Source organism: Budorcas taxicolor, chromosome 1, assembly GCF_023091745.1.
Source record: "Budorcas taxicolor isolate Tak-1 chromosome 1, Takin1.1, whole genome shotgun sequence".
Taxonomy (NCBI): domain Eukaryota; kingdom Metazoa; phylum Chordata; class Mammalia; order Artiodactyla; family Bovidae; genus Budorcas; species Budorcas taxicolor.
The window spans coordinates 147159694-147396499 of NC_068910.1; the positions used below are offsets into that span (position 1 = coordinate 147159694).

The 236806-nt window shown below is 49.5% G+C and overlaps 12 protein-coding genes, 2 non-coding genes and 1 pseudogene across 24 annotated transcripts; 5 read left to right on the forward strand and 10 right to left on the reverse strand.

Annotated features, from left to right (window-relative positions):
- Positions 1-5270: 5270 nt before the first annotated feature.
- LOC128052688 (general transcription factor IIF subunit 1-like) lies at positions 5271-6012 on the reverse strand (annotated as a pseudogene).
- Positions 6013-31949: 25937 nt separating this feature from the next.
- On the forward strand, positions 31950-32836 carry LOC128052699 (transmembrane epididymal protein 1A-like). The gene is given in 2 exon segments (XM_052645265.1): positions 31950-32097; positions 32100-32836. Coding segments are annotated over 2 exon segments (885 nt in total).
- A 23526-nt stretch (positions 32837-56362) lies between these two features.
- On the reverse strand, positions 56363-56493 carry LOC128058382 (small nucleolar RNA SNORA31). The gene has a single exon (XR_008200458.1). It is a non-coding gene; the product is annotated as a small nucleolar RNA SNORA31 (small nucleolar RNA).
- Positions 56494-85814: 29321 nt separating this feature from the next.
- On the reverse strand, positions 85815-95186 carry CHRD (chordin). Of its 2 annotated transcripts, none has more exons than XM_052638232.1 (23): positions 95039-95186; positions 94728-94831; positions 94111-94240; positions 93859-93987; positions 93667-93766; positions 93457-93544; positions 92958-93099; positions 92702-92842; positions 92537-92619; positions 92313-92460; positions 92049-92155; positions 91792-91911; positions 90984-91140; positions 90430-90650; positions 89894-90007; positions 89307-89579; positions 89138-89231; positions 88960-89016; positions 88583-88686; positions 87136-87238; positions 86585-86739; positions 86318-86420; positions 85815-85990 (listed from the first exon to the last, which is right to left on the reverse strand). In XM_052638232.1, the coding sequence occupies exons 1-23, from the start codon at positions 95184-95186 to the stop codon at positions 85938-85940; spliced, it is 2874 nt and encodes a 957-aa protein (XP_052494192.1). In that variant the 3' UTR covers positions 85815-85937. The 2 variants fall into 2 exon arrangements, with proteins under 2 accessions (XP_052494192.1, XP_052494182.1); XM_052638222.1 differs by having other exon boundaries at positions 85815-85993.
- Positions 95187-97404: 2218 nt separating this feature from the next.
- THPO (thrombopoietin) lies at positions 97405-103559 on the forward strand. Of its 2 annotated transcripts, none has more exons than XM_052643448.1 (6): positions 97405-97450; positions 98773-98950; positions 99182-99309; positions 99599-99685; positions 102432-102599; positions 102816-103559. In XM_052643448.1, exons 2-6 carry the CDS (start codon positions 98938-98940, stop codon positions 103476-103478), a joined length of 1059 nt encoding a protein of 352 aa, XP_052499408.1. In that variant the 5' UTR covers positions 97405-97450; positions 98773-98937; the 3' UTR covers positions 103479-103559. The 2 variants fall into 2 exon arrangements, with proteins under 2 accessions (XP_052499408.1, XP_052499400.1); XM_052643440.1 differs by having other exon boundaries at positions 99234-99309.
- Positions 103560-107169: 3610 nt separating this feature from the next.
- On the reverse strand, positions 107170-110521 carry POLR2H (RNA polymerase II, I and III subunit H). Its single transcript, XM_052652979.1, has 5 exons — positions 110318-110521; positions 109276-109359; positions 109102-109195; positions 108476-108559; positions 107170-107522 (listed from the first exon to the last, which is right to left on the reverse strand). The coding sequence occupies exons 1-5, from the start codon at positions 110388-110390 to the stop codon at positions 107405-107407; spliced, it is 453 nt and encodes a 150-aa protein (XP_052508939.1). The 5' UTR covers positions 110391-110521; the 3' UTR covers positions 107170-107404.
- Positions 110522-112465: 1944 nt separating this feature from the next.
- CLCN2 (chloride voltage-gated channel 2) lies at positions 112466-126181 on the forward strand. Its single transcript, XM_052652031.1, has 24 exons — positions 112466-112546; positions 114800-114956; positions 115106-115237; positions 115580-115708; positions 115800-115933; positions 116040-116117; positions 116208-116286; positions 116385-116510; positions 116613-116697; positions 116786-116887; positions 117689-117773; positions 117914-118069; positions 118454-118523; positions 118759-118869; positions 119097-119310; positions 119622-119755; positions 119997-120169; positions 120299-120413; positions 120590-120663; positions 120893-120952; positions 121098-121136; positions 121309-121413; positions 125765-125851; positions 125987-126181. Exons 1-24 carry the CDS (start codon positions 112466-112468, stop codon positions 126179-126181), a joined length of 2721 nt encoding a protein of 906 aa, XP_052507991.1.
- A 394-nt stretch (positions 126182-126575) lies between these two features.
- On the reverse strand, positions 126576-135146 carry FAM131A (family with sequence similarity 131 member A). 3 transcript variants are annotated; one of them, XM_052641325.1, is made up of 7 exons: positions 135123-135146; positions 133846-133906; positions 132713-132855; positions 130422-130515; positions 130025-130207; positions 129744-129860; positions 126576-128237 (listed from the first exon to the last, which is right to left on the reverse strand). In XM_052641325.1, the coding sequence occupies exons 4-7, from the start codon at positions 130489-130491 to the stop codon at positions 127762-127764; spliced, it is 846 nt and encodes a 281-aa protein (XP_052497285.1). In that variant the 5' UTR covers positions 130492-130515; positions 132713-132855; positions 133846-133906; positions 135123-135146; the 3' UTR covers positions 126576-127761. The 3 variants fall into 3 exon arrangements, with proteins under 3 accessions (XP_052497285.1, XP_052497277.1, XP_052497292.1); XM_052641317.1 differs by lacking the exons at positions 133846-133906; positions 135123-135146 and adding an exon at positions 133499-133586; XM_052641332.1 differs by lacking the exons at positions 132713-132855; positions 133846-133906 and having other exon boundaries at positions 135123-135130.
- Positions 135147-135926: 780 nt separating this feature from the next.
- EIF4G1 (eukaryotic translation initiation factor 4 gamma 1) lies at positions 135927-154793 on the reverse strand. Of its 5 annotated transcripts, none has more exons than XM_052641612.1 (33): positions 154656-154793; positions 153779-153835; positions 153464-153557; positions 153086-153172; positions 151806-151982; positions 151474-151573; positions 150292-150404; positions 149400-149492; positions 149136-149202; positions 148032-148853; positions 147692-147780; positions 147413-147599; positions 147189-147322; positions 146908-147066; positions 146574-146759; positions 146190-146387; positions 145818-145964; positions 145386-145622; positions 145091-145195; positions 144817-144976; positions 144513-144613; positions 143830-143932; positions 143542-143644; positions 143085-143317; positions 142824-142942; positions 142522-142694; positions 141775-141900; positions 141543-141624; positions 139961-140059; positions 139714-139848; positions 139503-139584; positions 139247-139387; positions 135927-136558 (listed from the first exon to the last, which is right to left on the reverse strand). In XM_052641612.1, the coding sequence occupies exons 3-33, from the start codon at positions 153521-153523 to the stop codon at positions 136374-136376; spliced, it is 4803 nt and encodes a 1600-aa protein (XP_052497572.1). In that variant the 5' UTR covers positions 153524-153557; positions 153779-153835; positions 154656-154793; the 3' UTR covers positions 135927-136373. The 5 variants fall into 5 exon arrangements, with proteins under 5 accessions (XP_052497572.1, XP_052497563.1, XP_052497579.1 ...); XM_052641603.1 differs by having other exon boundaries at positions 146574-146762; XM_052641619.1 differs by lacking the exon at positions 153086-153172 and having other exon boundaries at positions 146574-146762.
- Positions 144693-144768, reverse strand: LOC128058465 (small nucleolar RNA SNORD66). The gene has a single exon (XR_008200481.1). It is a non-coding gene; the product is annotated as a small nucleolar RNA SNORD66 (small nucleolar RNA).
- A 6467-nt stretch (positions 154794-161260) lies between the features above and the next one.
- PSMD2 (proteasome 26S subunit ubiquitin receptor, non-ATPase 2) lies at positions 161261-170018 on the reverse strand. The gene is made up of 21 exons (XM_052656815.1): positions 169845-170018; positions 169323-169379; positions 168776-168940; positions 167883-168004; positions 167490-167714; positions 166799-166957; positions 166509-166653; positions 166270-166330; positions 165858-166004; positions 165591-165697; positions 165266-165393; positions 164966-165053; positions 164042-164204; positions 163821-163922; positions 163511-163656; positions 163190-163273; positions 162813-162981; positions 162630-162724; positions 162290-162416; positions 161745-161863; positions 161261-161597 (listed from the first exon to the last, which is right to left on the reverse strand). The coding sequence occupies exons 1-21, from the start codon at positions 169977-169979 to the stop codon at positions 161415-161417; spliced, it is 2727 nt and encodes a 908-aa protein (XP_052512775.1). The 5' UTR covers positions 169980-170018; the 3' UTR covers positions 161261-161414.
- Positions 170019-177134: 7116 nt separating this feature from the next.
- Positions 177135-207560, reverse strand: ECE2 (endothelin converting enzyme 2). Its single transcript, XM_052635941.1, has 20 exons — positions 207344-207560; positions 202562-202845; positions 189593-189679; positions 189106-189241; positions 188684-188899; positions 188109-188233; positions 187847-187993; positions 187632-187697; positions 183539-183727; positions 182703-182845; positions 182304-182418; positions 180891-181001; positions 179880-179978; positions 179702-179779; positions 179067-179170; positions 178777-178887; positions 178584-178651; positions 178186-178376; positions 177997-178092; positions 177135-177311 (listed from the first exon to the last, which is right to left on the reverse strand). The coding sequence occupies exons 1-20, from the start codon at positions 207537-207539 to the stop codon at positions 177135-177137; spliced, it is 2739 nt and encodes a 912-aa protein (XP_052491901.1). The 5' UTR covers positions 207540-207560.
- Positions 198906-200037, forward strand: CAMK2N2 (calcium/calmodulin dependent protein kinase II inhibitor 2). Its single transcript, XM_052636249.1, has 2 exons — positions 198906-199074; positions 199967-200037. The coding sequence occupies exons 1-2, from the start codon at positions 198906-198908 to the stop codon at positions 200035-200037; spliced, it is 240 nt and encodes a 79-aa protein (XP_052492209.1).
- A 635-nt stretch (positions 207561-208195) lies between the features above and the next one.
- Positions 208196-213912, forward strand: ALG3 (ALG3 alpha-1,3- mannosyltransferase). 3 transcript variants are annotated; one of them, XR_008198974.1, is made up of 9 exons: positions 208196-208628; positions 210554-210653; positions 210747-210894; positions 211004-211164; positions 211647-211767; positions 212314-212519; positions 212661-212759; positions 213370-213465; positions 213611-213647. XR_008198974.1 is itself a non-coding variant. In XM_052636035.1 (9 exons), exons 1-9 carry the CDS (start codon positions 208470-208472, stop codon positions 213771-213773), a joined length of 1317 nt encoding a protein of 438 aa, XP_052491995.1. In that variant the 5' UTR covers positions 208196-208469; the 3' UTR covers positions 213774-213912. The 3 variants fall into 3 exon arrangements, 2 of the variants coding, with proteins under 2 accessions (XP_052491995.1, XP_052492070.1); XM_052636035.1 differs by having other exon boundaries at positions 208196-208665; positions 212661-212737; positions 213321-213465; positions 213611-213912; XM_052636110.1 differs by lacking the exon at positions 213611-213647 and having other exon boundaries at positions 213323-213418.
- A 303-nt stretch (positions 213913-214215) lies between these two features.
- VWA5B2 (von Willebrand factor A domain containing 5B2) lies at positions 214216-225629 on the reverse strand. The gene is made up of 19 exons (XM_052642049.1): positions 225491-225629; positions 225234-225404; positions 223086-223317; positions 222760-222917; positions 222099-222230; positions 221744-221868; positions 221221-221376; positions 220459-220569; positions 219936-220144; positions 219736-219847; positions 219095-219280; positions 218022-218193; positions 217574-217887; positions 216891-217086; positions 216432-216788; positions 215348-215485; positions 215169-215252; positions 214851-215071; positions 214216-214764 (listed from the first exon to the last, which is right to left on the reverse strand). The coding sequence occupies exons 1-19, from the start codon at positions 225627-225629 to the stop codon at positions 214216-214218; spliced, it is 3762 nt and encodes a 1253-aa protein (XP_052498009.1).
- Positions 225630-236806: the final 11177 nt, after the last annotated feature.

A 236806-nucleotide genomic window follows, 5' to 3' on the forward strand; every position in this document is an offset into this window, starting at 1 on the left:
TAAGAAGAGGTGGCAAGAATACACGGAAGAACTGTACAAAAAAGATCTTCATGACCAAGATAATCACGATGGTGTGATCACTCACCTAGAGCCAGACATCTTGGAATGTGAAGTCAAGTGGGCCTTAGAAAGCATCACTATGAACAAAGCTAGTGGAGGTGATGGCATTTCAGTTGAGCTGTTTCAAATCCTGAAAGATGATGCTCTGAAAGTGCTGCATTCAACATGCCAGGAAATTTGGAAAACTCAGCAGTGGCCACAGGACTGGAAAAGGTCAGTTTTCATTCCAACCCCAAAGAAAGGCAATGCCAAAGAATGCTCATACTATCGCACAATTTCACTCATCTCACATGCTAGTAAAGTAATGCTCAAAATTCTCCAAGCCAGGCTTAGCAATATGTAAACTATGAACTTCCAGATGTTCAAGCTGGTTTTAGAAAAGGCAGAGGAACCAGAGATCAAATTGCCAACATCCACTGGATCATGGAAAAAGCAAGAGAGTTCCAGAAAAGCATGTATTTCTGCTTTATTGACTATGCCAAAGTCTTTGACTGTGTGGATCACAATAAACTGTGGAAAATTCTGAGAGAGATGAGAATACCAGACCACCTGATCTGCCTTTTGAGAAACCTATATGCAGGTCAAGAAGAAAGTAAGTATAGTGAGGTTTATAATATTTTTTAAAGGTACTTACTAGTACATTTGGAGAATGTGATGAGCTGTATAAATCTCCTTTGCTGGTAAAAGAAATATTCATAACACAAAATTATACATAATTTTGCACATAATTTCAGGAAGTGCTCAGACTCCAAATACCGCAGAGAAAGTTGGGGATTGCTAGTCAATGAGCACAGTGAGGAGGTCAGGGGATAAAAAATTACTAGGAATAATTTGATTAGATATCAGAAGTAGAAGAATTCTTTTTTTTTTTTAAACAGCTGCACTGGGTCTTAGTCATGGCAAACAGGATTTTTAGTTTCGGCATGTGGGATATAGTTTTCTGGCCAGGGAACAAACCTGGGTCCCCTGCATTGGGAGTGCAGAGTCTTAACCACTGGACCAGACCACCAGAGAAGTGCTAGAAGTCAAAGGATTCTTGATAAAGGCAGGCTATAGTGATCAAATATCAAGGATAGCAATATTCTCAGTACACTGACTTAGCAGATTCTTTGCTAAAACAGGGCCTTACCTGAGGTGCTGTGCTCTACCTTATAGCCCCTCCAGAATGCCCCAAGTCTAGCCCCGCTGTGGACCACAGCCCACTTTACTCTAGCTAAGTCTATCTAGATCCGCTCCCTGAGGTACTCCTTTCCATGCTCACTTTGCCAGTTCCAGACTCTGAACTCAGCAGTGACACAGATGGTGCAAACCCTGCCCTGCCCTGCCCTGCCTTACCCACTAGATCGTATCTCTCAGTTCAGAGGCTTATCTATATACCCAGGCTTGCCAGGCCAGCAAAATGGAGCATAGCACAACCAATAAAGTAATGATTGCCTGATGATCTAGAAAGATATTTACAAGTCTGCATCATGGAGAGCAGATATGTAGATATGCTTGTAATTAGACATTTTAGTCCAATTACTGTTTCCACAGGAAACAGTCTTGTAAGCATCATGGCTGAATTCTCTGTTTCTTTTCTGGCTTAAATATTTTTCTGGTTTTACTACTCACCACAACATAGATAGGTTTCCCTTGTGGCTCAGCTGATAAAGAATCCGCCTGCAATGTGAGAGACCTGGGTTCGACCCCTGTTGGGAAGATCTACTGGAGAAGAGAAAGGCTACCCACTCCAGTATTCTGGCCTGGAGAATTCCATGTACTGTATAGTCTATGGGGTCATAAAAAGTCAGACACGACTGAGTGACTTTCACTTTCACTTCACTTTCACAACATATATGAATTTCACAGAGACAATGAGAAAGAAAGTAGACACCAAAGAGTAAGTGCTGCATAACTCCATATAAGTGAAATTAAAAAACAGGAAAACCAATGTATCATAATAGGAGTCAGGATAGCAGAGTTTCTATGTTGACTGGGACTGGAACCAGAGAGATTTCTGGGGTACTGGAAATGTTATTTCTTGATCTGGGGGTGGTCATGTGGGTTGATATATTTGCAAAATTTTCTTGAATAGTACCCAGAAACATTTATTATGGGTTCCTCCCTTTCCCAACAGCATTTCCTGATGGCGTATAGCGTTTCCCCTTGCTGATCTGTTTCCTGGAATTCCTGGGTCCCTTTTCCTCCTTCCTGACACTGGAGATTTTCCTCTCTGGAAGTTCCATCTGAAGCCAAGAGCTACCAAATGGAATTAAAATACTCTTAATCAGAGGACTCCAGGTTCTCTGTTCCATCTGCCAGTTATCAAGTTATTGCCTTTCAGCTCCAAGTGTATATATAGCTCAGTGATAACTGAGCTGGACCTTAAAATATTTCTCCTTTGCTACCTGGCCAAATGCTAAACTTTCTTGGCAGTGGACACTGGAGAGAGACCGGAGGAGACTGGAAAGAGATGGGAGGAGGAAGGGGCCAGCCTTCCAGGTTCCATTGTGTCCCCCTGGACAGTGTCCTGCAGCAGCAGACTTCTGCAGCTCCTGGTGGCTCCATGCATGGGTTTTTTTGTTTTGTCTTATAAATTTTGAGGATTCATGGGGATTCGTGATCTGCCAGTTATAATCTAAGTAAGGCATGGGACCTTTATTGGAATTCTGCCAGTTTGACAAATATTTTTGGGGTTTTTTTGGCCACATGGCATGTGGAATCGTGGTTCCCCCATCAGAGATCAAATCTGTCTCCTGCACTGGAAGTGTGGAGCTCTAACCATTGGACAACCAGGGAAGTCCCTACACACATGGTTTTTGTAGCACCCTGCAGCCAGCAGCACTGGTACCTCTCCGTGGAAGCTCCCTGCAGCCCCCAGGGAACTGTTCCTCAGTGAGCCCTTCTGGCTCAGGGCCTCAGCAGACCTCACCACCCAGTGAGCCCTGGCTGCCCCTTCTTCAGTGAGGTCTGGAGCTCAGCCTCAGAGGGAGACCCTCTTACAAAGATTAGCTCCTCCTTTGTGTCTGTCTCAGCTCTAGAGGTAGTGACTGCTCCCTAAACCACTACTCCTATACTCATCTGAGTTTTCTCCACCAAGTAAGCCCACCTTTCTTTATCCCAATCCTCTGTTACAGTTAATTATTCTTTGTATTAAACTTTCCCTGCTCAACTTTCTGTATGGTTTCCATCTCCTGATTGGACCCTGACTGATACATTCCCCTTGTGGGTTGTAGCAATTGTCTGAGTAGTGATGCACTGAGGCAGAAAGCTCTGCTACCAAATTACGGAGTGATCCTGGGTATCTTAGTCTGACTGGGCTGCTATAACAAAATACCATCGACTGGGTGCCTTAAACAGCTGACATTAATATCTCAGAGCCCTGGAGGGTTTAAGTCCAAGCTCAGTACTAACATAGTGGGGCCCCTGGTAAAGGCCCCCTTTTGCAGACGACCACCTCTGTATCCCCACATGGCAGAGAAAAGGATCACCTGTGTCTCGTCCTATAAGGGCATCAATCCCACTCATTATGGCTCCACCCTCATGACTAAGTCTCCCAAAGATCCCACCTCAACATGTAAACACACCAGGAGTTACAATTTCAATATATGAGTTTAAGGGGACGCAAACTTTCAGTCCTAACATTAGAAAAGTCACTTTTCCTCCCCGGTTTCTCCCGGGGTAAAATGAGGGGACGTCTGCTTATCCTCTTCTACCTTCGTGGAAAAATTGTGAGAACAGAGTGGACGCACTGTGAGATCCTCGGTGGAGCTATTCCGCCTACTAAAGTGAAGTGAAAGTGAAAGTTGCTCAGTCATGTCCGACTCTTTGCCACCCTATGGACTGTAGCCCGCCAGACTCCTCTGTCCATGGGATTCTCCAGGCAAGAATACTGGAGTGGGTAGCCTTTCCCTTCTCCAGAGGATCTTCCTAACCCGGGTCTCCTGCATTGCAGGCAGATTCTTTACCATCTGAGCCACCGGGGAAGCCCTCCACCTACTAAAATGGCTCATAAAATTGACTGTTATGTAATCAACTGCCACCCCTCCCGCTGCAGGGAGGGAAACAAGGGTGGAGGAATGCAAGAAGGCCTGGAGGCTTCTGGAGGTGAGCAGGGGCAGCAGGGTCTCCAGGAGACTCCAGACAAGGGCAGATGGACTTCCTGGTAGCCCAGTGGTTGGGACTCTGCTTTGCAATGCAGGGAACACAGGTTTGCTCCTTGGTCCCGGAAAATCGTACATACAGCAGGGCAATTAAGCCTGTGCACCACAACTACTGAGCTGTGCTCTAGAGCCTGGGAGCCACAACTACTGAAGCCCGTGTTATGGAGCCCATGCTCTGTAGCAAGAGAAGCCATCGCAAAGAGAAGCGCCACACTAGAGAGTAGTCCCTGCTCGCCATGCTAGAGGGAGCCCAGCAGAAACAAAGACCCAAGGCAGCCAAAAATAAATAAATAATAAAAATTTAAAAGGCAAGGGTAGATGGTAAGACCTACACCCTGTCTCGACCCTCAGATTAAGCTGATAGTAGGAGTATACCCAGATGGCGCAGCAGTAAAGAACCCACTTGCCGATGCAGGAGACTCAGGTTGGATCCCTGGGTTGGGAAGATCCTCTGTTTGTTCTGCTAACACTCGAGTATTATGTTCTTGCAGAGACTGTAGCTGACCACTTTCTTGATGGGGTCTCTGTGGAAGGAAGTGGACCTGATGGAAGGCAGGAACAGGTTGGAGTGATACAGGAGCCTTCTTGTGCACAGATCTTCTTGGCCACAACTCTGACTTCAGCCACTGCTTTGGCAAACAGTTTTGCACAACCTTCAGTTCTCAGCCTGAGCAACCTGACTGTGCATTACCTTGGGCCCTTACTCCCTTACTCTGAAGTCCTTCTTCCCTGTGTCTTCTGGACCCTTCTTCTACATTTCTTCCCATTAGATTATTATTATTAAAAATAGTGTATGTTTGTTTGTGGGGAGCATGATTCCCGAGGGAGCAAGGCATCTTATCATTGATCTACTTGCACTCAGAATTCATGAACTCGAGCATCTGACCAGCAGGCGTCTGCTTACCACACAGCCCTGTCTTCTTGGTCTGGAAATTTCCCAGCTGGCCCTTGGGGGTCACGGGCTTCCACCTCAGATAGCAGGGCCCAGCATCCTTGGTCACTTTCACATCACTACTGCTGGGGGGTTGACTTCCCCGACAGGCTCTGGGGCCCGGTGTCCAGTTGCAGTCATTCGGCCACCGGCATTTCGATGGTCTGCTTCCCCTGCTCCAGCTTGCTGGCAGCTGCCTGAAGGGTGGAGGAAGTGCTGCCAGCCTCGGTGCTGTCGTTGGAGGACATCTCCAGGTTGTCCTCCAGGTCACGGATGCGCAGCTCAGCAGCTTTTTTGCAGCCTGGCTTCTCTTTCTCCTTGTCATCCTCCTCCTGGTCCTTCCACCACCACTGCTGCCTTGATGCTTAAATGGTTTGGGACTGGGTTTCTCCTCTCCCACTCCTCCCAGGCTGTGAGCGTGCAGCCTTCAGACAGCGGCATGAAGTTGTACCAGTTGTGCACCAGGAAGGCCTCAAAGGCTCCATCAGGGCACTGGGTGAAGATGTAATACAATGTGTGCTCTATCACGCCTCCCCTCTTTATGCCCTTGAACTTCCAGCCCAATTGGCCCTCCACCTGAAGCAGCCAAGGCTGGTCCTCGGGCTGGGACTCCTTGTGGACAATGCCGTATTTCTTTCTTAGCGCTTCTTCCCTGATCTTGCACCTGAACCCCCTGCCAGCTCCCGACTTGGGCATCTCCTCCTCTTGGTAAATTTTCTTGTTGCTCAGGTCGCGTTCCAGCTGGGCCTGATTCCCGGTAGCGAGATTGACTTTATCGGCTGCATTGAAAGCCATGATATTAAAATTTTTGGTGGTATTTTTGGGAACTCGGATGACATACTCAGTGACATCCTGACTGCTGGGGCCGAGGGCCACCATGGGCGATGGTCAGGGTCCAGTCAGAACCTCGTCCTTTTCGCTTCCTGCGAGGTCTGCGTCCTCCGGTCTCTGGGAAGCCACCCTCGAGGGGTCAGGTCTCTGGTCTAGATCAAGGACCCCAAGCCCAGGCGGGGTACCATCGATGCTGAGAAAAGCTATCTGGAGGTGGCGCTGGGTCAGTGGTCAGCCTCGGAAGCCTCCCATGCCGCAGCTGCACCTGCGCAGGCTCCTAAATCGGAATAGAAACTCTCCAGCATGCCTAGTCCAAACAAGCTACTCCAAGCTTAAGGCAGCACCTTCTGTGCCCGGCGTGCTGGCTGCCAGAAATATATATATCCATCCAGTCACGAGGATAACGTCATCATGGGATGACCCGGTCATGTTGATAACCCAATCACACCGATGATGTCTCACGCGGATAATCCAAGACGTTGATAACCCAGTCATGCAGAGTCCTATGTAGCTTTTTTGGTTCGTCCTGGCCTCTGGTGGCTCAGAAGGTAAAGAATCCACCTGCAATGTGGAAGACCTGGGTTCGATCCCTGGGTTGTCAAGATCCCCTGGAGGCGGGCATGGCAACCAACTCCGGTATTCTTGCCAGGAGAATCCCCAAGGACAGAGGAGCCTGGTGGGCTACAATCCATGTGGTCGCAAACAGTCGGACAAGACTGAGTGACTAAGCACAGCACAGCCCAGTAAATGTAGGTTCTCCCCAGAGTCCACTCTTGGGCTTGATTCTTAATGTACACATTCTCTCCAGTCTTGTCACTCACATTGCTTCAGTCTTTACATTTATTAAGCTACTTCCCAGCTCTCCAACTCTACTCCCGTATTCCAGACCCACATTTTCAACAGCTGTCTAGGGGCTTGAACAAAGAAAGCCAACCAATATTTCAAACTCAGGTAGTTCTTGCCAAAGAATGACTGTTCTTTTGCTGTGTGAAAGTTGTGGGCTCTACACATTTAAAGTGTTTTCTATTTTTACTATAATGATTAAGAAAAGCACACACACACACACAACACGACACACTCCTGGGATTCTGAGCAAGAGGAGTTAGTGAGCATCCTTCCACCACGCCACCACCACCCCCAAATTCTTAGTACCTGATTTTGTCCTCCACCTTGCTTCCACCACATACTTCACAATAAATCTATAGATATGGACTTACCAGTAATTAAAGCCAACAATCTTGGTTGTGCATCCCAATTCCTGCCCTCATCTTCTATATTTCTAGCTCATTCCCTTATTAACCAGACTCCACACAAGGACCTAAAGTCCATTTTTCTCAATCTCTCTTTCCCCAGATGTCCCCTCTTCCCTCCTTGCCAAATTTAATTTCCTCAGCCAATTTTTACAGTTGCTGTCTTTATCACAATCTAATTCCCCTGCCCCTCTTTCACTTCATGATACTCAATTAGAATCATGGGAAACCAAGTTAAATCCAGCCCTACACCTCCTCCACACCTGTCTTCATGCACCTGAACCTGACTGGAGAAAAAGATATTAAACTGCTGACTGTTTTCTCTTTAAACTCATGACCACGAACCTCAAGCACATCTCGATTGTGTGTAGCCAGACAATCATCTGATATATCCTATAATCCTTTCACTCTCCTATAGGTTTGAATGACGATTTCTTCACCCGTTTTCCCCTCACACCTCCAGCACCTTCTCTGTCTTCACTCTTTACTTGCAACCTTGCTTCCTGCTTTACTGAGGAAATGAAATCTGTCCGAAAAGAACTGTGCTGAACTTCCACCTACTGCATCTGAGCTGGCATATTGTGTATTACCTCCTTGACTATGGATAAACCTTCCGTGGTCCTGAGTAAAGCCAATCCCTCACCTCAAGGACATCTCCCCAGTAAATCTACCTCTTTCTCTCTCACAACATCAGAGTTTCCCTCTCTACTCTTTTCCATAAACATACAATCGTACTATCATTTCTCCTATTGTTGAAGAAAAGCTCTTGGCCCTTCCTTCCTTTCTAGCTACCATCCCATTTCTCTGCTCCCCTTCCTAAAAAAAAAAAAAAAGTCACTTGAAGGTATCCTTGTACTCATTGTCTCCAGTTCTCTACTGAGTCCACTTCAGTCAGGCTTTGGTCTTTTCAAAGGTCTTGGAACAATATCACCAGTGACTTCCGTGTTGCAAGATCACTGTCTCTTCCTCTTGGAGTTCATTGCCTCTTCCTCCTGGAAATACTCTCTAATAACACACCACAATCTCTGAGTTTTCCTTCTTCCTCACTAGCTGCTCCTTCTCAGCCTCCTGCTTCTTCAACTTGTACATCTTTACTTTGGAGCGCTCCAGGGCACTCTTTCACTTCTCTTTCTATAGAACTCCCTTGGCAATCTCATCTAATGTCATAGTGTTAAACATCTTTTTTTAAACAGTCAACATTTTTTAAAAATTGAAATAAGTTGACTTACTAATATTGTGTTCGTTTCAGGTGCACAGCAAAGTGATTCAGATTTTTTTCCAGATGATTTCCCATTATACTTTATTATAGGCTATGGACTATAGTTCCCTGTGCTTTACAGAAAATACTTGTTGCTTGTCTATTTTATGTAAAGTAATTTACATCTGTTAATCCCATGCTCCTAATTTATCCTTCTCTCCCTCCCTTTCCCATTTGGTAACCATAAGTTTGTTTTCTATGTCTGTGAGTCTGTTTCTGTTTTGTATATCAATTCATCTATATTATTTTTAGATATCATATAATATTTGTCTTTGTCTGACTTTCTTCACTTGGTATGATGTTCTCTAGGTCCATCCATGTTGCTGCAGATGACAATTTTTCATTCTTTTTACAATTTATTTATTTTTGGCTCACTGAGTCTTTGTTGCTGCACGAAGCCTTTTTCTAGTTGCGGAGAGCAGGGGCTACTCTCTAGTCTCAGTGTCTGGGCTTCTCATTGTGGGGGCTTCTCTTGCTGTGGAGCACAGGCTTCAGTAGCTGTGGCATGAGGGCGATTAGCTGTGACTCAAGGGCGAGTGTGTAGGCCTCAGTAGTTGCAGGCTGCAGGCTCTAGAGCGTGGGTTGAGTGGCTGTGGCAGAGGGGCTTAGATGCTCCAAGGCATGTGGAATCTCCCTGGACCAGGGATGAAATCCATGTCCCTTGCACTGGCAGGTGGATTCTTATCTACTGCACCCCAGGGAAGTCCTTATTCTTTTTATGGTTGAGTAATATTCCACTGTATATATATACACCACATCTTCTTAAACTACTCATCTGTTGACATTGTTAAAATGGCCATACTATCCAAAGCAATCTACAGGTTTAATGAGATCCCTATCATAACACCCATAACATTTTCCACAGAACTAAAACAAAAAATTCTAAAATTTATGTGGAACTACAAGAGACCCAGTATCAAAAGGAATCCTGAGGAAAAAGAACAAAGCTGAAAGCCTAATTATCCCAGACTGAGGACAAAATTACAAAACTCTAGCAATCAAAAGAGCAGAATATTGACACAAAAATAGACATACGAATCAACAGCACAGAATAGCGAGCCCAGAAATAAACCTACATATGTAGGGTCAATTGATCTTCAACAAAGGAGGTAAGAATGTACAGTGGAGAAAAGACAGTCTCTTCAGTAAGGGCTGTTGGGAAAGCTAGACAGCTACATGTAAGTCAATGAAGTTACAGCACACCCTCACACCACCTACAAAAATAAATTCAAAATGTTTAAAGACCTAAATATAATACATGACACCATAAAACTCCTAGAAGAGAACATAGGCTGAACAGTCTCTGACATAAATCATACCAATATTTTCTTAGATTGGTTTCCCAAGGCAAAAGAAATAAAGGCAAAAATAAACAAGTGATACCTTATCAAACTTAAAAGCTCTTGCACAGCAAAGGAAACCATCAACAAAATGGAAAAAAAGGCCTACAGAATGAAATAGAATATTTCCAAATGATGCAACTGCCAAGGGGTTAACATTCAAAACATACAAACAGCTCATACAACTTAATATATATTTTAAAAACTCGCTCAAAAAATGGACAGAAGACCAAAATAGACATCTCTCCAAAGAAGACAAACAGATGACCAACAGGCACATGAAATTAGTGATGCTCAACATCACTAATCGGAGAAGGCAATGGCACCCCACTCCAGTACTCTTGCCTAGAAAATCCCATGGGCGGAGGAGCCTGGTAGGCCACAGTCCATGGGGTTGCGAAGAGTCGGACATGACTGAGCGACTTCACTTTCACTTTTCACTTTCATGCACTGGAGAAGGAAATGGCAACCCACTCCAGTGTTCTTGCCTGGAGAATCCCAGGGACGGGGGAGCCTGGTGGGCTGCTGTCTATGGGGTCGCACAGAGTTGGACATGACTGAAGTGACTTAGCAGTAGCAACATCACTGATTGTTAGAGAGATGCAAATGAAAACCACAGTGAGGCAATACCTCACACCAGTCACAATGGCCATCATTAAAAAGTCTATAAATAATAAACGCTTTTTATCTATCTAGTCAAGGCTATGGTTTTTCCAGTACTCATGTATGGATGTGAGAGTTGAACTGTGAAGAAGGCTGAGCACCAAAGAATTGATGCTTTAGAACTGTGGTGTTGGAGAAGGCTCTTGAGAGTCCCTTGGACTGCAAGGACATCCAACCAGTCCATTCTGAAGGAGATCAGCCCTGGCATTTCTTTGGAAGGAATGATGGTAAAGCTGAAACTCCAGTACTTTGGCCACCTCACGCGAAGAGTTGACTCATTGTCAAAGACTCTGATGCTGGGAGGGATTGTGGGCAGGAGGAGAAGGGGACGACAGAGGATGAGATGGCTGGATGGCATCACTGACTCAGTGGATGTGAATCTGAGTGAACTCCGGGGGTTGGTGATGGACAGGGAGGCCTGGCGTGCTGCGATTCATGGGGTCGCAAAGAGTCAGACACGACTGAGTGACTGAACTGAACTGAACTGAACTGAAAACATATGTGAAGAAAAGGGAACACTCTTACACTGTGGGTGGGAATGTAAATTGAGGAAGCCATTGTGGAAAACAGTATGGAGGTTCCTTCCAAAACTAAAACTAGAGCTACCATATGATCCAGCAACCCCACTCCTGGCCATATATCCAGAAAAGGTGAAAACTCTAATCTGAAAAGACACATGCTCCCAGTGTTCACAGCACCATTATTTACAGTAGCCAAGACATGGAAGCAAACTGAGGCTCCATCAACAAATGAATGGATACCACCACGTGCAGTATCACATGGCACGCAAACATGTAAAGACAGGGAAAGATGTTCCATATAGCACATAACTACACTTTCAACATTACGTTATGTAGGATGTGACACTCAGCTCCGGGGTAGAGGCAGGATCTTTGGTTGCAGCCTCACCCAGAAGTCCTGCTTCGAACCACAGGCAGATGCTCCTTCAGTCCTAAGACCCAACCACATCAGGCTGCATCTGGGCCAGGAGTAATGGTCAGGATCACATCTACCTCCTGATGGTTCTTATACCCATAGTCCAGCCATCTTCTTTCCTTTCCCAAGGAGGCTCCTTTTCTTTTAAACATTTAAAACTCTAACAGAAGAGATTTCTAATTAAAATTAGCAGATTAAACATCTCTGTTTATTTCCATTCCCTCCCACATCCTTTCTAAAATTAAAATGAAGGATTTTTTTTTTAATGGATAAACCTACAGCTACAAGAGAATGAGAAAGAAGGTCCATCAGCCAATAAGAGATTTTGACAAAATTCTGGAAGACAGGAAGCAGAAGAAGGAGTGACAACCAAAGTCCAGAATAAAGGAAGCTGCAGATTTGAATACTGGCACAGAGGAAAAATACCGAAAAGAGCTGTGTCGCCCTACAGAATGTCAGAGAGGTTCAGTTCCCTAAGGAATCAAGTAGAGTAGTACAGCAGAGGGCAAGTAGGGCCGGAAACACGGGGGCTGATTAAAAGTCCATGTAGAACTTAAGCAACCCCTCCATTCTGCCCTTCCCCCACTTCCCCTCTGGTCAAAACAGACTTCCACCCTTCAGTGAGGAGAACAGAATTTCCTTCCCTAGAGAAATGAGTGGCCCAGAAAATAGAATTGCCCCTTATGGAATTAGAGGCCCCAGCATAACAGCAGGCTCCCACACAATCACCCCAAAGCAAAGCCCATCCCCATCTCAACATCCACTCAGGGCTTCTCATATCCTTTTTGTGCCATGTTCTTAAATATGAGCAGTTAATTGAGAATCACTGGAAAACTGAGGAATGCTTCCAAAATAAATAAAATCAGGATTCAAAAAATGACTCTACAGAGTTCACATGGGATAATGATAGATTCTTACATCCAGATCTCTTCATACAACCACTAAAACCCATGCAAATTAACAAGGAGAGCAATTCAAATCACATAAAATCTGTATCTACATTGTGACTACAAGGCAGAGATTACACAAACTTTAATTTACATGTAAAAAGATAACTAGACATATGATATCAGCAAAGCTGGCTCCAGAGCTCACTTCAGAGCAGAAAATCAGGTGAAGACTGAAGGGAAGAAGGATGGGGTCGGGAGAATCCTAGCAGTGGGAGAACATGGATAAAAGTCATCACTTTGCAAAGACAGGGTCTCATCTTGAGCAGAAGAATGCTGAGAATGATTCTCCAGCTCCGGCCACAAATGCAGGAGCTATTGCAATGTTCATGCCCAAGAAAGACCTGCTTGCCATCTATGAACTCCTTTTTAGGGAGGGGTTTGTGGTGCCAAGTAGGATGTCCACAGGCCTAAACACCCCAAGCTGGCAGAAAACAATGTGCCTAGTCTTCACGTGATGAAGACCTTGCAGTCTTACATCACCAGCCCACAGAAAGGGACAATTAGCCTGGAGACAAGCCTACTGATACCTTACCAGCAAGGCATCCAGTATTCCTATGATTACCTCCATCTGCCCCCTCAGACATGCCTACCACCCTGCACTGCAGCTGTCCTGAGACTGGCCGTAGCCCAGAGGTCTGGAGGGAGAAAACCTGCAAGATTCACAGAGGGGAAGCTGATAGAGATGCCTGCAGACCAACTACTGTGCCCTCTGGTGCCTACAGGAGCCCCATGGCCAGGCTGAGTCAGCAACCAAATTCCAATTAATAGATGTGTTTGGCCATGGATGTGGTAGGCCATCTCAGTAAAGCTGGAAGAGATTATTTAGTGTTGAAGAAACCTCCAGGAAGACCTGCAGAAAGGAAGGGGTGGGAGAGAGAGAAAGAAAGGAGGGAGGAGGGAGAGAGAAAGACTGAGAGTAGGCCTGCCAGCTAGCAAGCCAGGGCATTAGCTACTGAGGACTCTAGGAGAGACTCAAAAAGGCTCAGGACCAAAAGCAACAGTCTTTGAAAGGCTCCCCTCCTGGGGAGAGAAAGCCAGCTTAAAAGTGGGAGGCATTACTTGGAGACTAGGAAATGAAAGAAAACGGTGGACAGGAGGAGCCCTACAGAAACGAAAGAAAATCACAGAATCAGAAGACACACCAACCTCTCCCTCACAACAGCACAAACTATTAAAGAAATCTCACTCCACTTATCTATAGAAGAGGGCATACCAGAACTAAGAATCTTAGTAAACCACCAAGTCCTTTTCTTCTCTCCCAAAACAAACACCTGTCATTAGCAGACCAGGAAAATTCAACACACTGTTATATAAACAAATCACAGGTAGCAGGTACACTAAGCCACAATGAGAAGAAAATAAGTGAGAGTACAGTATCTTCAGATGATGGTTTTATTCACCTCCAAACCACAAACAGATGAAAATTGTGACTCAATATCCAACACTAAATATTACCAAATAGGCACTTGAAAATATAAAACACCAAAATTTGAATTTTATGGATGGGAAATAGACAAAAATCAAGATGTGAAATGAGCTGATCAAACTCAGAAAAGAGATAGAAGGAAAAAAAATAAGTTATGTATAGACATTAACTCAATATGTTGTACATCTGAAGCTAATATAATGTTATGAGTCAATTATACCTCAATAAAATCTTTAATTGTTTCTCAATTTAAAAATTACAGAAATAAAGATTAAATCACAAGATGCCCAAAGGAGAATAGATGCAACTTCAACTGAAAATATAATAAGGGATATAGCCAAGAGAAAAAAAGTGAATAAAGGGATAAAAAGATCAGAGAAAATGTGATCACTGTAGAGAACAGGCAAAAAAGGCATATGCATATATCTGGGCTTCCCCCAGTGGCTCAGCGATTACAGAATCCACCTGCAATGCAGAAGATGCAGGTGACTCAGATTCAGATTTGATCACTGGGTCAGGAAGATCCCCTGAAGGAGGCATGGCAACCCACTCCAGTAATCTTGCCTGGAGAATCCCATGGACAGAGGAGCCTTGCAGTCCATAGGACTGCAAAGAGTTGGACATGATTGAAGCGACTGAGCATGCACACACCCATACACATAACTGGATTTGCTGAAGAAGCAAAACAAAACAATGGAATGGAAATAATATTTAAAACTGTAGTCCAGTAATGACTATAGTAATGATTACACAACTGTGTATTACTTGTCAAAACTCATGAAACCATATACTTGAAAGTGAATTTTATTTTATATAAATTATACCAATACAAAGTAGATTATAAATTAAATAAATATGATGTGTTTAACCCAAAAGTTATAATCCCAGAATACTTTCTGGAAATAAAAATGACCTAAATCTACATGTCAAATGTGTCTGTGTATGTACATAGGAAAACTGACCAGAATAGTCAACTCTGAGACATATCAGGGTAAAACTATAATAGAAGTAAAAAAAAATTCTGTTGATAAATTTTCCAAATCAAATACAAAGTAAGAAAAATCAAGTTGTCATCCTATTGGATAATCACTATTACAAAACTAAAATGGCGAAAGGATGCATAACTGACAATTTAACAGAAAGAAAAGGAAATTATAGAAAATATTTTATTAATCCAAAAGTACCCAAAAAGGAAGAAAAAAGGGAATATAAAACAGGTTTGTTCATCCAATTTACCAGAGTGAAAAGAAGAAATTAAAAATCTGTGGCTATGACGGGGTAACTGGCACTGGACTAGCCCTCCTGGCGTAAGTAATTACAAAACTAGACAACAAGTATAAAGAAATCTTTTTTAGATACTGGGACAACCAGTGATACAGAACGGTGATCCCTAAGAGAGGAAAAGCCCATGTGAGCTCCACAATTACCTGGCTTTCTTCCTGGAGACAGTTTTTAGACCACAGGACAGAGAGGCAGAGCCCAGGCAAGAACAGTGGGTCATTGAGCTGAGAAGGCAGAAATTAGAGTCTAGGGCTGATGAAACAGCTGAAATCTGCGAGACCGGGTACTGCAAAGGAGAGAGCTGTAAGAGAAGGAGCTTTGGAAATCAGTGTAGGGGTCCCCTCAAGGGTCTGACTGAGTACTCAGCTGAGCATAGGGAAATGAGAATCTGCAAAGCCTGGCAGAGAACAGCTATTGAGAAGTTGGGAGCTGCTCAGACATTCCGGAGGTCTCACAGGACTGGGAGACGTAGCAGTTCCAACCGGTCAGAAAGGCTAAACAACATGCAATTCAGTTAAGGCCTCAGAAAGGCCACGCCTTAGGAGTAGGGTTAGTCTAGCCCTAAGGAAGGACTCCTCCAGACCAGTCCTAATAAAGCTTAAAACAAGCCTTGAAGGAAAAAACCAAACTGATTCACCAGTAAATCAAGTGCCTGCTAAAACAAACCTCAACAACCTTTAAAGGAAAGCCACATGATTCCCACCACGTAGCATGTACAATGTACAGCTTGATGGTCAAATCATTAGACAGGTAAAGTAGTAGTAAGATGCGATTAAAAATCAAGGGAAAAAACAGTTTAAAAAAACTCAAACAGGGTAAGAGGTGTTGGAATTGACACAGACTTTTAAAAAGCCATTATAAAACTGTTCAAGGATTTAAAGGGGAAAACTGAACATAGTTAGTGAACAATTGGAGAAATTCGGTAGATAAAGGCAAACTATTTAAAAGCGTCAAATGGAAATTTTAGAATTGAAGAAAACAGTATCAGAAATAAAAATTTGCCAAATGTGTCAAAGAACAGATTAGATGCTGCAGGGGAAAAAATCACCTAACTTGAAGGCAAGGCAATAGATTTACCAAAGTGAATCACAGGGAGAAAGAAAGCAAAAATTGATCAGCACCTTAGTGACCTATAGAACAATATTAGGCAGTCTAACAGGTGTAACTGAAGTCTCAGGAGATGTGAGATATTATAGCATGAAGAAATATATTTGAAAAAATAAGGCTGAAACATTTCAAATATCTCAGATTTAAGGAGAAAATATCATCCCACAAATCTTAAGAAGCTAAAAAAATAAGCTAAATAGAAAAATCTTAAAAGCAGAGAAAAATAAAAAATGGAATGTACAAAAGTTTTTTTTAAATGATGAAACGTTGACTTAGAGAGAATGCAAACCAGAAGACAATGGAACAACATCTTTAAAATACAGAAGGGGAAGAAACTGCTAACCTATAACAACAATTCACTCAGTGAAAATATCCTCCAGCAGTAAAGACAACCAATAAAAGGGCCTAGAACTCCTTGGAGAAATAGCTGGTTCCAGGACTAGGACATGGAAAGCACAAGATGAACCTGGAACATCTTACAGAGCCAGGAAGTGCTGATGAAAGTGGAGGGAATGGTTAAGTTTGAAAATCACCACTTTGCACCACTTTGCACTCATCACAGTGAAAAACTGACTCAGGACAACTGGTACAAAATCTATGGGGGAAAATCTGATAAGGAGCAGGATATTTACAAGGTCTTAAAATTTCTGCCCAAATATGTCTTATTAATTTCAAGGGAAAACAAGTTGATAAAGCAGACAACACCTTGACTGGGTAATCCAAATCAGTATCACCCACGATGGGCAAGTGAGCGTGTGCCTTTAAATGTGATGCCCTGAAAAGAACACAGTGTTGTGTGCATATTATTACTGCCCAGGATGAGTAAACTGACTGTACACGTAAAGAAACAATGAGATGCAATCTTAAGTGTGCAAAATTACCTAGTGAGTGTACTTGCCAGAAATGTTTAACCTATTTAACATAATCCACAAGATGGCTAGTCCAAGCTCTTGAAAAAGTCAGTACCCTAAAAACGACACAAAAAATGTGTAAGGGAGAACTATTCTAAGTTAAAAGAGAATAAGGAAGTATGATAACTAACTGTAATATGTGACTCTTAACCCAACCCTGGATCCAGAAGGAAAAAAAATGCTATTAAAGTAAGTTTGAGCAGAAATGGCAGAATTTTTTTTTTTTTTTTTTTGCCACTCAGCAAGAAAATTAAAAACCCTAAAAAGCTAAACCTGCTGCTGCTAAGTTGCTTCAGTCGTGTCCAACTCTGTGCGACCCCATAGACGGCAGCCCATCAGGCTCCCCCGTCCCTGGGATTCTCCAGGCAAGAACACTGGAGTGGGTTGCCATTTCCTTCTCCAATGCAGGAAAGTGAAAAGGGAAAGTGAAGTCACTCAGTCATATCCAACTCTTAGCAATCCCATGGACGGCAGCCTACCAGGCTCCTCTGTCCATGGGATTTTCCAGGCAAGAGTACTGGACCTAAAAGCCTAAAAAACTAAAAAGCCTCTTGATGAAAGTGAAAGAGGAGAGTGAAAAAATTGGCTTAAAGCTCAACATTCAGAAAATTAAGATCATGGCATCTGTTCTCATCATTTTATGGGAAATAGATGGGTAAACAGTGGAAACAGTGTCAGACTTTATTTGGGGGGGGCTCCAAAATCACTGCAGATGGTGATTGCAGCCATGAAATTAAAAGACACTTACTCCATGGAAGGAAAGTTATGACCAACCTAGATAGCATATTGAAAAGCAGCGACATTACTTTGCCAACAAAGGTCCGTCTAGTCAAGGCTATGGATTTTCCTGTGGTCATGTATGGATGTGAGAGTTGGACTGTGAAGAAAGCTGAGCACCGAAGAACTGATGCTTTTGAACTGTGGTGTTGGAGAAGACTCTTGAGAGTTCCTTGGACTGCAAGAAGATCCAACCAGTCCATCTTAAAGGAGATCAGTCCTGGGTGTTCATTGGAAGGACTGATGTTGAAGCTGAAGCTCCAGTACTTTGGCCACCTCATGTGAAGAGTTGACTCATTGGAAAAGACCCTAATGCTGGGAAGGATTGGGACAGGGGGAGAAGGGGACGACAGAGGATGAGATGGTTGGATGGGATCACTGACTCAATGGACGTGAGTTTGAGTGGACTCCGGGAGTTGGTGATGGGCAGGGAGGCCTGGCGTGCTATGATTCATGAAGTCGCAAAGAGTCGGACATGACTGAGCGACTGAACTGAACAGCAAGGCTTGCAGGATCCAATCAGGGATATAACCCAGGCCCCGTGCAGTGAAATCTTGGAGTCCTAACCAGTGAACCACCAGGGAATTCCAAGTAAAATTTAAGTATGAACTGAATATCAGAAGATATTATTCAGTTAGTGATATGTGTTTGGAGTGTAGTAATGATCTTGTGGTATGTAGGAAAATGTCCTTATTCTTAAAAGAAATATATCCAGAAGTACTTAGGACTAAAATGATGATGTCTACAAATGATTCAGAAAATCAAAACAGTTTGTAAATGTGGCAAAATACTAATGACTGATGATTAGGGAAAGGATATATGAGTATTCAGTGTACTATTCTTTCAACTTTATGCAAGTTGGAACATTTTTTAAATAAAAAGCTGAAATTTAAAAAAAAAAAACAGGAAAAATGACTTTGGAGAAAATAAGGCTAACTCGGGGAACAAGAGAAAACTTAAAAATATACATGCAGTATCTTCAGGGAAACTCAAGGGGCTATTACAAGCATAAAAAAGATTGCCTTCTCCATAAAAAAGAACAGAATACTCTAAAACTAGAAAATTCAGTAAATAAGATAGCACTCTTAGAAATTAAAAATTGATCAGTGAAAAAATTTTCAGTAGAAGGACCAGTAGGTCAGAAAATAAATTTTTAAAAAATGACAAAATAGGAAATGTGAGAGAAAAGAAGAGAGCTATGGATATCAGTCCAGGATTGCAACATCTGACTAAAAATAGCCCTAGAAACTGGAAATAGAGACATATGGGGGGGTATTTTCAAAATAGAAAACAATAAATTTTCCTAGAGCTAAAAAACTTTTGACTTCCATCCAAGATCACAGAACAACGAATGAGAAATAACTCCACCAAGGCATACTTGGGCTTCCCTGGTGGCTCAGATGAAAATCTGTCTGTAATGCAGGAGACCAGGGTTCAGTCCCTGAGTCAGGAAGACCCTCTGGAGAAGGGAATGACTACCCACTCCAGTATTCTTGACTGGAGAATTCCATGGAAAGAGGATCCTGGAGGGCTACAGTCCGTGGTGTCCCAAAGAGCTGGACATGACTGAGCAACTAACACACACACACACACACACACACACACACACACACACACACACACGGCATACTTAAATCATTTTTGTGGAGGTTCAAGATACTCAGGATACAGAGACTTAAAAGATTCCAGAGATATAAACAAACACACTAACAAGTCACCTGCAAAGAGCCAAGAGTCGAGTAAGTTTCTGAACATTTTGACCAGATAGCCTGATGCTCACAGCCCTGGACGGAGCACACCTCGTGCCGAGAACTCACCCTGTGGAGGGCCCAGGTGTGCTATGCGCTAAATAGCTTCAGTCCTGTCCTACTCTGAGACCTACGGTCTGTAGCCCGCCAGGCTCCTCTGTCCATGGGATTCTCTAGGCAAGAACGCTGGAGTGGGTTGCTGTGCCTTTCTCCAGGGGATCTTCCCGACCAGGATGCGAACCACAGTCTCTTATGTCTCCTGCACTGGCAGCTGTGTTCTTTGCCTCTAGCACCACCTGGGACCCCAACACCTTTGTTAGTGGCATATCTTTCTTTTTCACAAGAAAGTGAATCACTGCAATGCAAGGAACACCAACTTATCCACATTTATAGCCCCCTCTCTTCTTCATGTCTAAAGTCTTGCAAAGAATACATAAGTTCTTTTGAATAAGTTATAGTCAGTCAGTCTCTGTCTTTCCATCCCTCTCATTACTTCCTTCTCTCCCCTTTTCTGTCCCCTTCTTTCTCTGCTCATTTGTTCATCCTGGAAACGCTGATGGAGATCCAGTGTGCTGGGTCAGGGGCTATCAGATGAACAAAGACAAGTCACAGGTTCCAGGAACTCACAGCCATGAGGAGACAGACTCTATAGGGACGTGGCACTCCTGGGAGCCTGGCAATCTTCCTCCTCAAATTACAGAACAGAATCCAGGTGTACTCCACAATAGTTTAATGCTCCCTATTCCTTTTTTTTTTTTTTTTTAAGAAATTAGCTGTTTTGTTTATTTATTTATTGTTGGCCATGCCACACTGCATGGGGGATTTTAGTTCCCTGGTCAGGGATCGAACCTGTGCCCTTTGCCTTGGAAGCTCAGAATCTTAACCACTGAACTCCAGGGGAGTTTCAACACTATTCTTAAATTTGAGTTAAACATTAGGCTAGGCTTCAGCAGTATGTGAACTGAGAACCCCCAGTGTCCAAGCTGGGTTTTGAAAAGGCAGAGGAACCAGAGATCAAATTGCCAACATTCATTGGATCGTAGAGAAAACAAGGGAATTTCAGGAAAACATCTACTTTTGCTTCATTGAGTATGCTAAAAAAACCCTGGACTGTGTGAATCACAACAAACTGTGGAATATTCTTAAAGAGATAGGAATACCAGACCGTCTTACCTGTCTCATAAGAAACCTGTATGTTGGTCAAGAAGCAATAGTTAGAACTGGACATAGAACAATGGACTGGTTCAAAATTGGGAAAGGAATACGTCAGGGCTGTATATTGTCACCCTGCTTATTTAACTTTAATGCAGAGTATGTCATGCGAAATGTTGGGCTGAATGAATCACAAGTTGGAATCAAGATTGCTGGGAGAAATATCAACAGCCTTAGATATGCAGATGACTCCACCCTAATGGCAGAAGGTGAAGAGGAACTTGATGAACATCTTAAAAAACATCTTGATGAAGGTGAAAGAGGAGAGTGAAAAAGCTGGCAGAAACTAAGATCATGGCATCTGGTCCCATCACTTCATTGCAAATTGAATGGGAAAAATTGGACACTGTGACAGACTTTCTTGAGCTCCAAAATAACTCTGGACTGTGACTGCAGCCATGAAATTAAAAGACGCTTGCTCCTTGGAAGAAAAGCTATGATGAACTTAGACAGTGTATTAGATAGCAGAGACATCACTTTGCCAACAAAGGTCCATATAGTCAAAGCTATGGCTTTTCCGGTAGTTATGTATGGATGTGAGAGTTGGATCATAAAGAAAGCTGAGTACTGAAGAATCGATGCTTTCTAATTGTGGTGCTGGAGAAGACTTCAAGGAGATCAAACCAGTCAATCTTAAAGGAAATCAACCCTGAATATTCATTGGAAGGACTGATGCTGAAGCTGAAGCTCCAATACTTTGGCCACCTGATGCGAAGAGCCGACTCATTGGACAAGACCCTGATGCTGGGAAAGATTGAAGGCAAAAGAAGGGGGTGACAGAGGATGAGATGGTTAAATAGCGTCATTGACTCAATGGACATGAGTTTGAGCTATCTCTAGGAGACAGTCTAGGACAGAGGAGCCTTAGTGGTCCAGGGTGGATCGCAAAGAGTCGGATGTGACTCAGCGACTTAACAACAACAAAACAAGCATGAACTGAATTTTCTATTTTTCTGATTTAAACTTTTAGCTAAGTTTTTACTGATGGAATTTTGTAGAGGATGAGAGTCTCCTGAGGAAACAAAAGGTTGCTTCTTCATACCTGCAGGGAGAATCCACAAGTTCCCTCCATCTGCTGTACCTCCTCCCCGTGTGAGTTGTTCCTTGAAACAGGAGGCCACAGGATGCCGAAGAGGCCTCATCAGCAGAACTGGGCCTGATGATGACAGCGGGAGCGACGCAGGGACTCTAGGTGCCCGGGGAAGGGAGACGAGAGGATGAGGCTCTTCACACAGTTCCCAGAGGAGCATCTCCCCCTAGTGGCCACAAGTGGGAGCTGCTGAGCTCTCGGCCGAGGAAATGCCTACGGGAAAGTGTAAGGCTTTCCACATGCACACTCCACCCCACCCCACGCCCACGCTGAAGACACTGGACCCCCATTCCAGAGGCTGGCCTGCGGAACAGGCACAGGCCACCTGGAGTCTGGGTTTATACAACCTGGGTCCAAGATGGAAATTACAGGGGTACTAGACTTCCTTTGGAGAAGGCAATGGCACCCCACTCCAGTACTCTTGCCTGGAGAATCCCAGGGACAGGGGAGCCTAGCGGGCTGCCATCTATGGGGTCACACAGAGCTGGACACGACTGAAGCGACTTAGCAGCAGCAGCAGACTTTCCTTGGCTGTACCAGAGACCTCTGCCCAGGCCTGCTCTGTGAAAGCAGCTTCCAAACAAGCCCCTCTGGGGCCTTGATGAAGTGAAGTGAAGTGGAAGTCGCTCAGTCATGTCAGACTCTTTGTGACCCCATGGACTATATATATATATGGAACTCTCCAGGCCAGAGTACGAGTGGGTAGCCTTTCCCTTCTCCAGGGGATCTTCCCAACTCAGAGATAAAACCCAAGTCTCCCGCATTGCAGGTGGATTCTTTACCAACTGAGCTATCAGGGGCCTTGATAATGAAGCTTATCTACAGCACCCTTCCTTTGCACAAGTTCCTTCTAAGGCCAGGGGAGTGCCTTTAGCAAGATGTTCACATGGACATGTTTATGCAAAATCTGCAAGAGTAAGATTTTGGGGGGTATTATTTTCCCAAAAGGAGGGTCTCACGAACTTCTTTAGCTTTGTATGCTAAGTCGCTTCAGTCGTGTCCGACTCTTTGCGACCCCATGGACTGTAGCCCACCAGGCTCCTCTGTCCATGGAATTCTCCAGGCAAGAATACTGGAGTGGGTTGCCATTCCCTTCTCCAGGGGAACTTCCTGACCCAAGGATCAAACCTGTGCCTCTTATGACTTCTGCATTAGCAGGGTTCTTTACCACTAGTGCCACCTGGGAATCCCTTTTAAGCTTTCAGTTCAGTTCAGTCGCTCAGTCGTGTCTGACTCTTTGAGATCCCATGAATTGCAGCACGCCAGGCCTCCCTGTCCATCACCAACGCCCGGAGTTCACTCAGACTCATGTCCTTCGAGTCAGTGATGCCATCCAGCCATCTCATCCTCTGTCGTCCCCTTCTCCTCTTGTCCCCAAACCCTCCCAGCATCAGAGTCTTTTCCAATGAGTCAACTCTTCACATGAGGTGGCCAAAGTACTGGAGTTTCAGCTTTAGCATCAGTCCTTCCAAAGAATACCCAGGACTGATCTCCTTCAGAATGGACTGGTTGGATCTCCTTGCAGTCCAAGGGACTCTCAAGAGTCTTCTCCAACACCACAGTTCAAAAGCATCAATTCTTCAGTGCTCAGCTTTCTTCACAGTCCAACTCTCACATCCATACATGACCACAGGAAAAACCATAGCCTTGACCAGACGGACCTTTTTTGGCAAAGTACTGTCTCTGCTTTTCAATATCCTATCTAGGTTGGTCATAACTTTCCTTCCAAGGAGTAAGCGTCTTTTAATTTCATGGCTGCAATCACCATCTGCAGTGATTTTGAAGCCCCCAAAATTAAGGTCTGACACTGTTTCCACTGTTTCCCCATCTATTTCCCATGAAGTGATGAATGAGGCTGAGAGGATGACCAGATGCCATGATCTTCGTTTTCTGAATGTTAAGCTTTAAGCCAACTTTTTCACTCTCCTCTTTCACTTTCATCAAGAGGCTTTTTAGTTCCTCTTCACTTTCTGCCTTAAGGGTGGTGTCGTCTGCATATCTGAGGTTATTGATATTTCTCCCGGCAATCTTGATTCTAGCTTGTGTTTCTTCCAGCCCAGCGTTTCTCATGATGTACTCTGCATATAAGTTAAATAAGCACACGAACTCTATACATATCTGACTCTGACTGTCACATAGTGGCCACTTGTTGTAGAGCTCTCTGAACAGTTCTTTAACTCAAATATGCAGTCCCCAACCCCACTTCAGCCCCTGGAGGCCACAAAGGACTTTGGGAGGGCAGTCTGTGCAGGAGTCAAGAACATGGGTTTGTAAGTCAGGCAGATGTAGTCACATGTCCCTCCTTCCTCATCTGAAAGACTGGGATAATACTCTTTGGGCTGCTGTGAGTATAGAATGCAGAGAAATGCTTCTGTCTGATGCCTGGTCAGTAGGAAGTGCTCTAGGAACAGTGGTTATGGGAAGGTCCATAAGTAGACATCTACTCTGGGAATGAATATATGTACATCTCTAACTTCTTCTCAGTGGTAGAAAATCCACCTGCCAATGCAAGAGATGTGGATTCGATCCCTGGGTCAGGAAGATCCCCTGGAGGAGGAAATGACAACTCACTTCAGTATTCTTGCCTGGGAAATCCCATGGACAGAGGAACCTGGCCAAGCTATAGTCCAAAGGATTTCGAAGAGTCGAACATGACTGAGCAACTAAGCACACAACTTCAATTCGACTCTCTGTATGAAATTAGACCAAATAAAATTGTCAGTATTTCACTATTTTTTGATCTATAGAAATGGCAGTTTCACATGATTCCCCCCAATAGAACATATGATGACAATAACTATATAGGGTGACTGGAGTGTAAGTAATTGGTAGAGACCCCAGTACCTCTCATGGTGTATCGTGCTTTGCCTGGAGAGGCTGAGGGAGGCAATTGGATTCCTATCTCTCTGCTCCTTTTGTGAGTCCTGCTCTGTAACCATAAAGGCCTCTGATAGAAAATAAATAAGTCATGGGAATGCAATGTACAGCATGGTGACTTTAGTTAATAATACTGCATTGTATATTTGGAAGTTGCTAAGAGTAGATCTTCGGAATTCTCATCGCAAGAAAACCCTGTGTGGTGACAAATATTAAGGCATTGTGATCGTATTGCAATATGTATAAAATTGAATCATTATGCTGTGCACCTGAAGCTAATATAACTTTACATGTCAATTATACCTCAGTTAAAGTTATTTAGAAAGTTCATCAGCCAGACCACAGAGGATCCCTCTGCCTCCAGCACTCAGTCCCTCTGTGGCACCAGCTGCGCTCTGGATCACAGCTCTTATCTGGAAGGCGCTGCAGCTCTCCTGGCCTCTTCCTGTCCCAGTCTTTGGCACCTAACCCAGAATCTCTCTTTTCTTGCCTGGACCTCAGAGAAATAGGGCCCAGATGGAGTCCACACTGCAGAGGGACTGAGGGACCTGGTGGCCACCCTCCTCCAGCCTCATGCTGTCCCTGAGGGTCATAATCTCACGAAGGTACCCTCGGGCTGCTTATTGAACTCTTTGCACCCCAAGTGGTTTACCCAGGCCATACTCTCTGAGAACACACGCAGAATCCCAGTGCCCCTGGCACAGTCACAAAGCACACCACTGACAGCCATGCTGGGTGCTCAGCTGGCCAGTAGGTCAGACCACAATCACAGGTGCCCTCGAAGAGCAGAGTGGAGGATGCCACACAGATTGTGCCAGTGGCTTTCTCTGAGAAGCAGAGGCTGACTGAGCTGAGAGGCACAAAATCTGCTGGTAAGTAATGCCAGGAAAGAAAGGGGAGGCAAATGGACTGGGGATGGACCAGTGTCACGACACAGACACGGCAGTTTCTGCCAGCCCCACGGGAGCTCTGGAACAGAGATGTCCAGGGGTTCCTGTTCAGGCTCAGCTCAAAACTGGAAACTGACCTTGATCGTGGACCCAGATGCCGAGGCTGTCATCTCATCTCAGATCTCAAAGTTTCTCAAAGGAGAAGCAGGGAGTGCAGCTCTGTGCCTTGTTCAGTGCGTGCCTTGTGCTGCATGGACGCGCTTTTCCACACCCAAGGGGCCAGACTCTGGGGGCCTGTCTTCTTTCACGAAAACCTACAAGAAGGAAGTTAAGGGGATGAAATAGAGACCCCATTCACTCTGTCTGGTCTTGGGGCCACAGCTGGGACCCATCGCCTCCCTCCTCTACCCTTCATTCTAAATTATCCTTGCCCTCAGCGACCACCTGCATGGTCTCAGTGGTGTGGTCTCATGCCTGTGGTCTGACCCAAGGCCTGGTTCTTGAGTCTGAGCCCATGGAAACAAAGAAGACGCACATCCAGACCCTCCTTCAAGAAAAGACATGCTGGGACTCCGCTGACGGTCCAGTGGTTAAGTCTGTGCTGCCACTGCAGGGGGCGAGAGTTCCATCCCTGGTCTGGGAACTAAGATCCCACATGCCAAACAAATGACGTGGGCCAAAAAAAAAAAAAAGATGTGCTGACCAGCCTCGAGGGGTGTGGCTGCTGACTGCTTCCAGCTGTTCATTTCATTGAGGTGGGCCCCAGCCTATCGCTGAGCAAGATGGCGGCACAGGGCCTAGCTTTGTACCAGTCTTTGCTCTGGAACTGCCCCACTGGGTGGCAGTTTATCATATTTCCCTTTCCATCTGATGGCTGCCCCTGCTCAGTCCTGCCATCCCCTTTTTTTCACACTCGTTGCCCTCCAGTGAAATCTCTGCCCCAACTCTGCATGCCTAACTCTCTCCGCAACTGGTTCTGGAAAGTCCAACCTGCAGCACTCGGTACGAGCAGTGATCCAGGGAGGCATTCACCATGGGAGAGGTGCCAAGCAAACAAAGTGACACGGGCAACCTTTATCAGTGGCCACCCCACTGTCATCATGATGGACGCATGAGCCAAGTAAACAATGATGGCAGAGAAAGAGGCTACTCAAGGCTCCAACGGCATGTATTCACTCTTGCCAAAGGCAGTCTAGCTGCTGCAGCCTCTGAATGTCCAATCTGCCAGCAACAGAGACCAATGCTCAGGGTGGTATTATTCCTTGAGGAGACCAACCAGTCACACGGTAGCAGGTTGATTGCACTAGGTCCCTTCTATCCTCAAAGTCAACAGTTTGACTCACAGAGATAGATAACTCGCATAGGTTTGTAGGTTTGCCTTTCGTGCCCATAAAGCATGAAATACAGCACTAGTAGTTATAGAATGCCTGATTCACAGACGAGGAATCCTGTACAACATAGATCTTTTCTAAGACTGTACTGAGGATTTTTAAAATTTATCAAGTTATTTATTTTTGGCTTACTGGGTGTTTGTTGCTGCACACAGGCTTTCCCTAGTTGCAGCAAGTGGGGAGCTTCTGTGGTGCACAGGCTCTAGGCTCACGGATGGGCTCGGTAGTGGTGGCATACAGGTTTAGTTGCTCCATAGCACATGGAATCTTCCTGGACCAGGGATCGAACCTGTGTTCATTGCATTGGCAGGCAGATTCTTAACCACTAGACCACCGGGGAAGCCCCAAGGACTTGTTTTAATTGAGTATGGTGAGACCTGCAGATATGAAAATGAGTGTCATGAAGGAAGAAATTTATACTCACAGATTTCAAGAAGGACCAGTGTTGGTCAGGAGGCAGAAGAGGGGCAGAGCATGACTTGAGCCTTTTGGGAGTTCTTGTGAGAAGGAATGGACAAGGCAGGGTAGATATTCTGAGTAAGTTCAGGGTTGGATAGTTTGAATGGTCTCCTTGGGCTCTGGGGTATAGAGGTGGATGCTCGTTAATTGGTACCTGGCCATAGCATGGTTTAGAACAGGGTATGTGAAAGTTTGATAAAGCAGAGAGTTGGGAATGTGGCCTCTGGACTGACTGGTTTTCACATCAAAGGTGCACTTGCAGGGAAGTTGTTTGCTATCTCTAGGAATTAGCGAGCTCTCGGGGGACAATCTCTCTAACATCAAGGCCCCAATGGCCAGGGGATCAAGATTACATGAAACACGGATTTCCCTGGAAGTCCAGTGGTTAGGACTCTGCGCTTCCACTGCAGGGGGCACAGTTCTATCCCTGGTCAGGGAACGAATCCTGCAAGCCATGCGGGATAGCCAAAGAATACAGGAAATATGTAAATACAGACCATGCGACATCTAACCGGGAATTCCTTTGCAGCAAAGGAAACAAGGCATGATCCCAAGAGTCGCCGGCCCCATTACCTGCCACATCACTCGCAGGCAGAAATTCAGGGATTGGGTACTTTCCAGCGTGTCTACCCAGAGTCCCCATCCCTCGTGTCAGGGTCCCACAGATCTGCCTTGGATGAGTATTCAGCCATCTTTGGAGCCATATTATGTTACTCAGCCACTCTATTAAATCCTGACTTTCATCTCCAGCTTTTTTTTCTTCATCAACTATGTAAGATGAAGAATTCTTTGTAAATTGCCACAGAAACCCTTAGGCTCTCACGCTTATTTTCAGTTGCTTGTTCATTGCCCTCAGCTTTTCATGATGTGCCTGTAGGTTATCAACCCGACTATTCATTCCCATTTATCCATATGTGTGTATGCACACATGTGTGTACAATTACACAGACATGTTTTTCTTTCAAATGCTTCTGCCTACCTTTTTAATGCCTAATCATCACACAGGCTAATTTGTTATTCTCTACCTACACATTCTCCCAAGTCACCACCAGTGAAATATTTAGTGATGAGGCCAACAACCTGTGCTGGGGGCTGTCCATACTCCACCTACCACATGGGATGTTGGCCTCTCTGCCAGCCTGGTGATGGAGTGATAATTTCTCAAACTCCATTTTACTGACTAATTTCTCCAACCACTCCTAAAAACAGATGCTAATATGGAATAAGGAGTCTAAAAGTTTCACGGGTGAGTAGCACTTGTGAAAAGAAAAAGGCAGATGCTGGAGTGGGCAGGGAGAATTCTCCAGCTATGACACAGGCCTGCTGGGGTCTCTGCCTGCACACGTTGCTCATCACCCACTAGAGGATCTGGTGCTGGGGGGAAGTGGCTGGGCTTTTATGACACCACCTAATTGGGCAGCTGGCTGGAGGTAACCCTGAAAGGATGCGCTGTCAGCAGGAACACTGAGGTTGACCCTGAAGGAGACTATAACTGAAGCTGTCAGCTCACCAAAGCTGGGCAGCTGGGCAGCTGGGCAGCAAGTCCTTTCTGGAAGGGGTATCTGAGAGCAGCAGCTTCAGAGTGCAGCAGAGATGATACGACACACAGAGAACTGGTTTTGTGTGAGCCTGGGCAGAGTACAGTCAAAACACAGAGTCACTTCCCTGGTTAATCAAGTGGTGTTGGGTAGAAGATTACCAAGAAGATAAAGCAGGAGGGGATTCTGCAGACAGAGAGAACCAGCTGGTCAAAGACCAAGGCAATGAAAAGCATGGGAATGTTCTAGAAAAATACAGAGAACTCAGAAGAGCTGAAGCATAATGTTGGTAGGCGGTGGGATACAGGCATGAGTGACAGAAGGGGATAGACCACACAGGATCTTGTTTGCCCAGCCATGTAACTCCAGCCTGCAGCCAACACAAGGCACTTGAAGAATGTTCATTAGGGAAATGGCACCATCAGCTATGAATACTAGCAGGCCCTGTCTAGCAGCTATATAGAAAAGAGAAACCAGGAGGTGGACAGGCCAGTGAGGGTCAGGAGGATGCTTTCATGGGCCAGCAGAGAGCTGAGATGGGGTGGTCAGAGGAAAAGGAAAGTCTGCCTCTGCTGGAGGAAGAACAGGCTGGATGTGGTAAGGGACTGGTTGTAGGGGTGGAGGAAGGGAGGAGCCTAGGACAATGGCCTGGTTTCTGGCTTGGGCATCCAGTTGGTTGTTCAGAATTCAGTTCAGTGGCTCAGTTGTGTCCAACTCTTCGTGACCCCATGCCCTGCAGCAAGCCAGACTTCCCTGTCCATCACCACCTCCCAGAGCTTGCTCAAACTCATGTCCATCGAGTCAGTGATGCCATCCAATCATCTCATCCTCTGTCGTCCCCTTCTCCTCTTGCCTTCAATCTTTCCCAGCATCAGAGTCTTTTCCAGTGGGTCAGTTATTCCCATCAGGTGGCCAAAGTTTTGGAGCTTCAGCTTCAGCATCAGTCCTTCCAATTAATATTCAGGACTAATTTCCTTTAGGATTAACTGGTTTGATCTCCTTGCAGTCCAAGGGACTCACAAGAGTCTTCTCCAACACCACAGTTCAAAAGCAGTAATTCTTCGGTGCTCAGCTTTCTTTATGGTCCGACTCTCACATCCATACATGACTACTGGAAAAACCAGAGCCTTGACTAGATGGACCTTTGTTGACAAAGTATGTCTCTGCTTTTTAATACACCGTCTAGATTGGCCATAACTTTTCTTCGAAGGCGCAAGCATCTTTTAATTTCATGGCTGCAGTCACCATCTGCAGTGATTTTGAAGCCCAAGAAAATAATGTCTCTCACTGTTTCCACTGTTTCCCCATCTATTTCCCATGAAGTGATGGGAACGGATGCCACGATCTCAGTTTTCTGAATGTTGAGTTTTAAGCCAGCTTTTTCACTCACCTCTTTCACTTTCCTCAAGAGGCTCTTTAGTTCCTCTTTGCTTTCTGCCTGAGGGTAGTGTCATCTGCATATCTGAGGTTATTGATATTTATCCCAGCAGTCCAGATTCCAGCTTGTGCTTCTTCCAGCCCAGCATTTCACATGATGCACTCTGCAGTTGGTTGTTCACCTACTCCCAAAAGAGACCAGTCCATGTACTCTCTCCTTCTGCCCCAGTCTTCTCTTCCCCTTGACCCGTGGTCTCTTCTCCTCACCCCATGTTCCTCATACCACTGGACATTGCTTATCCTCCTGTCTACCTGAGGCATATGAACAGCAGACAGTCCAGGAACAGATCCCAGAAGAGGCTGCCAGGCATTTCCCATGGACAGCTCACTTGATACAGCCCCTGCCCAGGTCATCTCTCAGCCCCAAGCTCTGGGGCTCTTGGTCCCATGGAAATGTGTAGTCCAATAATTAAGCCCCCCACTCCCACCCAGACCTGCCTCTTCTCCCCTTCTGCCTCACCCCCATCCCCCTGCTTCAGTCCTTGAGTCTAGTTTCCTCTTGTGATCTCTTACCACAGGGCCCTCCACTTCCAATACCTAAACCTTCAACTGCCACCTCTTCCCCGATTCCCCCACGTGGAAGTCTATCTGCCCCTGTCTCTACTGGGCTTGGTGTTGTCCTCTCCACTCCATTTAAAACCTCCATTGTGAGATTTTAAACTCTTCTATGTATCCTTTGCTACATGTCAAGAACCCAAAGACAATGACTGCTCTAGGCAGGGCCCTGCACAGAGTAGGGGTAAGGGGTTTGTTCAGAGAAGGAGGAAGAAGGCAGAGCCAAGACCTGGTGGCCAGGACAAGAGGCAGACGTGGCCCTGGCCTCTCAGGGCAGGAGGAACCGAGTGTCAGTGGCTCCATCACCGCCACTGTGTCTTGTCAGGGCAGCCCAGTCAGGGCCTGCAGCTGCAGCCTCAAGGCTCAGAAACAGCACCAGTGCAGGGGTGCAGCAGAAAGCAACATCCAGAACCTGAGTCACAGCCCTTCCCTTATAGCCATGGAAAGACCTAGGAAAGGGCAGGACATAGGGGTTCAGGTGAGGGTGGGGAACTTGGCCATCAACGGTGGTGAGCCTGGGTTTGTATTCACTGGCTGGTGAAACCCAGGGCATCCCAGTTGATGCAGTAATACATGATAATAAGTGCCATCTATTGTACTGCCACGGTGCCAAGTACTTCACATGCCTTCTTCTAACAGTGGGATGCAAGCTCTGGGCTGAGGAAGGGAGCAGATTCCTGTCTGTTGTAACGGTACCGCCCTGTTCTGGAACCTGGCCATCAGGAAGGAGCCCGGCCAGCGCTCAGTTACTTGACTTGGGCCCATGTGGGGCCTGTGCCCTCCCCCTGTGTGGGCAACAGAGGTGGGGCCACAGGGCCTCTCCTGAGAGTTAAGAGGTGGGGAGAGTCACTCACAAGCCCTGGCCCTCCAGCAGCCTGCTGGCTGAGGCATGGGCGCTCTCTTGGGTCACCTGACTCTGGCCCTGCTCATCTATTCCACTGGGCTCTGCTGTGCAGTGATAGCGTCCCGGGCCCTCTCACGGGGGCAGAAGCTCCTCTTCCTCCCACTCCCTTCAAAGGACAAGCAAGGCCGGAGGTGCGGCAATGAGTGCGTGCAGAGGCAGTGGTGAAGATGGGAGCCAGCATGATACTGATCTTGGGAGAGTTCTTCTTCCCACCTGGAACCAACCATTTTCTCCCAATAGACTGGGAGGACCGTCGGAGGCCTTTCCAGCATCACAATGCATGGCAGCATGCCACCATCATTGCGTTCTTCCAGCTCAGTGCCCTGGTGGATCTCAGGAGCCCGGCATGGCTGGCGCAGCAGAACATGAAGCTGGAGTGGGCGGCCACAGCCTTGGCCCTTGTTGTGATAGTGCTGGAAATGGTGGCCCTCATCGAGCACAGGAACACCCTGGAGTTCCAAGTGCACACCATGCTGATGCTGCCTGCCTTCCTGCTGGCCCTGGTGCTCACCATCAAGGTCTGGGCCCCTGACCAGCCCCCATTCTGGGTGCTCAGGGCCTGGCTGATGCTGGTGTCTGGCTCCTGGCTGCTAGTGGAGACCTTGATGCTGCATGCCCCACTCTCCTTGCAGCCCTGGCAGGCAGACAGCCCTGTGGACCTCGCCTTTGTCACCACCTTCTTCTGCTGGCTCCTGGGCTCGGGGGTTGTCATGCTGGCCACTGTCTATGGCCTCTGCAGCCTCTGGCACCATTGCTGCTCCTCCTGGAAAAGGGCCCCAGGTGCCGAGTACCAGCCGTGCCCTCTAGGCGAGGACAGTGCGGAGCTTGAGCAGTTCAGAGCAGAGGCCGTGCTGCAGGATGAAGTCATCTAATCAAGACTGTCCTTCTGTCCCCAGCTGTGCTTTACCTTGTCCCTATAAAGCCGTGTAAGGGTGAGTGACACTGCAAGGTCTTGGGATCCACAGTTTATCTTCCTATCTCAGAAGCCATGTTGCTTGTCCCCAAATAAACCTGTCAGCTTCCAGGATGGCTTTTTAATGCTGTCAGTCTATCAGCCTCTCTGTCTAGCCTACTGTGTGAATATGGTTTCCAGGCCTCTCTGTGGGGACTCCAGGACTTCTTCTCTAGTTGCTTCTAGAATCCAGGAGGGGTAAGGGATTGGAAGGTAGGAGATGAACGTGAATTGCATGGCTAACCCAGTCTTCCCAGCCCCATTACATCACTGATATCTGATAGGAAAGTCTCCCTTTCTTGCTGTTCTTCTTAAAAAGTAGATTGTCTCTCCTTGACTTTTCTCAAAATTTGGGATACAGCTAGTTTTTGATGTCTGGTAATAAAAAACACAAAACTCAAGAAGATAAACCTCTCAAGGGTGGAGAACAAAGGAGGCGACAGAATAAATATGGTGGTCTTAAAACTAGCAGCAGGTTCCTGAGTATATCAATAGGTAAATAAAGGGAAAGACTAATCATGGATCAACATGAGAGTTTGTCGTGATCCAAGGTCATAATTAATCCATTGAAGATCCATTTAAAGCTGTGGATAGAAGTAGGCATGAAGTTGTCTCTTGGGTGGGAAATCCTGTGTGCATTTGTGCCTGAGGCTGGAGAGTTGAATGTGAGAGAGAGAGATGGTAATAGCAGCTCTCCTCCACGTTTGTATATTGTGAGGATTTCAGATGCCTTCATTCTTGTGTTCTTTTTGTTTTTGTGTTCTATGTTAATTATAGGAGGCTGGAGAACTTGTTTAAAAACAAAAGTGACTCTATTCCCTTCTGCTCTGAGGGGAAAGGGGGCAGGGCTGGCGTAACTGGCAGCAGATTCTGGAGAGGAGAAGGGGGACCCAGGCACTTAGTGGAGGCTGAGCCTGGGTGGGGAGGGATCTGTGAGGAGTTCCAGCTACTGGGATGTTTTTTTTATGATGGTTGTTTATGCTGGATGGCTTTTCCATCAGTAAGGCAGCTAAAGAAATGTGAAAGATGATGGGAACACAGAGGGAGATGTAGGTTACCAAGATTTTGCAGTTCTTAAACCTGATGGTGGGCAGGGATATCTAATAACTAATGCTAAAACCGTTTGTCCTGTGATGTAAAAAATCCAGCCTTTTCAGAATTAATGGCAGAAGTTGTTAAAAATCTAGATTTATCTTCTTCAACAGATGTTAGCCAAAGAGGGATCAAAGTTGTGATTGTACAGCAATTTTTGAGGTGAATTATGAATAAAAATATTTTTAATCTACCCTTTTCAATAAAGTCAGCTTCTCAAATAAATGTTTTGGGGACTTCCCTGGTGGTCCAGTGGTTAAGACTCCACGTTCCCAATGCAGGGGACCTGGATTTGATTCCTGCTCAAGGAACTAGATCCCACTGGCTGTAACTAAAAGATCCACACGCCGCAAAGAAGACTGAAGATCCTGCGTGCTGCAAATAAGACCTGGTGCAGCCAAATAAATAAATATATATCAAATAAATGTATTGTGTAACTGATTCTAGGGGAAAACAAAGTCAAGGGACATATCTGAGTTGATGGGATGCAAACGATCTCAGTGGTACCAAAGATGCAGGGAGGGACTCAGAGCTAAAGGGAACCTCAGAGTGTGAGCACCCTAGAGTCCACAGGAATTTTCAGAGCCTGGGACTTCTCTCAAAATGAGGAGAGGAGGTGCAAATAAACCAGGATGTCAACTGACACATTATGTAGATGAAATGAAATACAGCTCAAGCAAGCTCTATAGAAATAGGTATCCCTTAGCCCAACTAGGATTCCACTGCTTCTACTGGAATGAACCTCCTTGCATGGGTTGTATAATCACAACATTTGGAAGTCTGGAGAGACAGAGAGAAAGGAGAACATGCCCATCGTAGAAAGGCATGCAAAAAGGATTGCAGAAAGGATTGCAAATTGAAATCCCACTAGTGAGAATGCTGCAATTCCATGATGGATTGTGTGGTCAGGAATGCTGTCATCAGAGGCTGGAAATCTTCAAAGAGCATAGAGCGGTTTTCCAAGAGGGCAGGCAAGTTGAGCTGTGGTTTGAGGTTCTCACTGGACATCATCTAAAGGAGCCGTGTACTTGAGAATTCCCTGGCTATCCAGTGGTTAGGACTCAGCACTTTCACTGCTGTGGGCCCAAGTTTGATCCCTGGTTGGGGAACTAAGATCCCACAATCAGCACAGTGCAGCAAAAAAAAAAAAAAAAAACAAAAAAAAAAACAGAAGAAACCGTGTCCCTGAGCATAGAAAACAGGCTATGGGAACTGCATGGCAAATAATTAAGTTAGAGGAAGAAGGACAGCAAGGTAAGGGACAGGGAACAGGAAGAGCCTGGCAGACCCATCCTGGAGGATGGGCCTCAGATGCCTGAGGACAAAAGATGCCTCATTCCTCCCCAGAAGCTTCAACAGCTGGAACCAGACCAGCCCCCGCTTATCTTCCCAGGGAAGCAGGGACCCCTCGAGGAGAGAGCAGGCATCTAATTCTGGAGATCTAATTCAGGTGGACTAGATCAAATTTCAAGAGCCCTGTTGGCAAACATGTCTCTACACCTTCTAACCAAAGATCCAAGGGTGAGCAGATGAGCAAAGATAGACGGAGCACAGGCTTCCAGCTAGCCTCCTGCAGAGCAAATTCTCACAGTTGGCCCTGTGTACCTTTGGGGGCCCTGCTGACAATGAGCAGCTTTCTCTACACATCTGTGCTCTCACCCAGCTCAGCAGGAGTCCGGGCCAGGCAGACATATGACTCACACCCACAGATTTCTCAAGTGTTTTTGAGACTTAAAAGAATGCCAGCTTTCTTATAAAAGGAGCTTACTCTCAGATATCTTAATTGAGATGTCACTCCATTGTGCTATTTCCATGGAGGAAAAAATAATATTGATTCATTTTTTTCTGCTCATAAAGTAATAAAAGTTCATTGGAAAACAGCTGGAATCTCAGAAATGTATGAAGAAGAAAATTAAAATTGCTCACTAGGCTGACCATTCATTCAGTCAACAAACTGGGCTCAGGTCTGCTTTGGGCAGCAGAGACGAACAGAACTGATAGAGTGCTTGCTCTTGTGTTGTTTCCATGCTAGTGAGGAAAGCAGAAAAGAGACAATTCAACAAGCATAAAATATATCAGGTCATAATAAATAGCATGAAGAATAAACAGGGCAAGGAGAGCAGGGAGACTGGGGGTGGGCGTAGTATGAACTTCATATTTAGAGAATCAGATGACATTCTACCCAGAAAGAAGCAAAGAGAATTTTGAGAGTGTTTGCCTTCCAATCTTTTAAATATATGTTAACATTCTTACTGGAGAAGGCAATGGCACCCCACTCCAGTACTCTTGCTTGGAAAATCCTAAGGACGGAGGAGCCTGGAAGGCTGCAGTCCATGGGGTCGCGAAGAGTCAGACACGACTGAGCAACTTCACTTTCACTTTTCATTTTCATGCATTGGAGAAGGAAATGGCAACCCACTCCAGTGTTCTTGCCTAGAGAATCCCAGGGACGGGGGAGCCTGGTGGGCTGCCGTCTGTGGGGTCGCACAGAGTTGGACATGACTGAAGCAACTTAGCAGCAGCAGCAGCAACATTCTTATTATTGGTTGGTTTTCAGATAAACATTTTTAAATCATTTTTTTCCTTAAAAAAGTAATATTTGTTCATTTTAGAAAATCTAGAGCATATGGAAAAGTAGAGACAAGACAAATCTCCCACAATCATACACCCAGAATCATCCTTCTGTGCCACATTTCTCTCCTTCTGTGTCAATTGTCAACCCACATAATAGTCACACTAGGGAATCCTGCTTTTGAGAAAGTACCAGAGGCTACCATTTCCCCTTTTGCAGGAAAAGGTCTTCAGAAGAACTCAGGTCCCGCCCTGTCTGGATGACCCTGGACTCTCCAGTCAACATGTTACTACTGAGACAGTTGGACCCAAGTAATATGTCCTAAATGCCGAGTCAAGTCTCAGAGAGATGGGCCACCTTGTGTCAGACTCAAAGGGAGCTGAGGTGCAGTATTTGTGTCAAACATAGAGGCATGAGAGGGGCTAAAACCCCCAGGGGGATCAGGCAGGAGCCAGAGAGAAGCAGCAACAGTCTGTGCCCAGAACCAGAGCTGCAAGGCCCTCCACTCCAGAGGCTGGGCAGCCCAGGCTGCTCTTTAAAGCTCCTACAAAAGAGATGCCATTGTCTTAGCAAGCCCCAAAGATTCTGACCCTCCTCTAAAGAAGAAAGGTGGAGGTTATCAGCTGCTGTGTTTCCCTCCCTCTCCGGCAGTGTCTCCACCCTGACCACGTCCCTCTGGGTTTGGGCTCTTTCCTTCTTGCGTCCTTTTCTCATTCTGAACCTATGACCCTTCACACTCACCCCTACACCCTACCCTATCAGGTCGTTAGAAGGTTTCATAAGCAATGATGCTCTTCAAAAATCTTTGAGCATGACCACTGAACCCTGGGAAGGGGTTGGTTATCTGTGATGGGTGGAAGTGGCTGATCAAATGTGTTGGGACCTTCTCGGGATCTGTGCTCATGTCCTGCCTATTTCACTACAGTCCAGTACTTTGAGCAGTCTTTGCTCATTCTCCTATAAAGTCTTGCTACTTTCCAGCTGCGTGTCAGTATGAAAATTACTTGCTCTTTCTGAGCCCCAGTTTCCTGGGACTGGTAGGAATTGGTCCTAGCATCCCCCAATTTCACAGTTGCCTAGGGTCAGAGCCCAGAGTCATCAGCACAGAGCTTGGGAGCCCCAAAGAGGCAACAGGGAGCCCCAAAGAGGGGAATCCCACTTGGTGGAGAAGAGGCTGGGTACAGGCTAGTTCCATGTGGAAGGTGTTACAGAAGCTGGGCCTTGGCGTCCCTCTAGCATAGTTTTTAAGAGCATGAAATCCAATCTTGGCTCTGCCACTTACCGTGATTATCAACAACCTAACCACTTCTTGGCTTCAATTTCTTCATCTTACAACTTCAGTAAGGATGCCTGTCTCGTAGGTGTGTTGTGAATATTTACAGGTTAAAGACAGAGAGGTCAGCGTCCTATCTGGACTCAAGGTGAGGGCTCAAAAGTGATTCTAATTATGTTTATATTATGAGCCATGATTAATATTTACCGGGTAAAGACAGGTGAGCAGGGAGGGCGCATCAGGCAGAAAGAACACCATTAGCGAAGGCTTGACCAGACGAGGTGTGTTAGAGACAGAAGACCCGTCTGTGGGGCTGGACAGTACGCTGCTGGGATCTGGGGCCCTGGGAGTAGGATGGAGGATGAGACTCCAGCGCCCTCCCCCACGCCTCTCCCCAGCTCACATTTCCAACCCCCATCACCTGACCAGGAATTCTGTACAAAAATGCCAGCCACACCCTTGCCCCTCGCCACCCTTCACCTTCTAGAGTGGGAACCGTCTCTCTAGCTCCCCCACTGCTGACAGAGCCTATTCCCTCAGCACCAGCTGTCTGGCCAGCACAAGTCTCCTAAACAGTCCTCCTGCCCCCCACCACAGTGTTCCCTTCAGAATACACCCCACACAGGTCCCAGAGCCAGCTCCAGGGAATGTAGGGGTGGTCACCCTACAACCTCAACCTGCCCGCTGCCCCTCCACCGAGCGCGGGTACAAAGCACTTCACAGGCCGCCTTTCCCTCCATGTCACCCCTTCCTTCTCCAGAGTCTAGACAACAAAACCACCGGCCTTTACCAAACACACCACCAACGTCTTTCTGGGTCATCGCATGTGCTCGTCCCCCTGTCCAGGACGCCCTCCCCAGTTCCCCTGAAAACATTCCTTTTGGATCGTCTGTATCCAGTGCATTCTCCCTCCTTAGGTGCTGTGTGGCTCTGGGACAAGCCTCGATGCTGGAACTTGCACCATGTGCTCCAGGAGACCCCAGCGCCCCACTGCCAGGCCGCAAGCTATCAGCTCATTTTTACACTTGTCAACACCCGACACAGTGCCCAGCTCTTCTCAGAGGCTCCACCGAAAAGTGTGGAGTGATTGAGAGTGGAAAAAAAGGGTCAGAGCATGGAGAGAGGGTTGGGGGGAAACACCAAAGATTTGGAGGCCAAAAAAATGGCGGTGTTTTAGGGAGGTGGTCATGGGCACGGAGAGAGCAGACTGGCTGTGCCCAGAATGCTGGGACTTCTCCACCTCCGGAGAGCAGCAGGAAGAGGAGAGCTGTGCACACCCACTAAGAAAGGCTGGTGGCTGTGAGGAGAGAGGAGGGTAGGCCCTCCACCTCCCCCACAGCAACTCCTTCATTAGACGGCTCACTCCTGAGCTGCAAAGAAGCAGTTCATTGAGGCAAAAGCAGAGGACACATTCAGAGAAGGGTGCTGGCATCCTTGAGAATGAGAGGCACACCCCAGGGATCTTTGCTCCCCATTTTAACTTACTTTTAGCCCTTTAAATAGGTGGGGGTCTTTTTTATTAGGGGTGAATATTCATCAAGGAGAGGGTTGAGTTGTGGCCTGGGTTGCACCAGCTTGCAACCAGGTCAGCTTCCGGTCCCAGGTATCTGTCTCCTGAAGCCACTGGACATGCACTCTAAGTACTGTTTTCTCTTAAATTTGCCCTCACTAGTTGAGCGCCGCATGTGGAAGGTCACACAGGGTCATCAGCTACCTATGTATTTTTATCACCCATGCTCCATGGTGGCTCAGATGGTAAAGAATCTGCCTGTGATGCCAGAAACCTGGGTTCAATGCCTGGGTCTGGAAGATCCCCTGGAGAAAGAAATGGCTACCCACTCCAGTATTCTTGCCTGGAGAATTGCATGGACAGAGGAGCCTGGCGGGCTACAGCCATGGGGTCACAAAGAATCGGACAGGACTGAACGACGAATATTTTCACGTTCATGTTTTCATGGTCAGCATCTCTTGCTCAGATGCTAAAAAGTTTCTGTTTTAGATGCCATCCCTCCATGCACCATGGCTTCATTGAGTGCAAAAGAAGGAGGTGGCTTTGCCTTCTGCCCAATGCCTCTACATGAGGAGGCTCTCCTTGGACCCAGCCCCTGTCTTTCCCACTGCACGATGAAAGTGTCAGGGCTCAACTAATCAGAGTCCATTCACAGCATTAACCTACATCATACTTCCTCTCTGGTGCCAAGCAGCTCGCAGATATTCACCCCACTGATTTGGCCCTTTGCCAAAGATCCAAATTCTTTGCCGGTCTATGCAGTTATGGATCTGAGAGCTGGGGTGGCTCTCCCGGTGTCAGAGTAAACAGAGAGGAGGCTTTTCTGAGGAGCAAGGCCATGAGCTGTTTCAAGGGCAGAAGCTGTGACTGCATCTTTTATTATTTTCCCCAATGTAAAAATATGACACCTAATGGTATATGCCTTGCATCAATGACATGAAAAAACGTCATGAAATGGAAATGAAAAATGGAAAAGAATTCATGAAAAGAAAGTTAAGAAGCCTTCTTAGCAAAGATGGATTTATAACGGGGAATTAGAAGTGTTTCTAAAATACCTCTTGCTGTATATATTATAAACAGAAACAATAACCAAAGCTGTTAATTCTATCTGCTTCCTATACCAAGGAAAAATTCCTTACATGTGAGTGTCAGGAAGCCTCAAATAAATGGAGGGGATTTAGCCAGGGTCTCCCAGAACCCCATCCTGGCTGGCGTTTTGCCTTCGAGGCCCCCTCCACTTCTACACCAAGGTCATAGCGGGACACTGCCTGCCTCAGCTTTCTTCTCATCACCCGGCCCTTAACTCTTCACTGTTTGGCTTTGAACCCAGCCCTCAGGTGAGGCAACTCCCAAGGGCTCCCAGCAACCTCAGTGCTGCCCTCGCGGCCTTTTCTAGTGTCTCTGTGTACGCCCTTCCTATCTCTCCCGCTTGCCCGCAAGTCTCCCGTTGCTTCTCCCACCACTCCTGCCCACTGGTTCCTCATTTTATCCTAACCTCTTAAGCACGAGTAATTTCCTAAATTCCACCCTTGGTTTGCTTTTCTTCTCTCCATGCACAGGCTCTCTCTGAGTTTCTTTTACCCTTCCGTGCTTCAAGATCTACGTGGCTAGCCCTAAGCTCTTTCTCCAAGCTTGAGATTCATAGATGGTAGCCTATAAATAAGAAAGATCACTAACAAATGAAAAAAATAAAAGATATTTTTTAAATCTGCAACTCAAAATTATGAAGGGGTCCCTTGATGGATTAGAAACCATAAAAAACTTCTAAAGATGAAATGCTGGTGAAATGCTGATGGGTACTGGGTTGAAGAAACACAATAACACAATCCAAAATGTGGACGGAACAGCACCAGGCCCAGAGGAAGGAGTGCTCGGGAGCTGGAGGGGACCAAGGCAACCCAAACAGAGAACCACCAAGGGGAGCAGTGTTTGGTCTCCAAAAACCAACCCCTGCCCACACTCACTCAGACACCAGCCAGTCAGAAGCAACCAGGACATCTCCCTCCCAGCAACACAGTGGTTGTGGGCTGGAGTCAGAGAGAGAAGGCAGGGTGCGGTACACACCAGAAACTGGAGCATCCATGCCACAGGACCAGCCACAGCCACCCCCCTGTTCCCACCTGCCTGCCCTCTCCTTCCCCACTCACCCCCACCCCGCTGTTTTCCTGAGCAAGTAGCAGAAGCAGATACTAGAGAGCACCACTCAGCCCCAGTGAGGAGCACAGTCAACAGTCAGCACAGGCTTGCGCAAGGCTACATCATGAAAAAGTGGAGCAGACAACAAAAAGGAGCGGTCAGAAGCAAAGTTTATTCTCAGCAAGACCCAAACATAATCCAAATGCTCAGACCAGTAAGTGAGGGTCTGGCATGCAAGAAACAAGAAGCAGGCTGTGCCGAAAAGGAACCAATGAGAACGCTTGAAAATAAAAAATACCGTAAAGGAAATTTAAAAATTCAGCTGATGAGCTGATAACAAAGTAATGACAGTTTGTAAGAATTACTGAGCTGGAAAACTGAGCTGAGGGATTCTTCTGAAATGCAGCACAAGAAGAGGAAAATAAGAATTAATTTAAGAGATGTGGAAAATAGAGTCTAAAGTTCCAATCTCCTTCTAACAGGTGTTTCAGAAAAATAAAAATAGAATAGAGAGGAATTTTTAAAGAAATGTTAAAACTAAAAATTAAAATAGAAAATAGTGTAATGTGTTCCCCCTGCTGCTGCTAAGTCGCTTCAGTCGTGTCCGACCCTGTGCGACCCCATAGACGGCAGCCCACCAGGCTCCCCTGTCCCTGGGATTCTCCAGGCAAGAACACTGGAGTGGGTTGCCATTTCCTTCTGCAGTGTTCCCCCTAATCAGTACTAATAATTTACAATGTTTTACTGGATGTGCTTCAAGTAATATTTTTAGAGAAATAAAACTACAGATAAAACTGATGTTTCTTCTGAGGCAATACCACTATAATGAATTTATGGATCTTTCCAAGTCCATTTTATATATATACACATATATATATATATATGGGGAAGCCCATTTGTTATATAACACACATGTGTACTGTACAATAAATGGGCTTCCCCAGTGGCTCAGCGGTAAAGAACCTGACTACAAGCAGGAAATGCAGGTTCGATCCCTGGTTCAGGAAGATCCCCTGGAGTAGAAAATGACAACCCATTCCAGTATTCTTGCCTGGGAAACGCCATGGACAGAGGTGCCTGGCGGGCTACAGTCCATGGGGTCACAAAGAGTCAAACACGACTTAGCAACTAAACAATTGAACGAATACAGTGCTGTTGCATGTAGCTTTAAAGTTTACTTAAGTAATAATATTCTGCACCTATGTTGTTATAACTTGGGGTTTTCACATAAGAGTGTAAGTTCTAGCTTTCTCCGCATTTACGGAGAGTAAACCAGTTAATTTCTCTGGACTGCTATAGCATGTCTCATAATATTACTGACTATACCACATTTTTATATAGTACTTTATTTATAGATGGATTTATGCAATAGTTCAAATTTTTTTACCATCATGAACAATGAAACAATATAAAAATATGTGCTTTAGGCAATTGGGTGAAGCTTTTCCAAGTATATATCTAAAAGTAGAGTTGCAGAGTGATAGGATATCCATATTTCCAATTTTACTATATTCTGGACAACTGCTTTTCAATTTATACTCCAAGCAGTATATGGCTGTCCCCACTTTTCCTCAACTTCACTGACACTTAATATTTTCATACTTTTTAATTTTGCCAGACTGATGGATAAGAGATTATACCTCATTATAATTTTTATTTGTATGACCTTGATTTCTAGTCGAGTTTGACCACCCTTTCATAGTCTACTGGCCATTTGAGATTCCTTTCCTGTGAATTGTCTCTTTGCCATTTTTAAAACTAATATATAATTGACATATAACATTATATTCATTTCAGGTGTACAGCATAATGATTCAATATATTGCAAAATGATCACCACAAAAAGTCTAATTAATATTCATCCCCACACATTAACTATATAATTTTTCTTTTGTTGGGTATTTTTAAGATCTACTATCTTCAGTTCAGTTCAGTCACTCAGTCATGTCCGACTCTTTGAGACCCCATGAATCGCAGCACGCCAGGCCTCCCTGTTCATCACCATCTCCCGGAGTTCACCCAGACTCACATCCATCGAGTCCAAGATGCCATCCAGCCATCTCATCCTCTGTCGTCCCCTTCTCCTCCTGCCCACAATCCCTCCCAGCATCAGAGTCTTTTCCAATGAGTCAACTCTTCACATGAGGTGGCCAAAGTACTGGAGTTTCAGCTTTAGCATCAGTCCTTCCAAAGAACACCCAGGACTGATCCTCTTCAGAATGGACTGGTTGGATGTCTTTGCAGTCCAAGGGACTCTCAAGAGTCTTCTCCAACACCACAGTTCAAAAGCATCAATTCTTCGGTGCTCAGCCTTCCTCACAGTCCAACTCTCACATCCATACATGACTACTGGAAAAACCATAGCCTTGACTAGATGGACCTTTTTTGGCAAAGTAATGTCTCTGCTTTTTAATATGCTATCTAGGTTGGTCATAACTTTTCTTCCAAGGAGTCTTTTAATTTCATGGCTGCAATCACCATCTGCAGTGATTTTGGAGCCCCCAAAAATAAAGTCTGACACTGTTTCCACTGTTTCCCCATCTATTTCCCATGAAGTGATGGGAGCAGATGCCATGATCTTCGTTTTCTGAATGTTGAGCTTTAAGCCAACTTTTTCGCTCTCCTCTTTCACTTTCATCAAGAGGCTTTTTAGCTCCTCTTCACTTTCTGCCATAAGGGTGGTGTCATCTGCATATCTGAGGTTATTGATATTTCTCCCGACAATCTTGATTCCAGCTTGTGCTTCTTCCAGTCCAGCGTTTCTCAGATGTACTCTGCATAGAAGTTAAATAAGCAGGGTGACAATACACAGCCTTGACGTACTCCTTTTCCTATTTGGAACCAGTCTGTTGTTCCATGTCCAGTTCTAACTGTTGTTTCCTGACCTGCATACAGATTTCTCAAGAGGCAGGTTAGGTGGTCTGGTATTCCACTTATAGACATAAGATATCTACCATCTTAGCAACTTTCAAATATACAATACAGTATTATTATATATGGTCACCAGCTATACATTATATCCCCAGAAATTATTTATCTAATGACTGGAAGTTTATATTTTTGACCCGTTTCACCCATTTCACTCAGCCCCTCCACCCATTTCACTCAGCCCCTCCACCTTCTGAATCCTTTTTTCAGTTGCATTTATAGTATTTTATCATATAAATGTTTTAAATTTTTACATAGTCAAATTTATCCTCTGGTGGGGGATATCTCTTTTTAAAGAATGAGTGTTTCTTTTTTTATAGTTCCAAAACTAAAAAGGGTTTTTGAGGCAGTATTTTATTTTATTTTTCTGTTTCATTTTATATTGGAGTATAGCTGATTAACAATGTTATGATAGTTTCAGGTGGACAGCAAAGGGGCTCAGCCATACACACACATGTATCCATTCTCTCCCAAACTCCCCTCGCATCCAGGCTGCCACATAATATTAAATGGAAGGACCTACAGTAGGACCTTGTTGGTTACCGATTTTAAATATACATGAACATGTTGATCCCAAATTCCCTAATTGTCTTTACCCCATTCTTCCCTGCTGGCAACCATAAGTTAATTCTCTGAGTCTGTAAGTCTGCTTCTATGTCATAAATAAGTTCATTTGTATCATTTATTTTCAGATTTTGTACATAACGGATGTCATATGATCTTTTCCCTTCTCTCTCTGACTTACTTCAATGAGTATTTCTTGAACCTAAAAAATTTGAGTCCTCAGAATTGAGAGGATACTGAGTGTCAAGCAGAGTGAATATAATAAATGCCCATCTAGACCCAAAGTCGGAGAAGGCAATGGCACCCACTCTAGTACTCTTGTCTGGAAAATCCCATGAGCAGAGGAGCCTGGTGAGCTACAGTCCATGGAGTCGCTAAGAGTCGGACACGACTGAGCGACTTCACTTTCACTTTTCACTTTCATGCATTGGAGAAGGAAATGGCAACCCACTCCAGTGTTCTTGCCTGGAGAATCCCAGGGACGGGGAAGCCTGCTAGGCTGCCGTCTATGGGATCGCAGAGTCGGACACGACTGAAGTGACTTAGCAGCAGCAGCAGACCCAAAGTAGTGAAACTTCAGACATTCCTGGTGGGGGAGAATTGTTACTTGTGAAAGTGTTTGCAGTGGAACCAGAAGAGAGAGGGGGAGCTCTCTGGGTCCTGGGAGAAACAAGCACAGAGCTGAGGTCTCGCTCATTCTCTGGCCTCAGGCTGTCCTGTGTAGCCACTTCACAAATCCGCAGTGCCTCGGGACATTCCTGCAAACAGAATTCTGGAGACTCATTAGGGAGCATGGATGGAAGGATTTTGTTGTTACTGTTATTTTGGTTTTTTAACACAATAACTAACAATTTAGAGTTCACAAAGCATTGTTTACACATTAGGCTGAACCATCTTAAATTGCCATTTCTGAGAGTGAAAAGACCATTGCATACTGGCAGTTTCCTAGAATTCAACCTCACACATGATTTCATTTCATAGTCTTAACTCTGTGAGATTTGCCCTGTTATTACCAACTTTTTTTTTGTTTAACAGAGGAGCAGCCAGTGGGGCAGGAAGCTTAAGACCACGGATGGGGGCTTTAAGACAGCTAAATGGTGGGGAGGGGGTAGTCTGCCTGGCTCCATCTCCCTGCCTGATTTGGGTAGTGCTTCCTCCATCTGAGAAATGGGAAACACACTGCATGATCTCCTCTCCCCGCAGGAAGATCGTGACTGTCATAGAGCTCATCTGTCTTCTAGGGAGATTAGGCTCAAGATAATCAGGGGCAAAAAAAAAAGGGCTGTTGCCCATAAACCTTGGCCTTGGCGTTCAGACAGACAACATGCTTCAAGTATAACATATGAGCTGGAGGAACATGTGTCAGAGCAAGCGCAGACTGCATATCAGAGATGATCAGGTGGGTAGGCAAGAAAGAATGATTGCTGTATGTGTTGCAGCTGCTAAACGCTCTGTTCAGAACCCTAAGCAACCGTATGCTGTTTCCCTGCACCTACAGTATTCCAGGAGGAAAGCCTCCAGGCCTGGATGACATCCTAACAGGCCCGAGATTTTCTGCTCATTTTTAAAATAGGGTCTGCAATCTCTTGGGGTTGCAAACACAGTCTGGATTCAGTACTTGGAACGCAAATACAGGCTTTCATCAGAACTCAGGACTTCTTTTTACCTTAAATCCTCTCTCTTCCCCCGGCCTGGCCTGCCCAGCTGGACCCCGCAGTGGGGACCGGGGAGAGAACTTGGCTTCTGCTATGGTTTTCCACTGGGTCTCCCCAGCCAGTTGCCATGGCTACAACTCTGCTACTCCACGGGAGCAGGCGGTGAAGGGGCAGCAACAGCTGGCAGTTGACTTCAAGCTTCCTTGCCAGGCAGATGTTGAATTCTGCCTCTTTCTCATGGAGTGCTTTAATACCCTCTCCACAGACTTCCCTCCCACTCAGCCCCTTTCTTCCCAAGTTCTCCCTAACCTGTGTTTGTATCTCAAGTCCAGTCTCATTTCAGCTGGTCATCTGGGGGTTCCTCAGCCCTAACCCTTGGCTAGAGGGGTCCCTCCATACAGGACCCAAGACATGGAGCCCTCATAGGCTCTCTGCTGTGACGTCCACATCTGACCAGCAGAAACTCCCATGCTTCTTGTATCCCAAAAAATCTCTGGGAGAAGGAGGTTGTCCCAAGGATGATGGCAGCCGCCCAACAAGAGCAGCTAGTGAGCCCTTTTCTTATCTTCCAGACTCCCTAAGTGCGTAAGGGCCAGGCCCCCAGGTCCCAGATCCAGGGTTCATATGTTAAGCACTTGGAGTAGCCGTCTCCACCCCCAGACACTCACCCTCACTAAGCCTGAGGTGAGGGAGCAGGCACTCACCCCAGCCCCAAGACAGGACTCACAGCACAGATTTCTTCAAAGAAATCCTCCTCACAATATCCTTCTGCCTCCTCTATTTCTGCTTTTTCAGTCTCAAAGGGGGCAAGGGGTTTCAAAAGTCTTGGAACAGATGTTGGCATTTCCTTAGAAAATCTCCAGAAGGTGACTTGGCATCGCACTTTGGATTTTCACATCTATAATACATGTTAATGCCTGGTGGAAAATCTAGTTTTAAGGTCCTGTTACATTTATATGCATTGACTCTTTTTACATTCATAGGAACAGATAACATTTTTTTTCATTTTTAAGGATGAGGAAAACTCATCTCTGAGGACTTGTTCCCAAGCTCACAGAAGCATGGAGGAAAGAGGCCCAAATGGACTGAGAAAACACTGAGGCAAAGCCATGGCAGGGATCCCAACACAGAGGTGAGGCCAAGGTCACCCAACCAGTCAGTGGTGGAGCTGGCATTCCAACCAGGTCTGTCTAGGGTTGCCTGGGAGGGGTGCGCTCACTGGCCACAGAAAGAAGATGAAGGCCCAGAGGGAAGTGCCTTCTTCATTTGGGACCCAGGACCCAGGTCACCACAAGAGGCTCTGGGCTACTAAAGGGCTGATGTAGGTCAGCTCCTGTGACTCGGTCCAGCCTACACCCTCGCAAGACACAGTGGGACCTAGTTTCAGAGAGAGGGATGGGAGGACTTGGGTTGTGCAAACGACCGATTATTCTACTGATCTGCCAACAACCCCTTCTCAATGTGACTTTCAACTCAGAGGAAGGTGCCAAGAAGCCTGACTCACCTAGTCCAACATCCAATCCAAACACTGTGAGGAAAGGGCTCAGCTCAGCCAAGACTATAACTGCAGGAGGATGGGGAATCTGTGCTGGGATCCGAGCCATGTCCTTGCCTCAGTATTTCCTCGATGTATTTGGGCCTTCTTTTCTCCATGACTTCCGTGAGCTTGGGAACAAGGCATGCTGGGATTTCAGCAGGTGATCCACAGCTACCGCAGAAAGGTGCTGAGAGGTGAGAGAGGGAGGAACGGACTTGCCTGGTCCTTAGAGGAGGGCAAGCATATGACACTGGCCAGACAGCAAGAGGGGCTTAGTTTCATTGCTGATGAGGTCCAGTCCGGTGGACAGTTCCAACACAGTAGTTACTAAGCCATGTTCCAGGTGGGATGGGAGGCAGGAAGGAGGTACAGAAGGGAGAATATGTATATATAATTATGACTGGGGGGCTTCCCAGGTGGCGCTAGTGGTAAAGAATCTGCCTGCCAATGCAGGAGACTCAAGAGACTTGAGTTTGATCCCTGCATTAGGAAGATCCCCTGGAATAGGAAATGACAACCCACTCTAGTAGTCTTGCCTGGAAAATTCCATGGACAGAGGAACCTGGCGGGCTACAGTCCATGGGGCTGCAGACACAACTGAGTGACTGAACACATACACACACTTATGACTAATTCGAGTTGCTGAACGGCAGAAACCAACACAATAAAGCAATTATCCTCTAATTTAAAAAAAATAAGCCATGTTCTATTCACAATGCAGTGACCACTGAACATCATAGCACAGAATGCTTAATTATATGAAGAGATATTTATAATATTGTTTAATAAAAACTATGTGGAAAGAATCTGCCTGCAATGCAGGAGACCTGGGTTCAATCCCTAGGTCAGCAGGATCCCCTGGAGAAGGGAAGGGCAACACACTCCAGTATTCTTGCCTGAGAAATCCCACGGACAGAGGAGCCTAGCAGGCTACAGTCCATGAGGTTGCAAAGAGCCAGACACGACTGAGTGACTTCTTTCACTTTCTTCATGTGAAACAGAATTCTGTATTTATAAAAGTAGTGCTGTTGCTTGAACAAATTTTCCTAGAGGACAAGCCTAAAAGGTGCTGTCTGAGTTCTTGGCTCCACTGATCACTGTAGGTCCTGAGATAACACCTCTTCAAATAAATTCCTTATCTACCCTTAGGTTGCAGCCAAAGACTTGGGGTCAGTACAGGGTCCAGTCCCTTCCACTTCCTATGGCCAGAGCCACCCTCCTGCGTCTCTCCCACAGCCCCTCTCAAGTGTCTGCTTGCTAGTCTTCTACACCCTCTGTAAACCAAGGGAGCTGTCATACCGCCATGTCACTTCCCCAGACAACTGGGCCACTCACTGGGAACCCATCTGCTGAAGGAACCCTTCAGTGATTCCAGGAAGCTTCACCCAATCCTACCCCCAATTTCTGATGGGGGCTGCATCCCTGAGGCCAGAATGTATTTTTAGCACTTTCTCAATGAAGAACACACACATACACCCCCACATTTAATCTAGGACAATCTCCCTTGCAACAAAAACACAAACACACATATAAATGTTGTTTTGTTCTCATATGTAATTGGTTCATCAGTTCAGTTCAGTCGCTCGGTCGTGTCCGACTCTTTGCAACCCCATGAATTGCAACACGCCAGGCCTCCCTGTCCATCACCAACTCCCAGAGTTCACTCAAACTCATGTCCATTGAGTCGGTGATGCCATCCAGCCATCTCATCCTCTGTCGTCCCCTTCTCTTCCTGCCCTCAACCTCTCCCAGCATCAGAGTCTTTTCCAATAAGTCAACTCTTCACATGAGGTGGCCAAAGTACTGGAGTTTCAGCTTTAGCATCAGTCCTTCCAAAGAACACCCAGGACTGATCTCCTTTACAATGGACTGGTTGGATGTCCTTGCAGTCCAAGGGACTCTCAAGAGTCTTCTCCAACACCACAGTTCAAAAGCATCAATTCTTCAGCGCTCAGCTTTCTTCACAGTCCAACTCTTACATCCATACATGACCACTGGAAAAACCATAGCCTTGACTAGATGGACCTTTGTTGGATTGAGCTAAATTCATATGTAGGTCTGAAACACTTCTCCAAGAACAGTCTGTTGGAGAGGCAACTCCACTGCCCCGCTACAAAGGTGATCTTTCAATATGTTGTGCAAGACAGTCTGGCTTCTCCAGGTCACAGCACCTCCAACCTCTGTGTGCCAGAAGAGGGTCTTTGCAGGGTTTGCACAATTATAGACCTGTAGGGAGATTGCTCAGGACAAGGGGGCGCTATCTCCTGACACCGAGAACTGTTCTGCTTGTAGCTCCAAAATTGCAAGGTGTAGATTCTATTGGATTTGTCTGTTCTTATTCTTTCAGTCAGAACAAAGGACTGACTTCTCATGTTATGTATATATACCTGTATATGTATGCTGAGCAGAGAAAGCAATAGCACTTCACTCCAGTACTCTTGCCTGGAAAATCCCATGGACAGAGGAGCCTGGTAGGCTGCAGTCCATGGGGTCGCTAAGGGTCAGACATGACTGAGCGACTTCACTTTCACTTTTCACTTTCATGCATTGGAGAAGGAAATGGCAACCCACTCCAGTGTTCTTGCCTGGAGAATCCCAGGGACATGGGAGCCTGGTGGGCTGCTGTCTATGGGGTTGCACAGAGTTGGACATGACTGAAGTGACTTAGCAGCAGCATGTATGCTGAGAGAAAACTCTGGAAGGAAACACAAGATGTAAAAAGTGATTATGGCAAAGGCTTAGAATTATTCTTATTTTCTTTTATTGTTACCTGTGTTTCCCATAATAAATGTTCCTTCTCTATTTGCCATAGAAGCCAAAGCCATTGTCTTGAGCTACCTCAAAGTCCTGTTGCCTTCTCTCCACCCCTTCCTTATTTCTGTACCCACCTCTGTGTCCACAGTCATCCTTCCCTCCAAAACTAGAGACCAAGGCAGACTTTCTTTCTGTGTCCTGACTGCCTCTGACTGTCTTACTATGCCTAATATGTAAAACTGATCTATTAACACATTATAGAGGTGTTGTCAAGAATCATACTCCTGATAAATAAAAAGAGCTCTCAAGAGTCCCTTGGACTGCAAGGAGATCCAGCCAGTCCATTCTAAAGGAGATCAGTCCTGGGTGTTCTTTGGAAGGACTGATGCTAAAGCTAAAACTCCAATACTTTGGCCACCTCATGCAGAGTTGACTTATTGAAAAAGACTCTGATGCTGGGAGGGATTGGGGGCAGGAGGAGAAGGGGACGACAGAGGATGAGATGGCTGGATGGCATCACCGACTCAATGGACATGAGTTTGAGTGAACTCCGGGAGCTGGTGATGGACAGGGAGGCCTGGCGTGTTGCAATTCATGGGGTCGCAAAGAGTCGGACACGACTGAGTGACTCAACTGAACTGAACTGAACTGAACTGAACTGGTGGTCCAGGGGTTAAGAATTCATCTGTCAATGCAGGGAACTCAGATTTAATGCCTAGTCTGGGAGGATCCCACATGCCGAGGAGCAGTTAAGCCTGTGTACTACAGCTACTGAGCCCGCATGCCCTAGAGCTGGTGCTCCACAGTGATAAGCCACCACGATGAGAAGCTTGCATGACACAACTAGAGAATAGCCCCCGCTGTCCACAACTAGAGAAAAAGCCCATGCAGCAGCCAAGACCCAGGGCAGCCAACAGATTAAATAAGTAGGTATGAGCCCAGTAAATGATAATGATGATCACTGTTTTGACTCAGTACCTCAGTTTACCTCATCTGTAAAAGGGGGTAGAGTACTGACCTCATAGGTTTGTTGTAAGGATTAAAAGAGTTAAATAGTTGTTAAGCACTTAGAAGAGCACTTGTACATAGTAAGGGCTCTATTAGTGTGTGCTAGTAATAGTGTTACTAGTGCTGATTAGCATTGTGAATATTACTGCATTCCTCCATTTCTGCCAAAACCTTGACTCATTAGTTATCTCTCCCTGTCTCCCATATTTTAAGCCTCTCTCGGTCTTCAAATTTCCTCCGTTACTTTCTTCAGAGTCAACTATGTCCCACCCCCTAAATTCACACCGCAATGTTACTGGCCTATCTGTGTCTATCCTTCAAGTCCAGAAATCTGAAAAAAGCAGGTTTGGAGATTCACTCTTCCACGTGTGCTCACATGCAGCTCCCCATTGTCCATGACACGACACAATCTTCTTCCTCCTCACCTCTCCAGAGACTCCTTCAGTGAAAACCATAAATAGCCTTCCTCTGCCAAACTCAAAGGACACTATTCAGTTTTTATCTTTCTGGACCTTTCCTCCTTATCCGATCTCACCAAAAGGGACTCTTTCCTGAAACTTTATCTTGCTGCCCCTGTTTGTCTCCTCCTCTGGACTCGGCCTCCTTGCCTGGGTTCTTTCTCTGTCCTCCTCCCTTAAACACTGATATTCCCCAGGGCCTGTCTATAGCCACCCGCCTCCCTGGGAAAGCTCATCACAGACTCAATACTCATATCCTTCTCCTGAAACAACCAAGTCTACACTCCTAGCTCTGGCATTTCCCCTGAGCTCTAGACCACATGTCCTAGTACACACTGGATACTCACACCTGGAGGGCTCCCATCACTGTCTAAAATTAAACTCAGTGGCTCAATGGTAAAGAATCTGCCTGCCAATGCAGGGGACATGGTTCAATCCCTGGTCTGGGAAGATCCCACATGGCAAGGAGCAACTAAGCCCATGAGCCGCAACTACTGGGCATGTGCTCAAGAGCCCAGGCGCCACGGTGACTGAAGCCTTTGCACCCTTGAGCCCGCACACCACAACAAGAGAAACCACCACAATGAGAAACCCACACACCACAACTCAGGAGTAGCCCCTGCTCATCACGATCAGAGAAAGCCCGCTCAGCAGCGAAGATTCAGCACAGCCAAAAATAAATAGATAAATAAATAAACAATAAATAAATAATTTCTAAAAGAACATAAAACATTAAAAAAATTAAACTCATCGACTTCTTCGACCTACATGCCCTCCAGGGCTCTTACCTAAAAAGATAAAATGTCAGGTGGCAACTCCACCATTACCATCACCCAGTGAGAGGCTCAGCGAACCTCCTAGGCTTCTCCCTCTAATCACACCTCCGCCAGCACAGTTCATCTCTCTAGCTTTGCTCAAGCCTATCTACATCTCTCCACAGTCCCTGTCAGAGGCAGACACTGAAAGCCTGTCTCAGTCTCTCCTTCCTCCTCCTAATCTTGCTCCTTTCACATTTCCCTCTTTTTCCACTTAATCAGCCAGTCAGCCAGTCAGTCAGTCAGTCAGTCAACCAACAAGGATGGGTTGAACACTCTGCCAAACTCTAGGAATGTGGCAAGCAAAAAGACCATGCCCCTGAGGAAGCTCAGGATTTACTGGGAGAGTTCAGTTCAGAGTTCAGTTCAGTCACTCAGTCGTGTCCGACTCCTTGCGACCCCATGAATCACAGCACGCCAGGCCTCCCTGCCCATCACCAACTCCCAGAGTTCACTCAGATTCATGTCCACTGAATCAGTGATGCCATCCAGCCATCTCATCCTCTGTCGTCCCCTTCTCCTCCTGCCCCCAATCCCTCCCAGCATCAGAGTCTTTTCCAATGAGTCAACTCTTCGCATGAGGTGGCCAAAGTACTGGAGTTTCAGCTTTAGCATCATTCCTTCCAAAGAAATCCCAGGGTTGATCTCCTTCAGAATGGACTGGTTGGATCGCCTTGCATTCCAAGGGACTCTCAAGAGTCTTCTCCAACACCACAGTTTAAAAGCATCAATTCTTCGGCTTTCAGCCTTCTTCACAGTCCAAATCTCACATCCATATATGACTACTGGAAAAACCATAGCCTTGACTAGACGGACCTTAGTCGGGAAAGTAATGTCTCTGCTTTTGAATATGCCATCTAGGTTGGTCATAACTTTTCCTCCAAGAAGTAAGTGTCTTTTAATTTCACGGCTGCAATCACCATCTGCAGTGATTTTGGAGCCCAAAAAAAGAAAGTTTGTTTCCACTGTTTCTCCATCTATTTCCCATGAAGTGATGGGACCAGATGCCGTGATCTTCGTTTTCTGAATGTTGAGCTTTAAGCCGACTTTTTCACTCTCCTCTTTCACTTTCATCAAGAGGCTTTTTAGTTCCTCTTCACTTTCTGCCATAAGGGTGGTGTCATCTGCATATCTGAGGTTATTGATATTTCTCCCAGCAATCTTGATTCCAGCTTGTGTTTTTACTGGGAGAGGCCACCATCAACTCCAGTGTCATGACGTATGGACACACAGGGATCTCAGGAGTCCTGTCTGAACTAACAGTTATGTAGATCTGGGTTATGATGATTTTGACCACAACATTTCAAACAAACAAGCAAAGACGCTCACTACCTTACATCTAAATATCCAACACCCTGCTCTGGGGATTCTGGTATTTATCTTTCCCTGGTGTGTTTACACTGTATCCTACATACATATATATATATAACTATATATAATATTCATGTTTCCAAACTTCATGCAAAATGTATCACACTCTACATATCATTTCACAAAGTGATTTTTTTCTCAACATTATGCTTTTGAGATTTATCCATATTTATATATGCACATTTTCACTGCTTTGTAGTATTCTATTTATTTATTCATTCTCTTGTTGGTGGATATGTAGATGATTTCCAGTTTTTCCCTATTATAAGCAATGTTATATTGGACTCTTTTTTTTTATGTTTGTCACAGGACTTTACTCATGTTTAATCTTCTGGTAGCAGGACGGCTTTCAAGTGGAATCTGATGATGTGTACCATCTCCTACTGCTCGTGCAAGGATTTCTCCAGAAGTCAATTGCAGGGTTGAAGGACATGCACATCTGAGGTTTAGCAGACCTTGCCAGGTTGCTCTTCAGTGATTGTACCAATTTCTTTTCCCACCAGCTGCCTATGAAAGTTTCTGCTTATCTACTCTGCATCCTTATAAATACTTGGTAGTAGCCCTTTTTAATTACTTCACCAATATGGATATGAAATGGTATCTTCATACAGTCTAAATTTTTTCCTTGATTATTAAAGTAGTTGCTCTTTCAGATTTCTTTTTCTTAATCACCCTTTCATATTTTTCTATTGTATTATTTATCTCTTTCCTATTTCACTTGTAGAATTTTTTTACAAACTGTAGATATTAACCTTTTGTCAGTTCTCTAAGTAGCAAATACCTTCCCCTAGTCTGAGTTTCATCTTCAAGTTGCTTGAAGATGTCTTTTTTGAACAGAAGCTGTTCATTTAAAACAAGTAAGATGTCATTCATTCCTTTTATGATCTATTTTTGTGTTCTGTTTAAGAAATCATTACTTGCCCAAAAGTCTTCTCTCTATATTTATTCTAAAAGCTTTAAAGATTAGCTTTTTAGTTCTTTATTTTGGAGTATGGAACTAGCAGCCTAATTTGATATTCTTCCATGTGGATCACCAATTTTTCAAGCATCGTTTATTTTTAAAAGTAATTTGTTTCCCTTACTGATCTGAAATATCAGCTGTTGTGTATCTTCTCCATATGTGCGTGGGTCTCTTCCTGGGCTCTCTGTTCTGTATCACTACCCTACTCTCTAATTACTATTCCTTCACAACGCCACTAAGCCTCCTTATCTTGTAGGTTAAGTCTTCCTTCCATCCTACCTCCTTGTGTTCTTTTCCAAAATTATCTAGCTCTTGCTCTTCTCTATGAGTTTTTAAATCATTTTGTCAAACTCCATCAAAAAAACTTCATTGGAATTTTCATTGAAGTTTAATTAAATTTATAGATTATTTGGGAGAAATTGGCATGAACATTGAGTCTTCTGATCCATGAACATATGTCTCTTCATTCATTTTCAAATCTTTTTTTGCATTCTTCCCACAATGCTTTGTCATCTTCTCCATAAAATTTTTCCTATCTTCTGTTAGATTAATCACTGGGCACTCCACACTTTATCTTGCCATTATGAATGAGATCTTTATTTTTCCTATTGCATTTCCTAACTAGTCATGATTGATGAGTAGAAAGACTAGTAATTTTTTCAGTGTTGACCTTGTGTCCTGAAATATAGTTGAATTGAATTAAATACTTTAATCGTTTATCTGTAGATTCTTTTTTGTTTTTGTTTGGTTTGTTTTTTAATAAATCAGGCTTTCACTGTTCACAAGGTTATTTGGGAGTTGCAAAATTTTTTCCCTGTATTCCCCCATTCAATCTGGGCTGCCACAATCAGACAGACTGAAGACACAAGGACACATTTTTCCTGCATCTGTAGTGGAAACCTTAGCAGAGAGTAAGAGCTCCAGGCTTGTCAGATAGATGCATTTTATGTATAAAATCTTTTGAATACCTATACAGGCAAATCGGCCAGAAGAACACCTGCATTTCTTCCTTTCCAGTTCTCAAACCCCTTATTTTCCCTGGTGCTTTTGCATTGGCAAGGTTTTCCAGTGGGGAAAATAAGTCATGATAGCAGGCATCCTTGTCTTACTCCTAAGTTTAAAAGAAATGCTGCTAAAATTGGGCTATGTATGCTTGCTGTGGATTATTGATGGGTAACCTTCGTCGTGTTCAAAAAGTTTCCTTCTAACCCCAAATTGGTAAGGTTTATCATGAATGAATTTAAAATTTCATCTAACGTTTTCTCTGAATCTGTTAAATGAATATACATTTTCTCCTTTGATCTTTTGATATGGTGAATCATATTTATAAATTTTTCTAAGCTAAGCATCCTTGCACTCTGGGGCAAACTCTAATTATACACCACTTATTTCATTTTGTTAGTGTTTTTGTTTATAACTTTTGCATCTAGAAGCTCAAGTGTGTGTATCAGTCCTCTACTGCAATAATAACAACTGTCCTAAACTTATTGATTAAAACAGTAGGACTTCCCTGTGGCTCGGTGGTAAAGAATTCACCTGCCAATGCAAGAGACACAGATTGGATGCCTGATCCGGGAAGATTCCACATGCCGTGGAACAGGTAAGTCTGTGTGCCACAGCTATTGAGTCTGTGCTCTAGAGCCCGGGAACTGCAACTACTGAGCCCACGTGCTGCACATACTGAAGGCCGCACCCTAGAACTTGTGCTGTGCAACAAGAGAAGCCTCCCCAGTGAGAAGCCCTTGTACCACAACTAGAGAGTAGCCCCCACTCTCCACTAACTAGAGAAAAGCCACATAGCAACAAAGACCCAGCAGAGCCAAAAATAAGCATGTAAATAAAAACAGCAATAAGCATCTGTTCTGTCTTAGTTTCTGTGGGTCAGGAGTATGTGAGGAATGTAGCTGGGTGGTTTTGTCTTAGGGTCTCATAGAACAGCCATCCAAAAGCTTAACTGTGACTGGAGGAAACACATCTAAGGTGACCCACTCATATGACTGGCAAACTAGTGCTCCCTATTGGTAGAAGGCTCAGTTCCTCATCACATCGCTCTCTCTGCAGGGATGCTTGAGTGTGTTTATGACATGACAACTGGCTTCCTCTAGAGCGAGCTGTCCGTAGGGTAAGGCAGAGAAGCTCTAGTGGCTTTTATGGATTAGCCTCCACAGACGTATGCTGTTACTTCTGCAGCACTCTAGTGAACACACAGACAAGCCACAGTTCACTGTGGGGATCTACATAAGGATGTGAATATCAGGAGATGTGGATCACTAGGGGCCATCTTAGAGGATGGCTACCAGTGAGATTGGTTTATAATTTTCTTTTCTTGAGCCAGTCTTGTTTGGTTTGTATCACAGCCTCAAAAATTAACTTACCTGGTTCAAGTCTATGAAGTAGTTCTTTGAAGGTTCAATAAAACCTTCCTGCTAAAACTCATGTATTTTGAAGAGGGAGATGTTTGATTCATTGTACAATTATTAATGGCTAATTAAAAATTTCTATATATTCTTGGGTCATCTGAATATCATATTTTTAGAAAAATATCTATTTTCTCCATTTTTAATTTCACTGACTAGAAATTGCTCTATCATTCTCTTACTATATTGTTTTAAATTTTTACTTTATTTCTAGTTATGTCTATTTTTTGTTTCTAATATTGCTTATTCATGACTTTTTTTTTTTTTCTTAATGAATCGTGCTGTTTGTGTGTTGTGGACTTCCCTGGTGGTCCAGTGGTTAAGAATCCACTTGCCAATGCAGGAGACACAGGTTCAAACCCTGACCTGGATTCCACGTGCCTTCAGGCAACTAAGCCCGTGTGCCACAACTACTGGAGGCCATGAGCTGCAGCTAATGAAGTCTGAGTACCCTTGAGCCTTTGTTCCACAAAAGATGCCGAGAAGGCCTCACACCACAACCAGAGAATAGCCCCCGCTTGCCACAACTAGATAAAGCCCATGCACAATAACAAAGAATCAGCACAACTGTAAATAAATAAATAATTTTTAAAATAAATAAAAAATAAAAGCTTGTGTATTGTGTTTTTTTTCACTAAACTGCTTTTCTATTTTGTTTCTTTGTGTCCTACTTTGCTAACCTCACTATTTTTACTAATCTCCTCCCCTACTTACTTTATATACAGAGTACATCATGCAAAATACCAGGCTGGATGAATCCCAGCTGTAGTCAAGATTGTTGGGAGAAATATCAACAACCTCAGATATGTAGATGATACCACCCTAATGGCTGAAAGCAAAGAGGAGCTAAATAACATCTAAATGAAGGTGAAAGAGGAGAATGAAAAAGCTGGCTTAAAATTCAACATTCAAAAAACTAAGATCATGACATCCAGTCCCATCACTACATGACAAACAGAAGGGGATAAAGTGGAAGCAGTGACAGATTTTCTTTTCTTAGGCTCCAAAATCACTGCAAATGGTGAGTGCAGCCATGAAATTAAAAGACAATTGCTCCTTGGAAGAAAAGCTATGACAAACCTAGACAGTATATTAAAAAGCAGAGACTTCATTTTGCCAGATTCCCTTGTGGCTCAGCTGGTAAAGAATCCACCCACAATCAGTCCCTGGGTTGGGAAGATCCTCTGGAGAAGGGAAAGGTTACCCATTCCAGTATTCCAGCCTGGAGAATTCCATGGACTCTATAGTCCATGGGGTTGCAAACAGCTGGACGTGACTGAGTGACTTTCACTTTCACTTTGCCATCAAAGGTCTGTATAGCCAAAGCTATGGTTTTTCCAGTAGTCATGGACAGATGTGAGAATTGGATCATAAAGAAGGCTGAGTGTCAAAGAATTGATGCTTTTGAACCATGGTGCTACAGAAGACTTTTGGGAGGCCCTTGGACAGCAAGGAGATGAAAACAGTCAATCCTAAAGGAAATCAACCCTGAATATTCATTGGAAGGACTGATGTTGAAACTGAAGCTCCAACAATTTTGGATACCTGATGCAAAGAGTTTACTTATTGGAAAAGACCCTGATGCTGGGAAAGATTGAAGGCAAAAGGAGAAGGGAGTGGCGGAGGATGAGATGGTTAGATAGCATACTGACACAATGGACATGAATTTGAGCAAACTCTGGGAGATAGTGAAGGACAGGGAAGGCTGGCGTAGTGCAGTCCATGGCATCACAAAGAGCAAGACACAACTTAGCAAGTGAACAGTAACAACAACACTTTACTTGGGTTTGCTCTGTTATGCTTTTTCTAGCTCTTTGTATTGATTGTTTAATTAATTTTAATCTTGTCTTGTTTGTAATAAGTGCCCGAAAAATGAGATTTGTTTTGGCTTCATCCTACAAGTTGTGATATATGGTATTTTTGTTATGATTCCATTCTAAATAGTCGGTAATTTCCACTGTGATATCTTTGTAACTTCTTTATTTAGGAGTGACTTCTTACAGTTCTAAACATGTGGAAGATTTAATGTGATTTTTATTGTCAATTTTCAATTTATGTGTTTTGTGGTCAGAGAATACAATTTGCGTGGTGTTGACTGACATCCTTTTTCATCTAATATGCAATTAGTATTTCATAACTGTTCCAAGTGTTTACATTCTTTTGTTCATTCTAAGTCTCAGAAATCCTTTTGTGAACCCATGAGAAAATGGTCAGCTAGACAGTCCAACAGTGAAACCTACCTTGGACAAACCCCACTGATACATACAGAGCTGACAGACTGCTTTTTATATTTTATCCTAAATGTCAACAAACAAACATCATCAATCATTTGAATTTCTTGTGTGGAGAAGCAAAAATAAACAAGTAAATAAGAAGGAATTCTTAGGAAATAAAGACAATTTGAGAACAGGAAAAAAAATTGTTTAAAAATCTGTAATTAGTATCTTCAGAGAGACAAGTAGAAATATGTGAATAATAAAAATATGAGTAGAGAAATGGAATTTTAGAATAAGGTTTAGAAATAAAACCAAGGAATCTGAACGTGAGAGAGATTAAAAATAGCAGAGAAAAATAAGACCTTTAAGTGATCAACCCAGAAAGACCAACAGTCAAATAATTTAAAAATCTACAAAGAGAAAACGGAGAGAGAAAAGTATCAAAAAATAATTTAAGAAAGACTTCTAATAAAGGACATGAGTTTCCTAGAGTAAGAGAATCTCCACATTCTCAGGACAATAATTTTAAAAAGATCCCACCAAAACATATTAATCATTAAATATCAGAACAATAACGATAAAAGAGGCTAAGATTTTTCCAGGAGAAGAAAGAACACTTATATAGGATCTGGAATCAAAATATCAATGAACTCCTGAAGAGTAACACTGGAAGCTAAGATACTAGAGAGTAGTGTCTTCAAATTCTGAGGGAAAATTATTTCTCACTCAGAATTACATGTATAGCCTAACTATCATTCAAATGTGATGGTAGAATATACATTTTCAAGGGTGAAAATGCTAAAAAAAAAAATTGAGCCTAGGTCTTACACACCCTTGCATAGGAAGCTGCAGGAGAATATACTCCATCAAAATGAAGGAATAAATCAAGAAAGAGGAAGATAGAAGACACAGGCTATAGGCAAAGGGAATCCCCCGGTTGACAGAGAAGGAATGTCCCAGGAAGACAGCTGGACAGCAGGCCTAGGTGCAGCCACCCTGTTCAGAGAGAAGGGGACTAAGGGTTCTAGGAGGCAATGACCCCAAGAAAAATATGAAATTAATAGATTACCTAACACATTCAGACATATTGAGAATGAGTCACTCCTAGGAATGGAAATCTAATCAAACAAAAAAAGATAGACCATTTTTATCACCAGAGAAAACAGAAAGTGATAGAAGAAAGGAAATGTCATCATCTCACAATTCAAAGTTTGCTGTGAGTAGTACTGATGTGGCAATACTAATTGAATAACTAGAAAATATGATATAATTACTTTGAAAGGGAAGTGCTGGAGAATTTGGGAAGGAGAAAAATAGCATCATCTTCCAAAACAGGAAATCAATATATAATACTTAATGAAAAATAAGGCATGTAAAAATATGGAGGCAAATAACAAGAACATACTAGCTAAAGGGAGTTGAAAGTGTTTGCCTTTAGTGGATGGGAACTGGGATGGAGTAAGAGGGAACAAGGGGCTGCAAATTTTCATTTAAATTATATAGGTGTACCTTGGAGATAGTGCAGGTTTGGTTCCAGACTACCTCAGGAATACAAATAATGCAATAAAGCAAGTCACATGAATTTCTGGTTTCCTAGTACATATAAAAGTTATGCTTATACTATACTGTAGTCTATTAAGCATGCAATAGCACTATATATAAAAAATAATGTATCCATAATTTAAAATACTTGATCACAAAAAATATTATCATCTGAAACTTCAAGGAGTTGTAATTTTTTGCAATAGTAACATCAAAGATCACTGATCACAGATCACCATGGCAGATATCTTAATAATGAAAAAAGCTTAAAATATTGCTAAAATAACCAAAACCAAAATGTGACAGAAAGACACAAAATGAGCAAATGCTGCTGGGAAAATGGCACTGATAGACTTTTCAATGCAGGATTGCCACAAGCCTTTGATTTGTAAAAAACAACAATAACAAAAAACATCGTATCCATGAAAAACAATAAAGCAGAATACAATAAAAAGAGGTACACCTGTATTAATCATCTATTGTATAAAAATCACCCCAAACTAATCAATTTAAAATAACAATAAATGTTTGTTACTTCATTTTGTATCCGTGAGTCAGGAGTTTAGCTAGGTGGAGATGAGAGAATCTCTCATGAGATCTTAGTCAAGAGCCCAGCCAGGGCCATAATCATCCGAAAGCTTGACTAAGACTGAAGGTCCCCTTTCCAAAGTGATCCACTGGCATACCTGGCAATCAGTGCTGATCATTTGCACAAAGCCTCAGTTCCTTGCCACCCAAACCTTTCCTTGGGTCCATTTGAGTGTCTTCACCACATGGCAATCTCTTTACCCCAGAAGAAGGAAGCCTAGAGGAAACCCGGTGGAAGCTGGAATGTCTTTCATCATGTAACCTCAGATGTCATACACCATTGCCTACTGCAACATCCTATCGGTTGCGCAAGTCAGCTCTATTCAGTGTAGGGGTACAACACAAGGGTATGACTAAAAGGCAAGGATCATTGGGGACCATCTTTACAACCTTTGAGAACTAAGCGACTTTAAAAAATACGTATATGCGTACTTTTAACAAAAATAAGAATTTTTAAATTTTGTTCATAGTCTAAATGTTCATAGTCATGCTCATTTAGATTTATCAACATATTTTTATCACTTTCTGTGGTTAACATTGTTCCGTTTCTTTCTGCGTTCATCTTTTCTTCTCAAAGTACATTCGATAATTCTTTCAATGAGAGTATATATGGAAATGCCTCTTTTTCTTTTCATTTTGACTGCAAGTTCAGTTCAGTTCAATTCAGCTCAGTCACTCAGTCGTGTCCAACTCTTTGCGACCCCATGAATCGCAGCACGCCAGGCCTCCCTGTCCATCACCAACTCCCGGAGTTCACTCAGATTCACATCCATTGAGTCCATGATGCCATCCAGCCATCTCATCCTCGGTCGTCCCCTTCTCCTCCTGCCCCTAATCCCTCCCAGCATCACAGTCTTTTCCAATGAGTCAGTTCTTTGCGTGAGGTGGCCAAAGTACTGGAGTTTCAGCTTTAGCATCATTCCCTCCAAAGAAATCCCAGGTTTAATCTCCTTCAGAATGGACTGGTTGGATCTCCTTGCAGTAACTTGGTATAAAAGTCCAGCTCGACTTTGAAGCTTCTACTCCACCATCTCTCGTCTTGGCTTTTGCTGAGGCCAGAAGTTCCTTTGTAAATACTCTCTTTTCGGGTCTACTATAAGGTCTTTTTCTCTTTGCATCTGATCGTCTGCAATTTCTCCCCAAATATTCTCTGCTACTACTCCCTCATTTATTACTTCACTGTGGCTCCATTCACTTTTTTCTTCCAAAACTCTTATTGGACATACATTGTCCTTCATACAATCTATCCGTCACATCTCATAACTGCTCTCACATTTTAAAATCTTTGTCACCATGTACTGAATTAGTTCTAATTCCTATGTCTTCTAATTCACTAATTCTCTCTTTGTATCTAGTCTACATTTATTCTGTCTGCTACATTTTTTAATGATCAAAGTTTTTGTTTCCAAGAGCTCTAATTAATTGTTTGTATCTCCTTGTTCTCATTTCATTTCTATCTGCCTCCAATCATTTCTTGTTAATGTTAAACTTTAATTTGCCTCTTTAGGCATTCAAAACACTATTTTTGATTCTTTACAAGATTTTCACAAAATTAAATTAATCTGGAATAAATTCAAATTCCAAATATTGATTCTGTGACTGGTTTTCTTACCGTTAAGTATTTTTCTTGTATTTTGATTTGAATCTCAGTGAGTTGGGGAATTTTTTAAATTTGTTTTAATATCTATTTTTCACTGTGTCTCTGTCCTGAGCTGGGACCTCCAGACCCAGTTTAAAACCAGGTTCTAGAATAGCACTTTAGGGCTCCCACTCTGCTGTGGTATGAGGATATCACAGATCCAGACATGTAGCCAGAGGGTGGCTTGGCTCAGCTCCTAGTCAAGAGTCTGTCTTCATCTTTCCACATTTTAAGCCCCAGGCTGGACATGGACAATTGGCTTTATTTTTTTCCTTGCCTCTTTTCACAAGCAGAGGGAGCTTCACCCCACCCCTGGCTTCAAGGAGCCTGGCTGTTGTCCCCTGTCCTACACAGAGCTTGTAACCAGGAGCTAAGCCTCTGGCAGCTACTGCTGCTTTTAGACCCCGAGGCCACCAGGCCCTCAGCTCTACTCATCACATTACATTTCTGGTACACAAAGATATCTATCTTGGTTTAGGGCCCAACTATGTCCTTTTGTTTATCATTTTCTCTATTTTATTTATTATTTCTCTGTATTTGGAACAGAGGGCGTAGGCCACAGCATGAACTCACTATGCCATCTCAGCTAGAAGTTGGGAACAGAATCATGTGGTTGCCATACTTATAGAGAGGACCCGTATTTCCTTTTATTAAATGTGAAAGGGGATCATTTTCTTAAAATTCAGCAGGATTTTATACATGGGTTTTGCTAGGAATACTGTGAGCTGTTCTTTGAAAGGGGAGGCCACAGGGTGCAGAAAAGGCCTTCAGTTCAGTTCAGTTCAGTAGCTCAGTTGTGTCCGACTCTGTGCAACCCCATGAATCACAGCACGCCAGGCCTCCCTGTCCATCACCAACTCCTGGAGTTCACTCAGATTCACATCCATCGAGTCCGTGATGCCATCCAGCCATCTCATCCTCGGTCGTCCCCTTCTTCTCCTGCTCCCAATCCCTCCCAGCATCAGAGTCTTTTCCAATGAGTCAACTCTTCGCGTGAGGTGGCCAAAGTACTGGGGTTTCAGCTTTAGCATCATTCCTTCCAAAGAAATCCCAGGGCTGATCTCCTTCAGAATGGACTGGTTGGATGTCCTTGCAGTCCAAGGGACTCTCAAGAGTCTTCTCCAAAACCACAGTTCAAAAGCATCGGCGCTCAGCCTTCTTCACAGTCCAACTCTCACATCCATACGTGACCACAGGAAAAACCATAGCCTTGACTAGACGGACCTTAGTCGGCAAAGTAATATCTCTGCTTTTCAATATGCTATCTAGGTTGGTCATAACTTTTCTTTCAAGGAGTAAGCATCTTTTAATTTCATGGCTGCAATCACCATCTGCAGTGATTTTGGAGCCCCAAAAAATAAAGTCTGACACTGTTTCCACTGTTTCTCCATCTATTTCCCGTGGAGTGATGGGACCAGATGCCATGATCTTCGTTTTCTGAATGTTGAGCTTTAAGCCGACTTTTTCACTCTCCTCTTTTACTTTCATCAAGAGGCTTTTTAGTTCCTCTTCACCCAATCCTCTCTCAGAATAGAACAAGGCCTGTGCATAACAGCAGGGAGGGGCCCTGGGACCCTAGTGGCCAAAAAGGAAGCTGCAGCACCCACAGACAAGGAAATGCCCACCAGAGTTAAGGTTTTGTTGCAGAGTCAGACACAGCTGAGCGACTTACACTTTCACTTTCAAGCACATCCAGTCCTGGCCGACCTAGAGCCTGTGGGGATGGCCCAGGCAGCCTGAAGGTCTCACCAGGCCTCAGGATGGAGTCCTCTCTGCTGTCTCTTCTGCTTTGCCAGACCTAGTCCACCTTACCTGTACTAGTTCTGTGAAGGCAGCTACTTCCTGCCTGGCACTTCTGAGCATCAGAACCTTGATTCTAGGGACTTCTTGGTCCAGACAGCTATTTGAATGGGTTTCTTAATTTCAATGTCCAGAGGACCCACACCTTCATTGAGACCACACAAAGGACTGTGGGAAGACAGTCTATGCAGGCATCCAGAACATGGGTTTGGAGATTAGACAGACATGAGTCTGAATCCCACCTCTGTCACTCACTAGTTGTGTGTCACTGGGTAGGTTACTAAACCTCTGTGCCACTGCTTCTTCATCTATAAATAATGGTAAGACTTTCTTACTTTAATGAATTGCTATGAGAATAGATTCTTTACCACTAGTCCCACCTTATTCAAAACTGGGAAAGGAGTATGAGAAGGCTGCATTCTCACCCTGCTTATTTAACTTATATGCAGAGTACATCATGTGAAATGCCAAGCTGGGTGAGTTATAAGCTGGAATCAAGATGGAGAAATATCAACAACCTCAGATATGCGGGTGATACCACTCTAAAGACAGAAAGTGAAGAGAAACTAAAAAGCCTCTTGATGAGGGTAAAACAGAGTGGAAAAAAGCTTAAAACTCAACATTCAAAAAATGAAGATCATGGCATCTGGTCCCATCACTTCATGGCAAATAGATGGGGAAAAAGTAGAAACAATGACAAATTTTCTTTTCTTGGGCTCCAAAATCACTGCAGACAGTGATTGCAGCCATGAAATTAAAAGGCACTTGCTCCTTGGAAGAAAACCTATGACAAACCCAGGCAATGTACTAAAAAGCAGAGACATCACTTTGCCAACAAAGGCCCATATAGTCAAAGTATGGATGTGAGAGCTGGACCAAAAAGAAGGCTGAAGCCAAAGAACTGATGCTTTCAAACTGTGGTGCTGGAGAAAGCTTTTGAAAGTCCCTTGAACTTGAAGGAGATCAAACCAGTCAATCCTAAAGGAAATCAACCCTGAATATTCACTGGAAGGACTGATGCTGAAGTTGAAGTTCCAATATTTTGGCCACTTGATGAGAGGAGCCAGCTCCTTAGAAAAGACTCTGATGCTGGGAAAGATGGAAGGCAAAAGGAGAAAGGGGCAGCAGAGGATGAAATAGATACTATCACCGGCTCAATGGACATGAGTTTGAGCAAACTCCAGGAGATGGTGAAGGACAGGAAATCCTGAAGTGCTGTAGTCCATGGTGTCTCAGAGTCAGACATGACTTAGAAACTGAACAAAAACAACAACAAATGAGAATAGAACCAGATAATCAGATAACTCCATCTCCTGTGTACATGATCCTTGTTTTAGACATGCCTGGAGAATCCCAGGGACAGGGGAGCCTGGTGGGCTGCCGTCTATGGGATCACACAGAGTTGGACATGACTAAAATGACTTAGCAGCAGCAGCCGGCTCTTATAGCCCCTTCCTATCCTGTTCCTGGGACCTATAGCCTTCGGTCAGCCTCTTCTGGCTCTTGGGTAGCCAAGATGGGAGGATTTTTTTGAGGAAGAACCAAACCCAGATGGAGTTACAGCAGAGGCCCCATAGGAGGACCAAAGTCCTCCAGTCTAAAGCTGTTCTTGAGAATCACAAATTCACAAACACACCCTCCCGCTGCTGGTGCCCCAGTGGCTCCTATTTAACTATTTCCCATCCAGTGGCCTGCAGACTATACTCTCAGAACACACACTGCCAGAGTGTGCAACTCACTCCTTCAATTCAAGTGCGGTCAACCTGGGCTTTCAGCTGGTCAGTCAGTGACTTATGAGGCACCTGCCCTGTGCTTGCACTGAGGTCCTAAGGGAAAGTCAACTCCTGTCCTCAAGGAGTTCACAGCAAGGTGGGAAGCCTGAGTGCAGACCCTCCTGGCTGGACTCAAATGACTGCTGTAAGGAGAGGTGCAGTGCACAGGAGAGGCTCAGATCAGGACCAGCCTAGGACCACCAGGTACACTTTCTAGAAGAGAGGTTCCTTGAATGTGGAGTAAGAATGTGCCAAGGACAAACCTCATCCATTTGTTCAACAAATTTTTTTTCACCGTCTGCCACCCTCTCCTCCACCATCTCCTGTGTGCTGGAGATTCCACGATGCTAAAGAAAACAGCAATTGCCGCCATTCAGGTCTTGGCCCAGCATTCACAGCTGGACTCTGGCACTCTCCTGCAGAATATAAACAATTCCACAGAACATCAACTTCAGACAAGGCCACTCTGTGACCAAGATGGATCTAGATAGAAATAAGCCACAACCCTGGAAGGCCTTTCTGATGCCCGCCCCCACCCAGTACTGAGAGCTGGCAGCTCCCCATGGTGTGTGTTCTCCTCTACTGCAATGAGCAATAAACCTAACTGACTCCACTGCAGGTGGGTTCTTGGTGGTCTTTGCGTGGAGGGTGTTACAATGATGACCAAGAGGTAGGATTTTAGTGGAGACAATGAAATGAGGGGAAAGCCACATGGAGACATGGGGGAGGAACAGTCCAGGCAGATAAATAGCCAGTGCCAAGGCTCTGACGTGAGATGACAGGAGTGTTAGAAAGCAACAAGTAGGCCAACCTAGCAGGAATAGAAAAAAATCAGAGTAGGTATTCCAGACAGAGGAGAAAAGACTGAACAAAACCTCATGTAAAATAAAGTAGAACCTGATGAACTAACCTGTTTGCAGGGCAGGAATAGAGATGCAAAGGACAGACTTGTAGACACAGCAAGGAAGGAGAGTGTAGGACAAATTGCGACAGTAAGATTGACAAAAATACACCAGCATGTGTGAAATAGCTGGGGGGAAGATACTGCATAGCGCAGGGAACTCAGCTCAGTGCTCTGTGATGACTTAGAGGTGAGGGATGGGGGTGGATGGAGCGAGGCTCAAGAGGGAGGGGATTTATGTATACATATAGCTGATTAATGTTGTACAGCAGAAACCAATATCATCAGGAAATTATGCTCTAATTTTTAAAAATAATAACTAAGTAATGAAAAATAAAGTAGGCCCTTGCCTGGCAAGCATGGGTAGTTCTATGTGGTTGAACAGGAAAATCAATGTGTCTTTGTTGGGCTGCACTGCCAGGCCTATGAGCTCTGTGCTTGCCCAGTTTCAAGACCAAAGAAAGAGCCTGGAGTCAGAGACAGAAACATCAGTGGTCTAGTGGATGGGGAGCTTACTTGTTTAAAGCAAGATCTGGAGCGACACTCCACCGTGTGCAGCTGATGGAAGGCTTGATATGGTAGCTTCACTCCCAAGGGCAGGTAAAGGTTACCAGTTATGGGGAAACTGATCATCAGGTTGACCCATCAGTTATCAGGGAAACCAGGAGAAGGGCACACCTCTCACCACTCCTGTGATAAGCTGGTGGAGATGTTTTGATCATTCACTGGGGCAGGGGCAAGTGTGCAGGATGCTCTGTGGTGTGAGTAGAGTGTTGGTGAAACAGGTGCCAATAGAGCAGAGGTATACAGAGAGCAAGAGAACAGCCGTCTTGGTTGGCCTGATCATGCAGCCTTGTTTTGAGGAAGAGGGAGGAGAGTCTTTATTGCCTTTTTAAAGAGATGTTTAGCAAAGTCACCATGGGGTCCTATACTCTGTTGAAGCCACATTTATTTATTTTTCTTTGATAAGGTAATAGGTAAATAAATTGATACTGTCTTTGAGCAACAGCTTCCAAAGGGAGACTGCCATCTTTTAGATGATCCTGCCAACTCACCTGTGGAGTTATAACTCTCAAGACATCTAGGGGAAAGTCTGGCCCTTTGGTGTAGGTCTAATAGGATAAGGTAGGCTCAGCATTTGTGTGGTCTGATGTGATTTAAGAGTGACGTGGATTGAACAAATTTTATCACCAGCTGCAATTTATGCCCTGGAAAGAATACAAAAAAAAAGAGTTTGCCTTCTCATTGCTGGCAACATAAACCGGAAATTCCCCACACCAACTCAGGGCTGCAGGCTGCAGGTGTGAACACACACACACACACACACACACACACACACACCACACTCTACCATCATTGACCCCCAAGCCCAGTCAGCTCAGGACTCAGTACCACTCAGCAATTAAAGTTTCCCCAAGAAAAAGTTACGCAAGTAACTGCCAAGTACTGTTTTAGCATTGGCATTGAACAGAGAACCAGAAGTGAACTTTTAACTCTTTCTTTCTCTATATATCCTAAAATGTCTGTTTCATTAAAATTAATAGAATCAAAAAAAAAAATTAATAGAATCAAGTACAGTCTGGTCCATGAAAGGAGTAAACCCTGACTTGGGGCAGAGCCTTAAAAACACCATGTACTCAATTTCCATTTCTTACCCTGCTGCCAATCAGGAGCCATGGAAGTGCTTTTGAACAGAAGGGCGATATCATCACATTTAGATGTTAGAAGAATCACTCTGGTAGCTTAATGGCATTGGAGTGGGCCCACGCATTCATCTCCACTGCTTTCTGAAATTATTTTTCTTTTTTTAATGTTTTTGATATTAAAACCCATAAGGAAAGAGAGAACAGGAGACATGTCGAAAGCAACATTTTGGAAGCTGGAAAGCAGTTAGACAAATGGTAACCAATGAAGCAGAATCAAGCAAGTTCAGGCCTGAGCTGTGGGGCAGTAAAGAAAAACTCCTTTTTATACCCCAGAGCTGCCCAATGGCTCACAAATTGGGGGCACCAGGCCCCTGTGACAGTGGAGAGAGGGGAAGATAGCCGATGGATGTGGAGTCAAGAACAGGAGAACTGAAGATCGCTTCCGGCCCCACCCATCTCCTGCTTCCCCTTATTCCCACAGACACCGGAGGCATTTTTATCTGAAAGGGTAAAATTGAGTGTCCCTGGACTGGTGTGCCAGCAGAGTGAGGGCAGGGCCCCACACTGAGAACGAGGTCAAATGTAGGGTTACACACTGAATACTGACCATAATCCATCCACAGCCTCCTCATCTATCTGCTCCCCCAAAACCAGCAGCCAGGGCTCTCACCCCCAGTCACAACACTGGAAGAGCCACCCGAAGGAGTCCAAGCAGCCCAAGAAGAAAACTCCAAAGATCCTGAGAGCCACAGTTGCTGTGAAACAGCCCCACCCCATCCAGCCCATCCTGCCACACAGCTTGCAGCAAACCGGCCGGACCTGGTGACCCCACGGAGGGTGAGAGAGGGAGCCGTTCAGAGGAGGCCTGGCTTCTGTTCACCTGGTCCCCAAAGAGACAGACCCATGTGCCTTCTGTTAGGAACTTCCTCCTCCTGGCCTGGCACCTTTTCCTCGCCTGCTCCAGGTCTCTTATGCCATCAGCACACATCTCTTTTCTCCTGGGTCCACCAGTGCAGAGGGCCAGGCAGGCTCTCAGGCCTAGGATGCAGGCCTTGGTCCCAAGGAGGGGAGTGACCATTTCCTCAAGACCAGGATGGATGGTGCTGTCCAAAGGGGTGAGGGGTTGGGGCCTGAAATCTCTCAAGCGCTGCCCACGGCAGGGTCTCCCCTCAGGAATGCAGACCTCGGGCAAATATTTTTGGTGGAGGCCCATCAACATCAACCATTCGATTTGATAATGTACTGCCAAAATTCATGGGCCCACAGGAGCCACACCGATGGATTGAAGAGACATTTCAGTATTTCTTTATTGTCCAGTCAGAGCACTGAAGACTCTAATATACAGGAACCATCTCTTCACACGGTTTATGGCCAAGGTTGTCATTCTTAGCTAACTTCATAAATCTCACAGGGCGGAAAGGGTAGCAAGGCTACCGTTTACTCAGAGTGCTGTGGCTCTTCAGAACCTGTTTATACTGAAACAACAGAGACTGCCCTGCTTCTCTGGTTCTCTAATATCATTTATTTAATGTCAGCTCCATCACTGCATCATCTGCAGCGCGTCCCTGCGTGCTGGCTTCCGGTGACTCTCTCAAAGCTTGTAGGGTGCTTCCTTGATAATGATCACAAATGCAAGTCTTACTCAAAGTATTGGGGAGGAGGCAGGAAAGCAATTATTTATTTTTCTATTATGTTAAATTTGCCACTGGGGACTTTACAGTGCGAACATAGAACCGCACATCTTCCAACCATGACCCCTCTAGAACGCTTTAGGCCATAATCGTGGTATTTTTAGAATGTGACCTCTTTCCCTGTTGGCCACAGCCCTGCCTTCCACAATCCATGGAAGGAAAGGTGAGGATGCCCACGGCCAGAGCAAAAGGAACAGTCTCGTTCATGTCCCCCATCACCTCACGGCAAGTGTGGACCCCCAGGGTAAAGGTCCCTGTGGCTAAGCAGAGAATGCCCCACAGGTGTGTAGAGGCCCCCATCAGGGTGGGGAGGGGGCACAGGGAATACTCGCTGCCACCCCCTCCCGTCTCAGGCGCTGCGGCCCCAGGGCAGCCCGTGGTTACAGCCCCTCCAGGCCAGAGCCACACTGTGGACACACACAGGCAGGCTCCAGGGCTGGCAGCAGCCCAGAGCCTTGAGTTTGTCCTGAGTCCCGGGTGACTCAAACTCATGTGATCCCACACAAACATACAGCGCCGGCCAGCAGGAGCAATCCACTCACAGGCGGCCCTCCGGGAAGTGGGGTCCCAGCACAAGCCCCAGGGCGACACCATTGGTAGGAGTTCCAGAACTCCTCAGGGCATCTGGGTCACCCGATACCCAGGGCGGAGAGTCAGCGGAGGGGAGGGCCAGGGCCCGGGGCCCGCATGGGTCCTGGGACTGGCTACAGGCTCTGCCGGGAGGGTAGCCCGGCTCTCAGTCATCCAAGTGGGACTTGGAAAATTTTGAGGAACAGGCTTCTAGAGCCCATAACCCTCACAGGACCAGTTTAGGTTCTGGGCATGCAGCCCAGCCCATCCCAGACATCAAAGTGGGTTTTCCGAATACTCCCAGGCAGGCAGTCGAAAGCACTGAGACCTCTGAGCCCTGCCTGGGGCAGAGTCTTGCTTGCCCACATCTAAGGACTATACTGGCCCAGGGACACAGTTTACCTCCGAGCCATCCTCTCAACCCTGAATTGTGGGGGCCCTTGGCTGTTCAGTACAGATACGTATGATATCCAAGACCTTCTCCAGGCTCTGTCCAACCTCATCCCCCGACACCTCATATTCCTTCTCCCATTCCACTGAACCCACACTCTCACCTTGAAATCCCCCACCCTACGACCTGGGGTCTTCCCTCCTAGGGCATCATGTACGTCTTAAGGATCCTCCACAGCCGGCCTCAAATACCACCTCCTCTCCATCACCCCAGCTGGGAGTGTGTCTGTCGCCAGGCCTCTGCTGGACTCAGACACCGTTCCCATCACTCCCAGCTCAGTGTCACTGGAGTTCATGCATGTCAGGTCTCCATACCAGACAGTGACCTGGAGGGCAAGGTCTCCACTGGGCAGGGCATTGATTAATTAGAGCAGAGGATGGGGAGGAGGAGCCAGGAAAGAAACACGAGGGTCCAGAGGAGGAGACAGATGGGAGGAGCCCACAGTAAAAGGCAATCCTTGCGTTTGCAGAGCAACAGAAACCAAGTTCTCAGTAGCGCCAGTACCACTGCTGCCCACAAAAGAATGCATCATCTCACAAGCATACTTTGGCCCCTAGGAAATGCCTCAGGGTGCCTGCCTGGCTCACAGTGGTTCTCTCTGTATGGAAATTCCTCTGCCTACCTACCTACCCACACCCCCACAGAGGTGGGACCCAGGCAGCCACAGTTCTCCTTTGTGACTCCATTCTCTGGCCAAATTCCCTCTCCAGGGATGTGGGGCTCAATCACAGCCAGGGAATCTCTGAGCACAGATGAGACTGAGGATCTATAATCCAAACCCCCAGCCCCAACAGTACAGACCACTTTGTACTTGGAAAGGCAGCAAAGCCCAGTGTCCAAACTGCAGTGGGTGAGCCACGATCAGAGATATTGGTCAGTCTCATTCAGAAACGGGTGACAGAATCCCAGATCAAAGCAGCTTGAGCAAAGAGGGACAGCTCTGATCAGCAGCTGCCAAATGCAAGAGGGCTGCGTCCGTGTGACAGAGCTTTGTCCTTCTCTGCACTTCCTGACTCAACTCGGATCCACTTCTTTCCCATCCTAGGTATAGACGACTTTAGAAATGCTGGGAAAGAAATGAACACAACATTAAAAACCAGCTATACTTCATTAAAAAAAAATTTTTTTTCAATGCCAGGGAAATAAGAATTCCTCCCCTCATGTTCACAGCTCTGCCCACAGAAGACTAACTGATCTTGAACCACACATCAGCCCTGAGGGAAGAGGTAGCCAGCGAAGGTGATGGACGCTCTCCCCGAACACCTGCATGCACCAGGGGTGAGGGCTGGGGGAGGAGGCCCCCAGAGCAAGTATGGTGAGCCATCCAGAAGTCCACTGACCACAGAGCTGTTCACAGCAGAGAGCAGTGCCCAGCTCTAGCCTCTAAAGGCCATGCACCTCCAAACACATTTCTCCCTTTTTAGTTAGTCTTGCTGAGGATGATTTCTGTTACATGTGACCAGAAAGGCAAGACGACCCCAATCATGTGTATCCATAAGCACAAGAAAAAGTCTCGGTGGTTGTACCAAAATTTTAATAGTAGGTATTCCTCGGTATTGAGGTGATGGGTTATTTTAGTTTTGCTTTTTTATATGCTTTAAAAAAATTTCCCCCACATTATATTAATTTTACTTTTATTATATAAGTACTAAATACCTGATGTAGCAGAAATTGTAAAAAAAAAAAAAAGTGTTTTTCAGTAAGAATCTTGACACTCAGGGATTGTTGTTATTGACCTTAGACACACACACACATTTTGGCCTGTGGAGTTGAATGACACCACCCTGCAGGTACCCTTATGCCACTGAAGCTGTCACAAAACATTTGGAGACATTAAAGTAGTGTTCTGTACCCATGGAAAATAACTTGAACTCTAATCACATTTGAGGTTCACACATGTACAGACAGAGGTAATACCAATTGGGTGGACGGTGAGAAGGTCCAAAGGAGACTCATAACACGAGTGGCACCTGAAACCCAGAAAACTAATCACCCTGAAAGAGGAAGTGGGCCAGACTCAACACCACCGTGTGAGGGTCAGAGGCAGTAGTGAGATCAAGATGCCTGGGAGGCAGCTCCGGAATACCCCAAAATCACCTCCTCCTAGAATGAAAAGATCTGAGGTTAAAGGGGCGGGAAAGGGGACACATTCCAGGGATGCTATGAAGGAGTGCTGCAGCTGCTGACCGTTACATCCTAACCCCACTCCTTTCCTATGACATGTAGCTCTAAGAAGTCTAGTCCTAATAAACCAGATGCCTGGCTGGTTCCTTCTCAGAGTATTTTTTATTTATTTTTAATTGGAGGATAAAGCTTTAAAATATTGTGCTGGTTTCTGCCATACAACATGAATCAGTCATAAGTATACACATGTCCCCTCCCTCTTGCACCTCTCTCCCGTCTCTGCTCCATCCCACCTGTCTAGGTTGTCACAGAGGACCGGGGGAGATCCCTGTGTTATGTGGAACTTCCCACTAGTTATCTGTTCTACCTGAGTGCTCAGTCACCCAGTGGTGTTCAACTCTATGCAATCCCGTGGACTGTAACCCACCAGGCTCCTCTGTACATGAGATTCAAAAATACTGGAGTGGGTTGCCATTTCCTCCTCCAGGGGATCTTCCCAACCCAGGGATCAAACCCAGGTCTCCTGCATTGGAAGTGCAGGTTCTCTACCACTAGCCCACTCCAGTATTCTTGCCTGGAGAATTCCATGGACAGAGGGGACATAGGGTCACAAAGAGCCGGACTTGACTGAAGCGACTTGGCACATGGCACACAATCATCTCAATCATCTCTGTTTCACTTATGGTAAAGTATATGTTTCAATGCTACTCTCTTAAATCATCCCACCCTCTCCTTCCCCCGTATGGCCAAAAATCATGTCTGCATCTCTATTCCTGCCCTGCAAATTGGTTCATCAGTACCATTTTTCTAGATTCCATATATATCCTTTAAGATGCGCTATTTGTCAGAGTATATTTATATTGAAGAAATAGAATCTGTGCCTCCTGATATGATCAAATGGGAAATATAAAGCACCTCTATGAAATGTTCCTGTGGAAAATGAACCAGAATCTAATCAAGACTCTATATTTAACTTTCAGTTTACAGGAAATACAGGGATGGAGGAGCAAAATAACAGCACTGCAAGGACAGAATACATAAATCTAAAATGTGAATCATTCTCTAAAGACAAAAAATCCAGTTGCTCCAACAACAACAAAATGTCATGAAATAGAGAAGGGGAGGGACTATAACAGAAAGAGAGGATTTGAGAAACAAAATGAGAACAAAGAGGCACTTAAAGTGGCATTCCAAAGTTAAACATTAGAATCATCATATAACCACCAAATCTGGCAATTCCATTTCTAGATAAATGCCCAAAGAATTGAAAGCAGGAACTCAGCCAGATACCTGTACACCAATGTTGATAGCAGCACAATCCACAATAGCCAAAAAGCAGAAACAACCCAAATACCCATCATCAGGTAAATGAATAAACAAAATGTCGACTGTAACAATGCATACAATGGAATATTAACCTTAAAAAGGAATGAAATTCTGATTCATGCTGCTACATGGATGAACCTTGAAAACATTATGCTAAGTGAAATAAGACTGACACAGGGGCAAATACTGTATGATTCCATTTCTATAATGTACCTAGAATAGACAAATTCATAGAGACAAAAAGCAAAATAAAGGTTACCAGGGGTTGTGGAGTTGGGGGGGGGAGTTCAGGAGTTTTTGTGTAATGGGTGCAGAGTTTCTGTTTGGGATCATGAAAAAGTTCTGTGATGATGGTTGCACTGTGCCTGTCCTTAATGCCCTTGAATTGTACACCTAAAAATGGTTAAAATGGCAAAACTTATGTTATTTGTGCATGCGTGCTAAGTCACTTCAGTCACATCCAACTCTTTGAGACCCTATGGACTGTAGCCTGCCAGGCTTCTCTGGGATTTCCCAGGCAAGAATACTGGAATGGGTTGCCATTTCCTTCTCCAGGGAATCTTCCCGATCTAGGGATGATCCTGCACCTCCTGCATTGGCAGGTAGATTCTTTACCACTAGCGCCACCTGGGAAGACCATGTTATATATATTTTACCACAATAAAAGAATTCTATCTTTATTCCTATCTTGAAAAATATTGAAGGAAACCCATAAACACAGCCCACAGCAACGTGTTAGAATCTCTTCACTCTGGTGCCCACTTCCTTCTCACCCCACATACAGGAAGGAACGTCACTCAGTCCTGTCCGACTCTTTGCGACCCCATGGACTGTAGCCTACCAGCCTCCTCTGTCCATGGGATTTTCCAGGCAATAGTACTGGAGTGGATTGCCATTTCCTTCTCCAGTGGATCTTCCCCACCCAGGGATCGAACCCGGGTCTCCCGCATTGTAGACAGACGCTTTACTGTCTGAGCCACACCCCACATAACACTTCTGCACAATCCTCCACACTCACCTTTACCCCTGCCCCGACTCTCTTACCACTTGATTAGGTAGATGGGCTTAGCCTCACTCCCACCAAGAAAGAATGCTTCCTCAGGGCTGGGAAAGAAAAGGGAGGATGAGGTTGGCTGTGAAGGACTCTGACAGTGGAAGGGCTGCAGTCATGCCCACAGTCGTCATTTTCATCCCGTCACACAGTGGAGATGTGAATGTTCAGTTTCCTCTACCAGAACATAACCTCATCCTTTCATAGGCATGCCTAGCATTTTCCACCCCCTTAATGACTGTCACACCCATCAGATCCAATTACAGCGAAGTCATTGAGTGCCAGCTCTGTGCCAAGCACCTTACAGACCTTCTCTATAGTCCTATAACAGTCATGCAGCTAACCACTATCTCACCATTTTGCAGGAAACTTAGGCTCAGACATGTCAAGTGACTTGCCCAGGGTCACATCAAAAAGCGTCAGGCCTTGGTTTCACACCACGACACTAAGCTGCTGTTAGTTCAGTGCAGCTATACTGTGAAGTTTCCCAAAGCAAGTTGGTGATGGGGGTCAAGCGACCAGAAGGGTTACTAGCAAAGCAGGCTGTTCCGGCTCCCCAGGTCCCTCCTACCGCACCCCCAGCCCCCCCTCTCAACTGCCTCTCTTTTCCTCACAAAATGTCACCTACTAAGCCCAAATCCGCTCAGCTGAGTCTTCTTGGCAACCAGAATGAATACAAACGTTGCAAACTATTAAGGTGACCACAGTTATGCAGGGAGAACTCAGTCCAGCTTCGGAGCCGCCTTTGACTGACCCCGGGGAGCGGCCCCGCCCCGCCTGCCGGTGGCGCATCCCTGCCTCCCTCTCACTCCCCTTTCCAGCGCCCTCGCGGCTCCTGCTGTCCCCGACTGGGCTCCACTGTAGGCGTCCAAATGCATTCCTTCCTCATCCGAGGCGCCAAGTACCTGCCCGGCCCGTTTTCTAGCTAACGCCAGACCAGAGGAGCGACTTTACCCCAAGGAGAAAGCATTCAGATGAAAATCTTCGGGATTTTCATCTGGTCCCTTGGCCCCAGTCTCTGGCTGTACCCAGATATGGCAAAAACAGGCACTGTCTCTCTTCAAGCTCGCGACCATCCATGGCAAAATCTCAGGAGATGTGTGACAATGGGGCCAAGTAAAGAAAAATGGGATATAATACAGTAAACACAGGGTAAACTCAACAAAACCCACAGAAGGAAGCAAATACTTCAAAAAACTTTGTTTTCTCTGCAAATAATTTATCCTGGGTTTTTTCTCTAACCAAATTTTCTACTTCAAGCAAATATTATTTTTGTAATAAAAAAAAAAGATCATTCACTAGAAATACCATCTGAAGTGTTCAAGGAAATCATGGTTTGTTCATGTGCAGAAAAAAAATTAAGGGAAAAAAATCAAAGGTAAATGAGGATTTTTTCTGAGTTGACATTTTTATTTTATTAAGTAATTAACATTTTATACTGTCCTGTTTGCCAAAATAGAACGTTACATTTTGAAGAATGTAGAATCACTCTTGAAGAACCATTACATCTATGATCAGACAAAAATAAAACCCTACTTCTTTCTGTTCCTGTCAGGAAGTCCTCTCATTCCTCTCTGAAAGAGAGGAGGGAGAATTTAAAAGCTATTTCTGAAGGTCTTCCCAGGTGCCATTTTAAGTGGTACCTCCGTTGGAACCTATGAGAAAAAGTTCCTTCATAATGACGTCAATCTTGCTTAAAAAAAAAAGAAAGAAAACCCTAAAACTTATGAAAAACACAGTTGATGTGAATCATATGTCTGAGTGGCCAAGTTCCCACTAAGCTGCGAGAACACACAGATGTGCAGGACAGAATTCCTCTCCACACAGCGACTATTCCTCCCTGGAGCTATTGAAGGTAAATAGCCCAGCCCTTGTCAACGTCTCTGCCTGCAGGCTGGGCTGCAAAAATCCCTATTTCCTTACCTCCTCCCTTTCAGGCTACCTTTTTTCTAACTTTTTCCTTGTCAAAAAGTAACAGGATATGACACTAACCATTTACTTGTTGACTGGTTGTTCTACTTTAGCAGGTGACCTAATATCTTAACCAGTCATTTGCATTTTAAAACTCCCATCTTCCAGTTGTGGAAGGGAAAACATCTGCTAAAGGAATTTCAGGCATCAGCCAGCAGGTGCAGTTATGTTTGTCTTGGGGGAGGGGGTGAGCCCTGGAAGTAAATGGGATTTAGACCTCCTGGGACCTAGTGGGGTGGTCAGAAGGAGAGGTGCCAGGCCTCCCCACCAACCACCTCCCAAAAGGCAGGCTTCCCACTCCTCTGGAAGACAAGCTGAAGCTGGTCTGATTCCAGCTGCTTGGGAAGAATGAGGCATCTTTGGTCCTCCAGTCTCTGGAACCCACCCTTCCAGGATGAGTCGACCAGGTACTACCCCCACCATCTTCCCTCTGCTCCCCTTCTTTCTCTTTAACTCCTTTCCTCAGAGTTCTCTTGCATGGTGCTTCTTTAGGTGGCATTTAGTGAGATTTCAAACTACAGCCTTCCTTGGCTGCCAACCTGAAAACTTCTTCGTTTCATGTGGCATTTTGGCCTCTAATGTTTCCAACCACAAAGTATGTACTTAAACTGCAACCTCTTCCTTGGTAGAGATTTTGCCGTAAGGTTCCTTCCCTGTTGTGAGTAGCACTTCTTTCCTTCTTCATTTTCCAGACTCAGAAATGCCTGGATGGGCTGTATCTTGTAAGCAAACCTTACAGGCAAAACTGACACAGTAAGGCATATGGCCTAATTGTACGGGGTAATAGATATTTCTTTAACTCTTTCCCTAGTCATCCTTCGTCTTTATGTAGTATATAATTCAACTGTTAGAAGAGGAGATTTCATACAATTCAATCAAGACCTCATCCTCTGTTCTTACGGAGATCCACTTCTCTTCCTAATATACCAAGGGGCTCTTTTTCTCAGAATCTGCTCTCTTGAGTTTACTTATCTACTGATATATTGATTTCACATGTATCTCAGATTATGGCAAGTCTCTTTCCTTCTCTCCTGATACGGAACTTAAGCCCACTCACAATTTTTTAAAATCATTATCTATGGTTCATTCCCACCCCTCCTTCAAGTCTGTTCAAATGTCTCCTCACCAGAGCATTCTGTGGTCGTCCTCATTAAAACTACACTCAGATCCTCCTTCCCAAGAACCCCTAGTTCCCTGTTCCTGCTCTATTTTTTCCATAGCCCCATCTTTTTCTGGCACACTATATACTCATTGTGTGTATTGTCTGTCCTCCTCCACTAGATTATAAACTCTACACAGGCAGGACTTTCAGTCAGTTTAATTCACTGCTGAGTCCCTGTAACCAACAACAGTGCCTGGCACCGAAAAAAATGCTCAGTAAATATTAGTTGAGTGAATAAACTTAGAGTGGCATGGCACATTAGCTGAAAACGTGGAATGATTGCTACTCACCCTGTGTTTCTGGGCCCACAACATCACGTCACCAGGAGCCTGTCAGCAATGCAAACTCTCAGGCCAACCCTAGACCTTCTGAATCAGAGGCTGCAGTTAAACAAGCTTCCCAGATAAGACATATGCAGATCAAAGTTTGAAAAGTTTGATCTATATAGCCGTGCAAACGACTTAAACTTGGACAATCCTGTTCTTAAAAGATTTTCTTATATGTGAGAAATAAGTAATAGGGGGTCTCTGGAGAGGAGACTTGGTTGGCCAAGGAGATAGAGATGGAAGAAAGAAACTATTCCCTAGGAATTATCTTGTGTCTTTTGCATGCAATTAATAGCTATCCCTGGTGGCTCAGAAGGTAAAAAATCTGCCTGCAATGCAGGAGACTGGGGTTCGATCCCTGGGTTGGAAAGATCCTCGGGAGAAGGGAATGCCTACCCATTCCAGGATTCTAGCCTGGAGAATTTCATGGACCAAGGAGCCTGGTGGGCTCCAGTCCATGGGGTCACAAAGAGTCGGACACAACTGAATGACTCACACTTTCACTTTCACTGCTAGTGATAAAATTGATTACTTGTGAGATAAATAGTATATAGTAGAAGGTCCTCTGCTGTGTCTCCACGGGATGCTTCTCTGGCCTTCTTCCTCTGTAGCCTCTTGTCTCGCTGCTTTTATCTGCCACCCCAACTCTCCCTGCCAGCCAGTATAAAGAATACGACTCCGCTGCTACACACTTAGAAGGCAGAAAGGACTACAGAAGCTTTGAGTTTTAAAAAACAAGTTCAGGACTTCCTTAGTATAGTGGTGCAGTGGATAAGAATCCGCCTGCCAATGTAGGGGACACGGGTTTGCTCCCTGGTCTGGGAAGATTCTACGTGCCACAGAGCAGCTAAGCCCATGAGCTTCAACGACTGAAGCCTGCACGCTCTGGGGCCCATGAGCCACACCTGCTGAGCTCGAGTGCTGCAACCACTGAAGCTCACTGGTCTACAGCCTGCGCTCCGCAACAAGAGAGGCCACCACTGAGAGAAGCCCGCAACCACAGCTGGAGAGTAGCCCTGGCTCTTCACGACTAGAGAAAGCCCGATCGCAGCAACGAAGACCCTGCTCAGCCAAAACTAAAATGAAATAAATAAGTCATTACAAAATAAAGAAAGAACAAGTTCATTGGCTTTGTGTTTTAGATTCCTGTAAGGGAGAATGAGACAGAAATAAAGGAAACGGAAAACTTCACATTGTAACAAACACGAGTGTAAATAACAGATGCAGTGTGGATACTCCACTCTCTCTCACAGACCACACTTCAGCAGTGTGTGTGTGTGTGCAATACACAAACGCCAATGCTCCCAAAAATCACCTTAAGAAGACACAAGCTTGCCTCTGCTTTCCTCTCGTCTTCCCTCATCTCCCTTCAGAGTGGGGGCTGGTCAGGACCCCAGCACTCCATGTTAAGCACCACGGCCACGAGGAAGAGTGCCAGCAACAACAGGCAGGTCCGTGAAGCCCACCAGCTCCGTGGCAGAGCTGTCGCCCCAGTACCCAGACGGCAGCCTCACTGCCCACTGCGTGGAGAAGAACTCAGTGGGATCCTTGTCACAACTCTCCTCCCACTGGCCCCTGCTACCTCCACTTGCCTGCACTCCTGTCCCCCTGCATAAATGGAGGGTAATGGAGAGTAAGGAGTCTCTGTCCCCACAGTAGGATTGGGGGCTCAACTAGGCACGAGAGACTCCAGAAGATGAGGGAAAAGGCCTGGCCTCTCACAAGGAGGCTGCATCTCAGCCCAGGATCCAGCCCAGTCAAGGCAGGTGGACAAGAAGAGAGGTGAGGGACTCCTCCCAGGGGCAGCTGGGGTACTGGAGACAGCCCCACCAGCCGTCTGCTGCCCCCAGAGGATGAGACAGCTCAAGGCCTGCCCAACACCCATCAGCTGAGGAGCTGGAACCCCACTTGTGGGCTCCGGTCATGCCCTGGAAATCAAATCACTGAATGTCAACTCACCAAGTGCCCTGACTTGGAGAGGATTTTTTCACCATTTTTTCAAAATGTCTGGGATTTTGCCTCCTCTGTCACTTTAAATGCAGAGGATCAGATTTCCCTGAAATGCAGTCTCCTGCCTTGCTTATTTGTGCAGATTTATATGTGCTCCAGCCTCTGAGCTGATCATACAAATACCCTCAGTGGGTCAAGGAAAGCATTTCAGCCACTCCACAAGTAGGAACAGAGGTACTACAGGGCCAGGACCCCAAGTGGGGCTCTGGCCAGGCAAACAGAAACCTAGAAAAATACTCAATGATTTCTTAATAGCGGTTATCTGGGGGTTGGAATTCTTTCTAACAGGTGAATTTTTCTTTCTTTCTCATACATTTGTATATTACCACATTCACAGTGATTTACGATGATGAGCAGAAATCACTCTGGCAGCTCCCTTTTTTCTTGAGATCATGTAGTAAAGCCAAACAATGTTATAAGGGGCAGCTCCATTCTCAGGGCACCATAATCACTTCAGGATCCCTATGAGTTTTTCCCCTTTTGTCCTCTACAACAATATATCTCCAGTATTCCAGACTGTGCTCTGTGTTTTTTTTTCCTCCGCTCATCCTCTTTGACTTCCTAAAATCTGGTGAGCTAAAATGTGCCCACTCCAGCACACTCTCTCCTTATCCCAATTGTGTCACTTTATGAAGCCACTTTTGTTGGGTCAGAAGTGTCACACTTTGTTTTTCTAGTTCCCATTATTTCATAAAAGACTAAGGGTGAAATGCAATGAAATAATCCAGAAACTTTTTTGAAAGCAACCAACTCTTGTTTAGAATGCAGGCTATCCTACACGTTGAGCAGCTGACATGCATTAGAGTGGTGGAACCCAGACTCCATACTCCCAGGAAGTGCCTGGGCTGCCTCTCCGGCCCTCACTTCTCCCCCGTCCTGAGGAGGCACCCTCTGTAGTCTGTAGTCATACATTATTCAAATACCTGCACAGACATTCAGTTCAGTCACTCAGTTGTGTCTAACGCTTTGTGACCCCATGGACTGCAGCACGCCAGGCCTCCCTGTCCATCACCAACTCCCAGAGTTTACTCAAACCCATGTCCATTCAGTCGGTGATGCCATCCAGCCATCTCATCCTCTGTCATCCCCTTCTCCTCCCCCCTTCAATCGTTCCCAACATCAGGGTCAAACATCTCACATCAGGTGGCCAAAGTATTAGAGCTTCTGCTTCAGCATCAGTCCTTCCAATGAATATTCAGGACTAATTTCCTTTAGGATGGACTGGTTGGATCTCCTTGCTGTCCAAGAGACTCTCAAGAGTCTTCTCCAACACCACAGTTCAAAAGCATCAATTCTTTGGCACTCAGCTTTCTTTATAGTCCAACTCTCACATCCATACATGACTCCTGGAAAAACCAGAGCCTTGACTAGATGGACCTTTGTTGGCAAAGTAATGTCTCTGCTTTTTAATACACTGTCTAGACTGGTCATAGCTTTTCTTCCAAGGAGCAAGTGTCTTTTAATTTCATGGCTTCAGTCACCATCTGCAGTGATTTTGAAGCCCAAAAGGATAGTTTCTTACTGTTTCCATTGTTTCCCCATCTATTTGCCATGAAGTGATGGGATCAGATGCCATGATTTTAGTTTTCTGAATGTTGAGTTTTAAGCCAACTTTTTCACTGTCCTCTCTCACTTTCATCAACAGGCTCTTTAGTTCTTTGGTTTCTGCCATAAGGGTCGTATCATCTGCATATCTGAGAATATTGATATTTCTCCCAGCAATCTTGATTCCAGCTTGTGCTTCATCCAGCCCGGTGTTTCTCATGATGTACTCTGCATATAAGTTAAATAAGCAGGGTAACAATATACAGCCTTGACGTACTTCTTTTCTGATTTGGAACCAGTCTGTTGTTCCATGTCCGGTTCTAACTGTTGCTTCTTGACCTGCACACAGATTTCTCAGGAGGCTGGTCAGGTGGTCTGGTATTCCCATCTCTTTCAGAATTTTCCACAGACATTGACTTGGCCCAAAATGCACTGTTGGCTGCCAGCAGCGCCATCAAGTGATGGCTCTGAGTGGCTATCCTTCCTCTGACAGATCCAAAATCTGATGCTAAAAGATAGCCCAGGGGAGTCACTAGAGAATGCAGAAAGGTGATTCTCAAAGAGGAGGATTGTATGTGAAAGAGGTTTCTCTTCAAAAACCAGGTGTATCAGAACCACCCCAGTTTCTCCTCTGGTTAGGGTCCCTGTGTATTACCTTCTGTCTTTTTCTGCTGGAGAAGCTCAGAGGCTCAGTCAAACTTGCTGCAAAGTAGAAGGCCTGACTGACCCCAGGGTAACAACTGTAAATCCTGCCAGCACCTATTTTGAGACACTATGCGTGCGTGCATGCTAAGTTGCTTCAGTCGTATCTGACTCTTTGTGAACCCAGGAACTGTAGCTGCCAGACTCCTCTGTCCATGGGATGCTCCAGGCAAAGTACTGGAATGGGTTGCCATGTCCTCCTTCAGGGCTGAGACACTAAACTACTTGCAAAAATGCTGGCCTGGGCAGGTCAGCGGAAACTAGTGTCCAAACACCGCTCCCAGTGGCCTAATTATTGAAGCTCTATTCCATCTCAAAGACAGCCTAGGCCCCTCTGCAGGATCTAATCCTACACCGGCTATTGTGTCATCTTGCCCCCTTCCCCGGGTCTTTTCCTGTTCCCCAAAGCTAGAGCGAAGCCAGTGGAGCCAGTGCCCCTCTCTCTCCCTACCGCCCCTCAGACTCTTCTCCACTGGGGCCCACTTAGGCCCCTGGTCACAAAGAAACAACCATTAGCTCAAAGACTGGAAAAAAAAAGTTTTAATAAATACAAAAATCTCCAATAATGACTCTGCTCAGCTCAGGGGCAGCAGGAGTGAAGTGTGGAGGGGGCGGGGACCCTTGGTGCTGAGTGAGGATAAATTAAAAATCCCAACAAGCCAGTGACAGTATGTACAGAAGGAAAGGGGTTGGGCTCCCAAGGCAGGGGCCGGAGGGTGACAAGGCCAGAGTTGGAACGGACATGGCCTTGGTCTGCCCTGGCTGCCCCTCCCCCGTGTGCAGTTGTGGTTCCCAGAGGTAGTGGGGGAGGGGGAAGAGAAAGAAGAGAGGGGCCAAAGGCACTGGGTTTCCCGCAGGAGAATGCGAGGTCCTCGGTGCCCCTCCTTCCCTCGGCCCAGGCCCCATCCTCTTGGTCATACGGCCTTCTGGCTGCTCCCTAGGAGCCTTCATCTTCTTTCCCAAGCTCTGGGACTGTCCTGGTCTCTGGGGCTGCTGGGAGACAGGAGGGAGTGAAGTTTGGAAGAGGAACAAGGGGGTGGGGGGACACAGAGGACACAGTGGAGCTTCCCTGTTCTGATCTCAGAAAGGTCAGAATTCTTGAAGCAAGTCAGCACACACCAGCTGTGTGACTTTAGCCTAGTTGCCTGATCCCTTTGAGGGTCAGCAAATTCCTTGGTGAAGAAAAGGCAATGGAGACCAAGCCTACAAGGTTGCTGTGGGAGGGGACAGGACCACACTTGTGCAGCCGAGGGCACTGCGCCTGGCACGTGGCCGGTGCTCCCTCCCCTCCCCAGGCATCTGGGACCCCACACTTACGCCGCCGCCGGGGTGTGCAGTGGGAGCAGCAGCGGCTCTCCTTCCCTGGGCCACAGGACAGTGGCGGTGAACAGTCATCCCGCTCACAGTGGGGCACCCCTGCCTGGTGCAGGACAGACCAGATCCTGAGGGTCCCCAGAGGTGCCGGGGCACAGTGACCTTCAGCCTCCTAGGGGAAGCCCGCCCCCCAGGAGCCTGCCCTCCCTGGGAAGTTCCGCTCCCCCAGGCCAGGTCCCCAACACCTACCTCACACAAGCCCCCACTCACCCCACATCTGCAGGTAATACAGCTCATCTCCCCAAAGGGGGGCACTGAAGGGTGCCAGCTCTGGCTCTCTGGGAACCACTGCCCTGCAAAACGGCAGCCTCGGGGCCCATCAGCCTGCATGGGGTCCCCCAGTTGGGGGTGGGCCCCTGACCCCACTGTTGGCAGGGAGAGGAGGTAAGGAGAAATAGATCAGTAGATGTGAGCTCTGTGAGGGCCATCCAGGCCATATTTGTCACCTAGCAGTTTCTGGCACTTAGTAGGTAATAAATTTGTATGGATGGATGGGTGGATGGGTGGGGGGGTGGGGGGGTGGGTAGGACAGGAACTGGATCCCATCACAGCCCACTAACACATGCACATTCTTCTGCTGCATGTAGATCCCTAACTTCAGGCTAGGCAGAGAGCAGCGCTGGGTAAATGCTGAATTAGCTAAGACATCCCTTCCCTCCACCTTCAAAAGGCATCCCCTTGCCACACATCCGCCCCACCCAGGACAAGGCATGAAGAGCCTCATCTGCCCCTAGAGGCCCCGGTGCCCCTGTCCCCCTTACCTGGACACTGCTTGCAGCAGTCAGTGGGGTTGGCACGGACGGGCTGGGCACAGGCCAGCCGGGGACACTGCACCTTCTCACAGTGCACCTCCCCGGTGCCCCCCTGCAGGGATCCATGGAGTGAAGGGTGTCAGGAGAAAAGCAGAACATGCAAGCCTTCTGCCTCCTCCTTTCCCTTTCGCATACCTCAGACGCGTGACCTTTTTCACTCAGAGGTCTTGTAGTGAAAGTCGCTCGGTCATGTCCAACTCTTTGTGACCCCATGGACTATATAGTCCATGAAATTCTCCTGACCAGAATACTGGAGTGGGTAGCCTTTCCCTTCTCCAGAGGATCTTCCCAAGCCAGGGATTGAACCCAGGTCTCCCTCATTGTAGGTGGATTCTTTACGAGCTGAGCCACAAGGAAGGCCCAGGAATACTGGAGTGCGTAGCCTGTCCCTTCTCCAGGGGATCTTCCCAACCCAGGAATCGAACCAGCATCTCCTGCACTGCAGGCAGATTCTTTACCAGCTGAGCTACCAGGGAAGCCCAGAGGGCTTGGACTGCGGTTTTACATGCATGCCAATTCGCTTCAGTCATGTCTGACTCTTTGGAACCCTATGGACTGTAGCCCTCCAGGTTCCTCTGTCCATGGGATTTTCCGGGCAAGAATACTGAAATAGGTTGCCATTTCCTGCTCCAAGCGATCTTCCCCACCCAGAGATCAAATCTGCATCTCCTGCATCTCCTGCACTGGCAGGCGGGTTCTTTACTACTAGTGCCATCTGGGAAGCCTGGGGCTTTATATACCTGAACTCAAATCTTCATTGTAGCCCTGCAAGGTAGGTGCTACCATCTCTGCTTCTGGGCAAGCAAAGTGAGACTCAGGGACATACAGAAAGTGCCCATGGTTACGTGGAGCTAGTCAGCTGGGAGAGCCAGAATTCACCCAAATCAGCCCTTGCCCTTTTCCTACAGGAAGCCAACTCTCAAAGCCCAGGGACTGAGAGTTCCCTGTGGCCTGGTGGTTAGGACTCGGCACTTTCCTGCCACGGGTCCACGTTCCGTCTGGGGTCCTGCAAGTCACATGGTGTGTGTGCTGTCTATGCTTTGTTGCTCAGTTGTGTCCAACTCTTTGCGACCCCATGGACTGCAGCCTGCCAGGATCCTCTGTCCATGGGATTTTCCAGGAAAGAATACTGGAGTGGGCTACCATTCCCTTCTCCAGGGGATCTCCCTGACCCAGGGATCAAACTCAGATCTCCTGCATTGCAGGCAGATTCTTTACCATCTGAGCCACCAGGGAAGCCCAAGTCCCACGGTGTGGCCACCCTCTGAAAAGACTGTGCCGAGGACTTCTCCTATTATTTTGACCACCAAGACTGGGCTTTCCTCTCCCAGAAGCCCCCTCTCCCACTCTGAAGATCTTAGGGGTTCCAGCATCAGAGAAAGCTGGGCTGCCATACCTTGCAGGTGCAGACAGCACACTTAATTAAGCCAAATGGGGGCACGACAGGGTGCCACCGGGTGCCTGCTGCCCGCCAGCTCCGGTCACCATCAAAATAGCAGCCTGGTGGGAGACAGTGCCCAGCGCCATTAGTGCTGAGTTCATTACCTAGGTCCACAACCCAGGCTTGAGCTTCAGGCCAACCCCACAGTGGTCTAACCCCAGGGCCCACTTGTGGGCCAAGGACTTTAATGAAGCCTCTCAGGTGTCAGTTGTAACCTGTGCCCCTCAACCACCTCCATCCCAGTAAATACACTCCCCCTCCCACTCCCCCCCAATCCTACCCAGCAGCTCCGCTTGACTCCCCACCCCTGTATTCACACACTTCCAGCTCACCCTCGCCAGGGTCCCTGTTCCTTGGCAGCCCCGGGAGGTCTTTGACATCTTGTTTCTCTGTGGATCCAAAGAAATAATGAAGGCAGAGGATGGCCCCCTTCTTGCTTCCCTCCCCAGAGGCCTCACCGCCCCCCATGGTGGATCCTCCATGACCTCTCCACTCCTGCAGGGCACTCACCCGGGCACACAGGGCAGCACTGGTCTGGCGCCTGCACTGGGCTTGGACAGCTGGGCGGCGGGCACACCACGGGGTCACAAATCACCGTGCGTCTCTGCAGGGAGAGATTGAGGGTTGGTTCCGGGGCTCCAGAACCCAGGCCCCAGCGCGCCCTTCCGGGGCCTCCTACCTGGCAGGTGCAGAGCGAGCAGAGCGGGTCATAGTTAGGAGCCCAGCGAGCCCCATGGGGGCGCTGCTGCCCCTCAAAGAAGCAGGTGTTGGGGTCTCGGAGCCGACCGGGGCCACCTGGTCTGGCTGGCGCTGAGGTGTCTGGGCCCGGCACAGCGGGCAGTGGGGCCACCATGGCCGCCACTGCCTCCAGAGCCCCAGGCGCCTGCACTTCTTTGTCCCCTGCTGCCGCCAGCCGCAGGCCGCCCACCTCGCATTGGTTGGCAATGTGCACCTGAGAGGAGAGGCAGGTTGAGGCAGCACCCAGGCTCCCTCTTGCATCTCCACCAGTGGCAGCCAAGACACCCAGAGCACCCACTGTGCCCCAGAAGGGTGCTCTTAGCCACAGCACTCATCCCAGCCACCAAGGACAGGTGGTCAGCTTCTTGCCTCATTAAGTACCTAGTCTGGTTTCATCCTCTCAGCGAGCTAGGGAGTGTGTGCAATTCTACCGCCCCCAGGGTTCGGAGAGGGCAAGTGGCTAACAAAGAGCACCACAGTACTCACCCAAATCTGACCCATCCCAACCGGCCCGCACTGCCTCCCTACCTGCCCTCGCAGCTCCCCTTGGGGGCTCCCCTTGGTGGTGATCAGCAGGGAGGCAGAGCCCTGAGCCAGGTGCCGCAGCAGCTCGGGCTCCAGGTCCTTCACGACACCCTGGGCCTGGCAGCAGACAGAAGAGGGGACAGAACAAGGCACTCTCGGACTAAGCCTGCCATTCCCAGTTTCTCAGGTAAGGAAACTGAGACCCAGGGAAGTTAAGTAAGGTCTCCAGAGAAGCAAGCCCATCAGCAATGGTGCAGAGCTCAGAAGCCCCAGGTCTACAGCAACCCAGCCCATGTCGGGGGCTTGGTCCATCCCACCCACCCCTTGGAGGTCCAGGACATTACAAACTACCCACGAGATCCCAGCAGAGTAGGACGCAGGTGGATAAAAGGATACTAAAAGGCTGAACCAGATTCGTACCCAGGTCTGTCTGACTCCTGAGGCTTGCCTGCTCTCTGTTTCCCCTGCCCAGGCCCACAGAGCCTTTCATGCTAAAAAGCAGCTATTTTCCAAACTGCCTCGCACCAACACCTCCTCACCTCTGGGCCGTAGAATCCCTTCAGCAGCCGCCGGGGCCCCGGCATTCCAGGAGGCCCGAGGAGGTGGGCAGTGATGGTGCCCTGCTCTGAGCCACCAAGCCCTGCCAGCAGCACTTCATAGTGCAGGTGACAGTGGGTGTCCAGGGAAAGCCAGGCGTGCCCTGCTGCCTGGCTCTGCACCGGGGGCAACACCAGGGCTCCTGCCAGGGGCACAGGCAGTGCTGGATCCAGACAGAGGAGAGATGACTGATGAGAAGATGGCTGAGAGCAGCGACTTAACCCTAGCATTTCCCATCTCCCTCGGCACAGACTCCACAAACTGGCAGGCACTGTCCACAGGCCCAGGGCTGGGGAAGCAGCAAGGGAGAGGCCTGCATTGTGGTGAGAGGGACCATCTCCCGGCAGGGCCACCCTGAACATCCTCACCTTCTCCAGATGCCAACTGGAGCTCAGGTGCAGAGAAAGAAGTGCCAGGCTCTGGCCCTCTCCCACCATCCCTCACATGCTTGAATTAGAGGACACCAAAGGTGGGGGCAGACCCCTGGAGCACTCACTGTCACGGCGGGCGCTGTGCCCACTGTAGGGCAGGGCAGCCACGTGGCCCCGCAGCTCTCCATCTGGGAAGTCCTTGGTGCCCACGTTCAGGAACAGCTCATTCTGCAGCAGCATATGAGCCCCCCGGGCACCCAGCCCAGGGCAGATACCCATGGCCTGAGGGGGCAGGGAAGAGTGAGCCCTAACTGCAGCCTGCCAGGCCCCGGATGAACCCTCCTCAGCTTTCACACAAGCCCAAGATTCTGAACCCTTTCCATGCTGCTGTGCATCCCTACTAAACCCATACACACTGCCATGCACCAGTAACACTGGGTAAGAACCGGCAGGCCCAGGTTCAAGTCCCTTCTCTGCTACTTCCTACCTATGCAACCCATCTTGAGGAATTATTTAAGCTCTCTGATCCTTCTCTTCATCATCTGTTAGATGAGTAATGTGAGGGCCAAAAATAATGTAAGCAAGGCAACCAGTGCGGTTTGTGGCATCTAGAAAGGATCAATAATAAATGGCAGTCATTGCTATTATGTTTAATATTATATGATCTGCTGCACTGGCCTCCCTATGTAACTCCTTCCACTGGATACAAGCTTCCTGAAGACAGGAGCCACATCTGATTTTCTTTGTACTGCAGTCCTTAGCCCAAGGCTCACTAAAAAATGAGTCCAGTGAATCAATGCATCAGTGAGAGAGACTGCAAGTGAGTGAATAATGCCAAACATCCCTGTTCATCCAACAGGCTTCCCACGGCCCCCCAACACTGTCAACTCTGCTGCCTGGGCCCTGCGGCCCTGGTCTTCCTGAAGCACTCACCCTGTGTCCTCCCGGCTGCAGTCCAACCATGTGGCAGAGGACAGTGTGCTGGTTCCTCCGCTGAGGCTTGGTCTCCAGCGTCATGGCCACCACCTCACTGCCTGTACCTACCACCTGTACCTGGAGGGCAGGAGTGGGGAGGGCAAATGAGAGTAGCAGAGAAGGGCTGGGCCCTGAACCTTTGCAGTCTAAAGCCCCGCCCTGCCCTGCTGCCTTCTCACCTCCTGCACCGCCCCTGCCCCACCCCTGACTCTTACTTGGTAGATCAGGGAGCCGTTTCCTAGCAGTGTAAGGCTGGCTGAGCCCGCTGCACCCGTCTGAACTGGGATCAGGGCATCCGCCCCGCAAAGGACACTTTGCAGGACTGCAAAGGGGAGGGACAGGTGGACGCAGGCTTGCCCCACGGCCATTCACACCCCAGCCCCCAGGATCCCTCCTGTACCCACCCTGGCCCCTCCTCTGGCACTTTGCTGTGCCTCTCACTGTGTGTGCCCAGGGTGCCCGGCTTCACCCTGCCTCACCATCGCAGCTCTGCCTGGCTGCAATGTGTCCACTGATGCGTAGCCCTGGCCCACTTGCCCTCTCCAGGGCCATCTGCAGCTCCCCCAGCACCAGCCAGTCCATCTCCTGGGCTGTCAGGTTGGGCAGCACTTCAGCAAAGCCCGGTTCCTGGGGGCAGAGGAGGGTGCGGTGGGCACAGCAAGAGGCTAGAGCAGGTGGCAGTTAGAGCCAGACCCTCACTCACCTGGGCTGAGGCATTGGCTTGGAGCTCTCGCAGTAGCTTCCCCTGGTGTAGAATCCGGAGCCACAGGGGAACCTGGGCTGGTCCTGCAATAGCCGCACACATGGAACCTCTGAAAGATGGGTGCTCTCCCTACGCTCTTCATGTGTCTGCCCCCATCCCGCTTACCCCCACTCCTGGACTCCAGGAGCCCACGGAAGAGCAGCAGAAAGTGCAAGGAGTCCTCTGTGTCACTGAGAGTGAGTAGGGCGATGCCCCCTATGCCTGGCTGTGGGGGGCCTTCCAGGGTCAGGATGGCACTGAAGGTCTCTGGGGAAAAAAGGACCATGAGAGCCCATCAGAAAGTGCCCCCCTCAGCCCACTCCATTTCTAGGGGCCAAGAAGACTCTGAACTTCATGTCCAGGAGTGATTGGGTCCCCTCACCTGCAGCCAGGGCCCGGTGCCGAATGAGAGGTCCCCAGACCTCCCCTGAAGGGTGAGTGGGTGTCACAAGTGCCACATACAGCTGTTCTGCCCTAAGGAGTCGCAGGGACAACCGAGGCACTGCCCGCCACACCCCACAGACCTGGAGCAGAGAGACAAGAAGGCCCTCTCAGTATACAGGACATGCCTGCTGAGAGGCCCATGTCTGGTGAGAAAGGAATACGGGAAGCTGTCCCCAGGCTCTCCTAGGACACGTAAGAAAGGGCCCTGGAACCAGATGCCAGGGTTCAAATCCCAGATCCTCCACCAACTAGTTGTATGACCTTGAACAAATCACATTCTGCTACTGAGCCTCAGTTCCCTCATCTGTAAAATGGGCATCATAATGTCAGTGCCTCTCTCCCACTGGGCTGTTGTGAGGACCCAAGGAGGCAATGGAGAGCATGCTCTCAGCATAGTGCCCAGATGGGATAAGTACTCATAAATGGCATCATCTCACCAGGCCATCTTGGGTGGGCGCTGCAGGGTGTTCAAACAGGATGCTGCCAGTGGAGTCAGAGAAGCGGATTCGGGTAGGGCGGTCCAGCCTGGTAATGAGCATCCCTTGAGCACCGGCTCTGAGCCTGGGCCAGAAGCGCTGCTCCAGCCTCTCCAAATTCTCCCTCCCTGGCCCCGGGCTGACCCCTCCTCCCTCCTTTCTCTTTCTCACCGCCGGTAGGAGATGGAGAACCGCAGACTGGAGCGCTGCAGCGACACTCGAGCCCGCGCCACCGCTTGCGACCTTGGCCCTGTCAGCAGCGCCACGAAGTCTGCGAGGGGAGGAAGATGTTCCTAGTTCCGTCACCCGCTGCTGCGGCCCGGCGCCTGCCACAACCCCAGTTCCTACCCGGCCCCTGCCTACCCGTGTGGCCGTCTCCACGCCCCCGATCCTCAGCTCCTGGCTCCCCACGGTCGCTGTAGCTTCGGTGCTCTGGGTCGCGTGGATACTCGAAGGCCAGGCCCGTCGGCTGCTTTTCCGAACTGCTGTGCTCTGCACCGGGGGTGCGGGACACGGGTTTCGGGTGGGCAAGGAGAGGGCCAGTTGACCGTTCCATTCCGCCCAGCCACGCATCTCGGCCCTGCCGCCCTCCCCTCTCCGCGGAGCCGGCCTTACCCTGGGGGCAAGTCTGGCAGCAGTGTCCAGGCAGCTGGCGCGGCTGCCCACATGCCAGGGTTGGGCACTCGGGCTTGATGTTCTTGCAGCTGACCCTGCCTGCGCCCCTTGCGCGGCGACCCCACTGAGGCTGCTCACAGAGAAGACGGAAAGCCGAGTAAGGGCAAGACATCAATTGTTGAGAATCAAAGGCAAGCCGGGAAGGCATCGGACAAGGTCAAGGTCGGCCCACGGAGTCAAGAGTGCTTTGCTACCTACAAGCTGCGTGACTCTAGACAAGTTACTTAACCTCTCTGGGCTGTGCGGTCCCTATCTGAAAAACGGGAGCAATGATACTCTGTCTAACGCGGTTGTACTAGGAGTTAAGCGAGAGATGAAATGGAGTTGGCTAAGAGCCTGACACATAGTGGACGGTCAATAATAGGCAACACCTGAGACTTGAAGGGGGCGCTTCCTCTCCTCTATCCGCCCTCGTGCCTCCTCCGCCAAAAAAATTATCCCAAATATCTGCAGACTGGCTTCTTTCTCTTCAGCAGCTCCGGGTCCATCCGACGTCGCAAGACCTCAGCGCTCCCCGACCCACAGGGCCCCCGGCCACAGCCATTGGGTCCACTCACCGCCTCGCAGGCGCACAGCACGCAGCGCATCACCCCGAAGGGCTCCCCCAGGTCCGGGTGCCACGTCTCGTCCAAGGCATAGACCTTCCCGCCGAAGGAGCAGCCTGCGGGGACGGGCTTGGCTGGCGGCCGCTGTCCCGCTCCTGCCGTGTGCCCGCCCCGGGCGCTGCGGGCCGGGCCCCGGGTCCCTGGGCACCCCTCCGGGCCGCCCGCCGCGCCGAGCCACCTGCGCCCTGCGCCCCCTCCGGGCGGGCGCAGACTTGCCCCGAGCCGGACTCCCCGCCCGCGCCTCCCCCGGGGCGCCCACCTACCTGCTGCTCCCCGAATGGGCAGCGGCTCCTTCTCGGGCCGGATAGGCAGCGCGGGGTGCTCGGGGCCGGCGCCGCGGGCCGGCCGGGAGCCGAGCAGCAGCAGCCCGAGGAGCAGCAGCGGGGCCGGCGGGGCCGGGAGGCTCGGCATGACGCGAACGGGACAGCTGGGGAGGCGGGAGGGAGGAGGGAGCAACAGAGGGAGGAGGGAGACGCGAGGAGGGCCGGGCCGGGGGCGGTGCGGCGGGAGGGGGCCGGGGCCAGGGCCCGAGCGGTGCGGCGAGGGGCTCGTCGGGCGGCCGCGGAGACGGCGCCGGGCCGGGCGGGGCGGGAGGAGCGGCCGGGAGGAGCGCGGGCGGGCGGGCGCTGACCCGGGCCGTACGCGGCTCTAGTGCCCCAGGCGCCGGCTCTGGCCCGTTTTATGCCCCGCGCCCGGCGCCCCGGCCGGGGGCCTCCTCCTCAGCAAACGGGGCGGCGGCGGCGGCTCGGCGAGGGGCCGGGCTGAGCCCGGGGGGTCCGGCCCAGCAGCAGCGGCCCGGATCGCGAGTGGGGGAGGGGAGGGAGGGGCTGGAACCGGGCAGGGGAGGAGGGAGGGGCTGTAGGGGAAGGGGGAGCGGAGGGGATAGGGGGAGGGGAGGGACCAGGGGGCGCAAAGCGGGGAGGAGAGGCGGATCTGGAGCCCCCACCACCTCCCACCCGCTGCCGGCGTCCACGGGGCAACTGGACCAGGAGGTGCATGTCCAGCCCGGGACGGGAGCCCCAGGCCACGGAGGGGCAGAGACGGCCTGAGGCCTGGGCCGGCCACTGCGCTAGGACTGAGTTCCTGCCGGAAGGATGAAGAATTGTCTTTAAGGATGACAACGGGCAGGACGGGCCCATCAACTCATCTTCGCCTGTCTCTGGGCCCACAGCACCACTCAATCCCCACACCACTCTCATTGCCCAGCCTGTGTCCCTACATCCCCTCTGAGATCTCTCCTCTTTCCTCTGTCCCTGGGATAGGAACTTAGCCAGAAACAGATGGTATCCCCTTTCTGTCTGCTAACAGCATTTCTCTCCCTACTATTACCTGTGCTCAGGCCCATCCAACCATCCTCCTCCCCAGCCTGACACACTTCCCCACCCTCTTCCTTCACCTGCGGGACCCTCTGCCTCTCCACCCTACCCACAGCCTCTTTTGTCTTACTTTCCCGGTCATGACAGCCTCCCTGCCACCTCCCACCCCCACATTCCCACCATCCTCCCAACCATCCCAGCACCCTCCTTCTTAATCTTGGGAGGCATCTGGTCTGGCTGAACTGGAGAATTCCGGGATCTAGGCCATACTCCTTAGCAGAGAGCCCCATCCTTGGGAGGAGGAGCAGGAGAGAGCCTGAGGATGAAGTGGGGGGGTGGGGGAGGAGGTGGGAATAAGGTCAGGCCCGGAGGCCCCTGAGGACAGACTGTGGGGAGAGTGGGGCTGAGGAGAAAGCAGAGGAACTAGAGCCAAGGCCAGTGGAAGAGGGGGGCCAGCAGGAGGTATTTGCGGGGGAGGTTCAGCAGCTGTCTTTCCTAAGACAGGGACACATGGGCCTGGTTATTCCTCTTGTCACATGTGGAGTGGTAGGAGATGGGAGAGAGAGAAAGACAGGGCAGGCAAAGAGGGCCCTGGCACAGAGATAAGTGGGCTTAGCCATCAGAGCCATGGGGCCCCAACAGAGGGGCACCTGAACCTGGCTTAATCCAGCACACGCACCCCCTCACCTTGAAGTCCTCTCAAATTGTCCAGACTGCTTCCTGGGAACGCTGACCCCTGACAGGGTCTTCTCTAATACAGGCAGTACCCACATTCCCACTGGCGAAGGAGGAACAAGACATGACCCCCAGGGTGTTATTGGTGATGAAAGCAGGAAAGCAACAGCCTTAACAGATTTTAGCAGCAGGTGTGTTGTCCAGGGGAAAGAAATTTGGACAGCCAGAGACCGAGAGACCCACCAGTCTAAAACCAGACCTCTGTACCTCTTCCTGAGGGGTGAAAATGTCCTGCCAGATTCCTCCTAGGAAAAAAACTGTTTCCCTCCCGTCTTCTCCCCCAGCCGGCTCCCAGATTTCCCAGCTCCTAGGAAGACACAGATCCCCCTATTCAAATCCTCCGTGTGGTATGCGTGAGTGGGAAAGCTGGGCTCCGTTAGTGAACCATGGTCCAGGCAGGGGCTCCAAGTCCTACGCAGGTGGGAGGAGAAAGCGTCACTTCCGGGGGCCATTGCTTATGTCTAGTGGCTCCCTGCTCTCTGATTGGGCAGAATTGGCCTGGGCAGGCGTGTGACCCCAGTGTCCCAGAGAGGCAGTGCCCCAACAGCCACCTGTCTTCCTACCTATCTGCTCCCCAGAGTGCTGCCTGCTCTGGACCTGAGTCCTGGAGCCCTTCTCTACCCGGTGAGTGGCAAGCCAGGTTTGGAGTTAAGTGAGGGTAGGAAGGACAGGAAAGAGGAATTGGGCTCTCTGCTGGGGGAGGGGTAGGCAAACTGGAACCTACAGGCACTGACCTTTGTCGAGAAGAGTGTGGCCTTCCCAGAATGGGAGGAGCAGGACAGAGCAGGGGTAGGGGGTGGGGTGCTGGGTTCTGAGGGACTGATAACAGACTTAGTGGAATACAGCACAGTCCTAGCTGGCCCTCAAGAAAGGGGACATGAGCCCAGGGAGAAAACAAGAAAGAAAGTGCTTTTCGGACTTAGGGAACATGGCACCGAGGTGGACACAGCCTCAACCCCCATTCATACCCAGTCATTCCTAATGAGCTTAAGAGGTTCTGAATCCTGGGGCTGGGGAAGCTGGGCCAGGCAAGCCAGGGCACAAGGAGAGGGTAATGGGAGGAGGGCTCATGAATGTTGACAGACCTACAGGAAATCCCAATATTGAATCAGGTGCAGGCCTCTTTGCACAACTTGTGAAAGAAGAAGGAAGCCATGTGGGGGGTCCTGCAAAGGAACCGGAAGGGGTCTGCAGAGGGGGCAGGGAGGAAGGTGAGGGCTATGAGACCGATATGGTGGGTGTCTAAGGTGAGGTAAGCTCTGTAAGGCAGGCATCAGCTCACCCAGCAGGTGCTCGTTCCTGGGCAACTTGCTTCAGGAAGGAAGTTCCAGAACGGTTAGCCCATCTCTTCTCCTTGAATAACCAAAGAAAAACCCCTAGAGGCTTTATGTGTTGGAGTAGATAGAAAAAGAATGAGAGATTAATTTCTCCCACATCATCTTCTCAATCTTTTAATCACCGACTTTTAGTAGTTCGGTTTAATTTTGGTCCAATTCCCCTCCTCAACCCCACTCCCCAAGCTACCCCTGGGCATATTGTACATGTTTGCTAGCTCCGGGTCCTGGCCCTGGCCCTATAGCCATTTCCAATCTTTTCTCCAGGCTTGAGCCCCAGTGCGTCCATTCTCTATCCCCATTCCAGGTTTTCTCCAACCAAACAGGCAGGGTTGCTCAGATTTTGAGGCAGTTAGATGTGTGTGTACATATTCTGTCCTGCTGCTCTTGGCGGGGGCCTGGGGCACTGGCGCCACCTCAGAGGTACTGAGGAACTCTGACAAAGAGGAGACACTGTCTGGGACAATCACAGGATGACTGGAGCAGTTGGGGCTTTAGCAGTTCTAGGCTGGTCAGCATCTCACACCCTCCCAACGGGTCTGTTCCCCTAGCCAGGCAGAGTTTCTTTTCCTTGAAACTCCATTAATTGTTCATCATTCTTGTCACTTGCAGGATAGGTTCTAAATCCTCCTCCTCCTTGGCCCACCTGTGCCCCACCTGTGCCCCGCCCCACTCTGCCCAGAAGTGCAAGAGCCCAAGCCGCCTCCATGGCCCCAGGACGGATTCAGGGGAGAGGCCCCATTCAGGGAGCCACTCCAAGCAGACAGCCTGGCCAGAATGGAGCTGACTGGTAAGAAAACCCTTGGGAGAACTAGGGCCAAATCAGAACCTGGTAGAGGGAAAAGAGACAGGAAATGTGCTGTGGTGGCGGGATGTGGGGGAGGCGACCTCAGAATAAGGTCTCTGAGCAGCAGATTCCCTGGATTTCAGGTCTGGGTCCTAAATAGGAATTTCTGGACCGCCAAACGACAATGATTTCTTCCTTATCCACCCCTTTCAACTTCACCTCTCCTCATCTAAGAATTGCTCCTCGTGGTCATCCTTCTCCTAACTGCAAGAATAACTCTGTCCAGCCCGGCTCCTCCTGCCTGTGACCCCCGACTCCTACATAAACTGCTTCGTGACTCCCATGTCCTTCACAGCAGACTGGTGAGAATCCCCAAGCACTCTCCCTTCTGCCCACTTAACTGGAGATATACCCTCACTCCCACCACTCCCTCTCACTCCCCAATCCAATCACTACCCTTCCAATATTGTCTTAGTAAGACCACCACCACCACCCCCTGATCCGATTACTACCCCTTTACAAAGATTACGGTTTATAATCAAATGCTCTCTTAAAAGCTCCGGTCTGGTTGTATTACGCATGGAAGCCTATCCTGGTAATTGGGCCACCATAACGTGCCCTCTCCACCACCCCACCAATCTTTTTCAACAGAGCCAGTGTCCAGACGTTAACCCTTTGTCCACACCTGTCCTTCTGCCTGCTGTGGACTTCAGCTTGGGAGAATGGAAAACCCAGACGGTAAGAAAGCCATCCTTTCCCTTGGTTTCCCTAATCCTGTTTTCATCTGTTTCCTACTGATTCCCATGGATTTTTCAAATTTTCTGAGCTCTCTTTTAAGAAGAGCTCCACTTCAACTTGGCCACCCTAGCCCAATATACATTCTACTATGGGGATATCTTCTGGACAAGATGATGGCTTGTGGCCCAGTATGTTAAATAGAGTCAAGGCTGACCATGAAAAGCTGGATAGAGGTCTCTTGTGGCCATGCCTTTGACCTATTTCCATTCAACCTTTCTTTTTTTAAGGCAAGAAACAGTAGTCGATTTATTTTGTAGCATACTATTAGCCTCCTTGACCTTTAAATTCAGATTTTTCCCTTTTTTCAGCTTTATTGAGATATCATGGGCATATAACATTGTGTAAGTTTAAGGCAGTATACAACGTGTTGATATAATATACATATATCATGAAATGATTAACATTAGCTAGTACCTGCATCACATCTTGTAATTAATATTTCTTATTTTTTTGGCAGCACTGCGTCATCTTTGCTGCATGGCTTTTCTCTAGTTACAGAGAGCAGGAGCTGCTCTCTAGTTGCAGTACACAGACTTCTCATTGTGGTGGCTTCTCTTGTTGTGGAGCACGGGCTCTAGGGCATGCAGGCCTAGGTAGCTGCAGCTCGAGGGCTCCAGAGCAGGAGCTCAGTAGTCGTGGCTCATGGGCTTTGTTGCCCCACAGCATGTAGGATCTGCCTGGACCAGGGATCGAACCCATGTCCCCTGCATTGGCAGGTGGATTCTTAACCACTGGACGACCGGGGGAACCCTAATATTTCTTTTTTGTGGTGAGAACATTTAAAATCTACTCTCTTAGCACATTTTATGGAGAAGGAAAAGGCAACCCCTTCCAGTATTCTTGCCTAGAGAATCCCGTGGACAGAGGAGCCTGGTGAGCTGCTGTCCATAGGGTCGCACAGAGTCGGACACGACTGAAGCAACTTAGCATGCATGCATGCATACATTGAAGAAGGAAATGGCAACCCACTCCAGTGTTCTTGCCTGGAGAATCCCACGGACAGAAGAGCCTGGTGGGCTGCCATCTATGGGGTCACACAGAGTCGGACACGACTTAAGTGACTTAGCAGCAGCAGCAGCACATTTCAAGTGCACATAATTCAGTATTATGAACTGTAATCACTGTATATTAGACCCCCAGAACTTATTCATCTTAATCTGTTCAACCTTAAGTTGGTGTGAAGAAGCAAGACGGATCTATCATCCTCTGATGACACAAAACTGGGAGGCACAGCTAAAATAACAAAAGACAGAATGAAGGTTCAAATTGCTAAACGGCTAGGTCAAAACCAAAGATGTATAGAACAGATGTATATAAAACTCTGGATGTGTGTGAAGTAACTGAATAAAATCTGCTTCCAACTTTCAGGCCACAGTGCCCCTGCTTCCCTCACATAAATTTTTAGCCCTAGAACTTACTATGAAAAAGACCTGGGAGGGTTGGATTGCCTCAAACTTAGCATTGTAATATTACTGAAGCAGCAGCTACTTAAAAAGCTAGAGATCCTAGGTGGCTTTAGATGTTTAACATCCACTTTGTAGAAACATTCCTAAAAAGCTCTATTCTGAGTGGACTGCACGTTTAAAAAAATTTTTATTGGAGTATAGTTGCTTTACAATGTTGTGTTAGTTTCCTTTGTACAGTGAAGTGAATCAGCTATACATATACATATCCCGTTTTTTGGACTTCTTCCCTTTTAGGTCACCACAGATCTTTGAATAGAGTTCCCTGTGCTATACAGTAGGTTCTCATTAGTTACCTATTTTATACATGGTATCAATAGTGTATATGTGTTAATCCCAATCTCTGAGTTCACCCCACCCCCCATTTCCCCCTTGGTATCCATAGGTTTGTTCTCTGTGTCTGTGGACTACACTTACACTACTGCACTGAGTACTAGCTATCTTCTTTTAGATGCATGCTAATTTACTCAGGGGCCCATATTAAACTAGCATGTCGAAGCAACCTGAACAGTGAGAGGTTAGAAAATACGTTACGTGAGGAATGGTTTAAAAAAATACTAAAGCTCATGTGATTGGGTTGGAGAAGAGTAGCCATCATGGTAGAGCACAGATTGCTTTAGTCTGAGACTGAAGAACCTTCTAGAAGGGAGTACTGCTGAGCAGGTCGGCTCTTCTGCCCTCAAGACACCTAGAATTCCCTTGCTTCCCTCAGGTCTTCTGGGGACCAGGCCAGGGAGGAGGGGCAATTGCTAGTGATCCTTGTAGATTCTGTTCTGCCATTTATCAGTAAGTCCCTTCCCTTCATCTTTATCATTTTTATGATGGTCTCGTATCTAAGGATGTTAAGCTTTTAAAAATCGTATGATCCTAACATTCTGTAGAAGGAAGACTGGATTTGCAGCACTAGAACCAAGAGGTAAAAGCTATAATAGGGCAGATTACAGAATAATGTAAGAATGGGAAAAAAATAAAAATAAAAAGAGCTTTTCTTACTGAAATTACGTGTTAAGAGCCAGCTGGGTTACCGGACACTGGAGTTATTCAAGCAGAGGCTGATGACCAATTGTCGGGAGACTGAAGGAATTCCTGTGCTGGGTGGGACCTAGGTCCTGTCCAGTTCTCAGCTCCTATGATTCATTCTGCTGGCTGCTCTTACAGGCTCCCCACCCGCCATTCGAATATCCTTTGAAGCTGTCTGCTTCTCTCTTCCATCTCTTTCCCAGGAGCAGACCAAAGCACAGGACGTTCTGGGAACCACGACCCTTCTGCTGGAGGCAGTGATGGCAGCGCGGGGACAGCTGGGCCCCACTTGCCTCTCATCCCTCCTGGTGCAGCTTTCTGGGCAGGTCCGTCTCCTCCTTGGGGCCCTGCAGGGCCTCCTAGGAACCCAGGTAAGTCCCCAGTCAAGGGAGTTAGAGAATATTTCTTTTCTGACTCAGTCCCCTTAGAAAATTCTGGAAATCCTGAGAGTGGAAGAGCTGACCTGCTAAGGAGTGCATCCTCCCAGTCTCAAAGCCTGGGTTCTGGCACCTTATCTTCCCCACGTAGACAGGCAGGCATGATATCTGGCCCAGGTCTCTGGCCTCAGGCCCATCCTCTGCCCTCAGCTTCCTCCACAGGGCAGGACCACAGCTCACAAGGATCCCAGCGCCATCTTCCTGAACTTCCAACAGCTGCTCCGAGGAAAGGTGCGCTTCCTGCTGCTTGTAGTGGGGCCGAGCCTCTGTGCCAAGCGGGCCCCACCCGCCACAGCTGTCCCAGGCAGCATCTCTCCATTGCTCACACTGAACAAGCTCCCAAACAGGACTTCTGGATTGTTGGAGACCAACTCCAGTGTCTCAGCCAGAACTACTGGCTTTGGACTTCCGAACAGGCTGCAAGGATTCAGAGCCAAGATTCCTGGTCTGCTGAACCAAACCTCCAGGTCCTTAGGCCAAATCCCTGGACACCTGAATGGAACACAAGGACCCTTAAGTGGAATTCATGGACTCTTTCCTGGGCCCTCACCCAGGGCCCTAGGAGCCCCGGATATTCCTCTGGGAACTTCAGACATGGGCTCCCTGCCACCCTACCTCCAGCCTGGAGATTCTCCCCCAGCCCATCCTCCCCCTGGACAATACACACTCTTCTCTCCTTCGCCCACCTCACCCATCCCCACGGTCCAGCTCCAACCCCTGCTTCCTGACCCCTCAGCCATCACACCCAACTCTTCCAGTTCTCTTCTAGTTGCAGCCCACTCTCACTTCCGGAATCTGTCTCAGGAAGAGTAAGGTACTCAGCACTGCCAATGTCAGCCTCCATGTACAGTCCCCTTACTTGTAGGAGAGGCCCTGGGAGACAACTGCAGCTATACAGGCATACCTCATTTGATTGCTCTTTGTAGATACTGTATTTTTTACAGATTGAAGGTTTGTGGCAACCCTGTGTTGTCAGATGATGGTTAGCATTTTTTAACAATAAAGTATTTTTTAATGAAGGTATGTGCATTACTTTTTTAGATTTGGTGCTATTATACACTTAATAGACCACAGTATCATGGAAACATGACTTTTATATGCACTAGGAAACCAAAAGCAAATTGTGTTATTTGCTTCCTGTGATATTCACCTTATTGTAGTGGTCTAGAACTGAATCCACAATATCCACGAGGTAGGCCTCTATCAGATTTCCTCCTTTCACCGGACACCCAAAGTCCTGGTGAAGGGGGACATGCAGGACAGAAAAAGTGTAATTTTTTACTATATGCCAAAAAACTTCAAAAGCTATTTTTTAAACCATCAATAATATTCACCAGAGCAGTTAGTTATCTCTGGTCTATTTTCTGCACAAATTTACAACTTACTAATTTTCTATATATTTTTCGTGTGATAATTCTACAAAGGCCTGACCTGGCCTAGCTTCTGAACAGAGGTAGAACTTATCTCAGGGGAAAAAAAGCCTGTGTTTTCTGCTCAGAACTAAGGTTAGTCTCTCTAGTCTCTTTACTATCATTTTTAATGGAGCTCTGATCCCCTTTTCTTAGGAGACCCTTACTCTTGAGAAATGAATGAGAGGTCTCTCAGAAAATTTCCTCCATAACAGACAAAACTGAGAGGGATTAAATAATGAAGAAACGACAGGACTCAAAGCTACCTGGAAAGTGAAGGGAAGATGTTCTTCTCATGGGCAACAGATCCCTCCCCCCCCACCCCCCACCCTGAGAGAAGCTAACAGGAAGCTCTGGAGAGCCTTACACCCCAGGTAAGGCTGTATAGATGGGGTCAGTCAAGACAAGATGAGACTTGGATGTGACAGCTGAGCAAACAGCCAGCACTTCAGCAGCTCAGCAGGAAGCTTCGCCAGGCGCGGGTTCCTGCCTCCCTCCTGTGGAGGTCAGGGGGAAATGCAGGAAGTGGCTTGAGTCAGTCTCCCAGGGCTCACACAGCAGGAGGGGCAAGTACAAGTCAAGTGCAAGTTGAAGGCTCATTTCCCAATTCCCAGAAGTATCTACTATCTGAAATGCAAACCTGTGTGACCACCATAAACTCTGCCTGGGGATGTCTAGAAAAGAAGCTAGGCTTATGGGGCTTTTTGAATAAATGTCACCTTGGTACTTAGGAAGAAGAGGTTTATATTGCCCTAAACACTCCATTGCAAAGGTCAACACTACCTCCAGAGGCTCCTGTAGGAAAGCTGTTGGAAGCTTTTCCCCTCCCACTTCAAACTCCCCAAAAGACAGCAAAAGCTACCATTAGGTAGAGAAGCCAGAAACCTAGGGTTCCAAACACCACAAAAACCCCAGGGTCATTAAAGGCATTCCAAAACAAGAGTGAAAGCCCTCATGTCAGGAACTTAATGCACATTACCTTTAACACTCACAATCCCTATAAGGTAGGTTATTAACATCTCTGCTTTACAGATGAGGAGCAAGTTCCCAGTGGTTTCATAGCCTGTGAACAGAAAAAGAAACACCCTATGCTGACTTAGTCTGGAGCCCAAATGCTCCCCAGTGTGGTGCATTGTCCAATGTATCAGTGTCTCTATTTATTGGAAGAAATTTCCAAGTCCTTAGAGAGTACACATCAACAGTTAAATGAGTTCTGAGTAGAAAACCAAAGCTCTTGGTGGGGCGACCAATTTAGGCATCTCCAGGTGTTCCCCTCACCCCACTTCCTGAACAGAACAGTTGCCATGGAGAAAAAAAAAAATCAACAAACGCACAAAGCTCAAAAGTGCTGTCCAAATCTCAGAGGGTGACAATTTCTGCATAGAAGAGAATCCGTTTATCCACACTACAAATTCCAATGTGGAGTCAAGGGAATGGTAAGCAGAAATTTTGATTTACTGAAATATTAACAGAGGCTAAATCTAATGATCAAATGAAACACTTCATGGTACATGAAAGCCAGCACCCAGTACATGAGATGCAAAAGGGACCGAAGACAAAGAAAAGTTTTCAGCACAGTCAGCTGAGACAAAGATGGCAAGGCTACAAAGAAGTACATAGCCAGAAAGCTCCAGGCATCCAGGGCTGGCATCTGACTTACCCTGGGGCAAATGCAAACAACTCATGGGCTGCTCCAGTGTAAACTAACTTGCCTCTATTGAACGTCTAACCAGTCATTCTATCTGGCTGATTCTGTCCCTTCCTCCCTTTACAGAAAAGACAAAAAATTGTTACAATGAGGACACTCTTATCTCTATTCAGCTGTATGCCAGCTCTCTTTCTTCTGCCACCCCAGGGCAGCTAGGACAGTCTGCTACCCAACAAACCATTATTGGTAATTAGGTTCCCTTTCTTATCTAAATCCATCCTTCTCCAATCCCTACAAAAAAAATTTTTTTTGACTGCATGGAAAAGGTTCTAGGATTCCATAAAAATTCACCCCAACTCAATTCATGTCCTATTTCCCTCTCCCCTCACTCTCCCCCACCCCACAGTAAAGCAAAGGAAACATCTTTTCTCCACAACCACCCCACCCATCCTTCACCCCCCTTCGGAGGCCATTCATTTTCAACCCATTTCTCTAAATACTATTCCTAACACCTCCAGTAAAGACCTGAAAATGATGGGGAAGGAAATACCCCAGGCATCCCAGCAGGACGACCAGCTCCCATGGCAAAACTGGGAAATCAAGAGACAACAGCTTAACACACACAAAAAATCTTTCTGAATTGTTACCCTGAACTTACCGGGGGAAATCAGGGTCCCATGTACTTTGAGACCACAAATGCCAGGCTGAAGACCGAGCTCAGATGCTGGAGTCCTTGCAAGCATCACCACTGCCTCAACTTAGTTCTTCCCCCTACTGTTAAATTAGTGACTGCAGTCAGGCTAGTGTATTGTCCAGGGCACTGGCACTGAACTGCCAACCTAATTGGTATTGCTGCCCTGTCCATTTCACTGGTCTATGTGGCAGCTCTCTGTTCAGTGTCACTGGTGAAAACCACCGCCACTTACCCTCCCTCCAGGTCACCACTAGAATGTAGAGCAGAGCTAGCTCATCCACTTGCTTCCACAACCACCAGATCGTTCTTGCTCTCATCTTCAGAGTCGTGTCCCATGTTTGTCTCTAAAAGCCTCATCTCAAAGCTTCCATAAAAATGATGAATGCATCCAGGCTACGCAGGCAACACATTCAAGTCAACATGATCTGACTTCCTGAGAGACTGAAAGTGTTGGAAGAACATAAGCAAGGCTCCTTGCCTATTCAAAATTCTGTGCCAAATGGGTGGTGCCCTCAGGAGCCAAAAGCACAACACTTTCTCTCCCACACAGAAAATCACCTTGGAGGGGAAATGCTGGGGATGGTCAGCCAGGAGCCTGAGATAATCCTGAACCCAGATACTGAAAGGTTGGGATAGATCCTGTATTGACACGTGATCATCTGGCTGTGGGCCAGAAACGTAATGTACCACAAGCAAGTTGAAAAAAATGATTTTAAAATGGGAAAACCTTTTTTAAAAAGGAAGGGAAAAGAGTCTGAAAAAGTAAAGTTTAATTTAAAAAGCATGTACATAAAACATCTTAAGCTCTCCCACTGGGTCTTTCACCGGCAAGTCAGTTTCCCACTGAGTCCAGACCTGCTAAAGATGCACTCAGGGTGGACAGAGAGTCAGCCCCTTTTGAACAGGTGAACAACAGCAACTGCTATTCGGGTTGAACTAACATCCAGGACCTGAGTGACTAAGCAGCAAGGCTAGCTTCCTGGGTGGTTCAGAAGGCCAGTTTCTTCATGAGCAGATACACTCTGGAGTCCACTTCAAATCCATGCAGGTTATTGGCATCACCCTGCAGCCTCATGAGCAGGCCCCCATAGGACACGTAGGCAGAGCTGAAACAGAAGACCCAGTCCCGTGAGTCTGAGTGCCAGAGCAAAAACTGCTACTCAGCTACTCTCCATGCCAGCCTAAGAAAAAAAGGCACCCTTCTAGAGTTCTGTCATTAGGAACCAAATTTCAGACAAAGATGACAGCACAGATAGGTGCAAGGCAGTGTTTTTTATATCAGAAAGGTGGAAAATACTCCATGACCAAAATAAGGGAAATGGTGAAATCAATTAAGATACATCCATTTATTGGAATGTTACACAGCTATAAAAATGTTTAGGAATTAAAAAAAAAAATGTTTAGGAAAAGCTTTAAATTGACATGAGGAAACATGTTTTACATAACATTAAGCAAATGGAACAGAACAAAACATTGTAATAAACAACATGATCTCAAAGAAAAAAGTACATAGAAAAAAAAACCTAGAACATTCAAGAATGTTTATGTAGAAGATTCCCTCTGGTTATAGAATTATAGGTGACTTTTTTCCTTCTTCATATTACTTTTCTGCTTTTCAAATTTCTTGCAAAGGGCACATATTGTTTTAATAAGGTTTTAAAGAAAAGGAAAAAATAGTTGGGCAGAGAAACCAAAGAACTAGGGATTGGATTGCAGAGTAGCAAAACACACACACACACAAACAAAAAAGCCTAGCAGTTTAATCACTTATGCTGCATTTAGTTCTTGGAGAAGTAACTTTCCTTGGCATTTCACTCAGCAAGATTAACAGTTTCTCATTTAGATCACAGGCCTTAAGATCCTGACAGAGGGCAAACTGACCAGCCTACATTTCAGACTGAAACTGTTCCCAAAACAGTTCCTTTCTGGGTCCCGCTAGGTCTGAGGTGCTTGAAGAAAGAAATCCAGGGAGCCTGAGGATGGTCCAGATTTTCAAAGCATAGCCCAAATTCTCACAAAATGAGAAGGGAAAGGGCTCTCACAAGACCGCGGAACTTACAGGCGTGTTGCTGCTTCAGTAGAAGTTTCGTCTCCCTCAATCCTGTACACTTTCCCATACATGACATACTCAAATTGGTCAGCCCTGTGGAACAATAGGGGCAGTTATTCTTAAATAAAGTTAACAAAAGTAAGAGGCCCTTTAAAAAAATGGTAACTGGTAACTATACGCCAGCATCATAACACCAGGCACTTTCTAAACGTGATGTCATTCAATCCTCACAGCAACCCTGTGAGCTAGGTATGACCATCAACGTTACTGATGAGAAAAAACTAAGATTGAAGGAGGTTAAGGTTATCCAACAAATAAGTGGTAGAGCTGAGATGTGAACTGAGTGGGCGTCCAAAGCCTTTCCATCACACCAAACTCCCTCCCAAGACACAAGGCCCACAGAGCCTAGGTCATTCAGTGCTCATTTCCTCCACTATCAAAAAGTGACAACTCACACTGTAATCACTGCTTTGGATAAACACCTGGATGTCTGGATTCTTAAGTGCTGCACTTTTCTTAAGCTAACAGAGTCTGCTGATAATCATTTATTTCATGAATTAAGTAAGGGTCTTTCTATACACCTATCCACTTAGTCCTCAGGCACATTTCAGGTGCTCCCTTTTCCATCCCCTCACCTGGAAGGCCTATCATCTGTGGGGTTGTATTCACCATCATCCAGAGTACCATCTTCATATAAGGTACTGGCTATGACCAACCGGAACTTGTCACCTGAAAACAACAGCGGTATCAGAGGGTGGAGAACAGCTGAGATGGCAAAAAGCCTCCTGCTGTTTGTGTTCAATACTTACCCAAGTCTACAGGGTAAATCTGAATGTTTACATCAAGGATGAGGTCCATCTTGAAAGATTCACTCTCACAATGCAGCCGAGACACTGGAGGGGAAGAGTGGCAGAAGTTAACTGCCTGTGGCCCAGGGCAGACCCTACAGGGCAGGGCAGACAGGTACTTCAGGGGCCTGGATGCAACAGAATACTCAGTCTAATGCAGTCTGTATCCACTGGCCTCTCATCTGCTCTCACAGAAGCACAGGCTCAATCAGAATCACACATGCAGGAAGGAAAAGGGAGACAACCTGTGGCCAGTGGACAGAATCCACAGAAAAGAATCAAAGATCCTCTGGCAATAAATAATATCCAGGTTCTAGGCCAACCTAAGTGATTAAGAAATAACCTGATTTGGGGCAAGGTATTCATTCATCCTAAGGTTTCCTCTTCCTGTGTCAGGTGCTGTGCTAAGGGGATTGATTATCAAGATGTGTAAGAACTGGTGTTTGTCCCGAAGAACTTATCAGTGTCCAGGCAAAGGAAGAGACACCCAGGACAATTATTGATAAATGACAGAATAAAGAGGTGTATACCAAGCAGTCTACTCTTAAACTCTGAGAAGATTTTACAAAGAGCTAAAGACTCTGAGGAATGGGTTGTGAAGTCGGATTATTCACTGTACAACCTTGGGTGGGCTGCTTAGCCCCTCAGAGCAAAATGGGTAAGACACCGCCTACTCTTGGAAGAGAATAAGTGAGACAAAGTGCGTGTAAAGTGTTAAGTACAGCGCCCGGTCCAGAGCGGGGAGCGATTAGAAAAGATGCCTGGAGTCCACCAGCACCAGGAGAAAAGGCCACCCAGGCAGCGAGCACAGCTTGTGTGAAACCAGGGAGAGCTCGGGAGTCTCCGTTTTCTTATCTATAAAATTATTTCTCGAGAGAGGTCCCCACACCAGGACCCGCCGGTAGGGAAAGGCCACGCGAAAGTGGGTGGACAAGCGGCCTGGGGGCGGGTACCCGAGGAGATTAGCCCCTTCCCCGAAACCGCCCCTCCAAACCTCGCTTACCTCGGTCAAACTTTTTGCCTTCCGGGTCAATGTCTTTTACATCAAAAATATCCTCAAAAAGGATGCCCGCCATGGTGAGGGGGCCACGAGAGTAGCAGAGGGACTGGGAGCGCTGACCACGACGACTAGGGGTAGCGCACCCCCTCGCGTGGAGGAAAAGAGGCGCGCTAAGACGACGCAGCGCTGAAACGGCAGCAGCAAAGGAATACAATAACGCATGCGCACAGAAGAACTGTACCGCAGCCACTTCCGCTGCCTAGCTCTCGGGGCTTCTTAACTTCCGCCCCGAACGATTGTTTCCCAGAGGTTTCAGAATTGAGGGCTGGTTTCGGGTCCAGAAAACCCCGCCCCGGGCGGCGACACGATGGGTCCCACCTCCGACAGAGGTGGCGTCGCGTCCGGCTCTCTCCCGAGGCTCTACTGCGCCCTCTTCAGAAGCCGGGTCTGGAAGACTGGAATGCTCAAGCGGCCTGCCCCAGCCAGGGACCTTGATCCTTGGCCCAGAGATGCCCGGCCCGAGCCTTACTGTGCGGGTCTGCGTGCCCGCCGAGGGCAAGTCCGCACAGAGAGCGAGGGGAGCACCACCCCGCCCCCAGGGCGCTGGCCCGACTGGGCGCAAAACCCAGCCCTTCCTGCTGGCACCCAGGCCGGCCCGGGCCGGCTCGTCCCAGCTGGATGTCCCCTGAGCCGGGTCCCTCCAGTTTGGGAATTTGCCATGATGTCACCATGGGGAAGAGGAAAGCCTGCACCGTCCCCTTTCCTGCTCTCTTCTCTCACACCACCCCTTCAGCAGGGCATTAACCCCAAACCCACTGCCCTCCTCGAGCCCTGCCCCTTAAGCTCTGTTCTTCCCTTTCCGCTACCACGGTCCTCTCCTTCTAGACAAGCTCTCCTACGTGCTTCTTCATCCTGGCACTACCCTGTCCTACAGATGCCACCTCTTTCTTTACATTGCCCCTTCTTCTAGGGTGCTAGCTCTCACTTCGGCCCCCTCCTGGGCACTGCTCCCTTACCCGGGAGCCCCCTGCGACCTCCCGCGCGCCCCTTTACCCCGGCGCTGCCTCCTCCTGCACACTGCCTGTTTCCTGGGCACTGGCCTCTCCTGACACTCTCCCTGACGCTGCTCATACACTAGTGCTCACCCCCTCTGCTCTGTCCTCCGGACCCTCATAGAGAACGCAAAGCCCCAGCAGGCCGTGTTCCCCCATGGCTGCTAGACGTCAGCACCTACTCCGGTTTCTCTTTGGGCCCTGCCAGGGAGAAGCGACCTCTGTCCCCACCACGCCCGCCTCCCAGGCACCTAGACCTCCCTTCCCTCTGGCCTCACCCATTCCCGTTCCCTCCCCATCTCCACCCCAACCCCCCGCACTAGCCGAAGGCCAGGTGGCTCAAAGTGCACCTCCCTGGGGGTGCTCCTGGGGGACCCGCAAAGAAGGGAAGGAGAAAGGAAGGGGATGAGAGAGACCGAGGGTCCTAATTCCAAGCAACCCCCGCTTCTGGGCCTAGCGACCCCCTCCGAGTTCTCCCCTAGCTTTGTTTTTCACCCCCCAGCAGAGCACAGGGACCTTTCCTGGCCAGTCAGCCGTTGGCCCCTCCGGTGAAGCAAGAGAGGGGACCGCCGCTGAGGGATTGGGCCCGAATCTGATTTAGACGGCTCGGCAGCCCCCGCCCCAGGCCCTACCGAGCCCCGGCCTGTCCAGCCCCTCCCGACCCGGCGCGCAGAGCCGCAGCCGCGGTCCGGCCCCTCCACGTGCCAGCGGACCCGCCCCCGCCCTGGCCCGGGACGCCCCTCTCAGCCACCGGCCTCCACCGAATGGGGTCGCGGGCTCGCGCGTTGCCCGCGCCCCCTGCCGCCTCTCCCGAGCCCGGGAGGCGGCCTCTACGAGGACCCCGGCCGGGCAGGACCCGCTCCCTCGGAGGGGCCGGCGGGCGGAGCAGCGCGGAGGGCACCGCCCTCGGCCCGCCCGCCTAGGAGGGGACGCGAGCGGGAGGCTGTGCCAGCGGCGCCCGCCCGGGGCCCGCCGCACTCTGCACTCGGCCGCCCGGGCTGCGGGGACGGGACGGCTGTGGGCGCGGGCTCCGCGGGCCGGGAATCGAGCCGGGCCAGAGCCTGAGCCGCAGCGGGAGGCCAGAGGGCTGTGAGCGGAGATGGCGGCGGCGGCGGCGGCGGGGGCGGCGGCGGCGGAGGAAGGGATGGAGCCGCGGGCGCTGCAGTACGAGCAGACCCTGGTAAGTGAAGCCAGCAGAGCCCTGAGGAATGTGCTCCCGGACCGCTGCTCCCAGTTACCTGTGGAAGCGACGAGGTCCGGGGGGCCTAACCTAACCCCGTCCCGCCCTCTGACCTGGGAAAACTGACAGCCTGAAGGGCTACAAGGTGGAAAGCTACACTCAGGTCTCTAGCTGAGGTTGGGGGCCTGCACAGGACAAGGACTTCAGCTGCTTGTCCTAGTTGTCCTCTCTACTCACCCCCAGCAACGTCTTCCTTGCTCCTCCCCACCACCACCTGGGGCGAGGGCTCAGCACCCCACTACCCCTTCCCAGCACTACCCACATCCTTGGACATTCTCTCTCTCCACTGTATCTCCACCATCCAAAGACATTCCTTCTGTTTCTACTTTGTGCATGGCACGTGCTAGAAAGATGATCAGACCCAAACCCAGCCCTGGCCCTTACCGCTGGAGTGGCTGGCAACCCAGAATGGGTAGGAATCCTTCAGTTGATTCTTTGGGGAAAAAAAGGTTACCTGCTACCCTGGGGAACAGGAGTTTTACAGGAGGATGGGTCAAGCAGGAATGGGTGTGAGAATTGGGACCTTTGTCCAGGCTGACTCTGGATGTCCAGCCCCTACCCACCCCAGGGCCGGCCCTCAACATCATTAGAAGCAGGGGTCCTGGGGATCTGAGCTGACTCACAGCCGCCACTGTAACTTCAGTGTTTGAGAAACCTTTTGCCTCTACTTGTGTCCCTGGGGTGGGGGACCCAAACTCTAGGGAAGGGAGTGGGCCCTGTAGCTCGTTTTTATCAGTGTGGGCTGGAATTTGCCCAGAAGGAGGCAGGGAAGGTACTTCTCCAGGAGGAGGGGGCCTGGGCTGTGTCTGAGGCAGGGAGGTGCCCAGTTATAAGAAAGAGTGACTGGATGAAACAGGATGACAGGGAGAGGTGGCAGGGTTGGGGTGGAGCAAGGGGAGAGGGGTAAGCCTTTGCACAGCCTGGGACGTGTCTGCCAGTCTGCATGGGCCAAGAATGGGGCATTGGTCAGGGTAGCCGGGCACCAGCCACGTCTCCTTCTCCTGGTCTCTATCTCATCTCTGGAACAGAGTTCTCAGGGTCAGGCTCTCTCCTGGGCACTCCCTGCTCCAGCCTCTCCCCCTGGTCCTTCCGATCCCTTTGTCTTTCTCACACACTCACCTCCCCCTGCTATGCTGTCGCCTCTTATACGCTACTCTCTCTCTTCTCCTCCTCCCTTCTTCCCCTCTAGTCTCCTTTCTCTTCTGTGCCCCTTCCCAGACTCCCCCCCCCCCGCCCCTCACCCCGACCTTTCTCCACTCTGGTTCCCTCTCCTCCCTTTCCTGCTCTCTATCACTCTCTCTCTCTCTCTCTCTCTCTCTCTCTGTGTATCTCTATCTTTCCCTCCCTCCACTCCCCCCCAAGCCCCAACAGGAGCCCTTTGTATCCCGAAGCTCTGCGGGTGGCAGCCGGAATCTACTCCTCCCCACCCCCCAAACACACGCCCAGCTTGGCAGGTCTAGCCACTGCTCGGCCACTCTCCCATCCCATCACCCCAGCATCCACAATCACAGCCAAGCCATCAGCTTCTGCTGTCCCCTAACCCACCACAGGTCTCAGGGCAGCTCCAGAGTGGGGCTGAGGTCACCAAGTACTCTCTACCCACCCAGAGAGACTTTCCACTCCCAGCTCGGCTGACAGGCTGGGGTGGGAGTGGAGAACGGGGACAAGGGGATTAGGGTGGGCGGGAGGGGTGCAGCTGAGTCGGTCACAGGCCAGAGGCCCAGCAGGAACGTGATAAGGATTGGGGCCCCGCCTGTTCCTAGGCCCAGCTCAGCTGCCCCCAGTTCCATGAGGCCCTTATTGTTACCCATGTGCCCTTGACCATCCCCTATTCTCTGACCTTCCCTCCGCCCACTTGCACACTGCTTTAGGTTTTTCCATCTTTTCCTCCTCTGGGGCTTTCCCTCCCACTCCTCCTCTTTTGCTCCCCGCCTCCCCAGGCTTGTGAGAAGAGGACGATTATTCTGCCACCCCCAGAGCTGTGTCCCTGTACCTTGGCTGTCCCCATCACTCCAGCCAGAACAGCCCCCACAATCCACAGTGTGCATTGTTCCCACCCAAGCCAAAGTGGGAAAATGGGTTTAAAAAGGGGTACATAATGTGGGGGCTGGGAGAAGGGGAGTTGAGGCCCCAGGAGCTCTCCCTGCCTCCCCACTCTGCCCTTGTCTAACCCCCATCTCCTCTATTACTCAGATGTATGGGCGTTATACTCAGGACCTTGGGGCCTTTGCCAAAGAGGAAGCTGCTCGGATCCGCCTGGGAGGGCCCGAACCCTGGAGGGGTCCACCTTCCCCTCGGGCTCCCCCAGAGCTCCTGGAGTATGGACAGAGCCGTTGCGCCCGATGCCGCAGTGAGACCTGGGTTGGGGCAGGGAACTTGGCTGAGTTGTGCTGAGGGGGACAGAGGCCACTCGAGCTGCCTGGGAGGGGAGGGGCGGGGGTGGACAGGGGTAGGTATGCTTTGGTGCCAGCGTCCCTTTCTTCCCTCGCCTGCTCCCAGTCTGTACCGTACACTGCCATAAGTTCCTAGTGTCCAGGGTTGGTGAAGACTGGATCTTCCTAGTCCTTCTGGGGCTCCTCATGGCCCTGGTCAGCTGGGCCATGGACTACGCCATCGCTGCCTGTCTGCAGGGTGAGGACAAGGGCTGGTGGGGAAGGGCGGGAGAGAATAAGCCTGCTTCCTCCATGCCGCACTTGTCCACTGACCACTTCCCCTGGCCTGCCTGACCGCCCTGTCTTCAGGCGTAATCACTGCCACTCCCATAGGCCACAACTTCTTGCCGCCCTGTCCAGCTGACCCTATCACCTACAGTGATCTTTGTCTCAGTGAATGCCCTCTAACCCCTCCCTACCCTTTGTTCCCCTGGCTCTATGCAGTACTCCCTGGGACAGCAGGTCACACAACTGTGTCTAGTGGCCAGGCAGGGACTGGGTGTATGCACCGGAGTGCCAATGATATGTCCTCTCTCCACAGCTCAGCAGTGGATGTCCCGGGGCTTGAACACTAACCTGTTACTCCAGTATCTGGCCTGGGTCACCTACCCCGTCGTCCTCATCACTTTCTCTGCCGGATTCACACAGATCCTGGCTCCTCAGGCTGTTGGTACAATAGGAGAGAAAGAGAGGGCGGAGATGGGCCTCTTGAAACAGGCATATCCTGTGACTCTCCTAGGATTGTTCACCCCCTGCCCCAGGGTCCGGCATCCCCGAGATGAAGACCATCTTGCGAGGAGTGGTGCTGAAGGAATACCTCACCCTCAAGACCTTCGTAGCTAAGGTCATTGGGCTGACTTGTGCCCTCGGCAGTGGGATGCCCCTTGGCAAAGAGGTCAGTGCAGATTGGAGAATGAAGGAGTCCCTCCCAGGGGAGGACGAAGCCAGGCCAACATCAAGGTGTGCCCCAGCCCCACTCACCACCTGCCTCTACCTCCCAGGGCCCTTTTGTGCATATCGCAAGCATGTGTGCTGCCCTTCTCAGCAAGTTCCTCTCGCTGTTTGGGGGCATCTACGAGGTAAGGGGGACGTTGGGGGAAGGTATAGGGGTGGGGTGGACTGCTGAGCCCACGCTAATGCCGACTCCCCTTCCCACCACTCTTCGCCAGAATGAATCCCGGAACACAGAGATGCTGGCCGCCGCCTGTGCCGTGGGGGTGGGCTGCTGCTTTGCAGCTCCCATTGGAGGTGGGCAGAGAGGGTCAGCCCCAGCCCAGCCCTTGGGTCAGAGGCCATGGGCCAGGCCTAGGCCTCAAGGGCCCTCTCCCTGTCCCCACCCCCCGCAGGTGTGCTGTTCAGCATCGAGGTCACCTCCACCTTCTTTGCAGTGCGCAACTACTGGCGGGGCTTCTTTGCTGCCACCTTCAGCGCCTTCATCTTCCGGGTCTTGGCTGTCTGGAACCGCGATGAAGGTGGGGCAACGTGGTTCAGGAGTCAAGCCCTGAAATGGTTCAGATGAGGTGGGGCCCTCCAAGGCTACACCCACCTCCCTCTGCTGCTCTGCTTCCCTTCAGAGACCATCACGGCTCTGTTCAAAACCCGGTTCCGGCTTGACTTCCCCTTCGACCTCCAGGAGCTGCCAGCCTTTGCTGTTATTGGGTGAGGAGCTGAGGGAGCTGAGGTGTGGGAGAGGAGGAGGTGAGAGAAGGAAGACCTCCTTTTACGAAGGTGCTTCTTCCCTCTCCAGTATCGCCAGTGGCTTCGGGGGAGCACTCTTTGTCTACCTGAACCGGAAGATTGTCCAGGTGATGCGGAAGCAGAAGACCATCAACCGTTTCCTCATGAAGAAGTGAGTTGATTCTTCCTTGGGTTGTATGAGGGTCATTCCCTTGGCGATAGGGAGGGGAGGCGTGGTAACAAGTGAGACGCAAATAGTGGCCCAGTCAAAAATGGGCAGTCCCTGGAGGAAACTGTCCAATGGTGCTTTCCAGACTGAACATTTTGACTTTTATTTAAATTACCTGAAAATTGCCACTTTTGAATTTTTAGTCAGTGGCAGAGGGCATTTGGATCAAAGACTAAGGCTTCCGGCAGCCCTTGAGTTGGCCCAGATAGCAGTGCCCCCTGAAGAATGCTTGAGTCTTAGCTCTTCCTCCTGCTCTCGCAGTTGAGACCCCAAGGACTGGGAGCTGGGAGGCTTGAGACGTGATTTCTCTTGGGACTGACATGCTTCAGGGAAAGGGCAACCTGCTCCCTTGGCACCTTCGGTCAGCTTCATGAGTAACCCTAGCTTTCCCCAACAACACCTTCACTCTTAAGTCACCACAAAGAGACAGAGGCAGAAGCTTGAGGGTAAGGTGCGGAGTCACAGCTTTAGAGGTGCCCACAGAGGGCTGGGGGGATGGATTCTCCTCTGCTGCTACCTACTTAGGGAGTGAGGAGCCGAAAGAAAGACATTAGATGGCCTGGATGGCCATCACCTCAGGGCCATTGTATCGTGAGCGGCAAAGGAGACCTTTTCTCAGAACTGTGTGCTTTTATTTAAGAGCCAAGGCTCTGCTGTGACCTTAGCTATAAGGTATGTGAGGGCACCCAAGCCTATCACCAGCCTGAGGTTGGTATCTGACGCTGTGAAACCTGCATCTCTTAGACGCCTGCTTTTCCCGGCCCTGGTGACTCTACTCATCTCTACTCTGACCTTCCCCCCTGGCTTTGGACAGTTCATGGCCGGACAGGTAACCCCAGGCCGAAAAGGAACATGTACCTTTTCTTGAGATGTATCCCTTTGAAAGCCAATAGCCCTTGCTTGCCTATGGGCCCCTTCCATTTCCATCCTGTCTGTCCCCCCAGACTGAGGCACCCTATTCACCTACAGCTCTCACAGAAAGAGACACTGGTCACCCTGTTTGACAACCGGACGTGGGTCCGCCAGGGTCTGATGGAGGAACTAGAGCCACCTGGAACCTCACAGGCCTGGAACCCACCACGGGCCAACGTCTTCCTCACCCTGGTCATCTTCATTCTCATGAAGGTGGGGCTCCTTACATTTGTATAGCCAACACAGGCTTACTAGGTATGCGGCACTGCTCTAAGCACTTTCCGTATATTAACCCCTTTAAGCCTCACAGCAATGCTATGAGAAAGGTACTAGTAGTACCCTTGTGTTAGAGGTGGAAAGTCGAGGCACAAAGGTTAAAAGTAACTGGCCCAAAGTCACACAGCTAGATAGCAAAGTGAGGAGCTGAACCCAAGCTAACTGGTTCCAAAGTCCTCCTTTTCCTCACCTCTGGGGGATTCTGAGATAACTAGGACATTTGTGTCTGACTGATAAGCAAGGTAGGCTTCTGGGGTGGAGCTGGGGTCTGTCTGGGGCCAGGTGGTGCCTCTACCTGTTTGAACGACCTCCTGCCTGCAGTTCTGGATGTCTGCACTGGCCACCACCATCCCAGTGCCCTGTGGGGCCTTCATGCCGGTGTTTGTCATTGGTGAGTCCTCAGCTGCCTGTTCCAGCCTGCACCCTCTGGCCACCCCTTGGCCGTCCCCTCTCTGCCTGGGAGCGGGTTTTGGTCCAGCCCCAGCCCCAACCCCCACCCCTGCAGGGTAGTCCCCTGCACTGAATGACCCACCGGCCCCTTCCCCCACCCTCTGACCCTCTCTCTTCCTAGTGTCCCTGCCCTCCCCCTCCACTACCTGTTTCTCTTCCCACCCCCCTCCCTGAAGGAGCAGCATTTGGGCGTCTGGTGGGCGAAAGCATGGCTGCTTGGTTCCCTGACGGCATTCACACAGACAGCAGCACTTACAGGATTGTTCCTGGAGGCTATGCAGTGGTGGGTGAGTACTCCAGGTGTCTATCCCACTTGGAAAACCCCTATGGCTGGGCCATAGGACCTGAGGCTCTGGCGCCCCCTGCTGGCAGAGACCAGGCTTCCCTCAGACGCACAGGCCCATTCCCCAGCATTGCACAGGGCAGCCCTGAGGGTCCTGCCCAGAGTTGAGGGGTGGGGGGGGGTCATCTGGGGCCTGGGCACCCTGAGGAGACTGAAGGTGGCTGTCCCCAGGGGCGGCTGCGCTGGCAGGAGCAGTGACGCACACTGTGTCCACGGCCGTGATCGTGTTCGAGCTCACAGGCCAGATCGCCCACATCCTGCCTGTTATGATCGCCGTCATTCTGGCCAATGCCGTTGCCCAGAGCCTACAGCCCTCACTCTATGACAGCATCATCCGAATCAAGAAGCTGCCTTACCTGCCTGAGCTGGGCTGGGGCCGCCACCAGTACGGAGGGCTGGGTGGCGAGGGCGGTGCGGGTGAGGGGCAGAAGGCATCCTAGCACTCCGTCACACACACCTCCAGCAAGTGAGGCTGGGAGACCAGCCGCCCTGCTGCCTCCTGGCCAAAACCGCCCTTGTCCACTCCATGGGCAACTATGGCTGACCCACCTGATCGAATGAGGGCAGAGGGTGCTCCTGGGTCCTTCACCCTTGTCCCCATAAGCTCTGGGGCCTTCCCTGTAGCCCTGGGATGGTAGTACTCCTGGCTGCCCTCCCTATACTGACCGCAAAGAGAGTGCCTCTCTCGGCCCTCAGGCAGTACCGGGTGCGAGTGGAGGACATCATGGTGCGGGACGTTCCCCACGTGGCACTCAGCTGCACCTTCCGGGACCTGCGGCTGGCACTGCACAGGACCAAGGGCCGCATGCTGGCCCTAGTAGAGTCCCCTGGTGAGCCAGGAGGGGGGACCAGGAATGAGGGTCATCTCCCAGCGTTGCTGCTCAGGAAGGGGGAGGGGCGGGAGCTCAGGACCAGCCTCCTTGGTTCCAAAGGCAGTAAGCCAGCAAACCTGGCCAGGATTTCCCTTGGGTATGTGGCCTGTATCCAAGGCCCCCCACTTGGTACAACAGAAGGCCAGTGGGTAGGAGGGCCTCTCCCCGGCTCCTGAGTCCTCCCACCTGTTCTCTCCAGAGTCCATGATCCTCCTGGGGTCCATCGAGCGCTCACAAGTGGTGGCATTGCTGGGGGCACAGCTGAGCCCAGCCCGCCGGCGGCGGTACATGCAAGAGCGTCGAGCTGCCCAGACCTCTTCACCCTCCGATCAGGAGAGTCCCCCCAGCCCTGAGACCTCTGTCCGCTTCCAGGTGAGGGGGAAGGTGTCATGGCAGGGCCACCCAGACTTCGTAAATGCCATCGTGTAGACTGTATTAGAGGATGGCGACACAGAGGTGGTCAGGAACCACAGGCTCCCCAACCCCTTCCTGCCTATGCAGGTGAACACAGAGGACCAGGGCTTCCCTGCAGCCCGGGGTGAGACTCACAAGCCCCTGAAGCCTGCTCTCAAGAGGAGCCCCAGCAACACCGTGAATGTCAAGGAGAGTCCCACAGGTGAGCCCACCGGCTAGCAGGATGGAGCCAGAGACCGGCCCCAGAGACCCACAAGGTCCCTGCCCAGATGCACCAGGGACAGCAGCAGGATGCCTTGTCCCCTGCCCTGCTCACCTCTCCTGGTCCTCTCCAGCAAAGGTGGCACTGCCCTCAGGGCCTTGTGTTTGGGAACACAGGGAACATGGAGCAGGCTGGCATTGCCCTCAGAAGCCTCTTCTGTGGCAGTCCACCCGCCGAGCCCGCCTCAGAGGTGAGTGGCTGGAGCCTCTCCGTCTGGCGCTTTCTCTCCATCTCTCTCTGACACTGAGACCACCTCTCTGTTAGCCTGCAGTGCCTGCCTCCATCCTCCCTGCCCCTCTGTCCTCCTGGATGTCAGCAGTCCCTGCGGTGTGCCCTTCCTCCCAGCCCCACCACTTTCCCTCACTTCCCTCCTCCCTATAACATCAACTCCTCTTCTTTCTGGTTTGGCTCTAACAAAGTTGGAGAAGTCGGGGAAATGTGACAAGCGCAAGCTGAAGCGGGTCCGAATTTCCTTGGCGGTAAGTGCTCCCTTTCCTCCTGTGGCTCCTCCGGAGCAGGAGACAGGGAGGGCCAGGCTGTAGGTGGGGCAAGCTTTCCTGTGCTGGGGAGAGACACTCCCTTCCCCCAGCCCCCAAGCTGTCAACCTTCTTTCCTCTCTCCTAGAGCGACTCAGACCTGGAAGGCGAGATGACCCCTGAGGAGGTAAGGTGTGACTGGACTCTAGACTCTGTTTCTTCCTGGGTGTGTTCAGTCATCATCTTGGCTGCTGTCCCCGTGGGAGGGACTGTGGGGTAGGAAAAGAGGCAGGCTGACTTTCAGGTAGCTGAGAGCAGCTGTTGGCACCTCCCTAACCCTTCTAGTCTTGTCCCCTTAGATTCTGGAGTGGGAAGAGCAGCAACTAGATGAACCTGTCAATTTCAGTGACTGCAAAATTGACCCTGCACCCTTCCAGCTGGTGGAGCGAACCTCTTTGCACAAGGTAGGGCCAGAGGCCCGGGGCTACCTGGGCCCTCGGGAGCACAGGGTGGGGATCTAAGTCCTCCTACAAGCTTGGACTCAAGCCAGCGAGGGGAAAAAGAAACAGCAGAGAGTGGGCTCTGTGCTGACATGTTTTTCAAACACATCGCTTCAAATGATGGGAGGCCAAGAGCCTGGGCCCCTTAGCCCCTTCCTGTCTACAGTAGAGCCAGGCATCATTTTTTCTGTGCTCAGCCTTGCTCGCGGGAACTCTGCACCAAAACAGCAACAAAGACAGGGCTGGAGCTGAGTGGAAGCCAGAAGGCCTCTGACCCTCTAGGGTCAGAGTGAGGCAGGAGGCTGCCAGCGCCTGAGGAGGCTGATACACTCACAAAAGGAAAAAATGGGTGAGAAACAGGCAGGAGAAGAGAATCTAATAAACAAGTGAACAAACATCCAAGTAGGACTGGGGACACTGCAGAGAAGAGATAAACAAAGATGAGAAGTGCCTAGCAGGGGGCTTGGAATGTCAGACCCCAGAAAGTCTGACTTAATGTAGGCCAAAGGAAAACTGGCAGGGACACAGGAAGATAGCTAAGCAGAAGGGCAAAACAGCCTGCAGAAAACCAGAGTGCAGACAGGTTGGTGACGGGTGAGGCTGATGCTCATGGAGGGCAGGGGTTCTCTTTGCAGGACTGCCTCAGGCTCCCCAGGCTAAAGTGGCCGGCATCACTGGGCATCTTCCAGCCTCTCAGGGAAGGCAGGGAGCACAGGTACACCAGCAGGCTGCTCAGGCAGACACCAGGAGAGTTTAGCTAAATTGTTGACAGATTTAACGGGCAAGCCTCTGAGGCACGGGGGATGAGAAGGAACATTTCCAATGTCTGCAGCTTGGGCAGCTAGCTTAGACACCATCTTTGCCCAAAAGCCAGCCTAGCCAGCCAGCCAGACAAGGAGGGCAGGAAGAACAGGGGACAAAAACAAAAAAAAAGCAAAAGGTAATAAAGGAACTTATAAGCCTTTGGGTAAAGACCCCAGATCAAAATTGCCATGCAATTGCAAGAAAAAAAGAAGATAGGCCTGTGAATAATACATCTGGCTTTTATTTAAAGCCTTTCTTCCTAAGACCTCTAAAGCTTTTCCACATCTTAATCCTCAAACATCGCACGATGATAATGAAAATGCTGACATTTTTAGTGCCAGCTACGTGCCAGGCAGTGGGCTAAGTTCATGTTTAATTTTAATCTTCACAACCACCCTGTAAGATGGATATCGTGATATTCTAGTTTTTATGAGGACATTGAAATTCAGACAGGTTAAGCGGTTTGTTCAAGGTCACACACCTAGTAGAGAAGGAAATGGCAAGCCACTCCAGTATTCTTGCCTGGAGAATCCGAGGGACAGAGGAGCCTGGTGGGCTGCCGTCTGTGGGGTTGCACAGAGTCGGACATGACTGATGTGACTTAGCAGCAGCAGCAGTGGCACACACCTAGTAAGTAGCAGAACTAGGCCTGGAATCCAAAAGCCTGTGGATTTAACTATATTTATACATGAGGAAACTGAGGCAGTGAGGAAGTCACTTGCCCAAGTCAGTAAAGCAGTCAGGCCCAAGGGCAGATTTCCCAGCCCTACTTCCAGGATTCTTTCAGAAGGCCACACTGTCACTCTCCCTGTCAATTCACTGTTCCTAAGCCTAAGAAGTACAGGCCTTCTAGTGAGCTCCCTGGTGAGCTCCTAGTGAGCTCTGCCATCCTAAGAGCTTTCTCAAACTTGAGTTAGACCCCAGACTCCCCAGAATGGCTCAGAAGACCCTTCCCAAACCCGCCGCAGCCTGTCTTTCCAGCCTCAGATGCATCCCAGCTTCAAGCCTCACACGATCACTCATCCTTTTCTGAGAACATCCATTTCTGCCACACTCAACCCTTCCCTCATGACACCATCTTTTAAAGTCTCCTGTTGGTTGTCTAATTAAATTAAAATGAAAAGGACAAGTAGATGTTTGTTAGAAACTTAAAAATCAGAGGAAGAAAAGAAGCCTTTGAGGAACCAACCAACAAAAGTGCAAAGAACTGAAAGTGATAAGAACATAAAAATGAGAATTCAAGCTGTCCTTGTAGGCCTGAGTCCGTAAGTAGTCCAGTGAAGTGCAGGAAGAGAATATTCAGAAGGGAGAGGAATACATGGGAGACTAGTTAGGAACCTGTGCAAATGGACATCTCACACCAGCGTTCATTCAGGGCCACCTGCAAAGCACCAGTGGGTAGAGGGGAGGAGCTAGAGTGCCAGCAGGAGGCCAGAGGGCTGAACCTGAATCCTACCATGTGGTAGCCAGCTTTTTAACCCTGTCACATTTCTTAGCCTCTCTGTGCTTCACTTTTCTTATCTATAAAATGGGATCATTGTACCTACATGATAGGGTTTTCTGAGGATTAAAGTTAATAACTTATATCAGTGCCCAGCACACAGTAAGTATTCAATATCCTTTCGGAATTACTACTGCTGCTTACACTGAGAAACAACCAACAGGAGACTTTAAAAGATGGTGTCATGAGGGAAGGGTTGAGTGTGGCAGAAATGGATGTTCTCAGAAAAGGATGAGTGATCGTGTGAGGCTTGAAGCTGGGATGCCTGATGGCATCTGAGGCTGGAAAGACAGGCTGAGGCGGGTTTGGGAAGGGTCTTCTGAGCCATTCTGGGGAGTCTGGGGTCTAACTCAAGTTTGGGAAAGCTCTTAGGATGGCAGAGCCAACCTGGGGGGAAAGGAAGCAGAAAGCAGAACCCATTACAATGTGGCAGCCCTATCCTGGTGAGGATGCTAAGGGAGTTTGGGAGAACCACCAGGATGTTCAAAAAGTCAATCAGTAAGGCTTAGTGGGACAAGTGTTTTGCAAATTTAAAAAGCATATTGTCTGTCAGATTAGAATTGTGGAGAACTGAAAATCAAGGGGAACTATTTAATAGGATCCTTGGGAGATGAAAGGGATTATTAAACCATAAGAAGGCAAGACTAAAGGATTACTGAAACAGGAAATCTTATAACAATGTTTCCCTCCAAAGGCAGATGATGAAATTAAAGATAACTTGTAGCACACAGGATTCAAGCTAGATAGGAGGAGGAACTTGCTAACTAACCACAGGACAGTTATGACAAGGGCATGAAAGGAGCACAGGAACGCGTATTCTAAAACTGAACTTCTAGCTCCCTTTATGATTACTGTCATGCCTCAGGTAGAGAAAGTTAGGAAAGTCCTGGAAGTCCTTTTCTAAAGAATTTAGCAACTATATAATAAAACATTTTAAAATTGTTAAGATGATTACAATGAGTTCTGAGTAACTGGTACTCTAGAATCTGGGTTATTAGTGCCCATTTTGATTCAAATATTAAGCCCAAAGGCTTACAAGTAAACTCAAAACAGTGCGGTAAATGATAGGCCAAAAATTCCAGGAACTGCTGAGTCAGTAGAGTGTTTTTCAAGACATCTGGCTGAGAAAATCCACTTAGAACATGAGGGGAACTGCCTGACAATTTCTGAACCCTTGTTGATTACATTAGAAGGCCTGGGGGGAGGGCCCAAAGCAAGGAAAACATGGGGAGGATGGGTGTGACTGTTGTCCCCCTTGACTACAAACTGCATCTCAGAAGGAGCCGGGATGCTAGCTGGGCTAGCAGAAAAGGCAAAGTGTATGAGAAATGTAGAGTGCTGCAGGCCAAAATTAGAGGGGTATCAAAGCTGGCCGGCCCCCCAAGGGCCCACGGGAAGCATGTCAGCCACAGAGGTGAGTTACAGGTAGAGGATTCAGGGCCAGTACCCCTAGGGGGAGTGGGGTGTGTGTGGAACTTGGGTCCACGACTAACTGGACAGCTGCATAGGATGACAGGGGCTGTGCACAGTGTGACGAGAAGTTGCCTGGGGCTGCAAGGCTGCTTCTTACTGATGACCTTGAGCAAGTCACTTCAGCTCTGAGCGTCATGCTCCTCACCTATAGAATGAGTACCATACTTCTCAGGCACTACCGAAATTAAATGCCCATATAGGAAAAACCTAGCCCAGTGCCCGGCCAGTCATCTGCTGTTGTATTTCAACAGTTGTTCTCTGTCCTCCTTTCTAACATGGAATAAAGAAGCCTTCCCCTGTCCCTTCCCCCATCAACGTAAGCAACATGAACATTCCCACTGTCAAGTTTCTGAGGCTTGGTTACAGAAACGTTCTCATTATTGTTGTTTTTCCTCTGGTGGTCCTGTTCCCTTTCCCTCACCATCCATGACACCCCTTCTACTGCCCTCTGCCACCTTGTCCTGGGTCCCTCTGGCCTGTAACGTACAGCTGTCCCCTCACGTATCAAGTCCAGTGTGTTTTCTCCCTACCCTGCAGACTCACACCATCTTCTCACTGCTGGGAGTGGACCATGCGTATGTCACCAGTATTGGCAGACTCATTGGAATTGTCACCCTGAAGGAGGTGAGCTGATGGCGGCCAGCAGAGCCACTCCCACAAAGGCTCGGAGGCTTCTCTCTAGCCCACCTGGGGGAGCACTGGGGAGGCATCTGAGCAGGGAGCCCCGAGTCCACACGTCTGACCCTCTTCCCCTTCCAGCTCCGGAAGGCTATCGAGGGCTCTGTCACAGCACAGGGTGTGAAAGTCCGGCCGCCCCTCGCCAGCTTCCGTGACAGTGCCACCAGCAGCAGTGACACCGAGACCACCGAGGTGCATGCACTCTGGGGGCCTCGCTCCCGCCACGGCCTCCCCCGAGAGGGCAGCCCTTCTGACAGCGATGACAAGTGCCAGTGATCCCCTCAGGTGTGACCTGGGATGGCAGTGGGCTTGGCTGTCGGCCCAGATCCTGCGGCTTTCCTGTTCTCTCCACCATGGGAACACAGAAGCTCCAGCCTCGCCTCCAGACCTGGGGTACTAGCTTCTCCCAACTCATCCTACCTGAAATCTGAGCCGGTGCCCACCTGCAGCAAGTGTTCCCAGGGCAGGAAGGTCAGCACTGGCCTGGCCAGAAGGGGGTGGGTTCGCTTGACCCCTGCTCCCTCTTTGAGAGGGAAGGGGTAGAACTAAGATGGGTTTATACTGGAACCTCCAATGACCAGATGTATATAGAGATTTACAAAGATTTTTATATTAATTTAATAAAACAAATTCTTAAATAGAACAAAATAAACACCTAATGAGCCACTTATATATAGAATGCCTGTGCCCTTCAGCTCTGTTCTTACCTTGGGCCCTCTCACCTCCCAAAGTCTACAAAGCTCCAAATTGAGCAGCCACCCGCAGCCCCCAGAGCTGTAAACTCCAGAGCTCGCTGTCCGTGGAATGCCGGGTCTGCAGAGGCCGCCACTGCTTGCTCATCCAGACCCCAGCTGAGGCTCAGGCCCCAGGAAGGTAGCTTTGCCCTTTTGTTCAGCCAAGAAAGACACAACCCTCTTTCCTCCCCAAGGAGAGACGCTCCCTCATGACTGTCTTTTGTTGGCACGATTCCGACAACTGCCTGGCATTCATGTGGCCCCCTTGTGGCCCTCTCTGGAAGAACATCCAGATCACTGCTCCGTGGCAATCAGGGCCATCCCTTCTTCCAACTCCACCCTAAAGAGAACTCCTGAGTGAATGGGGCAGCCTTTGGGCTCCGAGCCACCAGGACCCTGCCCACACGTCCTTCAAGTAGCTGGGGAAAGGCCTAGACCCCATCACAGGGGCCAGGAAGAGGGCCAAGGGTACAGGCTTTCGTCATTCCATGGCCTCCCAGAGAAGATCCGACTGAAAGAATAGACCGAGACCCCTCTTTAAGAAGAAGAAGATTTAGAGATGATGGAGAGGTGAAGCACAGCACAAGCCCAGCTGGGCGAGGGGCCCTTGGGGGGACAGCTCGATCCAGAGGCTCCAGGAGGCTTGGAGCCAGCCCCCCCCCGGGCGAGGGCAGTTCTGTCAAGCACTGCACATGGACTCGGAGGTGAGAAGAGAAGCAGAGGAGAGGCAGGGGTAGAGGGTGGGAGAGGTGGGGCTCCCTCCTGCTCTACAGTCCAGTCATAGCCACCGCCTTAGGGGTTCACATCACCCGAGGAGGAAATGTGTACGTGGTGTTTTTGATTTAAGAACATGAACATCATTGTCTGCCACAGCTGTAGCCATGCCCCAGGGGCCCCGGGCATCCCCCGGCAAACCCCAGGAGTGGGGGCAGGACATGCGCCCCCAGCCTGGCCCCTCCCTCCTCTGAACACTTTCATGCAAACACACAATGGAGGAGTGAGTGCTCCCAGGAGCCCTCTAGGCTTTGGAGCTCTGCTGGAAGCCTCGCCCACGCTGGGGCACGGAGGCTCTGTCCCCAGAAGCAGCCAGGGGACACATGCCACCACGCGGCATGATTTGGGTCACTGTTCCTCCGGCTCCACCTCATCCTCATCTAAGGACACCACCCCAGAAGAAGCTACGTCAGAGGCTTGCCGCTGCCGTTCCCAGCTGCTCACTGGTGGCAGGCAGAGTGGCTGGCAGTCCTTGCAGGGGGCTGGCTCCTCCTCAGCGGGAGAAAGGCAGGACTCTGTGAGGGGCGAGTTGTAGAGGGAGTCCTGGGCCTCCAGTGGGCCCAGGCTGCGGAAGGCACTTTCCCGGCTGGGGGGCAGTTTAGCGAGGAGCAGCTCATCGCCCAGCAGCTGGGAAGCCAGGCGGGCTGGGGAGCCCAGCAACCCGTCCTCCAGGCTGCACAGACTAGAGCACAGGGTCTCTGGGGACACGGTCTGCGAGCAGTCGCTCTCAGGTTCCACGGAGCCCTGGCGCACAGGCCGGGAGAATCTGTGGCCAGTGAAGAGGTCCTGGAGGTGGGGCCCCAGGGGCAGCTGCCCAGCCAGGTCTGCAGGGGGAGAGAAAGAAGACAGCCCTGCTAGCCCCATTTCAATTGGCCTGCCTAGAAGCCACATCCTCCCGGCTCCCAGCCTCACAGGAGCTGAGTAACTTGGAGCAAGTTGCTTAACCTCTCAGTGCCTTAGTTTCCTTAACGGTGAACTGGAGGTTATAACTTCATGGGATTTTTGAGAGAACAACAGACTCTGGAACTTGGTGAGAGTCAATAAATACAGGGATACTGTACATGGCGCAAGTGGCTCACTGCACAAGGGGCACCTATCCAAGACTGAACTCAGCCCACAGTCCCTGCCAAGCAGCATGCCCTAGTATGAGGCTATCCCCACCAGAAAAACGCGTCCCTGTTTCTAACTTCCACAGATTCCACAGGGGCTAGTAGTGGCCTTGGATAAATGTTGGTCGTTATCATTATACCAAGGGTCAAAACAGGCCTGGAACTCAAACAAAAGCACTTGTGGTTCAGGCATCCTAATCAGTCCCCTTAAGACCACAGCAGCAATCCCCAATCTGCTCTAACGTACTGCCCACCCTGGAGAACTTGTTAATTAGCCGGAGGGGATGGGCCACCGGGTAGAGGCAATCTTCAAAGGCATAGAGGTGGGGGGATGGTGGCCTGTGAGGTCTGAGCCTAGAAGCTACAGAGAAAGTCAGCCACGTGGTTTAGAGACTGAAAGATGAAAGGAGGGCCTTTGCACAGCTGCACAGCCCCTGCAGGGTCCCCTCTGCAAGCCCAGGCCCAGGGAAAGATCCACAGGCAGGCCTCGGCTGGAGGGATAGGGCAAGGATCCGGAGCTGGAGCCAGAGGCCCTGTGGGGTGTCCCGGCCCAGCAAGCCTTCCTGTTTTCCTGGGGCCCCAGCCCTGCAGGGAGCTGTGCTGCTGCACTGCAGCTCCTCTGAGCTGCTACAGCCAGCCAGAAGGCTGCCTTGAGAGGGCAAGGCAGGACACAGCAGACCCTCAGAGATCAGCTGCACAGAATGCATCGGTGAGGTCTCTGGGCTTTTTGTCTGTTTGTTTGTTTGAAAGTGGCTCTGCTGGTAAAGAATCTGCCTGCAAAGCAGGAGACCTGGGTTCAGTCCCTGGAATGGGAAGATCCCCTGGAGAAGGAAAAAGCTACCCATTCTAGTATTCTGGCCTGGAGAATTCCATGGACTGCATAGTCCATGGGGTCGCAAAGAGTCGGACACAACTGAGAGACTTTCATTTGAAGGATTGTGAAGCCCAACTGCACAGACAGGCAAAGAAGGCTCAGCACCTATGGAAAAAGAACCACTCCCATTTCCAACTGCTGACTGCCCACTCACCAGCAGTAGCCAGCTGTCCTGCCCTTGGAATGTCAAGGACTGTCTGGACAGTCTGTCCTTCTCCTCTCCCCTTCTGCAGGCTGAGGACATTTTGGGTCTCCCTTTCCAAAACAAAGGCTGAGCTCTGAACCACAAGGCCTGTCAGGCGGGTTCCACCTCTGCTGGCAACACTAGCATGAGATATCTCCCTCACCTGAGTCAGTTCCCCCAGCAAAGTCTTCGTCATAGGATTCATCAGTGGAGTCCTCGCCGTCCACCGAAGACCATGCCCGGAGCTTGGCTTCTGCAATGGCAAATTGCTCAGCCACTCCTGACAGGAAGGACAGAGTTTGTTTAGCAGAGGTGAGCTAAGATGAGGGCTCAGCTTAGACACAGGAGAGGGAAGACACAGCAGTACAGAAAGACTCCAACCCCCACATCAGGCCCAAGGAGATGAAAATGAGCATCCCTACGATAAACCCTTTCAGTACCCACCTGCTGCAAAGCGAGCCTCCTGTTCACCCTCACTGAGGTCTGAATAGGAGGAAAAGGCTGATTCCAGGGCAGCAGGAGAGTCACTTGGCTTGCTCCAACCCTTCCACTCAATGAGGTGAGCCACTCGGCCCTGGGCCATGGCAGTGGGCTTTGTCACGTGGTCCTTCACCACCTGGGAAATACCTGGAAGAGGGTGCAGAATGAGGAAAGCTGGTAAGGACACAGACCAGGGAGCATCTGGGACGAGAGGGGAGGGGTGATGGTAGTTAAGAGTCCATAAGTGTCTTTGGCTGGGAGGAGGGAGCTGGGATTCATTTGAGAAAGAGAGGAAAGAGGGAGCCCAGCGAGAGCTCGCAGTCCCCAAGGGCATGTGCAAAAGGGCAAAGGGGGTGCATACCATGCAGCGAGGATCTGGCCAGCGCAGCAATCTCCTGGATAGTTAGGGCTCTCCGGGACTTGGGCAGCATTGCGATTGTATCTCCAACATTCACCTTGGGTGACAGCATCAGAGGGTGAGTACCCCTCTGACAGCAGTGTCCCCCACAGGCCCATACTCCACCCAAGGCATCAAGCAGATATGGGAGCTTGGAAGAGATGCCAGAGCATCTCTGATGTCCCAGTAGCCACTGGGATATGTCAGAAAGTAAGAGGCCAGAATCCGCAAACTGTGTCCACCCAGGAAACAACATAGACATGAGCAGGTCCAGGGGAGTAGAACTGCAGCTAACCCACCACATCCTGGCTTGCAGGGAGGGAGGCAGGTTGACAAGTAAATGGAGTGGGGCCTTTGAGAATAGCAAAGAGGGGAGGCCAAATGCATGGCAAGTGGGACTTCTCCAGGTCCTCTCCCCCTTGCCCATCTCAGTCTTCAGATCCTCCATTTCTCAAGCCTACAAGGGCCACAAACTCAGTATGATCAAAACCAAGCCAGACACCTTCTCCTCATATATGGCCCTGCTACCAGACTTCCTGACTTCACTCCAACCCACCATTCTCCCATTCCACCTGGCTCCAAAGTTACCATCAGCATTACCATCAGCTCTCCCCTAAGCCTGCTTACCCAGATCTGTTATTAACAGCTAACGACTCCATCTCCAAACTGCCTTCTATACTACTGTCATCCTTTCTACTCCTGCTGCCACAGCCCTTTCTCAAGGGCACGCCCTCAGTGGCCCCTGCTCAGATTAGCGCAAGTGGTGGTCCCCCAAGTTCCAATCCCACACTGGTTTCTCAGCCCAGAATGTTGTGTATGTAAGTGTTCCCCACCCCGCTTCCCATGACTGGTTCTTCCTCATCTTCAGGGTCTTGGCTGAAATATCACTCTCTCCGAGAGCCTTCCTGGCCACCCTAGCAGTAGTCCAGGCTCCCTCTGTAGTCTATAGCCAGTTGCCATCCTCTACCAACAGACCCTGTGTATGTCCCTATGGTCTGTCTCCTGTGTTTCCTTACTTCTTGTTGGTTTTCAGCTCTATGAGGAACCTGGTCTCCCTTGGTCACTGCTGCACCCACCCTGTGTTTAATACAGGGTCTGGTACAGAGCAGCTCTGAAAATACATAGGCTGAATGAATTAGGCAAAGTATAAAAATAAAAAAGTAATTTTCCTGGAGTGCAACTGGTCACAACATATCCCTATTTAAAATCTTTCCTGGGTTCTTCCAATGCCCAATGAAGTGGAAGCTGCACGGTCAGGCACTGAAGGAATCCATTCTGTGAGGCCCTAGGCTGCTTCCAGGCCTGCTTGGAATCCACCAGTGATTTCCTCTGCCCAGTGAAAGCCCACCTTTCTGCCTTCCCTTCAGGCAAGGGAAAGCAGCTTTCCCCTGGGCTAAGAATGCCATCCTTGCCTGACAAAATGGTCCCTATCATTTAAGGCCTGATTCTCAAGTGCCACCACCTTCGAATTATGTTTTCAGTCCACAGTTTCTCTGTCTTCTCTTGTATGCCTGCACCCCCAGCTCAGCAATGTCCTTGCATCTTTCCTGAGGGATTTTGGGGTGGCAAAGCCTCAGTCTGATTCACCTGGGTTCCTACCTCCACCCTACACCTAGCTCAGTGCTCCTTGGCAACCCTGGGAAACGTCTCCCTCCATGAATGAATGAAGTCAGAGGCACACGCCCCATCCCCGGCACTGCTGACCTCTCCTCCAACACGTTCCCACCCCTCAGAAGAGGGACTCCACCTGCCCCCTTGACCTCAGGCCCACCCCGTCCCTTCAATACCTGGCTGACAGGGCCCCCAGGGTGGTGCCGGCAGCTTCAGGCCCAGCCTGGGGGGCGGAGCACCTGGTGGGTGTTCCCTGGTTCGTTCTCCCGCCCTCCCATCACTCCCCCCAGCCATCGCCATCCTTGCCTGCGCTCGCGCAGCTGCAGCCCAGGCCCAGAGAAAAAGGTGTATGTCTCCCTGGCAACCCATCACCATGCAACAGGGTCTCCCGGGATACGGGCCCGGGATGCGCTGACGTCAGGGCCCAAGGCGCAAGCAAGCCCGCCCTCTGGCACAGCGCCGAGCAGAGCAGACCGGCGCGCGGGGGCGGCCTTGTGGCCCCGGCGGCCGGATAGCGCCTCCGCTTGCAGGAAAAGGGAGCCAGAAGCAAGGCTGGCTGGCGAAGCGGGGGTGGGGCACACAGATACCCTTCGCGTGGATGCAGGGGGCCCCCCTTCCCCCTACCAACACCAGGGGCCCAGCACCTCTGGCAAGTCCTGGCTGTCCACTGAGGAAGGGCGGGAGGACCGGCTCCAGCCTCGGAGAGTCCGAGCAGATCCCAAGGAAGACAGAGAGAGGCCTCGAGGAAGTTCGATCCACTCCACAGCCCACGCGGGGTCCGAGGCCACTGAGGGGTGGGGAAAAGGCTTTCAGCTGGGCTCCTACTTCTGCCAAGATCCTCACTTTCATCCGGTGTTGCCCTCCATACCCCATCCCCCAGTCCCTAGAACCTAAGCATCCACCTGGTGCTCTCCACAAGCCTGAAAGCCCCCATCCTCACAGCCCTGACCTTCAGGCCTCCAGGGCCATTTTGTGGCAGGCACTCCCCACCATCTTCCTCAAGATATATTCTGCCATCAAAACCCTAGGTATGAAACCTAAACTTTGATAAATTCCGAACCTTCTCAGGTTTCTCAACCTACCCATTCCTCTTGGAAAACACACCACATTCTTCCACCAACATCACCCCCTCTCCCCACCACCAACTTGGACCCTTTACAAGCTTGCTATGGTTCTTTCCTTTGGCCAGCCTCAGCTTATACGCAGCTCTTTACTCTTCTTTTCTGACAAACCTGTGATTGATTTTCTTCTGACTTTTGTCCCAGTCCCCTAAGGCTTTTTCCTGATGCCCTGTCTGGCCCCAGCCTGTCCGTTCCTATCTCAGCCTGGTTCCCAATAGCTACCCAGAGTAATTTTCCTCTTGCCGCCTGAGCATCCTACTCCTCAGCTTCCCATCACCTCCCAAATCACATCTATGTCCCTGGCCTCACCTCTTCGACTTGTCTGACAAGTCCATCGTCCTCCGGGCCCTTCACGCTGCCACAGAAACATTTTGCCCAGCACAGAAATCATAGGCATGCTGGCTGTGTTGATGCGGAGAACCAAAAGCCCAGAACCGCTCCAGGCTCAGCTCCCAGTTCTATTCCTATTTTGGCTCCGGATGCTGAGCCAGTCCCCTCCCCACTTGGAACCTGTGCCTAGTCACAGAAGGAGAACACTTCTGCCTCATGGCTTTGAGGAGGTGGGAGTGCCTGGGCCCAGCTGAGCTCTCTGGAGCTCAGGAGCTGAGGCCCATCCCCTAGACAGTGCCAACAGGCAATTGTACATCACAACTGACCTTTAGCTGGAGCAGCCGTCTCTGTCCCTGAGCCTCAGCCAGCTGGTGGTCCCCAGAAACGCTACCAACCGGAAGGAAGACACAAGGTTACAGGCCAGCCCTGGCCCCCAGCTGGTACCTAATCAGGGCTCTCTAGGCCAGTCATGGGGTCAGCCAAACTCTCCTGACTACAGGAGGGAATGACTACCTGAACGCCAAGCCTTAGCAGGGCCAGAGGGATCAGAGCAGCCTGCTGCTTCTCAGCTTCAAAAGTCATGAGATTAATTTAAGACTACAAATCCTAGAATTCCTCATGGGAACCCCAGTCAAATACATGTCTCAGCTAGAGTCTCAGTCCCAAAGAACCTCAAGTAACACCCACACTAAGGCCTCTGTGCCTGACCGCCTGCCCTAAAAGCCCAGGACTCATTTCAAACCCAGCCCTACACAAGGCACAAGTTACTGCCTGGCTTTAGGCCTGGGGAAATCCATGACACGGGAGTAAAGTAGGCTGGCCTACCTCAGACACTAAACTAAGACCAGGCCCCAGTGTGCACCACGACCTATAGGAACCAAGGCCCAGGCAGTGGTCAGCAGTTGTGGAAAGGATGCCCCGGCAGCCCCCCTCTGGGCTCCTGTTTCCCTCCTCAGGGCAGAGTGAGTTCTGTTTTTGTTGGGAGTGGGGTCAGGGGACTAAAACGTTTTTTTACAGATGAGAGGTGATCACGTGCTCACAGGTGCCCCCAAATGGGGCTGCAGTCCCCTTCATCAACCTGCGGCCTCTGAAGGGGGTAATAAGTTTGGTCAAAAACTCCATGGTAGGATGCTTGGCCAGCGTCTGCAGGCTACCTCCTGAAGGGGGCTGGGACACAGCTAGAAGACAGGTTCCCAACATAGGGCCACTCCCAGGACAGTGAGAGGAGAGGTGTAGGCAGAGGGGGAGGTGATTGTGAGTGGGCATGCAAGGTCAGTCGCCACGGGCTGGAGAGGGTTGAGCAGCCCTTCTCCAGGATGTGCGCCTCCTGCCACCCTCAGCGCTGGGGATGCAAGCGGAAAGACCACGAGTCCACCCTGCAGAGCCCAGAGGCAGTAGCAGGCCTTAGGAGCGAGCCTGAGTCGGTTAACCCCCCTCCCGGCTCGGCCCGCTCCTTCCTCTTGCCGGGCCCGCCTCCCCAGTGCAGGCTCCTCCCTCTCCCAACACCGGCCCCCTCCTCAAGGTCCCCACCCGCCCGCGGCGGCCCGCGCACCGGGTAGCCTCAGCCCGATTCCCCAACCTGGGCCCGGTCTCCGCCTCTTACCCTGACTCGCCGGGCTCCGGGAGCCGATACAGCCCATGACCGGGCACCCAGCCACGCTAGCCCGCGCTCGGGGTCCGGGCCATCGCCCTGCAGAGGGTCGGGCCGCGGCCGCCACCGGGGAGGGGAGAGCCCGTTGAGAAGGGAGGGGGGTGGGAGCCGCGCGTCCGCCAACGCTCCCCGGAGAGGGAACCGGGCTGGTGACGTAAGCACGGGGGCGTGGCCACCGCGTCACCACCCAAGGCGGGCGGGGCGAAGCCGACGTCACAGCCACGTAGAGGCGGCCTGGGGCCGAGTCGGAAAAGATTCGTCCTGTGCTCCCAGACCCAAGGCACCGAGGGTGAGGACTGGCGGGACGGGTCACGCTCACTCATTGGGCCCGGGCTGCTACTCATACTGCATAGGGGCAGAAGACATTCTTTGTATCCTGGGCTCTCATGTCACAGATGAGACCTCAAAGCCGTACCAACTGCTAACTTCAAAACAGCCTGAAACCCGGGTCTTCACATACAGGGGTCTTACAGCACATTGTCATAGATCAAGACCAGCAAGTGTGTCCTATTAAGTACCCCATAGCTATGCCCCCTTTCTCCCCTCCTAACCTACAGGGAGCCCCACCATGTCCATTTTTGAGGGCCAACCATCCAAGCCAGACTCCCTAACCCTCCAGATCGTGGACAGGGGAAGAGGAAAGAGGGGTGCCCAGTTAGAGGGAAAAGTGTGCTACAGTGCCAGCTCTGGAAAGGAGGCTGCCCACCTATCCAGACTCCTTCTCCAGAGGGAGCAGGCCATAAAGCAGAGAGGCAGTGAGCGTAATTGAATTCATGTTTAATAATTACAGGCACCGTGCCCCCCCTTCCCCCTGCCCAGGCAGCAGGGGTGGTGCAGGGGCTGGGGCATATGCCCCCAGCAGCGAGGACGGCAGTCCCAAGAGTGATTTTCAGAAAATAAAAAAAGGACCCCAGGGGCAGGCGGTGGTGCCCCCCCCAAGACACACCAAATTTCAAGACTTTATATATAATATATCTCTGTGCCCCGGGGGGAGGAAAGGGACACCTGGCAGCATCTGGAGGGGGGGCCCCAGGCAGCCCCAAGCCATCCTGCCTCTTCAGCACTTTATTAGCTCAGACAACATCGCACTACAGGCACCCACTGCCACCGCCGCCGCTGCTGCCACACCCCCCTTGCAGTCCAGGCGGCTGGCTTGGCCATCCGAGTGTCCATGGGGCTCCAAGTCCCCGGCCCCACCCACCCTCAGTTGTGGTCAGACTCCTCCTCCTCCGCCTCACGAAGCCACTTGAAAAAAGTCGTGACAGATTTTAGGGCTACGCCCTTGCCCTGCTGCTCAGCAGGGTCCTTGCTACTCTCCCAGCTGTAGAAGGCGTCCTCCTTCACCACGTCCTCGTCATACAGCGCGTCGAAGAACATCCCAAGCAAGTCTGCAAGCAGGTAGAACAGCAGTTAGAGGCATGCTGTCCATAAGCACCCCATCCCACCATCCAGGAATCCCACCCCTAAGCGCCACTGTTGAAACAAGGCCCTGACATGCTGACATTTGTGTGTCTGGCCATTCCAGAGTGACTAGGTCTCTGACACCATGCTAATCTCATGATCTAACACACTGGTTCGCAAGAATGAGTCACTTGGCCAAAAGGTACAAACCTGCCCAGCCTCACCTCAGCAGCTTCAAGCTTCTCCCTGCAGAATTGGTACTCCTGAATTTGAGGCATCACAAAAGGCTGAGACATATCTCCCACAAAAGTCAAGGGTATAGCCTGGAACATTCACTAACCCCACCTCTGGCCCCATTTTACAAATTCTGACAAACGACCCTAATTTTCTCTTACTTTCCACACATCTCCTGAACATATATCCACCCCCTCTCTGGCCTTGACACTCTGACGTGTGATGTATCCTTTGCCAGGAACATTGTTTCTCTTGTCACCTTTTATCACCTTCCTAGTGAATTCCTTTAGGCTCAATTCAAGCACCCTCTCTGCTCTGCTTCTCCCTCGCCCGGAGCTTTCAGTCAGCCTTCCAATTCCAAAGCACTTGTACAACCCAGAACATAATCTATTCCATTCCCCACATGCACTGCCAGTCTTTCCAAAGAAAACAGTACATTCTTAAAAGCAAAAGGAGGTTGAGAAGTTGATTACATTTCTTTTGAATACAGCATAGAATCTAGAGTCCAGGCCTCGTGAAACACCGACTGACCATCTAAGGAAAACTGCAAGCCAGGATGTTCCTCAGGCACACACCCTCAAAGCCACAACCGAGGCTATGGACAGACAGCCTCCAACCTCTATCCCTCAGCAATGGCAGCAACTGATCACTTATCCCAAACTTGTTTTCCAAACCCCATGCATACGTATCCCAGTGACTCTACACAATCAATGGATCCATCACTCTGCCCCATATTTATAAGCCCAAGCTTCTCCCACCTAAACACTAAAAGCCTCCTTTTAACAACTACTATCTCTTCACAAACAAAAGATTTGTCTTTTGACAAGGGATTAGCTGAATTCAAACATTTCTTCTAGGGACGTCCCTGGTGGTCCAAAGGCTAAGACTGCCATGCTCCCAATGCAATCGGCCTGGGTTCAATCCTTGGCCAGGGAACTAGATCCCACAAACTACAACTAAGACTTGGCTCAGCCAAATCAAACAATAAAAGTATTTTTAAAAAATCTGTCTGCACTTGCTGTTTACTTCCTGATTCAAGGGAGTATTACCCTGTCCTTTCCAATCCAGATCCTGCCCCCTGCTTTACCAAATACTGTTTCTGCCAGGGTAGCCTCCATGTTTTCACATACCAGAGGCCCTAATTTTCAGATCTGTTCAAGCAGCATCTAGCATTATAGACCATTTCCCTCTCCTAATATGCCCTGTGCCTCAAGAAATGGGCCTTCAGCCCTGACCTCTTCCTCTCCAAATCAGATACCCTGACCTACTACCTACCTGACTGACATCTCTGATCATCCCCACCAGGACCACAAACTCAGTATGACCAAACTCAACTTGATCCAGTGGTCCCTACTATCATCTCACCTGTTAAAACCATCCTGGGAGTCATATGACTTCCAATCTATCACCCTATCCCCAGGCTGGTGTGTCTTCAATCTGCCCACCCCTCTCCCATCCCCATTTCCACCAGAGAGGCTGAGCCACTACCAACATGCCCCGATCGGCCAATCTAGCCACATTCACCCCACTCCAAATCACTCTTCCCACTAATGGCCAGGATGATCTAAACACTAAAAAACAATTTTTAAAATCCCTGCTTAAAATTCCACAAAGGCCAACTTTCCTGTCCTTAGGCTAAAGTCCCAAACTCATCCCATGGCTTACAGAGCCCTACATGACCTGGCCACATCCATCTCTCCAACGCACTTGCCTCACATACAACTGGCTGCTGTGCTCTTCCACACTGGCCTTCCTTTTTTACCTTGTATCATGTTTTCAACCTCAAGGCCTCCCTTTACATATACAGTTCATATACATATAAGTCTCCCCTTTCCCCTTTGTCATTTAAGTCCCCATGGGTCAATTCCCACTCATTCCCTCTGACTAGGTAAATTCTCCCAGAGTATCCTGCAGGACCCATCTTCCAGCACTTACCCAACTCCATGATCATGTGCGAACTATGTTTGACTTAATCACTGCTAATACCCCAACTCCAATGCCCTGGTACACAGTGTGTGGCAGGAGTACAACCTTAGTCACTCAGTCGTGTCTCTTTGTGACACCACACTCTGTAGCCCTCCAGACTCTCTTGGCCGTTGGATTATCCCAGCAAGAATATTGGAGTGGTTGCCATTTCCTCCTCCAGGGGATCTTCCCCACCCAGGGATCGAACCCATGTCTCCTGCATTGCTAGGCAAATTCTTTATACCTACTGAGCCATTGGGGAAGCACAAAATAGGCAGTCAATTAACCTTCAAGGCCAAGTCTAACTCCTTCCACTTGTCAGTAAGGAAACAGTGTTGGAGAGAAAAGGACTCAACCATGAGAATATTTTGCTCTCCAGGGACCACTCACTTTTCTTCAGTTGAGACCCTTTCCACCATTGTCGGGTAGTTCCTCCAGCCCACCCACCCTCACCATCCCCGTGGCCTGGCTCTTACTAGGGGGCTGGTCTAAGGTCACTACAAGGGCCTGGAGGGCATAGAGCGCCTGCAGCTCCTTCTGTTCGTCACATAGGTATTTCTGTAGCAGTTTCGCTCGTGCTTTCAGCACTGCAACATCCACTCGGAGAGAAGACTCAACTATAGGGAGAAAGACAGGGGTAAGTAGAATAATGCACCCTCAGCCTGGTTCAGAACTAGAGGTAAAGACCAAAACCACCCACCCTTGCCCCACCAACTCCCTGGCTCCTCTTACAGATAATTGCAGAATAGCAGACAGTTGTCATGAGGGCTCGAACTAATGTGTTGGATGTCACCTGCTGCTCGTTCAGGTTGGCCTGAGCAGGAGAAAGAGAAACAAATGGCTCAAAAGTTCTAAATTACGCCTGGAAGGCTCCATTCTTGTTGCCCCCACCAAGCACCACCTTCTCTCTCTCTCTCCATACCAGTCTCAAGGAGAAACATACCTCTATCCAGTCAAACACCCGCTGGTTACTGCTGCCCTCCTGCAGCAGCTTCTCCAGCTGCCTGCGCAGCTCCTCGAAGGAGAGCAACCTCTGGCCCGGTGCTTCTGACTCCTCTCCCAGGGTATACTCCACCTTCTGCAAGCAGAAAGGCCCATGTTCGGGAGGTAAACGCAACACACGAGGTAACAGAAGAGAAGAGGACTGGCCGGCCCCAAGTGCTAGAGTCCACCCAAGTCCGGTCACAAACCTGCGCAGTGACAAAGGCACTGACATCCTGGCCTTCAGGCAGAAATTCCTTCCAGCTGAGTCCAGCCTCTCGCCACAGGGTTCCCACCCTTTTAGGACCCTGGAAAACATTAGACCAACTCAGTAGACAGCTCTCGTTCTCTCCAAGAATCTAACAGCTTCACAAATATCGTCTAACAAATGCATACTGTAATCTCACTAGACACCTGCAAGCAGCTCAGGATGTTAAGATACTGCATGGGAACAGTGCGCCCATGGCCACAGTCTAGTACCGACCAAAGACATCAGTCAAATAACCATCCAGTCACGAGAAGTTACCTACCACAGCGCTATGAGACTCAGAAGATGGCCTGAGAGCCTCTCGGAAAATGTCAGCTAGGTCACAGGACTCTCAGAGAATTACTGGACCACAAAAGGTAAACAACCAAATCAAAACACCTCATCCAAGCCTTCCACACTCATCTACATTTCTCTTTCTAAAACAGTTTAACTTTTCATTATTCCAAGTAACAAATGCTTATGGGAGAGAACAACTTCTAACAAGTATTCAGCTCCCAAGTCCAGAAAAATTTAGAAGCAGATGTAACCCCAACGCAAATCAGAAAACGGCAGTGTTTCGAGTTCATTTTCTCTAAAGGGCAACAGATTCTGAAGCCATCGCAGTTTTACAACAACATAATCAGGATGATGTCATCCACTCTTGACAAAAGTACTTCATGGACTTTAAAAATGTCCATCTTAACACCATTAAAATCGAGTTGTCTCACAGCTGACATACCACATTTTAAAAATAAGACTAAGTTTATTCTTTCTTAGCAGTGCATAAATGTCACAAAATCCATGGCACCTTGGAGTCAATGAAATACTACTAGATCAATATGTTTTTTCTTCTGAATTATTACTCTATACTTCTTAGAAACTATCTGGTATACACTTTTACCTAAAAGAATATGAAAGGACAATTCCTCTCTGATTCAAAGACACTCCTCTGTGTTCGAGCTGAACTCTCTTAAAACTGTACTTCCTGACATCTCACCACCACTAAATACCACAGTCAACTTGCCCTTCCAGTCATTTCACCTTTGTATTTGCTAGTCAGTTAACTTTAATAAAGCAGTTTTTGTCGTGAACATCATCAAACAGACACCCCTCTGCAGTTTCACAGTACTTTGCCCAGTATGTGGTCAATGTTCTAAAAGAGGCTAGCTGAATGAATTAACTCATCAATCAAAGGCCTAGGACCTTGTGCTCAGTTGCTGAGTTCTGTCCAACTCTTTGCCACCCCATACTGTAGCTGCCAGGCTCCTCCGTCCATGGGATTTTCCAGGCAAGAATACTGGAGTGGATGGCCATTTCCTTCTCCAGAGGGCCTTAGATTCTCATTCTCCTCCAGCCTTGGCCAGAACCTACTATAGGAACTGGTCTGAGCAAGAGTGCCAGCCTCACCATTTTCCCTCCCACGTACCAACCCAGCACCACCATCCTGCCAAAGGACCATGAGGCTTCAGGGTCACCACCAGCACCCCAAACCACATGGTGGGAAGAGACGTCCTAAACAAACCACCTCTGAAAGGCTCACTCACCATGCTTTTGCACAGGAGCCCCAGGATCTCCAGCAACAGGGAAGCAGCCTTGCCCAGGGGTCTCAGAGGTTTTGTTATTTCCCTATAAGATAAACATTCTGTTGTTAAATTAGCCTCCCACACACTCTCAACATACTAGCCCATCAGTTCCTAAATCCAGGGCTCTGACCCACCACACCTCCTTTCTCCTTCTTATTTTTACCTCCTCTCAATTCCACCAGAGGGGGCTTACCTGAACAGCTCCCCCATTGGCACCCCACCTTCCTGCAGAATGGGCGTTATCAATTCTGCTAGGTAGAGCCACACATGAGGGATGTCAATTTCCATGTCTTCAGCCAACTCTAGAATTTCATATAGCCTGCATAGGGAATTCAAAGTCAGGATCTTCTAAGACAAGCCTGCACTCCTTTGTTGCCCTCCTTTTGAGGCAACAAAGGCATGACTAAAGGCATCAACTGCAGGACCGTCCTCAGGAACATTTCCTAAACACGGGGCAATTATCTCACACTAAGTGAAAGTCACTCAGGTGTGTCTGACTCTTTGTGACCCCACAGACTATAAGGTCCATGGAATTCTCCAGGCCAGAATCCTGGAGTGAGTAGCCTTTCCCTTCTCCAGGGGATTTTCCCAACCCAGGGACTGAACCCAGGTCTCCCGCTTTGCAAGCAGATTCTTTACCAGTTGAGCCACAAGGTAAACCCAAGAATATTGGAGTGGGTAGCCAATCCCTTTCTCTAGCAGATCTTCCTGACCCAGGAATCGAACTGGGGTCTCCTGCATTGCAGGTGGATTCAGGGAAGCCCTATCTCACACTAAGGCCACCTTCTTCTCCTTAGATAGCTCACCCCCAACCACGCCAAAACTTATGTTGACCAGAATGGCTGAGGAGCCTACACTCTTATTCAAGGTTCACAGGTCCTACGAAGGAAAGAAAGATATGAGAAGGTAAGAACGGGAGGCCTGCAGAGGCCAGTCATACCCTTGGTAGTACTGAGCAGTGGAGAGGTGCCCGGCACAGAGCAGCTGGTGCAGCAGCCGGCCCATGTGCTCCCGCGCGATGGCGCTGCGCTCCAGTGTGGACTCGATGCCATGCCGTACAAAGATAAAGAGCAGGGAGGGCGAGGCCAGCTCCTGCACGCACTGCACTGCCTCCTGTGGGGGCGCAGAGCACAGAAGGGAAGCCAGTCACTGTGCGGCTCAGACCCTCCACCCCTGCCTGTCAGCACATGCCCCTTCCCATCCACCCTGTCATCCCTCACTCAGACCGCTCTCACAGCTTACCTTCATGTCATTGAGATGGAGGTACTCCTCAATGATGGCCCTGGATTTCTTCTCCAGCTCCTCTTCAGAGAGCGCAGCCTTCGGGGGACTCACCGGGGGGAGGGCAGCTTCTCGCTTCACTGAGCAGAGAAAAACATATCACAGATTCATCAGTTCCAGTCTTCCTAGCAAACAGGGTCTGAAGCCCTAAAGACACGGTCTGTGGACTGGTTGGTCCCAAACCAGCCCACACTCTTCTCTTCCCCTCCCCTGGCCCCTTACCAGCTTCCCGCCCGCGGTCCCGATCCTCCGTGAGGCTAGCTGCCTTGCGCAGTCCATCAGGCTGAGAGGGCCGCTCTCTACTCCGTTCCTCCACTTCCTTGCTGAAGCTCCGCTTGGTGGCGGGTGTCCGGGCGCGATCAAGCCGGTCACCACGGTCACCTCCCCGTTCACTCCGCTCTAGGCGGTCTCCCCGGTCCCCAGCTTTCTCACCTCGTTCCCGGCTCAAGCTACTCCTAGAAGATAGGCACATCGTCTCTCACCTGTACTGCCCAGGTGCACTCCAGTTTTGACTATCAAACACGCTGAGCAACTGTCTGGCCTTGTTCCTGGCAGCAGGAATACACCCCAACTCAGTCAGGAGCTCTGAGCATTACAGGTGTTAAGAATTCCTGTGTTAGCAGCCAAAACCCAGTGAGCACTCTCAGTGTGATGAACAGAGACACCAAGGAAACCTCACCTCTGCACCACTCGTCTGTTATCTGTGCTTTCTGTTGGCACTGCTTGTTGAAGGGCTGAGAAGCGATTCAAGGTACTAGTAGCTGGACGAGCAGCTTCTGATGCTGGGGAAGCAGAAAACTCAGATTAAAGACACCTGGTCCTAGTTCTGGCACTAAGGTAGTTCAGTCCCCAGTCCCGAGTACGCACCACCTCTATGATCTAACCACTATGCAGTGAAAGCCTCCCATACAGACAAGGCTCTGCCCTCAAGAGAGCTGAAAAACCACAGTGACGGTGGCCTCCATACCTGCATCGGAGGGCTTGGCTCCTGAGCCTCCACTGCTACCCTTGCCCCAGCTCAATCGGCCTCCAGGTGCAAACAGCTGGTTATTAGAATCAATGGAGCCAGGCTGAGGAAGGAAAGCGAGTGGAGAGTCATGGGTCTGATCCAGTCAAAGCCCCCAGCCAGCCCCTACCACAAAGAGCCACAAACACCCTAGACCAGTAAATATTTCAGGCTTTACAGACCATACAGTTTCAACTAGCTGACTCTGCCACTGTAGCACAGGGGCAGTCACACACAGCACTCACAAGGCAGGACTGTGGCTCTGTGCCAGAACCTTACAGACACTGAAATTTACATTTTATAAAAATTATTGTCACAAAGTATCACTTTTTTCCTCCAACCATTAAAAAAATGTAGGAAACTCACTTGTAGCTTGTGGGTATATAGAAGTACAGAATGGTTGGATTTGGTACACATGTCAGGGTGCTGATCACTGGTTCAGACCAATGTGAACTCACTCCCTAGAGATGGCAGTCCTGCCCAGTAATCTAATTAATTGGTCTAAGGGGGAAAACTCAAGTTGTCACCTTCCCAACTTCAGGAAGCAAGGGGACTAAGATCCAAGCCTATGCTTAAGGCCCGTCTGACCACTCTTTTATTCTCCCATTACTAACCATCATCCCTTCCAACATATACACCCCTACCTTCGTGATCTTGGTGAGTCGAGAAGTGTCAATAGGGCGGCTGCCCTTGCTGATGGGTACTGTGTTCCAGCCACCATCATCCACAAGTGGAAGGCCACGGCCTGGAACAGCAAGGAAATCACACTGGAATGATAAGTAAGTCCCAGCAACTCTGTTCTGGGGAGCTGCCAACAGCCTCCCTTCCTCAGATCCTCAGTTCCATCACGGGGTCTCAGTGGCCCAGACACGTGGCACTAATAAGAAGTCATCAGTGGAAAGCATAACCCCTCACACTGTCCCCCCTCAGTCCCAGCCTCAAACTCACTGATGGGTGGGCCTGGAGGGCCACCTCGACGCTTGTCGCTGCCCTTGGCCATTAGCTGCTGCACTTTTATGTGCTCCCGATGCTCCTCCATCTCAGCTTCCTTGTGGATTTGGTCAATTGTCTTGGGACCCTGGTCCCCTCGGCGTGGCACCCAGTTGCTCTGTGGGACAAGCCAGTCACAGGGTAATTACATCAGAGAAGACCAGACCAGTGTCAGGAAGTGGGGGCTGTGGGGTCAGAGGCAGCAGACTGACGGAAAAGAGGGAACACACACCTTTCGCAGATCCAGCACGTCCTGCAGCATAAAGCGGATCCGGGATGAAGTCTTCTTTTCCTTAATGATTTTTTCCATCTGGTTGAAATACTGATCCATCCGGGGCTAGCAAGAAGCAAAGGGATCAAGGTCACCTGCAGCTACAGACCCCGCCGCTCCTCAGGCTTTCAGCCCTACCACTGCAGCTCAGGGGCACACAGTGCCACGCCGACACAACAGCCGAGAAGGGCTCTGGTCAGTGTGCGGCAGACCCCAAGTGCTTCAGCCTGCCTCGCCCGTACCCGAGGACCCCTACCTTGGCCTTCTCAAAGTCCAGGTCTTTGCCAATGGTGGTGAGCAGACGACAAAGGCATTCAAGGGACTCTTCATCATGGTTCTTAAGTAGTTTAACCACACAGTCATGCATGATTGCCTCTGTTAACATCTTCAGTTTGAACAACTCCCCGATAAACTTGATATTGCCTAATGAGCGCCGCCGGGCTATGTCTCGAGCCTCTTCCAGCTCTTCTTTCAGGCGCCCCCGTTCCTCTGCCTGTCGGTCATAGGACAGCGGTCACATCAAAAAGACACCAGCCACACAGTTAAAACCTTCCCTCTACTACCTGGATTCCTAAACCTAGCAACAAGCACTCACATTCTAAGGTAGAGAACCCCCCAAACACCACTATCCCCACTCCCACTTCTGCAGCTGAGGAGCAACTGGGTGGAGTAGTGGAATTTCTCTCACCGTAGCAGCTTCATCCATCTCTTTTTGCTTCTTCTCAAAAACCTCATCATCATCTTTGTCTTTTTCAAACTCCTTCTGACATCGATTTAACAACAGTTTTCGGAAGTTCACAGTCACTGTTGGCTTTTCTGTAGTGGGCACTTTCAGCTGTACGTCAAAGAGAACGTCACATTCAGACCAGTCGAGAGCAGGGCAAGGAAAACCCTCCAAAAGTCTTCAACTATGTGACCCCTGAAGACCTCTGGCCGGCTCTGCCTCCTTCCGGCTGCCACTACCAGCAAAGGATGGAGGAGAACCAAGAAGCTGGACTCAGAGGCTTAGGACGAGATGTAAGAACTAGACCACAAAGCTTAGAGAATGGTGGAAACTAACCGCCATGAGGCAGCGGCACATGTTGGCATAGGCCACGGAGAAGTTGGGTTCTGAAATGGCCTTCTCGAAGATGAGGTCAATGACCCCTTTGAGACGTTCCTCGGTATCAATGGCTAGCTGCGTCACTTGCTTCATCAGCTGCTGGAACATCTGGGGTGTCAGCTTATTCAAGATGGAGCGCACCCTGCGGAACAGGTCCTGGAGAAGAGAGGGAACAGAGAAGACAGAATCCAGTGACGTGTTCAGGGGCTGCAGGGAGTGGGGGAGAGGGCCACGGGGACTCGGATAGGTGCTAGTGATGAGAATGGCCAGAGGTAGAGGTCATCCTGGCTCAGAGAGTAGACCTTGAAGAAAACTGGAGACCAAGGAACAACCTGCAGGTACCTGGGTTTTGCTGCCATCAGCATCCTCTTCTCCTCGGTCCTTATCAGCCGCTGTCCGCTTGCTACTGGGTTTCCAGGCCTTTTCTGCTTTGTTTAGCTTTATATCTTCGGTCATTGACACTGTGGCAATGATCTTGCGTGGCTCCTTTCGGAGGCCCTGCTGAGATCGCCGGGGTCCCAGGCCAGCCTGCTAAGCAAGGAGCGGGGACAAAAGACAGGGAACCAGTCAGCACAACGACCACCATCGCCTACATCTCCAGGGCAGACTTCTCCCCACCCCTCAATGAGCTACAGGGGCCAACACCCCCAGCGCATCCCTTGCCAGTCCCACTCACCGGCCCTCGGGGCAGCTCCCCACCTGGCCCACCCCTCGGGGGCCCACGGTTGCTAAGGGCTGGTCGGCCAAGGTTGGCAAAGGATGGAGTGAAGTCTGGGCCACAATTTATGCCCTGAAGTCTAGAGGGGTCCAACGGTCGCAATGGTGTTTTATTGGCCTGTGAAAAAGACAGAAAAGGTATCAGAAGCAAGACAGGGCTAGCTACTGACCACTCTTTCAGGACCTCTGGCTCCTCCTCAGTCAGCCAACCAGCATAAACTCTCCCTCAGGCCTACCAACCTTATCCAACACCACATCACTGATGTGGGGCAATCCCTCAGGCTTCTGCATACTGGCAAAGATGAACTGAAAGCCAAGCAGGAACTCTCGGTCATAACGCTTTTTCTCCTCAAGGTTTAGAGGCTTCCACTGATCTACAAGGAAGACAGGATGAAGCAATCATACTGCTCTCTCCTGGGTCCTGACAAGCATATTCAACCCTCTCACCCCTTCTTTCCACATACCTGACTTATATTCATACTTCTGTTCCCCCGGCTGGATGTTCTCTGCATTTTGAATCTTGTCCTCCTTTGACTCCCAGGTCTCCTCTCCTTCCTCAGACCGCAGGGCCACAATGCTGCCCTCAGGCTCTGGGCTGGGATTGCTGCCTACAGGTGGCTGGTTTTCCGCCTCTGGTGCCCCTGGGTTCGCCTGGAACCATTGCACATTCTGTTTTGGTTGCACTGTCTCCACTGTTCCACACCCACACTCTGCCCTGCTCCTTCCACGTTCTGCTCCCTTACCTCCTTGAAGGCATCTAGAAGGTCTCCTACAGCTTCCTTCTTATTGAGCTCCTTAATTTTCCGTCTCCTCTTTGGCACAGACACTGCCACTATTTGGGGGGGAGGAGTGAGAATAACTTAAGGAGTACCCCAACCTCTGGGAAAAATAAAAAGAAGTCACTGTACAATATTCCCTTTTTTTGTCACATCCTCTCTCAACTTCTAATTCCTCAATCTAGCCCTTGAGAGTTCCATTGCAGGGCTTCTATGACCCAGACACAATGGCCCAAGAGCTCACCCATCAACAAAGGAAAAAACCACACCCAGGCTGCCCTACCTCCACCATCCAGTAGCACCTTACCTTGGGTGGCTACTGCCACCTCCAAATTCTGGGATAGCTGGGCTGGGACAGGGGTGCTCTCAGGGGGGAGAGGTTCCTCTCCTCCCTTCTCACCCTCAGCTTCTCCTTCCTCTTCCTCTTCTTCCTCCTCCTCCACGTCCTCCTCCTGAGCAGGGGAAGCCACTGGAGGAGGCAGAGCTGGGGTAGCAGAAAGGACAGTCGGGGGAGTCACTGACACTGTAGCCTCCTTGGCCTGTTCCTCTGGTTCACTGACTGGGCTTAAGTCCACAGGTGGTGGTGAAGGGGCTCCGTTGAGTAGCTCCTCAGGTTGGGCAGTTGGAGCAATAGGCATGGGGGATTCGGAGGGACGAGCTGGAGGAGGGAGAGGGGCAAGCTCTGGGCTTGACTCCACCTCTGGTTCCAAATTCTCAGATGGGACTGTGCCATTAGGCTCAGGAAGAATTTCCACCTTGTGAGATGCCAGGGGGCTGGGAACCTGGAGAGGACTGGAAGAGAACTCAGATTCTGGAACTGGTTTGCTCAGCGTCACTTCTACTTCCAATATGGGTTCAGCGAGGGGAGTGGGTTCTGGAGAGAGGCAACATAGCTCCCCACTTTCAGGGGGCGTGGGGGTTGATTCTTCTACAGAGGTCTGTATCATCCCTGTTGTCACTGTGTCCCCAGGAACAGAGAGGACTGCGAGATTAGGCTCAGACCCCGGTTCCAAGACTGGGGGTGGTGATGGGGTCGGAGAAGGTGACGAAGGCTGGGATTCTGAAGGGCTGTGCTCCGGGCCAGGCAGCCCTGGCCGCTCCCCACTGATTGCTCCCTGCGACCGGTCATCTGCACCATAGGAAGAACAGGTAATCAGAGGCAAGCCCTTCCCTGTGATTGTTGTTCCTCCTCCCAGCCAAGCATTCCCAACCTGATAGCCCCTCCTACACATACCAGTCTTCTCCCCCTAGGTCTTTTTCATTCCCACTCAAAATCCAATCTGCCCTTAAATACTACTATACTTGAGACCTAAGTCATTCTTCTCTGACACCCAGTTCAAGTCACTCTACTTCCTTGGCATTTTCAACACTCCTTTTCCCCATAAGAGCCAAGCCCCAACTGCTTACTTACCTGGCCGGACGACGACAGCAACCTGGGGTGTCTCCCCATTAGCCTGAGGCTCCAGACCGCCTCCCGTCTGCAGAACACAAAGGGTTACCAAGTTTGCCCTGAAGAGTCCCACAACCCTGCTACAGCCATTTCTACTTTAGCTGCCTAGAAATCCAGGAAAGCAAGGAAATAAGTCCCTTATTTGAAGAAAAAGATCAAGGGACCTGGGAATCCAGGGAAGAACAGCCATCCCAGTCAGGGCATCACTCAAAGGACAGACAGTACCTGGAGAGGGGTGGGTGTGGAGGCAGTGCGGGCCCCAGACATGATCTCCTCCGTGATATCCTTCCCTCCTTGGTTTGGGTCTCGAATTCGGATCTGGGGAAAAAAAGCTACGGGATAAGTGGGAAACAGGAGCAACCCACCTCTCCACCCTGCCCCGCTCCTGAGACTCCAAGCCAACCCCCCCACCCCCTACTGGGAAGCAGGTGGGTGGGTGCCAGAAACCCTGTGAGTTCTACTGTCAACCCATCCGGCAGCTCTTGTAGTCTCTGCCCTGGCCCCCACCCCTAAGACACTCTTGACCTCACAGAGCAGACATGTACATCACAATGCCCCTCCCTCCCTTATCCCTGCCCCACCAGTCCCCAAGAAGTGGCTGCATGCCTGGGGGCCCAGGACCCCCATCTAGCACCCATCCGGCTCACTTGTGGCTAGTCTGCCTGATCTCTGGGGGCAGGGCCCAGATCCAGTGGGTGGAGCCAGGGTGACTCAGCGGCTTCCCCAGCCCTGGCACCCTATTCTGGGCACCACGCCCAGGGCTTGAGGACTGAGCAGGGGCGGAGGCCTCAAGAGCTTCCAGGACTGGGGGGTGGGGACACAGAAAACAAACCATTTTCAAGGCAAGCCACCAGAAACCCAAAACCAAACTTAGATATTATGGACAGAGAACCCAGGTCTCTCAAGAATTTCCCTACCAGACACTTCAATCTTCTAGTGAGCTTCTTCCATACTGAAATCGTAGTACCTTAAGAACAACCTGAGCATTTCGCACATCCCCATTCTCTGCCTACTCTCAGGTGAAGATCTCCCTCAACTTCCTGCTCCTTGACCCACAAAGTGCCTGACCTTGATCCTTGCTTTCCCAGATGTCCTACAACCCCTTGCTGCTACTCACCGTCTTCCGCTCCCTCTTGGGAGCAATCTGGGGTGGCTGGTTCATCAGAACAGGTGGGGGAGCCACACCAGTGGGAAACTGCTGCACACCCTGCGCTGGGTAGTAAGCGCCAGCTTGGGGGAGGGGGGGGACAAGGAAAGGAAGAATAGTGGCAGGGTCAGGGCCCAACCACAAATGCCTGCTTGAGCACAAATGCCTCCCAGCCCCCGGAGAACCTCTCATCACCCATAGCCGGCCCCTTACCCTGCCCCACCCTCCTCCTCCCCAAGGGAATTAGATGTCTGTCAAAGCTGGGGAACCAGTCTGAACTGCGTTTACAAGAATTCCTAACACTGACACACACACCCCTTGTAGGCAGGCACTCCTTCCCCACCACACACCAGCTACTATGTCTGTTCCTCTTCTACCCCGTAAGGTAACATGGATGCATCCCACCCCCAGCAAACACACACATATACTCTTAGAGAGCAGCAACTACTTAACCTGAAACAGAATCAGGTCTTTGGCTGGGAATGATAAAAACAGATTTGCCAACCCTGTTCCATTCAACCTGAGTCCAATTCCAGTCTCCAGCCCTCTGCTAAGGGGCAAGGAAACAAAAAGTAACATTATGAACCAGGCCCAGGATGAGGAAAATTCCTTAAAGCAATGGTCTCCAAAATGGGATACATTCTTTAATATCATCCATAACCTCCACTTGCTTTTGACAAGCAACATTGCTATTTGTTTAAATTCTGCATACGTATAACAAACAAAAACATACACGTATTAGAAGTACATACTCAAAATTTTTCCTGATGGTCAAAAAATTTTGGAAACCACTGCCATAAAGAACAGACTAATCCTTTCCTAGAATATAAATGAAAAACAGCTACAGAAACCTCCCAAATCCATGTTACATGGGCTCCCCCCAACCAGGGAACAAGTGTCAGGGAATATTTACTGACAGGTCCTCAAACTAGCACCTGAACTATATTCCTTGATGTGGGGAGGACTCTACAACTCTCAACAATAGTCTAAAATCCTCTCCCCACCACCCCCCAATACCAGTTACATATTAAGCACCAATCCTGACTACCGCTATCATTTTTAGAGCAAGAGACAGGCCTGGGAAGGGTCCTAGAAATTAGGCAAGTTTAAATGCTCCCTGGGACTCACTCTCCGACTTCAGACCCCGCTTACCGTAGGTCCCAAACTCTGTAGGGCTTGCACCTGGGTAGAAGCTTGGGGCTCCCGGCTGCACAGGATACTGCTGTGTCGGGACAACATATGTGGAACGGCCCTGATGGAGGGGATGGGGGATAAGGAGGGGAGAGAAGGAGTTGAGGGAGCTATGAATACCACATCAGACTACAAAGAGAATGCAGGGCAAGACAGGACAAGCCAACTCTGGGCAATGACCAGAAGAAAGTCCCACCTCTAGAGGAGAGACGGGACTGGAGGATCCGGGTTGGGGGAGGTGGGGGAGCGGGGACAAGGTTGTGTGGCTTCAGTACCCAAGCCTCCAGCCTCACCTGTCCAGGGATGTAGTAGGCCCCCTGGGAGGCTGGGTAGGAGATCTGGGAAGGGATCATCATTACTTGGGATCCAGCAGGGTAGACATGGGCAGCTGGGCCAGGGCGGGCAGGGGCTGCACTCTGCACTCGGGAGGCTGCACTGCTCGGGGGCTGGGCCCGGCTAGGGTAGAAGTGCTGTCAGGAGGGAGGAAGGCAGTTGGCACTGGGCAGGGGAGGAAGTGGACAGCAAAATGGCCATTCCACTATGTCTCTAGTCTGGAGAGAAGTACCAGGGGCTTTGGAACATGGGACCAACACTGCCAAGACTCACTTGACCAACTGATGGTTAAGTGGCCTCTTGAACTCACGTGTGCCCTCCAAACTCAGGTACACACTTTGCACTCGGTATATTTACTCCCTCCCTGCCATGCATACTCATGTCACCTCCTCCACGCTATCCTTCAGCAGAGGCTTCCTAACACCCAGATGCATCATGCCTAAGTAAAGCCTTTTTCAGCAGCATACTCCCCAGCATGCACTGCACCGTCCTAACGTCCTGAGGAGCTAACCGCTAACATGCAACTTTCCCAGTTCCCAGATACGCGCTATGCAAGATTTAGCCCCTAACATGCACTGGTCAGCCTCAGACTGAGGACCTGGACAACCAACAAGTCCCCACCCTGAGGAACCCCAGTCCCTGCGTCTAGCCCCTGACTAGGGAGGAGGGTAAGGGTGAGACCAGGAGAGAGTCCAGGATTAGCAAAGGGGTATTACCTGCAGAGACCTGAATCCTCCCTGAGAGCACATGGGGACAGGAAAGAAGAGAATTATCCCCAAGGTGATGAGGGGGAAAAAAATGAGGAGGCAGGACAAGAATCCGCTCCCATTTAGTGAGGAAGAATTTAGGAATAGAGAAAGGTAAGAACCAGCTGGAATGTTTCTCTTCCCACAGTCCAAAGAGAAAGAAGGGATGAGGAACGGAGCAATGGCGACCTCCTAGTAAAAGGAGGAAATAGGAAAGCAGGAGTTGGCAGCAGGGCCCAAAGCGCTGCCCCCAGTTCTCAAGGCACCAGAACCCCTAGCAATGCCATCCCCACCAACAACATACTCTTCGAGGGGCCAGCCACCGTGAGTAATCAACAGTGCAGAGTGCAGAGCCGCATGAAAGAACACATAGCAACTGTCAGGAAACTGGGGCAGGTACAGGGCCTCCAGAGTTTCCATCCTAGGCCCAAACTGGCCTAAGCTTTACGTGGCTCCCACCCAGGCCCCCTACTCCCCTCCCCACAGCCCCTCACCTGGCGGGGCTGAGAAGGCGTGTTCATTTGTGTCGCTTGAGGCGTACTGAACACCACCGGTGCTGTCTGCCCCGGGGGAAACGCTGGCTGAAGGGGGGAGACCAGATTTCAGCAAGAGGGGAAACCCAGGTGGTGCAGAAACTCAAGCTGATGAAGGGGAGCAGATCCGTGGCAAGAGACTCAACAGTCCACATATACCCTCCCCAAGACAGCCCCTGGAACAGCCTGGGGGCCCTGTCTCAATTTGGCAGCAGGAAGCTGCACTTTGCCCTGACACAGAAGGGGGTGGGAAAATCCAGAGGTTGGAACCTGTTCCTGACCCGGCTGCCTGGTCTCCCCAACCCCCACCCCAGTCCCTGTTAATTCCTCCCTAATTACCTGTGGGAGTCCAGGGGATGGGGCAGGTGGGGGGCCTGTGGGCTGTGGAGCTTTGTTCATTTCATTTGGTGCCACATCAGGGTCCCCCCAGCACCTGTTGGGAAAGAGTGAGGCTCAGAAAAGGAAAGGGACACAAACTTAAGGCAAATGGAGTGGGGGAGGGGTTGAAGCAAGGGCTGGGTCCCACAATGAGCCCGGGAGGCGCCAAGGGGGTAAAGGAACATTAAAGACCCAGCTTATGTCCCCACCAACACTCTGTCAAACCCTCACCACCTCCAACCACCCCCCGATCTGCTGAAACAGCCCTTCACTCACCCCCTCGGTTAAGAACAAATCCACGGTGCGGCCTACAGGTTCTGGGCATCCGAGGGCCTGGGGTTGGGAGGTGAGGGGTATCAACCTGGCTCCGCGGGGCCCAAGACCAACCAGACCGGAAATTCCAGGTCTCGCTGGCACCAGGCTCCCGGATCACAAACGGAGCTAGCAGCTTCGGCCGTGTTGTCCCCACCCCCCACCCGGGGACACCGGGTTCGGGGCCTGGCCCAGGGGCACACGAGGCACGCCTGCCGTGGGTAGCAGCGGAGGCACCCACGCGGGGCCAGAGGCGAGGCCTGCCGCCGCCCGGCAGTGGAGGCCAGGAAAGGCGGCAGTCAGGCCGTAAAAGGCCAGGCGGGCGGCGGCCGAAGAAGAGCCGGTCTGAAGCAAGTGAGGGTCGGCCCGGAGGGCGGGCGGGGCCGGGGGCTCCTCCCTGCCCGCCGCCGCCGCCTCCCTCCCCTGCGCCCTCCCTGCGCAGCGCCGGCCAGTGCCAAAGAACAACGTGTCACTTCCCGGCGGCCGGGCCGCAAAGGGGGGAGGGGGCGGCGGGCCGGGAGCCGCGGTGCCTGCGCCCGCGAGGCCTCCTCGGGTCGGGCCGAGGTGGCACTTAGCGGCCGGGAAACCCGGCGCCCTCCCGGCCTGCGGGGACCGCATATTCCGGCCCCGCGCTCCCCCACCCCCACCCAGCAGCCAGGCCGAGCCAGGCCGGGCACACGTGGGCCGGGGATCGGGCCCTGGCGGGCCGGGGCCCGGGCTTGGGCCGCGGGGCCAGGGCGCTGGGGCGGCGGCGCAGGGTAGCCGATCCCGGCCCGGATGGCGGCGGATGCGGGGGGAGGGGGTGGGGGGGCCGGGTCGGGCCCGGACATGGCGGCTTTACCTTCAGTCTCCTTCAGTCCGCGCGGCCGAGCCCCACGCAGCCGCACAGACGTAGTCCACAACCATTTCCGGCTCCCCGCACGGATCCCGCTCGGCGGCCACCGCTTCTCCGCAGGCGCAGCCGGCCGCCCCACGTGACCGGCGCAGAGGGCGGAGCAGCGCCCGGCGCCGCGGAGCACATGGGATTTGCCCCGCCTTATCATGTGACAGCCACTGCCCGCCTCTTGTCGCCTCCCGAACTTTGGAACTCCCAGGCCGACCCGTCTCCGCGTCTGTGTTCCGCGATTTTTTGGTTCATTCATACTTTGAGCAAGCATTTATTGAGTGCATACTGAGTGCTAGGCGAAGTGCTGGCTGAGGGTTGAGAATACTGACATTAAAGACTCGGTCCCGCCGAAGTAAACCATGGACAAAAACGGAAAAAAAGACAAATTAGGTAGCCTTTGAAAATAATGTAAATTAGATATAGAACTATTAAACTGGGTGTTAACGCTAAAAGAATTGAAATATTCTAAGTAGGGAGTAAGGCAATGGCACCCCACTTCAGTACTCTTGCCTGAAAAATCCCATGGACGGAGGAGCCTGATTGGCTGCAGTCCATGGGGTCGCGAAGAGTCAGACACGACTGAGCGACTTCACTTTAACTTTTCACTTTCATGCACTGGAGAAGGAAATGGCAACCCACTTCAGTATACTTGCCTAGAGAATCCCAGGGATGGGGGGAGCCTGGTGGGCTGCCGTCTATGGGGTCGCACAGAGTCGGACACGACTGAAGCGACTTAGCAGCAGCAGCAGCAAGTAGGGAGTTAGATTTGTCTTTTATAAAGATCAGCCACTCCCAGGGAGGGACTAAAATCAGTCATGGAAAGTTCAAATAGTGATGGGATAAGTAAATCCAAGACCTCTCCCTGGCAGCCAAAAATTTTTGAACTGCCTGAAGGGACATACTAAAGACAAAACTGCTTAGAGTCAGCCTGGATTTTAATCCAACTTTCTCTACTTACTCTCCCAGCGATGTACCTACTACCTACCTACTTAATACTTGTTGTAAAATGGGAGTATTTGAAACTATGCAGTCTGGCTCAATTCTGAGCTTTTACCCACCCTGCTTTCCCGCTATTGGATTGTGAGGTTTAAAAAAGTTAGTTCTTGTGAAAGTACTTAAAACTGTGCCTAGGTACCTAGCAAAAGCTATTTTCTCTCTCTCCTTCCCACCCAACTCTTTGTATTCAAACACATATAATCTCAGAAAACATGTTGCACCAATGATGACCTTTGTGATTTCAGTTAATCTTCACAATAGCCTACAAAATGTATTGTATTACTATGCATTGTATTATTATCCCCATTGGAAAATAAATGCAAAAAAGCAAAGTGACTGTCTGAGGAGGCCTTACAAATAGCTGTGAAAAGAAGAGAAGTGAAAAGCAAAAGAGAAAAGAAAGGATATAAGCATCTGAATGCAGAGTTCCAAAGAATAGCAAGAAGAGATAAGAAAGCCTTCCTCAATGATCAATGCAAAGAAATTGCATTGAGGAAAACAATAGAATGGAAAAGACTAGAGATCTCTTCAAGAAAATTAGAGATACCAAGAGAACATTTCATGCAAAGATGGGCCCGATAAAGGACAGAAATGGTATGGACCTAACAGAAGCAGAAGATATTAAGAAGAGGTGGCAAGAATACACAGAAGAACTGTACAAAAAAAATTTTCACGACCCAGATGACAATGGTGTGATCACTCACCTAGAGCCAGACATCCTGGAATGTGAAGTCAAGTGGGCCTTAGAAAGCATCACTACAAACAAAGCTAGTGGAGGTGATGGAATTCCAGTTGAGCTATTTCAAATCCTGAATGATGCTGTGAAAGTGCTGCACTCAATATGCCAGCAAATTTGGAAAACTCAGCAATGGCCACAAGACTGGAAAAGGTCAGTTTTCATTCCAATCCCAAAGAAAGGCAATGCCAAAGAATGCTCAAACTACTGCACAATTGCACTCATCTCACACGCTAGTAAAGTAATGCTCAAAATTCTCCAAGCCAGGCTTCAGCAATACATGAACCATGAAATTCCAGATGTTCAAGCTGGTTTTAGAAAAGGCAGAGGAACCAGAGATCAAATTGCCAACATCTGCTGGATCATTGAGAAAGCAAGAGAATTCCAGAAAAATATCTATTTCTGCTTTATTGACTATGCCAAAGCCTTTGACTGTGTGGATCACAATAAACTGTGGAAAATTCTGAGAGAGATGGGAATACCAGACCATGTGACCTGCCTCTTGAGAAACCTGTATGCAGGTCAGGAAGCAACAGTTAGAACTGGACACAGAACAACAGACTGGTTCCAAATAGGAAAAGGAGTACGTCAAGGCTGTATATTGTCACCCTGCTTATTTAACTTCTATGCAGAGTACATCATGAGAAACGCTGGGCTGGAAGAAGCACAAGCTGGAATCAAGATTGCTGGGAGAAATATCAATCACCTCAGATATGCAGATGACACCAACCCTTATGGCAGAAAGTGAAGAGGAACTAAAAAGCCTCTTGATGAAAGTGAAAGAGGAGAGTGAAAAAGTTGGCTTAAAGCTCAACATTCAGAGAACAAAGATCATGGCATCTGGTCCCATCACTTCATGGGAAATAGATGGGGAAACAGTGGAAACAGTGGCAGACTTTATTTTGGGGGGCACCAAAATCACTGCAGATGGTGACTGCAGCCATGAAATTAAAAGACGCTTACTCCTTGGAAGAAAAGTTATGACCAACCTAGATAGCATATTCAAAAGCAGAGACATTACTTTGCCAACTAAGGTCTGTCTAGTCAAGGCTATGGTTTTTCCAGTGGTCATGTATGGATGTGAGAGTTGGACAGTGAAGAAAGCTGAGCACCAAAGAATTGATGCTTTTGAACTGTGGTGTTGAAGAAGACTCTTGAGACTCCCTTGGACTGCAAGGAGATCTAACCAGTCCATTCTGAAGGAGATCAGCCCTGGGATTTCTTTGGAAGGAATGATGCTAAAGCTGAAACTCCAGTACTTTGGCCACCTGATGCGAAGAGTTGACTCATTGGAAAAGACTCTGATGCTGGGAGGGATTGGGGGCAGGAGGAGAAGGGGATGACAGAGGATGAGATGGCTGGATGGCATCACCGACTTGATGGACGTGAGTCTGAGTGAACTCCGGGAGTTGGTGATGGACAGGGAGGCCTGGCGTGCTGCAGTTCATGCGGTCGCAAAGAGTCGGACACTACTGAGCAACTGAAGTGAACTGAACTGAACTCTATCAGAGTAACTTAAGCTCCAAAGAGAGAAGAGCAAAAATAGACACACAGGAAGAACCATAAGGAGAATGAAAATGTACATGTAGCTGTTCTCTGTTACATTCTTGGAGTTCTGTACATTATGGTATATGGCTGCCTCCCTTCTCTGTTCTCATTTCTCTTTCTACGAAAACTAATAAATAAAAATCAATTACTGCTTACATGACGATTCCTTCTTAGCTCAGAAATCACTCTGAAACTTCAGGCAGGGGACTTCCCTGGTGGTCCCGTGGTTAAGACTTCACCTTCCCGTGCAAGGGGTGTGGGTTCTTTCCTGGTTGGGGAGCTAAGATTCCCCCGTACCTCACAGCCAACAAAACGAAACATGATTTTTGGTAGAAATCAACACAATGCTGTAAAGCAATTATCCTTAAATTAAAAATAAATTTAATTTAAAGAGTATTTAAAAAGTCAACAATGATAGATCCCTTCTCAATATTCTTCATACAAACATCCAAAAACACAGTAAATATTTTTAAAAAAAGCCTAAACATAAAACAGAAGCAATATTTTAACAAGTTCAATACTTGTAAGATTTTTCTTTTAAATCTTAAACTCCCATCAGAATAAGGTACTACCTAAAACACTGCTGTGTGCTTAGTCAGTTGTGTCTGACTCTCTGAGACCCCCATGGACTGTAGCCTGCCTAATCACCCTAGGCATCTTAAATTATGCATGCCTAGATAGAAATGTGTCATTTCTCCCTACTTGAATAGTGTCCGCCTTTTGCCCCTAAATGTGTCTTGCTCATGTATTCTTTCTCAGTGATTAGTGCCCAGGCAGGAAATTTGGATTTCATCTTACATTCCATCCTGTCCATGTTACATCTCATCAGACATCAGGTGCTATTGGTGTTTGAATTAGGATCCAGTCCTGTTGATTTTGTATTTAAAAATTCTTCTGCCCTCCCCATTTCTACTGCCCTAATTCAGTTCATTTCACTTACTTGGTCTCCAGGCCTCCATCGTGAGCTTTCTCACCGAGATAGCTAGCTGAGAATGTCCCTTTCCTGTTCTTTCATTGGTGCCCATAGAGACACTGTCAATTTCTTAACAAAGCTCTTCTAAACCTGATCTAAGCCTGTGTCCCTAGCTCCTAGCACAGTTTTGCCTAACTCTATGTAACACTTAGCCAAATCAAACTATCCATGGTTTCTGAAAGCAAGTAGCTTGTCTGCCTTCTTGCTTTTGCTACTCCTTTGGCTGTATCCTGCCCTCTTTTCCTCTGGATAAACTTATCTTTCTTCAAGAATGTTTTCTCAAAAATCTCCCCTAGGGACTTCCCTGGCAGTCCAGTAGTTAAGGCTTTGCCTTCCATTGCAGGGTGCAGGGGGTTCAGTCCCTGGTCAGGGAACTAAGATCCCACATGCCTTGAGGCCAAAAAACCAAAACACAAAAACAGAAACAATATTGTAGCAAACTCAGTAAAGACTTAAAAGTACTCGCCTGGTGTCCCAGTGGTTAAGAATCTGCCTGCCCATGCAGGGTTCAATCCGTGGTCTGGGAAGATTCCACATGCCTTGGGGCAACTAAGCATGTGCACCACATTCACTGAGCCTGTGCTCTAAAGCCTGAGAGCCACAACTATGGAAGTCCAAACACTCCAGAGCCCCACTAAGCAACAAGAGAAGCCACGGCAGTGAGAAGTCCAAGCACCACAAGGAAGAGTAACCCCACTCTCTGCAATTAGAGAAAGCCCATACACAACAAAGCAGCCCCCTAGCAAAATAATGAAAAACTTAAAAAATGGTCCACATCAAAAAAAGAAAACTCTTCCCTCACCTATTCAGGCACTTAGGCCCTATTTCAGTGATCCCAGAGTATTTGCTCAGACTCCAGTATAGAGTTGATCACAACATAACACAATTCTTTTCTTCTTCTTGTAACCTTTGTGAGGATAGATTTGTTTTTCTCTATATATACTCACAAACTAGAAAGTCTAAAGCAGAATGTCTCCATTTATTTTTTGCTGAATGACATTAAATGTGAAAGCTTAAGAGCCATTATGAAAATTTCTTAATGCACAATCACTAACTTGGAAAGAGAATTACCTTTCATGTTTTCATTTTATAATCACTTTCTAATTTTTTTTCATGTTTGAAAACTTTAAGTATGTTACAAACTGCACATATTTAAAATATACAAGGAATTAATTCCCTGGTGGTATAGTGGTTAGGACTCTGCGCTGTCACTGCTGAGGGACTGGGTTCAATCCCTGGTCAGGGAACTAAGATCCAAGCTGGGTGGCCAAAAAAATAAATAAGTACAATTTGATTAATTTTGATAGATATATGATCACCACCACTACTACAACCAAGATACTGACCAATTCCATCCCTCTCAAAAGTTTTCTTCCTTCAGAATCATCTTTCTCTCCACTCCCATCTATAGATAACCATTGATCTGCTGTCACTAGAAATATAAAAAGTAGGTACTCTTTTTGTTGTTTTACTAGGCCATTTGTTGATGACCTATTAAGTGCCGATTACTATTCAGAGGGTAAAACCACAGTTCAAGTGTTGGATAAATGCTAGCAATTATCTGACAGGGCCATCTGTTCTCCTCCACTGCATCCATAGGGGTCCAGGCTCCTACCAGCATTGTAGCTATACTCATACCAGCCACACCAGGGAGGAGCACTACAGATCATGAGTGATTATATTCCAGGAAGGAGGCCATTTATTTCCCATTGCTCTACTAAAGAGGAAGGTCAGGGTCAAGCTTTCTTGCACCATTTTTGCAAGAACAGCCTAGAGGTAAATGTTAACATGATCAAATCCCTCAACTAGCAGCCTCCCCAAAACGACAAGAGGGTTATAGGAGGTAAAGATGTCCATTTCATTCAGCAGCACAGAAGTCAAGTAAGGAAGAGTGGAGCTAACTTCGGTGCCTCGTAAGAAGAGAGATCCTTAGTCCAAAGCCAGGGAATGATGGGCTTGAGGTGGGTGCGCATTGGCAGGTGGGAACAGGGGGGATGCTTGGGATCTACAAGCCCCTTGCAAAGTTATTTGTAAGAGTTTGCATAAAAATTTGTATACATCTCTCTCCTAAAAGGAGAATCATGATGTTTACAAGCTTTTCAAAGTTCATGCCCCTTAAAGATTAACCACTTTTTAAGATGATTAGGAAAGAGGGGAGAAGGGAAAGGGGCTTGGCTTTTTCCATTCACAGCAGTCTTCCTGCTAGCCCAGGCTCAGAGCTGCTACAAACAATACCCTCTCACATCCACTCTCCACCCCAGTGTGGCCTCCAGCCACAATATCCCAGAAAATAGACACAGAGGGACCTCGGGGATAAAGGTCTTTATTCAACAAACTTCTCTCACTCAGTAACAAAAGAAGGTCTGGATTCCCCTAAAGGTCTGGAGCAGTGTCCACCCCTGGCAGCAGGAAGCATGACCTGCTGACATATCAGCTGCAGCTCAGAGCCTCTGGTGGCCACTTAGAGGTCATAGTTGGGGTTCTTCCGAAGGATAACAAAACCTTCTAGAATAGGGGTGACGGGAAGAAACTCCTCAGTGGCCAATTCTGCCCGCTCCCCGTGAGCCAACAACACTGGGGTTGTGTGTGTCTGGAACCCTGTGATGGTCTTAGGCTTGCCGGCCTGGCCCACCACATCCACTGCCTGTAGGGTGAGAAAACTGAGATGAAGGACTCTTGATAGGAGTGCAACAGCAACCCAGTGCCCACCCCAGTTTCAGAGAAATGGCATATATGCATTCTACAAGTTCTAGAGTACAGCCTGGGCCCTCCCCTCTGCTCAGCCCCTCACCTGGCCCACACGGACGGACACCGGCAGTGGCCGCAGCTCCTCATCGAATGTGACCAGCATTCGGGGCTGCATGGCAGCCACCAGTCCATATAATACATAGTGTGACTTGCCTAGGATGACTGAGGGAAGCACACAGGACAAATACAGTTAAAGGCATCAGAGCAGGTCTGGCCTAAATCTTGGGACCCCACTCCAGCCCTGATTCTTTAACCCCTCAGCTGTACAGCTGAACTCACAGCCCTCCCCACAGACACCCTACTACAAACTGGAGATGCCACCACCTGACTCTGCCTAAAGCCCACAGACTCGATAATCACTTTTCCCCTCAGGGCAGAAAATGGGCTCGGTTCATCTTCAAAAGAAATCTCTTTGGTTAAGATAAAAAATGTGAGAAATGGCAGTCTCATGAGGCCCAAAGAACCTCAGAAACCCAGAGGAGTACACAGTTAACTCGGGTCTTGTTCCTAAATTACCAAGGAGGCCCTGGTTAGGGGTGGAAAGAGGGCACTCTGTGCCACCAGGTAAGATTCCCGACAGGAACTCACTGTTGCGGACATCCAGGAAAGAGACAAGCACAGTGAGCAGCCCAGCCACAGCCACTTGACTCATAAGCTGCCGGTCACTGTGGTAGGGGCAGAGGGTGAGTGTGCCTTTCCCTAAATGTGTCAGGCCCTGGGGGAAAAAATACACAGAGAGAAGTGGAGGTGGGGAAGTCACGTCTAAGGAGAAATCACCTAACTCAGCCACACAAATCTCACAACGCATTCACATCCTCCTTTCCAGGCCAAATTTAAGGTTCCCTTCACACAGCGTCATGTCTCCCTTCCATCACACAGACACTTCCCCTGGCACACTCACTCTAAGGAGAACAGTTCTACTCTTTACCTGCGCCAAGCGCACCATGAAGAGGTTGTTGGGGTCCTTGGCATGATACTGGGCTAACTGGCGAAGCATCGCAGCCAGACGGGCATTATTGGTACCTGGAAATATTAAGTGTTACAGAGCTTGAAAAAAGGGCTTCAACCCTTCCCCCAAGATGCCTAAGATTTCTTTCTGACCAATACTTACCACTGCCCACCATGCCCATGGCAAAGATGGAGTTATAGGACACTTCTGGGTCAGCATCATGAGAGAATTTGCTTAGGGTATCCAGGATGTTGAGTCGTGGATTTGAAACAGAGATTAAGGCCAGTGCTAAAGGCACAGCCCTTCGGAGTGTCGGCTCCCCATATCTCAGCTGGTGATAAAATAACAAGAGTGTCACAGAAAGCAGAAAGAACAAGCTCAGTTACAAGAACAGACAGATGGGTAGATGGGGCCTTAACTTTTGTAGCAAGGGTGCAGCAGAAAGACCATTTCCCAACTGAGAAAACCCTTCAGGGAAATCTCCTGGGGGAATTCTAGGCATCAAAACCAATACATTTCAATCTTCATGTGATACTCACCAGGTGGCCAAAGGTTCGTAGTGCCATCTCTGCACCAATCTCCTCCCCCATGGCAATAAGGGCGATCCCCAATACGGCCACTCCCTGCAAAAGAAGAGCCAGCAAAGCCCAGTAAGCTCATGGAACAGAAAACTCACCCCTGACTCAAGCCATCCAAGAAGAAAAAGCTGTCCTATGGGGCACACCCTGACCCCTCATGCAGGAACCCTGTCTCGTGCTATTTCAACACTCAGCAATGCCCAGAGAGGCTCTAAAACAAACCCAAATCCATATTATCTTTTCCCAGAGCCTCCCTGGAGTGTGCTCAGCTGCCCACAGAACCTGATGTGCTCCCATGTCAGCAGGGGCTTCCTTCTTGTCCTTGTCCTTCTTTTCCTTCTTGTCCTTGTCTTCCTCTTTTTCCTTGGAGTCAAAGTGCTCACTGCAAATGTGGAGTAGCTGCTGCACCTTCAGTACATTCCCAGAGCCTGGGGCAGGGTGGTCAGGCAAAGAAAGGGAAGAGATGAGAAGGCACCAAGGAAAAGCTTCCTCTAGGAACACAAGCCAAAGAATCTAAGGCGATTCAGGATGACTAAGAAAGGAGGCCCAAGAAAGAAGTGACACATCCCTGAGGAGGAACAAACACACAGACCTGCATAGGCACACACATCCACAAGTGTGTTGGCGAAACTGCGGAATGGCTCAGACACAACCTCCAGAGCGGCCAGGATGGCCTCGATGGCCTCTCCCTTCCCTAAAGGAGAGGTTCAAGGGGTCAGAGGACAGGTACTCTCTTCCAGCACAGCCTGACTCATAAACTCTCCCTATTGTATCCAGTTAATACCAGTCTTTTGCCCAGAGACATTCTCTCACCCAGATGGTTGAGGCCCAGTCCAAGAGGAAGCCAACGGGCATAAGTATCCTTGAGCTCAGTCTCTGACTTCTCCATGATGGTCTGAAGGATGGTGGAAGTGACATCGCCATTGCAGGAGCCCACTGCAATCATTCCACAGGCCAGAGCTGTCACACCTGCCACCTAGAAATGGGAAAATCAATACTTAGCATTACTAAATATCAAGTTATCAAACATTAAGTATTAAGTTATCAAATATTAAGTAAGTTGTTAAAATAGTTGTTCACCTATCTTGATTCAAGATAGCCAACTCTTAGAGTCCACTGAAACCACATTAGGTAACAACCCCCTTCTGATGACAGGCCAAAATGACAAGAGCATCAAGCAGCCACTACGCCAACTCCTTTGCATACTATTAACATTTAATCTTCACAAAACCCCCATGAAACAGGTTCTACTGTTATTCCTTATATTGACAAGAAAAAGGATGCCTAAGGAGATTGAGTCACAAGTCCAAGATCACACTACTTATAAGCCAAGATGGCAGGATTTGAACTGAGGTCTATCTGACTAAAACCTATGCTTTTAGTCACCACACTTTACTTATCCATCACTAAAATGATTCTACACAAGTAAGAAAATTTAAGGTTGGCTAATGACTAAAACAGCATACCCACCCCAAGCTGGGTAAAGTTCCTCCCCACTCTAGTCTGATACTTCCTCATGGATCCCAAGGGCTGGAACTCAATACTAAACCATTAACTCTTTAGCCTCAATGTCCCCTGAGGCTTAGAAACCCAATTCCAAGCAATTTCACTGAAATGATACAAATCCCTACTCTCCCCTCCCCCACAACACACATACTCTTTTCCCCACTATTTATGAGAGACCGGAAGGACTCAGAATACCTTATCTCCCCTAAATGATCAACCACCACTATTCACCTCCATACTGGACTTGGAATCTCCCATCACAGGTAGCAGCAGGGTGAGAACATCTTCACGATTGGAGCCAGCATAGGCCAAGCCAAGCCTGCAAAAGCCAAAGAGAGACAGTCCCCAACACACACCCGAGGATAAGACAAGGAAGAAACAAAAACAGGACTGGTCATTTCAACAAACAGTCACCAAGAGCCAAACAGGCACAGTGGTAGTCTTTGGCTATACAAAGGTGGAAGGGCCCAATTCTGTTTTCACAGAGCTCACAGGCTAAGTACTATCGAAAGGAGAAGCAAGAAGCCTTACCCAAAGATGGAACCAAGTCTCATGGTGTTGCTGTTGTGAAGGACATAGTCTGAGAGCAGTGCCAGGGCAGGGTCACACTCATTCCGGACACCGGAGTTCACAATGCCACAGGCCAGGAGGGCTCCTGACTACAAAACACAAACAGATTCTTCACCTGGGCTACTCTACCTTCCTCACCACAAAGGATGCCACATGGGCCTCATTATAGCATCTGCCTTAACTGGAGTCAAAAACCGGGCAGACCTACCAGTGAAAAGGAGGCCCCAAGAGGGCCCTAGCACATGGAAGGGGGATGTCTGCATTAGTGGGTTGTGCCTAGACCAACCTTGATATAGTCCTCAGAAGAGTACAGGTATTTGTCAATCTGGGTGAGGCCACCATCCACATCCCACAGCAGAATCATGCCAAGGGACGCAGCTGCACTCAGCATTCCTATACCAGGGAAAATCAGTCAGTCTTCCAGGCTCTACCCTTGAAAACTGTTATAAAGAACTCTCCAAAGAACTGCCTTGGGAATCCCTTATAACAACACATGCACCTACAAGGACAAAAAGACTGAACAAAATTACACAGAATAGGAACAGAATTATACCATGGTCCTTGTTCTTATAAAGCCATTTGTTGCCATCATCTGTCAGCAGCTTGTCTTGACCAAAGGCCGCATTCACAAAGCCGTTCACAAAAGAGGAGGCCAGATTCATACGGGCAGAGTCCACCTGAGAGCCACTGCCCCCAAACCCTGCAAAGGAGGGGAGAACAATGAAGGTTTAGAGTAGAACAAGAAAGGAACATAGCATGACAGGTGATCCTGAGCTGGCCCCTTAGAATCCTCCATCTGTGGCCCCCAGCAGTGACGTAGGGAGAACCATGTGGGAATTCTGAGCTATATAGGACAAGCATATTGGGCCAAGCCAACACTCAATACAAGAAACACAGTTTAAAAAAAAAAAAGAAACACAGTTAACAATCCTCCGATCCCCACACACATGGAGATGTCCACTCACTGTTGTTCTCTAGGTGGGTTTTATAGATGTCATCAGGCACCTTGGGCTCCATGATGTCCAGCTGAAGAGAAGTCAGAGGGTCACAACTGCTCCCCTAGTCCTCCCTTAGCCATCCCTTCTGTTATCCCACTGAATGGCAATTCTAACCAAGGAGAGTCTAGTCAGAAGCATCAGGGAGGTAAAATGCCAGGTGGAATCAAAACCAAAAAACCTTGATGGGTAAGGACAAAGAATCTCACCTCTCGAGCTAAAGCCAAGAAGTTGCTGTTGAGCTGCACATTGGACATGATCTCTGTCAGGTCTTCATACTCCTCCACATCTTCGCTCAGCTCCAAAAACACCCCATGCCGGCCCAGCATGAATGCCATTTGTTTCTGTACAACCCTGTGGGAGACAGCCACCACATCTGCTCAGCCCCCATCCACTAGAATAACCTTTCAAGCCCTAACCAGAAACTACATGTCCCAGCACCTCATGCAAATGTCCCATCCATCAGCTTATCACTTCACCCACTTTTTCCTTTACATACACGTCTTTGCAGGAGGTGAAAATATCTTCTACCAGCTCCATGTCATTGAGCATCAGTGCCAATCTCAGAGCTTCAGGGAAGCGACTGAACTTCCGGAACAAACCCAGGGCACAACGCAGTAGGGCAGAGTTTTCAGGTTCAGGCACGTAATTCACACAACTACCAAAGTAAAAATAATAAAGGAATCAGATATTCATTTACCTTGTTTAATTCACTTACCTGATACTGGATGCCTACTATCAGTTCAGTTCAGTCACTCAGCCGTGTCTGACTCTTTGAGACTCTATGGACTGCAGCAAGCCAAGCCTCCCTGTCCATCACCAACTCCCAGAGTTTACTCAAACTTGTGTCCACTGAGTGGTGATACCAGCCAACCATCTCATCCTCGGTTGTCCCCTTCTCCTCCCACCTTCAATCTTTCCCAGCATCAGGGTCTTTTCAAATGAGTCAGCTCTTCACATCAGGTGGCCAAAGTACTGGATGCCTACTATACACCAAATATTACATTAGTTATTGGGACTACTAAGGAGACATGATGTCTCTGTCTTCAAGAAGTTCACAGATGTTAACAAATTAACTACAGCTTGATGTACCTTTGAAGCAGACACTCTTGGAAAATAAAGGAGTCACAACTGACAAAGAAGTACTGGAGAGGGTAGGCCTGCCACCCTTCCCTACCTTGCTCACTTACCTGGTGAGATAGAGGCAGACCTTTGCATAGGCATTCTCATCAATGTCTTTCTCCAGCATATCCACCTGTTCAATTTCCATGAGCAAGTCGCAGGCCTCATGCTCTGCATTGTGGGCCATGTTGTAGGGGACAATCTCCTTTACCAGGGTCAGCAGTGGCTCCCGCTGTGTCTTCTCTGCATCATCCAGCTCCTGCCACTCCTTAGCCACTTCTCCTGCGAGATGCCTATGGACAGGCCCAGACCATTAGAGTAACAGACCTTCACGGGAAGCACTTCCCTGTGGGTCATCAGAGAATTCACTATCTGGAAAACTCGATACACCGGTACTCTAAGACAGAACTCAGGACTATAACTCAGAACCTCTTCAGCTTCCCAAGAAGAAAAGGTCTTACCTGACGTATTCATGACCCCATGATGCCAATTCCTCCTGGGAGCCCACAAGACGATATTTGAGGCACTCACGCTCCCCGCTCATGGTCATGGCCAAAACAGAGATGATGTCAGCAGCAAAACGCTACAAAGAAATCAGTCCTTTGAAGTCAAATTCAGGGTAAGCGGAACGTTACATTATGGAATCAAGATCACTGTCACTATTCCCCAAAGTAAATGTTAATTATATCACCAATCTCATGTTAAAAACTTAAAAACATTTTATATTACCTAGGCCTGCTGCAATCTCCCTTTTGAACCAACATGATTGGAGGGTGCTAGCCAGGGGAGAGTAGAGAAAGATGGAGACTAAATTTTATTCCAACTGCAATAGTAAACTATTTATAAGTTTTAAGCAGAAAAGATTCACACTCTAAAGATCACTATAGCTGCTCTATGAAAGACAAACTGTAGGAGGTCATAGACAAAAGGAAGAGAGTCAGTCAGTTAGGAGGCTGCTGCAGTAGTTCAGGTGAAAACTGAACATTTCTTGGATTAGGGTTGTACCAACAGGCAGAGAAGTTACTGAGTTGGGATAATATTCTAGAGATAAAACACATGGAATAGGTGCATGGGATGTAAAGAATAGAAAAAAATTAAGGTTAAAGGTATATTGATAAAAATCATGATAATAAAATCCCAAGGTCCAACATAAATGACAAAAACATTATCCCTTCTGAAAACAATCTTCCTATCAACTCACTCTTACATTGAGTGTTTTGATTATGATGAGTTCTGTTGAACTTGCTCAGGATCTCAGGTCTACTAGGCTTCCTGAGATTCATGATAAGCCCCATGGTCTAGATGAAGAGGAATTCCCAAACTAGGCCTCCACCAGCTTCTGGAACAGTTTTACCTTATTCTCCCCAGGGGCCATGTTCTCATAGATCTCCTTCAGTTTGCCATAGTGCGGACGCAGAAATTTGAGAGGTTTGGGTACTGAAGTCATGGAAGTTGTAGAAGAACGAATCTGCCTCCGCAGTTCCTCCAGGGCTGGTCGGTACAGGGAAGTGTCCTTCTCCTGACCAGGGGATATCAAGGCTCAGATAAAAGATATCTCATCCCTTAAGTCATAATACAGAGGTGTTTAACAATTCCCCTAGGAAAGTAACTGTGTCTCATCCATCTGGATTGTCCAGCTCCCTGCACACACACACACACACTGCCTGGCACAAAAACAAATGTCCCCAGTTGAGAGTTCAAGAACTGTTTCTCCCACTAAACGAAGCCACAAAAATGTTTCATCTCTTTTTACTCCCCTCCCTCACAACATGATGGCAACATGACTCTAAAATACACTCCATCCTTCCCTATACCTCATATAAGAGCTGCTGCCCAAAGTGGAATAAAGCAAGCGAGAAAGATTCCTATATGCACCGGCTCTTGTTAACACTGTGACTCACCCCCAATCGTTCCACGAGCATCTCCAGTTCATCCTGAAGCTGTTTGTCCTCCTCAGACTGGAGAGTTGGAGGAAGAAGCCCATCAAGAGAAGCAATCTCAAACACATCCTCCTCCCAATCACCCTGGGGCAGGTGGAGAGTGAGCCTGCCTCCTTAGGGGGGACCAGGTGGACAAGGAGAGTGGGAGAGAGAAGATCTGGTGGGAAGGCAGCCTGGCTTCTGGGCCAAGCTCTGCTTGAAAGCCGTTCTGAAAAAAGGGGGTGACAATTACCAGCCCGAGCCCACCTCACGAGAAGGCGGTGAGGAAGGTGGTGAGGACTGGCAGGGGCGGCGGAGGTGATAGCGCAGAACGGAGGGTGGGAGAGGGGGCAGAGAGGCGGGGTGCCGGGAGCCCCGAGGGTCGCCCTATCTGCCCTCTCCCGGGGTCGGCGGGGCCGCTGGGAGTCTAGTCCGAGGCCTGCGGGGCCGCCGTGACTCAGCCCACGGCCGCCTCCTCCGCCAGCTCCCGGGGCCGCGCCTCACCAGCTCCTGCTCTTTGTCCTTGTCCCCGGCATCCCGCCGCTCCTTGCCGCTAGGCTTCTCGTCCCCGCCGCCGGGAGACGTCGCTGGGGGTTGCTGGGGCTGCAGTGGTGCCTTGTCTCTGCCACCCTCCTCCATCTCCACCGCCAATGCGGTCCCGCTGCGCGCGCACCCCCCCGTTTCCCAGGTGTCCTTGCGTGCGTCGTCCACGGCACCTCCTCCCACAAAGCCCGCCTGCGACCGGAAACTCCGCGGCGACCCACCCACCCCCGCAGCCTGGGAGTCTCCGTCCGCGGACCTCGCTCTCCAGAGCCACGAGAAAACTACAATTCCCAGCTTCCCACGCGCCATAGGCGCCCCAGTGGCTCGGACCTGGAGTTTCCCGAACGCTGTTTGGGATTCGGGGGCGCTCGGTGCAGTAGGAGTTGAACTGGCTGTGAGCCGAGGCTGTAGTGTGAGTAGTACCCAGTGACACCCCAGTTAGCTGCGTGGTGGGACAAATGGACGACATTCTTGAAGTACTGGACTGTTGATTGCAGTCTTTGTGAAGTTTGTATAATGTATCTAGCCCCGTGGCATATTCACCTACTAACATTCCTCTCCCGTTGAAGAAGGAAATGGCAACTCACTCCAGTATTACTGTCTGGAAAATCCCATGGACAGAGGAGGCTGGCGGGCTACCCATGGGGTCGCAAGAGTCGGACACGACTTAGCGACTCAATCATCACCACCATCACCACCCGTTGAAGAAGAGTGCTGTGATATTACTGTGAGGATGTGGATACCATCTTAAATCCACCTGCGGAGCCAGATGGAGTAGAAAAAAATACATCCAGTCCTACGCCCTAAGGCGAAGTTCTGGAGCTAAAAAACGGAAGAAGATAAGGTCTTTGTCCTCCATGTGTCTTTTGGTCTTCCTCTCCCTGTTATGACTTAGGAGGGATGTGACCAACGCAGTTTATGTCAGGTCTTATTTTAAATGATCTATATTGTTATCACAACTTTTTGAGTTTGGTAGGATTGTGCCCATTTTACAGAGAAAAATCATAGTAAGTAATAGAATCAGGAATGAAACTCGCTCTTTCAGTCTCCCAAATTCTTGAGTGTTTCAGGCAAATCTCAAAAGTTCTTCTCTCAGGCCTCCGTGTATGTATCTGGAAGGTGAGAAAAGAAGTAATTCTGCTCCCCTTCATCTTGTGGGAACACTCACCATTTGGCCTGGAGTCTTATTTTATGGATTCTGAGTCATTAAAAAAAATGCAGAAAGTGTTTGTTTAAAAAAAAAAAAAGCACAGTTAGCATTGAATGAATGCTGGCTAAATATTTGTATAGATGTTGACGTAAAGGTCTGATGCCCACTTTAAAAGCTGTTGTTCTTTTCCACTCAGTGTTTGAATTCTGGGGATGACCTTCCACTTCCATCACCAGTGACTGCCCCAGCCCTAGTGTGCTGACAGAAATTGGGTGGTGCATAGTGGTAAAGAATCTGACTCCCAGTACAGGATATGCAAGAGACATGGGTTTCACCCCTGGGTTTGGGAAAATCTCCTGGAATAGGAAATGTCAACCTACTCCAGTATTCTTGCCTGGAAAATCCCATGGGCAGAGAAGTTGACAGGCTACAATCTATGGGGCCCGCAAAAAGTCAGACATGACTGAGCGACTGAGACATGTGGACACACACACACACACAGCTATTCTATTTTGTGGCTTCGAGATGTCCGTGTTTTGTCATGCTTTCTTCAGTCACTATAGAGATATTTCTCCTAAATCTTTCCTATTTCCATGACTTCTTCTGTCAGATCTCAAATTTTGTCTTTTATACCAATCATATCCCCACCATTACTTTAGAGGAGATGGGGTGATGTTGTGGCATAAAGCACCGGCTGTTAACAGCTGGTGACTCCAGATGAAGAGTATAGGAATGTTTGTTGTACTTTATTTCAACTGTTTTTTCTGTTTAAAATGTTTCAAAATTTAAAATTTGAGGATGAGTAAGAGAACATAAGCTTTAGAGAGGATAGACATGGTATTTAAAACCAAATTCTGGACTTCTTTGGTGGTTCAGTGGTTAAGACTCCATGCTTCAAATGCAGGGGGTGTGGGTTTGATCCCTGGATGGGAAAGTAGACTCCGACATGCCATGTGGCATGGCCTAAAAAATAAGTAAATATTTTTTAAAAAATAATAAAACCATATATGACTGAGTCCCTTTGCTATCCACCTGAAACTATCTCAACATTGTTGATTGGCTATATTCCAATATAAAACAAAAAATTAAAAAAAAAAGACCCAGTCAGAAGCAAAAAATGGAAAACAATAGGGAACTAGTGCATTAATTATGGTGCATCTATATAATGGAACAGCATACAGCCTTTCACAAAAACATGTACTAACATGGAAATAAGCTGATGACTTAGGTCACTGAATAAAGTATATTGTGAGTTTAAAAAAAAAGAACACATACCAAATTCTGCCCTTCACCAGCTGTGATATTTGGGCAAGCTTCCTAATCTGTTTGGCTTCTTCTATGAAATTTGAGTAATTAAGTATCTCCCTCATAAGTTTTAATGAGAATAAAATAAGAGTATATAAAGTGTCTGGCTAGTTGCCGGGCAACTGGAGAAAAAGCAGTTATTATTTTCCAGCTTCCTTGGATTTGCAGGGCTGCCCCTTGCTCCCTACCTCCAAGCACTCAAGCCCCAAACCTCTCTGGCCAAATGCAAATATCCCACTATTATTCTCAAGGCTTGATGATACATTGATGACCTGCCTCAAGCTTCATCTCAGTCAAATTGCTCTCTCAGAAGCACTCCTTCCTACCATTTGGCCGGACTCCCAGCGTTGTGACCAAATTGCTCTCCAGTCAAGGCCCATCACCTTTCCCTTCGCACCACCTTCCTTCAAATTGCACCCACTGACCAGCCATACTTCCCCCAAACTTATGGCCTGAGCTGTAGAACTCCACCTCTTCTGGAGGCTCTGAAAATCATTCAACCCAAAGCATCATTTCTGTAACACTAGAAATGCTCCAGACAGGACAAACCATTGCCCTATTTCCACTGGGCTGCTACTTTCTTTGCCTGATTTTTTTCGAAGTCAGATTGCATTGTGGCCCTTCCTACCATTAATTCCCAGGACTGACAGGAGTTGTTACAATCCCCTCTTTTTCATAATGACTGTTACAACTTCCCTTCTTCTGTTACAACCTCTTCATTATGCCCCTTTCCCCTACCTCCTTCTGATCAGCCTAAACATTTTACTATTTCTGAACATGCTCTGCCCCTTTGAGCTGGATCAGCCTTTTCACTTTGCTGTTCCTTCTGTATGGAATACCCTTCACCATTTTTTATTTTAAAAATTTATTCAGTTATTTACTTTCAACTGCACTGGGTCTTCGTTGTGGCACGCAAGCTTAGTTGCCGTGCGGCGTGTGGGATCTTAATTCCCTGACCAGAGGTTGAACCCGTGTCCCCTGCATTGGAATGAAGATTCTTAGCCACTGGTCCACCAGTGAAGTCCCCTGCTCATTACTGTTTTTAGCTGGCAAGTTTTCCCATCCTCTGTACTCCAGCTCAGTATCACCTGTGTAGGAAGCCTTTCCTGTTCTTTCAGGTTATCAATTTCTTCCCTGTGTTCCTATGTTGCTTGGTACCTACCTCTCCCTCACTCCACTCTGAGCTCTTAGAACAGGAACTGTGTCTTATTCATCTTTGTACCCCTGGCACCCAGTCTAATACCTGGCTTGTGGTAGGCCTTGACAAGTATTTGTTAGAGAAGTGAATGACTGAATGGCTTTGCATTCATCTTCAGGTCATCCTTGTATATGATAACGGCCCACTAGGAGTCTCTTTGGAGCCCAGAGCTCAGCACTGGGAAACTCAGGAGTCTCCACTGGTGAGTCAGGATAGGTCTACTGACACTGTGCTTATTTAATGGGTGACTCTCTTCCAATGTGACATTTCCAGAGTACCTCCAGGTATGAAATTATGTTGTTTGGCATGTCTGTACTGTGCATTGGAATTAGTCCAACTTTCATGGGACAGTGTAAGGTATGATGGCCCAGCACCTTAACTAATAACTGCTGTCATGTACCCACTGAGGAGCAGCATCCTTTATTCCTCCTGCTTTAACACACAAGAGCATATGACAGATGGGCATTTGTCAGCTTGGCAGGCTAAGGGTGAAGGTTACATCTGTCACTTGATGTTCACCTTGCCTTGCCTCTGGAACCAAGCACCTGCAGAGTGCTCAACAAACAGTGTTGCCTCACTTATTTTCAACACGTGCTTAGGTTTCCTGTAGCTACCTGGTCGTCATATGTACCTGGCCTGAGTGAGCTGGGTGCCATGGAAATGTACCTGCTGCTAACAGCCTCACTTGGAAGCACGATGAAATTGCCCAGAAGAGATATATATGCTCGAGTCTCAACTCTGTCATGACTTAAGAGGACTAAATGGTGGTGATTAAGAGCATCTGAATTCTAAATTTGACTTTAATGCAGTGTGTCTTAGCTGACATTGGAAGTTATATAATTTTTTTCTTTAGTTTCTCTACTTGTAAGATAGAGACAATGATAGAACCTCCTTGTAAGCTGTGGGAATTTAATGAGGTGATATTTTTAAAGTGTTTAGTACAGACTTAAGCAAAAAAGAGACTTGGTAAATCAGGGCTTCTGCTTATTATCATTATTTGACATGTTGACCTTTTGCAAATATGGAGTTTTAATGCCACAGTGGCCAGCTGGTCAGTATTCCAAGCTGGTTTTCGAAATCAAGTGTCAAGGGAAGGGCAAGGCTTTATGATACCAAGCCTCTCTCCTCCATCATAAATCCCATTCTCTGTGCAATATCCAAACTTCATAAGCCAGTTCTTAATATTTCTTTGGGTTCTAGAACTTGCTAAGCCCATGAAGCCACTTATTGAAACATTAAAGCTGATCTAGGCCTCTGAGATCATCTCATCCAACCCACTTATTTTACAGACTGCCAAGGTTACTGAGATCTGAAGAGGGGATAAATCGTGCCCGGCGTCACAGTTGCAGGTGGCAGAGCTGGAACCAGAACCAGGCTTCCAGATGTGACAGCTCTCCTCTTTCCAGTACACTCTGCCGCCCCTCCTAGAGTTGTGTTCTCAGAGCAGAGACTCAAGCCATGCTTTCCCTTGATATTAAGAGTTCTCAAGCCCACTTTCCCCAAGGAGCCACCAATTTCCTTCCCTTGGCGGGCAGCCACATATCCAAATCACTTGATAGAGACAGCTCTTTATGGGGACAGTCTGATGTTGGGACAGGATACAGCATGCAGGACACGTGACCAGGAACCCATCAATCATTAACAAAGCTTCACTCTTACCCTTCCTAATTTAATAAACCCACCTATACTTAAACCTTAGGGGACACTACATTATAAAGAGAATTGAGATTGGACCCTTTCCACTGTTTTACTCTGGTTCTCGTTTTACAGATAAAGAAACAGGCTCTTAGAGGTTAGGGGACAGGCTGAAGCTCATATAGCAGTCAGAATTTCAATGTCAATCCAGGTCTCTGCAGTGAAGTGATTATGGCTAGATCTGTAAAATGGAAACTGGAGCACGTATAGCATACGTTGCTGTGAGGATCAGATGAGTTCATGAAGGTAAAAGTGCCAACAGAAGAGTCACCTGAGGGAAGGAATCATCTTCGTCTTGGCATCATCAGCGCCTGGCACATTATTGGTAATCAATATATTGGGCTGACCAAAAAGTTCATTTGGGTTTTTCTGTAAGATGTCACAAAAAATCCAAACAAACTTTTTGGCCAACCCAATACTTATAAATCTATAAATTTATAAATGAATGAATGAAGAAAGTAATGAGTCTCCTAGCAGAAGTGCCTGGAATACAGAGGTATTCCATGCACGCTCCATTTCCCTCACTTGTTCTGGAGGGTGGCAGGCTCTGTGGCCACCAAACCTGTGGGCCCTGTGCCTGGCACCTGGTAGGGCTTGATGAGTATGTGTAGGTGGGATGAGTGACTCTCAGGAACGCTAAGCCTTTGAGGACATGGAGAAATGCATGTCTTCTCATCACAAGCAGAGGCTAGTGCTCCAAGCTGAAGGGAGTGAAGTGCTACCTTGGCTAGGGCTGCCTTCCAGGGCAGGGTAAGGGCCACCCATCTTCCAAGCCGACCCTGGCCAAGTTGTTACCCAGACTCAGTGTCAGGCCCAGCTACATGCGTCCATGGCGGCCACAGCAGACCCTTCCAGCTACAGACCAGCCAGGGGTGGGACATGCCCACCAGTGAGCAGAGAACATGCTCCACTTGCCAGGCTCAACTTTGTGCCATTCCTCATCCTACCTTTTTGTCTTTTGGGGGTTTCAATTTTCAGTCCCCTGTGTCTGGTGAGTGAATAAATGAGTGCCTAAAGAGTACCTGGCATACAGCAGGTAGTCAATAAATACTGGTGGAATGAGTAAATGAAAACAGGACTGAAGGAAGAGACAGAATGACTGATGCGTGTCTATTTATTGGCACAGGGTCCTCCAGGGCCAAGACCACTCCCTCCCCACCCCCTTTCCTGTAAAAATAGACTCTATCCTTCACTCTTCCTACTCTATCTGCTTTCCTGCTTGGTCCGGGGAGAATCAGTCACCCCCTAAGACTTGTAACCCCAAGATGCAGGGCCTAGCATCCCTGACATGTACACGCATCCCCGCTGAGCCCAGGGACCCTGGGAGGCAACAGGAAGGTTTGTGAAGGCTGTTGGACTTCCACTAAGAGCTGAGCACAGGGGGTCCGTCAGAGAGGGCTGGCAGCAGTATTAGGAGCAGTAGCACGAGGAACATGGAATAAGGGTCGCCCCTGGGGGCGGGGCTGAAAGGAGTTCCGTCTGTGCCCGAGGGAGCGGTGAGTGAGCCTTGGGGAGATGTGTGGGAGGCACATCTGCTGACCCCTGCGTGGCCAGCAGGCACAACAGGCTCTGTGGCCACCAAACCCACTGAGCTGGGGGCCTAAAGAGATGGACCCCTTCTTGTGGGAGCTGGTGGCCCCTGCCCAGGCCTCCTCCAGGCAGGGTGACACAGAACATCACAGTGAATGGTAGGGACTCTGCTGGAGGCAGGGGCACCTCCAAAGCAGAGGCACGATGTGGTGGCTGAGGAGGGACTAGGACTCATGTCACACCTATGGTGTGGAGGGACAAGACACAGCCCAGCTGGCATGTGCCTTCCCTCAACCCGAGAGCAGACAGCCTGGCTGGGCAAGCTACCCCAGGCTCCGGCACACGAGCTGGCCATTTCTCCCCCGACCCAGGTCTACCACACCTCACAAAGCTGCCCTGAGTTCATGGGGGAGCCGACAGGGCAGCCGAAGTGCCGCAGGAAGTCGCGGGAGTTGGAGAGAGTGCCCAGCACGCGGAAGCGGGCAGGGCTGTGGGGGTCGGTCACCAGCCCCTCGTGAGAGCTCTCGGGTGTGCGGACCGAGCACCACACCTGCAGGCCAGGACAGACACGAGGACACAGAGTGTCTAGTGTGGGTGAGGCCCCTGCCCCAGCTGCCGCAGAGCCATCCCAGGGACACAGGGCACCACCACCCCAGCCCCTTAGCTCAGGAGGCCTCAGGACGCAGAAGAGGGCTTAGCCAGCATCGTAGCCCCAAGGCCTTGCTATCAGCACCAAGGGAGAAGAAGGCGCCTGCCCTCTGAAATTCCTCGAAGGCCTTTCAAAGCTGCCTGGACACAGGGCTGCCCAGGATGGACGTGTCTGAGGGGAAGAAGTCCAGCCCCGGAGACTGCCTGCCGTAGTGCAAAGTACCTGGAGACCTTGCTGAGTCTGCCACTTACTGTCTTCCTGGGTACCCCTGGACGAGCCAGTCTGTCCCCGAGCTGCCTCCTCCACAGCCACCTCACAGAGGCATCATGAAGATCAATCGGGCTCCCTACCCCCTGCCCTTTGAGATCTGCAAAAGCCTCCTGAAACCTTCTCCCTCCTACAGCCTCCTCATGTGCTTTTGTGGGCCCCACAGGAGGCTGACCGTGAGGCCCTCCCAGACCACTTTCCACACTCCCACTTCAGCCCCATTTCACAGTCCCTTTTCCTGCATGCCCCAGACTTCTAATGACATGCCTGGGAGGTAGCGGGAGAAGGGCAGACCCCTGGCCTCCCAGAAGGACAGTACCTGGGCAAATCCCACAAAGAAGAGCTGGTGGTTGGTGAGTCCCACAGCTGGCAGCTGCTGCTCCTCCCCGTGCTTTCTTAGCCATGCTTTGTAAGCCTGGGGTTGGGAACACAGGTGGCAAGCGTGCTGGGGCCTGCCCTGCCCCCGCCCCCAGAACAGGTGAGCCTTAGCCCTCAGAGGGCCACTCACGTTGTAGGCAGCCTTAAGCCCCCCATTGTCAGCAATGTTCTCCCCCAGCGTCTGGCGCCCGTTGAGCTTCTCCCCGTTGACCTTGTACTGGCTGTACTGCTCCTCTATGCAGGCCGTGTGGTTCCGGAAGGCTGCCAACGACTCATTCTGCCACCATGGCCGAAGGTTCCCTTCCTTGTCATACTCCCGCCCTGAGGAAAACGAACCTTTACATCCTACTGAGACCAGAACTCAATCCTTGGGGGCACCAGCGCCCCCATCGCCTCTCATCCACAGACCCCTCCCTCTGCGCACCCGCCTCCCGTCTAGGGTCCATGGGGTCTGCTCCCAACATCCCAAGGTTTTACAGGAGCCATGAGCAATTCTAGGCTGAAGGACACAACTGCGTGGACCTCTACCTTGGTCATCAAAGGCATGTGTCAACTCGTGGCCCATCACCACGCCGATGCCACCAAAGTTCAGGGCCCTGGGAGGTGAGGAATGTTGAGTGAGGGCGTGGTGGACGGACACCTCGATCTCACCTCCAGCCCTGCTCCCAGCTCACCCGCAGGCCCAGGCCCCAGCACCCAGTCCCTCCTGCCTCAGACATACTTGGGGTGGTTGCAAGCGTAGAAGGGGGCCTGCAGGATGCCAGCAGGGAAGACGATTTCATTCTTGGTTGGAAGGTAGTAGGCGTTCACTGTCTGCGGGGTCATGCTCCACCTGGGGGAGGGAGAAGCTGAGACGGAGCCTGACTCTCCTGATGTCCAGCAGCCTGACCTACATCCTGAGGCAGAACCTGGTGCCTCATTTGGGATCCATCTTGCTATCCCCTTCTGTCTGCTCTGAAAACTTCCCCCACCTCTCCTGCTGTCCCAAGTGTCGGCAGCCCCCATTCTTACTGGTCTCGGCCAGGAGGCTTGCGGAGCTGGTCAGCCATCACCTTAGCAGAGAAGTTGTATAAATTCAACATGTTCTGGAAGAAGGAATCTTCAGACACTTCATACTATGGGAATGGTAAGTAGAAAACAAGCAAGAGAACACATCAGAGAAGGTAATAGTCCCAGTTTGGCTACTAGTTAGCACCTTTCCGAGCCTCAGAACCTTGGACAAGTTATATAACCTCTCTGGGCCTCAGTTTCTTCAGCTGTAAAATGGGTATAAAATAGCTAACAAATAATAACTTGTCAATATTATTTTGCAGGTACTTTACTTTTTTATATACTGTCTCCTTTGATTATCACAACAATCTTATCAGGTAGGTGCTAACAGGACCCCCTTTTACAGATGAAGAAACTGAGGCCCAGAGAGGTTATATAACTTGTCCAAGGTTACAGTTGGGTAGAAACAGGTTTGACTGCAAAACTCTATTTGTAAACACTGCATTCTGCTGCTGTCCAGCCTGCAGCCTGGCATAGAGCCAGCATTTGCCTCTGAAAGTAACCAACAAGCACCTCTTGCCCTCGCAGTGCTTGAGCCCTATGCCCCACCCCACCTCCACAGAGCTAAGGTTCAGTACTCATAGGCAGGTACTCACCCCATCATAAACATCATCCAGCTCTTTGGGCTCCAGGATGAAGTCCGGGAAACCAATCATATCATAGATGGCATCTGCCTGAAGAGACCAGGTTAAGGATTTCCCTCCCCAGGCCCCCCCCAAACTGTATTCTCCATCCTCACCTCAAGATGGCGCCCCAACCCTGGCCACTGCTCACTTTCTCCTTGGCCGCCTGGCGGGTCTTCTCATCCATCCAAACCAACTGTCCCAGAGCCTCCTCAAAGGCGGTCCGGATCTCGCTGATCATCCCCTCTGCCTGGGAGGGAGGGTGCACAAGTCGGCCTCCCACACACATTAATGCATCCTTTGTCCCTGTCCACCATGGTGCCCCATCCCTGTCCTTCCAAACTCTTGAAATAAGGCTGAGCCTCCGGAGAGAATGAGAAAGAAACATGATTTGTGAAAGCACTGGGACTGTCATGGTTTTTTTCCTAATGAATCAAAAACACTGATAAGTTAACTGACTTAACATTATAATTTAATATAGTGCTTTGATTTTTATCTGATTATGAAAGGCAGGCATTAATAGCAGAAAACTGGAAAACTGAGAGGAGTCGAAGAAAATAGATCATTTAAAAACCCTATCCCTCAGGGACTTCCCTGGCAGCCTAAGTGGTTAAGACTCTGCACTCTCAATGCAGAGGGCATGGTTTTGATCCCTGTCTTCCTGTGTGACACAGCATGGCCAAAAAAAAAAAAAAAATCCTATCGCTCAGAGATAACTCTTTCTAACATTTTAATTACCTATTTCTAGTGTCTTTCCCTGATGGGATATTCATATATAATACAGAATTACGTTGTGCAATATATATATATATATAACCTTTTTTTTCACTTAACAATCATCAGTTTAATGCTGCCGTATAATCCATCCTAGTCACAATTTGTTTTTCCTTTGTGATCTCATGGACACCCGCCAGACTCCTCTGTCCGTGGGATTTCTCAGGCAAGAATAATGGGAGTGGATTGCTACTTCCTTCTCCAGGGGATTTTTCTGACCCAGGGATCAAACCTGCATCTCCTGTATTGGCAGGTAGATTCTTTTTTTTTTAGATTCTTTATCACTGAGCCACCTGGGAAGCCTTTTTTCTCTTTATGTACATACAGATAGAGGCAGTGAATTTTAACTAAAATGAAGCGTAGTGTTGGAAGGACCTTGAAGACTCACAATTTCCTTGCTCTGCCGGTCAAATGTGGCCTTCACAAAGAGGGAGCCCAGAGCAAAGCCAAGAGCGTCATCGGTGTTGGAGATGCAGGTCTGCCACCTTGGTGTGCAGGACTGGAAGGGGAAAAAGCAGGTCCCTAGAGATGGCTCTGCCCTCCAGTCTGAGGGTCTTTCTCTGTCTCTAGGGCCAGCCCCTCTCAGCTCCGCACATCAGAGCCCTGGGCTTGGGGTGCCATCTCTCCCTCAGACTCCAGGGAAAATGAAGAGCAATACTGCAAAGCATGCCAACCCCAGCAGTGAAACCTCAGGAGGCACATGTACGCTGCCCACTCTATTCTCAGCACTCTCCTCCTTGTAGTTTCTCAGAGGCCCACTGGGGCCCAGACGTTTCTTACTCAGCTGTACATCTCAGTCTTACATCCAGTCAGTCCCACATGCCAGAAACCTGGGAGTCACCAGCTTCCTCCATCTCCCTATCTCCACATTCAGCCTATCACCAGATTCTAACTCTGCTCCTTAATCATCTCCTCCATCCACCCTTTGCCACTCCCCTGCCCTATAACACTATCATCTCTTATCTGAAGATTTCAGTGGCCTCCTAACTAGACAGTCCAACTCCATTCTCATCCCTCTCCCCTGTCACTCCCCACCAGCTGTCTTCCATTTAGCTGCAGAAAGATGACCTAATATATAAATCCAACCAGTTACACCCCTGCTTAAAACTGTCCCAGGTTCTCCATCCCTGAAAGAAGCTAGGCACAGCATTCAGGTCCCTCTATGGATCACTCCTGACCAGCCTCACCACCCTCAGCCTCTCGGGTGCCCACTCCTCAAAGTCATGCCAGAACACAGGCAACGCCACGACACTCCTCCTGGCCTCTGGGATCTGCACATCCTACTCCTTCAGCCTGGAATGCCCTTCACCCTTCCATTACTCCACCCTCCAGGTAAAACGTGCTACCCCACCTCTGTCCTACATCACAAAGAAGGTCTTTCATTCAGCGTGAGCACCCCAGAATATAATGTCTGTTTACATATCTCCTTCCCCCACTTAACAGGGCTTCTTGAAACTGAGAACGGCACTTATTCATTTTCTTCTTCACTCTCGTTATCAAAGTTGAGTGTACCGGTACACACCATGTACTGGTAAGTACTTCACTTACGTGAATTCAGTCCTCATAACAACCCCACAAGAAATTTCTGTTTCTCCAACCCAGAAATGAAGAGACAAAATGGTGGTGGAGATATGCTCAAGGTCCCATAGGCCAAAAAATGGAGGAGTTTGGACTGGAACCTAAGTTAGCTTGATTCTCAGCCATGTGCTCCATGTGTAAATTAAATGGTGTCTGACACACAGGGGGTGTGAAGCATCAGCCTGACTGGATTTGAAGGTGGGAGCAGAGTTAGAAAACCCACCTTCTTGGTGCCATAGAGGGTCTCCAGCAGCTTCTCTTGTGCAGACTCAAAGCGGTGGTCCAGGCTTGAAGTTGTCTTCTGTACCAGGTTCCAGATCAGATAATTGTTCAGGACACTGGTATGCAAGTGACCAGAACATAAGATAAAGGCAGGAACCATTTCCGGCCCCCCAAACCAGCTCTACCAACATGCAGATAACAGGAATCCCTTAGAGTCATTCATGGGCATTCTCCCAGAATCCCTCTCTCTGATCCTGGGACCACACACCTGCCTGTAAAAGTCGGGGTGGAGCAAGGTATGGGAACAGAGACCACAGTGGGCCCCCTGAAGCCCCAGCCTAGGAGAATAGCCTGCACAGAGCCCTGAACCGCACCCCTGACACTGTGGGCTCCCCCCAACCTTGGCTCTGTGCGGTTGATGAGTTCCGACACCTGCTGCAAATAATCCGTCCCATACACCACCACAGGCTCAGAATCACCCAGCTCCAGCGGTGACAGCAAGAAGGACAGAAACTCCAGCCAGTCCATGGAGGGCGCCAGGGCCTGTGAGCAAAAAGTCTCAAGCCTCCCTGTCCCCTTGGCTTTCAGCAGACCCCTCCCCCACTGGTACACTGGAGCTGGGAGCCCTTTCCATCGCCACAGCAACAGCTACTAGCTGCTTGGTGGCCCCTTCCTGAAATAAACCCATTTTTAGGCCTAAGTGTACTTCAATCTGGGAACCCAGTCACTTATTATATACAGAAAACAACCATCTGTGATATTTAGTTGGGCTACAGATTTTCAAATATTTTTCAAACAGTTGGATCAACTCCCCAGACACCACGCAAGGTCCCTACATACCTGGCCTCTCCTCCAGAACCCCCCTTACCCAACTTCTCCATAATTCAAAGACTAAGAGGTTGATACCTGGCACAGTAATGGCCTTCCAGGAGATGCTTCCATTTCTCTTCTGACTGTTTTGTGGGCATCTTGTACAAGTTGTCACAGACTTTTAACATAATCCCTCTATGCAGCCCCAGGCAACATGAAAGGGGCCAAAGGATGGCCCAGTGGGGGTGCCCTAAAATGGACACTATTTTTCCTTCCAGGATAGCAATGGTGAAACCGAGCAGCTCAGAAACAGTAGGGAAACAAGGAGAGGACTGTCTGTCTCAGGTAGACAGCACAAAGGGGAGCTGGGTGGCCTGGGCTGGGGGCTGACCCCTTCCAGTGGTGTCAGTTCCTTGCCTGCCCCACCTGCAGCTCCGCAATGCTCATCTTGTGGTAGATCTTCTCCTCATCCCGCCGCTGGTCCTGGGGCACTGTGATGTTGGCCAGTTGTATCTCCAGCTCCAGCACCTGCCGCATCTGCTCCCGTGTGGAGGTTGGCTGTCCGCCCAGCAGCATCCCCAGCTCCTCCATGTAGTCCAGGTAGGCAGTAAGAACCTGTCGGGGCCCCGAGTCATCCTCAGAGCCCAGCAACAAGTCCTGCGCAAGGCCGAGAGGACTGTTCTGGCTGCTGCCCCTGCCCACCATCTCTTCTGTGGACCTTCCTCAAAGAAGCTCTCTGAGATGACCTTCATCATTTCTGCCATACTGCTTATCATCATCTGCTAGGATCTTTTTTTGTTTATTTGTGCCCTTGCTCATCATCTGTTTACCCAAGGAAAAGGTAAATTCCTGGAGCACATCATTCCAGGTTACAGAGGCGTATTTACCACTGTATCCCAAAGGCCTGGAAAAGGGCCTAGATACAGAATAGGTTCTGCGCAGTGGGTGGCCCTGCTTCCCATATCCCTCAGCCCTTCTCATTTCCTGAAGCCCTTCTGCTTTTCCCAGCCCCTCAGTGACCACGTGCTTTCACTTAACAGCTGGGTGGACCCCATGGAGGAATTGGTCTACATTTGGCTTTCATTCCCTTCTACCTCCCATCCTGCCAGGCTTCAGACTTGCTGCCTTCCCCTCTGGCCTCTAAGAAGGAAGGAAACACAGAGGAAAAATATGTAGTGACTCCATGTATGTACATGTATCAAATTCTCTGCTGGGGCTTTACATGTATCTCCTGTCTCCTCCACCACCAGAGCCCAGGCAACCCCATAAAGTGAGTACTAGGTTCTGTTTTACAGACAACATGACTTCTTGACTCATACCATAAACGAGCAGATGGCAGAGTCCAAATGCGGCCCAGGCTCCATGACTCCAGGGCCACAGCCCCAGCACTGCCTGGGCTCAGAACAAACTCATGTCGCCTCAGCCCCTGCTGGCACTTGGGCTGCATAGGAGCAGGGGCTGTATGCTCTGCTCTCCACTGTGTTCTCAGGCTCTAGCACAGCATCTGGCACATCGTAGGTGGCCAATAAATATTGTTGACTGATGGATGAAATCCTGTGCACAGACCCTCAGCCCTGCTCAGCACTGACTTCCTATGGACCTCCCAGGGACCACTTTCACTCCTGCCCCACTCTGGGCTCCCTTAACTGCCAAAGGCCATCTCTTCTTCCATTCTCTGCACTTCGAAGTATCTCCTTTTTCCCACCTCCCTTCTTCCTTGCTGCTGATGTCATAAGTCTGAGTACCAATTCCAGTCATCCCAGCTACTCAGGGGGATGTTTGGTTCAACCAGTGATCTGGCCAACCCCTCCCCAGCTCACCCCTCTTTCCCTACCTCCTTACTTTCTGCTTAAGACTTACTTTTATTTATTTATTTATTTATTTATTGGCTATACCATGCAGCTTTCAAGATCTTATCTGGGCCGCTGGCATTGGAAGCATGGAGTCCTAACCACTGGATCACCAGATAAGTCCCAAGACTTACTTTTGAGACTTTCCTGAACTCTGCAGATAGGATAAGAAACCTCTGGCGCTGCAGCTTCCCCAAGATGCAGGCACAGACTTCCTACTCAAGACAACCGGTAACGCACTAAAAGCTGAGTCAACCAGGCGGTTCTCTCCTGAATTCTCAAAATTCCTTCCTCCCCTGACTCAGATGACATGAAAACCACAAATCTGTTCACACCACTCCCCACTTTTGAGATTCTCTTTCCATTTCTTTTGGGATCAATGCTAAACTTGACCCATAGTGTTTATGTATAACAGGACTCTACCAACCTGTCCAGAACTTGGACCACTCTCCCCTCCCACTCCCCTCTCTAATATGTCAACAAGACATACCCTGTCCCCTCTCAGAGCTTTTGCATCAGCCATTTCTTTTGCCTAGAACTCTCTCTCTCTTCTCCACAGCCTACCCTCACCCTAGGACCAGGCTGGCTCTCTGTTAAAGGACTCTCAGATTGCCACACTTCTCCTCTAACAGCAACTGTTCATAGGACAACTGTGTGAGTCCTGTTTCCTGCCTTCTCTTCCACTGAATGGTAGTGTCTTGCTTACCACATGCTAGCGGAGGGTCTGTCTGAGGGATACTTGGTAATGTTTGGGGGTGAATGGAAGAAGCACAAAGCCCTTCCTGGTTTCCTTGCTCCATAGAAGTCTCTCTTCCTCCCTCTGCCTCTTGAAATACAAGGATCTCCTTCTTTTTAGTCTCTAGTCTTGCCCCCCCCCCTCACTTCTCCTAAGCCTTTGTCTAGGCTTTTAAGGAGAGGCCCCTCAAGCCTTTGGGTCCCTCCAGGCCGGTACTCTCTTCAAGACCCCACTCAACCCTCATACTTGCCTGCTGACCTCTCCAGAGAGATGGTGCCCAGCTCCCTCACACTCGCTGAAACAGGCAGCTCCCACTTCGAGTATCTGCCACATACAGAATCATATACCTGCATTCTCCTGCTGCCCCCAAGCATGCAATGAAGTAGATGCCATGATCCCCATTTTTCAGATGAAGAAACAGCCTCAGAGGCCTTCATCAACTTGCACCAAGCTGCCAAGCTGGGATTAAAATCAAGGTCTGACTTCAAAGTCTGTCTTTTCCTGTGATAGCAACACCCAACCCACAATGTGCTTGAAACTTGTTGTCCCTGTAAATACCCCAGATTCTCTAAGGACCACTCCATCCCACTATCATTCTGGCACACAGCCTCAACTATCTTTATTTCTTCCTCCTTCATCTCCTCTCTTCTAACATCCAGGCATCAACAATTCATGATTTGGACTTAATTATGTCTCTTGTGGGGCTTCCCAGGTGGCACTAGTAAAGAACCTGCCTGCAAATGCAGAAGACTAAGGGTTCGATCCCTTGGTTGGGAAGATCCCCTGGAGAAGGAAATGGCACCCCACTCCAGTATTCTTGCCTGGAGAATCCCATGAACAGAGGAGCCTGGTGGGCTACAGTCCATTGGGTTACAAAGAGTCAGACATGACTGAAGCCACTTAGCACATACGCATGTCTCTTGCGTCCTCCCCTTTCTGATTTTCCCTCTGCCACTTCCTCCATTTGGGTCCCCAGAGACTCAGAGCCTGGAGTACTGCAGACACTTTTGAGTAACTGATCTCCAGGCTCCCTCTCTTGCATCTACTTTTCACACCCAGCCAAACTGCCTTCCCAAAGCACTGCTCACTGGGGCAGTCCTGGTCTGCCCCAGAGCATGCAGTGGCTCTCTGGGGGCTATACAGTAAACTCAGTGTAGTGTTGCTGCTGCTGCTAAGTCGCTTCAGTCATGTCCGACTCTGTGCGACCCCATAGACAGCAGCCCACCAGGCTCCCCCATCCCTGGGATTCTCTAGGCAAGAACAGTGGAGTGGGTTGCCATTCCTTCTCCAATGCATGAAAGTGAAAAGTCAAAGTGAAGTCGCTCAGTCGTGTCTGATTCTTAGCGACCCCATGGACTACAGCCTACCAGGCTCCTCCGTCCATGGGATTTTCCAGGCAAGAGTACTGGAGTGGGGTGCCATTGTGTAGCACTGCAGGTCCCCTCAATAACTAGTCCCTACCCACCTTTCCACTCTCTCATCTGCTTTGAGCTCTACACTTTGCCAAACTGGATTCCTTCCTGTTGTCCAAACACACCTTAGCTTTTCCTTCTGCAACACTTTTGTTTAAACTCAGCATGCCCTCACCCAGCCCCAGACATTCTGCAGGGCCTAGCTCAAATGCAACCTCCTGAGGAAGACTGCTCCAGCTGTAGTATCTCACCTGAGCCCTAGAGGCCCCTCTTGTGAGCCTTGCTCTCAGCTATCTAGGCCCATGAACCCATCTGCACTGAAAGCATCCTGTGACAGAGGCTCTGAAATGTACATCTCACAATGGGTGCCTATAAGTGTTTTCCTGGAAAAGTAAGAGAAGGAAAGAAGAGAAGAAGAAAGGAGGAAGGAAAGGGTAGAAAGGAGCAGGGGAAGAATGCAGGGAGAGGAGAATGACACCCCAATAGGGGTGTCAGGTGGATATTCTGAGAATCCTCCTTACTTTCTCATTGGCAGTCTTGTTTAGGTAGTAATCTCGAGAGGGTAGAAAGAGCCCAGACTGGTCCACCTGCAATAGCAAGATGAGCAGTGAGCCCTCCCCCTGAAATCTGGACTCTTGTGCAGGAAGACCACCCCAGCCAGCCCGTCACAGGGGAAGGGAGTGTGGCCTCAGCAAATAGTCCATAATTCCCTCCCCACCCTTCCCCAGCCCAGTACCTGGATAATATTGCTGTTGGAACTCTTAGAGTCGGCACTGACGTAGACAGTAAAGAAGGGGGTGGCCCTATACGTCCCTGCAACTGCCTTCAACACCTCCATGAAGTTGTCCTGGTCCCAGGGCCCCGTAACGTTCCAGCCACCAATCTGAGTGGAGACCATGGTGGCACCTCTGGCACAAGGCCCCCGAAGCTCTCTGGGGCCACATCCTCTCCCAAGGCCTGTCTCGCTCCCCCACCCACAGCCGACCCCAGGAGCCTACCTTGTCAATGAGGTCTCGCAGTGGCTGGGCACCCAGCTCCTCGATGCGCTCCACCTGTAAGCAGGAGAGGTAGAAGCGCTGCGTCTTCCGTTCAGCTTCACTGCTGGAGTTGAAGGTGGTGTTTTCTGTCAGAAAGAACACAGGTCCAGGTGGCAACCATGCCAACTGCTGAGAGGGGTCCGGACCCTTGCTTGATCCCTCTCCTTGCCTTCTCAAGGGGGCACTGCTCCTAATGTAGACATGGGAAGACTGTCAACCACAGCAGAGCAGAGCTTCCTCTCCCCTGTCCAGGGAGACTCTGAAAGATCTCGAAGCCCAACAGATTCCCTGGTGTCTACCACCCCTCAGCGATGTTCCAGTGCTCAGAGAGTTCCTTCACTGTCCTCAGAGATCTGCTCTCTCAACCCATCTCCACCATTCAGGAGCTCCCAGTGTCTGCATCCCCTATCCCAGGAGGGCTGGCAGTCATCCCCTTATTCATTCCTGGACATTTATTGAGTACCTACTAAGTGCCGAGCCCTGTGCTGGCATGAGGCACATACCTGATACAACACTCCCCTGGTAGGCCCACTCACCAAGCAGGTGCTTCAGGATGGCTTGATTCTGGTCCCAGAGACTGTTGAAGGTGTTCCAGCGAGAACGCCCATCAGGTAGAGGGTTTCTCCGAATCCAGCCTCCGCAGGAGAACTGGTAGAAGTCCTCACAGGGGCTCACTCCACGGTCCAGGGACTCCAGGATTTTTCCAGCCACTCGAATGCAGGCCTCTGTGAGGCAAGTGCTACGGGATGGGTCTGTGGCAGGGGACATGAGGGGTGGGGTGTGGGGAGGGTAGGGGATAGTCAGTCTGGGAGAGGCAAATGCTTTGCGAGGGGCCTGGAGGCCCTCCCTTCCAACAGGGAGGTTGGGAGGCCAGAGGACAGCTGGCAGAAGTCTCCCCCCATCAGCCTCCAGAGTCCCCACAGCTAGGAGGGCTAGTGACAGGAGTGGAAGTACCTACCTCTGTGGTACTGGACCCCCAGGGCCACCAAGCAACCCAGAAGCAGGGCAGCCAGCAGTAGAGAGACACCAGCCAAGACCAGCTCCAGCTGGGTGTGCAACCGCAAGAGGGGACTGGTCCTCTTCCGGAATCCCGCCTGGGGAACAGAGGAGGACCTGGAGTAGCAAGCTTCAGGTGGGCGACCGGACCACAGAAGTCCTCCCGGAGGGTGAAGGCCCAGGCAGTTTCCAGAGCCATGGAGCAGAGACTGCTAACAGGGTTAACTTGGGGCACAGGGGCAACGAGGCAGGCTGAGTTGAGCCCTGAGCCTGTTTTGTGCAACGTCATGGCTTAGAGTCGCCTCACCATAGTCCTAGCGCAGAGGCCAGAGATGGAGCTGAGGTGGGGGCAGGTGACGCTCCAGGGCAACCCAGAGAGCTCCTGGGTGTGCCTGGCGTCGTGCCAGGGCTGGGGGGCCTGGTGAGACAGGGAGGACCCCCTTGCCCACCTCCACGGCGTCCGGGGAGGCCCCGCCCTCTACGGGGGTCTCGGGAGCGTCTTCATCCCGCAGTGTGGCGCGTTTGTACTCCACCATCTGCCAGACAGTCGGGGCGCCGACCCAGGTCAGGCAGAGAGGGCTGCGCGCCCACGGCCCTGCCCCCGCGCCCCTCGCCCGGCCGGGCCCCTCCTGCTTCAAGTGCGGGGCCCCTTCCCTCCAGCCAGCCTGGGTCCCTCCGACCCCGGCCCGTCAAGTTAGTCCGCGAGCCGGAGCCGCTTCCCAACGCCGCGGGCCCCCCGCTCCTCCCAACCCTGGTCCTCTCCCCCGGAGCCCGGGGCCCGCACTCACGTTGCCGCCGCCGCCCAGCTCCTGCAGCGCGACGCTCATGGTGGAGTCGGGGCCGGCGGCACCTTAGGGCTCCCGGCGGCTGGCTCTCGCCCAGGCCGTGGCCTCGGCCCCGGGCCGGGCCCCGCCGCCGCCGCCCGCCATCGCCCCCGCCCCCGCCTGCCGGCGCCCCCCTCCCCCCGCGGCGCGGCGCTCCGGGCAGGGGTGGGGGAGGGGAGGAGCGCGCCGGCCGCGCCCCGCCATCCGTCCGGCGCCCGGTCCTGGCTCCCGGTGCCCGCGGCCCGCCCCACAGAGCTGCACCCAGCCAGAGTCACCCGCCCTCCAGAAGCTCCGAGTCTCCCTCCCCGCTTTGTGGTCAGCACCCCATCCCAGCAACACCCTCTTGCAAGTCTCCCTTAATTTACATTTCTTTGACCCAGACCGAAAACCCTGCTCGATCCCCGAAATTGCAGGCCCTCCCCATTCCCTTCAAACACCTTTGAGAAATTACGCTCTCAGGGGAACGTCTTCCCCCAGCTGTCCGCACTGCCCCTCTTCAGCCAACACACACAGAGCAGCACGCCCGAGGTGACCCACATTCAGGGTGTCAGCACCATATTTATTCAGGGAGCACATAGACCCGAAGTACACAGGCAGGCACTCAGCCCAACACACGGCCCACAAACACACACACACACACCACCACACACAGACTGCATATTCACACAAAAGGTATACACTTACCAGGCACCCAGAGACAACATGTGTTCTGCCCTGAGGTTCCGGACACACATTCAACACACACACACACACACACACACACACACACAAGTGCTTGGGCAGCATACAGACACTGCGCACACTCTGAGTCCACCCTTACACGCTGCTTCAAGACTGCACTTTACTCTCCAAGATAATTGTGTCATCAGATCATCTCACAAAGGGAGGGTTACAGATGGTGACAAATCGGCAGGGAAAAAAACAGCCATGCACAGATATTTAAAGAAAAGACGAGTTAACACTTCTAACTTGAGAAAAGCAAACCACTTTATTTGGGAGGTTTACAAGAAAAAAAAAAAAACCACCAAGCAATATTTAACTGAAAGGCAATAGTGTGGCATCTATGCATCTGCCATCTGCCTTCCATATTGTCATTCCTTAATCAGGCCTGGTGGTGTTGCAGTCTGCTTCACTGAAGAGTATCTGGTCGTTTAAAAAAAAAAAAAAATTTTTTTTTTTAAGTGCCTCATTCTCATCCCACCTCTCTCAATTTGACCTGAGAAGGCTTGGAATGGCAGCAAATCCACACCCTGGATTCTTGACTCTAACCTCAGTTCTCAAACATCTTGCTGTGAGCATCTCCAACATGGAATGCTCTTGTGGCTGAGAAAGGGTAGATGATGTACGACTGAGAAACTGCTGGATTTCTTTCTTTTGGCATTTTTTACCCCAAAACTGCATGTTCTCAAATAAGAGGCAGTACAGTGTCATAGTTAGGATGAAGGATTCTGGATTCAGGCTCAATTTCCTCTCTGGTAAAATGGAAATAAGAATAGTATCTATTTCAAAGGATGGTGGTGAGAATTAAATGAAACAATACTTGTAAAGTTCTTAGGACAATTTCTGGCACATAAAGGGTACTCTCGCTGCTACTGTTATTGTTGGTGTAGTTATTATTAAAATCCTATAGGTGGAAATGAGAATTGTATGGCTAGAGGAAGCCTGTTCTGCTTCCCAGATGGGAACATGGGTTCTAGGTTCAGGGGTTCCCTGAGTAAGGAACTTGCTCATCCAGCCACACTGTGGTCTGCAGCAGCACAACCTTCTCCTGTCCACACGGGGCACGTCTCTGGAGTTCATGTTCAATGAGATGACAATGTGGCATCACATTGCTGACCTCTTTCCCACTTCCCCCAAGCCTGGATGGAGGGAAACATGGCCACAGGGTCAGTCCTGTCATATGGAAAATCCCACCATGACATGGCCATGTGAGTACAAGAAAACTTCTTTATAAGGACTTTCCAGCAACAGACTCATAGAAATAGTCCCATGGCTGTTGTAATACCATGCTGTAAGTAGCAAGCTTATATAGCACTGTACCATGGCCAGCCACTGTTCCAGGTATTTTTACATCAACACACTCATTTATCTTCATGGCACAATGAAGCCATTTTGTAGGTGAGGAAACCAAGGCATAGAGAGGCTGTGATACACAGCCAGTGAGTAGTAGAGCTGGAATTCAAATTCAAACCCAGGCAACCTGACTCCTTTCTTGGAGAGCACTTTGGCAATATGAATCAAAAGGAGTACACACTTCCTCCCAACATTAGTTGCTAGTCTTCTGCTACATCTTCTCTGGAAGAATAAGGGGAAGCACATAGTGTTCAAGCCAGACAGACCTGGATTCAAATCCGGGCTCCATTCTTTATTAGGTATATAATCTTTATTTGAACGCTCTGACCTTTCATTCTTCTTCATCAAGGTGGGATCATTTCTACTCAGTGTATTGCTGTGAGAATTAAATGCAACCACATAAGAGGCTGGTACCTCTATATACAGTATTTCCAGTTTCACTAGGTTTGGCCTAAATGGATATTTCCTTTCCATGCCTAAATGGATATTTCCTTTCCATGCCTCTTTCATAACCCAGATAGTTTATCAGGTTCACAACTATTCCTGACTACATGTTAAGTACCTTATGGCTTGGAGATTCTTCTATTTTATATAACTATTTTACTTCCTCTGTGTTTATATTTGACTCTGTTTTATTCTCTCATTCTATTATTTTTCTATTTTCTGCTCTTATTTTCCTATAAGTTTAATTTTATGAGGTCAGTTTTTCTCTAAATTGGTTGTGAATTGAAAGGGAATGGAAAATGTTTTATGTGTTAACCTATAAGAACCGTATAGTCATGAAGATAACACACACATTAGTATCCAATGTTGACAAAGATGGGGAAAGTGAGCATCTTCATATATTGCTGGTGGCTTATAAACTGATACAGTCTTTTTGGCAATATGTATCAACAGTTATGGGTACATAATTTTTTACCTAGAGAGTTGAATTCTAGGAAATTGTTCTAGGAAATAAGCCTGTTATCTACAGCATGATTATCTACAGCATGTTTGTATCAGTTAGCTTTGAATGAATAACAGACTGCCCAAACCTAATGGATGAAAATAGCAAACATTTACTTTTCAGGTTCAGCAGGTTGATTGCGTGGTTCTTCAGGTCTGGGTCAGCTCACCAGGAGCTGAATGGCCTAGCTGAATGACATCATTTACATGTTTGGGCCTCAGCTGAGATGACTGAGCGCAGTCTCTGTGTGGTCTCTCCTTCACCAGGAGACTAGCCCAGGCCTCTTCATATGGTGGTATCAGAATTCCTAGCAACCAAAAACCGGCAAGCCCCAGTACATAACCACTTTTCAACCCTCTACCGGCATCAAATTTGCTAAGATCCCTACTGAGAAAAGCAAGTCAAATGATCGAGCCCAGATTTAGGAATGGAGAAAAAGTCTACTTCTTGATTGGAAGAGCTACAAAATATTTGGGCCATTTTTCTCTTATACCATATGTTCATCTCAGCACCATCTATAATAACAAAATGGGAGGGGATTCAATGCCCAAAGGTAGAGGTCTTGTTAAATAACTCAAATATCCATACACACATCCAAACATTCCATCATTTACAAATGATGGAAAAGAGTTAATACTATCAGGAAATGGTCTCCATATAGTTAAGTGGGAGAGAAAAATAATTCTAAAATCTCATTTTTGTGAGGCAAAAAAGTATAAAAGCATAGGTTAAAAAAAAAGATTGAAAGGACATGCAATAAAATGTTAATCAATGTATCTAATGATGAGGTTACTTTTAACTTCTTTATGCTTTCCTGCATAAGAGCTAACAATTCTATTATCTAGCACTACCAAAGCACTTTATGAATGTTAACTTATTCAACCCTCATGATGACTCAGTAAGATAGAGTCTACCAATATCATTGTCCAGATGGGAGAAACTTAATAACATACCTAAAAAGTCACACATCAAGGAAAAGGAAGATTCTTGCTTTGAATCTAAACTCCATGCTCTTAACCACGAATCACTTTTTAAGTCAACTGATTTGTCTCAGGTCAGAGTGTGATGTTTGATAAATGGACTATATCATTGGTTTCAAAAGTTTTTTAAAAAATCACTAAAACTCTTTTATTGCAAATGTAATTTATACTCCAGAAGTATAAAGAATAAAAGATGAACTTCATTCTGCCAGGATCCCTGTACCATTCTCAGAGATAACCATTATTAGCACTTTGGTGGAGAAGGCAATGGCACCCCACTCCAGTACTCTTGCCTGGAAAATCCCATGGATGGAGGAGCCTGGTAGGCTGCAGTCCATGGGGTCGCTATGAGTTGGACACGACTGAGCGACTTCACTTTCACGCATTGGAGAAGGAAATGGCAACCCACTCAATGTTCTTGCCTGGAGAGTCCCAGAGACGGGGGAGTCTGGTGTGCTGCCGTCTATGGGGTTGCACAGAGTCAGACACAACTGAAGTGACTTAGCAGTAGCAGCAGCAGCAGTTTGGTATGTATTTCTTTTACTTATGTATTTACTTACCTAAATACACTGTGTGTGTGTGTGTAAGTGTGCATACGTATGTGTGTATACTTTTTCACACATGTGAAATCACACTCTACACTTGTTATTTGATGATATTTTGACAGGTCTTACAGATCTTACCATGTCAATCCACAAAGATCTGCTTCATTCTTTTTTGTAATTTATCAGCCTCTGCTAAAAAGAAGAATCCCAGAAATACCTTCATGGTATAGGCTTTTTTTGAGGGACAGGGCAAGACATGATCATGAGAGATGTAAAAGGATGACCCCAAAATACTTGTAACATTGTATTTGTTTCATAGGACTGCTGTAACTAAGTACCACAAACTGGGTGGCTTAAAACAGAAACTTGTAACTTACAAACTTAACTTATAATTATCTGGCAGTCCAATGGTTAGGACACTGTGCTTCCACTTTAGGAGGTGAGAGTTTGCTCCCTGGTCAGGGAACTAATGCTTTGGGGTGCAGCCAGAAAACAAACAAAGAACAAAGAAAAAACTAAAAAGAAAAACAGGAACTTATTTTCTCACAGTTTCGGAGGTGAGAAGTCCAAAATCTAGGCAGGGCCATGCTCCCTCGGTAAGCCCTAAGGAAGAATCCCTCCTCGCCTCTTCCATCTTCTTGTGGCTCCTAGCAGTGCTAGGTGTTCCCTGGCTTGCAGCCACACCGGTCCTATCTCTGCTTCCTCCCAAGGCCTTCCCAAGTGTGTATATGTCTTGTGCATTTGTCCTCTTCTTACAAAGACACCAGTAAGGGTGCACCCTAATCTAGTATGACCTTAGCTTAATTTAACTAATTAACATCTGCAAAGACCCTATTTTCAAAAAAGGTCTATTCTGAGGTTCCAGGTAGACATAAGTTTTAGGGGAGACCCTGTCCAGCTCACTACACAGGCCTACGGTTTCTGCTTGAATAAAAGTGTCATTAATACTCAATTGTCAAAAGGCATATTATTCTGCTGAGAACATATGGATTCAATCCCACTAGTAGGTTTTGAGGGGCTTTCAAAAGAAATTCAATGCACTGTCACAACAATCCAAACAAACTTTACTTCACTTTACCTGTGAAAATGAATCTTCATCTCATGGACAGGGATGCAGAACATCAGAATTTAAGTAGAGGATCATAATTTAAAGAACTCACTCTGGACTTCCCAAGTGGTCCATTAGTTAACAAATCCGCCTGCCAATGCAAGGGACACGGGTTCAATTCCTGCTCTGGGAAGATTCCACATGCTGAGAAATGCCACATCTACTGAAGACGCCCCTCTGCCTAGAGTTAGTGCTCGGCAACAAGAGAAGCCACCACGATGAAAAGTCAGTGCAACAGAATTAGAGAGTAACCACTGGAGAAAGCCCACACACGGCAGTGAAGAGCCAGTGCAGCCATAAATAAATAAAATTATTGAAAAAAATAAAGAACTCGCTCCAAATTTTCACAACATAGCTGAATCATGTATTACTATATCTTTACAATTTCGCACTTATGTCTTTTGCCTTAATCACAATCCAGCATGTGTCTTACAGGAGTAAGATTATTTAAGAAGGAACTAACCAAATAAACGCCAAGTTAAATTGCTATTCCTCCATTCTCTCTCATTCTGAGAGGAGAAACCAGAAATGTTTCAATTCCCCACCCAGTGCTCTCATCTTATTCTTGGAAAGGACCCAGATGGGCCCTTGGTCACTTCTGGTAAGGTCAGTGCATTACCTCCTGAGACAAGTCACTTCACCTTAAGACAAGTTCTACGAAACTATTAGTGTAGGCGCCGTCATCTCTAGGCTTCACACTAGAATATGGAGGCTCAGAGAAGTATGTATGCATGTTATGCAAATACATGAGAAAAAGACTGGAAGGATTTGTGTGATTTTCCATATCTCCCTAAAATGTTACCAGTACCAGTGAACTAATTTTAAAAAAATAATTGTGGGGTCAATTAGAAAACTATTTGCTCACACAGGAAGTGGTAGAGCTTGGATTGGAACCCAGGGCTGAACAACCTCTAGCAGGGGTGGAATTCTTTGGACTCTCCCCTAGTAACCCTGAGCTCCAGCTTTTCCTGTCCTTCCAGGTCTGGAGACTCTGCTCACCCAGCAAGGCTTCCACCTCCAGCTCCAGACCTCATCCCAGAGACCAGGACACAGCAGAGGAGGGTTTGATAGGGCTGGGCCTTTGGTCTTTGGTCTTGAGTGAGGCTGTACAGGCGGCTTCCCTGGAGGCTCAGCTGGTAAAGAATCCGCCTGCAATGCGGGAGGCCTGAGTTCAATCCCTAGGTTGGGAAGATCCCTGGAGAAGCGAGTCTACCCACTCCAGTATTCTGGTCTGGAGAATCCCATGGACTATAGGGGTCGAAAATAGTAGGACACGACTGAACAACTTTCATTTCACTCAGGTCTTTGGTCTTGAGTGAGGCTGTACAGAGGCAATTCTGGCACTCCCGAGCCTTGTCCTAGGGCAGCCATGATGGCATTCGCCTTTGTGTCCGTGGAACTAACAATTGTTGAAGGAAGAAGACCCAGCACTAGGCTCCTCACCAGCTATGTGATTGAGAGGGAAGGAGGAAATGGGCTTTGGGAACCGTAGAGAACCGTCCGCCTTGAGTATGGACTTAATGATTATTATTCGGATGATTATTATCGTTATCAGCGCTGTCGTCACTATCATCGAATGTGCGACACCTCCCTCCCCCAAGGCCAGAGATTGCGCCAGAGCCCCAGCCCGCTAGCAAGCAGGTGACGCCGCCGTTGACAGCCAGAGGAGGAGGGAGGAGAGGAGAGGGTGCGTGGTCTCCGGTGCGGCGAGAAGTGTCACGTGATCCCCAGCACCCAGGGCGGAGACACCCTCTATCCCTCCCCTTCTACCTCCGGACTCACCGGCGCGCGTCGCGTCCTCAGGCGCTCCGGGCTTCCCCGCGTCACCTGCAGCCAGCGCGCCCCCCGCGACGCCGTCATTCATTCTTCCTACACTGCTAGCGCAGCGCGGGCCTCGCAGGCTGGGAGAACCGCAGCGCGCAGCGCGCGCTTTGAGCCCGTTTCGGCACTAATCTCGACTCTCTCCTTGGAGGAGTCTCGGTAACTGGGCCGACACGCGCTCACCAAGGCAGACCTGCACCCCCAGCCCTGTTGCTGGAGCCGAAACTCGGGCTCAAAGCCCCCGCCGAGCCCTGCGGTTCTCCCAGCTCCCGAGTACCACCCGGGCACACAAGAACCCAAGCATGGATATAGAAGAACAGAGACACTTAAGAGACAGACGTAGACACCTGGAGTAGGAAACGGCAACCCACTCCGGTATTCTTGCCTGAAAAATTACAAGGACGGAGCGTGGTGGGCTACAGTAGTCACTGGTGTCGCAAAGAGTTGGTCATATACTCATGCAATGTACAATACATAATTTTTTACTGCTGTGTAAAACAAAGGTCTTTCTCAAAATATTATAGCTTAAATTTTAAAAAAGAGAGACGTAGACAGAGACTAGGACACAAAAAGAAATGGGGCACCGAGGCAGAGACACAGAGACGTCGAGATAGACTGACAAATAAACAGGCACAGACAGAAACAGAGGGCGGTCACAGAAACACAGACTCCAGATGACAGTTTCAGACCCGAAGAGCAATCCCACACGAGAGCGCGCCAAAGATGGGGACACCACCCGTTGGCCTGAGCTATTCCTGCGTCCTGCGGGTTCCCGCACACCTTCCCGCGTATCCGACTCTCCCCCCGCCACGCTTCCGGTGTCCGCCCAGCTTCGAATGCTGGCCCTGCTTCCGGCCCCGACCCGCTCCCCAATTCCCAGTGCCTCTAGCAAGCATCTCAGAGCTTGTGGGCAAGACTCTCCTCCCGCCCCTGGTATGCCGGGGTCGCTCCTGCCTTCCCCCCAGTCCCGCCTCTCCCCGCCAGATCCTGCACCCGTTGTGGCCGGGTACGGTTCGCCCAGGCGCCACTCCAGCCAATGGCAGGACTCTCCCACTTTCGCTCCCGTATCTCCGCAGAAAGCCGGAGGCGCTCGGGTCCCGGCACACACAGACACACCCACCCCACCCCCGGCCCGCCTCCCTGCCTCCCAACCCTGGCCGGTGTCCGCCCCTCCTCCCCCGCGCCCCGCCCCCCCCGCTCTGCGGCAGTCGGGCGCTCATCGTCATTCCGCTCTCACCGCCGCCCCCGCCCCCCGCGCACCGCCCCCGCCCGGTTCCCGCCGCCGCCACCGCCGCCGCCGCCTGCCCAGCGGCCGGGGAGGCGGAGGCGCGGGGGAGGAGGCCCCGCTTGGCTCCGCAGCCCCGGATGCTGCATGACTTCATCCTTCCGCCGGCTCCCCTGCTGAGCTAGGGCCGGTCCGGCAGCTAGCCCGCCGCCCGCGCCCCGCCGCAGTCCCGCGCCCGCCATGTCCGAGATCCTGCCCTACAGCGAGGACAAGATGGGCCGCTTCGGCGCCGACCCCGAGGGCTCTGACCTCTCCTTCAGCTGTCGCCTGCAGGACACCAACTCTTTCTTCGCGGGCAACCAAGCCAAGCGACCCCCCAAGCTGGGCCAGATCGGCCGAGCCAAGAGAGGTACACGGCCGGGACCCGAAGTCGCCGCTTGACCCAGAAATCCTCCCCCGGGCGCCCCCCGGCTGCAGTTCCCCGCCAAGCGCCCTCAGCTCTTGCCGCAGACCAGCGCAGCCAGCCGCGGTTTGGGGGGGGGGGGGGCGGGTAGAGGGGGGTCCCTGCTGCAGTGTTGTGTCCCCCTCTTCCCCTCTCCTGGGAACGCAGTGCCCCGGATTCGATGCTCGCCACTTCTGGAAGTAGAGCCTTGGCACACGGGCGAGGGGGAGGGGCCGACCAGGGCATTCGGGGCTGCCTGAAGTGGGGACGTTGGGCGACTGGCCGCTTCTACAGGATCAAACGCTGAGTCGGTGTATGCTACGGAAGAATCTTCGCGAGGGGAGGGATGCCGATTGGAGAGTGGGCAGGGGGCGGGGGTTCGGTTGTCCTAGTTGTTTGCAAGGGGAAGGGGCTCTGTTGGTACCAGGATCGGAAGAGGTGTTGAAACCACAAGGTTAGGTTGGGGAGAGGGCTGGAATAGATGGCGATTCGGGTTGAGGAGGGGATTCTGTTGAAGGGAGGGTGGAAGTGGGGGATCCCATGAGCAAAAGCTCTCCGATCAGCTCGGAAGTAGGAGAGCTCAGGCGGCGGGAGGGTTTGGACTGGAAGGTTGAACGGCTTGGAGTCTTAGGAAGAGGGGCGTTCCTCCGCAAGGAGAGGAGCGGGTCTATGGGAGTTGGGGGTCGGCCTTGGGTTGAATCGGCAGCAAAGAGCAAATGGGCAGGGCACTGTAGCAGGGGGGGTCCCAGGGGCGTCTCTGGGCCACGGGCAGTAGCTGAGTGGGGCGCGAGGACGCGGGGCCCAATTCTCGCCGCTGCCCCCCGAGGCCGCGCGGCTGACGCGCTTTCTCCCTGCGCAGTGGTGATCGAGGATGACCGGATAGACGACGTGCTGAAGGGGATGGGGGAGAAGCCGCCGTCCGGAGTGTAAACGCGCCGGCTCAGGCGGCGGGCTCCGGGCCCAGCCCCGCGGCGGCCAGGAGCGCGGGCCGGCGATGCGGCTGCCGTCGCCCCCCGCCCCGGCCCAGGCGCCCGCGGGCGGGGACTGCAGGGCCGCGCCGCCTTCGGGTTGCAGTCGCTGCCGCCGCCGCCGCCAGGCACTCCGGAGCTGTCCGCTTCAGCACCACGGCGGCGGCGGTAGCGGCGGCGCGGACCGGCCCGGAGCCCGCCGCCGCGCTCTTGCACTTTAGAACCTCGGGCCGCAGCCCCACCCCGCACACCGGAACGGACAGAGACCCGCGGCCCTCAACCCCCGGCCCGTCCCCTCCCGCACGGCTCCCCTGCCCCGCCCCTCTCCGGCAGGTCTGGTCTGCAAATCGACTGCCTGCCGGTGTCGGACCTCGCGCGCAGCCAGGGATGTTTGGCTGCGTATTTGCATGAGCTTCCCACCCCTCTGAGCCCAGCCGCTCCTCATCCCTATCCCTGTCTGGCGTGACCCCAGCCTCAGCCTCTTTCTAAGGGACTTCCTCAGCACATTTGTATTTTTATATCCGACTCTTTGTTTACTAATCCCCCTCATGGTTCATGCCCTGCCCCCCACGGTCTCGGCCACGCTCTTCTGCGCCTGGCAGAAAGGATGGGTGTTGAGGCTGGGATGGGACAAGCCCCCAACATGGTAACCAACTACATGACCAGTCTGCCCATGCCTGATTCCAGGCGGCTCTCTGGCAGACCTCCTCCCCTCAAGGTATCACCTTCCAAGGGCCCAGGTCTGATTTTACCTTGGACCTTTGCGTCCTGCCCCTGGGATTCCAAACGGGGGCTGCACTGCATCTTTGGATGACACCTGTGGCCCTGGAGATGTTCTCAACCCCTGGGGGTGTCCTTTGTAAATGTTCCTCCATCCTCACTGTACCAGGAGTGAATAAACACAGACCTCCCTGTGTGTGTGTGTAGCTGCTGCTTTGGTTTGCTAAAAAGCCAGCCCCAAATGGCTCCAGTTCTTTTTAGGGAGGGGATAAGGTATTTGGGAATCTCAGGTGCATGTTACTGGCAGAGAAGGGTTGCCAAGTAAACATAGGCATGTCAGTCTGGCCTGGAAATACCATAATAGTGTGGTCTCCTTGGGTAAATAATACAACCTAAGCAGGATAGGTCACCAGAGTTGGGGCTGGAGCTGGGGTCAGAAGCAATCTAGATTTAAAGTCTGCAGCCTTTTGTCAATTAATCTTGGTTGGATGGGGGTCAGTAACAGGCCCCTGGGATGTAAGTGTCCAAGGCTGGCTGGCAGGCAGAAGGGCTGTGCTGGACATGAATTACTGGTGATTCAATATGTTTGGGGAGGCCACTGGGGAATCCAAGAGAAGTCTGAACCTGTATTTTTTTCATGTGGGGTTGCTTCCATCAGCTCTATCTTAGGCATGATGCCCCTGGGGTGTGAGCACCTTGGACTTGACCGCCCTGAGTCAGGAATACCAAATACTTGAGCCTGGAGCAGAAAGGGAGGCTGAAGGACCATGTTTCTGGCCTCACAGCTGAATGGCACTGAGGAAATCCTCATGATCTGAGTCCTGGAGGAAGCAGGGTGGGGTGGGAGGTCTAGGGGGTGAGAGGATCTGTGCCCCAAGGGCCAGCTGGGCCACACTGAGCTCTTTGCCCTTCTGCATGAGGTAGAAATGAAAGTGGAAACCATTGCCATAGGTTGCATGCCTCAAGGACCAGCCATAATGAGCTTGAGCATAGTGTCTTGTCCGAAAGTGGGGGGCAGCAGAGGTCAATGAGATGAACCGGCCTGTAGGGACCAGCACTCGGCTCACCTGCAAGACAGATAGAGAAGCCACTGGTGAGAAGCCCACCTCCAGGTTCTCAAAGGTCAGTACTGCACCAGATGCCCTCCCAGTGGGACCTCAGGTTCTACCCTGCATTCAGTAGCTCAGGGCTTTGCAGGGCAAAAGGGTGAGGCTCCCTCTCTGCCTCTGGCTGTTCCATGGGGGTCAGGCTACATCTTAGATAGGCAGGAGCATGGGAATGATGTCAGATGCAGGGGGCACTGCTTTCCTCTCAACTGCTGACCTTCCCTATCTGGGATCTGGCCACAGCCTCATCTCTGTGGCAACTCAGTATCCAGTCCTCAACCTCTGGGAGCCTGGCCACTCCAGCCCCCTATTAATCTTGACCCAGCTTAACATCCTCTTCCTTTAGGTAACCAGAGTCCTGAAGGTGACCCACTACTTGCTCCAAACCATGCCTTCCCTGGCTTCTAAGTTCTTCAAGTCTCCTAAAACCTTAAGCCTTCATCCCCAGCTCTTCATTTATTTATTTATTTATCCCCCAGCTCTTTAAAAAAAAAAAACTGTTTATTTATTCTTGGCCTTGTGGCCTGTGGAGTCTTAGCTCCCCAACCAGGGATCAAACCTGTGCCCCCTTCAGTGGAAGCGAGGAATCTTAACCACTGGACTACCAGGGAAACCCTCCCCAGCTCTTGAACAGCCCTCTTTCCCTTGTTGCTCCCTCACCTCATTTAGCACCTGGTCCACAGTGTGGACACCTTCAGAGGACACAGTCCAGGGATCCTGTTCACCAGTCAACAGGGCATCCAGTGTGCCCTTCTCAAGCACCACGTCAAAGGAGCCACTAGGGAAGCCCAGTGCCCGCACGTCCATGGTCTCCCATCGCAGCGTGGGCACGTGGGCATACCGAGCCCTCATGGCAGCCACCACTACTGATGAGTAGTCCACACTGGTCACGTCAGGGAAGCCCCGAAGGAATAGCTCGTAGCTCAGGGCACTGTTTCCACAGCCTGGGGTGAGAAGGGGTGGATGACAAAAGGTCTAGGTTAGCTTTGGTTCTCACCTCCGCAATTATCCATCCACTCTTGGCCTGTTTTCTTGAAGCCCAAAGCCTCCTGTACTGAGGGAGAAGCAGCATGGCACAAGAGCATGAGCCCAGGAGTCATACAGATTTGGGCACCTGTCCTGGCTCTATCATTCCTGGCTGTGTGGACTAAGGCAAGTTGTTTACATACTAGGAACTTGGATTTCCTCGCCAGAAAAATGAAGACAATACCTACCCTACATACAGGATGTGATGCGCTAAATTTAACAACTAAAACACCCAAAGAGCAGGATCTCTGAACTTAAAAGTTCAAGGATTTGGGTTCTGATATCCTTAGTCATATATCCCTGGTAAGTCATTCAACTCTCAACTTCAGTTTTCTCAGACTCAGAATGGGGACAATATTATAATATAAAAGTTGCTCAGTCGTGTCTGACTCTTAGTGACCCCATGGCCTATACAGTCCATGGAATTCTCCAGGCCAGAATACTGGAGTGGGTAGCCTTTCCCTTCTCCAGGGGATCTTCCCAACCCAGGTATCAAACCCAGGTCTCCTGCATTACAGGCGGATTCTTTACCAGCTGAGCCACAAGGGAAGCCCAAGAATACTGGAGTGGGTAGCCTATCCCTTCTCCAGCAGATCTTCCCGACCCAGGAATTGAACCAGGGTCTCCTGCATTGCAGGTGGATTCTTTACCAACTGAGCTACCAGGGAAGCCCTGGGGATAATACTGGCATGTAGTATTATTAATAGGATAATCCTAGTATTATCCTAATTCCTAATCTCTCCTCTGATGACATCAACTGTGGGAAGACTTCATGTTACCTTACTTGGGTTTCCAAGGCAGAATTAACAAGTAGAAGGGAAACTTAAATGGGGACACAGAGTGGAGATGACTGCCTATATTAGATTGGCCAGAAAGTTTGTTTGGGTTTTTCCATAACATCTTATAGGAAAACCCGAACGAACTTTTTGGCCAACCCAATAATTCCTTCATGTACGCTTGAGCACCACATACTGTCGTTCTCTTGATGAACAGAGCCCCTGTCATCAAGGAGCTGATGCTCTGGTGAGGGCAGCAGATGTGTAATCAGGCAACTGCCTCATAATGTGATGAGTGTTTCAATAGGGACAGGCTGCAGGAGCACATGGGAGAGTCCCTGTCCCCACCTTAGGTGGGTGGGCTAACAGGTTCAGGTGAACTGACAACCAATCAAGAGTCTTGAAGAATCATTACACTCAGGTGGGAAGTTTCTGGGAACCAGTCCCAAAGGGATGGAGGGAGGGTGGAGGTTAGAGGAATGGATGTGGACCTACTGCCCAATGGGCGTGGCCTTCCTCAAGGATCTGTTGGCCTCTTCCAGGCCCTCTTGTGGTCCGAATCACCAAGAACAGGCCTGGATGACAGTTCTTGGTGGCCTCACATGGGGATCCCCAGATCTTGGGATTAGATTGCCTTTAATCCCCATTTGCCTCCCTAAGAGGATCACAAAATAAGCTGCTGGGATAGCCCTAATCTAGCAGGCAGAGCTTGGCACCTGGACAGATGCCAGATACTGCTGACTGGTCCTCAGCTGCCCTTCTTGTGTTACTCAGACTCTGGGAGTCAGGGAGAGTACTGTGTTGCCTGGGAAAACCCAATGTGTGCCTCCCAACACTGGAACCACAACAGGCTCTGGGACAGGAGGTGAGGGTGACTGAGCAGGAGACCCTAACTCAGTTCAGGCTGAAATCCCACTAAGTTCTCTGACCCACAATGCCTTCATCACCCAGCACCTGACCTCATATGCCTGCAGTGCTCTGTTAAACTGTGGACGGACCCATTGTCCCCTTTGGTACAGGAATGGCGTCTTCTAAGACAACTTTATTAAAGATGCAGGGAAAATAAAACTTGACCACAGGGCCACTTTACGCCCACAAAGCAGTGACTTGGGACTAACAACTAAGATGAGACTTGGAACAGCTACTGTTTCCCTGGGTGGGGCCTTAGCGAAGCAGAGCTCTGGATCCAGCATCCAAGAATGCATCATATGGGAGCCCAGAGCTATGTGAATGCTATCCCCAACACCAAGCGACTGAAGTATAAACCAGAATACATATTCACTAATTTATAACAGGAAAAATAGCCATAATGGGGTCTGGACAGTCAATCCTCTGGTCAGTCCCTTGTGTCTCTAGGAAATACACACTTAAGACAAAAATATAATCAGAAGATTCTACAGAACTTGGAGTCAAGCAAGAAGAGAGAACCAGAGAAGTATAATGACAGCAAAACTGGGCAGCCACATACACTCATCTGCAATGAGGAACCTAGCCATAGGGACTAGACACACAAGTCTTTAGGCAAGGTCCTCTTTCTCTGAGCATTCCCAGAGAAAGTGCCTCTCTGACTCCTGTTTTCAATAATAATAATGATAGCTAACAGTTTTTGAACACTGGGTCCCATGCTAAGTACTTTTATAAGGATTATCTCAGTTTATTTTCCCAGTAGCTCCATAGAGAAGATACTATCAGCAGCCATCACCATTTTCTAGTTGTGACAGCAACTGTATAGCCTGGAAGCCTAACATATCTACTATTTGGCAGTTTTCAGGAAAAAGTTACTGAACCCTAAGCTAGAATAGGTCTCACAATATTTTTCACTAACTTCTAAGGGTTGTCATGAGGATTAAATAAATTAGAAAGGGCCCACCACATTCCCTAGTATCAGGTGTTCAATGTTGTTTAGGTGAAACGTGACACAGGGTACTCCCCAAGCTGTGGGTCCTGTTCTTAGATCTTGGGAATTCTGTCTGGAAAGTTTTTCTTTTTGATCTTTAGACATTTCCCTCCTCTATCCAGAAAAGGATACCTCCTAGTCAGGCAGAATTTAAGGCAGTTTTTCTCTGCCAATCACCAGAATCAGCCTGCAGGCTTGTTGAAAATACAAATCCCTGGGACCAGCCTTAGACCATCCCTAGAATTAGAAAATCAAGGTGGGTCCAGTTTTCCAGGTTATTACACGAAAGCTTGAAAAAGACAGATTTATGTTAAATCTATAAATAAATGCAGTGGTTTAAAGCCACAAAATTCAAGAGAGTTTTTAACCTCTGGCGGGAAGAGCTTTAGGGGCCCACACAGAAAACGTTGAATATACAAGGCTTTTAATTTTGCTGGGCATTTTTCTAGGTATCTTTCATCCTCACTCAATCATCTTAAAAGCTGTAAGTATGTACTCTTTTTTTTAAAGGCTGAGAAAATGGAGGCACATAAATTTAAGTATTTTGTCCAGGATTCACAGCTACGATTCTATGATTTTGTCCATGATTCCACAGCTAAGATTACATGTGCCAAGATCCCTACATAATTGGCTGCCTCCAGGGTCCAAGTTCTTAAGCACTTTCTGGTTGGAAGAATGCTCTGTTTCTCAAACTGAGTAGGGTATATACACACATTCGAGTTATTATTTATGCTTTACATATATTTACATATAAATGTCTCACATATGTGAAATATTTCACTTAATCATACACATGCTTTTAAAAATATCAAGATTTTGGGAGGAAATCCGTTACTTAATCAAACTTCACTGGAGCCCTCAAGGCGGGCAGTGGAAGAGAATTCCAAGGTCGGGGTTAGGTGGATCTCTTAGAGACCCATCCTGTTCTCAGTCGTGTCCGACTCTTTGAGATCCCGTGGACTATAGGCCACCAGGATCCCCTGTCCATGGGGATTCTCCAGTCAAGAATACTGACGCGGATTGCCAGGCTCTCCTCCAGAGGATCTACCCAACCCAGGGATCGAACCCAGGTCTCCCAGATTGCAGGCGGACTCTTTACTGTTTGAGTCACCAGGGAAGCCCTACCCACAAGAACTTGTTCCTTCTGGGGAATCACACCAATCTTGATTGCACTCTCCCGTCAGAGGGCGCTATCCTCATCCTCACTGCACAAGGCGCGGGGGAGGAAGTGGGGGAGCAGGATGACAGAGGACCAAGTTTCAGTTAGTTTGGAGAGTCAAGAGAGAACTCTCTAGGAGACAATGACCCAGTGGCGCAAACAGAAAAGCGCTAGGCATTCCGCTCAAGGTGAACGCACGTGCCTTATCCAACTTGAATTCGCAGTCCCTAAAAGTGAATTCGGGGCTCAGAGTTTATGAGTTGTCCTAAATCATACAGTCAACTAGCGCTGGGACTTGAACTAGGTCCTCTGAACTCGCCAGTGCTCGAGGCGGCCTCCCCAAAGTTCGTAACGGGGTCATGGGTCACCTACCACCTTCAGACTCAGAGAGACTGTCTTTCCCCTGAAGGTCCCGGGACTAAGAATCTCTTCGCTCCTGTTTGCCCCGGCGAAATACTGCCGAGATTCTAAAGGTACTGGATCCTGACTTCTGACTGGAGTGTCCTCGGAGAGCGGCAGGCAGAGCGAGGGCGGGGCCAATCCAACCAGCTCCACCTGGACTGGGCAGCCCCGGAACTACCCACCTAGCACGAGGATACGGTCCAATGGCCGCAACTCCGGCTCTAGGAGGTCACGGAAGGAAGAGAAGTCTCCGAACCACTCGTAGGGGGCAGAGTCGGCAGCGCCCTGGTATCGGTGGTCCCAGTACTGGACCTCGCGGTACCCGCAGTTCTTCTCCGGTAACTCCGGCACCGGTGCGGAAGGCCCCAGACAAGCCATTGCTTGCGGCTGCCGGGCAGTGAGGGCAACTGGCCCCCACCTCTAGGCGGGGCGTGGTGCTCCAATGTAGCCAATGAGAATGGTGGCATATGGGAGGCGTGGCCTTTGTGTCTCCGCCGGGCATCTGCAGTTGCTCAACATAAACACGTGGAACTTCCGTCCTCTGCTAAGCGCTCCGGAAAGAATCTTCCGGGTGGGAAAGTCGTATTATCCATACGCTGAATTCTCTGGATGCACTGCTCACTAACTTCTGAGAGCCACACTCATGGTGTCACACATTCTGGGTCGTCACTGCTGCTGCTGCTGCGTCGCTTCACTCGTGTCCGACTTTGTGCGACCCCATAGACGGCAGCCCACCAGGCTCCCCAGTCCCTGGGATTCTCCAGGCAAGAACACTGGAGTGGGTCGCCATTTCCTTATCCAACTGGGTCGTCACTACCCACCTCATTTTCAGTTTGACAAGCTCTCTCCATTAAGAAGCCTGAATTTTGAGCACCTGGAAGGCTCTGAGGGGTGGCGGGAGTAGTGCGGCCACGGGTCTTGCTCTCCAAGGAAGACGGGCATGAACGCAGATATCAACACGGGCGAAGTGTTATGCTGGGCAGGGGTGGGGAGGGGAGTTGCGGAAGAGACAAGACGCGGGCAGAAAGAAACGTTACTTTTCTGGGCAAACGTTCGATTCACATTAGCGCCTTTGCGCCCAGGGCTAAGTACGTACTGAGGAGTAAGACTATTCCTGCTCGTATGGAGTGTGTACTCCATCAGGGAAGACAGATGTGAAAGCAAGAAATTTTCGAGGCGTAAACAAGGACTCAGACAACTCCTGTCTGCGCTCAGTCCGTTGCGACATGTGGCGCTGGGAGCGGAACCTAAGTACCGAAGAGTCGGGCTTCCGGGGTAGCGGGCCCACAAGAGCGGCGCACCGGCAAGATGGCGGCAGGCCTGCGGAAACGCGGCCGGGAGGGTCCCGCAACCCGGGCAGCTGGACTGTGCGTGCAGTGGCTGCGGCGCGCCTGGCAAGAGCGGCGCATACTGCTGCTGGAACCGCGCTACACGCTGCTGCTGGCCGCCTGCCTCTGCCTGGCGGAGGTGGGCATCACCTTCTGGGTCATTCACAGGGTGGCATGTGAGTGCGCCGAGGGGGAGGGGAAGAGGGGGAGGGAGACCGAACCCCCAATAAAAACTGGGACCCACATTCGGAACTCAAACTTAAACCCCTGATCCATTCAGCCATCAATTGCAGACCAATATCTTTTACCCAAATCCGAAGTCTGCTCCACAGAAAACCAAACTCGATCTTAATCTTCCCCAGAAAACCTGGGTCCAAATTAATGGCTGCTGCTGCTTTTCTGCGGAGAAGGCAATGACACCCCACTCCAGTACTCTTGCCTGGAAAATCCCATGGACGGAGGAGCCTGGTAGGCTGCAGTCCATGCGGTCGCTAAGAGTCGGACACGACTGAGCGACTTCACTTTAACTTTTCAGTTTCATGCATTGGAGAAGGAAATGACAACCCACTCCAGTGTTCTTGCCTGGAGAATCCCAGGGACGGGGGAGCCTGGTAGGAGGCGTCTCTGGGATCGCACAGAGTCTGACACGACTGAAGCGACTTAGCAGCAGCAGCAGCAGCAGCAGCAGCAGCTGCTTATCTCTATGGCTTTGGACATGTCACATCCCTTGCTGGGTCTCAGTCTCCTCATCTGCTGAATTTTGAGGTCTCGAAGTATTTTCTCTGTGATAGCATTTTGTTACAGTCAGTTCGGCATTATTGGTCACTCCTCTCCAGGCAGAAAGCACTGGATTTAAAGCTTACTTGCTAAAGACAGTTAGTTCACTACATATTTACTAAGTGCTTATTATATGGCTAACACCATACTAGGTGCCAAGGGTATAGTGGTGAAAAAGATAGACAGATTTCCTACTTGTGTATGCGGACCTGGACAAAGATAAGTTAACAGAAAATTACATTACATTATATTCATCATAATGGTACTAGACAAAGTTCTATAATGGACAAAGGTGGGCACTTCAGCCAGACTTGAGGAGTCAGAGAAGGCTTCCTAGAGTCCTTTTCCAACAATAAGAGCTAGTTCCCCAAGGAAAGAGAGAAAGGGGTGGGGGGCAGATTATACTCTAGGAGAGAATCCTGTTCCAAAGAGCTCCCATTGAAAAAGAGAAAGTCTACTTCCTTTGAAGAAATGAAATAATTAGAGTTGGAACATAGAAATCAAGTGAGGGTAGTACTAAGAGATGAGATTTCACATCATGAAGGTATCTCTAAGCTGTGTTAAGGAGATAGTATGATGATTAAGAATTTAGAGCTCAAGAAAAAAAATAAAAGAATTTAGAGCTCCATGTGTGCCAATCTCAACTCTTCCCTTCCTAGCTTACTGATCTTGAGCTAGTTACTTAATCTCATTAATTCATAGTTTTCTCTTCTAAAAATGGGAATAATAAAAAAAACCTTGATCTTTATTATCTAAGAGCCGTGGGGAATCACTGAAGGGTTTTAAGCAGAGAAATGTGATGTTTCTATTATAGGATGAGCTCTCTGGTTGCAGGGTGGACAATAAAATGTAGTGCAGTGAAAGTGGAAACTGGGAGCCTAATTAGGGAGCTATTGCACCATTGAGGCTAGAGATTGTTACACCCAATTGAGCGGAGAAGGATGAGACAGATATTTAGGATGAAGAATAGGCAGGACTTGGTGACTGAGGGTTGGAAATGAAAGAAAAGGATCAAGGATGTTTCCCAGGTTTGTGACTTGGGCAAGTGAGAGGTTAATGGTGCCATTCATGGAATCCAGGAAGCGGACCACATTTGGAGTGGAAAGTTCTGAGTTCCATTACAGACATGTTTGATTTTGAGATACCTGGGTTCATGCAGAGACTAGATCAGTTAGAGATGGGATTATGATAGAAATCCCAAGAATGAGCTGGAACTCTGTGCTTTGATGGAGTGAGGCAGAGCAATTCTGGACTGTGAAGTAATCACGTCATCCTGTCCTTTTGCAGATACAGAGATTGATTGGAAAGCCTACATGGCTGAGGTAGAGGGCGTCATCAATGGCACCTATGACTACACTCAACTGCAAGGTGACACTGGACCTCTCGTGTGAGTGGGGTCAGAGGTTCAGTGAGGATGGGAGGGGCTGGCTGGATGACAGGCTGAATAGCTTGACCTGGGCTCATGTTCCTTCTCTTCCAGGTACCCAGCTGGCTTTGTGTACATCTTTATGGGGCTTTACTATGCCACTGACCGAGGCACTGACATCCGCATGGCCCAGCACATCTTTGCTGTGCTCTACCTGGCCACTTTGCTGCTTGTCTTCTTGATTTACCACCAGACCTGCAAGGTGAGTTCTCACCACGAGGAACAGGGCCCCCCAGACTGGGAGGGCTGGGGAGTGGGGATGGTTCAGGGTTGGTGAACTGACCTTGTCCCCCACTGTGCCCACCTCTCAGGTACCTCCCTTCGTCTTTTTCTTCATGTGCTGTGCCTCTTATCGTGTCCACTCCATCTTTGTGCTGCGGCTCTTCAATGATCCAGTGGCCATGGTGCTGCTCTTCCTCAGTGTCAACCTCCTGCTCGCCCAGCATTGGAGCTGGGGCTGCTGCTGTTTCAGGTCAACACCCCTCCCTTGTGGACCCTTCTTTCATTTTCTGTATTTCCATCATTTTCTCCCCAGTTTTCTGCAGCAGAGGGAGTAAGGGAGTGGCCAGACAGTGCAGGTCAGTTAAGGGCTGCACTCGCATCCTGCCAGTCCAGGATGTGTAGAAAGTCTCCATCCCCAGGCGCCTGCACACACACCACCCTCTTCCTATCCTGTTTCCTGCAGGCTGCTTCTGTGGTTGGAGTTGGTCAGTTGCACTTTCTAAGTACTCAATGTATTATTTGTAGCTCAGTCTGAGTGTAGAGACAATGTATCAGCTCCCTATCCCAGCCTCTTCCCAGGCTGCCTTAACCTCTCCAGAGGTTCTGAGTATGAGTGCTCACCCTCTGTCTGGAGCTTGCTGGCAGGGAATGGGGAGCTGCTGTGGTGATGGTCGGGGGTACATGGCCCTGATGAAGCTGATCTTCACTCTTCCTCCCCACTATCCACTCCAGCCTGGCAGTCTCTGTGAAGATGAATGTGCTGCTCTTCGCCCCTGGATTACTATTCCTTCTCCTCAAGAAATTTGGCCTCCGTGGGGCCCTCCCCAAGTTGGGCATCTGTGCTGTCCTTCAGGTAGTCCCTCCTTACCCTGTCCCCTTTCTGATGAAGTGGCGGCCACTCTGTCTGGACTCCTTTTGTTTTTGAGACATGCTCAAAGCCAGGGGACAGAGTTTTGGAGTTGATTCTGATCTGGACAGCCACCACCTCTAGACTTTGGTTTCTTTCGCTGTAAAACAAGGGTGTTGAACTAGATGGTCTCAGAGAACCGTTCTAGCTGTGCACATTTATGACTGCTGCTGCTGCTAAGTCACTTCAGTCGTATCCGACTCTGTGCGACCCCACAGATGGCAGCCCACCACGCTCCCCCATCCCTGGGATTCTCCAGGCAAGAACACATTTATGACTGGATGAATTTAAATATAAAGCACTGTTATTACGTCCTTCCTTGGCCTTCTTGGCCCAAGATTTTGGTCTGGGTGGGTGGGCTGGCTTTCTTGCTATTCCTAGTGGCAATTAGGGAATCTCTGGGATCTATACCCTATCCCCCCTCGCCTCAATGATTAGCATGAGGCTGAAGGTGAGCCTGGGCAGCTGTGCTGATGTCACACTCATCCTCAGGTGGTGCTAGGGCTGCCCTTCCTGCTGAAGAACCCCGTCGGCTACCTATCCCGTTCTTTTGACCTTGGCCGCCAGTTTCTCTTCCGTTGGACAGTGAACTGGCGCTTTCTCCCCGAGGCCCTCTTCCTGCATCGTGCCTTCCACCTGGCACTGTTGACTGCCCACCTCACCGTGCTCTTGCTCTTTGTGCTCTGCAGGTGGCACAGGTGAGAAAGCGGGGCAGTTCCTTGGGCAGATGTAGGGGAAGGAGTGAAGGGCCTAGGCCTTAGGGGCTGCTTGGGACATGTTGAGCTCTGTGTGGCCCACTATGGCGGTTTGATAAGTTGTCTTCAATGGTTCCTCCCCAGGACAGGGGAAGGTATCCTGTCGCTGCTAAAGGATCCCTCCAAAAGGAAGGTTCCACCCCAGCCCATCACACCCAACCATATCCTTTAAGTCATGGGAAGGTAAGTCTTGCCCTCTCCAGGTGCAGATAGGGTCCTGCTCAACTAACCCTGGACAGCTGCTGATCTGGGAGAGGGAAAGGAGGCTCCAGTAATAGCTACAGGGTCCATTTGTAGAGCTCCTACTCTGTACCAAACCCTGTGCTGAGTACTTTACATATTTAAGCATGTTTTATTCTTAATTCTAAATATCACTGAGTTACCATTATGAGGGGGCACCCTCTGCTTAGCACTATCTTAAGAGCTTTACATATGTTTAAAGTTCACAAGAAACTCTGTTTTATCCTCATTTTACAGATGACAAAATTAGGGCTTTAAAAGGTTAAGCAATTTGCCAAAGTCACACAGCTAGTGAGTGATTGCTCCCTAGGCCTTACAGCTCTAGATTTTATTGCTTCCACACAGACTGAGGAACAGGTCCAAAGAGGTTCAGAAATGTGCCCGAAAGTATGTATCTAGGAACTACAGAGCCAGGTGCTGTTAGACACCCCCAAACTTTTGTCCTCCCTGCTTTGAAATCTCCCTACCCCTCTGCTCCTGCCCTTGGCCTTGACCACCGCCTACAGATTGTTTCTACCCTCTTCACCTCCAACTTCATTGGCATCTGCTTCAGCCGCTCCCTTCACTACCAGTTCTACGTTTGGTATTTCCACACACTGCCCTACCTCCTGTGGGCCACGCCTGCCCGCTGGCTCACTCACCTGCTCAGGTACTGGCTGGGACAGCCCTGGGGGAGAGGACAGGGGTGGGAAGCTCCTCATCCCAAGGCCATGACCGCAGAGGGGCAGTGGGTGAGCTGAAGAGCTGCAGGCCTAGAGACGGGATGAGACCCAAAACTTCTCTCTTCATTCTAGGTTGCTGGTGCTGGGGCTCATCGAGCTCTCCTGGAACACATACCCATCCACGTCTTGCAGCTCTGCCACCCTGCATGCATGCCATGCAGTCATCCTGCTGCAGCTCTGGCTGGGCCCCCAGCCCTTCCCCAAGACCATCCCGCACAGCAAGAAAGCCCATTGAGACCCAGTTGTTCTCTTCCAGTCCATTCTCGGGACCCCGGATGGGGATGGACTCTGCCCTTCCCAATAAACCAAGTCTCCTCTGCAGCCTCCGTGGAGGTGCCTGGACCGAGCTGTGAGAGACAGGCACGTGGCAGATAAAGAACTCATTAAGACAGTCCCAAGAGGCACTTTATTGCATAGGATCTGGGGGCTGTGGCTCTCTCCCCTCCTGCTGCAACTGCACAGAGCTCAGAGGGGAAGGGGCAGGGGCATGGGGTGGGAGGGGCAAGAGAGAGCACAGGCAGGCACTTTTTGTGGGGGCAGGATTCTGTGGAGGGAATGAGAAGCAGTGGGGACAGGCTGTCGCCAGCCCACCCCTTCCCAGCACCGAGAGGCCGGCTCTGGGTGGCAGTGACTTTGAGTTGGTTGGAGGGGGTGCCAGCCGGAGCAGTGGGTGACCCTCACATGTTTGCGGGGCTGTAGCACAGCAGGTGGAGCTGCAGGTTCTGGTCCCAGTGACGCAGCAGCAGGAAGAGACCACGGGCTGCAGCCTTGAGGTTGGCCAGGTCCAGGCCGTCGGGCAGGTGCTGCGCCCGCAGCCAACAGTCAGCCTTCGCAGCTGCCAGTTCCCACTCGCCGAAGGCCCCCGCACAGCGGTGCTCCAGCCACGCAAGCGCCACAGCCGTGGCCCAAGTCCGGCCCCGCAGGTCAGCACCACCAGGCCCTTCCGACCCCTCTGAGGCCTCAGTGTCTGATCCCCGCCCACTGTCCACCTGGCCCGGACCCTCGGAACCCGAGCTGGGGGACGGGCTGCAAGCGGCTGTGGCGCTGCCACCCTGGCCAGCACTGGGGGCTAGGAGTGCCCAGGGAGAGGAGGCCGAGGTGGGGCTGAGGCTGGCCCGGTGCACGGCAAAGGGCGAGGCGCGGCACAGGCGCTCCTGCGAGATGCGCACCGCCGCGCAGAACAGGGCGTCCAGGCGGAAGGAGCCGGGCGCCTCCTGCAAGCGCACCTGAGGAGAGAGGAGGTGGGGGGAGAAGCGAGCTGAGGCGGCGCCCTGGCTCTGGCAGCGCCACCCTCCACCTCCCGAGTCCTCACCAAGGGCAGGTAGTCATGGCCGCTGCCTTCACTGTTGCTGTCATTGACTTGGCCCGTGTTGGGGCTGCAGAGTCTGTGGCTGTCTGGGCCCCTGGACTTCCAACGGCCCAGGCTGATCCGAGAGGGAGGCCGGGGAAGCGGGCGATAAGACCCTCCTATGGGGGCTGCATGGTCCCCCAAAGCAGAACTGGAGTTGCCAGTTTGTTCCGGGTCCCAGCCACCTGCCAGAGAGTCTCCCTTCAGTCCTGACTGGAGCCATTCAGTGGTGGTCCCTAAGCCTGCTGCTCCCTACTCCGTTCCCTCAAATGTGAGTGTTACCTTTAGAGTGGACAGCTGTGGGGAAAGGAGCTGCATCTACATGGCTTTGAGAGATAGGAGGGGTACGGGCAGGTTCAGCTGGCTCTGTACGGGCACAGAAGATAGGGAGAAGTTTGGGGGGGTGGCCAGTGAGGTGAGAACTGGCTCCTGGGAGGCCACCTGGGACAGACCTTGCTTACCTGAGCTCTGCACCTGCAGGGCTGAGGGTAGGACCTCCCTGGTGGTAGCATCCACAGCTACAGGACAGGTGAAGCGAGAAGGGGCAGAGCTGACCTTACTTGTCTGAAGGGCTCGGAGCCAGGACCTCCGGGCGTGACCTACAAAACCAAGCAGCAGCATGTGGGCTGGGAGGGTGTGCACGCCCACCACCCATTCTCTACAAAGAGGGTCACAGAAAACCTCTGCTCCCATAATGCCATGGTTTCGTCCTTTTTTTTTTTTTTTTTTGCCAGCACCTTGAGGCTTGTGGAATCTTAGTTCCCTAACCAGAGATCAAACCTTGCCCTGGCAGTGAAAGCGTGGAGTCCTAACCACTGGTCCGCCAGGGAATTCCCAGCCCTCTGTCCACTTTTGAACAGAATGGAGTTCCTTCTTGGGGCCAGCTCAGACTCCTCAACTTTGACAAGAAGTGGTTAGGCTAAATGCTCAACCACCTTGTTACTAGCAAGGCTAGGCTCCCTGGCTACCCACAAATGCAACATTCTGGACACAACCCAGAGGAAGCATTGAGTGGTGCCTTTTCCATCCACTCATTTCAGCACTGCCCTGTAGAATTTTCTGTAATGATGGAAATATTCTGCATCTGCGTGATCCAGTGTGGTAGCCACAGGATCCAGTATGTATTATTCCTTAGAGTCTCCACTAAGCATATGAAGCATGGCTAGTGCAACTGAAGAACTGACATTTTAACTTTAATAATCTTCCTAAATGAGAGATTTGTTTTTACATTATGGGCACTGTGAATCATTACAAGATGAAATTCCCTCTCTGTTGGCTGCTAGGAAACTTGGCCAGTTTTGGGTCCCCTGCTTGCAAAGGTACATAACCTCATAGTGTATATCTTTAATATAACCTCATTTTCTGTTTCCTTTTATTATCCCTTCCCCTCACATTACCCTGCTTAACTTTTTTTCCTTGATAATGTGGGTGAGCTGCCTCAAATCATTTGTGAGCAAGGTGAGGTACAGTGAGGGATCACACAGGCCTATGCCTCTGCCAGTCTCTGGTTTCCTTGAGCCCTGACTGCGCCCACCAGGAACTCACCCCAGTCAGCCCTGGTCTCACCCCCTCTTCGAAGAGCCAGCTGCTCATTGTCCCGAACCACAGAAGCTGCTGTCAGTCGATGGAGTGCTTGGTCCCAAGCATTATCTCTTTCGGGGGGTGACGGAGGCAGTGAGCCATCATCCTGAGGCCCCCACAGCGTCTCCAACCCAACACCCACCTCCCAGCACACGGGCTGCTCCCCACACAAGGCCCGGATCACCACATGGCAGCGTGGAGCCTGGGGAGGCTGTGCTACTGCTGAAGGAGCCAACTCCCCATTGAGGGGAACAGCGGTGAACAAGAAGGGTGGTTCCATCAACATGTCCCAGTCCATGGGGGCTGGGGAGAGCAGATTTCCTGGGGAGAAACAATGGTAGGAGCAGGGGCCACGTGGTGCCCTGGGCTCCACCTCCCCACAGTCTCCTGGGTAACAGAACGCAGCTTTCCCATAACCTTTACCTGAGTCATCCAGGCCCTGTCCCAGCTGCTGCCCTGGCTCAGGGCCTGGCCCATCGGGTGCTACACCTAGAGAGGGGTGCCGGGGGTGTCCAGGGACTGGGTTCACCCGGCCTTGAGGGGATGAGAGGCTTCGGCCAGCCAGAGCCACTCTGCGTCGACGGCCCAGCACCTCAGCACTCAAAGCCCCAGTCTGCACCTGAGAAGTGGAGTCCACTGGTCAAAGAGTGCAGAGCTCCTAGCCTGATCAGACATACATACACGACTAGCCATGTACCCTTTTGTCTGAAACCCTAGATGGCTGATCACCACCCTTAGGGGTGAGGCCAGGCTCCTCTGGCCCCTGGCCCCCTTCCCTGTGTCATCGCACAAGCCCATTTTACTCATGGGCTTGTCTGTTTTTACTCAGGTCTTTCCCCTTTCTGCCTGATTGACTTCTTATTCTTCAGAGGAGGCTCTTGCTTTCCCGACTTCCTCAGACAGGGTTAGTCACCTTGACTCTGAACCCCCATAATGTCATGCTTCTGTGCTTGTCAACATGTGTCGCATGGTATCATCATTATATATCATCATTACCTCTCTGTTTTTTCAAGTAGACATAATAATAACCACTGCACAATCTATGGCATACAGCCAATGGTCAATAAACGTTTGCTGGATATGGTGGGATGTGGATGGAATCTCACCTTGACTGGAGCCAGTGGGGATGGAGGCAGGGGACAGGAGCGGGAGCTGGCAGATTTTCCCCAGGCTAGGCTTCGGCAGCCCTGCTGAGAAGGGGGATCCAGGGGAGTGTTGCCCTCAGGGGAGCCCGGGCCCTGGGAGATGGGGGATGCGCTGCTGCCTGTGGAGCCTGGGCCTGGCTCTGGGCTGGCAGAGCAGTGGGTGAGCACATACTGCTCCCGGATGTACGAGGACTGGAAGATGCGGTGCCATATGGCTGTGTCAGAAGAGGGATTAGGTCCGGGGTCCGTGACTGGGTCTGTCAGAGCATCAGTACCTATGGAGAAGTAGAGCAGATCCCAGCCCTGGCCTCTCCACCGCCCACTTCCCCTCTAACACACACGCACGCACGCATGCACGCACGCGCACACACACACACACACACACACACACACACACACACGCACTCACTCCGCTCTGAGTCCCCAGCAGCCCACGGGCTGGACAGCTCTGCTGACACAGTGCCTGTTCCCAGTGGCTCTGAGGTGCCAGTGGGCTCAGTGCCAGGGCTGGTGGCAGATGGTGCTTCCTCTGGGGATGGGAACACTGAGCCGCCCAAGCTCTGCCAGCCAGGCTCTTGGCCCTGGAGAGGGATAGACATTGAGGAGAAAAAAAAACCTGATTATAGTTATACACTCTATCTTTTTCCAAACAGGATTTAAGATGGCTCACTGCAAGAGGCAATAAAGATTATAAAGCAGAAATGAAAACCCAGTACTAAGAAAGGAGGAAACATATGCTGACCACAGCGTTACTAGAGCTGCTATGACTGGGCTTCAGGTTTGGCTCTGAGCTTCCTGGCAGCCAGGGAAAAAGGCAGACAGTCCATTTTACAGCTCTCCCAATCAAAAAGGAGCTAGCATGCTTGGTTCTTCTAGAGAGATAAAGCTTTTCCTAGTAAAAATAACTCATGTATCCAACTCCACCTCTGTGTCAAGTATCCTACCAACAGTGTGCAAGTCATGAATTTCTAATTAAAACACCCCTATGAAAAAAGTCAGTGTAAGGGGCTCAGAGAGGTTGACTGACTTGCCCAAATCAGATGGTCAGTACACAGCAGAACTGGGATCCGAGATTTCATCAAGACGATGCCCTGTGTGGCCCTGAGTGTTACAGGAAATAAGCTAAATGTTGCTTTTTGTAGGGCACCGTGTGAAACAATGAGCAGGTTTCAACAAAAACCTCAAAGCTAATGCTGGTGCTGCTCTCTGTGTGCTTTGGTGACCAAAGGCATCACTCTGTAGGACAGCTCAGTGGGAGATCTTATGAGGGAGGCAGGCTGCAGTCACCTGAGGGACCCAGTTTGGTCCCTGGGGAAGTCTAGAGGGTAGCAGTAGATGAGTTTGGCAGAGAGAAGCACCGGGAAGAGGAAATGGGTTTGTTTTCTTTCTTTTTTTTTTTTTTTTAGGAAATGGGTTTTGAAGAGACACAGGGGCTTCAGCCATCCCAGGCCCACTTCCCACCACCCCCCAACCCAGGCCTACCCCCGGGGGTTGGGACCGGAAGCCGTCCACCCTGAAGACTGAGCAGTAACCAAGTAGCTGGTCCCCAGGATAGAGCGCGGGGATCTCCCGGGGTGTCAGCAGGGCCTCTACTGCATCCGGAACAAACCAGTCCACAGAGATGTCACTCAGCGCGGGCTCCAGTGCCTTCCTCAGGGCCTGCACCAGCTGTGAGGAATGACCAGAAGGAGCCCACGGGAGAGAAAAAGGTGCCACACAGCCAGTGGAGAGGGGAGGCCACCCTTCTGCTGCCGCTATCAGCCCAGTACCTTGCTGAGGCAAGCAGGGCAGGGGCAGGCCTGGGTCAAGAGGAGGAACAGGGGTAGGAACAAGCAAGGAGACGGAGTGTTCAGTCCTCAAAGCTTAGTGTGAACTGTCCTCCTGGCCTGTGCCATGTGGATGGGGCAAGGCTTTTCAAAGACATGGCTCAGTACCAGGACACAACTTAGGACAAGGTTTGGGGAGTAGTCAGAGGCCATGTCCCCTGAACCTTTGGCCTTCTGCAGCACCCCACAGCAGGGTGCCTGGAGACCTCACAACCTGACCAGGATCTGTTTTAGACTCAGTGCCACTTGGGAGAAGGACCCTGAGGAGAAGGGAGCAGGGCCCAGGCTCAAGCTCACCATGGGCTGCAGCCTTTCCCCAGGTCTCAGGAAGTAGGCCTGGCCCCTGCTGAGAGCAGACAGACCCTGGAGCAGCTGGCGGCAGGCGTGCCCCAAGCCAAAGGAGAAGCACCTGACAAGAGAAGGGGAGCAGCTGTGGCCTCAGCAGCCCTCTTTGGGGGCCCAATCTCAGGAGCCTGGCTCTGCCCACTCCATCCTACCTGGCTGCCCCTCTATGCCACCTCATGAGCTCCAGGGTCTGGTGGGTCACAGCGGCCACGGGTGAGGCAGCGGTGAGCAGGAAAAGCTGCCTAGGGTGGGCCCTTTGCTGGGGCTGCCCCAGGGCCCAGTCCAGAGCAGCCCACACATCTGGGGTGCCGTCCACAGCCTGTAGCGTCTCAACGCTCTCACAGATCAGCTGCACAGCTTCCTGGGGGAAGAAGGCTTGGGCTGGGCACACCGGGCTGGGAGGACTCTGTGTGTGCACACCCAGTTACTCGGGTGTTTCTGACTCTTTGCGAACCCTGTGGACTGTAGACCACCAGGCTCCTCTGTCCATGAGATTTCCCAGGCAAGAATATTAGAGTGAGTTGCCATTTCCTCCTCCAGGGGATCTCTTCAACCCAGAGATCCAATTTGTGTCCCTTGCATCTCCTCATTCGCAAGTGGATTCTTGACCACTGTGCCACCTGGGAAGCCCCTGAGATGTCTCTACTGACCCCCAAATCCCTAGGTCACACTCACATCACTGCAAGGCCGGCTCTCTGGGAAGAGGGGCTGCACCGAGATGCCAAACATGGCAAGATTGATGAGCGTCTGGGGCGGGAGTGACTTCACAGCCAAAACGATGGCATCCTGGGGAGGGCCAGGGAAGGCAGGGTGAGGCAGGCCCCACTGGCACCAAGATCAACAAGGGATGAGGGGCCAGATGAGGGAATCTGGGCAAGGCCTAGATCAAGGCCCAGTCACAAGTGTGTGACTGTGAGAGAGACCCCAGCATGCAAGGACGACTCTGAGTTCCTGTGAGAGACATTTGACCATGGAGGTGCATGTGAACCCTGGGGTTTGGGATTAGGTGTGACCTAGTGTAAATTTGGGATTCCCTGGTGGCTCAGATGGTAAAGCATCTGCCTGCAATGCGGGAGACCCGGGTTCAATTCCTGGGTCTGGAAGATCCCCTGGAGAAGGAAATGGCAATCCACTCTAGCACTCTTGCCTGGAAAATCCCATGGACGGAGCAACCTGATAGGCTACAGTCCATGGGGTCACAAAGAGTAGGACACGATTGAGTGACTTCACTTTCACTTTCACTTAGCGTAAATTTATGTATGAGAGGTGGGTCTTGTAATCTGGGAGAAACATATGTATGTGAGTATGAGAAAGAGAGAGGTAGGTGTGTGCGTGTGTGTGTGTGTGTATGTGTGTGTCTTTGAGAGGCAGCCCCCAGCCCACCTAGACCCACTGCCTCGCCCAACCCCCAGCCCACCCACACCCTGCCCCACAGGCCTTGTATGCCACACTACTGCCATCCAGCAGGAAGAGGAGCTCCCGTGTAGCTGTGCCCAGGTGTCCGGGCTTGGAACTCAGGTCCGGGCAGAAGCTCAGCACCAGCACAGGGTTCAGCAGGATGTCCTTGTGGAAGCGTCGCTGCAGGAAGCACACCTGAGCACGGGAGCCCCGAGTCATCCTGGGCCAGGCTTCCTGAAATTCCCACCTGGGCTGGCAGCAGGACTTAGCTCTGGGACCTTTGTCCATGCAATCCACCCAGACAGGGCACCCTTTTGTGTCATCTGAATAAAGGCAACGGCAGAGGCAGGTGGCTGTCCTCTGCCTGTGTCAGTCCTATGCCCCATCCTCTGAGACACGTTCCAGGGAGACTTGCGTGGGCCTGCTGTGATAGAACTCATCAGCCTACTGAGAGCTCCCACTGAGAGTAGAGGCCTCCTGCCCATCCCAACCTAAGCTTGCTCCCCTGTTCCTCCTGCATTAATGCAGCCAGAGGTGAGGCCAGGACCCTAGGCCATTATACCTGCCGGTCCCCATCACTTTCCCTTCGCAGCAGCCTCTGGAAATCCCGACGGGCTCTCACTCGGGCCTCGTACTCTGCTGAGCTCAGACTGCCGGCCTCCAGCATCAGGTGGGGCTGGTGGGGCTCTGGGGAGGAGGGGACACAGCTCTGTCAGGGAAGCTCCCGTCTTTAGATCCCCAAGCATTCAGCCCCACCAACCTGGGAGAACTCTGCAGGCTCATCCTCCCTGCACTGCCAGGCCCACCCTCACCAATGACTCAATTGTTTGGCTCTGGGCCCAGAAATCATTGAAAAATGCTCCCCAGGTGGTGCTGAAGCAGGCAGCACTAGCCCACCATGTGCCGCAATCTCTCACCACTGGGGTGCAGCAGGATCTCCAAGGCCCGGTCACAGCGGTGACCCTCTGCCAGTGTGACACAGATGGTGGCTGCAGAGCTGGCATGAGGTGGGGCATCAGCCCGAAGAGCATGAGAGGGGCTCTCCAGTCCTGAGGGAGTTAGAGGCAGGAAGAGGTGATGATCACGCCATCCTAAGCCAGTCCCAAGAGCACTAATATCCCCTTCCCAGACAATAATGGGGGGCAGGGGGCAGGATCATGACTGATTCAGCTCAGCTCTCAGAGTCCAATCTATAGGGTAGACAAGGGGGGGTCTGCCTGCTTTCACGGTCTGGGAGGGGACATCCCAGGTGTGTTCCTGGCTGGTCAAACAGTTCTGTATCAACCAACTGCTGATTTAACATTCTCCTCCACCTTTTGCACAAGGAAACTCAACTTCATCACTTGGACTGGTCTCATTGTAAGCATTGATCTTCTCACTGGTGAGTGGAGTGGAATGTAAAGAAATGACATTGTTAAACCTACAGGTGTGAGTGTTGCGTGGAAGTAGCCAGAGGATGATCCCACTGGGAGACTAGAGGTTCCTAGGTCTTAGGTCCCCATCTTCTTTGTACTCTGCTCCTCCCATCCCTGAGCCTTGAGTTGTTTCCCAGTCAGCTACACGGGGAGGGATACCCACCTGCCAGCAGGCACGGCCCAGTCACCAGCATCTCAAAAGAGAAGGTGTACGGGGCAGGGCAACGGGCCGGGCCCCGGAACACATCCCGAGGAGCAGCTGGCTCCTCCCAGGCTGGCCCTTCACCCTGAGGGCTGCTCACTCCAAAGCAGCTGGTGGGGCTGGAAAGGAACATGAGGAGGGTCACTCGGCCACTACCAGGGTCCCTAGCCCCTCTGGCTGACTGGCTCCAGCCCTTTCCCACCCTGCCAATCCCCCGGGACACCCTGCCAAGGCCCCCTCACCCGCACTAGACCCAGAGAAGCCGAGGGAGGGACGAAGGGAATCACCATAGGCCCAACCTGTCGTCACAGAGCCCCGGAGGCCTGGGGGGCCCCGGTGGGCCTGGCGGGGCCAGAGGGGTGAGCACAGAGGGCAAAGCCACGTGCAGCACCCCATCAGGCCTGGAGGGCAGCTCCCGGCTGCTCCGCAGGGTCACTGTCATGGTGCCGGCCGCGGCGATGAGGCCTGTGGGCAGCACCAGCGTGGACCGGGCCTGGGCCAGATCCAAGACAAGATGACCTATGAGTGAGGAAAGGGATCAGAGGGGGCTGGAAGCAGAGGAGATGGAGGAATACAGGGTGGGAGCAGGCATAGTCAGGGAGCTTGGGCAAGGAGAACTCTGAGGTTGGAAGGATGCTGGGCTAATGCACTGGTGATGTAAGATGGAGGCGTGAGATGAATGGTGGTAGAAGGAGAGGCAAGTTGATGGCAGAAGAATCTGGCTGTCATCAGGAAAGGCAGAAGTGACATCATTGCTAATGGAGAGCTGAGGAGGAGAAGGGGGATGTCCACACCACCCCCAAGGTCCTGTGGGACGCATACCCTCTGCCTCTCTTTCTTTACCTGCTCCAGCCCGTTCAACCCGTCGGCCTCATTTCCCTAAAGAATGCTTATTGACATCTCCCATTGCCTGGGACCCTCCCTGCTCACAAATACCCTGCACATGAATGGTTGAGGGTTGAGGACTCCCCACTGCCCACTAGCTGTGGCTCCAGAATTTTCTTTTTTCCTTTTTTATAGTTCCAGAATTTTCTGCCCAAGAGGAATTCAGGAACAGTAATCTATTTGGACCTGGCTAGAGGATATTTGCATACCAAGTATTCCATTTTACTTAGACCAAGGGGTTTGTTTGGGGACTGGTGATATCATGGGCAGCACTGCTGCTGCTAAAGGGAAGAAGGCCAGGTGTCTAAGGTGGCAGTCAAAACCCTACATGGTTGGGCCCCAGCCTACCTTTATAGCCCTCCTGAGCCTCATTTCCCCAGGATGATCATTTACCCATTCTTCTGAAAAATACTTGCTGAATAAATGAAGGGGAGAAAAAAATGGAAGGAAGAAATGAAGGTAAGAAGGAAGAAAGGGGCTTCTATCTCCAGCATCTGAGGCTTGGGACAGCCTGATACAGTGAAGAGAACACAGTGTCAGGTTTTGAGTCTCTGCTCTGTGACTTCTGATTCTGTCTTTTGTTTAGTAACTCTCTTGTTTAGGGGAGCCTTGGTTTATAAAATGGGGGTCATAATTATATGACTGTGGTGAGGAATGAATGAGACAATAATTGGGAAGCACCCAATATGTAAAAGGCTGTTGCTGTTACTCTTGTCATCTGTTAGAGGGGGAAGGAGAACAACACTTGCATTACCTACCTCTCTGGATTCAAAGGAGGTGACACCAGTGACTGAAACCGTGAATCACTATAAACATGAGGCATTTTATCACCGTTACCCTGTAGAACTTGCTTCTGAACCTTTGCTTACACCGTTGCCCCTGAGTAGAGTGCCTTTTCTCTCCTCTCAACCTTCCTACTACATCCCACCCTTCCTTTCAGTCAAATGCTGGCTTCACCTTCTCTGAAATATTCCCGAGGCCTCAGCCCAGAGCTCCCTTAATCCTCCAACTACCTGCTCAGCTTGTGCCAGCTCTCAACACCACTGCATTCTATCCCTCTTCTTACGCAGATAGTAAACCCCATGTGTAGGAATCAAGTGAACGCACAAATAAATAAAAGAATGGAGTGTGAGCCAGGAATCCTAGCAGAGAGGAGGGCTTCTATCTCCTCACCCAGCACTCTCTGAGCCCCTTTGGGTCACTTTTTTTGAGAGATGCTGGGATTCAGAGATGACCAAAACACCGTCCCAGGCCCCTGAGCGAAAGCTCCAGAGGGGAGAGCCTTGTGGACTGCTTGCTGTGTCTGTCCACCTGGCTGCAAGCCTCGGATCAGGCCTGGTTCACATCCCACCAGCACCTGGTCAGCGTCAGGGGCCCAGTCCTCTAACGTCAAATGAAAGGGTGAATCAATGAATGAAAAAACATTGACGGGGAGCGGGGCGGGGGGACGGGACAGGGAGGGGTGGGATGCAGAGCGGGTGCTTGCAGAGGGGTGGGATGCACAGTGCGTCTGCTTTCAGAAGATGGGGCGGGGAGCGCCCGGGACTCACCCTGCGCGCAGCGGCGGGGCGTTGAGGCCCCCAGCGCCGGGCCTAGAGCGCTGCAGCAGGCGGCCTGCGAGCGGCGCCGACTCTGCAGCTGGAAGGAGACGCGCCGTCCCGCGGCCTCCGCCTCGAAGCCCGAAACCACTTCAGCCTCCGCCAGCGGATACACGAACACGCCTGGGGCGGGATGAGGGCACAGGCGATGTTGGACCTTGCCAGGCCGGCGCTTGTCCACCACCCCACGCCCCCGGCCCGGGCCTCACCCTCCACCGGCTGCGGCTGCGGGTTGTGGTAGGTGAGCCGGGCCCGCAGGCTGAGGCAGGGTCCGTTGGCGCAGGCCCGGACCCAGGAGTCCGTGAGGGGCAGCGGCGTCCAGCTGGAGGGGCAGTACAGGCCGGGCATGGTGCCCTTGGGGGAGGGGGCGCTCTATGAGGGGTGCGCAGGGTGAGTTCGGGGCGCCCGGCCCCACCCTCCTGAAAACCGGCGGGGAGATTTTTAACTCTGGCACGGGGACAAGGACCTGCTGGGGGCGCGAGGCTGAGCCCTGGGAATCGACCTGGCGGACAGGTGGCGAAGGGAGGGAGTCCGGGGGTGGGGGGTGGGGGCGGTGGCGAGATGGGCATCCTCGCCGGTTACCTGGGAAGCCCGGGAGGAGCGCAGCTGCAGGCAGCACGGGGACCGGGGAGCGGAGGGTTAATGTTTAACTGGAGCTCCGGGCGCCCAGCAGTCCCTTCACTGGCTCCTGGAGGGGCGGCGCGGGTGGAGGGAGTGGGGTGTCACAGTTGTTCCATTACCCCCTCCCGGGCCTCACCGCCACCCCAGTACCTGCCGGCCCCCCGGGGCTCCCCGCGGCTGCCAGCTGTTGGAAGTGGCGCGGGTGGAGAGACGGAAGATGCTCTGGGTGGGGAGCAAGGGTTTAAAGGGCCAGCATCCTTCTGGGTGCATCTAGCCCAGCAAAGGTTAGCAGGGGCAGAGTGGGATGGGGAACCAAAGGGCTGCAGTCTTTCTCTGGCGCCTCAACTGAGAGGGGCGCTGAGACGGGCTGCAGGCCGGAGTGGAGGGGTTCGGTTGGGAAGAACAAAGTGGGAAGGGAAAGGAAGGGGTCTTACGAAGGCAAGAGCGGGAGAGGTGGCCGGGGGATTCCGTAGGATCTGTCCAGGACACCTCTCCCCATCCTGGTAGAACTGATCTGGGATGGGGGTTGAGGGGGGGACGCTGCAGTCGCCGCTGCCCCCACAGCCGAACTGTCAGGGGATGCTGCAGGCTGGGTCTAGGGATCATCCCCCTCCCCGCGGGCAGCCTCAGCCTCACCGTCGCGTCCTCTGCGGAGTTCTGGGCGGCACGACAGGACTGGGCTGGGTGGTGCTGCCTCTGAGCCCCGGGCTGCCTTCAGTCTGGACGCCTGCGGGGCGCCAGCTCTTGACTCCCGCTGCGACCGCTCTGGGTCCGCACAGGGGCGTCGGCCCTAAGGTTGCCGGTCCCGCCCCCGCTCGGAAGGCCGCCCCTCCAGCCGGTCTCGGCCCCTCCCGCCGCTGCGGCGGGGCTGCTGCTCCCCGCCCCCTTCGGGAGCGGTACCGCCTCCGCGCCAGCCCCGGCCGCTCCAGCCCCTGCAGCTCCAGCCAGACCCGGCACCGCAGTGCAGGAGCCGCATCCCGGCCGCCGCACAGCCCAGCATCAGTGCGAGACCCGGGCCTTTGAGGCCCCGCCCTTTCCGTCCTTCCGGAAATGAGGCGTTCTGCAGGTGCAGCAGAAGGGCTCAATCTGCAGGCCCTCCAAACCAGCACTGCAGCAACTCCAGCTACCCCGATAATCCCACCTCTACCCTCTGCACCCCTCACCCCCACAATGGCTCAACTTTTCATCACTGCAGAGACCCTAATCACCGCAGCGAACCCCAGGGCTGCATCACCATAGGACCCCCATCCCAAAAGCCCGACCCTTTCCTTTGCAGAGTGCTCCTTCATCACTGCAGAAACCTTCCCCATCCTGCAGGTGTCTTCAGCTAGTGTGACCACTTCAGTCCACTCCATGCAGGGATTCCCATCACTGCAGCGATTCTTCCCCCTCCAGTTGCCAACCTTCCCACCACTGCAGTGCCATCTCCCCACTTTTTTCTGGGGATGGGGAGGGTTGGTGGATTGCCCTCTCAGGCTATAACTTCTGGGAACCTTCAGTTGCCCACCACCTTGGAAGTGAGGCCTTTCAACCTGCAGAGCCTTCTGGTGGCTGTAGACTGCCCCATCATAGAAATGATCTCCACCCCAACCACATCACTGCAGCACCTGCAGGAGAAAACATCCCCACGGCCTGTAATCAGGTTCTTTTGTTATCGGCTGGACTGACAGCGTTACGCTGCAAAAGATTAGGAAAGTCCATAAAATCTTCCCCCAAAACCCCTGGGAAAGTGACCATGTCTGGTGTCACCCATGCAAACTTTCTTGCAGTGGCCACACTCACCTTCTGCAAAGAGAGCTTGAGGAGACCTGGGAGTGGGGGGCAGTCAGTGGGGAGTGGGCTTTCAAGTTAAGCTTGGCATTCTCACTCCTGTCTATTTACTCTATCCTGATTCTAGTCACTTATTCCACACTGGTCCCAGGGGGGACCCTCTGCCTTCTTGAGCACTGAACCCCCCACTTCAAGCTTTTCACTGGCTCAAACCACTTAGCATAGTGGAAACAGCTTAGCCTTTTCCCAGGGAACTTCATGAGTAGAAATGCACAAGGATGATACAGGAGGCATAGCCAACATCACAATGATCTAGTTCACTGGGAGCAGAGTTGCAGCCCTATTCTTTCCACACTGTCTAAGCCCTGACTGCATGTCCTTTCTTCTCCCTTCTCTATTGAACCCTCTTCCAGCCTCAGAGTTGAATGTTCCTCTACCAGGCTTGGGGAGAAATGGTAGATGGTGGGGGTGGGGGTGGGGTGGACGGGCCCTCCGGGGACTCCAGGTCCCTAGGCAGTGCCAGCCCTGACCTTGAGGGCTCCATGGAAGTCCAGGCAAGTGACCACCTCCTCATGGGTGTTTTGTGCTTTGCCCCTTCTGAACAAGCCAAGAGCTACATGTACAAACACAAAGCTGCAGGGAACAGTCATTCAGTTCAGTTCAGTTCGGTCGCTCAGTCGTGTCCGACTCTTTGCAACCCCATGAATCACAGCACGCCAGGCCTCCCTGTCCATCACCATCTCCCGGAGTTCACTCAGATTCATAGCCATTGAGTCAGTGATGCCATCCAGCCATCTCATCCTCTGTCGCCCCCTTCTCCTCCTGCCCCCAATCCCTCCCAGCATCAGAGTCTTTTCCAATGAGTCAACTCTTCGCATAAGGTGGCCAAAGTACTGGAGCTTCAGCTTTAGCATCAGTCCTTCCAAGGAAAACCCAGGGCTGATCTCCTTTAGAATGGACTGGTTGGATCTCCTTGCAGTCCAAGGGACTCTCAAGAGTCTTCTCCAACACCACAATTCAAAAGCATCAATTCTACGGCACTTAGCCTTCTTCATAGTCCAACTCTCACATCCATACATGACTACTGGAAAAACCGTAGCCTTGACTAGACGGACCTTACTCGGCAAAGTAATGTCTCTGCTTTTGAATATGCTGTCTAGGTTGGTCATAACTTTCCTTCCAAGGAGTAAGCGTCTTTTAATTTCATGGCTGCAGTCACCATCTGCAGTGATTTTGGAGCCCAGAAAAAGGAAGTCTGACACTGCTTCCACTGTTTCCCCATCTATTTCCCATGAAGTGATGGGACCAGATGCCATGATCTTTGTTTTCTGAATGTTGAGGTTTAAGCCAACTTTTTCACTCTCCTCTTTCACTTTCATCAAGAGGCTTTTTAGTTCCTCTTCACTTTCTGCCATAAGGATGGTGTCATCTGCATATCTGAGGTTATTGATATTTCTCCCAGCAATCTTGATTCCAGCTTGTGTTTCTTCCAGAACAGTCATTAAGGGTCCTCAAACACACAAAAATAGAAAAAGACGTCCTTGCCTCAGTTCCCGAGGAAAGCTTGACTATAAAACAGTGTCCAAGGAAGATGGTATCTCTGTCAGAGACTAGAAAACACTCAAACAAGCCAAGCTTTGCTGGGAAGCTGGGCTGGCCCTAAGATCCTCCTGCTGGGGAGGCTGTCTAAGCTGAGGCAAATGGAGTGAGAAGTGGGTCTGCAGCTCAACCAGAGGTGTAAAGTGTCTTGCAGGATGGGGTGAGGGTGCAGGCAGCCAGGCCCTGGAGAGGAGGGGGTTCTGTGGAGGGGCTCTGAGGCCCAGCTGGGAGGCATGCTGATAGAGGGGCTGCAGCCTGGCAGGTGGCTGAGGACCACAAGGGGGAGCGCAGACCCAGAGGGTCCCAGAACCTGGTTTCAGGAGGTAGAGGAGATTCTAGGCAGGGAATGGCTTGGAGCCTGAGTGCTCTGCCATGTGCCAGGTGTAGGGGACATGGGGGAGAGAGAGCTACAAAGGCATAGCCTCTGTCTTAGAAGGCTCACACTCTGGTGAAGAAGGCAAACACACAGTTACCATAGGCTAGGATGAGGGCTGCATTACAGGGATATCATAAGCGCTTTTAGCTGGGAGCTTTTAGAAGCAGCAGCTAATCTGATGGTTGAACGGGGAAGTAAGTGGAATCCTAAGCAGGAGTCATGCAGTGAAGAGGAAGCAGGGGGTCAGCTCACCAAAAAACGAGGTCAGAACTAAGGAAAGGGTAAGTAGGAGTGCTTTGTCGCTGTTGTTGTTTTCTCTAGGTTAATATTTGTCAAGCACTTACTACTGGCCGAGCACTGCACTATGCATGAATCAGTCACCTCCTTTAATGATGAAAATAGCTCGAGACAAGTACTATTACTATCTTACATGTGAGGAAAATGAAATGCAGACAAGCAACTTGTTCATGATAAGCTAATAAAGCAGTAGAGCCAGAATGTTGAACTCAGATGGGCTGCCCTCAGACCACAGACTACTGTGACAGACAATACAGTTGCTACCACAGGCAATACAAATTTATTAATGTTTATTTTGTGGTTTATTTCTCTTTGATTTTCCCTAAATCTCTTTTTATTCTGAATTTTTTAAAAAGTTGAGGGATTTCTCTAGAGGTCCAGTGGTTGAGACTCTGCGCTTCCACTGCAGGGGGCATGGGTTTGATCCCTGGTCAGGGAACTAAGATCTTGCATGCCTCGAGGCACAGTCACACACACAAATAAAATAAGTAAGTAAATAGAGATATAGTGACATATACCAATGAATTAGTTTTAGGTGCACAACAATGATTTTTTAAAAATAATTTATGTATTTTTATGTATAATTTATGTATAATTTATATTTATGTATCTTTGGCTGTGCTTCATCTTCATTGATGCAGGGGCTTTCCTTTGGTTGTGGCAAGTGGGGGGCTACTCTTTGTCACAGTACATGGGCTTCTTGTTGGGGTGGCTTCTCTTGTTGCGGACCAGGGGCTCTAGGGCTCACAGACCTCAGTAGTTATCGTGCAGGGGCTTAGTTACTCCATAGCATATGGGATTCTCCCCGACCAGGGATTGGACCATTGTCTCCTGCATTGGCAGTCAGATTCTTTACCACTGAGCCACCAGGCCAGGGAAGTCCTCCAGCACAATGATTTGATATATTTACATACTGCAAAACAATTATCACAGCAAGTTTAGTTAATATTCACTTACATTCCCTAAATCTCTTAATATACTTCCTTTTGAAAATCCCCATCAGTCTTGACTGACCTCAAGAAATAAAAGGACAGGTAGAGAACAGGAGACCTTGTGCCCAGCCACTGGGCAGAGGTGGGAGCCAGCGGGATCCAGGCAGGGAATGGGACAGGTCAAGTGGTTGAACCTATAGCTCACATTCACCTCTTGAGCCAATGAGAGCCTCTGGGAGTGACTCACTGTTTCCACCACGGGCCCTGGCATACAGTGGATGCCCAATAAATGTTGGCTGACTCAGTTAGAGGGATAACGTGAGAAAACTTACTGACTCTGTTACTGAAATTGACCCTATCTTTTAATCTCTGTGTGAAGCAGTCCGCTGGCTGCCAGCAGACTGTCCCTGTCCAGAATACCTGCTCACCTTGGCCACCACCAACCTAGCCTGTAGGCTTTTGCTTTTCCTCTGAGTTGGCCCAGGACGGAGGACTGAACTTGCCCCTCCCCCCAACCCAAGTCAAGACAACACTGCCCAGTTTAGGGCCAAAAGTGCCAACAACCTTTATTGAGGGTGGTGGTATGGGGTGGGGAGAGGGTAAATTTGAAGGGAAAGCATCTCAGAAAATGCTCTGCATCCAGGTCACTGTTGCAAAGCTCAACTCAGTTATCTTATGCTTGTGGGCTGCCTCCCTGTGTTTGGGGCCAGTAGATGTGTTTTCTCAAACCTCAGAAGCGTCTACACACTCATATTGAGTTCCAGGAGACTTATGTGTAGAAAAAAAGTGTTTTTTCCTGCCTGTGTGGTGCACGCTCAGTCATGTGTGACTCTTGGCTTAGTTCATTAGTATTCCCTCAAAAAATATTTCTTGTTGTATGGTTAGGTGGAAGCCACACCAGGAAACAAGACGGTGGCAGATGCTTTTCCTTATGAAAGATACCAAACATACACTGACATACCATTAATTTGTTAACTTCTGATTTGGAAATAATTTTTTTTAAGTGTACAAAATTTCAAGATTAGCATTTTTCTGAACTATAGGTTCTTCACATTGTGCTTCTTAACCCTAAATAGTTCAATATCTTTCTTAAGAACAAGGACACCCTCTTACATAAACATAGCATAGTTGTCAAATTCTGGAAATTTATCATTGGAAACAGTTCTATTGTCTAAACTAGTTAATATTCTAATTTCACTAATTGTTGTAAAAATGGTCTTCAAAATAGTCCCTTCTCCTATTGAATCCAGATCACACATTGTATTTAGCTGGCAGTTTGTATGTCAACTTGGAGAACGGGTTTGGATGAGATTAACATTTAAATTAGTGATGAACTTACAAGAGGGAAGGGATAGTTAGGGAGTATGGAATGGACATGTACACACCACTATATTTAAAATGGATAAGCAACGAGGACCTATTGTATATCACAGGAAACTCTGCTCAATATTATGTAACAACCTAAATGGGGAAAGAATTTGAAAAGGAATAGACAAATGTATGTATATAACTGAATCAGTTTGCTCTATACCTGAAACCACAACATTGTTAATTAGCTATACTCCAACATAAAATAAAAAATGAAGAAAAATTTAGTTAGTGAACTATAAGTAAGTAGTGTGTGTTAGTCATTCAGTCATGTCTGACTCTTTGTGATCCCATGGACTATAGCTTGCCAGGTTCCTCTGTCCATGGAATCCTCCAGGCCAGAATAGTGGAATGGGTACTGGGGTGGGTAGTCATTCCCTTCTCCAGGGGATCTTTCCAACCCAGGGATTGAACCTAGGCCTCCCGAATTGCAGGCAGACTCTACCATCTGAGCCATCAGGGAAGCCCAAGAATAGTGGAATGGGTAGCCTATCCTTTCTCCAGGGGATCTTCCTGATCTAGGAATTGAACCAGGGTCTCCTGCATTGCAGGCAGATTCTCTTCCAGCTGAGCTACCAGGGAAGCCCATAGTGTAGGTGGGCCTGACCCAATCAGTTGAAGGCTTGAATAGAACAAAAAGGCTGACCTCTCCAGCAAGAGGGCATTCTCTAGCAGATTGCCTTCAGATTTTGTCTGAATTATCACAGACAATGCTGGCAGATTTGTTCACTGTAATGCTACTATTTTTCTTTTTTTTTCTTTTTGATTAAATAAGTACTTTTGTAGTGACTGCTTGATTCTATGTAACTCTCCTGATCTTCATCAAGATCTTGCCTACAAGTTTTAGCCTCCATTAATGTCCCAATTAATATTTTATGTCAGGTTAATTGAAGTATAATTTACATACAACAAAATTTACCATATTTTATTCGGTAAAACATGTATACATAAAATTTACCATTACAGCTAGGGAGAAAATTCAGTAAGGTAGCTAGATATAAGATCAATCTTCAAAAATCAAAGCTTATCTCTACATCAGCTGTAACCAAGTAGAACATGCAATCAAAAAGATGCTTTCACAATGACAACAATTATAAAGCATCCTGGAATTTATTTAACAAGATCATATGAGACTTCTATAAAGAAAACTATAATGCTCAAAGGACCCAGAAGGTGACCCAAATAACCAGAAATGTATAACAATGTTCATTTTTCTCCAGTTAATCTATACATTCAGTGCAATCCCAATTAAAATCTGTGAGAATTTTCTTAAGTGTGACAAATTTACTCCTATATATATATGTATCTACAGAGAAAAAAGTTTCAAAATTAGCAATCAACATATAAAAAGAAGAGAGAGGTTAGCTTACCCTACCAGATACCAAGACATACTATAAGATTGCAGTAATCAAACCAATATGCTAGTGTTAGCATAGAGAACTTGACCCATGTGTGTGACATGATATAAATGAGAATATGTGTGCATGTTAAGTTGCTTCAGTTAAAATGCAACAAATGTGGCACCATCATCATTGAAGAAAGGGTAGGTTCTTTGGTAGATAATGTTGGAAAAACTGGTTCATTATATAGAGAAGGTGAAACCATGTTCATATACAATACATACATAGTGAATTCTAGACCATTCACAACATAAATAAGAAAAATAAAACTATACAATTAATAGAAAAACAATGTTGCAGAAAATCTGTTACCTAGGGGTGGTAGGGAAGGACTAAAACATTTCAAAAGAACAAATCACTGCTGCAAAACATTGATGATTTTGATTATACAAAAATTAAGTATTTCTTCTCCACAAGATACTTTTTAATTACAGAGGGGAAAATAGCAATTTAAAGCACAGAAACCTGGCAGACACCACCTTAACCAAGTAATCAAAGTTAACATCACCAGTAATGGGACAAATTGACATCACATGCCTCCTGATAAGATGTACTGAGAAGGCACAGCCTCACTTCTGTGATATTCCTACCAAAAATGCACAGCCTGAATCTAATCACAAGGAAACACCAGACTAGCCCAAACTAAGGGACATTCTCAAAATGAATATTCTGTACTCTTCTAAAATGTTAAGGTCATGAAAGATATAGAAAGGTTACAGAACTGCTTCAGACTGAAGGAGGCTAAAGAGATAGGTCAGCTGAATGCAATGTGTGATCCTGAATCAAACATATATTTTCTTCTTTTTATATAAAGGAACTTGTTGATATATATGGTAACATTTGGATAAATTAGTATCTAATCTCTAGATAATATTACTATATCAAAGTTTATTTCCCAATTTTGATAATTATACTGTGGTTATGTAAGTAAAGTCCTTGTTTTTAGAAAACAACATATTGGGTAGTTAGAAATAAAGGAACATTATGTCTACAACTTACTCATAAACGGTTTAGGAAAAAATACATACATACACCCAACACAGAGAATGTGGCAAAGTGTTATAATTTAGGAATCCAGCTGAAGGAAAGAGCAGAATTCTTTGTTGCATTTTGCAACTTTTCTCTAAGTCTGAAATTACTATAAAATAAAATGTTACAAAATTAAGGATTTCTGTTTAGTGAAAGACACTAAGGAGAGAGTTAAGGGCTGCCACAGTGCCTGAAGAACTATGGCCGGAGGTTTGTGACATTGTACAGGAGGCAGCGATCAAGATCATCCCCAAGAAAAAGAAATGCAAAAAGGCAAAATGGTTGTTTGAGGAGGCCTTACAAATTGCTGAGAAAAGAAGAGAAGCTAAAGGCAAAGGAGAAAAGGAAAGATATACCCATTTGAATGCAGAGTTCCAAAGAATAGCAAGGAGAGATAAGAAAGCCTTCCTCAGTGATCAATGCAAAGAAATAGAGGAAAACAATAGAATGGGAAAGACTACAGATCTCTTAAAGATGGGCACAATAAAGGACAGAAATCGTTAGGACCTAACAGAAGCATTAGCTATTAAGAAGAGGTGGCAAGAATACACAGAAGAACAGTGCAGAAAAGATCTTCATGACCCAGATAACCACAATGGTGTGATCACCTATCTAGAGCCAGACATCCTGGAATGTGAAGTCAAGTGGGCCTTAGGAAGCATCACTATGAACAAAGCTAGTGGAGGTGATGGAATTCCAACTGAGCTATTTCAAATCCTAAAAGATGATGCTGTGAAAGTACTGCACTCAATATGCCAGCAAATTTGGAAAACTCAGCAGTGGCCACAGGACTGGAAAAGGTCAATTGTCATTCCAATCCCAAAGAAATGCAATGCCAAAGAATGTTTAAACTACCGCACAATTGTACTCATTTCACACGCTAGCAAAGTAATGCTCAAAATTCTCCAAGTCAGCCTTCAACAGTACATGAACTTCAAGCTGGATTTGGAAAGGGCAGAGGAATCAGAGATCATACTGCCAACATCCGTCAGAGCATCGAAAAAGCAACAGAGTTCCAGAAAAAATCTACTTCTGCTTTATTGACTACAGCGAAGTGTGGAGCACTTTGACTGTGCGGATCACAATAAACTGGAAAATTCTTTAAGAGATGGGAATACCAGACCACCTGACCTGCCTCCTGAGAAATCTGTATCAGGTCAACAGGCAACAGAACTGGACATGGAATAACAGACTGGTTCCAAATTGGGAAAGGAGTACTTCAAGGCTGTATATTGTCAGCCTGCTTATTTAACTTATACGCAGAGTACATTATGAGAGATTATTTCAGGAGGAAAGGGTTTTCATACAGAAAGAAGAAAAAAAAAAGTAAGTAAAAAAAGAAAGTTCCTTTGAGACAGACTATGTTGCTCCTTCTCCATTTATCAGGAACTGTTCTAATTTCTGTTTATTTTCCTGGCACTGTCTACCTTGATTTGTCACTGAAGGGTGTCCAAGCTAAATTAAACAGAGTGTTTCTTTCTTGGGGCTGGAATTAAATAAATCGGGTCAGCAAGTATGATTACTAAAGGCTTATCAGAAACTGTTATTAGTACCATATTATGTCTTTGATTAAATTTTAAAAAATATTTATTTAGCTGAACAGCGTCTTAGTTGCAGCATGTGGAATCTAGCTCCCCGACCAGGGACTGAACCTGGGCCCCTTGCATTGCGAGTGAAGGGTCCTAGCTGCTGGACCACCAGGGAAGTCTGGTCTTTGATTAAATTTTAAAGGGAAAATAATTATTTAACAAACTAGTTTTGTTTCACAAATAAAATTTTTTCCAAATGCAATGTTAAGCTCCAGGTGGGTTTGGCAGGTGTGGCTACCCTAGGGCCTCAGTACCTGCTGAGGTCATCATAGCACAGAGCTGCTCCTTATCACTCAGATCCTGAACGCCAACATGGTCGGGTGTCTTGCTGTGCTAGAGTGGGCAAGCTGAAGCATTGGGCCCATTCTGACCTCGGGGCAAACCCCAGCTCAGAGACTCAGGAGCTGGGTAGACCTAGGCAAGTTTAATTTAGTTTTGTTTTTTAAAGCATTTCTGGATTTCCATTTACTTGCTTATAAAATGCAGATAATCCATGCCTTTATTAGTTTGTTGTGAGGATAAAACAAGTTAATTCATGTAAAGT

What these genes read in the sequence shown, in the direction of transcription:
- FAM131A (XM_052641317.1), bottom strand. Translation starts at nt 133,586, where the DNA reads ATGCCTATGATTTCTGTGCTGGGCAAAATGTTTCTGTGGCAGCGTGAA. An exon ending in TTGTCAGACAAGTCGAAGAG is followed by an intron (nt 132,856 to 133,498) that starts GTGAGGCCAGGG and finishes CCCACCCCTCAG; the next exon opens with TGGCCTCGGACCCCGCGTGG. An exon ending in ACAGCCAGGACTTGCCAGAG is followed by an intron (nt 130,516 to 132,712) that starts GTGCTGGGCCCC and finishes CTGTCACCCAAG; the next exon opens with GTGAATGTTGGAGATACAAT.
- PSMD2 (XM_052656815.1), bottom strand. Translation starts at nt 169,979, where the DNA reads ATGGAGGAGGGTGGCAGAGACAAGGCACCACTGCAGCCCCAGCAACCC. An exon ending in TCTTGGCTTTAGCTCGAGAG is followed by an intron (nt 166,331 to 166,508) that starts GTGAGATTCTTT and finishes ACTTCTCTTCAG; the next exon opens with CTGGACATCATGGAGCCCAA. An exon ending in AACCCACCTAGAGAACAACA is followed by an intron (nt 166,005 to 166,269) that starts GTGAGTGGACAT and finishes CCTCCTTTGCAG; the next exon opens with GGTTTGGGGGCAGTGGCTCT.
- ECE2 (XM_052635941.1), bottom strand. Translation starts at nt 207,539, where the DNA reads ATGGCTTGTCTGGGGCCTTCCGCACCGGTGCCGGAGTTACCGGAGAAG. An exon ending in TGAGCATTGCGGAGCTGCAG is followed by an intron (nt 182,846 to 183,538) that starts GTGGGGCAGGCA and finishes TTTTGCTCACAG; the next exon opens with GCCCTGGCGCCCTCCATGGA. An exon ending in CCCTCTATGGCACCAAGAAG is followed by an intron (nt 181,002 to 182,303) that starts GTGGGTTTTCTA and finishes TTCCCCTTCCAG; the next exon opens with TCCTGCACACCAAGGTGGCA.
- POLR2H (XM_052652979.1), bottom strand. Translation starts at nt 110,390, where the DNA reads ATGGCGGGCATCCTTTTTGAGGATATTTTTGATGTAAAAGACATTGAC. An exon ending in GATTTACCCTGTAGACTTGG is followed by an intron (nt 109,196 to 109,275) that starts GTAAGTATTGAA and finishes TGTTGTTTTCAG; the next exon opens with GTGACAAGTTCCGGTTGGTC. An exon ending in ACTGAAGCAGCAACACGCCT is followed by an intron (nt 107,523 to 108,475) that starts GTAAGTTCCGCG and finishes CTTCTGTTTCAG; the next exon opens with CTCTGCCTACGTGTCCTATG.
- VWA5B2 (XM_052642049.1), bottom strand. Translation starts at nt 225,629, where the DNA reads ATGCCCGGCCTGTACTGCCCCTCCAGCTGGACGCCGCTGCCCCTCACG. An exon ending in GATCCTGCTGCACCCCAGTG is followed by an intron (nt 221,869 to 222,098) that starts GTGAGAGATTGC and finishes CCTCCTCCCCAG; the next exon opens with AGCCCCACCAGCCCCACCTG. An exon ending in TGCTGGGGACTCAGAGCGGA is followed by an intron (nt 217,888 to 218,021) that starts GTGAGTGCGTGT and finishes ACTTCTCCATAG; the next exon opens with GTACTGATGCTCTGACAGAC.
- EIF4G1 (XM_052641603.1), bottom strand. Translation starts at nt 153,523, where the DNA reads ATGAACAAAGCTCCACAGCCCACAGGCCCCCCACCTGCCCCATCCCCT. An exon ending in GGGAGCTGCCCCGAGGGCCG is followed by an intron (nt 146,763 to 146,907) that starts GTGAGTGGGACT and finishes CTCCTTGCTTAG; the next exon opens with CAGGCTGGCCTGGGACCCCG. An exon ending in GGGTGTTTGACTGGATAGAG is followed by an intron (nt 139,585 to 139,713) that starts GTATGTTTCTCC and finishes TCTCCTGCTCAG; the next exon opens with GCCAACCTGAACGAGCAGCA.
- THPO (XM_052643440.1), top strand. Translation starts at nt 98,868, where the DNA reads ATGGCCCCAGGACGGATTCAGGGGAGAGGCCCCATTCAGGGAGCCACT. An exon ending in GGCCAGAATGGAGCTGACTG is followed by an intron (nt 98,951 to 99,233) that starts GTAAGAAAACCC and finishes AACTCTGTCCAG; the next exon opens with CCCGGCTCCTCCTGCCTGTG. An exon ending in AGGGCCTCCTAGGAACCCAG is followed by an intron (nt 102,600 to 102,815) that starts GTAAGTCCCCAG and finishes CTCTGCCCTCAG; the next exon opens with CTTCCTCCACAGGGCAGGAC.
- ALG3 (XM_052636035.1), top strand. Translation starts at nt 208,470, where the DNA reads ATGGCGGCAGGCCTGCGGAAACGCGGCCGGGAGGGTCCCGCAACCCGG. An exon ending in GGTCATTCACAGGGTGGCAT is followed by an intron (nt 208,666 to 210,553) that starts GTGAGTGCGCCG and finishes GTCCTTTTGCAG; the next exon opens with ATACAGAGATTGATTGGAAA. An exon ending in GGTGACACTGGACCTCTCGT is followed by an intron (nt 210,654 to 210,746) that starts GTGAGTGGGGTC and finishes CTTCTCTTCCAG; the next exon opens with GTACCCAGCTGGCTTTGTGT.
- CAMK2N2 (XM_052636249.1), top strand. Translation starts at nt 198,906, where the DNA reads ATGTCCGAGATCCTGCCCTACAGCGAGGACAAGATGGGCCGCTTCGGC. An exon ending in GATCGGCCGAGCCAAGAGAG is followed by an intron (nt 199,075 to 199,966) that starts GTACACGGCCGG and finishes CTCCCTGCGCAG; the next exon opens with TGGTGATCGAGGATGACCGG.
- CHRD (XM_052638222.1), bottom strand. Translation starts at nt 95,186, where the DNA reads ATGCCGAGCCTCCCGGCCCCGCCGGCCCCGCTGCTGCTCCTCGGGCTG. An exon ending in CCTGGAGTCCAGGAGTGGGG is followed by an intron (nt 92,620 to 92,701) that starts GTAAGCGGGATG and finishes CGGCTATTGCAG; the next exon opens with GACCAGCCCAGGTTCCCCTG. An exon ending in TGCAGCCGGGAGGACACAGG is followed by an intron (nt 91,141 to 91,791) that starts GTGAGTGCTTCA and finishes CTGCCCCCTCAG; the next exon opens with GCCATGGGTATCTGCCCTGG.
- CLCN2 (XM_052652031.1), top strand. Translation starts at nt 112,466, where the DNA reads ATGGCGGCGGCGGCGGCGGCGGGGGCGGCGGCGGCGGAGGAAGGGATG. An exon ending in CTTTGCAGCTCCCATTGGAG is followed by an intron (nt 116,287 to 116,384) that starts GTGGGCAGAGAG and finishes CACCCCCCGCAG; the next exon opens with GTGTGCTGTTCAGCATCGAG. An exon ending in TGGAGGCTATGCAGTGGTGG is followed by an intron (nt 118,870 to 119,096) that starts GTGAGTACTCCA and finishes GGCTGTCCCCAG; the next exon opens with GGGCGGCTGCGCTGGCAGGA.